This window comes from Neoarius graeffei, chromosome 2, assembly GCF_027579695.1.
Source record: "Neoarius graeffei isolate fNeoGra1 chromosome 2, fNeoGra1.pri, whole genome shotgun sequence".
Classification (NCBI taxonomy): domain Eukaryota; kingdom Metazoa; phylum Chordata; class Actinopteri; order Siluriformes; family Ariidae; genus Neoarius; species Neoarius graeffei.
This window is the reverse complement of record NC_083570.1, coordinates 62,396,200-62,684,557: the sequence shown is the minus strand read 5'-3', so window position 1 is coordinate 62,684,557 and position 288,358 is coordinate 62,396,200. Positions and strand designations below refer to the sequence as shown.

General features: G+C 42.1%; 2 protein-coding genes across 4 annotated transcripts; one reads left to right on the top strand and one right to left on the bottom strand.

Annotated features, from left to right (window-relative positions):
* Nucleotides 1–53,360: 53,360 nt before the first annotated feature.
* cntn1a (contactin 1a) lies at nucleotides 53,361–280,235 on the bottom strand. Of its 2 annotated transcripts, none has more exons than XM_060914626.1 (24): nucleotides 280,186–280,235; nucleotides 164,151–164,272; nucleotides 157,338–157,367; nucleotides 129,947–130,073; nucleotides 128,983–129,164; nucleotides 128,469–128,564; nucleotides 128,149–128,355; nucleotides 119,033–119,135; nucleotides 118,670–118,851; nucleotides 115,716–115,840; nucleotides 112,950–113,067; nucleotides 112,079–112,229; nucleotides 108,390–108,517; nucleotides 107,435–107,607; nucleotides 106,970–107,102; nucleotides 86,116–86,277; nucleotides 82,334–82,483; nucleotides 79,495–79,565; nucleotides 79,123–79,357; nucleotides 76,484–76,587; nucleotides 74,984–75,167; nucleotides 73,636–73,754; nucleotides 73,298–73,454; nucleotides 53,361–56,207 (listed from the first exon to the last, which is right to left on the bottom strand). In XM_060914626.1, the coding sequence occupies exons 2-24, from the start codon at nucleotides 164,203–164,205 to the stop codon at nucleotides 56,131–56,133; spliced, it is 3,069 nt and encodes a 1,022-aa protein (XP_060770609.1). In that variant the 5' UTR covers nucleotides 164,206–164,272; nucleotides 280,186–280,235; the 3' UTR covers nucleotides 53,361–56,130. The 2 variants fall into 2 exon arrangements, with proteins under 2 accessions (XP_060770609.1, XP_060770610.1); XM_060914627.1 differs by lacking the exon at nucleotides 280,186–280,235 and adding an exon at nucleotides 186,311–186,375.
* Nucleotides 193,929–251,419, top strand: LOC132881768 (peroxynitrite isomerase THAP4-like). Of its 2 annotated transcripts, XM_060914628.1 has the most exons (3): nucleotides 193,929–194,212; nucleotides 237,543–237,671; nucleotides 251,029–251,419. In XM_060914628.1, the coding sequence occupies exons 1-3, from the start codon at nucleotides 194,035–194,037 to the stop codon at nucleotides 251,283–251,285; spliced, it is 564 nt and encodes a 187-aa protein (XP_060770611.1). In that variant the 5' UTR covers nucleotides 193,929–194,034; the 3' UTR covers nucleotides 251,286–251,419. The 2 variants fall into 2 exon arrangements, 1 of the variants encoding a protein (XP_060770611.1); XR_009654074.1 differs by lacking the exons at nucleotides 237,543–237,671; nucleotides 251,029–251,419 and adding an exon at nucleotides 224,778–224,870.
* Nucleotides 280,236–288,358: the final 8,123 nt, after the last annotated feature.

The window sequence follows — 288,358 nt, the reverse complement described above, 5'->3', positions numbered from 1 at the left end:
AGTGCATACTCAAAACACTGTTGAACACTACATGATAAGCTTTATGGCTTTTATGATTATATTAGTGATCTCTAAACAGGGATGCGTATTTTCACTGATGTGCTGTTGCAATCTGTATACAAATCCCTCTTGTGGAGATTACAGCGCTGACATGTCGATCAGTAGACTATACCCATTTGGAGTTCTGAAACCAAAACTACACCACTGTGTAATAGCAATAATGCCAAAGTCAACATTATGATGATCTATGATTATCACTGCATTTACATTTACTACACAGAACAGACATAGGCCAGAGAGAGGCATTTGGATTTTTCTTAGCTATCCATTAAAGAAAAAACAATACACAAGAGAAATGTCTGACTAAAGGCTAATATCTGATCTAATCATGTAATCTTAATCGCACTATCACCTCAAAGATGCACATTTCCAAAAAAATTCATATTCTATGATTATCGCTGAAATTATATTTATCCAAAAACACTGGACACATTACAACCACACTTTCTCTGAGCTGTGTGTTTTCTTTGCTTGCATACTCAATAGTACTTAAAGGGAAACTCCACCTTTGATGGCTTGCATATTAATCTTTAAATTTACCGTTATCTTTAATGGAATTCAAGATTTATTTGTTAAAATTCTTCCATCATGTTGGACAGTTTGCTTTATTGCTCTCAATGCCAGCAGATGATTTGCTGATAGTGGTGTCACTGGGATTTAGGCCTTGCTTCCTCTCTACCAAAAGAGGGCGATGCAGTTAATGCTTTAGTCCTTTGGTCTGTCCAGCTTTCTCACCTCCTCACCTGTACACTCTGCTCAAACCTACCAGTTTCCAAAGTTTCAAATTTGAGTCCTGTAGTTGCTGTCTCCACTTTTTCTACGTTTGAATTCTCATTAAAGGTAGGGTAGGTAATTTTGGAAAAACCAGCAAGAGCAAGCTTGGTTTTGAAACCGTAAAATCCTGAAAAATAAAGGTGTGGGAAGAGGGGAAGCTTAGCACATTGTTGTCATATTCAACTACCTCATGTCTCATTCACATGTAAGAAAACACCTAATATTATCATCCATCCATTATCTGTAGCCGCTTATCCTGTGCAGGGTCACAGGCAAGCTGGAGCCTATCCTAGTTGACTATGGGTGAGAGGCAGGGTACACCCTGGACCAGTCACCAGGTCATCGCAGGACTGACACATAGACAGAAACAACCATTCACACTCTCATTCACACCTACGGTCAATTTAGAGTCACCAGTTAACCTAACCTGCATGTCTTTGGACTGTGGGGGAAACCGGAGCACCCAGAGGAAACCCACAGAGACACGGGGAGAACATGGAAACTCCACACAGAAAGGCCCTCGCCGGCCACGGGGCTCGAACCCGGACCTTCTTGCTGTGAGGCAACAGTGCTAACCACTGTGCCGTCTCCTAATTTTATTATAATGAATGTAAATAACAAACATGGCTATTGGTTATACTCACAGCTATCGACTAGCTCACTAACTTTATCAGTATGTCTGCTTCACCTTGTAGAAGACTCCAGGCACATGCAGTGTGTGCACACAGGTAGACAGGCAGGCAAATAGGCCATCCAATCATTTTGTTTGGACCGAATGAAATGATTGGATGGCCTTTTTACAGCCCTGCAGCTGCCACAAATGATTTTTCTCTTTCTATTGTCAGAGGATTTGATTTATTCGTTGCTGTCAGCATGTCAAGAGAATTTCAAGAAATATACAGTGGTGCTTGAAAGTTTGTGAACCATTTAGAACTTTCTATATTTCTGCATAAATATGACCTAAAACCTCATCAGATTTTCACACAAGTCCTAAAAGTAGATAAAGAGAACCCAGTTAAACAAATGAGACAAAAATATTATACTTGGTCATTTATTTATTGAGGAAAATTATCCAATATTATATATCTGTGAGTGGCAAAAGGATGTGAACCTTTGCTTTCAGTATCTGGTGTGACCCCCTTGTACAGCAATAACTGCAACTAAACGTTTCCGGTAACTGTTGATCAGTCCTGCACACCGGCTTGGAGGAATTTTAGCCCATTCCTCCATACAGAACACCTTCAACTCTGGGATGTTGGTGGGTTTCCTCACATGAACTGCTCGCTTCAGGTCCTTCCACAACATTTCAATTGGATTAAGGTCAGGACTTTGACTTAGCCATTCCAAAACATTCACTTTATTCTTCTTTAACCATTCTTTGGTAGAAAAACTTGTGTGCTTAGGGTCGTTGTCTTGCTGCATGACCCAACTTCTCTTGAGATTCAGTTCATGGACAGATGTCCTGACATTTTCCTTTAGAATTTGCTGGTATAATTCAGAATTCATTGTTCCATCAATGATGGCAAGCCGTCCTGGCCCAGATGCAGCAAAACAGGCCCAAACCATGATACTACCACCACCATGCTTCACAGATGGGATAAGGTTCATATGCTGGAATGCAGTGTTTTCTTTCTCCAAACATAATGCTTCTCATTTAAACCAAAAACTTTTATTTTGGTGTCATCCATCCACAAAACATTTTTCCAATAGCCTTCTGGCTTGTCCACATGATCTTTAGCAAACTGCAGATGAGCAGCAATGTTCTTTTTGGAGACCAGTGGCTTTCTCCTTGCAACCCTGCCATGCACACCATTGTTGTTCAGTGTTTTCCTGATGATGGACTCATGAACATTAACATTAGCCAATGTGAGAGAGGCTTTCAGTTGCTTAGAAGTTACCCTGGGGTCCTTTGTGACCTCACCAACTATTACAGTACACGCCTTGCTCTTGGAGTGATCTTTGTTGGTCGACCACTCCTGGGGAGGGTAACAATGGTCTTGAATTTCCTCCATTTGTACACAATCTGTCTGACTGTGGATTGGTGGAGTCCAAACTCTTTAGAGATGGTTTTGTAACCTTTTCCACCTGATGAGCATCAACAACACTTTTTCTGAGGTCCTCAGAAATCTCCTTTGTTCGTGCCATGATACACTTCCACAAACATGTGTTGTGAAGATCAGACTTTGATAGATCCCTGTTCTTTAAATAAAACAGGGTGCCCACTCACACCTGATTGTCATCCCATTGACTGAAAACACCTGACTCTAATTTCACCTTCAAATTAACTGCTAATCCTAGAGGTTCACATACTTTTGCCACTCACAGATATGTAATATTGGCTCATTTTCCTCAATAAATAAATGACCAAGTATAATATTTTTGCCTCGTTTGTTTAACTTGGTTCTCTTTATCTACTTTTTGGACTTGTGTGAAAATCTGATGATGTTTTAGGACATATTTATGCAGAAATATAGAAAATTCTAAAGGGTTCACAAACTTTCAAGCACCACTGTAACAAAAAAAAAATGCTTCTGAAATAAAATTACATGTCCTAGCTTTAATATGACACTGAACCGGCGGCACAGTGGTGTAGTGGGTTTGAGTCCAGCGGCCAGCGGGGACCTTTCTATGTGGAGTTTGCTTGTTCTCCCCATGTCTGCATGGGTTTCCTCCAAGTGCTCCAGTTTCCTCCACAGTCCAAAGACATGCGGCTAGGTTAACATGGGGCAGCCATGGCCTGAAGGTTAGGCTGAAGTGCCCTTGACCAAGGGCACCTAACTAACCCCCAACTGCTCCCCGGGTACTGTAGCATAGCTACATACTGGGTATGTGTGTGTGCTCATTGCTCACTTGTGTATGTGCCTGTGTGTGTTCACTGCTTCAGATGGGTTAAATGCAGAGGAGGAATTTCACTGTGCTTAAATCTGTGCTGTACATATGATAAATAAAGGCTTCTTCTTCTCTTTTCTTGAGCATTTCTGGAAAATGGTGAGTTTAAAAAGATTATTTTGCTCTCTTTTTTTAAAGAGCAAAAACCAAATTTTTTTCTCCTCATAAATGCTGTTGTAGCAGTGTTGTTCCCCTATGATTTCAGCACAGTGGGGAAAAAAAAAACTTTATCATAAGAATACCAAACAACAAATTAGCATCAGTATCACTAACAGCATCATAAACATTTCAATATGAACATATTTAATGTGTTTCAGGGTAAACCTTAAACCTTTTGATAACACTTTTTAAAAATCTGCTTAATTTGTGCACAGGACAGTGTGTGTATAGTACAGACATGCAGTCCAAATGGTACAATAATGTATCATGAAGCCTTTTTAATAAAAATCCTGTGTGTGTGTGTGTGTGTGTGTGTGTGTGTGTGTGTGTGTGTGTGTGTGTGTGTGTGTGTGTGTGTGTGAGGGAGAGAGAGAGAGAGATTACAGATGGAGCACCATGGTAGTACAGAAACATCAGCTCATGATCGCAAACATTAGTATGCACGTACCGTACACAGAAGGAAAAATTTTATATTATGTTGGAAAACTTGGCTTAGAGGCTTTGTGAAAAGGGAAACATTTTCCTATGCAAATGTCAATTCTGTCCCAGATTCTTAAGCAATCTTCTGAATTTTTATTATTAAAGGTTTTCATATGATATTTTACTGAATTACTGAATAGGTAAATCTGATGTGTTCATTTTGGACAGAGCCCTGGCGAGACAATGGTGTTTATGCATGTCATTTCCTCCCATATGCTAATGTGGTATGCTAATCAGCGCCTACAGAGCCTATAATTGGTGATGAGCCTCACTGCTGTGCCTCACTGTTAAGACGATGTGCATCAGCTTAACTGCATCTTATTCTACCTCTTTCAAGTCAAGGAAAAAAAAAAGCCCAAGACATTTCTTCACAAATTAAACCTTGTTGGTCTAACTGGAATGCACATTATTTTGATGGCATTTCCAGCAGTTAGCCAGAACAAGCAGCCTCTCAGTGGTGATGTGCTACATAATTAAAACTTAAACCATCCTTCATAAAATGCATGGCCTCAACTGTTTAATCTTCGTTGCATCACTAAATGAGAAAAATTGGCCAGGGATCTATCAAATGCATGTGTAAAATGCTCAATAAAATGTTATTCTGTCCATGAAATCTCTTTTAATTGCCCGCAACATAGGTTTGACAGAGTGTGGTTTATTCCCTACCGCAATATAATGATCATGTCTTAAATAAAACAAGGTAACATTCAATAAAACAGACTGAGAATCTAACATTAAAATACACCAAGCCATGAAGAAATCCTTTCTTTTTTTGCAAGATGGATCTGCAGCATATATTATCATTTATTATTCCCTTAAACCCACTGACTATAACACCTACTGTTATGTTAAGGTTTAAAGTGCACTTGCTGCACTTTGATGCATTGCTCATTTAATTCAGGCCCTTTGCTAAAATAATAAAGCTAGTGAATGCTAATAAAATGCAAATGCCACTACGAAGTTGACTGAATGCTTACATATTCATATTTCAATCTGTATCAGCATACATGTTTCCTATGGATGATCTGTACACACCCATTCGCTTTATTTTTCATGATGCTCAGAGCAAAGGCTAATATGGAACCCCACAAGTGCTGTGGTCTTTAAACGACTGTTAACCCGCATCTCACGGTGCAGACATAAAGCATAAAAATCCAGACATGTGCAGCCCAGAGAGTAAATCATAAGAGCCATCAATAAATAATTACATTCAAATGTCTCTTAATGACCAAACTTTGCTGACAGAGCTGGAGTTTATGGGCTCTGATTAGGGCTTGCACTGGACGCTTTTACAACATGCCGGTCATAAAGAGAGGCTTCTGGCTCACTAATGACACAATGGCTTAAAGATAAAAGCCCCCTCCAATGTGAAAAAGCACAATAACAGCACAACAGCTACTGCAGTGCAGTGTAATATTACAGCTGGTCCTCCATTAGATGCCTCTTATATCAACAAACACATGCTGCTTATGTCACAACAGAAGGTCGGTGTGAGTGCGACATTTTGGTTGGGTGAAAAACAAAACAAACATTTAAAAAAAACTATTAATATGCCAACACCCTCTCACCCTCCAAAATTAAATTCAGTTTTATTTGTGTAGTGCTTATAACAATATTCATGGTCACAAAGCAGCTTTACAGGAATCCGGATATGGATTTAAATCCCTAATGAGAAAGCCAGAGGTGACAGTGGTGAGGAAAAACTCCATGAGGAGAGAAGCCAGACACAAAAGGAATCAATCTTGTGGATGACACCAGATACTGGGATGACAAATCATTACTCTTCTACAACAGTATACTATCGAGTCAAACAATACTGTGTGATAAAAGAATGTTCAGTATGAGCATCATAGTCATTAGCTATTAAAAATGTATGTGTACATAATATTGCCTATTTGAATGTTTTGTTTCAGCTCATTTTTCTTTTCCAGAAAGCCAAGAAGGATGCAGGTGTTATAATGTGGTTTCAGCACTGTTTAATTATTCAATATGGGCTTAACCTCAAAGTTATGGTGCTGTCATAAGAGTTCTTCAGAGTGAGTGGTGTGTGTGTGTGCTCAAAGTCACTGAGCTTTATTTCATACCCTTGAAGCAGATATGATTATGGCAGTATACTGTATAGTACATCTTCTCTGTGTGACTCTATAAACATCTACTGCCAAAAAAAAAGTCACATGCTCTAATATTTCATTGGATCACTTTTAGCTTTGATTATATTGTGCATTCACCATAGCATTATTTTAACAACCTTATGCAACATCTCATCTCATCTCATTATCTCTAGCCACTTTATCCTGTTCTACAGAGTCGAAGGCAAGCTGGAGCCTATCCCAGCTGACTACGGGCGAAAGGCGGGGTACACCCTGGACAAGTCGCCAGGTCATCACAGGGCTGACACATAGACACAGACAACCATTCACACTCACATTCACACCTACGCTCAATTTAGAGTCACCAGTTAACCTAACCTGCATGTCTTTGGACTGTGGGGGAAAGCGGAGCACCCGGAGGAAACCCACGCGGACACGGGGAGAACATGCAAACGCCACACAGAAAGGCCCTCGCCGGCCACGGGGCTCGAACCCAGACCTTCTTGCTGTGAGGCGACAGCGCTAACCACTACACCACTGTGCCACCCTTATGCAACATTAAAACATTAATTTCCATCCAGAGTTGTATTAATTTTTTGCAGAGATCTTGTCTTGATGATGGGAGAGTCAAACTACTCTGAAAGTCTTCTCCAGCACATAGAGTGGTGCTTGAAAGTTTGTGAACCCTTTAGAATTTTCTATATTTCTGCATCAATATGACCTAAAACATCATCAGATTTTCACACAAGTCCTAAAAGTAGATAAAGAGAACCCAGTTAAACAAATGAGACAAAAATATTACACTTGGTCATTTATTTATTGAGGAAAATGATCCAATATTACATATCTGTGAGTGGCAAAAGGATGTGAACCTTTACAATTAGCAGTTAATTTGAAGGTGAAATTAGAGTCAGTTGTTTCCAATCAATGGGATGACAATCAGGTGTGAGTGGGCACCCTGTTTTATTTAAAGAACAGGAATCTATCAAAGTCTGATCTTCACAACACATGTTTGTGGAAGTGTATCATGGCACGAACAAAGGAGATTTCTGAGGACCTCAGAAAAAGCATTGTTGATGCTCATCAGGCTGGAAAAGGTTACAAAACCATCTCTAAAGAGTTTGGATTCCACCAATCCACAGTCAGACAGACTGTGTACAAATGGAGGAAATTCAAGACCATTGTTACCCTCCCCAGTAGTGGTCGACCAACAAAGATCACTCCAAGAGCAAGGCATGTAATAGTCGGCAAGGTCACAAAAGACCCCAGAGTAACTTCTAAGCAACTGAAGGCCTCTCTCACATTGGCTAATGTTAATGTTCATGAGTCCTCCATCAGGCAAACACTGAACAACAGTGGTGTGCATGGCAGGGTTGCAAGGAGAAAGCCACTGCTCTCCAAAAAATACATTGCTGCTCGTCTGCAGTTTGCTAAAGATCATGTGGACAAGCCGAAAGGCTATTGGAAAAATGTTTTGTGGACAGATGACACCAAAATAGAAAATTTTGGTTTAAATGAGAAGTGTTATGTTTGGAGAAAGGAAAACACTGCATTCCAACATAAGAACCTTATCCCATCTGTGAAACATGGTGGTGGTAGTATCATGGTTTGGGTCTGTTTTGCTGCATCTGGGCCAGGATAGCTTGCCATCATTGATGGAACAATGAATTTTTAGAATTTGCTGAATTATACCAGCAAATTCTAAAGGAAAATGTCAGGACATCTGTCCATGAACTGAATCTCAAGAGAAGATGGGTCATGCAGCAAGACAACGACCCTAAGCACACAAGTCGTTCTACCAAAGAATGGTTAAAGAAGAATAGAGTGAATGTTTTGGAATGGCCAAGTCAAAGTCCTGACCTTAATCCAATCGAAATGTTGTGGAAGGACCTGAAGCGAGCAGTTCATGTGAGGAAACCCACCAACATCCCAGAGTTGAAGCTGTTCTGTACAGAGGAATGGGCTAAAATTCCTCCAAGCCGGTGTGCAGGACTGATCAACAGTTAGTTGCAGTTATTGCTGCACAGTTATTGCTCACACCAGATACTGAAAGCAAAGGTTCACATACTTTTGCCACTCTCAGATATGTAATATTGGATCATTTTCCTCAATAAATAAATGACCAAGTATAATATTTTTGTCTCATTTGTTTAGCTGGGCTCTCTTTATTTACTTTTAGGACTTGTGTGAAAATCTGATGAGGTTTTAGGTCATATTTATGCAGAAATATAGATGGTTCACAAACTTTCAAGCACCATTGTACCAAAGACTTTCAGTGGTGGGGTTAAGGTCGGGACCCTATGGTGGTCAATTCATGTGTGAAAATGATTCCTCATACTTGATCATAACCCACTCTTTCATAATCTGAGCCCTAATTTTATGTCCGTGTCATTAGGGGGGAAAAAATCCATTGATGGGATAACCTGGTCATTCAGTACATTCAAGTCATCAGTTGACTTCATTTTATTGTTGCTGAGCCTTGACCTGACCAACTGAAGCAACCACAGATCATAACACTGCCTCCAGAGACTCGTACAGTGGCCACCATGCCTGATGGGTGCATCACTTCATGCGCTTCCCTTCTTACCCTGATGCGCTCATCACTCAGGAATAGAGTAAACCTGGACTCATCAGACCATATGACCTTTTTCCATTACTTCAGAGTCCAATCTTTATGCTCCTTAACCTTTTCTTCCCATTAGCTTCATGAACAAGTGGTTTTCTTATGGCCACACAGCTATTTAATCCCAATCCTGTGAGTTCTTGTTACATTGTGTGTGGAAATGCTCTTCGTTTCACTACGAAACAGTCATGAGTTTTACCGTTGATTTTTTTTTATGATTCAACTTAAATGATCCTTAAGCACAGTCAGTCAATATTTTTTTCTGATCACACTTCTTCTCTGAAGTTGAAGGTTCTCCACTATCCTTCAAGGTTTCAATAAGGCATTGTACAGTTCTTAACCCAGTTCCAGTGACTTCAGTAATCTCCTTAGTTGTTTTCTTTGCTTGATGCAGGCTAATAATTTGACTCTTCTGAAACACTAACATCTTTTCCATGACCACGGGATACATCTTCCAGCATGGTTGTTTAAGAAATGAAAAGCTACTCACTGTATCAGTTAGGGTTAAAAGAATTGCTGCCAGCTGAAACACACTAATCATTGCAGTAATTATCCAGTCAAAGGCTCTTAAGTATTTGCTTATTTAAATCTAAATAGTGACTTTTTTGGCCAGGCAGTGTAGTACCATACATACATACATACATACATACATACATACATACATACATACATAAAATGTACTTTGATGTCTGTTAGGTCTATTAGGATGTGCTACAATAGCCCATACCTGATATCACATACTGGGACAAAACTGCATGGATCTGCATGGAAATTAAAAATTAAAGCAGCAAATATGCCTTCACATGTGAAGGGTTGGTATGACAGCATGCTGAAGACAGGGCTGTATCTGTTTCTGATACACAGAGATCCAGACACAGAGACACACATTTTTTACACTAACACACTCCAGCATTCATCTGCCAGACGGCTACCTGTGGAGCGTCATACTGTTCCTCCTGTCACCTGTCTCATAGTAGTCCCAGAGGTACTTCCCTCCCCAAAAACACATTTTCTCTCTCACACACACACACACACACACACACACACACACACACACACACACACACACACAAAACCTTGCCAGCTTTGTACAGTTGAGCCCACCCTTACCACTTTTCCTGTCACCCACAGAACATAAAGGACAACACACTACCATCTACCACCTCCTCCCACCAGACCCCCCTGTGCCTCAAATATGAATTATTTAAAGCCTCTACTGAAAAAAAAAAGAACAAATGTACATTCACATATTTTGGCCCAACTTCAAAAAAACAGCAGGCTGTCAAAGTCTTATGCATGTTTCTGCAACCAGATTCGGTTGAAGCCCAGCAATATTTAAAACAACAGGAAGAGATAGAGGGGAAGCCAGCTGATTGACACTGAGGGTATGAGTAATGCAAGAAATGAGGGAAGATTTTTTTTTTAAATTGAAAAACAAAAGAAGAAAGCGTGGATGTTCTTTTGCATTTTCTCACCCACTCACTCCTCCATGGTTTAGCTCAAGGCCACTGACGAGCCTTTCTCTACCAGTGCAGATCAGAAACATTCCAACATGAACAAAAGAAGATTAATGTAGTCAATCATTACCAAAGTGTAAAAAGATTTTGAGTTTAATATGTGTATTTTAAAGACAGATAATTACCACTTGGTACTACTAAACGATGCATGTCTCAGGGAAAAGATATGCAGTCAGAACATCCAATACAGACAATATACTGTCACTCTTGGACCTTTTGAAGTGAGCTAGGCTACTCATCTGGATGGTGTGTCTGGAAATCGCTTCACATGACAAGGATTCTCAGTTTATGGACTTTACTGAACTTTGGTAGGTGAGTACAGAACATATCGCCGTCTACACCAATGAAGGCAGTTATGTAGGGTTGCAAACTCAAGCTCATGCACAGAACAGCAATTTAATACTGTCCATGCAATGAGCCATGATCACCATCGTTCAACCTTAACAAACTCTGATGGAATCTCACTATGTCTCTTATGCGTGATAGTGTCGCATTTCTGACCAATCAGCAGGCTATATTTTGCACAAGCAACACATTTTGTACGGAGAGGAAGAGAGGAAAAATTTATCTTTCATAAACTGCCTTAAAATACCCATGTGTGGTTATCTGGGAAAACCTGACTGATTTTGCTGCGGTTGAAAATTTTTATTTACTTTTTTAACTTGCCTAGGCTATCTTCTTGCAAAGATGTCACTGGGAAAGGAGCCAGTTTAATATAATGTGCAGTAGAAACAGTGAATCTGCCTAAAGATATCTTTAAAAAAAAAAACCTTGCTAGCTAAGTCTGATTTCTGCACACAATAAATGTTAGGCTTTGATCAAATTTTTGGATAGCCATGTGACTGAATCTTTAAGTGCATTTTTTTTTCACTTTTCACTCTAAGTACAAATGTTTTTCGACTATACTGTATAGTATAGTATATAAAGTTGTGGTCAAAAGTTTACATACAGTGACATGAATGTCATCTTGGATATGAATGTCATGGCAATATTTGGGCTTTCAGTAATTTCTCTGAACTGTTCTTTTTCTGTGGCAGAATGATTGTACAGCATACATCTTTAATAAAAAAAAACACAAGAATTTGGTGCACAAGTTTTAATTTTCTTTGGGTTTTCTGAAATCAACACAGGGTCAAAATTATACATACTGGGTCAAAAATTTACATACAGTTAATTAGATTATTAATTCAGAGGTGCTGAAACTTCCAAAATGTCTCTTATTTTGCCAAGGCCGAGGTCTCTTAACTTCCTGTTAGTGATCATGATTGACTACAGCTGGTAGCTCCTCTGTACCTTCATAAAAAGGGTTTGTTTACAGCACTCATTGGATTGACCAACACACAGTAAAATGGGAAAGTCCAAGGAGCACAGTGCAGATCTGAGAAAGAGGATCGCAGATACACACAACTCCAGAATGTCTCTTGGAGCCGTTTCTAAACAACTGCAGATCCCAAGATCAGTTCAAACAATTTTATCCAAGTTATTGTGAGGTGTAGTCACTTTGCCAAGCCACTTTGCTTCAAGAAAACCCAAACTGTCACCCTCAGCTGAAAGGAAACTGGTTTGGATGGTCAGGAACAACCTGGGAACCACCATGGCACAGCCCTGCCATGAACTGGAAGCTGATGGATCACTGTCTGCAGTTCAGATCACCGTGGACTAAGAGGCTACTATCCAAGAAATAACCCCCTGCTCCAAAATTAACACCTTCAAGCTTGACTAAAGTTTGAAGCTGACCACACGGACAAAGAAAAAGCCTTCTGGAGGATAGCTATATGGTCAGATGAGACAAAGATTGACTTGTTTAGCAACAATGACCACCATATACAGAGGGACACTGTACCAGCTGGTGGTGGTAGGATCATCATGCTCTGGGGCTGTTTTGCTGCCAGTGGAACTGGTTCATTGCACAAAGTGGATGGAATAATAAAGAAGGAGGACTACCTCAGAATTCTTCAGCATAAACCATCAGAAACTTGAACACGGCTTGGGATTTGGGAGTTGCAACAGGACAATGAACCCAAACACGCATCAGAGCTGGTTGCAGAGGATAAAGCAGGCTAACATTAAGCTTAAAACAAGCCCTGACTTCAACCCTATTGAAAATATATGGACCATCCTTATAAATCGAGTCCACACCAAGAAAAAAAAAATTAATTGAACTCTACCAATTCGACCATGAAGAGTTGTGAAATATCCAACCAGAATTCTGCCAAAAGCTTGTTCATGATAAAGAAAAATGCTTGGTCAAATGAGCACACCTCATTTTACTTAATGAGGTAGTGATTAGGTGATCACCTGAACCAAATTTTTTGTTATGAGGAAAAGTATAAAAACCACTGCTGTGGTCATCACGATCCTCTTGCAGTAGGACCAGTTTGGATGGCAAAAACAGTGCTAGTAGTACCTTAAATATAATTAGAATACAAAAATATCTATTCACCATGCCAAAAGAGTTAAAAAGAAAAAGTTTTGAGTGAGAAAAAGAAGGGGTCAATCCTGGCTTTACTGGCAGAGGGATACAGTGAGCGTCAGGTTACTTTCATCCTCAAAATTTCAAAGATAGCAGTCCATAAGAACAAGGTCAAGCAGCAGACATTGGGGATCTTAAAGTTACACACTGGTAAAGCGCGAAAACGACTCGTCAACTCCTTCAAATGTCACTCAACAACCATAGGTGACGTTAAGTGACCTACAAAAAGAATAGCAAAATGGCAGCTGGGGTTAAGTGCACAGCAAGGATGATTCATAATAGGCTCCTCCGGGCAGCACTGAAGTCATGCAAAGCTAGAAAAAAAAGCCCGTCGTCAATGAGAAGCAAAGAAGAGCCAGGCTGAGGTTTGCTAAAGACCATAAGGATTGGACCATAGAGGACTGGATTAAGGTCATCTTCTCTGATGAGTCCAATTTTCAGCTTTTCCTATCACCTGGTCATCTAATGGTTAGCCAGAGACCTGGAGAAACCTACAAGCCACAGTGTCTCACGTCCATTGTGAAATTTGGTGGAGAATCAGTGATGATCTGGGGGTGCTTCAGCAAGTCTGGAATGGGGCAGGTTTTTGTTTGTGAAGGACACATGAATCAAGCCATGTACAAAGTTATCCTGGAAGAAAACTTGCTTCCTTCTGCTCTGACAGTGTTCCCTAACTCTGTAGATTGGCTTTTCCAGCAAAACAATGCTCCATGTCACGCAGCCAGGTCAATCAAAGTGTGGATGGAGGACCACAAGATCAAGACCCTGTCATGGCCAGCCCAATCTCCAGACCTGAACCCCATTGAAAACCTCTGGAATGTGATCAAGAGGAAGATGGATGGTCACAAGCCATCAAACAAAGCTGAGCTGTTTGAAGTTTTGCACCAGGAGTGGCATAAAGTGACCCAAGAGCAACGTGAAAGACTGGTGGAGAGAATGCTAAGATGCATGAAAGCTGTGATTAAATGTTATGGCTGTTTCATTAAATACTGATTTCTGAACTCATCCTGAGTTCAAATATTAGTATTGTGTTGTTTAAAACTGAATATGATATTGATTTCTGTGCATTATTCAAGGTCTGAAAACACTTCATATTTTTTGTTATTTTGGCGAGTTGTCATTTTCTGCAATTAAATGCTCTAGGTGACAATATAATGTGGAATTGGGGGGAAATGTTGTCAGTAGTTTATGGAATAAAACAAAAAAAATCATGTTCCTCAAATGCATACCTATAGATAGTAAAACCAGAGAAACTGATAATTTTGCAGTGGCCTCTTTATTTTTTCCACAGCTGCATGTACACACACACACTCTCCCTGGCCACTTTATTAGGAACATCCATACACTTGCTGTTTCATGCAGTTATCTAATCAGCCGATCCCTTGACAGCAGCACAATGCCTAAAATCATGCAGATACAAATCAAGAGCTTCAGTTAATGTTCACTTCAAACATCAGAATGGGAAAAATTGTGATCTCTGTGACTTTCACTGTGGCATGGGTGTTGGTGCCAGATGGACTGGTTTGAGTATTTCAGAAACTGCTGATCTTCTGGGGTTTTCACACACAACAGCCTCTAGAGTTTACACAGAATGGTGCGCAAAACAAAAAACATTGAGTGAGCAACAGTTCTGTGGGTGGAAACACCTCGTTGACAAGAGAGGTCAGAGGAAAATGTCCAAATTGCTTCATGGCAGCTTGAACCATATAGCAGCTCATAGCAACTCGTTACAACCGTGGTGAGCAGAAAAGCATCTCAGCATGCAACAGCAGAAGATCACATTGGGTTCCACTCCTGCCAGCCAAGAACAGGAACCTTAGAATCAATAACAAGTTCCTATTAAAGTGGCCAGTTAGTGTATAATCATAGCAGATTCAGTAGCATTGTCAAATGAATTGTCAAATTCATAGTATTCTCATCTCATTACCTGTAGCCGCTTTATCCTGTTCTACAGGGTCGCAGGCAAGCTGGAGCCTATCCCAGCTGACTATGGGTGAAAGGCGGGGTACACCCTGGACAAGTCGCCAGGTCATCACAGGGCTGACACATAGACACAGACAACCATTCACACTCACATTCACACCTATGGTCAATTTAGAGTCACCAGTTAACCTAACCTGCATGTCTTTGGACTGTGGGAGAAACCAGAGCACCCGGAGGAAACCCACGTGGACACGGGGAGAACATGCAAACTCCACACAGAAAGGCCCTCGCCGGCCCCGGGGCTCGAACCCGGACCTTCTTGCTGTGAGGCAACAGAGCTAACCACTACACCACCATGCTGCCCCCAGATCTAAATTCATAGTATTGAAGCTCATAGTAGTGGGTCTACACTACATCCTGCAACACCTTGACACTGCAGGGACGTACGCCAGGATCCTGTTCGTGGACTTCAGTTCGGCATTCAACACCATTGTTCCAGACATCCTCCACACCAAGCTCACCTAGCTCACTGTGCCCTCCTCCACCTGTCAGTGGATTACAAACTTCCTGACTGACAGGAAGCAGCAGGCGAGGATGGGGAGCATCATATCCAGCACTCGGACTATCAGCACTGGTACCCCCCAAGGGTGTGTGCTCTCCCCACTGCTCTTCTCCCTTTATACCAACGACTGAACCTCAAGAGACCCATCTGTTAAACTCCTGAAATTTGTGGACGATATAACGGTCATCGGCCTCATCCGAGACGGTGACGAGTCTGCATACAGATGGGAGGTTGAACGGCTGGTCTGTTGGTGTGGTCAGAACAATCTGGAGCTGAATACGCTCAAAACTGTGGAGATGACAGTGGACTTTAGGAGGAGCCCCCCCACTCTGCTGCCCATCACCAACAACATTGTGACCTGCTGTTGAAAGCTTCAGGTTTCTGGGTTCCGCAATCTCTCGGGACTTAAAGTGGGAGACCAACACAGTCACTATCATCAAAAAGGCTCAGCAGAGGTTGTACTTTCTGCGCTAGCTCAGGAAGCTCAACCTGCCTAAGGAGCTGCTGACACAATTCTACTCTGCCATCATTCAGTCTGTTCTTTGCTCTTCCATCACTGTTTGGTTTGGATCGGTCACCAAACAGGAGAAGAACAGACTGCAACAGACAATAAGGTCTGCAGAGAAAATTATTGGTATCAACCTGCCCTCCATCCAAGACCTGTACCTGTCCAGAGTCAGGAAACGGGCAGGTAACATCTCTGCGGACCCATCACACCCTGGTTACAAACTGTTTAAACTTCTCCCCTCAGGGAGGCGATATAGATCACTGTATGCAAAAACAACCAGACACAAGAATAGTTTCTTCCCTCGGGCTGTCTCTGTGATGAACAGCTAAAATCCGGATTCATATATCAGTAATATCACTTGCAAAATATCTGCACACTCATACTGTCATTCTATGCTCACTGTTACTTATATTATATTTATACTTATTTATATTTACTATTTCATCTTTGCACTATGCACCATATTGTACCAAAAGGGAAAATCCTTTCTGTGATGAACAGCTAAAATCCAGATTCATATATCAGTAATATCACTTGTAAAATATCTGCACACTCATGCCGTCATTCTGTGCACACTGTATACTTTATATTTATTTATCTATTTCATACTTGACTTACCTGGATTACTTTGCACTATGCACCTATTGCACCTTTTTTGTTTGTTTGTTTGTTTGTTTGTTTGTTTGTTTTTTGTTTGTTTGTTTTGTGTATACACTTTTTATCTGTTTTTGTACTATGAGAGCTAAGTGAAACCGGAGTCAAATTCCTCGTGTGTGCCCACATACCTGGCAATAAAAGTGTTTCTGATTCCTGATTCTGAAAAAATTAATTTCCTTATGAATCAGGATTGTATTGTGTGGAAGCCTGAGGTTTATACGCCTATATTAAATGATGTATAGAATGCCACAAGTACAAAACTAAAGTAGGACTTCATTTTCCCCCCCAGAGTTTCCTAAGTGCCAACAAATCCCCTCTGCATATGAATATAAATGTCTAGGGTGGGCAGAAATTGTCTGAGACAGTGCCCATCCATCAAAAGAGCAACAGACTGGCCAGCTCACTCCTCTTCCCTTCAGTCTCAGTGTCTGAACAGGTGGATGACACTAACATAGCAGCAAATCATTTACCCCACATCATAGCCTTCTCACCAACCAAACCAGAGCGCTTCATGATGGAGCCTGAAGATAAAAAATAAAATTAAATTCTTCATGATAAAACAGTGCAAGATTCATTTGTCCAAGTGTTCATAAAATACAAAATATTAAAGAGACTCACGCAATTAATGGTGGTTTAATCTAGATAAGAAAAACAGAGACACCTTATTTCTAAGCAGCATAAAGAAACAGGTTCTCTAGGTAATAACCCTGAGGACCAAATATTTATTCTCATCAGGAGAAGATTAATGTGTTGGTTCTATGGAAGAATCTACTGTTTATTCCTGGATATTGTTTCAGTGATAAAGGGATTTAATAGTATGGCTTGTAATTGTCAAAGCATTGCAATGGAATAATGGCCATTAAGAAGCATTCACCATCCTGTTAAAGATGGCAAACATTGTTACTGGGTAAAGTGAAAGCATTGCTTCAACACGTGGCATAAATTGGGCATGAAATGCACCCTCCATTGTGCTCCAGCTAAGACTCTGACATGTTGGCATGAGCTGCTCTATCTCTGCTATTGAATGCAATGTGCTGGTTATTAGGAGGAAGATATCCCTTCATCACTACATTCTGTCTGTAGCGTTATACAATTCATCAGGTCTATTGTGACCAGACAGGAAAGAAGAGAGAGAGAGAGAGAGAGAGAGAGAGTGTGTGTGTGTGTGTGTGTGTGTGTGTGTGTGTGTGTGTGTGTGTGTGTGTTAATGGCAAACTCACCACTTCCTCACATGCAGGACAGTATATACAGTCAAGTATAATAATTGCTCGAATTTCTCAGCTTGGAACCTTTTCACTGTCTAGAGCAGAAGTGTCAAACTCAAATTCTGACCAGACCATATCATTATTTTTAGCAATAATATAAGAATATTATTTTTAACATATTATCTATTCTCTTGATTAACATCATACCTAGGCTTTGAAAGTAAGACATAGGACAATTCGAGGACAAAGAAGGACTAACAGACACTATTGAGCATAATGCATTACTACACAGCAAATTCCTCAGTGTTGAATTAACACTTTCAGAGTTAATTTGTGTCCAGTTGGACCTATATAAACACAGTAGGGTGTTAAATCAACACTCTGAGTGTTAATTCAACACTGGGGATTTTGCTGTGTAGGTGGTAAAATGTATTCACCTGATAAAATGTTGGGTAGCATGGTGGTGCAGTGGTTAGTACTGTCACCTCACAGCAAGAAGGGTCTGGGTTTGAACCTTGTAGCCAACTAGGGCCTTTCTGTTCTCCCCATGCCTGTGTGGGTTTCCTCTGGGTGCTCCAGTTCCCTCCCACAGTCCAAAGGCATGTAAATTAGGTCAACTTGCTACTCTAAATTACCCATAGGTGTAAATGAGAGTGTGAATAGATGTTTGTCTCTGTGTTAGCCCTGTGATAGATTGGGGACCTGTCCTAGTGTACCCCGCTTCTCACCCAAAGTCAGTTGGGATTCTATGCTGCGACCCACAATGGCTAAGCAGTATAGAAAATGAATGAATGAAAGTGTTAGCCCTGCGATAGATTGGGGATCTGCCCAGAGGGGGTGCAGTAGTTAGCACTGTCACCTCACAGCAAGAAGGTTCTGGGTTTGAACCCTGCAGCTGACCAGGTCCTTTCTCTGTGGAGTTTGAATGTTCTCCCCGTGTTTGCATGGGTGTGCTCTGGTTTCCTCCTATAGTTCAAAGACTTGCAGATAAGGTAAATTGGTTTTTGCTCATAGTTGTGTATGTGAGTATGAATGGTTTGTTCATCTCTGTGTTAGCCCTGTTATAGATTGGTGACTTGCCAACACCAATATTACATCAGTATATGGACAGCACGGTGGTGTAGTGGTTATCACTGTCGCCTCACAGCAAGAAGGTTCCAGGTTTGAACCTCGTGGCTGACAGGGGCCTTTCTGTGTGGAGTTTGCATATTCTCCCTGTGTCTGTGTGGGTTTCCTCCGGGTGCTCTGGTTTCCCCCACAGTTCAAAGACGTGCAGATTCGGTACAATGGGGCCACTGTAATTGGTGCAAGCTGTAGTGGTTTCTCAGCCATAATGTATGTACATATACAACCCCGATTCCAAAAAAGTTGGGACAAAGTACAAATTGTAAATAAAAACGGAATGCAATAATTTACAAATCTCAAAAACTGATATTGTATTCACAATAGAACATAGACAACATATCAAATGTCAAAAGTGAGACATTTTGAAATTTCATGCCAAATATTGGCTCATTTGAAATTTCATGACAGCAACACATCTCAAAAAAGTTGGGACAGGGGCAATAAGAGGCTGGAAAAGTTAAAGGTACAAAAAAGGAACAGCTGGAGGACCAAATTGCAACTCATTAGGTCAATTGGCAATAGGTCATTAACATGACTGGGTATAAAAAGAGCATCTTGGAGTGGCAGCGGCTCTCAGAAGTAAAGATGGGAAGAGGATCACCAATCCCCCTAATTCTGCGCCGACAAATAGTGGAGCAATATCAGAAAGGAGTTCGACAGTGTAAAATTGCAAAGAGTTTGAACATATCATCATCTACAGTGCATAATATCATCAAAAGATTCAGAGAGTCTGGAAGAATCTCTGTGCGTAAGGGTCAAGGCCGGAAAACCATACTGGGTGCCCATGATCTTCAGGCCCTTAGACGGCACTGCATCACATACAGGCATGCTTCTGTATTGGAAATCACAAAATGGGCTCAGGAATATTTCCAAAGAACATTATCTGTGAACACAATTCACCGTGCCATCCGCCGTTGCCAGCTAAAACTCTATAGTTCAAAGAAGAAGCCGTATCTAAACAAGATCCAGAAGCGCAGACGTCTTCTCTGGGCCAAGGCTCATTTAAAATGGACTGTGGCAAAGTGGAAAAGTGTTCTGTGGTCAGACGAATCAAAATTTGAAGTTCTTTATGGAAATCAGGGACGCAGTGTCATTTGGACTAAAGAGGAGAAGGACAACCCAAGTTGTTAACAGCGCTCAGTTCAGAAGCCTGCATCTCTGATGGTATGGGGTTGCATTAGTGCGTGTGGCATGGGCAGCTTACACATCTGGAAAGACACCATCAATGCTGAAAGGTATATCCAGGTTCTAGAGCAACATATGCTCCCATCCAGACGACGTCTCTTTCAGGGAAGACCTTGCATTTTACAACATGACAATGCCAAACCACATACTGCATCAATTACAGCATCATGGCTGCGTAGAAGAAGGGTCCGGGTACTGAACTGGCCAGCCTGCAGTCCAGATCTTTCACCCATAGAAAACATTTGGCACATCATAAAACGGAAGATACGAAAAAAAAAGACCTAAGACAGTTGAGCAACTAGAATCCTACATTAGACATGAATGGGTTAACATTCCTATCCCTAAACTTGAGCAACTTGTCTCCTCAGTCCCCAGACGTTTACAGACTGTTGTAAAGAGAAAAGGGGATGTCTCACAGTGGTAAACATGGCCTTGTCCCAACTTTTTTGAGATGTGTTGTTGTCATGAAATTTAAAATCACCTAATTTTTCTCTTTAAATGATACATTTTCTCAGTTTAAACATTTGATATGTCATCTATGTTCTATTCTGAATAAAATATGAAATTTTGAAACTTCCACATCATTGCATTCCGTTTTTATTTACAATTTGTACTTTGTCTCAACTTTTTTGGAATCGGGGTTGTATATCTTGCTATGGCAAAGCTAAGAAGTCAAAAATAAAATAAAAAAAAATACCCTGATGGATTATTAAATGTTTCTTTTAATATACATCTGCTTTCCAGTTATTGAAAATATACAACATTGTGCAAAACGTTTAAGAAAAATAATCACTGCTATGATCTCCCATCTTTCTCATCTTTGCACTCCATCAACTGTGCTGTTTCATCACATATGAAGGTCTTAATACTGGGTGAAACTAGGATTTGGAGTCAATTATTGAATCATACTAAAGGACAACACCTGGCGAGTTTCTGAATCTTTTGTTAGATACAGGTCAAGGCTTACATCTAGGGCATCGGTAGGCACCAATGGCACGGATTTAAACCAGCATTTCAGCCCTGTGAGATGTGAGCTCACGCAGTGTAAAGTGGGAACGCTACACTATGGGTCTGGTGTGAATTGTAGATGGTATAAAAAATATGGAGCAGTAGATAGTACAGGCTGAATTATGTTTGGCAAGCCCAGACAGGTCAAATGAAACAAGGCAACGGGACAGGTTTGGTCAGCAGGCCTTGAGGTTGACACCTATGGTCAAGTGGAAATAATCCTTACACTATTTGAATATTCCTTTTAATCTGTTCAAAATACTAACCCAATTTCCAGAAAAGTTGGGATATTTTCCAAAGTGCAATTAAAACAAAAATGTATGATTTGTTAATCCACATGAACCTTTATTTAACTGACAAAAGTACAAAAAAAGATTTTCAATAGTTTTAATGACCAACTTGATTCATCTCATCTCATTATCTCTAGCCGCTTTATCCTTCTACAGGGTCGCAGGCAAGCTGGAGCCTATCCCAGCTGACTACGGGCAAAAGGTGGGGTACACCCTGGACAAGTCGCCAGGTCATCACAGGGCTGACACATAGACAACCATTCACACTCACGGTCAATTTAGAGTCACCAGTCAACCTAACCTGCATGTCTTTGGACTGTGGGGGAAACCGGAGCACCCGGAGGAAACCCACGCGGACACGGGGAGAACATGCAAACTCCACACAGAAAGGCCCTCGCCAGCCCCGGGGCTCGAACCCAGGACCTTCTTGCTGTGAGGCGACAGCGCTAACCACTACACCACCATGCCGCCCACCAACTTGATTATATTTTGTAAATATAAACAAAGTTAGAATTTAATGCCTGCAACACACTCAAAAAAGCTGGGACAGAGGCAAAATAAAACTGAAAAGTTTATTCAAGGAACACCGTTTTGGAAGATTCCACAATAAGCAGGTTAATTGGTAACATGATTGGGTATAAAAGGAGCAGCACCAAAGGCTCAGTGTTTACAAACAAGGATGGGTCATTGGCTCACCCCTTTGTGCCAAAATTTGAGAGAGAGAATTGTTCGTCAATTCAAAAAGAACATTTCTCAATGCAAGATTTTAGGCCTTTCAAAATCTACAGTACATAATATTGTGAAAAGATTCAGGGAATTTGGAGACATCTCAGTGTTTAAAGGGCAGGTCAGAAACCACTGTTGAATGTGCATGGCCTTCGAGCCCTCAAGCAACACTGCCTGAGGAACCGTCATGCTAATGTGACAAATATAGCCACATGGGCTCAGGAGTACTTCAGAAAACTGTTGCCACTTAACACAGTCCACCGCTGCATCTAGAAATGCAACCTGAAACTTTATTACTCAAGGAGGAAGCCATTCAGGGGTGGCACGGTGGTGTAGTGGTTAGCGCTGTCGCCTCACAGCAAGAAGGTCCTGGGTTCGAGCCCCGGGGCCGGCAAGGGCCTTTCTGTGTGGAGTTTGCATGTTCTCCCCGTGTCCGCGTGGGTTTCCTCCGGGTGCTCCGGTTTCCCCCACAGTCCAAAGACATGCAGGTTAGGTTAACTGGTGACTCTAAATTGACCGTAGGTGTGAATGGTTGTCTGTGTCTATGTGTCAGCCCTGTGATGACCTGGCGACTTGTCCAGGGTGTACTCCGCCTTTCGCCCGTAGTCAGCTGGGATAGGCTCCAGCTTGCCTGCGACCCTGTAGAAGGATAAAGCGGCTAGAGATAATGAGATGAGATGAGATGAGGAAGCCATTCACCAATTCTATGCAGAAATGCCGTTGATTTCTCTGGGTCTGAGCTCATCTCAGATGGGCTGAAAGACAGTGGAAACGTATGCTGTGGTCAGATGAGTCCACATTTCAGCTTGTTTTCAGGAAAACTGGACATTGAGTTCTCAGTGCCAAAGGTGAACACAACCATGAAGTTTGTTATCAGAGAAAGATGCAAAAGCCAGCATCTGTGATGTTAGGGGGGCATCAGTGCCCATGGCATGGATGAGGTGTGTGAAGGTGCCACTGATGCAGAGGCATATATTGGGGATTTAGAGAGACATTTTCATCAAGGCAATGTCTCTTTCCAGGAAGTCCATGCTTATTTGAGCAGGACAATGCCAGGCCTCATTCTGCACAAGCAACAACAGTGTGGCTTCATAGACACAGAGTGTTTGTGCTTGACTGGCCTGCTGCCAGTCCAGATCTGTCTCCTATCGAGAATGTATGGCGCATCATGAAGAGGAGAATCAGACTGTGGTGACCACGGACTGTTGAGCGGCTGAAGTCTTGTATCAAGCAAGAATGGGCAAAAATTCCAAGTGCAAATCTGCAACAATTAGTATCCTCAGAGCCCATACAATTAAAAAGTGTTAAGATGAAAGGTGATGCAATACAATGATAATAATGCCTCTGTCTAAGCTTTTTTTTTGAGTGTGTTGCAGACATCAAATTCTAACTTCATTTATATTTACAAAATACAATTAAATTGGTCAGTAAAACTATTGAAAATCTTTTCTTTGTACTTTTGTCAGTTAAATAAAGGTTCACATGAATTAACAAATTATAGATTTTTTTTTAAATTGCATTTTGGAAGATATCCCAACTTTTCTGGAAATGGGGTTAGTAGTTCATCAGTGATGTTACAATGTTTATGATTATCATTTGACTGATAGAAAAGGGATTTTTTTTTGTTTGGTTGTTTTTTTTTAATGTGTGTGCATGTTGTTGAAGAATACTTATAACGTGTGAACTCCCAATTAGAATTTGCTCCTGAACATGAGTTAAAGCTTCATTCATCACATCATACTTCTTTATACCACATCACTGTTGAATTCTCAATTCTGACTGCTCAAAAGGTGTTAAATTCCTCAGTAGTTCTGACAGTTGTGCCAGCTGCAAGGTAAATCTCATCCCATCTCATCTCTTTATCTCTAGCCACTTTATCCTGTTCTACAGGGTCGCGGGCAAGCTGGAGCCTATCCCAGCTGACTACGGGCGAAAGGCGGGGTACACCCTGGACAAGTCGCCAGGTCATCACAGGGCTGACACATAGACACAGACAACCATTCACACCTACAGTCAATTTAGAGTCACCAGTTAACCTAACCTGCATGTCTTTGGACTGTGGGGGAAACTGGAGCACCCAGAGGAAACCTACGCGGACACAGGGAGAACATGCAAACTCCGCACAGAAAGGCCCTCGCCGGCCACGGGGCTCGAACCTGGACCTTCTTGCTGTGAGGCAACAGCGCTAACCACTACACCACCATGCTGCCCCCAGGTCTAAATTCATAGTATTGAAGCTCAGGAAGCTCATAGTAGTGGGTCTACACTACATCCTGCAACACCTTGACACTGCCGCCACAAGGTAAATCATACTTTTATATTTACTGTATGTGCTCATTGGAATCCATTGTTTCTCTTGTAACAACAAACACAGTGGCTTGTATGGTGGATACTCCACATGATCAAACTCTACAAATAAATTAATAATAATAATAAGCTGTGTTAAAAAAGAAGTGAAGCATTTTGTGTGGAGCTCTTTATTTAACATTTATGGAAAAAGTCTCGGTGGTGTAGTGGTTAGCACTGTCGCCTCACAGCAAGAAGGCCCTGGGTTCGAGCCCCGTGGCCGACAGGGGCCTTTCTGTGTGGAGTTTGCATGTTCTCCCCGTGTCTGCGTGGGTTTCTTTCAGGTGCTCTGGTTTCCCTCACAGTCCAAAGACATGCAGGTTAGGCTAATTGGTGGCTCTAAATTGACCGTAGGTGTGAATGGTTGTTTGTCTCTGTGTGTCAGCCCTGTGATGATCTGGCGACTTGTCCAGGGTGTACCCCGCCTCTCGCCCATAGTCAGCTGGGATAGGCTCCAGCTTGCCTGTGACCCTGCACAGGATAAGTGGTTAGGGATAATGGATGGATGGAAGAAGTCTCTCGTGTCAGAACAGAAGACATAGAATTTTCTCGATTCTCAATAAACTCAAGCTGCATATTTTATTAGCTAGCAAGAGAGACTTTTTTTAATAGCTGTTCTAATATAAGTAATAACAGGAACTAAATTGTATCCCAGACGTTTCACATTACCTCAACAATAAACAAATAATAAGAGTGACATCTCACACCACCCTGTCACTGTTATGACTTGTCTTGTTTTATTCCTTACATACAGTATACAGTCAAGATGAGGCTGTCACACGTATGTAGAATCATGCTCTCTCACATACACTGTTGTACAGGACAGAAATAAAGGCACTGCACCTTTGAGGGTGTGTTTGGAGGAATATGTAGTGTGAGGAAAAACAACCACCTGCTACAGTGCCTCAGGACCTGTCAACACCCAATTAACACTTTCCCCTTTTATCTGGAATGCAAACCTGTACATGTATTTATTTAATGTTGGAATAGGTCTTCAGCTTCAAAATCACAGAAAAAATAAAAATGTATGCCTTACTTTAGGTTATTCCAGTGAGTTAAAATGGAAGAAAAGAGATTTTCAGAAAGCTTAGCTGTGTGCTCTGAGTTCACAGTGTAGCTAAATACCTCCATCTGCTGTTAGGGCTACAACAGCACACCCTTCCACTATCTTCCTTGTCAGAAAATATAACCCAGCATATACATATACATACAGTACCAGTAGAAAGTTTAGACACCCCTACTCCTTCATAAGTTTTTTCTGTATTTTGACAATTTTCTACATTGAAGAACCACATGGAGGACATCACAACTATGAAATAACATCTGGAACATGATGTTTCATTTAGTTATATTTTAGATTCTTCAGCATAGCCAGCGTTCATGAGGGAGTCACCTGGACTGCTTTTCAATTAACAGGTGCCTCGTCAAAAGTTAATTAGTGCAATTTCTTGCCTTCTTAATGTGTTTGAGATCAAACAGTAAATAATAAATAATAATAATACAATAAATAGCCCTATTTCACAACTGTAGTAATCCATATTACGTAAAGAACTGCTCAACTAAGTAAAGAGAAACGACATCCATCATTACTTTAAGACATGAAGTGTCTTATAATTAATAAAAAAATAAAGAAAAAACATTGGCTTAGAAGGTGTGTCCAAAATTTTGACTGGCACTGTAGGCATAAAGGGATATAGTGCACATTTTCATAACACACCCCCACACAATCATATCAAAGTATTACTGCTCTGCATACAAAGGTATTTCATTTCCACAGGGATGTCAATGATTGACACATCATTTCCTTAAAAACACCATCACATTCAGACTAAGGTGTGAAAACAGTACAGTACACTTGGAACTCAATGATCCAACAGAAATATTAATATACAGAAGAGCTATGGTTGTTGTTTTTTAATGCAAAGTGCATGCTTACATTATAAATGTCTATATTTTTTCAGTAATACTTGTTACTCCTTTCTGCACTGACTCATAATTCTTTCCACTGCTAAAAAACATATTACTTTCATACACTTTTTCCTTGAATAATTTTTGACATTTGCATTCCAACGTGGCAATGAGTCAGTTCAGTGCATTACTGGATGTTCCTGCTTACCGAGGTATGTATATCATTTTCTATATTCATCATATTTTCTTCTCTGTTAGCAATTTCCATGTATGTTTTTTAGCGGGTGTTGTGGATGACAGTGAAAATGAGATTTCCATCTCCACTGGGTTGTTCACCATATCAATAAATCTTCATTGGAGTTAGGTATTAGCTATGTGTGATGTGTGAGATATGATTAATGATGAAACTGAGACCAGCATTGCTAATGGTGTGTACAGATGCAGATGTAATGCATGCGTGGCTGAACAAGTCTGTGTATGATAACAAGCAGATTGTAATCAGAACACTTGCTGTTAATTAGCTACAGTTAATTAGCAAACTAAAAAAATTCAGACCATTATACCGTACATACCTCAAGAAAAAGTCATTCCTTCAGCACACAGGCTTTTTCTCTATTTAGCAGTCTGTTAGCAGACTACATAAAAACTCATCTTCATCAATAAGATCACTATCCTCAGTGCTGAACATCTAACTATATAAATTTTAGATTCATCCACCTGTACAGGTATTGCATCTGTATATATTTCACAAAGATCAACTAATTCCAGGCAGAAATTACTAGCCAGGTATTGCAGGCCACACACACATGCACATGATCACTCAATCTGAAATTATCCTTCAAGCGACCAAGCTATTTTAGCGACTAATGTGACCGGGTGGGGTCATTTATGACCCCGTTATATTCAGTCCATGAATCTGTATACCTAGCTATTTTCTCTTGGTTTTACATACATATACCACTTCCTGTGTTCAAGACAGATACTATAAAAATATATTAATGTAGATAGGTATGGTCTACAACAAATTTTAATGCAGAAAGAAGGTAAAGAGACACAGCATAAGAAGAATATAACGTAATCTAGACAGTCTTTGTTATGTCTTACTGGAACATCTACTTAATTCAACAACACTGACTGAAAATGTATCATGAAAAGAAAAGTATGAGCAAAAACATCCATTGCAGTGTTAATTGGATCTTTGTAACATCAAAACTAGTGACTAATATGTTAATACTAGCTAACATGCTATATCTAGCAGATATGCTAATACTAAAATTAATCATCTGCATCAACTGAGCTATTTTCATCATCACTTTGGGCCTCAACTATCTGTCTCAATGCTTCTGCAGCTGTAAATCTAGCTATTCTTGGTCTACTTGCCATGGTTCACTGCAACAAAAGTACAACATACAGATAAGTAGTTGGTAAAAGCAAAATTTGATAAGGAATTACTGCAAGAAATCCTATGTTTCTTTCCGGGGTCATAAATGGCCCCACACAATTTTTCATTACTCTTGCCACACCATTCGGCCGATCCCTGCAAAAACCTATGAACAGTTGTTGGACAAGTTAATTGACAAATTTGTGGTAGGAAATATTTTTCGGATCAAATGTATAAAAACTACACACAAAATTCTATGCCCGGGGTCATAAATGACCTCACTCGGTTGCTTGAGGGTTATTGATGCTATAGCACCCTACACACTTGGGACTTGTATAACTGTCTTCATTTCTCCATATTAACATTGTGAAAATGTGAACCAGGCCTGCACATCTGGAACGGTGTCAAGGTGCTCTTTTTCATCTGCTAAGTGCATTTTAATGACACTCCTCAATATGCTATCAGCAGAATGGAAGATAATCCTCTGGTTTAGTTCTGTTTGACCTGCAGAACATGGCTAAGCTGCAGGAGGAGACCACAGCTTCCCCTAATATCCTTAAGCACCTGCCATATCTAAACTGCCTATCCCAATCTTTAACATTTAAGTTAGAACAAGGGCTGTCTGCACAAGCTCAGGCAGGCTACAAAAGTATGATGCAATTACCAATACCACGAACAATACTGGTCTGAAATGCTGGACCAGTATCAGATAGAAATTGGTATGTTTGCAAATCTGATCCAGGTGATATTCCTGATGTTTTACACAACTTGACAGAAGCTGAAGGCATGCAACACCGTCATTAGATCTAATGATGCGCAGGACTACAGCTCATCCAGGGACAGCCTGAGGCTTGGCATTTAAAAGGCCAAACGTGACCACAAAATGATATACTGAGAAGCACTTCCACAACATTCATGACATCTAACAAGACCATAACAATTTCAGTGCTAGAGTTGATCTGGAAAACTGTAAACCAACCATCAAAGCAGAACTACCCACCACACCACACTAGAAGAGGATGGACCACACAAGGCTACTAAGCCCAAGGCAACTCAGCTGCATACTCTGGGTTTGTGCTAAGGAGCTGGGTGAGGTCATTACTGATATTTTCAGCCTGTCACTGGACTAGGCTGTCATGCCTATGTGCCAACCATTGGGCAGGTACACAAACACAACCTGAATTATTCTATCTTGTTGCACTCAGCCCAGTGGACCCCATCTATCTGCTTATCAAACAAAGAATGACAAACTGTCCCTCAACACCAAGGAGGACACTGAGAGAAGTCCATCTGCCCCCGCATATTCTGCAACTGCTCGTGAAAGCTGCATCACCTGGGCTCCACTCTATCTAAAATGTGGTGAGTTTATGCAATAAACTTGCCCAACTTATAAGACAAGTTTCCTGTTCTTTCAAAACAAAGATATGTAATCCCACAAAATGATCCAAGTAACATTTTTCTCTCTTTAAATCTTAGAAGAAATTAAGAACATGAAGAGGAACATCAGTCTGGGGTTTTGTTTGTTTGTTTGGTTGGTTGGTTGGTTGGTTGGTTGGTTGGGTTCTTTTTTTTTTGGGGGGGTGGACTAAAAAGGGCTCTAAAAACTAAAAGAACAGTCCTTTGCTTCACTTGAGCCTCATAAATGGGTTTATAAATAATTAATCTTTATATCTGATGAACATACAGCAACATCAGAGAGCAGTAAGCTCAGCATCAGACTCATTGTCCAATGATATTTTGTTGATTTTCTCAGAAAAATAAAAGCCTGCACAGAATAAATGTAAACAGTACATGTTTCTGTAAATTTGTAAAGCACAATTGTTATTTAGTTGCTTTGAAAGGGATTTTTTTCTAAGGGATTTGAGTGCGAGACTAAAGAGCACTTGGAATAGACCTACAGTTATAAACAGTTTAAATAAGAAAAAACATGCTAACAACTGATGATTGAACTCTGATGCAGGGCAGCAAGAACAAAACAACTTTACCAATCAAAACCTGTTTAAAGGACTTTTCAAAAAGGTGGGAAAATGAAAAGACAAACTGGAATACAAAAGGCAGACAAATGTTACATCAGGCAAAGCCACACTATACAGGATGAGAATGTAAGGCAACAAGTTAAATTTATACACAGAATAAAATTAGGTAAATGGGAAACAGGTAGACGGTGGATGAGTTGGATGAGTAGAGAGAAAATGAGAAACTGGGCGTGGCTGTTCGCAGGGAATTGTCGGAATTTGAGTTGGTTGTTAATGACACCAATCGCATCCAATGTACAAGTACATCTCAAAATATTGGAATATCATAAAGGTTTTTTTTTTCAAAATTTAATCTGAAAATATAAACTTTCATGTATTCTATATTCATTACATGTAAAATGAAATATTTCAAGGCTTTTTTGTTTTCAATTTTGATGATTATGGCTTATAGCTCATGAAAATCAGAAATCCAGTATCTCAAAATACTAGAATATTTCATTTCAAGTTTAAGTAAAACAGCATAAATATAGTGTATCTCTCGGTCTAGCTCAGTACACGCAATCACAAGCATGGGGAAGACTGCTGACTTGACAGTTGTCCAGAAGGCGATCATCAACACCCTCCACATGGAGGGTAAGCCAAAGAAGGTCATTGCTGAAAAGGCTGGCTGGAAAAGGTGCACAAGCAACGGAGATGACTGCAGCCTTGAGAGGATTGTCAAGAAAAGTCAATTCAAGAACTTGGGAAAGCTTCACAAGGAGTGGACTGAGGCTGGTGTCAGTGCATCAAGAGCCACCACGCACAGATGTCTCCAGGAAAGGGGCTACAACTGCCACATTCCCAATATCAACCCACTCCTGAACCAGAGACAATGTCAGAAGCGTCTTACCTGGGCTAAGGAGGGAAAGAACTGGACTGTTGCTCAGTGGTCCAAAGTCCTCTTTTCAGATGAAAGTACATTTTGGATTTCATTTGGAAATCGGGGTCCTAGAGTCTGGAGGAAGAGTGGTGAGGCACAGAATCCAAGGTGTTTGAAGTCCAGTGTGAAGTTTCTGCAGTGTTTGATGATTTGGGGTGCCATGTCATCTGCTGAAGCCCTGTGATAACCTGGCAACTTGTCCAGGGTGTACCCCGCCTCTCGCCCATAGCCAGCTACGATAGGCTCCAGCTTGCCTGCAACCCTGTAGAACAGGATAAGCAGCTACAGATAATGGATGGATGTCATCTGCTGGTGTTGGTCCATTGTGTTTTATCAAGTCCACTGAGGAACAGTCCAGTTCTTTATCTCCTTAGCTCAGGTAAGACACTTCTGACGTTGTCTCTGGTTCAGGAGTGGCTTGATATTAGGAATGCGACAGTTTTAACCCCTTTCCTGAAAATGTCTGTGCGTGGTGGCTCTTGATGCACTGACACCAGCCTCAGTCCACTCCTTGTGAAGCTCTCCCAAGTTCTAGAATTGACTTTTCTTGGCAATTCTCTCAATGCTGTGGTCATCCCTGTTGCTTGTGCACCTTTTCCAGCCAACCTTTTCAGCAATGACCTTCTGTGGCTTACGCTCCTTGTGGAGGGTGTTGATGATTGTCTTCTAGACAACTGTCAAGTCAGCAGTCTTCCCCATGATTGTGATTGTGTGTACTGAACTAGACCGAAAGATACACGGTATTTATACTGTTTTACTTAAACATGAAATTAAATATTCTACTCTTTTGAAATACTGTATTTCTGATTTTCATGAACTATAAAAGTTATAATCATCACAATTAAAACAAGAAAGGCTTGAAATATCTCACTTTACATGTAATGAACAGAGAATATATGAAAGTTTACCTTTTTGAATTAAATTACGAAAAAAAAAACTTTTCACAATATTTTGAGACACACTAGTATACAGTACTAGAGCTTCAGGAAAACAAGCAAAATGTTTAAAACCAAATATTTCTGTTTTGCCAGAAACTGATCTATATCCATAATGTACATATAAATATTTGACAACATCTGATCACATTACAGGTTTGTACAAAATGTCTCTAATGTAAAGTTTGTGCTGGCAATAAAAGAAGTTCAAATTTTATATCATGTTTACATGGTCTTGAAAAGTTGATTCAGTCATGATTGATGAAAGAAAGGTCTCTCATTTTTGTTCAGCAGAATTATTGCTTTGATAAATCAGTAAGATACGAGAGATGCCTTGCAATCATTTGTGTTTGTCAGAGCAGAAAGTCTGTTTGCAGCCTGATGGAAAAAGGATGTCTTAATCACCATTTGATAAAAATGTGGCCACAGAAATCCACAGCCTGGTTTAACAATAATCACTTTTTCCATCCATGCTTCAGAAATCAAATTACCCTACCAGAGATCAAGGGTCATAAATCTTGTTTTATTTCAGTCATGGCACAACTCATGGCCTGTCACATATTGTGTTAGGAGCTGAAAACAAGGTGGCCGTTCTCTTTCTAGAGATTAAGATTGTATTATATGATTCTACAGCTCTTAGAAACCTTTTCCATGCTGAAGGGCACAACACAAAGGAAGACGGAGCAGTGCTACGACTGGCATCTGTGCTGAGAAATAAGATTCGTGCAATCAGTATCGTCATGAAAGGACAAGTCATGCTTGCTTGTGTACACCCTTACAGAAGAGAAATAGGCTGGAAAATACTAGGCTATGCAATATATCCAGTAACATATCGTATATTTGTAACTGTAGTATATACTGGGCAGAACGGTGCTGAAGTGGTTAGCACTGTTGCCTCACAGCAACCACGTTCTGGCTGACTGGGGAGTTTGCATGTTCTTCCTGTGCCTGTGTGGGTTTCCTCTGGGTGCTCCGGTTACCTCCCACAGTACAAAGACATGGGGATAAGGTCAACTGGCTACTCTGAATTGCCTATAGGTGTGAATGTGAGTGTGACTAGTTGTTTGTCTCTGTGTTAGCCCTGTGATAGATTGGCAGTCTGTCCGAGGTGTACCCCACCTCTCGCCCAATGTCAGTTGGGATTCTGTGCTGCGACCCACAATGGATAAGCAGTATAGAAAATGAATGAATGATGTACATCCTGGAGTTTGTATATTTTTTCTCTGTCCCTCTCTCTTTAGAAGTAAAAAGTTAAGGGATTTTGTCAAAAATTACTTGTAAAACAAAGCTAAGGAATTCTGTTCTCCATCCAGTCAGTGTATCATGTTAAATGTATACTGCATGAACATACCAAACTAATGTTGTAGACCAAAGCAAAATGAACTTGTCTGTGGATTTTCCAAATATTACCTGCTTGGTATGAAGAAAAGCTTAATCATAATTTAGCAAGCAAGTATATAGAAAGTTATACTGTATATACCAGCAGTGCTATGCATTAATACAGTCTGTTCCATGTACATCTCATGTACATTTTTTTGTCTTTCTCCAGCTTAGCCAATTGTCTTCAAATGCAGAAACAACAAAATACTTTTAGCATAGCTATATAATTTAAATAAAACTAAAATAAGCATTAACATCTCATAGTCATTTCAGAAGACATGTTTTATCCACATAAACCACATTAAATATATGTAAAATTGTAAAATGTGTTTAGAATGTTATCTATTATACAATTAATATTCAACAACCAATACAGTGGTGCTTGAAAGTTTGTGAACCCTTTAGAATTTTCTATATTTCTGCATAAATATGACCTAAAACATCATCAGATTTTCACACAAGTCCTAAAAGTAGATAAAGAGAACCCAGTTAAACAAATGAGACAAAAATATTATATTTGGTCAATTATTTATTGAGGAAAATGATTCAATATTACATATCTGTGAGTGGCAAAAGTATGTGAACCTTTAGGATTAGCAGTTAATTTGAAGGTGAAATTAGAGTCAGGTGTTTTCAATCAATGGGATGACAATCAGGTGTGAGTGAGCACCCTGTTTTATTTAAAGAACAGGGATCTATCAAAGTCTGATCTTCACAACACATGTTTGTGGAAGTGTATCATGGCACAAACAAAGGAGATTTCTGAGGACCTCAAAAAAAGCGTTGTTGATGCTCATCAAAGATTCAAAGATTTTTTATTGCCAATTCACTATACTGTATATCAAGGACATATAGGAGAATCGAAATGCCGTTTCTCTCTCACCCTTACTTGTAAAAAACATAAAGATTACCAAAAAAAAGAAAAACAATATATATAAATATTTATAAATATAGATATAGATAAAAATACACTCTAAAATCAAACAATGTACAGGCTGGAAAAGGTTACAAAACCATTTCTAAAGAGTTTGGACTCCACCAATCCACAGTCAGACAGATTGTGTACAAATGGAGGAAATTCAAGACCATTGTTACCCTCCCCAGGAGTGGTCGACCAATAAAGATCACTCCAAGAGCAAGGCCGTGTAATAGTTGGCGAGGTTACAAAGGACCCCAGGGTAACTTCTAAGCAACTGAAGGCCTCTCTCACATTGGCTAATGTTAATGTTCATGAGTCCACCATCAGGAGAACACTGAACAACAATGATGTGCATGGCAGGGTTGCAAGGAGAAAGCCACTGCTCTCCAAAAAGAACATTGCTGCTCGTCTGCAGTTTGCTAAAGATCAAGTGGACAAGCCAGAAGGATATTGGAAAAATATTTTGTGGATGGATGAAACCAAAATGGAAATTTTTGGTTTAAATGAGAAGTGTTATGTTTGGAGAAAGGAAAACACTGCACTCCAGCATATGAACCTTATCCCATCTGTGAAACATGGTGGTGGTAGTATCATGGTTTGGGCCTGTTTTGCTGCATCTGGGCCAGGACGGCTTGCTATCATTGATGGGACAATGAATTCTGAATTATACCTCGAATTCTAAAGGAAAATGTCAGGACATCTGTCCATGAACTGAATCTCAAGAGAAGGTGGGTCATGCAGCAAGACAACGACCCTAAGCACACAAGTCGTTCTACAACCCTGATTCCAAAAAAGTTGGGACAAAGTACAAATTGTAAATAAAAATGGAATGCAATGATGTGGAAGTTTCAAAATTCCATATTTTATTCAGAATAGAACATAGATGACATATCAAATGTTTAAACTGAGAAAATGTATAATTTAAAGAGAAAAATTAGGTGATTGTAGAGAGTTTAACGTGTGGGTGGAGCACAGAAGACGGCAGGACAGAGTTCAAGTTCATAAGGCGCTTTTATTGTTACACTTTTCAGTCTAACATGCGATAATAGACGCACACACACACAAATGGCGTCTCGTTCGGGGGAGCGTCTCCTCTGCTCTCGCTCTCCTCCTTAAGTAGGGCGCGGTTTACTGGGGAGAACACACACAAAACACAGGTTAATTACACTCAGGTGTAGCGATTCTGCCACTTACCTTCCCCAACTCCGCCCTCCCGTCACAGACCGGCGCTTGACCACGCCCCCGCTGCCACATACCCCCACCGCCCGACTCAGGCCCTTGACGGGAGAGGAAGTCCGCCACGACCATCTGCGCCCCCGGCCTGTGGACCACCTTGAAGTTGAAAGGTTGGAGCGCCAGATACCAACGGGTGATCCGCGCATTGGCATCCTTCATGCGGTGGAGCCACTGGAGGGGCGCGTGGTCCGAACAGAGGGTGAAAGAGCGCCCCAGCAAGTAGTAACGGAGGGCGAGGACCGCCCACTTGATCGCCAGGCACTCTTTCTCGATGGTGCTGTAGCGCCCCTCACGCACTGACAGCTTTCGGCTGATGTATAACACTGGGCGGTCCTCTCCCCCCACCTGCTGGGACAAAACCGCCCCCAGCCCTCTGTCCGACGCATCCGTCTGTAACAAAAAGGGGAGAGAGAAGTCAGGGGAGTGTAAAAGTGGCCCCCCACACAGTGCAGCCTTTACCTCAGAGAAAGCCCGCTGGCACTGCTCCGTCCACTGGACCGGATCTGGCGCCCCCTTTTTAGTGAGGTCAGTCAGCGGGCTGGTGACGTCCGAATAATTAGGTATAAACCTACAATAATAGCCAGCCAGCCCCAGGAACTGTCTCACCCCCTTTTTGGTCTTGGGCCTCGGGCAGGCGGCAATCGCTGCTGTCTTATTAATTTGGGGACGCACCTGCCCGTTACCCAAGTGGAAGCCCAGATACCGTACTTCCACCCACCCAATCGCACACTTCTTCGGGTTGGCAGTGAGCCCCGCCCGCCTCAGCGACCTAAGGACGGCCCTCAGGTGTTGCAGGTGCCGCTGCCAGTCATTACTATAAATGATGATGTCATCTAAGTAAGCGGCCACATAGGTGGCGTGGGGCCGGAGGACCCGGTCCATCAGCCGCTGAAACATAGCGGGCGCCCCAAACAGCCCAAACGGAAGTGTGACGAACTGGTGTAAGCCAAACGGTGTGGAAAAGGCCGTTTTTTCTCGGGATAGTGGAGTCAAGGGGATCTGCCAATATCCCTTCGTCAAATCCAGCGTCGAATAAAAGCGAGCTGTGCCTAGTCGATCAAGCAGCTCGTCAATACGAGGCATTGGGTACGCGTCAAATTTGGACACCACGTTGACTTTCCTATAGTCCACACAAAACCGGACCGACCCGTCGGCCTTGGGTACCAAGACCACCGGGCTGCTCCAGTCACTGTGGGACTCCTCGACGATGCCCATTTCGAGCATGGCCTGAAGTTCTTCCCGAACCACCTTTTTTTTGTGTTCGGGTAGCCTGTAAGGGCGGCTACGCACTACTACCCCCGGGGGTGTCTCGATGTGGTGCTCTATGAGGTTAGTGCGACCGGGCAGGGGCGAGAACACATCCGAAAACTCGGCCTGCAACTGGGCGACCTCTGTGAGTTGGGTCGGGGAGAGGTGGTCTCCACAGGGGACCGGAGAGGTACGTGATGCCAATGTTCCCTTTTGAACCTCCGGCCCCAGCTCCGCCTTCTCCGGAACCACCGACACCAACACCACGGGGACCTCCTCGTTCCAGAGTTTAAGCAGATTGAGGTGGTAAATCTGTAGCGCCCCACCCCTGTCCGTTCGCCTCACCTCATAGTCGACGTCCCCGACTCGCTGTGTGACCTCGAAGGGTCCTTGCCACTTGGCAATCAATTTGGAGCTCGACGTGGGCAACAGTACGAGTACCTTATCTCCCGGTGTGAACTCTCTAAGGCGCGTACCCTTGTTGTACAGGCGGGCTTGCCGTTCCTGGGCCTGCCGCAAATTCTCCTGAGTTAGGTGGGTGAGCGTGTGGAGTTTTGCGCACAGGTCCATAACGTACTGAATTTCGTTCTTACTTTGCGAAGGTCCCTCCTCCCAATTTTCCCGCAGCACATCCAGGATGCCGCGCGGCTTACGCCCATATAATAATTCGAACGGGGAGAACCCCGTGGAGGCTTGGAGGACCTCTTGCACTGAGAACAGCAAGGGTTCGAGCCACTTATCCCAGTTACGTGCGTCCTGACTTACGAATTTCTTAATGATATTTTTGAGGGTGCGGTTGAATCGTTCCACTAAACCGTCCGTTTGTGGGTGATACACGCTGGTGCGGTTCGGCTTAATCCCCAATAACCCATACAGTTCGCGCAGTGTTCGTGACATAAACGTAGTGCCTTGATCAGTCAGAATCTCTTTCGGGATTCCAACTCGGGAGATGACGCGGAAGAGAGCCTCTGCAATACTGCGTGCTGAGATATTGCGCAGAGGCACTGCTTCCGGGTATCGCGTTGCATAGTCCACCAGAACTAATATAAAGCGGTACCCTCGTGTTGACCGATCTAATGGCCCGACGAGATCCATCCCAATTCTCTCAAATGGGGTCTCGATTAACAGTAGAGGGTGCAAAGGCGCTTTTGGAATGGCCGCTGGGTTTACTAACTGGCATTCGCGGCATGCCGTACACCACCTACGGACATCGCCGCGAATCCCCGGCCAATAGAATCGGGCCATTATTCAGGCTAGTGTTTTATCCTGCCCCAAGTGTCCAGCCATGGGATTAAAGTGAGCCACCTGGAATACCAATTCCCGGTGGCTCTTCGGAATTAAAAGCTGCATGACTTGCTCTTCAGTTTGATTGTCCTGCGTCACTCGGTATAATCTATCCTTCATAATCGCGAAGTAGGGGAAGGACGGGGTGGCGTTCGGCTGGAGCGTTTGACCATCGATTACTCTCACTTGGTCAAACGCATGCCGCAGAGTCTCGTCTCGCGACTGCTCTAATGGGAAATCCGCGAGGGATTCCCCAATAGAGAGAGGAGGAGCCGGCGGCTCCTCACTCTGACGCGGAGATGACATAGACGGCTCTGTGACAGCTGCTCCCGCCAAAGCGACACCGGGACCTCCCCCTGTCAAATGGCAGGACCCACTCTCGACTAGGCGTGTCATTAAACCCTGAAATCCCAGCCAATCAGTCCCCAAAATTAGAGAGTGGGTAAGGCGGGGATTAACCGCCGCCTTCACTATAAATTTTTCCCCTCTAAAAATAATGTGGACCGACACCAAAGGGTAGCTGTGAACATCCCCGTGCACACATAACACCTTCACCCCTTGTGCTCCCCCCAATGCCTCGTTTTGAACCAGGCTTTGGCGAATTGAGGTCTGATTACAACCAGAATCCACCAACGCCTGATATGTAGCCCCTTGGATACTCACTGGTATGCAATACGCTCCGGCCCGATCGAGGGCGGCCTCTGGCACGTCGGGGATCCGAACCACCGCGCCCACTTCCATTGCCGTGCACTGCTGTTGAAGGTGGCCCGGCTCCCCGCAGCGCCAGCAAACCGGCCCGGGCTTTCCCTCTGCACTGGTGGTTTGAGGGTCACTCACCTGAGGGGGGGGAGAGACAGACACAGAAGGGAGAAACGGGAGGGCACCACGGGTGCGGCGGGCCGGCTGGGGTGGAGCCGGCCCCCGCCTCCGTGGTGGGGGAATGGGGCGAGGACAGGACACAGGAGGAGGGGGAAGAGAGAGAGAGAGAGAGAGAGAGAAGAGGAGAGAGAAGACGACGTCCTCCGTTGTCCTGCCGCCGGGACAGCCACCAGATGATCCTCCGCCAGTCCCACGGCCTAATCCAGCGACGCCGGGCGGTGGCACTGGACCCATTCCGCGGTTCCGGCGGGTAGGCAGGCGATGAACTGTTCCAGTGCCACCTGGTCGATGATCCCCTCGGCGTCGCGATCTTCGGCCCTCAGCCACCGCCAGCAGGCGTCCCGGAGCTGCTGGCCGAACGCGAATGGGCTGCCGACTTCCTCCATTCGCAGCGCGCGGAAGCGCTGGCGCTGCTGCTCCGGCGTTCGCCCCACGCGCTGGAGGACAGCCCGGCGAAGGTCGGCGTAGGCCAGCCGGCGGTCGGCGGGGAGCTGTAGTGTGGCTAACTGCGCCTCTCCCATCAGGAGGGGGAGGAGGCGCGCCACGCGCTGCTCCATCGGCCACCCCGAGGCTTCGGCGACCTGCTTGAACAACGCGATGAAAGCCTCGGGGTCGTCCTGCGAGCCCATCTTGGTCAAGGTGAGGGGAGATGGGCCCGCGGCCGAGGCGCTGGTGGACCCCGCCGACGCGAGGAGGCGCCGGAATGCCTCTCGGTCTTCCTGTTGAGCCAGCACCAGGGCTTCAAAGCGGCACTCCTGCTCCTTCCGGAGCGTGACGAGTGCCTGGTGCTGGCTCTGCTGAGCCGTGGCGAGGGCGTGGACCAAGTCCGCGAACGGGGAGGATTCCATGGGGCTGCAGGACAGGTGCTCCACCTTCCCGGGTTTCGGCACCACTGTAGAGAGTTTAACGTGTGGGTGGAGCACAGAAGACGGCAGGACAGAGTTCAAGTTCATAAGGCACTTTTATTGTTACACTTTTCAGTCTAACATGCGATAATAGACGCACACACACACAACTGGCGTCTCGTTCGGGGGAGCATCTCCTCTGCTCTCGCTCTCCTCCTTAAGTAGGGCGCGGTTTACTGGGGAGAACACACACAAAACACAGGTTAATTACACTCAGGTGTAGCGATTCTGCCACTTACCTTCCCCAACTCCGCCCTCCCATCACAGACCGGCGCTTGACCACGCCCCCGCTGCCACAGTGATTTTAAATTTCATGACAACAACACATCTCAAAAAAGTTGGGACAAGGCCATGTTTACCACTGTGAGACATCCCCTTTTCTCTTTACAACAGTCTGTAAACATCTGGGGACTGAGGAGACAAGTTGCTCAAGTTTAGGGATAGGAATGTTAACCCATTCTTGTCTAATGTAGGATTCTAGTTGCTCAACTGTCTTAGGTCTTTTTTTTTCGTATCTTCCGTTTTATGATGCGCCAAATGTTTTCTATGGGTGAAAGATCTGGACTGCAGGCTGGCCAGTTCAGTACCCGGACCCTTCTTCTACGCAGCCATGATGCTGTAATTGATGCAGTATGTGGTTTGGCATTGTCATGTTGTAAAATGCAAGGTCTTCCCTGAAAGAGACGTCGTCTGGATGGGAGCATATGTTGCTCTAGAACCTGGATATACCTTTCAGCATTGATGGTGTCTTTCCAGATGTGTAAGCTGCCCATGCCACACGCACTAATGCAACCCCATACCATCAGAGATGCAGGCTTCTGAACTGAGCGCTGATAACAACTCGGGTCGTCCTTCTCCTCTTTAGTCCGAATGACACGGTGTCCCTGATTTCCATAAAGAACTTCAAATTTTGATTTGTCTGACCACAGAACAGTTTTCCACTTTGCCACAGTCCATTTTAAATGAGCCTTGGCCCAGAGAAGACGTCTGCGCTTCTGGATCATGTTTAGATATGGCTTCTTCTTTGAACTATAGAGTTTTAGCTGGCAACGGTGGATGGCATGGTGAATTGTGTTCACAGATAATGTTCTCTGGAAATATTCCTGAGCCTATTTTGTGATTTCCAATACAGAAGCATGCCTGTATGTGATGCAGTGCCGTCTAAGGGCCCGAAGATCACGGGCACCCAGTATGGTTTTCCGGCCTTGACCCTTATGCACAGAGATTCTTCCAGATTCTCTGAATCTTTTGATGATATTATGCACTGTAGATGATGATATGTTCAAACTCTTCGCAATTTTACACTGTTGAACTCCTTCCTGATATTGCTCCACTATTTGTCGGCACAGAATTAGGGGGATTGGTGATCCTCTTCCCATCTTTACTTCTGAGAGCCGCTGCCACTCCAAGATGCTCTTTTTATACTCAGTCATGTTAATGTCCTATTGCCAATTGACCTAATGAGTTGCACTTTGGTTAGGGTGACCAGATTTCCCTAGTCTGAAACCGGGACACTTTTGCGCGCGACCATGCTCGTGCACGCACACCTTTTTTTTTACGTAAACGTGACACTCAGAGAGGTGCTCTTATCATTTTGTTGAAGCTCACATTTATCAACATCTCACATGAAATAAAACAAACAGGCATTTTGTTATCTAGTAGCATAGTGGTATACAGATCAGTTAAATTATGGTCAGACAACAGATTTTGTAATGGCTGAGAATAGGCCAGGCTATGTCCATAGGCCAAATTTAAACCTGTTAATTTAAACCTGTAAATTTAAATTTATTTCACCTGTTTGTGAGAACACCAAGAAGAATGCATATGCACATGTAGGCTATATCTGTAAAATTGTATGCACTATAGCATGAACTCAAAAAGTAGATATGTGACCTCAACATAGCCTAGGTCAGAATCAACCTTACTAACCATTCCCCACAACTGAATGAATAAAGCAAGAAGATGTGTACAAAAGTGAACACTTTTTAATGGAAGCTGTTCAACACAGCTGTTCAACACAGCAATATGGCCAAACTGTCAGAATGGTATGTTAAACAGAAACAAAAAAAGAGACAAGTGATTTGAGAATATACACTCAAACAAAACAGCACTAAAGGAGGAGAGGGGCGACAGCCCGAGGAAAGCCCCCACAGGAGCGCACAGCATTTCAGTACAAGAACAAAGCACAGGAACAAAGCTAAGGTGACTGTCAATCCACCCGCCCTAAACAAAATGCATTAGCCTATGTATATTTACAAGAAGAGTGAATCTTTTCCAGTAGGAAAAGTAGCCTCGCTTGTGTTTAGCCGGTTTAATGTGATCCTGTATATCGGCGTTACCACCATGGGCTACGGAGAAGGAACACTTACAGTGTGTGCAGTAGGCTTCGTGCACATTGTTCTGCACCTCTCGGAGGAAGGGGTAGGTGCCCTGTAAATCTTTGGAAAAGGTACATTTTCTTTTCGGCATAATTGCTGCGGCATTACTGCTGCTAGCTGCTAGACAAAGAACATTCACGCCAGTTAATGTTTATTTTATTGTTGCATGGCAACACATTCTGTTGTCTGGAATAATGTGGCTAAATAAACACCCATGCCACAGGGCCAGGGGGCAGTAACCAGGAAAGTTTGCGATTCCTGTCAATTCATCAAAATAGTAAATAAAGACATTTCTCCACTAATGATTCCCACGCTGCTCAGTCGCAAACGTCGCGAGTGGCGAAAACCGGGACATATCCGTGTTCCGACAGACTTTTGTCGGGACTCGGGACACACAACCCCAAATCGGGACTGTCCCGGTAAAACCGGGACGTCTGGTCACCCTAACTTTGGTCCTCCAGCTGTTCCTTTTTTGTACCTTTCACTTTTCCAGCCTCTTATTGCCCCTGTCCCAACTTTTTTGAGATGTGTTGCTGTCATGAAATTTCAAATGAGCCAATATTCATCTCATCTCATTATCTCTAGCCGCTTTATCCTTCTACAGGGTCGCAGGCAAGCTGGAGCCTATCCCAGCTGACTATGGGCGAAAGGCAGGGTACACCCTGGACAAGTCGCCAGGTCATCACAGGGCTGAGCCAATATTTGGCATGAAATTTCAAAATGTCTCACTTTCGACATTTGATATGTTGTCTATGTTCTATTGTGAATATAATATCAGTTTTTGAGATTGTCAGCCCTGTGATGACCTGGCGACTTGTCCAGGCTGTACCCCGCCTTTCGCCCGTAGTCAGCTGGGATAGGCTCCAGCTTGCCTGCGACCCTGTAGAAGGATAAAGCGGCTAGAGATAATGAGATGAGATGAGATGAGTTTTTGAGATTTGTAAATTATTGCATTCCGTTTTTATTTACAATTTGTACTTTGTCCCAACTTTTTTGGAATCGGGGTTGTACCAAAGAATGGTTAAAGAAGAATAAAGTGAATGTGTTGGAATGGCCAAGTCAAAGTCCTGACCTTAATTCAATTGAAATGTTGTGGAAGGACCTGAAGCGAGCAGTTCATGTGAGGAAACCAACCACTATCCCAGAGTTGAAGCTGTTCTGTATGGAGGAATGGGCTAAAATTCCTCCAAGCCGGTGTGCAGGACTGATCAACAGTTGCTGGAAACGTTTAGTTGCAGTTATTGCTGTACAAGGGGGTCACACCAGATACTGAAAGCAAAGGTTCACATACTTTTGCCACTCACAGATATGTAATATTGGATCATTTTCCTCAATAAATAAATGACCAAACATAATATTTTTGTCTCATTTGTTTAACTGGGTTCTCTTTATCTACTTTTAGGACTTGTGTGAAAATATGATGTTGTTTTAGGTCATATTTATGCAGAAATATGGAAAATTCTAAAGGGTTCGCAAACTTTCAAGCACCACTGTACATCCATCCATTATCTGTAGCCACTTATCCTGTACAGGGTCGCAGGCAAGCTGGAGCCTATGCCAGCTGACTATGGGTGAGAAGCGGGGTACACCCTGGACAAGTCGCCAGATCATCACAGGGCTGACACATAGAGACAAACAACCATTCACACTCACACCTACGGTCAATTTAGAGCCACCAATTAGCTTAACCTGCATGTCTTTGGACTGTGGGGTAAACCAGAGCACCCACGAAACCAGAGAAACCACCAGACAAAGGGAGAACATGCAAACTCTACACAGAAAGACCCCCGTCAACCACTGGGCTTGAACCCAGGACCTTCTTTCTGTGAGGCGACAGTGCTATCTACTACACCACCGTGCCGCCACAACCAGTACACTGGGTGGTAATGTACTGTCTTGTTTAAGGCAAGAAGAAAATAGATTATATAATATTGTACTGTACGGTATTGTGTAACTCTGACATATTTTTACAAAATCAAGTACAGGTGGTTGCTTTTTCTATAAGAGTTTAAAAATGGCATAAATGCACTTTCCATTTTCAGTACTTCAAGCAAACAGGCTTACATTTCTACTGTAACCAGATGTGACAATGATGCTGCTTAACCATAATTCCTAACCTCTCTTTACCTTGCCTTACAATTATTACTCAGTTAAGCAGCTGTAACCTGATTAGGCCAGGTTTCAATGAGGAATTGTCAGCAAGAAAGTTGAAAAAAATGCACACTTTGCAAAATATAATTTCACCACCCATGAACTGCAGGAATATAGAAACTGTTGTAAACACTATGAAAACAAAGGCAACAAAAAATCATGTAGTTACTTTAAAAAGAGAATGTTATGGCTGTGAATCAGATGCCAGTCAATGCAAATCATTTTATCCATAAAGAAAATCGACAACCCCAAATCAGAAACAGTTGGGACGGTCTGTTGAAATTGAAATGAAAATTGAAAACAATGATTTGGAAATAACCTTTGACCTGTATTGCACTCAAAACAATACAACAGACCATTATTTAATGTTTTACCTCATCAATTTTATTGTTTTTTCAAAATAAACACATTTCACTTCTGATTCTTGCAACACATTTCAAAATCTTAGGACGGTAAAGCATTTACCACTTTATAATGTTGCCATTCCTTCTCACAACACTCAAAAGATGTGTAGGGACTGAAGACACCAAGTGACGAAGCATTTCAGGTGTTATTTTGTCCCATTCCTCCTGCAAACATGTCTTCAGGTGTGCAACAATACAGGGTCATCATTGTCATATTTTTATGCCTCCGCCACCGTAAGGTGCAGGAGGCATTATGTTTTCGGGTTGTCCGTCTGTCCGTGCGTCCGTGCGTCCGTGCATGCGTCCGTGCGTCCGTCCCAAAACCTTGTGAATGCGATATCTCAAAGGCTAATGAAAGGAATTTCACCAAACTTTTACCATTTGTGTGCTTTGGGACAAACATGAACTGATTACATTTTGAGATCAAAAGGTCCAAGGTCAAGGTCACTGTGAGGTCAAATGTCTGTCCAAAAACTTTGTGAACACAATATCTCCAAGGCAGATGAAAGGAATTTCACCAAACTTTCACTATTTGTGCATTTGGGGACAAAGATAAACTGATTAGATTTTGAGATCAAAAGGTCTAAGGTCAAGGTCACTGCGAGGTCTAATGTCTGTCCACGTGCGTCCGTCCCGAAACCTTGTGAACGCGATATCTCAAAGGCTAATGAAAGGAATTTCACCAAACGTTCACCATTTGTGCACTTTGGGACAAACATTAACTGATTAGATTTTGACATCAAAAGGTCTAAGGTCAAGGTCGCTGTGAGGTCAAATGTCTGTTCAAAAATCTTGTGAGCACAATATCTCCAAGGCAGATGAAAGAAATTTCACCAAACGTTCACCATTTCTGCAATTTGGGACAAAGATAAACTGATTAGATTTTGACATCAAAAGGTCTAAGGTCAAGGTCACTGTGAGGTCAAATGTCTGTCCGCATGCGTCCGTCCCGAAACCTTGTGAACGCGATATCTCAAAGGCTAATGAGAGGAATTTCACCAAACTTTCACCATTTGTGCATTTGGGGACAAAGATAAATTGATTCGATTTTGAGATCAAAAGGTCTAAGGTCAGGTGGCACGGTGGTGTAATGGTTAGCGCTGTCGCCTCACAGCAAGAAGGTCCGGGTTCGAGCCCCATGGCTGGCGAGGGCCTTTCTGTGTGGAGTTTGCATGTTCTCCCCGTGTCCGCATGGGTTTCCTCCGGGTGCTCCGGTTTCCCCCACAGTCCAAAGACATGCAGGTTAGGTTAACTGGTGACTCTAAATTGACCGTAGGTGTGAATGTGAATGGTTGTCTGTGTCTATGTGTCAGCCCTGTGATGACCTGGCAACTTGTCCAGGGTGTACCCTGCCTTTCGCCTGTAGTCAGCTGGGATAGGCTCCAGCTTGCCTGTGACCCTGTAGAACAGGTTAAAGCGGTTAGAGATAATGAGATGAGATGAGAGGTCTAAGGTCAAGGTCACTGTGAGGTCAAACGTCTGTCCGAAAACCTTGTGAACACAATATCTCCAAGGCTAATACAAGTAATTTCACCAGGTCAAGATTACTGTGAGGTCAAATGTCCAATCCCAAATCACAACTTAATAGGGTGCGTAGTCTACCGGGTGGAGGCATCCCCATCGACGCCATTGGCGTCGAGTTCTATCTAGTTTGTTTCAAAATTCGCCACACACGCTCTATTGGGGACAGAGGGGACAGGCACCCTCTTCTTCCACAGCCATGTCTTTGTAATGTGTACAGAATGTGGTTTTGCATTGTCTTGCTGAAATATCCCTGGAAAAGATATCATCTTGAAGGCAGCAAGTGTTGCTCCAAAACCTTAGTGTACTTTTCTGCATTAATGCTGCCATCACAGATGTGTAGGTTATCTTTGCCAAGGGCACTGACTAGTGGAAACTAGATTTTGGAGTGTGGTGGTGGGGATTTGTGTTCATGCAGCCACAAGAGCCTTTGTGAGGTCAGGCGCTGTTGTCAGGTGAAGAGTCCTGGGGTGCAGTCGGCATTCCAGTTCCTCCCAAAGGTGTTCAGTGGGGTTGAGGTCAGGGGTCTGTGCAGGACACTCAAGTTCTTCCACTCCCATCTTGGCAAACATGTCTTCATGGAGCTTTCTTTGTGAATAGGGACATTGTCATACTGTAACATGTTTGAATCCCTTTAGTTCCAATAAAGGGAAATTGTAATGCAACACACAAATATATTCTTGACAACTGTGTGCTTCCAATTTTGTGGCAACAGTTTGGAGAAGAACCACATATGGGTGTGATGGTCAGGTGTCCACATACTTTTGGTCATATAGTGTATATACACTATTATGAAGAATAACTCTCTCCTTGCTGGCCTTCCAGTTTCTGCCATCAGACTCCTGGAGCTCATCCAGAATGCTGCAGTTCACCTGGTCTACAACCTCCCTCATTCTTCCCATGTCGCCCGTCTGCTTGCCGACCTGCACTGGCTATCTATCGCAGCTCACATCAAATTTCAGACATTGGTGCTAGCTTACCAGGCTCTCAAGGAGTTAGGGCCACCCCTCCATGCCAGCCAGATCCCTATGCTCCGCTACTACTGGTTGCCTGGCCCATCCTCCTCTCTGCTCCTGCCCAGCCCACTCAAGACTGCTGTCTGTCCTAGTTCCCCGTTGGTGGAATGACCTTCCCATTGAGGTCAGAACTGCTGACTCCTTGACCACCTTCAAGCACAGACTGAAGACTCACCTCTTCAGGCTGCACCTCTCCCCTTCTTCCCTGCCCACTGTGTAACTGTGTTTTCAGTCTAGACCAACCCAGGCTGTGTACTGTCTAGCCTGGGGCTAGCCATTTTGAGTTCTCTATTTAGTTGTCCTTTATATGGTTGGTTTCTTTCCTTGGCTGTTTGAGTATTGGTATATCAACAGCATATTACACTAGGTATTGCTGTCACTTGTTCAGTTGGTACTAGAACGTTCTTGTCTAGAAGTTCAGAACTTTGTGCGCCTGACTTTTGCGCTCATTGTATGTCGCTCTGGATAAGAGCATCTGTTAAATGCCATGTAATGTAATGTCATGTAACAATGATGCTGGAGATGCAGCAGGGATTCTATGATCAATGTGTAACATTATGGCTCACCTCCAGTAGTCTGTCCTGAACCTGAAATCTGTCTATCTGCTGGTCCATCCTCACAAGATTTAAAAAAATAAAAATTAAAATAAAAAAAATCTCTTAATTGGATCCATTTAAATGGACAAGGAAAGTGCAGCTTGGTTAAAAAAAATCCATTTTAGCTGGCATTTTACAATTACCTTTGATATAACAGGATGTCCCATACCTGATTATTTACAGTTCTGAACCTACTGTTTTGAATCCAATAAGTTTCTCTGTTGAGTGACATTAAGGAGCTGACCATCTTCAAGCTATGTGGAAAAACGTGGAGGAAAAAAATTCAATTGATCTAAATTTCTTCTGTCCTTGCTTCTTATGTCTGAGTTTGATACCGCACACATGTTCATCATTAATAGTGTTAGCACCATTTCCTCCTTATGTTCTCATGCTCTGCTCCACATCCTCAGCATTTCAAGAGCATTTCTTTTCCACCTGAAAGTAGAAACAATGAACAAGCTCAAGTCTTTATTTTCCACTGTGCATGTGAGTGTACCGGTATGTGTGCTTGTGTACAGTACAGTATGTGTCCTTTTGTGTAAGTTGTCTTTGCCATAGAAATACACAGTTCATTCATTGGTTTATGCTGAAACTCTTGTCAAGTCATTTTTAATCTGGATACAAATATGAATCTTGTTACTTGTCGTGGTTTACCTGCTAATTATTACGTGCACTCATAGTTGTTTTTCAGTCCACTGAGGTTTAGATTTGTGATATACTTTGCCTTGTCTTGCTCTCCTCAGTGTAGCAATTGTACTCTCGGTCAACCATGTACATTTAGAAACCACTGTGAGAGAATAAAGCACACTTATTTACAGTGGTGCTTGAAAGTTTGTGAACCCTTTAGAATTTTCTATATTCCTGCATAAATATGACCTAAAACATCATCAGATTTTCACACAAGTCCTAAAAGTAGATAAAGAGAACACAGTTAAACAAATTAGACAAAAATATTATACTTGGTCATTTATTTATTGAGTAAAATGATCCAATATTACATATCTGTGAGTGGCAAAAGTATGTGAACCTTTGCTTTCAGTATCTGGTGTGACCCCCTTGTGCAGCAATAACTGCAACTAAACATTTGCGGTAACTGTTGATCAGTCCTGCACACCAGCTTGGAGGAATTTTAGCCCATTCCTCCGTACAGAACAGCTTCAACTCTGGGATGTTGGTGGGTTTCCTCACATGAACTGCTCGCTTCAGGTCCTTCCACAACATTTCGATTGGATTAAGGTCAGGACTTTGACTTGGCCATTCCAAAACATTAACTTTATTCTTCTTTAATCATTCTTTGGTAGAACGACTTGTGTGCTTAGGATCGTTGTCTTGCTGCAAGACCCACCTTCTCTTGAGATTGAGTTCATGGACAGATGTCTGAAATTTTCCTTTAAAATTCACTGGTATAATTCAGAATTCATTGTTCCATCAATGATGGCAAGCCGTCCTGGCCCAGATGCAGCAAAACAGGCCCAAACCATGATACTACCACCACCATGTTTCACAGGTGGGATAAGATTCTTATGCTGGAATGCAGTGTTTCACTTTCTCCAAACATAACACTTCTCATTTAAACCAAAAAGTTCTGTTTTGGTTTCATCCATCCACAAAACATTTTTCAATAGCTTTCTGGCTTGCCATGTGATCTTTAGCAAACTGCAGATGAGCAGCAATGTTCTTTTTGGAGAGCAGTGGCTTTCTCCTTGCAACCCTGCCATGCACACCATTGTTGTTCAGTGTTCTCTTGATGGTGGACTCATGAACATTAACATTAGCCAATGTGAGAGAAGCCCTCAGTTGCTTAGAAGTTACCCTGGGGTCCTTTGTGACCTCGCCGACTATTACACGCCTTGCTCTTGGAGTGATCTTTGTTGGTCGACCACTCCCGGGGAGGGTAACAATGGTCTTGAATTTCCTCCATTTGTACACAATCTGTCTGACTGTGGATTGGTGGAGTCCAAACCCTTTAGAGATGGTTTTGTAACCTTTTCCAGCCTGATGAGCATCAACAACGCTTTTTCTGAGGTCCTCAGAAATCTCCTTTGTTCGTGCCATGATACACTTCCACAAACATGTGTTGTGAAGCTCAGACTTTGATAGATCCCTGTTCTTTAAATAAAACAGGGTGCCCACTCACACCTGATTGTCATCCCATTGATTGAAAACACCTGACTCGAATTTCACCTTCAAATTAACTGCTAATCCTAGAGGTTCACATACTTTTGCCACTCACAGATATGTAATATTGGATCATTTTCCTCAATAAATAAATGACCAAGTATAATATTTTTTTCTCACTTGTTTAACTGGGTTCTCTTTATCTACTTTTAGGACTTGTGTGAAAATCTGATGATGATTTAGGTCATATTTATGCAGAAATGTAGAAAATTCTAAAGGGTTCACAAACTTTCAAGCACCACTGTATTTAAGTCATTCCTGTCTTTGGAGTATTTCATGCTCTCTATTAAAATATATTTTTAATTTGAAAAATTAATGTTGTGTACCATTCATCTCAAGAATCCTTATGGTTTAGCTGGTCAGGTGCTTCGAATATGTCATCAGGAGATGCTTTCCCAATTTTAGCATTGTGCCCTTTGAACATTTCCAAAAAAAAAATTACAATTGATTTACTGCTTTCAAATTATATTTTTAGCTAATGATTATGATTAATTTCAAGTTTATTTCGAGTTGGCAAGCTAATTTAACTTTATATAATTCACTAGACAGTTCAGAAAAGTTTCATTATATTGCTCTTGCTGCCTATAACAAGTGCATTCTTGCTTCAAATTTACTTCACAGTCCTCTGCTTGTCCTGCATGCGGCCCTTCATATGACATTCTTCCTAGTGATGTGGAAAAGCTGAGGAGGGTGAGGATACACAGGGCTTAAAGCCAGAAAATTCACCCCAGATGGGACACTAAATCATTGCACCATGCACACATACACTGCCTGGCCAAAAAAAAAAAAAAAAAACCCACAATATTTTCTTTAGACCTCCTTTAGCTCTGATTATGGTGCTGATTCACCGTGGCATTGTTTCAGCGTCTTTATGTAATGTCACATTTATTTCCATCCAGCATTGCATTCATTTTTTGCCTCATCATTTTTTGTCATCTTCTCTTGATGATGGGAGAATCAAATGAGGTTGAGATCAGGACTCCGTGGTGGTCAATTCATGTGTGAAAATGACTCCTCATGCTCCCTGAACCACTCTTTCACAATTTCAGTCCTAATTTTATGTCTATCATGGAAGAAAAAAATCCTTTGATGTGATAACCTGGTCGTTCAATACATTCATGTATACAGCTGACTTTATTTTATTGCCACATAATGTTGCTGAGCCTCAACCTGACAAACTGAAGCAACCCCAGATCATAACACTGCCTCCAGAGGCTTGTTCAGTGGCCACTACGCATGATGAGTACATCACTTCATGCATTTCCCTTCCAATGCTGACGTGCCCATCGCCCTGGAATAGAGTAAATTTGAACTCACCAGACCACATGACCTTTTTCCATTGCTTCAGAGTCCAATCTTTATGCTCCTTAATCTTTTTTCCCCCCATTAGCCTCACTAACAAGTGGTTTTCTTATGGCCACACAGCTGTTTAATCCTGATCCAGTGAGTTCTCATCACATTTTGCATGTGGAAATGCTCTTGTTTTTACTATTAAACATAGTCGTGAGTTCTACTGTTGATTTTTTATGATTCAATTCCATCAAGTGTTTAAGTGATCGCTGATCACGATCAGTCAAGATATTTTTCTGACCACATTTCTTCTGTGAAGTTGACAGTTCACTACTATCCTTCCAGGTTTTAATAAGGCATTGGACAGTTCTTAACCCAATTAAAGCAATTTCAGTAATCTCCTTAGCTGTTTTCATTGGAGACCAATAATTTGACCCTTCTGAAACACAGTAACATCTTTTCCATGACCAGGAGATGTCTTTCAGCATGTCTGTTTAAGAAATGAGAAGCTACTCACTGCATCAGTTAGGGTTAAAAGAATTGTTGCCAGCTGACACACATTAATCACTGCAGTCATGATCCAGTATTTATGTATTATGTATTTGGGATTGGGATCCTATTCTAAGGTACTTATGATACATAAGCAAATACTTATGTATTTGCTTCTTTAAATCCAAATGGTGACTTATTTTATTATTTTTTTTGACTAGGCAGCGTTCATTCACACACATTCACACCTACAGGCAATTTAGTATAGCCAATCTGCATTTTTTTAGACAATGGAAGGAACCCAGAAAACCTGGAGGAAACCCCCATGAACAGAAACACCGCTCAGACAGTAGCCCGGGTTCAGGAGCTATGAGGTGGCAGCACTACCCACGGCACTAGTGTTTCCAATGTTTCTAACAATTAAAAACTAATAAAAGTCTCTAGTTTAGAAACAGTGGGTCTAGGTTTATTGTGAGAATTAGTTTGCATTAGCCAATTCCTTCAGTGTAGTATGTATAGACCTATACTTTATTTTGGGTTATTTCTGGCCACTTTTCCTGTAAGGCACTCTATAGACAGGTTTTCTCATTATTATATGACAGTATAAAGTGAGCAAGAAGAAAAAAAAAACAATTAAGTCAGCTATCACAACAATACAACAAGTTACACACCTTAGAATAGGATCCCAATTCCAAAAAAGTTGGGACACTGTAAAACATAAATAAAAACAGAATGTGAGGATTTGTAAATCATGGAAACCCTATATTTCATTGAAAATAGTACAAAGACAACATATCAAATGTTGAAACTGAGAAATTTTATTGCTTTTTGAAAAAATATATGCTCATTTATAATTTGATGTCAGTGACATGTTTCAGAAAAGTTGGGACAGGGGCAACAACAGACTGAAAAAGTTGTGTAATGCTAAAAATAACCCTAATTAGGTTAATTGGCAACAGGTCAGTAACCTGATTGGGTATAAAAAGAGCATTCCAGTGAGGCGGAGTCTCTCAGAAGGAAAAATGGGGAGGGGTTCACCGCTCTGGGAAAGAATGTGTGGGTAAACAGTGCAACAATTTAAGAATAATGCTCCTCAATGTAAAATTGTTTCAGAGCAATATGCTGCCATCCAGACAAAATCTTTTTCAGGGAAGGCCTTCCTTCTTTCAGCAAGACAATATTTAAAACTGTATGGCTCTGTAGTAAAAAAGTCCGGGTGTTAAACTGGCCTGCCTGCAGTCCAGACCTGCCTCCCATTTAAAACATTTGGTGCATTATGAAGCACAAAATATGACAAAGGAGACCCCAAACTGTTGAGCAACTGAAATTGTTTATCAGGCAAGAATGGGACAACATTCCTCTTTCAAAACTACAGCAATTGGTCTCCTCAGTTCCCCAACATTTACCGAGCATTGTTAAAAGCAGAGGTGATGCAACACAGTGGTAAACATGCCCCTGTCCCACCTTTTTTTGAAACGTTGCTGACATCAAATTCAAGAAGAGCATATATTTTTCAAAAATCAATAAAATTACTCAGTTTCAACATTTGATATGTTGTCGTTGTACAATTTTCAATGAAATATAGGGTTTCCATGACTTGCAAATTATCACGGGGTTTGGTGGTTGTTGTTTTTTTTTTTAAATGTTTTACAGTCTCCCAAATATATGGAACTGGGGTTGTATATGCCATAACCATTATTATTAAATCTTAAAACTGTCAAAAGTTTAATGACACTATGTTCAGTGAGACATGTTGGGTTTGTCTTTATAAACTTTAATTGAGAAGAATGGCTTCAATGAAGCAGATAATGACTCACGGGTTACATTTCATCCACGCAACCTGTCATTCAGCCTGAACGCACTTTTTATTGACTGCCAGGGGCAGATCAGAAGAAGCTGAGTTACATGAGTCACCTTCATCACAAATGAGTATGGCATTCTAATGCAAATGGATTGAACCATTCATTTCCAGATCATGCTTCTGAGGGCACACCATAGCACTCCAAATAATTGCTGATTGCCATAATTAAGTTTAAAGGCTTTCATGCATTTGGCTTTTTTTTTTTTACATTGATGATGCTGTTGCCTGAAGTAAACAGGGAAAGAGAAAGCACTTTGTGGTGATCTCTGAATATTACAAAAATGATGAAGCAAAGGCTAATATGCACACAGACAGTCCATGTGAGATGTCAAAATCCAATATACTCGATGTTCCACATCATAAAACAAAAACAAGAAATTACATTTGTCATAAATTAGCCTGGGAAATTTAAAAAAAAAAAAAAAAGGTAGAAATCTTGTTCTCGTAGAAGTACAAAGGGTCTATTTGTGGTAATATGAACTTTGTATTTTCTTCTCAGAAAATACTGTCAGGTGGAATTTCTTTTAAAATGTCAAAATAGAAATGCATTTTTAGTTGGAGGAACTATCAAACAAGTAACAAATCTTCATGTATTAATAAATGAAATGCAGTTATACTTGACAGGTTAGTATATCTCTAATGAGTTATATGTGGAAAGACAATAGGTTACAAAAGCATTTAGCGATAAATTATTTGCTAGTTGTGGCAGCAGGGTGGTGGTTGAGCATCAGCTGGAGGAGAGGAGGCAGGTCGAACTGGCAGATAATGCGTGATGATTCTCACCTGCCTTATTACCACCAGTCTATTTATCTGTGTCTCTTTGTGCTTTCAGTGACTCCCATAACCTGGGGGTGGGGGGTCTTTGGGAGATTAGATAGATAGATAGATAGATAGATAGATAGATAGATAGATAGATAGATAGATAGATAGATAGATAGATAGATAGATAGATAGATACCACTTGGCAGAGCTTGCATGAGAGACACATACACAGACACGTCAAAGAGTGTGAACTTGAAACGCTGCCTGTCTGGGATGGATTGGTCTTCTGTTGCTGTGCTGTTTATGTTGCAAGCACACTGAAAAGCACGTACTGAATAAACGCGAGCCTGGAGCTCAGCTAAAATTCTGCCTGTCTCTGGAGTTTTCCTCCACACCCTCAAACACACTCATCCAATGCAATCAGTGTCAAACAAAGTCAATGGGCGATACAACTCATGTTTCAAATGCTTCAGCAACTACAGTACCTTATTCATTTCAGAATGGAATGATTTTTTTTCCTTTCTTTTTTTTTAATGGTTTAGCACTCAAAACTTAACCTTTCTAGCCAGTCTTGTCCCAGACCATACAACTGCTACTTCAAACATGACACCAAGGGGAGAAAAAAAAATCAGATAAAATGTTAACTTTTTTCTTGTTCTTTCTTTAAAAAAAAGCAAAAAAAACCAAACCCCTTTTAAATGACAGAGAATTCAAAGATACAGTCAAAACAAAAAAAGCTTTCCTTATGCTGTAGAGCCTATTGGTTGAAGCACTAATGGAATCACAGAGTTTGTTAAACTATGAGTGGTGATCAGACGCTATTTTAGTGAATCCACATCCTTATTCAGAGGTGCTGTGAGATTATGGCCCATGATGTGCTGCAGTGGATTTTCATGCCACAGTTCACTTACAAGCACATCTACTCACACTCAAACACACTCCTCTGGTTTGGATTTTAAACCATGGTTTGGATATGTATCCTACACATACAGTTCACATACAAGCACAATTATTCCTCAGTACAGAATCTGAGCAATTAAGATATATATTTACATTTTTTAACCCCTGATGATCCTCCTTCAGTCTCCAGAGGCGATAAGCGCACATCTCTCTTACTTCTCGATGTTCATTTTCTTTTATTTAAGGGCTTTGAAATCATATATTTAAAGTAAAATAATCTTTCTATTAATGATATGTTAATATGACCAAAGAAATATTGAAATATATTAAGAAATTGATAGCTTATAAATTATTGCATATACATATCCTAGCTTGAAATAAATTGTTATATTTTCTATTCTGCGTAACCTTGTATAGTTTGTATTGAGTCGGAGTAGCAGAGGAGTTTGCTTTGACTGTATCCATCAAGGAAAGTATTAGCTCAGAAATAAAAAAAAAAAAGTGAATTCCAGTGATTTGCAAACTAAACTAACTATCAGACCATCTTATGCCGATCTCTCATCAAATGTCGCTTATGGGTACAGAACACACTGCAGAAACAAAATGATGAGTTCAACTGAGAGGATAATTGGTGCTATAGAATGAGCAGCCAATTAAATTCAAATTAAAGCTGAAACAGCCTTTTGACGTTTGTGTTGTGAATTGTGAAATACAGATGTCACTCTACCCACAAGCAGCCACGAGCAGGGTAAGCGAGATCATAAGGCATACTGAACAAGGGAGAACTCCTTTGACGCTGCTTCATAGTTAAGTCGATACTGAATACATCAATCCTTTACATCCTTGTCCTTTGACTATTTCGGTATTGTCTTTTCTTCCAACATAGTTCAGTCCAGGTTTGGAATATTTGTTGATGAGCATAGGAATTTATAGAATAAGAGTCCTGTAAGGCGTCATCCAGTGAGAGTCCTCTTCACTGTGGGGAGTGAAGGCAGAGGAGAGACGGTGCTACATTCAGAGAGTCAGGCTGAGCAATGCCACCAGCAGCAGGACACAGAGGCTCAGGGGTGAAGCTGATGAGGCCCATTCAGCTACACACACACACACACACACACACAAGACAGAGATGATAGAGAAATAAATCACCATTAAAAACAGATTATAGACTAGACACTATATGGCCAAAAGTATACTACTGTGGACACAATACTGTTACCACAAAATTGGAAGCACACAGTTCTAAATGATTTGTACACTGTAGTGTTACAATTTTCCCTTCACTGGAACTAAAAGGCCCAAACCTGTTCCAGCATGACAAGGCCCCTGTGCACAAAGCTCCTGTGCACCATGAAGACTTGTTTTGCCAAGACTCGAGTGTCCTGCACAGAGCCCTGACTTCAACCCCACTGAACACCTTTTGAGATGAACTGGAACACCAACTGAACCCCAAACCTCCTTATCCACCATCAGTGCCTGACTTCAGTAATGTTCTTGTGGCTGAATAAGCACAAATCCCCATAGCCACGCTTGAAAATCTAGTGGAAAGTCTTCTCAGAAAACTGGAACAGCAGAGAGGGAACTAAATCTCGAATGGGATATTCAACAAGCGCATGGGGGAAGTCATGGTCTAATGATTAGAGAAGCAGCTTTGGGGCCAAAAGGTCACTGGTTGGATTCCCTGGACCAGCAGGAATGGCTGACATGCCCTTTAGTTAGGGAAAGATATGGATTTTTTTGAAAATCTGTGAACAAATTTCTTACCAATAGATTTTTTTACCATGTGTTCTTACAGGTGTCTAGAGACACCTCACAATTTATCCACGGCCAAATCTCATGGGAATCTCCTGGACAGCCTGTCAAAGTTGGGGTGCCCAGTAGGCCTGAGTAAAAATCACATTTTTTAAAGAAAACAATATTAGCTTTTGAGATGTCTAACTAGGGGTTTTTAAGGGTCCTGAATCTATCCCAGACATTAGTTTTGAGTAAAAAATGACTCAGAGTCCAGATAATTCAATGCAATGTGGTTTTATTGAACAATTACAAACAAAACTTCTTTAATCGGTTCATTGTAGAATCATTTCTGATCGTTATCAATTCTCATCCAACACTCCTGCATCTCCCTCACTAGTATAAACATCAGGCTGGTTGATGTTCTGGCAAGAGGTCCCATGGCAGTTCCCACAAGCAGAAAAGCACTTCACTCCTTGCTTTTTACAGCTGCACCTGAGGGTGTCACAGTCCCCTGCACAGCTGCAACTGATAAATTTCAAAAGGTAGTCCGGTGCAATTGGATCAGTGGTAGGGACTGGTTCATAACCTTGCTTTTCCTTTTTCCATCCATATTGAAGGACATCCAATGATGGACTTTGCAGCACAAGCCAATCTCTGGTCTGGAGATATGCCCGCAGTGAGTGCTGTGCTGCAGCTCCAGTAGTCGGAGGCAGTTTCTCAGGGTTGATTCTTCCGGCTGCGGCCCGCTTGCTGAAGATCTCCAAACGCAAGTCTTCTAAGTTTTGAGATCTGTTGCTGCAGAAAATTAATATGAACAGTTTGCAGCCAGCTTTGATGATTTCACTTCTCTCACCTCTGATGTCAAGGAACACATCCATGGCCTCTTCTGCTTTATAAGATAAGACAGCTTGGTGAACTTTTTTTCTTTCTCAACTATGCAACCATTATATGCAAAAGACAACCACATTAATAGACTGAGTGCAATGGACACTAATCTTATTTGCATTACATTGTAATAATAGATATTATACAATGGCTACTATAAAACTATACATTTACACAAACTGACAGTGAAGTTTCACATATGGGGTAGCTAATACTAGCTTAAACATTAATCATTACCTAACTTGCTAGCTGGATGCTAGCCAACAGCTTTCACTTTAGTCATCTTAACTTGAGAAAGCAAAAAGATTTACTTACCATGCCAGAAAGTAACTTTGTTGTAGTGTTGAAATGGTGGTGGTTTGGTTCCCTAATTGTTATCCATGAGACCAGGACTCAGTCCGCACAGATGGATAAGAACATCGCCTTTAAGCCAGTCACCTCTACCCTTGTGTACTGTTCATATGTAATGTTCCTGCTTTTTTCCAAATGCAGAGGGGCAATATTGAGTATGCACATTACTGGTCATTACTTAATTTGTCTTCTAGAATTTTTTTTTTCTCTTCCCCAGGGTGGATTTATCTCAAATACAATAATAATCAATTTTTCACCCAGAATCCATCATGTAAACATGCAATGGTAGTATTAAAGGTTTAAGGAGTCAATTTTACTCAAAACTAATGTCTGGGATAGATTCAGGACCCCTAAAAACCCCTAGTTAGACATCTCCAAAGCTAATATTGTTTTTTCTTAAAAATCGATTTTTACACAGGCCCTCTGGGCACCCCAACTTTGACAGGCTCTCCAGGAGATTCCCATGGAATTTGGCCGTGGATAAATTGTGAGGTGTCTCTAGACACCTGTAAGAACACATGGTAAAAAAATCTATTGGTAAGAAATTTGTTCACAGATTTTCAAAAAAATCCATATCTTTCCCTAACTACTTGAGCAAGGCACCTCTTCCCTAACTGATCCCCAGGCTGCTGTGGGTATGTTGTAAGTCGCTGTGGATAAGAGCATCTGCTAAATGCCAGTAATGTAATGTAATACATATGGGTGTGACGGTCAGGTATCCACAAACTTTTGACCATACAGCGTATGCTGCATTCATGACCTAAGTGGAAACTGGGAAGTTTCCAATCTCAGAGTAATAAATGTACATTTGAACGGCCCTCAGAAACAGAGTTTTCTGTGAGTTGGAACAATGTGATGTTTCAAAAATGCATCTCTCGTAGTAGTTTTAAACATACTGTAAAGTTTTTTAATGAAATAATCACTAAATACATGTGGACAGTTGAAGAATTGCAATGTCAGCCATTGTGTGCAAAATTTGAATCCCCTGCATAACTTCCTGTGCTAATATATATTTCGGCACTGCCTGAAAGCGGAGCTCCGGATGAGTGTAAAATGTGTGTGTAAGTGCTGACCAGAGCTGTTACTCATTATTCATGTTACAGGCAGAGCTGTCAGCCCAGGAAGCTGTATTTGTTATGCTACAGACACTCGCTGCTGTGCTTATATTCACCATGTGCCTCCGTCAGAGGTTTAACACGGTATGTTATAAAGCTTTGCTGTCTGTCATCCTGATATGTCACTCATGCACAATGTAAAATTTGTGTGCGCTGTTCATTGAGTGTGTTTTGTTTGTGTTCGGTGCATTGGTTGAACTATGGTTTAGCACAAAACTTTGAGCACAGAGGCTAATGGTGCATGTTTTAATAACTTGTAGAGGTTTGCACACTTGGTTGAGCAGAGCAAGGTGAAAACTAAAGAAAACAAAAATAATTAACGTAACATAGTTGTAAACAAATACACAGTTTTGCAGAGTAATGTTTCCAGACTATGCTCTGAATGTTACACACCTTGCTCCACTCAACCACGGGTGAAAACCTCTACAAGTTAGCCTAATGTGCACCGTTAGCCTCTGCACTCAAACTCTTGTATTCAAGAGGAATAAAATACATATGCACCCTTCAGAGCCTTTCTGCTTTGTACTTAATGCCAAGGGCTGCTACAGTGTTAGTAAATAATCTCGTTATTTTTTAAAAAGCAAATTAAAAATGGGTGGATTCAAACGGTTGTCAAAACTGGGGTGGTAGTGGGGACATGCTCCCACTGTCTACAAAGTGCCCCTTATGACGTGCATGCTCAAACAGCCTGACAATCAAGTCCAACTCCTGGCCTGCTCGTGTGGCTTAGCTATAAGCCCAGCAAACCTGCTTCTACTGACAGGAGAAGGGGCAAAGGCGAGTTTCTGGTGCCTTAAAACCAGTTGCTTTGGGTAGATAGGACTCGTTAGCCTGGGAAGGCAGCCCATCTAGGAGAAGGAAAACCCCAATCGCAAACCTCTGCTGCCTTGCGACTATATCCAGTCATGGAAAAGGCTTCAGGAGTCAGCCTCGAGGCAAAATACGGAGTTGGAGTCCGTTAGGCAGTAAATGGCTTTATGCAGTCATGTGCTGGCAAATCCTGCAATGCCACTGGAACCAAGCGTACTGGCCTTTGCCTTTCCATTGGACCATTTCAGTGACGTGGAGAGGGGGGATTTGCTGTATGGGTAACAGTCTATCCTCCCTATCTTTCCTACCCAGGCTTCACGCACACTGGAGAGGACACTCCAGCTTCATTACGTAGCGTAGGCACAACACGGGAAATGGCAGTATACCGGTGATTAAGTCTCCAGCTCGACTGGTGCAGAGCATGATGCCAGGGATTGCTTCTGCCAGTGGGAAAGGCCATTGTGTCTCATTGGGTAGCTACCGCCCGCGTCAAGCTGGACAGCCCCCAGCTAATAAGGTGCTACATCGCCACGGTCCGTTAACCACACTGGGTGCATGGGGTTTAAGGTGAAAACCGACAAGCGGATCGTCAACTCTGCACCAGGCAACAGAAGAAAGAAAACTCCTGCCCTAAAGTTGGGCACATGGAATATCAGGACAATGACACCAGGCCTTTCTGACAATCTACAAGCGATAAGTGATGCACGTAAGACAGCAGTAATCAATCGGGAACTGACCAGACTGCAGATGGACATTGTCGCCCTCCAAGAGACGAGACTGCCAGATTCAGGATCAATCAAGGAAAAAAAAAATTCACCTTCTTCTGGCAAGGAAAACCACTAAAAGTGTCCCAGGAACATGGCGTGGGCTTTGCTGTCAGGAATGCCCTACTAGGTTTGATTACCCCACCTGCAAATGGAAGCGAAAGAATCTTGTCCTTACAGGTCTATTCATCTGCCGGACCGGTCACCTTAATTAGTGCTTATGCGCCGATGTTGACGTCGCCAGCAGAAACTAAGGACAAGTTCTATGACGACCTGGCTGCCTTCATCAAGAGCATCCCAGGGAAAGAGCCACTGTTTATCCTTGAAGACTTCAATGCTAGAGGCGCCAAACACAGCTCTTGGCCCACTTGCCTAGGCCATTTTGGTACTGGGAAGATGAATGAAAATGGCCAAGGTCTGTTGGAAATCTGCTGTTCATCATGATCTCTGCATCAGCAACACATTCTTCCATACAAAGCCCCAACACCGAGTATCCTGGAGACATTCTAGATCTAAGTACTGGCACCAACTTGACCTGATCCTGACCAGACGCACTAACTTACCTAGCATCAAGATCACACGCAGTTATCAGAGTGCTGACTGTGACACTGACCATTCCCTGGTAGGTAGCAGAGTGAAACTGCGAATGAAGAAAGTGTACTGCACAAAAAGGGAAGGTACACCCCGCATTGATACCAGCAAGACTCATGACCGGGAAAAGGTGGAGGAATTTGCACGTGCCCTTGAGCGATCTCTCCCAGGTCCTCCTGATGCTAATGCATGTGACAGATGGGAACATCTCAAAAATGCTGTTCACAATGCCGCTTTGTCCATATTTGGCAAAAAGACCAATAAGACAGCAGACTGGTTTGAGGCCCATTCTGAAGAAATGACATCTGTCTTGAACAAAAAGAGAAGGGTGTTGGCAGCTTACAAAGCATGTCCCAATGAACACAACTTACATGCCCTACGAGACGCTCACAGCAAAGTCAAACGGTTTGCCAGGAGATGCGCCAATGATTACTGGCTCCAGCTCTGCTCTAATATACAGACAGCAGCTGACACGGGAAATATCAAGGGTATGTATGATGGTATCAAGCTTGCCCTGGGACCAGCCCAGAAGAAGACCGCACTCTGAAGTCTGCTGCAGGCGAGGTCATCCAAGATCGGGCGCAACAGATGGAACGCTGGGTGCAGCACTACTCCAAGCTTTACTCTAGGGAGAATGTAGTAATAGAAGAAGTGCTGAATGCTACTGGGTCTCTACCTGTGATAGAGGAGCTTGACAGAGGACCAACTCTTGAAGAACTTAATGTGTCCTTGGACTCCCTTGCCTCTGGCAAAGCTCCCGGGAAAAAAGGCATCCCTGCCGAAGTCCTGAAGTGCTGGAAAGAGAAAATTAATAATGAGCTGCATAAAATCCTCTGTATGTGCTGGAAAGAAGGTGGAGTCCCACAGGATATGAAAGATGCCTGTCTAGTCACACTGTATAAGAACAAAGGCAACAGGAGTGACTGTAATAACTATCGGGTTATCTCCCTCACTAATCGTCGGAAAACTCTTTGCTTGAGTCACGCTCAAGAGGCTCCAGATACTTGCAGAGAGAGTCTATCCGGAGTCACACTGCGGTTTCCGAGCCAACAGATCAACCATTGATATGGTCTTCTCTCTCTGTCAACTGCAGGAGAAGTGCAGGGAACAGCGACAGCCTCTCTTCATTGCCTTCAATGACCTCACGAAAGCTTTTGATATGGTCAGCAGGGACGGCCTTTTCAAGATCTTATCCAAGATTGGGTGTCCACCCAGGCTCCTCAGCATCATTCAATCTTTCCATGAGTGCATGAAGGGCACTGTTGTCTTTGACAGCATGACATCAGACCCTTTTGACATCCGTAGTTGTATGAAGCACGGCTGTGTCCTTGCACAGACCCTATTCAGAATCTTCTTTTCCGTTTCTCCTGCAGAGACTTTGGACTGACTATCAGCTTGAAGAAAATGCAAGTCATGGGACAGGATGTGGACTCCCTTCCCATCATTACAATCTTTGATCACGAGCTGGAAGTTGTTCATGACTTTGTGTATCTCGGCTCAACAATCTCCGATACTCTCTCCCTCAACTCAGAGCTAAATAAACACATCGGCAAGGCGGCTACCGCCATGTCTAGGCTGACAAAGAGGGCATGGTCTAACAAGAAGCTGACCGAACATACCAAAGTAATGGTGTACAGAGCGTGCGTCACAAGCACACTTTTGTATGGCAGCGAGTCATGGACCCTTCGCACCCGTCAGGAAAAAAAGCTGAATGCATTCCACATGCACTGCCTTCGACGCATCTTCAACATCACCTGGCAGGACAAAGTACCTAACACCTGTCCTGGAGAGACCTGGGATACCCAGTATGTACACGTTGCTGAAACAGAGACGCTTATGGTGGCTCGGTCACATGGTGAGAATAAACAATGGCCATATCCCCAAGGACCTGCTTTATGGGAAATTAGTGCAGGGAAAGTGCCCTGTAGGTAGACCTCAGCTGCGTTATAAAGATGTATGCAAGAGGGATCTGAAAGCTCTGTCCATTGATCTAAATACGTGGGAAGCTCTAGCCAGTGAGCGATTGGCCTGGAAGCAGGCTGTGCAGCAAGGCCTGTCTGTTTTCGAAAAATCACTTGTCCAGGAGTGGGAAGAAAAGAGACAAAGAAGGAAGACCCAACATCAGGGAAGACCAGCATCTAAGTCCATCTGCCCTCGGTGTGGAAGAGACTGCCATTCCCATATTGGCCTCTACAGCCACAGCAGATGTTGTTCTCATCATTCAGAGCACGACCCCATCATTAGGGGTGGAGCTACAGGGGTGGCTGGGGGGGCACTAGCCTCCCCTGGAATCTGATTGGCTACCCCAGGTGCCCCCTCAGATGATTGACATGTTACGGCACCGCACGAGAAAAGCCAGTTGCATTGAAGTCTGTGACTGCTAGGTTCCTCCTGTACAGTAGATGGCGCAATGCAAGCTACCACAAGGCGTTGCAATCCAATTTACAATAGAAGACATGGGAAAGAAGAAAAAGAAGAAGGAGGAACCATTGAACAGAAAAGGCAGCTACTCCTCAGCCAGATGGATTTTAAGACTGACCTATATCGGTGAGTACAGGACCGCAGTTTATCCCAAGTTCATAGTTCAATAAGATCAGTCAGTGGATCTTCTGGCCAATCGATTTTCGTTTCATAAATCAGAATGATTTGGCAATTCTTCTATTTGGCAATAGAAAAGGTGAAAATGCAGATGTAGTCAAAACTAGGTGTGTGATGTGAAGTGACCTTTAGCAGTATGAACAATGTTCAGAATTAAGTAAATCATGGCGTATTTTGAAGACTAGACCCTCTTTTGAAGGAAGTACAGGGAGTGTGTTTATTACCGTGACACTCAACCTTCTTGTTGTAAGTGCAAAAAACGCCCATTCTGCTAGGGAAAGAGTGTACGGAGCACTGTGTTACTGCTAGAAGCTAGATGCCTTCTGCATGTTCTTAATAAACAGTGGCATCTTTTGTGTCATTTGTAGAGGCTAGCCACGGATTAGAAAAGATGGCAATTTATTTATTTAAGGCAATTTATTTATTTATTTGTGGAAAGTTGATGGTTTGATGGACTACTGGCTGTGTGAACAACTGACTATTGAGGTATTTCACCTGACGTCACAGGGTCACGTGACGCCCCGGTGTCCACCATTTTGGACGGCAAGCTAGCTAATGTCAACAACAGTAGCTGGTATGTTACTGTAGCAATATTTACGTTCAGTCATTTGGATGACTGTTAAAACCTTTCAGTCTCAAGTTTTTCCTTTACTGGATTTACTAGTTTACTGAGCTAGCGCGCGATGGCTCCCGGCTCGGCCGGCGAGCGCGCGATGGCTCCCGGCTCGGCCGGCGAGCGCGCGATGGCTCCCGGCTCGGCCGGAGAGCGCGCGATGGCTCCCGGCTCGGCCGGAGAGCGCGCGATGGCTCCCGGCTCGGCCGGAGAGCGCGCGATGGCTCCCGGCCTGGCCGGAGAGCGCGCGATGGCTCCCGGCCTGGCCGGAGAGCGCGCGATGGCTCCCGGTTTGGCCGAGCGTGCTAGCTCAGTAAACTAGTAAATACAGTAAAGGAAAAACTTGAGACTGAAAGGTTTTAACAGTCATCCAAATGACTGAACGTAAACATTGCTACAGTAACATACCAGCTACGATGTTGTTGACATTAGCTAGTGCTAACAGCTAGCTGCTAGTACACTGCTACAACACAGACACCGACCCTAATAATACAGTTCTTGGTCATTGCCTGGTAACAGCAAATTTATAACGGGCCATGTCTCAACAGACTAAGAAGTTATTTCAATGACATTTAATAACATTTTGTTTATCCTGAGGACCGAAAGTAAATGAAAATGTGAACAAACCTTAGCTGTAATCAGATGGCGACCACCGGCTCCAGGGACGACCCGCTGATGTAGGCATGTTACCCAGCCTGACACAAAATATTTGTAGGCATCCAAACTCTTATACGCTTTCAGATCAATACCTGTGTATAGCGATGGGTTTTTAACGACATAGGTATACAGATCATGTGGGCCGAAGTCAGGTAAAGACGAGGGCTTCGTGTACTTCCGTACGTCAGTGAACAATCCTGGTGGAAGCAGGTAAACATCGTTCTCTAAGCCTGCTAACCTCAATTTTTGCAAATACCTCTCCCTCTGCTCGCCCTGTAAATGCCCTACATCACTGGATAGTGAAGGTGTTTTCTGCATCTCGCTCCTTTTTCTTTTATGTTTTTCGTTTGTCGCCATCCTCGCATTCAAACTGATTCGAGCCGTGCCGTCCAAAATGGCAGCATCACATGACTTGGTCACGTGAGTGAAATACCTCAATATGTACCTGTGTGTGTGAGTAACTGTGTGACTGTGTAACTGACTCAGTGTGTCAGTAACTGTGTGACTTGAGTTACTATGTGCATTTTAGTTCCAGTCAGTGGTGTCAGGGTGTTGGTAAATGCACCGTATTCATTTTGTACATTAATAAACTACAAATTACACTCAAAATGACATCTTCTGTGTGCTTAATACGTAGCTACTTAAACATGATTGTAAATTGAAAGTATTGTTTGTTAGGACTAGGACTGTTTTGGCCTCTAGAGGCCGCTGTTATTTCCTTTTTGTGTCATGTTTATTTTGGCCTCTAGAGGCCGCCACTGTTCCTGTGTTTTGTGTTTGTGTTAATTGCCTGTTTAGTCCTGATTATCTTCACCTGTGTTCAATTTAGTTTGTGTATTTATACCCCCTGAGTTCAGTCCTCTTGTCACGGAGTCTTTGTGCTGTTATGTTTATCTCCAGTTTCCTCTGTACCGTGTTCTTTATTTTGCATTTTGCTTTTCTTTTGGACCTAGTAGTTACTATGTTTTTGGATCTTCTGAGCTTTGGTATTTTTGCCTTTTCTTTTCTGTTTTTTTTGGCTTTTGTTTTGTACTTTTGGATTTTTTTTATTTTTTCCCTTATATCTTCTGAGCGTTTTTGTATTTTTACTTTTTGGATATTTTTTTGTACATATTGTAAATAAACCTTTTGATACTTTTTCTACTTCCGCCTCACGCCTCTGCATTTGAGTCATCCCCCTGGTGGCCTAGTGGGGGTTTGCTGGATTATCACACCAACGAACCAGGTTCGAATCCCAGCAAAACCCTAACAGAAAGACTCTGTCATGACCGACTCAGCAGAGGCTGCTTCAACTGTCTACCCGGCCAACCTTCAGGGAATTATGGCAGCTTTGACACGCTTCGGAGCGACCATGGACGCTCATGGATGTACGCTCACCAGCCAACGTGAGGCCCTTGCTCGCCACGAGGAACTGCTTCAGCAAATTGGGAAAACCCTGGCACAGCTGACATCTCTGCCTGCATCTCCTGATCCAGCTCCCGCTCCTGTGCCTCCTGCCATGCTGCCTTCTTCACCTCGCGAACCCAGCCTTCCTGCACCACAGAGGTACAACGGCAAGCACAGTGAGTGCCGAGAGTTCCTTACCCAGTGTCAACTCACCTTTGAGCTTCAGCCTACCACCTACACTACGTTTTGCCGCAAGATTGCCTTTGTGATCACCTTATTAGCCGGTAAGGAGGAAGCGTCGCAGATTACGCCATCTCGTTCCGGACGCTCGCAGCAGTAAGTGGATGGAACGAGACTGCCCTGGTGTCAGCCTTCCACCATGGTCTGTCTGACCCCATCAAGGATGGTCTGGCCTCTATTGGATGCCCAAGTGACCTCGAAACCCTCATCTCACATGCTATTCGTCTGGACAACAGGATGAGAGAATGCCACCAAGCCTTGAGCCCCCCCACCTCTACCTGGAGACCGTCTACCTCCTTCAGTGACTGTCCAGAACCCATGCAAGTGGGTCGTACTCGCCTCTCCACATCTGAGAGGGAGCGCAGAAGGAGGGACAAGTGCTGCATCTACTGTGGCAAGCCTGGTCACTGCCGAGCATCATGTCCCGAACTCTTGGAAAAAGGATCGCCCCGTCCAGCTGAGGGAGGGTTGTGACGGGGCCTACCCTCTCTCCCGGACTCCCTGGTCAAGGAATCTACATCCCGGTCTCCATCTCCTGGGGTGAGTCTGTCCACTCTTGTCAAGCTTTGTTAGACTCAGGGGCGGCTGGGAACTTTATGGATATTCACTTCGCCCAAAGCATCAATATTCCGACTGCACCTCTTGAAGTCCCACTGTCTGTGTCTGCCCTCGATGGCCAAGCGTTAGGTGATGGAAGAGTCACCCAAGTTACTTCTCCAGTCTTCCTCCAGTCTCAAGGTCACAAGGAAGAAATATCCCTGCACCTGATTCCTTCACCTGAGTTCCCAGTTATTCTAGGCCTTCCTTGGCTTACTCGCCACAACCCTCGCATAGACTGGGTAACAAGCCAGGTTGTGGAATGGGGCCCTGCATGCCATGCCTCTTGTCTGCTCTCTAGCTCTCCTGTGTCTCCTGCCGAGCCCCCTGATCTCACCGAGTTATCTCAAGTTCCCACAGAGTACTGGGATCTCAAGGAGGTATTCAGCAAGAGCAGGGCCGCCGTTCTTCCTCCGCACCGGGCCTACGACTGTGCCATCGACTTGCTCCCTGGGACTACCCCTCCTCGTGGCAGACTGTTTTCCCTCTCTCAGCCAGAACGCAAGGCCATGGAGGAATACCTCAAAGACACCCTGGTCTCTGGGTTCATTCGACCCTCCACCTCACCTGCTGGTGCCGGCTTCTTCTTTGTCGGCAAGAAGGATGGGGGGGCTCCGACCATGTATTGACTACAGGGGCCTGAACAAGATCACTCTGCGCAACCGATATCCCCTTCCGCTGATGTCCGCTGCTTTCGACCTGCTCCAAAGCGCCACCGTCTTCACCAAGTTGGACCTACGGAACGCATACCACCTCATCCGTATCCGACAGGGAGACGAGTGGAAGACTGCCTTTAACACCCCGTCTGGGCACTACGAATACCAGGTGATGCCCTTCGGACTCACCAACGCACCAGCTGTTTTTCAGGCCCTAATCAACGACATCTTAAGGGACATGATTAACCTGTACATTTTTGTCTACCTCGACGACATCCTTATCTTTTCCAAGACCGTGCAGGAGCACCGCCACCATGTCCGCCAGGTTCTCCAGAGGCTGCTACAGAACAATCTGTTCGCCAAGGCCCAGAAATGCGAATTTCATGTTCCCGAGGTCTCCTTTCTGGGATTTATTGTACGGACAGGCCAACTCCAAATGGACCCTGCCAAGACCCTGGCCGTCCGGGACTGGCCTACTCCCAAGTCCGTTAAGGAGGTTCAGCGGTTCTTAGGATTCGCTAACTTCTACCGCAAGTTCATCAGGAACTTCAGTTCTGTAGCAGCACCCATGTCGGACCTCACCAAAGGGACAGGTGGATCTTATGTCTGGTCTCCTCAGGCGGAAAAGGCGTTCAAAGACCTCAAGGACCGCTTCTGCACGGCACCCATTCTGGTCCTCCCAGACACCTCCCAACCATTCATCGTGGAGGTGGACGCCTCGGACAGTGGTGTCGGTGCGGTGCTCTCTCAATGTTCGGAAGGAAAGCTGCACCCCTGCGCTTACTTCTCCCACCGCCTGAGTCCTGCGGAGTCCCGGTACGATGTGGGGGATTGAGAACTGCTAGCGGTCAAACTGGCCCTTGAGGAGTGGAGGCACTGGCTGGAGGGAGCGCAACATCCATTCCTGGTTTGGACTGACCACAAGAACCTGGAGTACCTCCAGCAAGCCAAGAGACTGAACCCTCGACAGGCTAGGTGGGCCCTGTTTTTCAGTTGGTTTGACTTCACCCTCTCGTACCGCCCCGGCTCCAAGAACACCAAACCTGACGCACTGTCCAGGCTGTTCTCTGCCACTAACAGGGAGAATGAAGTCGGGCCTATTATCCCTGTGTCCCGGATTGTGGCTCTGTCCGCTGGGGTATTGAGGAGGCTGTCCGACGAGCCCAACACCAGGACCCCGGTCCTGGGACGGGGCCACCGGGCCTCTTGTACGTCCCACATCAAGCCCGGGCCAAGGTTCTCCAGTGGGGTCACTCTTCCCCTCTCACCGCCCACCCGGGAGCTCGGAGGACCCTCGACTTCCTGAAAAGACGCTTCTGGTGGCCTAACATGGAGAAGGAAGTAAGGTCATTTGTCCTGTCCTGTGAGGTTTGCACCAGAACCAAGAACCCACAACAGCGTCCCCAGGGTCTCCTGCATCCTCTGACCATTCCCAGGCGTCCCAGGTCCCACGTGGCAGTCGACTTCATCACGGGTCTCCCTGAGTCACAAGGTAACACGGTCATTTTGGTCATAGTTGACAGATTCTCCAAGGTCTGCCGCTTCATACCACTGTGCAAACTCCCCTCTGCTCTTGAAACAGCGAAACTTATGTTTAATCATGTCTTCCGAGTCTTTGGTCTTCCACAGGACATCGTCTCAGACCGAGGGCCCCAGTTCTCCTCCCGAGTGTGGCACGGGTTCTGCAAGGTCATCGGAGCCACTGCCAGCCTCTCCTCTGGGTTTCACCCACAGTCCAATGGTCAGACGGAGAGGCTCAACCAGAACCTGGAAACCACCCTGCGAGGCCTGGCTATGGATAACCCGACATCGTGGAGCACCTGGCTGCCATGGGCAGAGTACGCCCACAACACCCTGCAGTCATCAGCCACCAAGCTGTCGCCATTCCAGTGCCAATTCGGGTTCCAGCCACCTCTGTTCCCAGACCAGGAGGAGGACGCGGGGTTGCCCTCGGTCAACCAATATGTGAGACGGTGTCACAAGACCTGGAGCATGGTCAGGAAGACCCTCATACAGACCTCCAGAACCAACCAGACTCAGGCCAACCACCATAGAAGACCTGCACACGCTTTCCGCCCTGGGCAGCGGGTTTGGCTGTCCACTAAGGACCTTCCGCTGCGGGTGGAGAACCGCAAGCTTGCTCCTCGCTACATTGGCCCCTTCAAGGTGGTGCGCAGGGTGAACCCTGTCTCCTACCGGCTCCAGTTGCCCCGGACTCTGAGGATCAACCCCACTTTCCATGTTTCCCTGTTGCGGCCCGTACTGACGTCTACGTATGCCCCTGCCCCTAGGAACCCCCCACCCCCCCGCATCTTCCAGGGTCAGACTGTGTTCACTGTGCATCGCCTGCTTGACTCCCGCCGGGTCCACGGCGGGTTGCAATATCTGGTGGACTGGGAGGGCTATGGTCCTGAGGAGCGCTGCTGGGTTCCTGCTCGGGATGTCCTAGATAAAGAACTGTGTCGGGACTTCCATTCGGCCCATCCGGATCGCCCTGGGAACGTCAGGAGACGCTCCTAGAGGGGGGGGGTCCTGTTAGGACTAGGACTGTTTTGGCCTCTAGAGGCCGCTGTTATTTCCTTTTCGTGTCATGTTTATTTTGGCCTCTAGAGGCCGCCACTGTTCCTGTGTTTTGTGTTTGTGTTAATTGCCTGTTTAGTCCTGATTATCTTCACCTATGTTCAATTTAGTTTGTGTATTTATACTCCCTGAGTTCAGTCCTCTTGTCAGGAGTCTTTGTGCTGTTATGTTTATCTCCAGTTTCCTCTGTACCGTGTTCTTTATTTTGCTTTTCTTTTGGACCTAGTAGTTACTGTGTTTTTGGATCTTCTGAGCTTTGGTATTTTTGCCTTTTCTTTTCTGTTTTTTTTGGCTTTTGTTTTGTACTTTTGGATTTTTTTTTATTTTTTCCCTTATCTTCTGAGCGTTTTTGTATTTTTACTTTTTGGATATTTTTTTGTACATATTGTAAATAAACCTTTTGATACTTTTTCTACTTCCGCCTCACGCCTCTGCATTTGAGTCATCCCCCTGGTGGCCTAGTGGGGGTTTGCTGGATTATCACACCAACGAACCAGGTTCAAAACCCTAACATTGTTTATAAGTTTATTTATTTAAGAAGGATCAATGTGTATTAATTAACATGTAAATGCACTAGAAATAATCACTGACTAGTTTTCTTTCATCTGTAGTCCCTGGAATTTTAATGTTGAAAGAAAGAAAGGTGTGTATGTATATATAACAAAAAGACAAAAATAATTAGAAGTCATGACATGGCCAAGAACACAAGACAAGAACAGGTGCAACACCATGTAAAAATAAATAATAATAATAACAATAATGCATAATTTAAACACATAAGATAAACAGATATACAGCACACAATCGCTAACATTAATCGTGAGTGCTCGTGCATATTTGTGTGTGTAGTAGTAGGAACCATTGACCCCCCTGAAATAGTCCTGGCCACCCCCTTGCCCCCCCAAGGAAAAAAGTCTAGTTCCGCCACTGCCCATCGTCTCCCAAGACTGATGGGTGCCAGCCAACCAAATTAAAAATAAGCGCTGGATAAAAACCTATCTATCTATCTATCTATCTATCTATCTATCTATCTATCTATCTATCTATCTATCTATACGACTAAAGGAAGGCTGTCTGTCTCTGTTTGTTCACTTATGCAAATCGACATGGCTGGACACACATACTGCATACTTTGCACATGGATTGGTGACACCCCAGAGGGGCCCAAGACAACATTTTCAATTTTCCAAAACATGGGATTAGTGCTAATCCAACACACTATTAATTTCCCTATAGGCTACATGCTTGCGCTAACACACTGTGCTCAGCCTCGGCAGGGAATCCCCTCCCCAACTCGTTTGAGAAGTTTGATTGGACGGGACCTCGAAGAGCACCATTCAGAGGAAATCAGGTGCACAGGCAATAACTACTAGTCTTATGTAAATAAAGATACAAATTTTGTTGTATCTGGTGGCAAAGCGTTTGAGATACATTACTTTGCACTTACGGTCAGGTTCCCTGTGATGGTACAGGTATATCGTTCGTACGTACATATGTATGGACGTTGTACTGTCATAAAAGTCATCAAAAATCAGGTCGATGCAACAGTGAATAGCCATAGCCAACATCCTAAATTCATTTGTTATGAACGCAGTATGATTGTCTATAATGTAGCCAAACAAAGTATATCTTCTTTAAAGAATACAGTGTTATTATACAAACTGCAGCACAGCATAGTTTAACTGTGAGTCTACATCTTACAGAAAGATGTGTTTCAGCAGTTATGGTTCTGAGTGCAATGTTGTAAAGAAAAAACTGTACTCAAGGTGAGATCATCCATCATTACAGGGTTTTCTCTCTCTCTCTCTTTCTTATCTCCCTCTCCCTTCAGCCTAGCAGCAGCTGTTCATACCCAAAGGTGCACGACACTGATAAATCACTGCACTCAAACTGCAGTATGGACATGATCCATCTTGAAATTATCACATGAGAGAAAGCATGAGAAAAGGCCTGTAAATACTGACTTACTCTGGCTAACACTGAACTGCTCTAATATAGAGTATTTTCTCAATAGTTTTCCCATTTATAATTCATGCAATTTGACTTGTCCTCAAGAATTATGCTGATTTTCATTACGACTATCAACAAAATTGACTCCCCAAGCAAGTCCTCTACTCTGAACTGACTGAAGACCACAGAAAGAGAGGGGCACCAACAAAGCGCTTCAAGGACTGCATCAAAAGATCTCTGATAGCATTGCAGAAAACCGAAGGCTTTGGAGAACATCCTGTCTTTCTGGCTCCATCAAGGCTGAAAACAGTAAGAGACATCATGCCGACGAAAAACAGTGCAAAGAACAAAGCTCCAAGAACAACAGTGAGCAGCTGGGACTGGACCGCCTCCTACTACCCCCTGCCCTCATTGTCCTCAACTGTTTCACTTGCATCTTGGACTCTTAATCTGTGCTTCAAGCACCCTGCGCCTTGATCTTGGAAAGGATACTTGACCTCAAGTTATGCCAATGACGATCAACAAAATTAACATTGCATAAATAATTGTGAGATAGCATATTCTAGGATGAAATAATGTGAAGACCAGGTTAATTGAAGATCTTGCACACAGAGCACATGGGACACATTAGTGCAGGTGTTCTGACAGAAAGCTTACCTGGGATGCGCACTTGAGCCACAGCTCCGTCTCCTCCCTCACTCTGTGCCCTCACCTCCACCAGGTAATCTCCATCTTTGTGAAGTGGCAGCTCTATGAAATACTTATTCGTAGTGTACAGCACCCCGGTGCTGTGACCATCCTGTCTATACAGAACCTTCAAGCAACACCAGACACGTATATTCAGGTACAGCATTAGACCATGTGACATTCAGACACATTTTGTTTTCAAGGCAAAGTCACTTATGGGTCACATGCACAGGAAGAAAGTTAAAGCATACAATTCTTTATAAAAACATGAAATTACATTCGACTAGACACAGCCAAATAGTCTATACCTTATAGTTCTCTACGGTAGACTCATTGGCTAAAGCCTCCACGTGCCGCCAGGCAATGCTGATTGAGGTTCCACTGGAATTCACCCTTCTGCCAATTATTACTGGTGCTCGACTGGGAGCTGAAAAGGAAAGCCAAAGTCAGACGCACCATATATGCGTGATTTCATAAAATAACAAACGAGATCTGGGAGATCTGTTGAAAATTTGAACATCATGCTTATGTTACTTTCTTTGGTTAATGTGTCATGGTTACTTCAATTGGGTAAAAGAAAACTGTGTTTTACAACTTAGTCTTTATGCACTGTAGGGTTGTAACACAACCAGAGTATCTGCATCTGTTTAGTGCTCTGTCACATCTACACTTGCCAGCTCACAAGACTCCACTTCCCACGGTTCACAGCTGCCTCTAAACATGGCCACCACGGACTACAGCATTAACATGCTGAAAGTAGCGATTAGATATATAAATTGTGGCCATGAAGGATACGCATGGTTGACAACGATACTCAAATAGGTTGTGGTATTCAAGCAATGATTGATTGGCATTAATGAGCCCAAAGTCTCATATCATCTCTAGCTGCTTTATCCTGTTCTACAGGGTCGCAGGCAAGCTGGAGCCTATCCCAGCTGACTACGGGCGAAAGGCGGGGTACACCCTGGACAAGTCGCCAGGTCATCACAGGGCTAACACATAGACACAGACAACCATTAACACTCACATTCACACCTACGCTCAATTTAGAGTCATCAGTTAACCTAACCTGCATATCTTTGGACTGTGGGGGAAACCGGAGCACCCGGAGGAAACCCACGCGGACACGGGGAGAACATGCAAACTCCACACAGAAAGGCCCTCGCTGGCCATGGGGCTCGAACCCGGACCTTCTTGATGTGAGGCGACAGTGCTAACCACTACACCACCATACCGCCCTGAGCCCAAAGTGTGCTCAGAAAAATTGTGTGCCTCAGCAGACATAGAGATTCATCAGACCAGGCTATGCTTTTCCAGTCTTCAACTGTCCAGTTTTGCTGAGCTGTGATTATCAAAATTACTGCTATCACATTATGTTTTCGTAATTAAGCTACTGTATACATCTGAATAGTTTGTACCATCAGAGAACTTTTTCAAATGGAAGAATGAGTGGTTTTGTGTTATCAAGGTAGCATAAAGGTTTACAAGGCTGCCCTGTACACTCCGTACAGGGTAACATCAAAATTATTCCCTATGGTAATCGAATGAGCGATGCAAGTGTAGTAAACAGAGGCTAGGCTAAAAAACCATGGAAGTATTTCTGTAATGTATCAGTCTCCGTGCTGTAACAAAGAGATTTGGTTGCTTGATCCTTACGTGCTTTCTTTGTTTGGATCTCAAATCTCTGGCTCGCCGGGCCATAACCTGCACCATTGAATGCACGAACTTCTATCAAATAATGGGAGTTAGGCTTCATGTTGTCCAAGCGTATCTGGCTCTCTCTGCTGGAGATGCGCTGTGCTGATGCTTCGTTCTCCATGGACTTCCTCCAGTACCTCACCTGCCACACAGCAAACAGGCCACACATGAATTTGTTACTGGGATACACAAACATTTGTTTTCCTTTCTACATCATTCCACCACCCCTTAAACAAAGGGGAATTACAGTGTCTTATAAAAGTATTCATCCCTCTTGGTGTTTGTCCTGTTTTGTCGCATTACAAGCTGGAATGGATCCGGGTTGGGTTATTAAAAAAAAAAAAATCCAAACTTTGAATATTCCAGGGAACACCATTAAATCCATTATAGTAAAATGGAAAGAATATGGCACCACTACAAACCTGACAAGAAGGCCGCCCACCCAAAACTCACAGATGGGGCAAGGAGGGCATTAATCAGAGATGCAACAAAGACACCAAAGATAACACTGAAGGAGCTGCACAGATTCAGAGTGGAGATGGGAGTATCTGTCCATAGGACCACTTTAAGTTGTACACTCTATAGTGTGGGGCTTTAGGGAAGAGTGGCCAGAAAAAAAGCCATTGCTTAAGAAAACACATTTGGAGTTTACCCAACAGCATGTGGCAGACTCCCCAAACACATGGAAGAAGATTGTCTGGTCAGATGAGACTAAAATTGATCTTTCTGGCCATCATGGGAAACGTCATGTGTGGCGCAAACCCAACACCCTGAGAACACCATTCGTACAGTGGAGCATGGTGGTGGTAGCATCATGCTGTGGGGATATTATTCACTTGCAGGGACAGGAAAGCTGGTCAGGACTGAAGGAAAGATGGATAGCACTAAATACAGGGCAATTCTGGAGGAAAACCTGCTTGAGTCGGTCAGAGGTTTGAGACTGGGACGAAGGTTCACGTTCCAGCATGACAGTGGCCCTAAACATACTGCTAAAGCTACACTGGAGTGGTTTAAAAGGAAACATATTTAATTGTATTGGAATGGCCTAGTCAAAGCCCAGACCTTAATCCAATTGAGAATCTGTGGCATAACTTGAAGATTGCTGTACACCAATGCAACCCATCTAACTTGAAGGAGTTGGAGCAGTTTTGCCTTGAGGAATGGGCAAAAATCCTAGTGGTTAGATGTGCTAAGCTAAAAGAGACAGACCCCAAGAGACTTGCAGCTGTAATTGCAGCAAAAGGTGGCTCTACAAAGTATTGACTTTGGGGGGTGAATGGTGCTACCCCCCAAAGATCCATTTTAATTCCAGCTTGTAATGCAACAAAACAGGACAAACACTAAGGGGGATGAATACTTTTGCAAGACACTGTCAAACAAGTGTACAACTAAAGCTGCATGAAGGGCAACTCATCCCTCACTGTACCTTTACTGTGTCTGCAGCATTGTCAGACTAACCTGATAGCCCTCAACTGTCTGCTGTGTGAGCGGTCGCCACCCCACAATGGCCTCCGTTGCTGACAAGGTTCTGGCCTCTAAGATGGTGGGAGCCTCTGAGGGTGCTGAAAATATACAGCATGTTAGACAGACACATCAGTCAAAATAAGAACATCCACACATTGGGTTGGAGGATAAACTGAAGGCCTTTGGTCCATTAGTCCAGAAAGCACAGCTGAGCTGCTGTAAAAACAACAGCGTTATCTGCAATTATTACAACTGCAGGCCTTGTATTTCTGCATTCCCTGTACAGTGTGGTCCAAAAGTTCAGTGAAAATGCTTAAATTTTGCATTATTAGCTCATCCAGCCAATAGGCGATGAGCTTATGCCAACATGTGTTATCCGTTGTCCATCCATCTGGCGTCATTCACATTTTCACGAAAATCGCTGCTTCTCTTTCACTTCAGATTTTTATTCTTTTTGGCAGGAAGGTAGGTCTGCCTGGGGTGCATATAGCTTCTACCCAAATTTGCATAATTGCAATTAATAATGAAGATATGGTGTAATTAAGCCCTAACAAGCAGTTTACACACAAATCGCTTCTTCTGCCTCAATTCTTCACCGATTTTGATTCTTTCTGGTATGAAGGTAGGGGTACCTAGGGTGCATATAGCTTCTACCCAGATTTGCTTAATTACAATTATTAATGAAGTTATGGACTAATTAAGCCTGAATGAGCAGTTCAACAAAAATCGCTTCTTCTTGGTCAATTCCTCGCCGTTTTGGATTCTTTCTGGCAAATAGGTAGATATTCCTAGGGTGTATATAGCTTGTATATGATGTATATAGCTAGCGACATTTATTGCGCAAGGTGGCCCACTTTAAATCGTTCCTTCTGGACTAGAAGGGGCTGGAGTGAGCTACGCTGTCATTGATGGTCTCGTTTTCTATTCTAATGCATTTTTCTTCAAATTATATTATCAGGAACAAGCTTAGAAATATTTACATCCCCAATTCCAAAAGATTTGGGATGCTGGGTAAAGCAAAATAAAAACAGAATGCAATGATTTGCAAATCCTTTTCAACCTATATTCAACTGAATACATTACATTACAAGTACTTAGTAGATGCGCTTATCCAGAGTGACATACAACAAGTGCAAAAGTCAGGTACAAGAAGTGCTGAACTCCTCGACAAGAACTTGTTAGCACTTACATTAAATCTACAGTAAATGTGCTAAAATTAGTGGAACAGCCAGAGATACACTCCAGCACTCACAGGAGACAGGATACAATTCAAGGAAAGATTTGCAACAGGTTTTACTGACCACCTTTAATTGTATTTTGTAAATATGTTCACATGACACGAGCCAGTGATAACACTCGTCAGTTATCTATCAGCAAGTTTTTGTAGAAGTGTTCTTTTGAAACCCTTGTAGCCTATTCTGATAAAAAAGAAAGCTAATCTTTCAGAGGAGGGAGTGCAGGCTTGATTATGTTTAGATTTCTATTACAGCTCATGTAATATAAAGGTCATTCTAGAATTTTAGATACATTTCAAGTGCTGACTCCGTTAGTCATCGTCAACTCTGTTATCGTTAAATTGGGCAATCCGTTAACAGAATCGACGATAACAGAGTTGACATTTTCCACCATTTTGTATCTTAACTGCACATGCTAACCTCAAACTAGCTACCACAAGGCACATACAGAAACAGAATTTTATGGATTTTAATCATGTTATTGTTTTTAAAAAATGAGTGAGAGAGTCACGCCAACATCACAATAACAGATTTGACAAATAATTAATCTACTGTTGGTGTATCCTCAACATTTTGTTCAAATTAATGAGACAAGAAACATGACATGCCTCACTGCCTTTCTGAAGTTTCCCACCAGAGGAAGCGACATCTACCAGCGCAGGTGCCATGCGTATTATTAAAAGTCTTTGTGGATTTTATGCAGTTTTATTACAGAGTTAACAGATTTGACAAAAACATTGGGACGGATTAAAAAATCAAATTTTTTTTATGACTGAAATTTCACATAATACAGAAAACAGACTTTCTATGCAATTGATTTTATAACAGTTAATAGAATAAGCCCAAAAAAACCCCAGATTGTTAGACTGAATCACTTCATGTTTATTCAAGTTAAATGTATGAATCATTAGTCGAAGACAGCCAATAATGTGGGGGTGGGAGTCATTTTAGTTCATGTTTTATGGATAAATTGGGTCTAAAATGTACATCAAGCATTTCTGCTGGTGAAGGTTTGTCATAATTTGCATTATGGTTCAAAACTGATTCAGTAAAGATTTCCTTTGTGGAAAATAAAAAGTTTATCTCAGCACCGCAAAATGTACCCCGAATTCTTGAATGGCCCATAAGTGATATTTTAATGTTACTTCTTAATTATGCAGTCTGTTGAATATATTATTTGATACCTAGATTTATCAAATAAAATTCTCTTCTCGAACAGTCATACGATATGTTGTATCATCACATCCTTCGTACATATGTAGCTCTGAGAATTACCAAATGAGAGAATTTGATTTGTCCTCTGTTGTAAGAGAGACTGTCTAACACAATTTGCAGCTTCTGACTTCACAAAACAGTATAAACAGTAAAAGGAAAATAAAAACTGCCTCTGATACTCACCATCCTGAGCAGAGTATATAACAGCAGTGAGGCTGTAGGGTCCCTCTCCTACACTGTTGAAGGCCTGTACTTTCACAAAAAACTTTGTGGCTGGGGGAATAGAGGGGTCTTTGTGGATGTAGCGACTGGCGCGAGGGTCAGCTACGGTCACTTTAAGCCACTCAGAGCCATTCTGAGGCTTAAATGCAATAATGTAGCCAAAGTTACTTCCATAGTAGTACTGTGGGTGAACAGGCTGAGGACAGAACAAAAATCACACACTCAGGGCTTCTTTTACATAAAGTCATACAGATTTAAAAAAAGACATACATGATTTCCAAGGGAAAAAAATATGTGATGATCGACATTCACACAAAAACAAACAATCAATACCGTCCATGTGATGGTAAGTTCTCTACTTGTTCCCCCACCTCCTCCTACATCTGAGGGTGCCACCACAGGAGCTAAATAAGAGAGAAATGTGAGATGTTTCACTCTACAAACAGTATTACATATCAACAGTGACACAACATTTAATTCTGTCAAGTTTGTCTTTCAGGCAATGTTAATAATTATACATACAGGACACTTTATCGATGGAATAAAACGTGTATTCTATTCCCTTCTAGTGGGTTTCATTCATTTGGTTTGATAGCATGCAATATTGTTAGCATATCGCTTATCCTATGTGTATTACGTCACTCGACTCAGTGGAGAATGAGCGTTGAGTATGGCTTACGATAGACAACATGACATCACACCTCGTAAAACTTCCACACTAGTGAGCGACTGTGACAATTTGTAAACAAATATGGCCGCCAAGTTTGCTTCATTAAATATGGAAGATTTTGAGAGAATTTTGAAAGAGAAAGATGCGTTGAACACTTGAAAGGAATGTATAATCTCATCTCATCTCATTATCTCTAGCCGCTTTATCCTGTTCTACAGGGTCGCAGGCAAGCTGGAGCCTATCCCAGCTGACTACGGGTGAAAGGCGGGGTACACCCTGGACAAGTCGCCAGGTCATCACAGGGCTGACACATAGACACAGACAACCATTCACACTCACATTCACACCTACGCTCAATTTAGAGTCACCAGTTAACCTAACCTGCATGTCTTTGGACTGTGGGGGAAACCGGAGCACCCGGAAGAAACCCACGCGGACACGGGGAGAACATGCAAACTCCGCACAGAAAGGCCCTCGCCGGCCACGGGGCTCGAACCCGGACCTTCTTGCTGTGAGGCAACAGCGCTAACCACTACACCACCCATATTATAATAATAATAATAATAATAATGGATTCTTTCGTGGTCCATCAAATATATTCCATTCAGCTAGCATGATACTGAACTCGTCTTCGACTCGTTCAATATCATACTAGCTGAATGGAATATATGGCATGGCATACTAGCTGAATGGCATACTAGCTGAATGGCATACTAGCTGAATGGAATATATCTGATAAACCACTCAATGCCACCCAACATTATTTAAATAACTAGCATTATTAATAACTAATAATATCTTCGGCAGCAGCACTCCCAAGAACAGTAGCTTACATCTAATGCAAATTTATATGAGGTGAAAAGAGCCCCAATAAAATCACCAGAATTCCTCTAAAATCTGAGGTAAATTCAAATAAATAATTTAGCATATTTAAAGAAGTAAGTAAACAATGATGAAATCCAGAGACCACGGGCGATTGCTCTAAGACAACGAGGGAGGCTCAGCCTCCTCTAAAAATGACGAACATCGAATCATAGAAATATATGTGCTCAACCCAACTACAGTGCGAAATCATTCCGTTATAACTTTCCCCAGTTCGCCTAATGTGTGCGTGAGTTTTTCCCCCTCGTGACAGCGCGATGCAGCCCAGCCTCAGTGGACTTCAGTGGCATTGGGAGCTATGCGTTTTCAATCTCAAAATGCAAGACGGTAATTGGACAAATACTGCGAAAATGCCCGCCCATGGAGTCTCACGGACTCCCAGCCTCAGTGGACTTCAATGGCATTTGGGCGCTATGTGCTTTTCAATCTCAAAATGCAAGACGGTTATTGGACAAATACTGCGAAAATGCCCGCCTACGGACTCCGAGCCTCACATGGGAGGGACATGGCAGTTTCCGCGAGGAAACTGGTGATTGGTGAAAGCGGCCGGATATTTTCTTTGACTGACAGCTCGTTTCAACTATAGACAGGCAGCGGTGAATTTCAGTTCAGTCCCATGCGGATTTGCAAGTGCTGTGGTGTATTGTAAGAGATCAGCTTACATTTCGATTTCATTCATTACATACGGTTTCTACCCGCTTTTTTAGTTTGTATATATTTTCATTGTAAATAAAGTGTAAATATAGTGTTGTCAAGTTTGCTATCTTAGTTCCAGAAATTTCGTTTATTTGAGTGACTGAACTTGAACTTGAGGGGGCTAGTCAGCTAGCAAGAAAGCTGCGCACGGATGCCAAGCACTGCTGATTTAATTTTGGCGAAGCCATTTGCCAGTCTTCCTTTCGAGGAAAAAATTAAAATTAAAGAGCAGGGTAGACCAACGCCTCAAATTGACTTGGTGAAAAAGGTCGGGAATAATACTCGTTCCTTTCAGCTCTCCTGGTACAAGAAAGTGAATTGGCTAACAGCAAGTGACCCACATCAACAACAGTAAATAGGCTACTTTAGTAATATGTCATGGATGGACCAAAAATATAGAATCTATTTAAAATGTTTATGCTGAGTATATTATATTGGAATATATATTTCTCTGGATATGAATTAAACACAGCTACAATTTGGAAAACATTTTTAAACAAAAACACAGCCGAGAACATTTCACACTACAGACCTGGATTAAAAGTGAAGGGTTATCAGAATTGTCAATAAAACATTTCTCAGTCAAAATAAGTAAAATATAGGGAAAGTGTCATTGAATGCTGAGGTTCCTGACAAAGAGCTGCTTTCAATAATGATCAATTTTTAAACAACATGCCACAATTTTAAAATATAAAATGTTAAAATATACCCCTCCCAACACCACCATCATGTATATTGGACAGTAAGCTAATGGGCCAAAAGAACCTGTTATTTCACAGTTTGTGACCCTGCCAACAATCAGCCAGATCAGAGGCAAGAGTATGGGCAAAACTGATGTGTTTTTTCTTTTAAAATCTGGAAATATCATAACCGACCAGCCTCCCCTGTTTGAAAGACTACCAGCCGCCACTGCCAGAGACATACCTGCTTCCAGTGTGGTGATTTTGCTGGAGGGTTCACTCGGTTCTCCTGTACCCAGAGTATTTGTAGCAATGACTCGAAACTCGTATTCAGTCCAAGGAAGGAGCTCAACTACTGTGACCATCTCTGCATTTCCTTCTACATTAGGAGGAGCTGGAAAAAAAGGAAAAAAAACAAAACACAACTGGTCCCTTCATGCTGTTTACACATTACGCACGATATACAATTAAAGTTCACACTCTGGAGGTTAATTTAAATCCTTATTTATGTACATTTATTCCACCCTGCAGGCCTTTGCAGATACAGTTAGCCACACCCTCTTCCCAAGTCTAAAGAATTTGAAACATTGCTGCCTGCTTGCACTAAATCAAACCTGAAGTGAAATGGTTTGAAAAAATGACTAAACAAAAATCATACTGTTCTCAGTGTATCATTGTACAGTATTTGTTTACAATTTAGTATTTTCAAAGACACATTAAATATAAATAATATGGCAATAAAATACACTATATTTCCAGAAGTTTGTGGACATCCATATGTGCTTGATGAACATCCCATTCAAAAAAGTTATATTCACTGTTATAATAACCTCCATTCTTCTGGGAAGGCTTTTCCCACCAGATTTTGAAGTGGATATTCAGCCCCAGGAATATTAGTGAAGTCAGGCACTGAGGTTGGGTGAGGAGGCCTGGGGTGCAGTCTGTATTCCAGTTCATCTCAAAGCTGTCCAAGGCTTTGTGCAGGACACTCAAGTTCTTCCACTCCAATTTTGGCAAAGCATGTCTTCATGGAGCTCGCTTTGTGCACAGCGGTATCGTCATGCTGGAACAGGTTTGGGCCTCTTACTTCCAGTGAAGGGAAATTGTAATGCGACAGCATACAATGACATCCTATACAATTTTCTTCTTCCATCTATGAGATGTGGCTAATAAATAATGAGATTAATGCTGGAATTAAATTTTAATGAAGAAAACTTACATTTAAATTCCTTTACCCTTTAACAATTATTTGCCAAAGGCGAGGTTATAATTCACCGATCTTTACTGAGCCTGAGGCAGATCATTGTTTTAGAATAAACACACAGGTGATTATTTAAAATAAATTATTTATTTCAAACTTCAAAATTGCCATGCAAATGTAATAAAGGCACAGACTTGTGTCACTTATTGATGCCGACTCACATATAATACTTTGTTTTGAAATAGATAAATCCCAATCCCACCTTACCTTTGAATAGTTTTAGACCAAACTTCATAGCATCTTAAGTGCTTTTAGGAACAACATTTTCTTTCATAATTTGTACTTCTTCCTCACTTGCGGTGACAAAGCGATTGGCTGCCATTTTGCCAAGTCGCTCGAGGTGATTTTCGAGAAATAGTCCGAATTTCTCAACCAATCAGCACGCGCGGTTTTCTATTATCACCTGCGTATTTATACTAATACAGGATATTCCCCTTCTGCTATTACACACTGCTGCATTGTGGTCTTCCTCTAATCAAAGTAGTGGAGAAGGTCTTTCATCATTTTCTTCTTCACTTCTGGAACAGACCTTAAACGGGTTTCCTTTAGTCCAGACTTGAGTTTCAGGAAAATAAAAGTTGCATGGTGCTACTGTACATTAGGTGAACAGGGAGGGTGGTCAAGTACTGTGATGCGTTTCTCAACCAAAAACTGCTTCACTGAGAGAGCGGAGTGTGCTGCCATACTGTTTCTTCAATTTCACCAAAAATTTCAAATTGATGTTTTACTCGATTTTTGAACTGACCATTTTTACGACATGTCAGAAAAACATGTCCACTTCAAGCAATGTGTACTCATAATTTCAAGGGTTGTTTGTATGCTGCAAAACATTGAGGAAGACCCACATACTGTATGTGCGTGATTGTCAGGTGTCCACATACTTTTAGCCATATAGTGTATGTAAGGAAAAAAACATTACTGGGTGTGCCCTTATTGGAAAATAATAAACAAGGAGGTTAGATGCAGCCATGATGTAAACTGTTTTATAGTTTGTGTTTTATTCCGTTTATACAACAGCAATATTTCAAAGGTTTTTAATTTTTTTTACTTTAATTAAAGAACAGAACAATATGTGTACATTTGATCATTTATAGTTAGAAAATTATTGCCAGATATAAACAGTTGTCCTCACCATAATGATGATTACATGTTTTTGTTCAGTAACAACACTTAAAAAAAAAATAGATTATGTGGGCTTCTGCCATTTAAGACCAATCAAATTTGATAATTCAACAGTGCAATGTTATAAATGGCATTAAATGACAGGCTAGAAAAATGGTTATAATTTGTTTTAAACCAATTTGTAATAGAATGTGTTCAATGTTCAGTAGTAGAAGCAGCAACAATGTGTAGGAACAACATTTGTCTGTCTTCTTTTTACCACTTTTTGAAATAACCCTGTTTTAAAATCTTTAAAGTAGCATATATTATTGTACAGGCAACACCTGGAATGCGTTTGTGACACTATAATCTATGTACGTACCGTACCAGTCAAAAGTTTGGACACCCCTATTCATTCATAGGTTTTTCTGTATTGTGACCAAGTTCTACATTGTAGAACAATACTGAAGACATCAAAACTATGAAATAACAACTGGAACATATATGGAATTATATGGTAAACAAAATATGTCATATTTTAGATTCTTCAAAGTAGCCAGTGTTTACCCTGATGACGCTTTGCACACTATTGGCATTATCTTAATCAGCTTCATGAGGTCGTCACCTGGAATGCTTTTCAGTTAACAGGTGCCTCATCAAAAGTTAATTAGTGCAAATTCTTAACTTCTTAATGCATTTGAGATCAAACAGTAAATAATAATACAGTAAATCTCCCCATTCCACAACTGTAGTAATCCATATTATGTCAAGAACGGCTCAAATAAGTAAAGAGAAACGACATCCATCACTACTTTAACTCTTTACCCCTTAAAGCAGTTGCTACAGCCACCCCTGTATATGTATATACTGTTCACCCTTAGAACATCTCAACTCATCTCATCTCATTATCTGTAGCCGCTTTATCCTGTTCTACAGGGTCGCAGGCAAGCTGGAGCCTATCCCAGCTGACTACGGGCGAAAGGTGGGGTACACCCTGGACAAGTCGCCAGGTCATCACAGGGCTGACACATAGACACAGACAACCATTCACACTCACATTCACACCTACGGTCAATTTAGAGTCACCAGTTAACCTAACCTGCATGTCTTTGGACTGTGGGGGAAACCGGAGCACCCGGAGGAAACCCATGTGGACACGGGGAGAACATGCAAACTCCGCACAGAAAGGCCCTCGCAGGCCACGGGGCTCGAACCCGGACCTTCTTGCTGTGAGGCGACAGCACTAACCACTACACCACCGTGCCGCCCCCCCTTAGAACATATTTACAAGAAAAAAAAAGTCATCATATGTCGTCATTATGGGATATACATGGGGTCGTCATATGTCGTCATTAAGGGGTAAAGAGTTAAGACATGCAGTGTCTTAATTCATAAAAATAAAGAAAAACCATTGAATTAGGTGTGTGCAAACTTTTGACTGGTACTGTATATATCTATATATGGATCATTGTATACCACATGATAACCATTAATACTTTAGGTTTTCTTCTCATGATTTGATATATAATGTTTTACATTGTCAAAGCTCTAATTGAATATGAATCACAAAAGCAGGAATTAAGAAGACTTGAATCTAATGCTCACAAACAAATTTTGTCCTTTTAAAAATGTCAAAATGTCAGTACAAGTGCTGGAGTACTTACAGGTTATAGCATCTTTCCATTCCTCCTCAGTTCTGGTCTCTCTGTATTGGATGGTGTATTTGGATATGGGGCTGAGATTATCTGTGCCATGACTCCAGAGAAGCTTGACAGACTTTACCCTGACTTCCTCCACACGCACTCCTCCTGGAGCTCCTGGAGGCCCTGACAGTGAAGTAACAAACTGGGATGGGTTTCACAAAAGCATCGTAGCACAAAGATCATCGTTAAATGGTAGCGCGAGCATCACATACTCTCTTAGTTAAGATGCTCTTAGTGTTAACAGGCTTTTGGGAAACCCACCCCTGCTCAGTACAATAAAGTTACATGTGAATTTCCTTCGTTAATTAGTTAAACACTTTGGGTGTAAGTATATCCTATTACACAGGATGCCTCACCTTGAAGTTACAATGGTGCTTGAAAGTTTGTGAACCCTTTATAATTTTCTATATTTTTGCACAAATATGACCATGGTTCTCGACCGGAAAAGTTGTGGCTTGCCCTCTCCAGGTTGGTGGAGAAGTCCTGCCTCAAGTGGAAGAGTTTAAGTATCTTGGGATCTTGTTCACGAGTGAGGGAAGGATGGAGTGTGAGATCGACAGGCGGATCGGTGCAGCCTCCGCAGTGATGCGGTCGCTTTACCGGTCCGTGGTGGTGAAGAAGGAGCTGAGCCAAAAGGCGAAGCTCTCAATTTACCGGTCGATCTATGTTCCGACTCTCACCTATGGTCATGAGCTTTGGGTAATGACCGAAAGAACAAGATCGCGGATACAAGCGGCCGAAATGAGTTTCCTTCGCAGGGTGGCTGGGCGCTCCCTTAGAGATAGGGTGAGAAGCACAGTCACTCGGGAGGAGCTCGGAGTAGAGCCGCTGCTCCTCCACATCGAGAGGAACCAGCTGAGGTGGCTCAGGCATCTTTTTCGGATGCCTCCTGGACGCCTCCCTGGGGAGGTGTTCCAGGCATGTCCCCCTGGGAGGAGGCCCCGGGGAAGACCCAGGACACGCTGGAGGGACTATGTCTCTCAGCTGGCCTGGGAACGCCTCGGTGTTCTTCCCGAGGAGCTGACCGAGGTGTCTGGGGAAAGGGAAGTTTGGGCTTCCATGCTTAGACTGCTGCCTCCGCGACCCGGTTCCGGATAAAGCGGAAGAAGACAAGACGAGACGAGATGACCTAAAACATCATCAGATTTTCACACAAGTCCTAAAAGTAGATAAAGAGAACCCAGTTTAACAAATAAGACAAAAATATTATACTTGGTCATTTATTTATTGAGGAAAATGATCCAATATTACATATCTGTGAGTGGCAAAAGGATGTGAACCTTTGCTTTCAGTATCTGGTGTGACCCCCTTGTGCAGCAATAACTGCAACTAAACATTTCTGGTAACTGTTGATCAGTCCTGCACACCGACTTGGAGGAATTTTAGCCCATTCCTCTGTACAGAACAGCTTCAACTCTGGGATGTTGGTGGGTTTCCTCACATAAACTGCTTGCTTCAGGTCCTTCCACAATATTTTGATTGGATTAAGGTCAGGACTTTGACTTGGCCATTCCAAAACATGAACTTTATTCTTTAACCATTCTTTGGTAGAACGACTTGTGTGCTTAGGGTCGTTATCTTGCTGCATGACCCACCTTGTCTTGAGATTCAGTTCATGGACAGATGTCCTGATGTTTTCCTTTAGAATTCACTTGTATAATTCAGAATTCGTTGTTCCATCAATGATGGCAAGCTGTCCTGGCCCAGATGCAGCAAAACAGGCCCAAACCATGATACTACCACCACCATCTTTCACAGATGGGATACGGTTCTTACAGTATGCTGGAATGCAGTGTTTTCCTTTCTCCAAACATAACGCTTCTCATTTAAACCAAAAAGTTCTATTTTGGTCTCATCCATCCACAAAACATTTTTCCAATAGCCTTCTGGCTTGTCCTCATGATCTTTAGCAAACTGCAGATGAGCAGCAATGTTCTTTTTGGAGAGCAGTGGCTTTCTCCTTGCAACCCTGCAATGCACACCACTGTTCTTCGGTGTTCTCCTGATGGTGGACTCATGAACATTTAACATTAGTCAATGTGAGAAAGGCCTTCAGTTGCTTAGAAGTTACCCTGGGGTCCTTTGTGACCTCGCCGACTATTACACGCCTTGCTCTTGGAGTGATCTTTGTTGGTCGACCACTCCTGGGGAGGGTAACAATGGTCTTGAATTTCCTCCATTTGTACACAATCTGTCTGACTGTGGATTGGTGGAGTCCAAACTCTTTAGAGATGGTTTTGTAACGTTTTCCAGCCTGATGAGCATCAACAACACTTTTTCTGAGGTCCTCAGAAATCTCCTTTGTTCGTGCCATGATACACTTCCACAAACATGTGTTGTGAAGATCAAACTTTGATAGATCCCTGTTCTTTAAATAAAACAGGGTGCCCACTCACACCTGATTGTCATCCCACTGACTGAAAACACCTGACCAGAGGTGGAAAGTAACGAATTACATTACTCGCGTTACTGTACTTGAGTAGCTTTTTTGTGTACTTATACTTTTTCAAGTAATTTTTAAAGAGTGTACTTTTACTTAAGTATGTTTTCTTTTAAGTAGTGTACTTCGGTACATTTTACATCACAACCGTTACTGAGTAAAATAAATAAATAAATAAAAAATAAAAAAAGGCTAAAACGGAGAAGGGGAAATGCGTTCTGGAAATGAATCACGAGAAGGACAGTTGTCGCGCACGCGAGTCTCACACAGATGATGGCGGACATGTACCGGCACTTTAAGGGGGGGGGCTTCGGGGGGCTCAAGCCCCTGGGCCACAGCCAATCAGGGGCCTTGTAATATTAATAAAATAATAAACTGTCGGAATCGTGGGCCTACATTAATGTACAGATAGAAATAAGGTTAGAAATAAATGAGCGCACAGTAGCCTGCTGTAAGAGACATGGTGGATGTGGTTCGCGAAACGAACACCCACAACTGTACCAGAATAAAATGTAACAAAATGTAACGTCACGCACGAAAGCGCGCCAAAGACTGCAGACTACTGAGACACAAATTTAGAGGCTTTGAAAGATGAAGCGTTCACATGTTAGCAGGGCGCATAAAAGGAAAAAAAGAGAGAGATGCAGGTAATGATAGAATCGTTGCCTAAAGTCACAGACTTTTTTAAGGTAAGGATCACCAATCTGTTCAGAATATCAGCTACTTATCAGTTATCAGCCTACCAGCAGCTAGGCTATGTGCAGCTAGGCTAGATATGCTATGATCTGTCCAACAGTAAAATAAATCAGTTGTGATTTGAATACGTGTCGTGTGATTTGAGTTATAATCCTGTTAGTATAATATATATTTCGATGGGGATAATAAAATGTCTAAAACGGCATCTACTGAAGAAATTGATGAAAAGATTGTAGCCTATAATTGTCACAGTTCGGGCAGCAGACAGAGTAAGCATACTGAAGGGAATAGCAATACAAAGCTAGCGCATATCCACATTTCTCGCTAGCTGTGTTGGGTGTGTTGTTAACCCGTGTGGATTTAAGTGAAATACTTGAGAAGTTCTGTGGTCAAGACAACGTTTTAAGGTAAGGACGCTTGATTATTAATGTTTGCCCGCCGTGGCTTGTTGTTGACGAAAGGCCCACATGATTTTGCCTTATGCAGCTACTGCTAGCGTCATGCTTTGAACTAGGTTAAGCTCATTTGCGCTAAAGGATGGGTTTATAGAAGGACTTTGATGTAGCTAGTTTCTTTTTAAAAAATCGTATGCTCAAAACAGTATGCCTGTGTTCATCATGTTTAACTTTTTTCTTGATGGAGTGCGTGAAATATTGTTGCAAGTGGTATTTCGATGCAGTCATGTCAAAAAGGCAGTTGAATGCACGGTCTTATTCAAGGAGAAGGAAGACTTGCATGATGCTTGAACATAGATCGGTAAAATAGACCCTAGTAGGACTTGGTTTCGTGTATTTCGGTTTGTAGAGTTATGAGTTTGGCCGCTGTCCATGGTGTTTACGTTTCATGTGGCCGCCGAGCCAAGTACCTTCATCATCATCATCATCATCATGTTCCCCTGTCAAAAGTTAAACTCTCTAGGGGTGCTTCTGCTGTAGCAGTTGCTCAAAGTTTGATTTGTCCATCATCATATGTCTTATCTGTTGGGTGTCTATGCCCAGCAGACTTTCCCATTTCGTCCATTTGTAACCATTTTTGTCAAACAGGAGCTGCTTTTGCACTTGGTTATTGCCCATCCGGCAAATGTGAGCAATATATTTTAGTTGTTGTACGTAGCAGGATAGTTTTATATCCTGGGTTCCTGTCGGTTTCCGGAGGTCAGCATTGGACATCTTGTAGCTCCAGTCTATATCTTCATTTGTATTGTTCTTTTGGTCAGGGGCATTCTTTCGTTTATATCCACCTTTAATCATTTTCCTTAGGAAGCCGTGCCACACTGCCTCAATTTTGTGAATTTCACTGGATGATAGTTGCCATGCCTGTGTGCTGTACAGGAGACGAGATCGAACGCATGCCACTAGGAACTTTATACGGGTTTTTAGTAGTATTCGGTGGTCGGTTAGAACGTGTTTCAGTTCATTCCATTTCATGAATGCAGCACTTATCCTAGCATGCAGGAAGTGTCAGGATTCATCACAGTTGCTGACATTATAACCAAGATATTTAAAGGTGCGGACGTTTTTAATATTAGTGCCGCCAAGGGAAATGATACTTGGTTTACATTTGATATCCTCATTGACGTTAAAAGCCATTGTTTCTGTTTTGACATATGATATTTGTAAACCAAAGCGGGTGTAGGTCTTATCATACAACTGAAGAATATTCTGAAGCTCCTCGATGGATCCAGCGAGTATGGCCTGATCATCTGCGTATAGAATCTCTGTTATGCAACCCTCTCCTGATGCTTGTGCTTTCGTACGCATTTCTCTTGTGGATACCTCATTTGGAATGCAATATCTGAACTTGAAGCCTGTATCTGGGTACAGTTTTGATATCTCATGCTGTGCAATCCTGACAACAAAGTCCATATAGATATTAAAAACTGATGGCGATTCTAGGGCACCTTGTCTTGCAGTGAATGTTTGTTTTCATGCCGCCAAGCTATTTTTATGTATTTTATTTTTTAAAAGGACTTGTCTGTAGGTGTGTGTGTTTTATGTTTACAACACATAGGTCTACAGTAGCGCACGTGCGCTTGTGTGGTTATCTCTGGCCATGCCCCTGCGTGAAAGTTACGCAGTATCACTGTCCTGTCCGTGGTAATAATCAGAACCGGCTCTGTAATGATAATGCACGCGTTCTTCTCTCCCTCTGTGGTCGGATGTGTTGAGCTATGTGAGCGTGGGCCTTGCACAGCTACACTGAGCCAAACGTAACCTATCGTAGGCTTCTAGGCTAATTATGCGCTTACACTGTAAATGCTTGACACGTATTGCAAATAAAATAAGAGTGTTTTCCTGGCCAACGGTAAGGGTAGGGTTGACAGGTAGCCTATAAGGGGCCTAGCCCCTGGGCCACGGGTGTTGATAAAGCGCCCCTGCGGACATGGAGGAGACCGAGGAACCTGTGGTGGACGACCCTGCAGAAAACACAATTTCTTCCAGTAATGAAGTGCACCCCTGGCCCTACATACGTGATCACTTCAGCTTTGTAGAGAAAAGGGGTGACAGTTTCATTATGCAATGCAGATTATGTGTGCCCAAGAAGACAACCATTGCGGCATACAAAAATTCGACATCTAATCTGCGCAAGCATGTTGAGGTAAGTATTGTCATTGGCATCATAATCACGGGCGCAGATAGAGGGTGGGACAGGGGGGATTCGTCCCACCCAGATTTAAATTCACCTCGTTCGGTCCCCCCCACTTATAGGGAGGAAAAAACGTCTATGCTGTCTTTCTTTGCATAAGGCAAACCTCACGGAAAAATCCAAAGACTAATTACCATTCGGTTTATTGAGGTGCACAGCAGTGTATACATAGTTGCAACAACTCACATAAAACAAAACAAAGACTGATATTCGGTTGGTTGAGCTGCACAGACTGCACAGGTTGCGAGCTCGAGCTTGGTTGCTATGGTTACCCACAACAAGTTTGACAGGCATATCGGGGTTGGGGTTGGTTTGCTGGCAGCTTTGTCCCCCCCAGTTTTTTGTCCCCCCCAGTTCAAAAAACGTATCTGCGCCCCTGATCATAATGTTTCCTTTCCATAGTAAAACCGACAATAGGCTGGTTATATTCCAAAAATAGTGGATGGCATTGCTAATGTTGAAGTAGCAACCTGTTGGTACTGTAACATAACGGTAACTAGTCTGTTATTTGGTTGGCTAATCATGCAAGCAAGTTAGCTCGCCAACCTGACGTGCTCAGTCCTCCTACCATTCTACATCCAACAGGCCAGAAAGGAATACTAAGCAAAACAAATAATGTTTGAATTGAATTGTTCAATAACACACAGTGCACACAGGCAAGCTACGAGATTTCGGTGCAACATTTCACTTTCATATTTCGTGTACAATGCTTTGTGTGTGGTCAGGGCGATGTAAACGACATGACTGTGTGTATTGACCTTTTTTGTTTGTCTCAGTTTTAATGCAGCATTATCCTAAGCATTCAATTTGATACACTTCCTTTAAATAAAACATCTGGGTTGAGATGTATATATATCCTTGTTTCCTCTTCTTTTTCATTTTTGCACAACACAATGGAGGCAGAAAACACCCATTGTTAAAAGTAACGTTTTACTTTTACTCAAAGTACATTTTAAATGATCTACTTTTTACTTTTACTTGAGTAGATTTTTTGTCTGGTAACTTTACTTGTACTTAAGTAAAATTTCATCAGAGTAACAGTACTTGTACTTGAGTATAATATTTTAGTACTCTTTCCACCTCTGCACCTGACCTCTAATTTCACCTTCAAATTAACTGCTAATCCTAGAGGTTCACATACTTTTGCCACTCACAGATATGTAATATTGGATCATTTTCCTCAATAAATAAATGGCCAAGTATAATATTTTTGTCTCCTTTGTTTAACTGGGTTCTCTTTATCTACTTTTAGGACTTGTGTGAAAATCTGATGATGTTTTAGGTTATATTTATGCAGAAATATAGAAAATTCTAAAGGGTTCACAAACTTTCAAGCACCACTGTAATACAGTCCAGAATTGTGGAGGGAATGGAAATATCTAATTCTCAACAGTCTCAAAGTGCAAAATGTTACATAATGAGGAGCTGGAAATCTAAAATACATTAATGATTACCTATATACAGTACATCAGTCTTTCAGACTCAACAGCCATTAATATTCTGTACCGTAAATAAACCCAAAAAGCTAAGTGGTGTTTCTTTGACACACATTCACCCAAAAAGTGAATAAATCATACAGTGGAAAAGTGTGTTAATGCAGGCTCTAGAACTCACACTCCGGGCAGAATGTGATATAGTTACTCATGAAAAAGATACAGGGTTTCAACATTAAAAGAACAACAAATGCAGCACTCGTAGAAATTATTAAATGTTCTCAGGCCTAATTAGTAGATCCAATATTTAATCAACAATTTAGCCTTTATTCTTACCAATGAAAAAGTACTGAAGTGCATTTACTGCTCTCAGTTAGTAATCAAATGAAATAGATGAAAGACAATTGTGTATGTTTATACCATAAAAGTAATATCTTTTACTTGTGTGTGATGCTTCAAGAGTATTAGCTGTATATTATAGCCTTTTCTTTCATGCATCAAAGAATGTCATCCTGCTACTAATCTCGCCAAGAGAAACATGAACCATAGGTTTACAAGTGCAAATGAAAACCTGGGCTGCATTAATTAATCCTCATTGAACTGTTTACTCAGTAAAACACATCATGCAGTTTCATTCATCTTCTGAATCAATACAATATTTTGGCAGAACATTTCATTAAATTTATCCAACCCACCCACCAAATGAGCACACACTGCTCTAGGGTATGCATCTGACCTGAGTATTATAACATTGTAAAAAAGTAAAAATGGGGAGAGGAAGTGGATGATCGTTTGGCCAAACAAACTCAAAAAACAGACTCGTCTATTTTCCCTACAGACGTACCTTTCCAAACCACCTCCAAATGCACTGTCTTTAGTGGAGCTGATCTTGCAAACAGCTCCAACCTCAAGACTGTATGGTCACTGGCACACAAGTTTGTCTCGTTAATGAAAAAATCATTAACGTCTGAGGAAAGTACTGCCTGGAAATATCAAATGTCAGCAGAACTGATTTGTAACCACGAGAGAATAAAGAGAAGAGCAAGGACTGGCTCAGACTCCATTATTCAGTGCTTGTCCAGTGCCAAAAACAATGTAGACACCATTAATGTATTTGTCATGTCTGACTTTTCCTTTACCAAACATTCTTCATTGTACCACAAGCACTCTTTTTTCCCCTGATTTTCTCTCCAATTTGGTCACCTGTCAATTCCCACTCACCCGCCAGCTCTTCCTGATCCTACAACAGCTGCCAACCAGGCGGAGTGAAGGCTCACAGAAACCAGATATACCTTTGCAAAATGCTGCTCATGTTGCATCAAAGTGCAGTGTAACACATTCTGAGGAAAGTACTGTTAGGTTTTATTATTACAGTGGTGCTTGAAAGTTTGTGAACCCTTCAGAATTTTCTATATTTCTGCCTAAATATGACCTAAAACATCATCAGATTTTCACACAAGTACTAAAAGTAGATAAAGAGAACCCAGTTAAACAAATGGGACAAAAATATTATACTTGGTCATTTATCTATTGAGGAAAATGATCCAATATTACATATCTGTGAGTGGCAAAAGTATGTGAACCTTTGCTTTCAGTATCTGGTGTGACCCCCTTGTGCAGCAATAACTGCAACTAAATGTTTCTGGTAACTGTTGATCAGTCCTTCACACTGGCTTGGAGGAATTTTAGCCCATTCCTCCATACAGAACAGCTTCAACTCTGGGATGTTGGTGGGTTTCCTCACATGAACTGCTTGCTTCAGGTCCTTCCACAACATTTCCATTGGATTAAGGTCAGGACTTTGACTTGGCCATTCCAAAACATTAACTTTATTCTTCTATAACCATTCTTTGGTAGAACGACTTGTGTGCTTAGGGTCGTTGTCTTGCTGTGTGACCCACCTTCTCTTGAGATTCAGTTCATGGATGGATGGATTTCCTGCCATTTTCCTTTAGAATTCGCTGGTATAATTCAGAATTCATTGTTCCATCAATGATGGCAAGCTGTCCTGGTCCAAATGCAGCAAAACAGGCCCAAACCATGATACTACCACCACCATGTTTCACAGATGGGATAAGGTTCTTATGCTGGAATGCAGTGCTTTCCTTCCTCCAAACATAACGCTTCTCATTTAAATCAAAAAGTTCTATTTTGGTCTCATCCATCCACAAAACATTTTTCCAATAGCCTTCTGGCTTGTCCACATGATCTTTAGCAAACTGTAGACGAGCAGCAATGTTCTTTTTGGAGAGCAGTGGCTTTCTCCTTGCAACCCTGCCAGGCACACCATTGTTGTTCTGTGTTCTCCTGATGGTGGACTCATGAACATTAACATTAGCCAATGTGAGAGAGGCCTTCAGTTGCTTAGAAGTTACTCTGGGGCCCTTTGTGACTTCGCCGACTATTACACGGCTTGCTCTTGGAGTGATCATTGTTGGTCGACCACTCCTGGGGAGGGTAACGATGGTCTTGAATTTCCTCCATTTGTACGCAACCTGTCTGACTGTGGATTGGTGGAGTCCAAACTCTTTAGAGATGGTTTTGTAACCTTTTCCAGCCTGATGAGCATCAACAACGCTTTTTCTGAGGTCCTCAGAAATCTCCTTTGTTTGTGCCATGATACACTTCCACAAACATGTGTTGTGAAGATCAGACTTTGATAGATCCCTGTTCTTTAAATAAAACAGGGTGCCCACTTGCACCTGATTGTCATTCCATTGATTGAAAACACCTGACTCTAATTTCAGCTTCAAATTAACTGCTAATCCTCGAGGTTCACATACTTTTGCCACTCACAGATATGTAATATTGGATCATTTTCCTCAATAAATAAATGACCAAGTATAATATTTTTGTCTCATTTGTTTAACTGGGTTCTCTTTATCTACTTTTAGGACTTGTGTGAAAATCTGATGATGTTTTAGGTCATATTTATGCAGAAATATAGAAAATTCTAAAGGGTTCACAAACTTTCAAGCACCACTGTATGTAGGTTTATAAATAATTGTAATTCTTGACCAAGAAGGCAGTAATTTATTTGTGACAAAATTAAGGATTAATTTCTGTTCAGTTAAAATGACTTTACCGTATGTCTCGGCTGGACATTGTTTGGGAACATTTTTGTTTATTTTGATATGAAATGTGTATTTTTGATCAGAGATGTGTCTGAACGGCGCCAAGGTCTGCAATGATGTCAGACACACCCACAGCTGCATATCCAACGTGTATTTGGGATTAAAAGTTAAATTTAAAGCCATGATTCATGTTAGTTTTATAATTTATAGTTTTGTATTAGCCTTATTGCTGCACAAAGTGTTAAGACTGTATATGGGAGAGCTTTTTAATATCCTTTATTATTTTGGACTATTGCATATACTATGGCAGTGATTTAGATTTAATTGTTAGATCTAAGATGCATTCAATGATTTAAGTTAGTTTTATAATTACAGAATATAATTTAGGATTGTTAAGACTTTATGATTCTAATGTTAAGACTTTATGAGTTTAATCCTGAATCCTGTTTGACCTTCCTGATGTAGCACTTCTTTGTTTATGTTTCGTAGGACTGTCTTTGTTTAGGTTTGTTCTTATTTTTTGTTTACTTTCTTATAACATATCTGTGTTTAAAAATTCCATCACCATCTTAAGTACATATTGCCCTATGTTATATCTGACCTGAAGGGGTGTACGTAAGCGATGACCTTTAAAATCTGTTTGTACCTTGCTATCATGTCATATCATCAGAAATATGTCATTATGTTATGATTTACACACACAGATGGAGATTATTTGACCTGCCCCAAGATCAAGCTGCTCACTTGCACGCAAGTCAAACACACACACATACATCTGAACATTCCATTAGAACAGTGATGTAATTAAGATGTGACTTGCTCTCTCACACACACACACACACACACACACACACACACACACACACACATAGACACAGATATCAAGATGTCACTCACTCACACACCCCCATAGACACACACATACACACATTCATGCACACATACACATAGATATCAAACAGTGATGTCATTTACACACAGACAACACTCGTACATAATAACCCTCTGTATTCTTGTCCAATTGGGGGAACTTGCGAATAAAGATGTGAACTACATTGGGGTTCCTGTCTTTCTTGGCGACTAACCCCCCCAGAGCTCTGGGTGGCACGAGGGCGGGGGTCCCGAGAAGTAAGTTGACCGTTTCCGACTGGGTGAACCCTAACAAGTACTATCTGCCCTCTTCCACATACATGAGCTCACAGATGCCCGTGATTGGCGAGTGTCACTGTGATTGATAACACCATTCCCCCACGAAGAGAACATGACCAAAAGCGTGCTTTACATTTCCTGATAAAATGCCTGACTGTAATTCTGCGTCAGTGCACCTGGTCTGAGTCAAAAACAGGCGTTGTGTGTGTGTTTACAGTGGTAGTATTGGGTTTCCAGGCTTACAGCTCTGTCCAAGCCCACCCTGCTAACACTGATTTTATTTACACCTCATTATTCACCTCCTCTTGCAGCACTGCAGCCAGCCGCTGAACCCAGACAGGAACATTCCTCTGGCTTTACTGCATCCCACAGCAGACACAGTGTCAGCACAGTGTGACAGAGTAGTTTACAACTGAACACTACTTTCTGCTGTAAATTTTAATTCCAGGGTATAAAGCAAATTAGTCTATTAACACCCCTCTACTGCTGCTAGACCTTTACACTTTTGTCTACAAGGAAGACACACATCATGTCTCTTCTCTGTCCTGGCACCTACAGTACCAGTGAAAAGTTTGGACACACTTTCTAATTCAGTGTGTGGGTGTCTTTATTTTTATCAATTCAAAGACACTTCATGTCTTAAAGTAATGATGGATGTCGTTTGTCTTTACTTAGCTGAGCGGTTCTTGACATAATATGGATTACTACAGTTGTGGAATAGGGCTATTTACTGTATTGTTATTATTTACTGTTTGATCTCAAACACATAAGAAGGCAAGAAACTGCACTAATTAACTTTTGACGAGGCACCTGTTAACTGAAAAGCATTCCAGGTGACTACCTCATAAGATAATGGCTGTGTCCGAAATCACTCACTCATCTACTGCTCCCTACTCACTATCTAGGGAAATGTATATAGAGGACTATAGTATATAGTGAGGGGGCGGCACGGTGGTGTAGTGGTTAGCGCTGTCGCCTCACAGCAAGAAGGTCCGGGTTCGAGCTCCGTGGCCGGCGAGGGCCTTTCTGTGCGGAGTTTGCATGTTCTCCCCGTGTCCGCGTGGGTTTCCTCCGGGTGCTCCGGTTTCCCCCACAGTCCAAAGACATGCAGGTTAGGTTAACTGGTGGCTCTAAATTGACCGTAGGTGTGAGTGTGAATGGTTGTCTGTGTCTATGTGTCAGCCCTGTGATGACCTGGCGACTTGTCCAGGGTGTACCCCGCCTTTCGCCCATAGTCAGCTGGGATAGGCTCCAGCTTGCCTGCGATCCTGTAGAACAGGATAAAGCGGCTACAGATGATGAGATGAGTATATAGTGAGCTCACTGGTAAAATGGGGAGAAAAAAAAAACACCCTCGGACACTACTCCACCGCACCGTTATTTACGTCATTACTGTCACATAATTAAAATGTGCCAGATCAGTCAGCTGGTGGGTTTTCAAAATAATAAATACATGCCTGTATTTTTGTGATAAATCCATATTATACTGAGCGTATTTCCTACATTAATAAATACAAAGTACTTTGTGTCTGCTGCATCTTTTCAGCTCTTTTAAATCAAAGCTGAATACTTCCTTCTTTGTCGCTGCCTTTTATTAAATCAAATTCGAGGTTTTTGATTCATTCCTCGCTCAGCACTGTAACTTTTATTCTTGTATTTTGTCTGTCTTATTCTATTTAAGCTTATTTTCTGTTCTCTTACTATTTTTTTTAATTGTACTCGAATGTCCATTTATAATGTGTTTCTTCCTCAATTCATTCACCCCAACACACTTTTTTTTTCTTTCTTTCAGCATAACAGCAGTGCAAGATGGTATATATTGCTTGGTTAGTGACCACTGGTTGTACACTACTTTTCATGGTGCATTATGGCTCATATTATGAGTCCACTAGATAGGGTATAAGAATTCTTGCTATACATTCGGACAGCACAACAAAATGGCGAACTCACTATATAGCCCACTATATAGTGAGTAGTGAGTGATTTCGGACACAGGGAATGCCAATAGTGTGCAAAGCATCATCAAGGGAAACGCTGACTATGCTGAAGAATCTAAAATATGAAACATTTTTTAACACTTTCCTGTTTACCATATAATTCCAAACATGTTCTATATGTTATTTCATAGTTTTGATGTTCTACTATGTACAAAATAGTCAAAATGCAGAAAAACCTGTGAATGAGTAGGGGTGTCCAAACTTTTGACTGCTACTGTTGGTGGTGGAACAACCCTCCCCTGACTGTCCAAACAGCTGAGTCACTGGCTGTCCTCAAATGAAGAGTAAAGACCTGCCTTTTCACCAAGCACCTAAATTAGCACTCTGTTATCTAAAAAAAAAAAGCAAACTTGTGTTTTTTTCAGACTGTACTAACCTCCCCAACAGGGTTTTAACATTGATGGCACTCATAGTCCCTGACCTCATGAACTTGAATAAGGATATTTATTTTTTTCACGGTCCAGTTTCCATCAAATTGTGCGCTCTAATTGGCTCGTGAGCGGTCCGGAGTCCTACAATCCGGACCCCGGTTACAGACCTTTTGGCGACTTGCTCGTTCACAACAACAACAAACTTAAGCCTAGGTCACAACCGGACGTACGATTTTTTGGCTGTGCGATTTTTGGCATTTCCCAAATCACTGCGTTTTTTTTCTTTCATGGAGAAAGACGCACGTTGGCCGTAAGTTTGTCTTGCAACCTGAAAAAAACGTAAGCACCCGTAGAGTTTGTTTGACATGACAAAGAACCTCTGCGGCCGGTCTGCGGCCAGTCTACAGCTCGAAAATCAGCACGTCACACGCGCGCCCTCCATGCGTTTCACACGTGCCCTCCATGCGTTTCTTGCGTTTTTTGCACGTAGACTGGCTGTAGGAGCACGTACAGCCGGTTGTGACCGAGGCTATAGTAGCAATTTTTTGTCAACATTTTTGTTGCCTAGATCAGAGAAGTGATCTGGATCAAGTTTTCTTTTCGGAAAATTCTGAGCTGACATAGTTTGTCAAACAGGTTTTTGACGAGCTTGTAGCAGGTTTGTTCTAAATATGGTTTCTCTTTCAGGCGCTCTCATTTTCTGTTAGAAGTTGGTAAAGAAAAAAATATATTATTTACCAGCTTAAGGTTGGTCCGTATCGTGAAATACTGTGACCTCGGCCTTGAAAATGCTGACCTCAGCCCAGAGGCCTCAGTCAGTATTTTCAAGGCCAAGGTCACAGTATTTCACGATATGGACCTCCCAGCTGGTAAATTTTATATATATATATATATATATATATATATATATATATATATATATATATATTTTTTTTTTTTTTTTTTTTTTTTGCTGTCAAGCGATTAAAATATTTAATCGCGATTAATGTCGCGACAGTCATAGTTAACTCGCGATTAATCGCAATTTAATCGCACATTTTTGTCACATAAAAGACCATTGTAATTCTCTTATCAGCATAAAAAAGTGAATGGGCTTGCTTTGTACCAATGTTTTTTTTTTTTTATTACAAAGCATAACACGTCTTGTCACAGCCACTACAAAGTGAAACCTAAGCCGAGCACCGACGCGGGGCTAGCAAAAGACCCATGAGTGAAATGAGCTACTGTTTGAGTTAGCCTACAACTTTTAATCAGAGAGATAGGTTACACAGTGACGGTAGGCTTGACATGCTTGATTATAATATAAAGTACACTATTATATTAAGTTTAAGTTGTTCGTTGATAAATATTGCATTGAATCTGATCTTTACTGTTTCAGCTCACTTAACACATTTTGTACTTTTACACTTTCTGCCTGTTGATGCGTCGCGCTGTCCAATCAGAGGCGGCCAAATTTGCATATTACAGGAAGGATTTCGGGGATAGCATTGAGTTTACAGTTCAGAGGGATCTGGCTTCTTTAGACGCTGTCTTCTTAAAACTGAATAAATATTTAAAAAGAGCCAAATGAGCCAGTCTTTTGAACGGCTCTTTTCAAAGAACGGATCACAAAGATGCGGATCCCATCAAAGAGCCATAAATCCCATCTCTACTAGCGCGCCCTGCCCGCGCTGATTCTCGGGGGGCAGAAGACTCTGGCTGTGCGGGGCGTGGCATTACAGTCTAGCTGCTATCGTTTTGTCTCTGTTCCAAGTTCCTGGCAGTTTCAAAAGCTTATGAAAAACCTACATCATGTCACAGAGCGTTAATCTCGCGATAAAAAAATTATCGCCGTTAAAATTGAGTCAAGTTAACATGTTAATAACGCGACATTTTTGACAGCACTAATATATATACACTGTATATATACTGTATATATAATATATTGTGTGTGTTTTTTTACATTTTTTGGAGACTACAAAGCACTTCTGGAAGTCACTCTAGATAAGGGTGTTAAGGGTGTCTTCTAAACAGAGGTGGACAAAGTACCCAAGTTTATTACTTACAGTGCCTTGAAAAAGTATTCATACCCTTGAACTTTTTCACATTTTTTCACTTTACAGGGTTTCCCATACATAGACCATTGTGTGGCGCAGCGCCACACAATGGATTCCTATCGCCACACAATCAGACTTGCGATTTTTAAAAAAAAAAATTCCGTTGCGTATTGTTCCGTTCATTCATAGTGCTCTTTCTTCTCGTTCATGCGCGCGCGCACACACGCACACACAGAGAGGGAGATGGAGAGGCGTGTACACAGGCCTGCCGGTGCGCATATACCCGGACTGCAAGTAGGCCTGTTAGGCTAATTAAAAATAACGCAGCCTTCCCGATTCGCCTTCTGACCCCTTATTTTAAAAGGTAGCCTCTTGATGAGCTTTATCATAGCTTTCTTGGCTTACAGGAAACAGACATCCCTGAGTCAGGCTATAAACCAATTTTGATGCATACAGTAGCAGCTTGGGGTGGCACGGTGGTGTAGTGGTTAGCGCTGTCGCCTCACAGCAAGAAGGTCCTGGGTTCGAGCCCCGGGGCCGGCGAGGGCCTTTCTGTGTGGAGTTTGCATGTTCTCCCCGTGTCCGCGTGGGTTTCCTCCGGGTGCTCCGGTTTCCCCCACAGTCCAAAGACATGCAGGTTAGGTTAACTGGTGACTCTAAATTGACCGTAGGTGTGAATGTGAGTGTGACTGGTTGTCTATGTGTCAGCCCTGTGATGACCTGGCGACTTGTCCAGGGTGTACCCCGCCTTTCGCCCGTAGTCAGCTGGGATAGGCTCCAGCTTGCCTGCGACCCTGTAGAAGGATAAAGCGGCTAGAGATAATGAGATGAGATGAGACAGTAGCAGCTTGACGTGAGGAACCGGTCTTATTGCATTATCCCGTTTATCCCGCTTCAGCATTCATGCAAGTTATTAATAATGGCTTGACATTCACAATAAATAAGAATTTCCCACTAGCCTAAATAAAATGTTGTTATACTCGCGGGGATGCCTAGTTGATGCTATCTGAAGCATAAAATCTGAATATTTTAAGAAACATCTTTATTAGCTTTATTGGCGAAGTAGAATTGCGAGCGGGATTTCTCAGCTATGAATAGGGTAAGCACATACTGTAGAAATTCAGTATTCCTTTGTATATTTTTTGATGTAATGGAAATTTTTAGTGCTTTGATGATGAAGAAAATGTACTTTTTTATCCATAGATTAAAACAGACCTCAGGAATAGGCTCCAAGGGGAACACCTGGCAGCCTGCTTACGAATCTCCATAAATGGTCCCGAACCCAATGACTTCCCTTACGATAGGGCACTTGAGTTTTTTTTTTTTTCAGGAAGCCACGCAGAATTAAATGTTCTGATAGGGCATGCAGGCTTTGCACCAATTAGGGTAATGCTTTTTCATTATTGTTAGTTGCCTTGGTGTTACCTTAAGTGGTTTCTTACATCTAATTATGATATTTTATTATTATTTTGTTGTTACATTATACTACTTATTTCATTTTAGTATTGGTTGAGGTACAGTAAGTGTTGAGTTCAATATTTAAAATAAAAACCTCCAGCTTGTTTTTTGCAATTTATTCCTTGAATGTCAACTAAAGAATGATTGAAAGAGCCACCAAAAAGGCAAAAAACTAAGATCAAAACTAAACTTTAACTTCAATTTTGGTGAGTAATTTTCATAAATTTAAAAGACAGGTTTTCCACCAACATCAAGCCCAGCAAACTAATGGCCTGCCCTGTAATGTAAAGTTGGGTCGAGGAATGAAACCAGGCGGGGTTCTGGTAAAAATTGTTTTAGCTGTCTTCTCTTAAAGAACTTAAAAGAATTTAGATTGAACTGAATAATCTCAAATGCTCCTTGTAGCTTTAAAATAGTCCCAGCAGGTGACTGAAGAAAAATACTGTGCCTTTGAACACCGCCCGCTATAAACACTTTGCATACACCCCAATGACCAACTCCACCGACCGCCATGACACCACCGCGCACGATTCCCTCATCGGCACAGTGGAGCACCACAAATTGCTACCTGGTCTGTGGGAAACACTGCCTTACAACCACAAACTTAAAAGTTTTTTATTGAGATTTTATGTGATAGACCAACACAGAGTAGCACATAATTGTGAAGTGAAACAAAAATGATAAATGGTCTTCAAAATTTTAAACAAATAAAAATCTGAAAAATGTGGTGTGCATTAGTATTCAGCCCCCCTGCGTCAATACTTTGTAGAGCCACCTTTTGCTGCAATTACAGCTGCAAGTCTTTTGTGGTATGTCTCTACCAGCTTTGCACATCTAGACACTGAAATTTTTGCCCATTCTTCTTTGCAAAATAGCTCAAGCTCAGCCAGATTGAATGCAGAGCGTCTGTGAACAGCAATTTTCAAGTCTTGCCACAGATGCTCAATGGGATTTAGGTCTGGACTTTGACTGGGCCATTCTAACACATGAATATTCTTTGATCTAAACCATTCCATTGTAGCTCTGCCTGTATGTTTAGGGTCATTGTCTTGCTGGAAGGTGAATCTCCTTCCCAGTCTCAAGTCTTTAGCAGCCTCCAACAGGTTTTCTTCCAGGATTGCCCTGTATTTAGCTCCATCCATCTTCCCATCAACTCTGACCAGCTTCCCTGTCCCTGCTGAAGAAAAGCATCCCCATAGCATGATGCTGCCACCACCATGTTTCACAGTGGGGATGGTGTGTGCAGGGTGATGAGCAGTGTTAGTTTTCCGCCACACATAGCGCTTTGCATTTAGGTCAAAAAGTTCAACTTTGGTCTCATCTGACCAAAGCACCTTCTTCCACATGTTTGCTGTGTCCCCTACATGGCTTCTGGTAAACTGCAAACGGGACTTCTTATGCCTGTCTTTCAACAATGGCTTTCTTCTTGCCACTCTTCCAAAAAGGCCAGATTTGTGGAGTGTACGACTTATAGTTGTCCGGTGCACAGATTCTCCCACCTGAGCTGTGGATTTCTGCAGCTCCTCCAGAGTGATCATGGGCCTCTTGGCTGCTTCTCTGACCAGTGCTCTCCTTGCTCGCTCTGTCAGTTTAGGTGGACGGCCATGTCTTGGTAGGTTTGCAGTTGTGTCATACTTTTTCCATTTTTGAATGATGGATTGAACAGTGCTTCTTGAGATGTTCAGAGCTTGGGATATTTTTTATAACCTAACCCTGCTTTAAACTTCTCCAGAACTTTATCCCTGACCTGTCTGGTGAGTTCTTTGGTCTTCATGATGCTGTTTGTTCTTCAGTGTTCTCTAACAAACCACTGAGGCCTTCACAGAACAAGTGTATTTATGCTGAGAGTAAATTACACACAGCAGGACTCTATTAACTAATTAGATGACTTCTGAAGGCAATTGATTACACTGGATTGTATTTTGAGGTATCAGAGTACAGGGGGCTGAATACTAATGCACACCACATTTTTCAGAATTTTATTTGTTTAAAATTTTGAAGACCATTTATCATTTTCGTTTCACTTCACAATTATGTGCTACTCTGTGTTGGTCTACCACATAAAATCTCAGTAAAAAACTTTTAAGTTCGTAGTTGTAAGGTGGAAAAATGTGAAAAAGTTCAAGGGGTATGAATACTTTTTCAAGGCACTGTAAGTCAAAGTAGAGATCCCACTGGCTAAATGTTACTCCGATACAAGTGAAAGTTGTCCAGTCAAATTTTTACTTAAGTTAAAGTACTGAAGTACTTGCTTTTAAAAATATTTAAGTATTAAAAGTATATTTTCTGTCAACGCACTGTTGTATTATTGCCACAACACTTACAAAACCTAATGCCTCTGAAGCAACCGACTGGATTTACTGACTAGTTTGTAGAACCGGTAGAGCTCCACCTGACATGCTAGCAAACTCTTTTCAAACTTGAAATCATATTGGGTAGCTAATGTTATTAGAAAAGAAAAATTTCTACATTCTGTTAATTCGGCAAGATTATGCTGAAGTTAATGCTATTCATGTTAGCGTAACTCCGTTTTTACATGCTAATTAACAGTGCCCAAGTTAACTAGCTCTGTGTTAACGTTAGCCGTGGACAAGGCGATGGCAACTTGGTGGGAAAATCCATAGAAAGTCATCTGACTAACCAGACTGCATAGCTATTGCAACATTATCGCTAGCTCTAAAAGCACAGACAACTCCACTGCAAGCTTTCTCTTGGAATAAAACGTTTACACGCCTTAATATGCTTCCGCAGGTTGGGCAGCGAGTTTTTGTAGGCTGTGATGTGGTTCGTTTTAGGCAAACAAAGCAAACATTTAAAACGAAACAAATCTTTAATCCTTTCTGAAAACTGAAACATGGGTTCTAGGAATGGCCACGAGTGCGTGTGCATTCTCCAGAACAAAACGCCTCCTTCCATTCTGCCATCAGCTGATCGTGTTCAAATAATACTGCTGAGAAATTGAACTTGATTTTATACAGTCTATGGATGTGACGTGATCCTAGTGATTACTGATAGGCTCTCAGTGTCTCCTGCGAAAAAACCAATCACATTTTAGAAAAGAAAACAAAAAACATCCGCTTTCAAAGCTGTTTCATAGTAACGAGGACCTTGATCGAAATGTAGTGGAGTAAAAAGTATTTGTTTTTCAAATGTAGTCAAGTTAGACATAATTTTCAAAAAAAAAATACTACTCAAGTAAAGTACAGATACTCAAAAAGTGTACTTTGTTACTGTCCATTTCTGCTTCTAAATACCACAAATTTAAATGTCTAATATCTAATTACAAAGCATAGCTATTGACAGAGTGTATCTAAAAACAAGGAAGAGACTTGGTGTTTAATATATTTAAGTAAGGTACGGCTTTAGTCTCATTGTGTCTCCAAGTTCTCTACTGCAGCCAAATCTGCATAGGATAATAAAGCTTTTGTTATTTTCCCACTCAAGGCACAGAGTGTGTGTGTGTGTGTGTGTGTGTGTGTGTGTGTGTGTGTGTGTGTGTGTGATATTTGTAGTACCTCTCACTACCAGGTCAGCGGAGACGGTGACATTGTCCACAGATGTCTGGGCTGTGCAGGTGTAGAGGCCTGCATGCTTCAGCTGAGTGTTCTTAATCAGCAGCACACAGCTAGACATACCTGCCTGACTATCCTATACACACACACACACACACACACACACACATATATATATATATATATGGGTAACTATTTATAAACCCAACCATCGTTTTCATTAATAATAGTCGGAGTCAGTGTGAGTTTGTGACCTTGAGAACACACAGTACAAACCTACGCCATCCGATGTGGAAAAATAATAAGCAATGTGCTCCTGCCGGATAATTTACAGAAATGAGACTAAGAAAAGAACAAAAAGACACCCCAAAGACTTCAAATAAAGCTTAGTGCAGCTCAAACATAAGCATCTAAAACATTTCTAACACTGTTGATGTTGGCATTAATCTGTTGTGTTCGTGTTCTTACAGTGGTGTGCTGGTAGAACTCTTTCTCCTTGTCAAAGTCAATGGCATGGCTGTTGAGTGACCAGATGAAGGTGATGTCGAGGCTCGAGTCATGTGATGCAGCACATTGCATCCTGGCGTTTTCACCCACGCTCACATCAGCATTAGAGGGAGCCAGCGTGATCTTAGTGGCATCTAAAAAAAAGCACGGCGAAAAGAATTGATTTACATTTCCAGCAATTTAGTAAAGAAAGTCTGTAATTATAGAAGAAAAAGGAATTAAGTCTCAATCTTCATATTATGTCGTTCTCATTTTGTTCATTCATCTCATCTCATTATCTCTAGCCGCTTTATCCTGTTCTACAGGGTCGCAGGCAAGCTGGAGCCTATCCCAGCTGACTACGGGCGAAAGGCGGGGTACACCCTGGACAAGTCGCCAGGTCATCACAGGGCTGACACATAGACACAGACAACCATTCACACTCACATTCACACCTACGCTCAATTTAGAGTCACCAGTTAACCTAACCTGCATGTCTTTGGACTGTGGGGGAAACCGGAGCACCTGGAGGAAACCCACGCGGACACGGGGAGAACATGCAAACTCCGCACAGAAAGGCCCTCGCCGGCCACGGGGCTCGAACCCGGACCTTCTTGCTGTGAGATGACAGCGCTAACCACTACACCACTGTGCCGCCCCAAGGCCAATCAATCGCAGGCATTTCTGCTTTCTGTATTAAGTCATTTCAACCAGCAGAGGGCAAAAGAGAGTTGCAGCACAATCAGCACCTTGGGTGTCAGCCAAGCAGCATGATCCTCTCCACTTCATTTCAAATCTCCTCCAACACCCCCAGACTACTGTGTTCATCATTGCATTAAGGATTTTTGATATCTCTAATATACCAGCTCTAACATGCAATGCATTATGCAAAACTACATTTCCATGACTGCTTTGGCTTTGAATTTCAGCCTCCTACCTGTGACTGAGAGCGATCCAGTGCTGTTGGCTTTGCCTCTGTCATTCTCCGCAAAGCATGTGTACTTCCCCTCATCTGCCTTGGTAACGTTGCGGATCTCCAGACTTCCGTCCTCCCAAATGAAAATCCTGCCACCATTACACTGGTTTTCAGTTTCATTTCATTCGCTTTTCCATGGATTAAATACACTAGCAAATACACAACTCGAGAATTACTGGAAATGTTAAGCTTACATGTATGAGGATATTTTAATAGTTTTATTTCAACACAATAGTTTTCTAAAATATCCTGATCCTAAGCAAAATTCATGGTACACTATATCAATCTATATACGTTTAAAGGTCGCAATATGTGTGCAATATTATTTAGGGGTGCCAATAATTTTATTTTTGATAGAATATCCTAAAGCCAGTGGTATACTTGTGTCTTATATGGCTTTTGAGTGAGAAAGATGAAGTGGTTTGAGTTTGTGTGCCACATTGTGCATGTGCTCCTAGGAAGAACTCCATGTTTTACAGTAACCACCATGTTTTTAGGTCTGAAATCTGTCTTGTTTGTGATTGGACTAAAGATCACATAGTTGTTTGTGTCACTGCACGGAGCGTCAGTTTGATTTTCAGGTCCGATGTTTGCCTGTTTGTTTGTGGTCATGGAAGAAGTAGCACAAATATTTGACTCAAATCTGACACCTCATTCTCCATCTCTGATCATTTTTTGGCTATGCAAAATAAACCAACACCAAAACAACATCTCTCCCTTCTGCGTTTGTGCTTCATTCACCACTAACACGAGGGATGATGCACGATGCACCCACAGAGTCCACGTATATAGAGCTCACGCTTGTCACATGACTAAATACTTTTGTGAAGAGCTTGCACAATTACCGATTATCATCTGCACTTATGAAATGACCGATAGCTTTGGGTCACATTGAACAACATGCATTTTCAACTATACTGTTCTACAGCAACAGTAAAAAGAGCACTAAAAAGAGCTTTTCATCATTAGCTTTCAAACAACACCAGTCCCACATCACTGCAATCTCCAGTGCTCTTCATTTGGATTTGTTTTAAAATATTCTGAGAATCGAATCATGAATCAAGTATTGTAAATCAAATCAAAACGTGACTGGAGTGTATCGTTACAGCCCAAACTGTCACTGCTGTTTTCTTGTTCATTTTGACAGGGTTGCCATGCCTGCTTTCAAAAGAAGCCCAAAATGAGCCGATGTTTCAAATATGCACCTTCAAATGCTGTACCAAATATGCTTTAGTGCAGCATTTGATTCCATTGATCATTCCATTCTTCTGGATAGACTAGAAAATGTTGTGGGAGTTAAGGGAATGGCCCTCTCCTGGCTCAGGTCTTATTTAACTGATCCCCATCAGTATGTTGATGTAAATGGTGATGTTTCTAGACATACTGAGGTAAAGTTTGGTGTTCCACAAGGTTCTGTCTTGGGTCCACTGCTTTTTTCTTTATATACGTTACCTCTGGGTGATATTATTCGTAAACATTGTATTAGTTTCCACTGTTATGCTGATGACACACAGTTGTACATTTCTGCAAAACCTAATGAGAGACACCAGCTTAATACAAATGAGGAATGTGTGAAGGACATTAGACACTGGATGCTTATTAACTTCCTTCCGCTTAACTCTGACAAGACTGAAGTACTTGTACTAGGACCACATGCAGCTAGAAGTAAGTTTTCTGATTACACAGTGACTCTGGATGGCCTTTCTGTTTCTTCATGTGCAGCAGTAAAATACCTCGGAGTGATTATTGACCCCAGTCTTTCATTCAAAACTCACACTGATAACATTACCCGGATAGCTTTCTTTCATCTCAGAAATATTGCTAAGATAAGAAATTTAATGTCACTACATGACGCGGAAAAACTAGTTCATGCTTTTGTTACCTCCAGGTTGGATTATTGTAATGCCTTACTGTCTGGATGTTCCAATAAGTGCATAAACAAGCTCCAGTTAGTTCAAAATGCCGCAGCAAGAGTCCTTACTAGAACTAGAAAATATGACCACATCACCCCTGTCTTATCCACACTGCATTGGCTCCCAATCAAATTTCGTATTGATTTATAAAATACTACTATTGACCTTTAAAGCACTGAATGGTCTCGCACCACAGTACCTGAGTGAACTTCTGCTCCTCTATGACCCGCCACGCCTACTTAGGTCAAAAGGTGCAGGCTATCTGCTGGTACCTCGTATAGTGAAGGCTACATCAGGGGGCAGAGCCTTTTCTTACAAAGCCCCACAGTTATGGAACAGCCTTCCACGTAATGTTCGGGAATCAGACACAGTCTCAGTGTTTAAGTCTCGGCTGAAAACATATCTGTTTAGTCAAGCCTTTTGTTAATGGTGTTTATGAGGTAAAGGGGTAGATCTGGAGGGTCCTCAGACATAGAGTGTTTTGGTAAACTGGGATGTATGGATGCTGTCAGTCCCCCACTCGCTTGCTCACTCGAGTTTGTTGACGGTGTAGTGGCTGCTGCTTTATGTCCCGGGGCTCCCTCATGCCTGTGTTACCTTCTGGCTCTCCCCTTTTAGTTATGCTGTCATAGTTAGTTGCCGGAGTCCCTGCTTGTACTCAGTGCAATATGTATACTGTTCCTACTTATTCAGGTGACATTGGCATACCGAACAACCTGTGTTTTCTCCCCCACCCAAATCTGTCCTTATGAGTTACATGTCAATCCTGGGATCGAGATGCTGACCTCTTCTGCTCCTCAGACCTGCCTGATCCATCCTGGTGCCCTGTGTCTGCTTGGAGTCTCATCGCATCGCTCCTCTGGAGGACGGCCCCATGTGGACAGTTGAAAGTCACACCTGGAGGACGCTCTGGACTCATACAGTAATGCTTTTATGGCTGAGGACTACAGTTGACTTGCTAACTTTAGGACTGCAGTTGTCATGAACAGTTTTGCACTCAAGTTTCCATCAATGAAGAGTTTATAACATCAACGAAACTGACTTCATGTTAAAACTGTTAATGTTATAGTCATGTTGTCTGTTGTTGCCCAAATGAGGATGGGTTCCCTTTTGAGTCTGGTTCCTCTCGAGGTTTCTTCCTCATGTCGTCTGAGGGAGTTTTTCCTCGCCACCGTTGCCACAGGCTTGCTCATTGGGGATAGATTAGGGATAAAATTAGCTCATGTTTTAAGTCGTTCAAATTCGGTAAAGCTGCTTTGCGACAATGTTTATTGTTAAAAGCGCTATACAAATAAACTTGACTTGACCTTCCAAACATCATATGCTGCTTTAAAAATGTCAATATGTAAAAAAGATGTTCTACAACACATTTTAACAAGGTATTAATATTTGTTTCCTGTAGCCGCAGTTCAGACGCAACCCACTACATCCCCAACCTCGTAGCACTGTGTTGTTGTTCAGCTCTGAGAAATCTCAAAGCCATCCTGTGCTCCCTAAAAGTGCAGTGTTCTGGAAAGATGCACACCGAGTCCTTTTCAGCATGTTTGCTGGATGTTCTTTCTTAAGTTTAGTTCTTTCATTGTTTAAAATATACCACCAGCTTTTTTTTTTTTAAAGCTCTTTTCACACTATAAACAACTGAACTTTTCCACACTCTCCAGAACTGTCAGATCAAATCTTCTAGGAAGATGAACAGCTCAGTTACAATAATCCCATGTGAAAGGGCTCATCTTCTACCTGCTGGAATTGGAGAGCAGCTCTGTGCCTTTGCTCCAGGAAAATGTGGGTCTGGGTGCTGCTTTCGGTTTGCACTCAATCACCACGTGCCCGTTCTTTGCTCCCAGCAGCCTCGGCTTAACCGGGTTGAACTCAAATGAAGGAGCACCCACTGCCGACACAAAACATCAACACGTTGTCATAGGGCTTGGGTTTGCTCCAGGAGGACACGTGGAGAAATACAGTATCTTCAAGGACAAACTTATTATAAATAACTATATTCTAGGTGCTAACCCTGTTTTACCGAACATGTGCAAGCTTACAACACAATAACAAGGAAGAAAGTACTGTGACCTTGCATAAGTATTCACCTCCCCCTTGAATTATTCCACGTTTTGTAGTGTTACAACCTGACACTTGGTTGCTTCTCTGATTAAATCCCTCCTTACCTGGTCACTGATTTTTGGTGGATGGCTTCTTATTGGCAGCATCATACTTGTGCCATAATCTTTTCATGTTTAATAATGGACTGAATTATGCACTGATGGCATTTCTAATGGTAACTGGTTCTATTAGAACCATTGTTAGGGGTTACACACCACTTAAGGGTCAATATTTATGCAATCACAACTTTACATTATTTTATTTTATTTTTTTAAGGGATATTTTCTGCCAATCCCTGACACATAATCCCAAGCAATCTAATTGAGGTTCCTGCTTGTAAAACTACAAAATGTGGAAATGATTGGGGTGGGAGGGGAATACTTATGCAAGGCAAAGTAGTGTATCTGGGGACTACTTGGTTTTCAAATTAAGTTGTTTTAATTTACTGATTTTGAAAAGAGCATAAGGTCCTCATCCTACCAGCCCCACCTAACATTTAGTAGCTTACCGAAAATTTGCAGTTCAGCGTTGGCATGAATTACTCCATGATGGTTCTCAGCAATGCACTGGTACATCCCTGAGTCATCAAAAGTCAGGTCTGTGAAGCGCAACTCTTGCTTTCCATACTGTTAAAGTAAATACAAAATCATTTCATAATCATTCTGATGATTTTTAAGATTAGTGAACTCCGCGAACCCGATTAAAGAGGCATTATTTGTAAGTCTTCACTGAAAGATTTAATGATAATGAAGCTGATTTGCATGCAGAATGTGTTCGGCGCATAGCCCCTGCTGTGTTTCACCCCCTGCATACACTCTCAGGCTTCTGGAGCAGAACTGACTGTTGCCATGGGTGTTTGTGCAACAGTGTCGGCACCTCTTTAGCATTGAGCTAGAACCTCGAGTTTGGCTCATTGACTCTGTGCCCTAATTTAGAGCTCTGAGTATGATCAAAACCTGAACTGCACAAACAAACATTTCCCTGGTAGACAACAATCAACAGAGAGATTATGATGTGTTTGTGCACATTTGCCATGTTCTACACCTTCCAAACACACTTGGCCAAAGACTGTCATATGCCCCTTTTCCACCAAAGCAGTTCCAGGGCTGGTTCGGGGCCAGTGCTTAGTTTGGAACCGGGTTTTCTGTTTCCACCACGGGCGATTGCTCTAAGACAACGAGGGAGGCTCAGCCTCCTCTAAAAATGACGAACATCGTGTAGGATGAATTGCACTAGGCTTATGTTATAGCCGACCTTATAACATTGCTATTTCAGATCCAGAATCATAGAAATATATGTGCTCAACCCACTACAGTGCGAAATCATTCCGTTATAACTTTCCCCAGTTCGCCTAATGTGTGCGTGAGTTTTTCCCCCTCGTGACAGCGCGGTGCAGCCCAGCCTCAGTGGACTTCAATGGCATTTGGGAGCTATGCGCTTTTCAATATCAAAATGCAAGACGGTTATTGGACAAATACTGCGAAAACGCCTGCTCCACGGACTCCCAGCCTCACAGTGGGAGGGACATGGCAAAGCTTTCCGCGAGGAGACTGGTGATTGGTGAAAGCGGCTGGATATTTTCTTTGATTGACAGCTCGTTTCAACTATAGACAGGCAGCGGTGAATCTCAGTTCAGTCCCATGCGGATTCGCAAGTGCTGTGGTGTATTGTAAGAGATCAGCTTACATTTCGATTTCATTCATTACATATGGTTTCTACCAGCTTTTTTAGTTTGTATATATTTTCATTGTAAATAAAGTGTAAATATAGTGTTGTCAAGTTTGCTATCTTAGTTCCAGAAATTTCGTTTATTTGAGTGACTGAACTTGAACTTGAGGGGGCTAGTCAGCTAGCAAGAAAGCTGCGCACGGATGCCAAGCATTGCTGATTTAATTTTGGCGAAGCCATTTGCCAGTATTCCTTTTGAGGAAAAAAATTAAAATTAAAGAGCAGGGTAGACCAACGCCTCAAATTGACTTGGTGAAAAAGGTCGGGAATAATACTCGTTCCTTTCAGCTCTCCTGGTACGAGAAAGTGAATTGGCTAACAGCAAGTGACCCACATCAACAACAGTAAATAGGCTACTTTAGTAATATGTCATGGATGGACCAAAAATATAGAATCTATTTAAAATGTTTATGCTGAGTATATTATATTGGAATATATATATTTCTCTGGATATGAATTAAACACAGCTACAATTTGGAAAACATTTTTAAACAAAAACACAGCCGAGAACATTTCACACTACAGACCTGGATTAAAAGTGAAGGGTTATCAAAATTGTCAATAAAACATTTCTCAGTCAAAATAAGTAAAATATAGGGAAAGTGTCACTGAATGAAATGTGTGGCACCCAGCTCTATGTTTGGCTCCCCAAGGTCAGTGCTCGTGCCTATTCCAGAACACTCTGCTGTTACTGCTGAGGTTCCTGACAAAGAGCTGCTTTCAATAATCAATTTTTAAACAACATGCCACAATTTTAAAATATAAAATGTTAAAATATACCCCCCCCAACACCACCATCATGTATATTGGACAGTAGGCTAATGGGCCAAAAGAACCTGTTATTTCACAGTTTGTGACCCTGCCAACAATCAGCCAGATCAGAGGCAAGAGTATGGGCAAAATTGATGTGTTTTTTCTTTTAAAATCTGGAAATATCGTAACCGACCAGCCTCCCCTGTTTGAAATACTACCAGCCGCTACTGGTTTCCACTGAACAAAGAACTGGCTCTGGGCCAGAAAAAACGGTTCCAGGCTAACACCAGCTCTTTGCTGGGCCAGAGGAAAGAACCACTTACGTCAGCGGGGGGCGGAGTTGTTAAGACCAACAACAATAGCAAGACCGCGAAAGGTCGCCAATTTTAAGCGACGAGAAGCAGCAGCTGTACAAACGCGAAGTCATCCATTATTATTGTTGTTGTTGCTGCTGCTTCTTCTCCGTGTTGTTGTTGCTTCGATGTTCGTGCCAAGGTTTATACAAACACAGCGACGTAACTGACGTATACAGTGACGTAATGACGTGACTCCCCTTAGCACCCCGAGCTATGGAAAAGCAAACTGGTTCTCAGCTGGCTCGCAAGTTGAACGAGTTGTTAACCAGCACCAGCACTGGCCCCGAACCAGCCCTGGAACTGATTTGGTGGAAAAGGGGTAATAGAAAGTTGGAGTACATTAGGTGGAGCATGGACTTCATGCACGACCAAGGAAGACCCACTGAAAAGTCTTTATACTAAAAAGCTGGGAGTGAACAGAGGTTTAAGGGCCATACCTTTTGGCCGTCTTTCAGGAAGTGTACATGAGGTTTGGGTTTTCCGTTGGCTATGCAGGACATGGTGTAGTGACTGCCGATGTCCCTCTCACTGCTGCTGATGTGCTCCACCCATTCTGGAGCAGCTAAAGGAGAAAAAGCCCAGATGAGCAAATATAGCCAAGTCAAGTGGAATAAATACCAAATGACATTTATAACATTAAGAAGTGTGACACTTTTGAGGCTTAGACTATTATATTGTATTAAACATACACTGATCGGCCATAACATTTAAAACCACTGACATTTGAAGTGAATACATTGCAACACCACTATAATGAACATCTTGGGGGACGTCCAAATAGTTTGTTATACCAGCAAGTTTATAATACTGAAATGGACCCAGGTTATGCAAAGTTTTAGGCACATTTTCCTTATCATGAATTTCTCACCTCCTGAGTCACCATCGCAGTTCATTGACTGAGTTTAAGGATCACGAACAAAGGTGATGATTTCTTCGCTTGTTATGGAAATGACGGCGATTACTGGTGTATCACTGTCAATGTCCACCCACTGACTCGCTATGTTTTCTAAATCTTCACCATTCAAGTTTGATTTTTTTTTTATTAGGACAATATTTAAATTTAAGCAAATTTTGTGACACTGATCATGTTATTTCCTTTGTACAAAAGCTCAGATTTTCTGCAAGGCTTATCCCTTACATTGAAGCATGCATTCAGATGACACACCAATGGATTTGATCTAAAGGAATTGGATCATCAAATTTAACACAAACTTTTGTGACATTTGGACTCCACCGTATGCAATACAGGTAGTCGTCGACTTACGACTGCGTTTGGTTACGACTGGCCGGTTGTAAACCGATCTGGTCGTAAGTCGGCCTGTGTTAAATGAACGTAAGTATATTATGTTGTGTAATGATATTGTAATCATCTTAAAGTCTTATTTTATCAACATTTTCTTATTTCATTACCTTGGCTCATTATTTGGTTTAAGTCAAACACTGCATACTACACTGCGTACAGTACAATTCGTTTAATACATGTATGTGCAAAACAAAAAATACGAAATACAGGTGTGAAAAATAGAAAACATTTTAGTTTGAAACATACCAAAATACAAATGTAAAACATAGCAAAATACAAAACTTAGTGACCGCTAGCATCACTGGTGCTTGGCTGTGGGTCGTCTACGTCATCATCAGCTGTTGCAGCGCTCGGGCTGGCGGGAGGATTTGCTCGTTTCATAAACCAGGAGCTGGGGCGGAAACTGTTGTACGCGGCGAGAGGCTGGATGCTGGGCGGGGCCAGGAGCTGGGGCGGAAACTGTTGTACGCGGCGAGAGGCTGGATGCTGGGCGGGGCCAGGAGCTGGGGCGGAAACTGTTGTACGCGGCGAGAGGCTGGATGCTGGGCGGGGCCGGGAACTGGGGCAGAAACTGTCGTACGCTCAGCTAGTTCAGCTGGGAAACACTTGCCAGTCATAACCAGACGGTCGTAAAGTCGATCGGTCGTAAGTTGCATAGGTCGTAAGTTGACGACTACCTGTACTTGTTTTAAAGTACTAGCTCTTTAAAGGAGAACTGAAGTCATTTTTAAACTTGCTTTATTTCTTAATTAATGTGTTATTCAATTACGTTTTCGGTTTTAGTAACCTTATATCATGACTTATATTGGCAACTAATTGCAATTAAATATTATACTTATCGGCCTATTCGGTTTTTAGCCGTGTTGAATTTAGTTCGTTTGGTCCACGGCAGGCGTCGCTTATCCGCACGATCTTCACGAGACTTGTGCGAGACTTCGAAACATGAAGTGTCAGCCAGGTGTCAGCGCCGCCATTTTGAAAACTGTTTTCCAAACGAAATATTGCACAAAAACGAGTTTAAATGACGATTACTGCCTAATTTTTTTCAAACTTTCCTGATTGCTATCAAAACAAACAAAACTTCCGGCTTGATTACGTCAGCATTCGAAAGAGGGCGCATGTCTTTTGACAACGTTGGCAGATGTTGGTCATTTTGATTTCCACTGTACGTTTTACTTCCGTCCTACGAAGTCTCAAATCTCATTTACGGCCATTGCTTTAACATGTGGACTGATATATTACAGAGCATATTTCAAACACTCATAACTTGCTATAGCAGCGACAAAATAGCTATCAAAAATGCATTCCGATATTTAATAAAATGAGAAATAGAATTCTGATGATAAAAAAATTGCCTTCGGTTCTCCTTTAAAAGACACAATCGGATGTTTCACTGGGACTGGGAGAGATTTGAATGACTTCCTTATCCAATTGATATATATTCTTAGCACGGCTGTGTCTTTGCCTGCTGTGTTTAAAAAGCCTCCCACAGAAGTGAGTACACGTCCACCTGATATTAGGCTTTACGCCTTTTAGAGAATGCCACTGATGGAGATTTTAAGTGTGTGCCCAGTGTAGCTTCCATTACAGAGGTTACGTTTTGACATTAGATGAAGAGCTTTGAGAAAAAGAGTTGCTGAACACAAATCGTGATCAGTAACTATATGGTGTACAGAAGCATGCCAAAAACTAGCGTGTTTGTGTATTTATGAGTCATTACCCTCAAATAGAAGAGGGGGGCAACAGTGAGACAAAATTATGCTAAAAATATATTTTGTCATTACAAACTAAACATTTTCCATAGAGCTTATTTTAAACCAAGTTTAACTATTATGTTTATTTCTTATTCTTATTTGAGTTTCTTATTTTTTATTTTTTTTATACTGTACCTTTGCCCAGCACCTGTTTACTGGGATGCATTCAGAATCATTGCTCTTTTTTCATATGTGTAGAATTAACATCAACCCATCTCTACGAGCTGTACTTTAAATACGAGTCAAGTCTGTCAGTTTCACAAATAATGATGTGCTGAAATGCCTGCAATCCTGAATGCGAGTCCAGAGAGCCTTCGCTTCACAGCAGTCCTACCTTCCACATAGAGGTTTGCTTTGTGCCAGTCTTTTCCTTTCGAGTTGAGTGCCTCACACTCGTATGCTCCCTCATCCTCGTACTGCACATTAAATAGGCGCAGAAGTCCACCTTCTATGTTGATCTCATGATGAACAGGCAGTGCGCCATCCACCTTCCTCCATCTGATCTGAGGAACGGGACTGGGCCAAACAGTTAAACACATGACATTCAGCAAGAGAAAAAAAAACACCTTCTACTTAAATTGTCTTTTAGGAGAAAAAAGCAGAAAAAAAAACACACGTCATGTATGATTGATGTTAGAAAAGAAAAACCGTATCAACTTCATTTAAACTTGTATCATCATAAAGTAAACACACTCACTTTCCTAATGCGAAACACTCCAGGGTGATGTTTTGGCCAACAAGCGCATATGTGTCCGGAAACTTCACTTTTATATCGGCTGCATACTTCCGAGTAGAGCCTCCTGGAGACAGTAAGCAGTATTACTGTGCTGGATCATCTGTTATTTAGAAGCCATTTTCTGCATAAGCCTCTGGCTCCAAATATATATTACTCTTGTTATATTGACATACATGGCACGCTCTGTTGTTTTCTATCAGTCTAAATACACTAGCAAGTTTGGTTCAAGGCATTTCAGCTCAAAATATTTAGCTATGGGATGGCAGCTGAGGCATTGTGTCCAAACACACAGGAATACACGCATTCAAAAATGGCTGTAAATGTGGGGCAAGATGGAGCCTAAGGCTTTTATGTTGTTCTCCTGTAATGGAGTCGGAGGTGAGGTAATGCACGAAGAAATAGGAGATGTGTGTAAAGATTATCTGCTCTACACTGTGTCCTCGAGTTATTTTATCTGCCACAAAACCCAACTTCCAGACTATACTAAACACTCCAGCCACTCTGCTACTATAACATGCATGTTTCCAGCTAGTTAGATGGAATGGAATCAAATTTGCACAAGTGCAATAATATTATTTAATCTATCCACATTCACTGGATATGAGCAATTGCGCGCTCTGATTGGCTACTCTACTACTAGGATATCAGCGCATATACCGTGAGTAGAGAAAAACAAAATGGCGGAGCGTGTTGCTGAACCAACCAAGGATGAAATAAAAACTCTACTCGAAAACAGAACCCCAAAAATTGTCATCAAGTATTTAAAAGACACAGAAATAGCTAAAAGAATATAGGTTTTTTTCGGGTTTGTTCCCCCAATATCTCCTGCTCCACACTCCAGCCCAGTTGGTGGAGGGAATGCACCTTTAAGCTGGTTTGCTAACTGCTAAAAAAACCTAAAGAAGAAGAAGAAAACCCCAAAAAATACAAAAACAAAAAGCAACAAAATACAGAATAAAAGTATTTGATGGTAAGAACATATCTTTTTTACTTTTCAAGAATTATTATTATTATTATTATTATTATTATTATTATAATAACATTTTTCACAAATTGCTACTGTCATTTCGCTGGTTTGTTAACGTTCTAAGCAGAAATGATTTTGTCGGACGTTTTGTATAAATTTTTTATTTCTTGAATTTGCAAAAAATAAAAATGCTCCGTTTCTCAAAATCCAGTGACTGCGCATAGAATAAAACAGTTATTCCACTCAATCTCGTCGTACATGGCTTATAGCTATCAGCTCATGTACGACTCAATTTCGTGGAATAAGTGTTAAATATAAAGACACAGGAAGGTGCACAAGATATTTGAGGTGTCATCCCCCGAACTCGGAGTGTATGGTGGTAAACCGATCTGAAATCAGGTTAGGCCAACTAAAAATCGGCAGACTGTTTTCAGGCAAACTGTTTCTGCTTACTCATGTAAGTGCTGTGTCAAAACACAAATAGGGAATAATTGATGGGCCCCACACAAAGACCTCCGGGAAACAGAAACAACTGCCTCCAAATGTCTTGCCTTGATTTTTCTCCTTCCAGCTTTATACAAACAGACACACAAAAGACTCTTGACTGCTTAAGCTGTTGTTTCTGCCTCAGTGGCAAAAGCGTAATCAATCACATTTCCAACCAGTCTGCGCTGCCTTACCAAAGTGGCACTGCAATGACAGCTTAGTGATTTCAATACACCATAGCCACACTGTCACGCTCCTTTAAATAATGCAACTAAATCATACAGCATGTCTTTAAAAACTGTGTGGCACTTGTATTTCTGAAATGAAAGTTTTAGACAGACCGAACTGGTCATAGTGACGATGAATACAGTATGAATCTCGTGCTGTTATATTTGTTTGTTAATTTATAATTTTTTTTTACATTCTTGAAAACAAGAAACATTTGGATATTTATCTAAGTGAGTTAGATCATTGTCTATGTCCACCCAGGATTTACATACAGTGACACACATTTCCTGCCTGTCTATGACTGTCAATATCACTGCCTTGCATAAGTACTCATGCCCCTGAACTTTTATCCTTAGTGTTTTTCTTTAAACATTTGTTACAATCTGGGATTGCAACTGACCTATTTGGTATTTTTTCCATTTGAATTACGCAATACAATATGTCTAACATTTGAAGATGCAAAATATTTTTATTGTGGCACAAAGTTTAGTGAAATAAAAAGCAGAAATAAGCATTCAGCCCCAGGGTTGGTACTTTGTTGAACTGCCTTTGGCTGTAAGAACAAGTGCAAGTCTTCTGGTGGAGAATTGGCTGAAGTGGTCGAGTGCTTGCTTAGCATGCAAGAGGCAGTGGGATTGATGCCCATGTTCACTAAATAATAAATATAACAACTGCAAACTCTATGAGGACATTGGTGGCTCAATGGTTACAGCTCAGGGTTAGTACTCTGAAGGTCATGGGTTCAAGCCAAAGCACAAACAAGCTGCCACTGTTGGGCCCCCTGAGCAAAACCCTTAACCCTTTCAGCTCCAGAAGCACTGTCATGTACTCCCCTTGTTGTACACTGCTCTGGATAAGAGTGTATGCTAAATGCCTGTAATGTATATGACCCTATCAGCTTTCCTGATATTTTTTCCCACTCATCTTGGCAAAATTATTTAAACTCTGAATGGATGGAGACTGTTGGCGAAAAGTAATTTTCAAGACACTTGACACTTGGTTCTGTTAGGGTTTTGCTGGGATTCGAACCTGGTTCGTTGGTGTGATAATCCAGCAAACCCCCACTAGGCCACCAGGGGGATGACTCAAATGCAGAGGCGTGAGGCGGAAGTAGAAAAGGAATCAAAAGGTTTATTTAAACTATATACACTATATACAGGGCAAAACAAAAGACAAAAAAAAAACCAAAGAGTATAATCCAAAAGAAAAGCAAAGTGCAAAAATTCAAAAGCTAAGAAGATCAAAAAACACAGTACAAAGGAAACTGGAGATAAACATAACAGCACAAAGACTCCGTGACAAGAGGACTGAACTCAGGGGTATAAATAGACAAACTAATTAAGGACACAGGTGAAGATAATTAGGCAATTAACACAAACACAAAACACAGGAACAGTGGCGGCCTCTAGAGGCCAAAATAAACACGACATGAAAAGGAAATAACAGCGGCCTCTAGAGGCCAAAACAGTCCTAGTCCTAACAGGACCCCCCCCTCTAGGAGCGTCTCCTGACGTTCCCAGGGCGATCCGGATGGGCCGAATGGAAGTCCCGACATAGTTCTTTATCAAGGACATCCCGAGCAGGAACCCAGCAGCGCTCCTCAGGACCATAGCCCTCCCAGTCCACCAGATATTGCAACCCGCCGCGGACCCGGCGGGAGTCAAGCAGGCGATTCACAGTGAACACAGTCTGCCCCTGGAAGATGCGGGGGGGTGGGGGGTTCCTAGGGGCAGGGGCATACGTAGACGTCAGTACGGGCCGTAACAGGGAAACATGGAAAGTGGGGTTGATCCTCAGAGTCCGGGGCAACTGGAGCCGGTAGGAGACAGGGTTCACCCTGCGCACCACCTTGAAGGGGCCAATGTAGCGAGGAGCAAGCTTGCGGTTCTCCACCCGCAGTGGAAGGTCCTTAGTGGACAGCCAAACACGCTGCCCAGGGCGGAAAGCGTGTGCAGGTCTTCTATGGCGGTTGGCCTGAGTCTGGTTGGTTCTGGAGGTCTGTATGAGGGTCTTCCTGACCTTGCTCCAGGTCTTGCGACACCGTCTCACATATTGGTTGACCGAGGGCACCCCCGCGTCCTCCTCCTGGTCCGGGAACAGAGGTGGCTGGAACCCGAATTGGCACTGGAATGGCGACAGCTTGGTGGCCGATGACTGCAGGGTGTTGTGGGCGTACTCCGCCCATGGCAGCCAGGTGCTCCACGATGTCGGGTTATCCATAGCCAGGCCTCGCAGGGTGGTTTCCAGGTCCTGGTTGAGCCTCTCCGTCTGACCATTGGACTGTGGGTGAAACCCAGAGGAGAGGCTGGCAGTGGCTCCGATGACCTTGCAGAACCCGTGCCACACTCGGGAGGAGAACTGGGGCCCTCGGTCTGAGACGATGTCCTGTGGAAGACCAAAGACTAGGAAGACATGATTAAACAAAAGTTTCGCAGTTTCAAGAGCAGAGGGGAGTTTGCACAGTGGTATGAAGCGGCAGGCCTTGGAGAATCTGTCAACTAAGACCAAAATGACCGTGTTACCTTGTGACTCAGGGAGACCCGTGATAAAGTCGACTGCCACGTGGGACCAGGGACGCCGGGGAATGGTCAGAGGATGCAGGAGACCCTGGGGACGCTGTCGTGGGTTCTTGGTTCTGGTGCAAACCTCACAGGACAGGACAAATGACCTTACTTCCTTCTCCATGTTAGGCCACCAGAAGCGTCTTTTCAGGAAGTCCAGGGTCCTCCGAGCTCCCGGGTGGGCGGTGAGAGGGGAAGAGTGACCCCACTGGAGAACCTTGGCCCGGGCTTGATGTGGGACGTACAAGAGGCCTGGTGGCCCCGTCCCAGGACCGGGGTCCTGGCGTTGGGCTCGTCGGACAGCCTCCTCAATACCCCAGCGGACAGGGGCCACAATCCGGGACACAGGGATAATAGGCCCGACTTCATTCTCCCTGTTAGTGGCAGAGAACAGTCTGGACAGTGCGTCAGGTTTGGTGTTCTTGGAGCCGGGGCGGTATGAGAGGGTGAAGTCAAACCGACTGAAAAACAGGGCCCACCTAGCCTGTCGAGGGTTCAGTCTCTTGGCTTGCTGGAGGTACTCCAGGTTCTTGTGGTCAGTCCAAACCAGGAATGGATGTTGTGCTCCCTCCAGCCAGTGCCTCCACTCCTCAAGGGCCAGTTTGACCGCTAGCAGTTCTCGATCCCCCACATCGTACCGGGACTCAGCAGGACTCAGGCGGTGGGAGAAGTAAGCGCAGGGGTGCAGCTTTCCTTCCGAACGTTGAGAGAGCACCGCGCCGACACCACTGTCCGAGGCGTCCACCTCCACGATGAATGGTTGGGAGGTGTCCGGGAGAACCAGAATGGGTGCCGTGCAGAAGCGGTCCTTGAGGTCTTTGAACGCCTTTTCTGCCTGAGGAGACCAGCCATAAGATCCACCTGTCCCTTTGGTGAGGTCTGACATGGGTGCTGCCACAGAACTGAAGTTCCTGATGAACTTGCGGTAGAAGTTAGCGAATCCTAAGAACCGCTGAACCTCCTTAACGGACTTGGGAGTAGGCCAATCCCGGACGGCCAGGGTCTTGGCAGGGTCCATTTGGAGTTGGCCTGTCCGTACAATAAATCCCAGAAAGGAGACCTCGGGAACATGAAATTCGCATTTCTGGGCCTTGGCGAACAGATTGTTCTGTAGCAGCCTCTGGAGAACCTGGCGGACATGGTGGCGGTGCTCCTGCACGGTCTTGGAAAAGATAAGGATGTCGTCGAGGTAGACAAAAACGTATAGGTTAATCATGTCCCTTAAGACGTCGTTGATTAGGGCCTGAAAAACAGCTGGTGCGTTGGTGAGTCCGAAGGGCATCACCTGGTATTCGTAGTGCCCAGACGGGGTGTTAAAGGCAGTCTTCCACTCGTCTCCCTGTCGGATACGGATGAGGTGGTATGCGTTCCGTAGGTCCAACTTGGTGAAGACGGTGGCGCCTTGGAGCAGGTCGAAAGCTGTGGACATCAGCGGAAGGGGATATCGGTTGCGCACAGTGATCTTATTCAGGCCCCTGTAATCAATACATGGTCGGAGCCCCCCATCCTTCTTGCCGACAAAGAAGAAGCCGGCTCCAGCAGGTGAAGTGGAGGGTCGAATAAACCCAGAGACCAGGGCATCTTTGAGGTATTCCTCCATGGCCTTGCGTTCTGGCTGAGAGAGTGAAAACAGTCTGCCACGAGGAGGGGTAGTCCCAGGGAGCAAGTCGATGGCACAGTCGTAGGCCCGGTGCGGAGGAAGAACGGCGGCCCTGCTCTTGCTGAATACCTCCTTGAGATCCCAGTACTCTGTGGGAACTTGAGATAACTCGGTGAGATCAGGGGGCTCGGCAGGAGACACAGGAGAGCTAGAGAGCAGACAAGAGGCATGGCATGCAGGGCCCCATTCCACAACCTGGCTTGTTACCCAGTCTATGCGAGGGTTGTGGCGAGTAAGCCAAGGAAGGCCTAGAATAACTGGGAACTCAGGTGAAGGAATCAGGTGCAGGGATATTTCTTCCTTGTGACCTTGAGACTGGAGGAAAACTGGAGAAGTAACTTGGGTGACTCTTCCATCACCTAACGCTTGGCCATCGAGGGCAGACACAGACAGTGGGACTTCAAGAGGTGCAGTCGGAATATTGATGCTTTGGGCGAAGTGAATATCCATAAAGTTCCCAGCCGCCCCTGAGTCTATCAAAGCTTGACAAGAGTGGACAGACTCACCCCAGGAGATGGAGACCGGGATGTAGATTCCTTGGCCAGGGAGTCCGGGAGAGAGGGTAGGCCCCGTCACAACCCTCCCTCGGCTGGACGGGGCGGTCCTTTTCCCAAGAGTTCGGGACATGATGCTCGGAAGTGACCAGGCTTGCCACAGTAGATGCAGCACTTGTCCCTCCTTCTGCGCTCCCTCTCAGATGCGGAGAGGCGAGTACGACCCACTTGCATGGGTTCTGGACAGTCACTGAAGGAGGTAGACGGTCTCCAGGTAGAGGTAGGGAGGCTGGGGGGGCTCAAGGCTTGGTGGCGTTCTCTCATCCTGTTGTCCAGACGAATAGCATGTGAGATGAGGGTTTCGAGGTCACTTGGGCATCCAATAGAGGCCAGACCGTCCTTGATGGGGTCAGACAGACCATGGTGGAAGGCTGACACCAGGGCAGTCTCGTTCCATCCACTTACTGCTGCGAGTGTTCGGAACGAGATGGCGTAATCTGCGACGCTTCCTCCTTGCCGGATGGACATGAGCTTTCGGGCTGCGTCGGTACTGATGTCTGCCTGATCGAAGACCCGAAGCATCTCTTCAGAAAACAGCTGGAAATCAAAGCACTCAGGTCCCTGTCTTTGCCAGATAGCAGTAGCCCAGGCTCGCGCCTTACCAGCTAATAAGGTTATCACAAAGGCAATCTTGCGGCGATCCGTAGTGTAGGTGGTAGGCTGAAGCTCAAAGGTGAGTTGACACTGGGTAAGGAACTCTCGGCACTCACTGTGCTTGCCGTCATACCTCTGTGGTGCAGGAAGGCTGGGTTCGCGAGGTGAAGAAGGCAGTATTGCAGGAGGCACTGGAGCAGGAGTGGGAGCTGGATCAGGAGCAGGAACTGGATCAGGAGCAGGAGATGCAGGCAGAGATGTCAGCTGTGCCAGGGTTTTCCCAATTTGCTGAAGCAGTTCCTCGTGGCGAGCGAGGGCCTCACGTTGGCTGGTGAGTGTACGTCCATGGTCGCTCCGAAGCGTGTCAAAGCTGCCATAATTCCCTGAAGGTTGGCCGGGTAGACAGTTGAAGCAGCCTCTGCTGAGTCGGTCATGACGGAGTCTTTCAGTTAGGGTTTTGCTGGGATTCGAACCTGGTTCGTTGGTGTGATAATCCAGCAAACCCCCACTAGGCCACCAGGGGGATGACTCAAATGCAGAGGCGTGAGGCGGAAGTAGAAAAGGAATCAAAAGGTTTATTTAAACTATATACACTATATACAGGGCAAAACAAAAGACAAAAAAAAACCAAAGAGTATAATCCAAAAGAAAAGCAAAGTGCAAAAATTCAAAAGCTAAGAAGATCAAAAAACACAGTACAAAGGAAACTGGAGATAAACATAACAGCACAAAGACTCCGTGACAAGAGGACTGAACTCAGGGGTATAAATAGACAAACTAATTAAGGACACAGGTGAAGATAATTAGGCAATTAACACAAACACAAAACACAGGAACAGTGGCGGCCTCTAGAGGCCAAAATAAACACGACATGAAAAGGAAATAACAGCGGCCTCTAGAGGCCAAAACAGTCCTAGTCCTAACAGGTTCTCAGTTCTATTGAGGTTTGAGCTTTGACTGAGTCACTGAAATTCAATTTCTTGGGTTTGAACCACTCCAGTCTAGCTTTGGCAGGATGCTTAGGGTTGTTTTCCTGGTGAAAGGTAAATCTTCTCCTCAGTTTCATGTATCTCTAAACTTTCTGGACTTGTTTTGAAAGCTACTTGGGCTTCATGATGACCTTTAAGGAACAGGTGTATTCATATTGAGATCATGTGACACTAAAGTGCACAGAGGAGAATTCCATTCCATCATGTCACTACTGATGGCATCTGGCTGCACTGGCTAAGGGGTTTCACAGCAATAGCGGTGAATATTTGCAGATGCAATAGGCAATACCGTATATACTGCATAATCCCTATTTATTCTATCTTCGTTCCAGATTTTACCACTGCTGAATAAAGTTATATGGCACGAGCTACTTCTGGTAAAATCGTGTGCTCTGATTGGTTCCTTGGCGGGCAGAATTTTCCCATAATGCCCGTGGGGATTACGGACTTTCTGTTCAAGGTGCCAGCTTTCAATGTTGCAAAAAAACAAACAAAAACAAAAAGGCAAAAAAAAAAAAGAATTGGAAATCAAAACGGAATAAAAAACGGACGAAACACAAAAGACAAAACAAGAGTTATTCAAGAAATCCGCAACGAAGCGCTTTCAGAAACCGCTAACCACTAACAGAAATTCAGTTTTGAAACCGCTCGCCGTTTATTCTGCATGTGTGACTCAACTACACGACAAATATGATGTGACTGAAAGCAGTGTCACGCCTCGTTATAATGACAGTGTGTTTTAATCTTAGAAATATAAAAGCCATATAATAAACTCCTTATTAACCTCGCTTGCTCGGCCTTTACGGGAAAATATCAGACCTCTGTCTTTTTGTACAGACGGAGCCGTGCTGTTAAGCCCTCAGTCTGATATTTTCCCGTAAAGACTGAGCAAGCGAGGTTAATAAGGAGTTCATTATATGGCTTTTTATGCTCAGTTAATAAGTAGTTAGTAATGTCAAAAAGTTCCAGAAGGATGAATACTTATGCAAGGCACGGTAACATTCTGAAATTCTAAGTTAAAAAGAAGTAAAGACATACGCTCAGTCTGTGGGATTAAAGGGATGAACTTGCTGAAGACACTCTTGGCGATAGATGAGCTGGAGACGAAGCAGGAGTAGTTCCCACTGTCAGAAGCCTCTACTTTAGCGATATAGAGATTTCCTGTGGTCTGAGAGACAAAGCGTCTCTTATCCAGCGGGATGAAGATGGGAAATTCATTCAGCATCCAGCGGAAGGTAAGATCATCTAAGAGGAGAAGAAAGCACAGTTAAAGATTCCAGAAATCACTGACATTATGATTTATGCATATCCGTGAGTAGAATATTAAAAAGATATTATAAATGAGGTATTGAATTAACCTGGGAAATGTGGAGGAGGAGCACATAACAGCACCACTCCCTGACCCTCTTTCACAAACACAGCTTCTCTTTCCTCTGTGGAAAACATGTCTAAATCTACGGGTAAACAGAATTAAATTTGTTTAGGCCGCTTCACAAACATTGTCGTTACAGCTCTCCTCAAGCCGCCAAGATGACCTTTATGAAAAGAAAAATCCCACTTCCTAGAAACAAAAGGACAAAAAAGTAACTTCACATAATATTCATCATCATCATCATTTCATTGACTTCATTAATGGAACTCATGATTCAGCACAACCCACCCAAGCATTTAAAAACACTGACACCAGAAATGAATTCCCAGTTTTCCTCAGTGGAGGTTGCCTCGAGCTAAAAGGCATAAGCTCAGGTTTTTGGAAATGCTACCTCGGTGTTTATGTAAAGCTGAATAAAGGACAAAAAGTCGAAGGTGGATTTAGCAGAACAAAAGCAGCATTACATAATGGTGTGTCTTGGCGCCGCCATCATCACTTACATCCAAATTGAACGGATGCTTCTTGACTGACGATGGTACCGAACTTGTTTGTTGCCAGGCAGGAGTAGTTCCCAGCATGACTGCTCTTATCAGGTCTGCTGATGACCAGATTTCCCCCCATCAGGCTGTAATGGGCGTTACCCTCCTCCGGGATCTCAATGTCCCAGCCATTCAGCCTCCACCTACAAACAGGGAGAAGAAGATGGAAAAAAGGACATGCATGCTGTCATTCCACATGGAGCTGATAAATTAAAAAACAAAAAAAACATATATATATATATATATATATATATATATATATATATATATATATATATATATAAATCAAACACAATATACTGGCAATTCATATCAGATATGCTCTAGGTGTGTAGTAGTATCCAGTGATATTCTAGGCTGAGGATTTTGTACAAATATTTTTTTTTTGTCTCTCTGTCTGTTTTGGCTGCCAACCCTGGAGATGCTCTTGATGTGATGCCAACTCAACAGTAAATGAGCTAGAGAAGTGAAATCTCCTTCCCCAAATGGCCTCTCCAAATGACTTTTAAGGCAGGAAAGGATGGAATGGATGTAACTGAGAGGTGAAGGAGGGTAAAATTAAATTATGGGGATGGGGACTGAGGAGGACAGGGTTATAGCAGTGGATTAATCTGAGGTGCAGAAAGGGTCAAACCCCTGATGGAAATGAAATGTGCAAGAAGATCGTCCACATTGGCAGGTCAAGGGCTAGGGCTTCAGAACAGCGTCAAGAGCCATGAGACCAGCTGAGTGAAATGGATGAGGAGGATCGCATAGACATGATTAATGATCTTACACCTGTGTAATGATGTGCCATGTAAAAACTGTAGCAGTACTTTGTGAATCCTACTGCAGCAGAGCAGAAATTGAAATGAGCACTAAGAGATGCATGCTCTGCTACCAATAAAAGCGAAGCCTAGCATGAACAGTTAGAAGCATATGTTACTTGTATGTGGCAGGTGGGCTGGCTTGTGCTCGGCAACTCATGATTATCTTGTCTTCTTGAGACTCCTCGGGGTAGATGGTGTCAAATGGCTGCTCCTCAAACACAGGTCCATAGCCTGAGGAATCATCTGAGGGACACACACACACACGCACACTATGAGACATTTGTGTAAAAAGTGGGGAAAACTGTGAAATCTTGTCTCAAACCTGCTAGTGAGACCATCCATTAAGACTATCTCCAAAACAAGATTTATCCAGTATTCATACCACCACAGCTGTTCACATAACTAGCGTTTACATATAGGCAGACAAACATGGACACAGTTATCAAAATAAAAAGAATGAAATTCTGATCACTTCACACCAAATTTCCTTTCCAGTAATCCTCCAAAATTTTGCATTAGTATTCACTGAATGCCTGTATTATCCATACCTCAAGACTAAAGCAAATAATCACATATTCTTTCGTTCTCCAAATTGAAATTTACACAAGTTTTGAATTTAATACAAGCCAGCTCGGCACAATAGCGAAGAGAGTGATAGAATTCGTCCAGAGAAGCGGATATGTGAACGAGTCAGTTCAGAAGGCTGGAGTTCCAGGTATACCTGGTTGTGAGGAGCATGCATTTGCAATCTGGGGCGCAATACAGGAAGCAAAAACATCGAAGGGAGATTTGACTGTGATTTGGTTGGACTTAGCGAATGCATATGGTTCTGTGCCTCACAGTCTGATCGAGATGGCAATGGAAAATTTCTGGTTCCCAGAACCAGTGAAAGCAATGCTGATGCAGTACGACAACAACTTTTGGATGCGTTTTACAACAGATGATTTTACGACTGATTGGCAAAGACTAGAGGTGGGAATAGCAGCTGGATGTACTGTATCGGTAATTTTGTTTGTCTTAGTCATGGAAATGATATTACTGTAAAATCAACAAAGGCCGACATTGCTCTGTTAAGAACACCATTGAGAGCATTTATGGATGATATCACTGTGCTTGCAAAGTCTACGAATGCAGCACATCAGATTTTAGAAAGGCTAGATGAACTGGTTACCTGGTCGAGGATGAAGTTTAAGGCTAAGAAGTCGAGGAGTTGTTCATTTGTAAAGGGAAAACAGAAAGAGATTCGCTTCTCAGTAGCTGGAGACATTATTCCCACTATGAGAGAACAACCGGTGAAGCGTTTAGGCAGGTGGTACAAGGGCACACTGAGTGACCGTCACCAAGGAGTAGAGATCCTGAACCAGGCAGAGGAAGGCCTTAGGAGTATTGATAAGACTACACTACCGGGAAAGTTCAAGGTGTGGTGTCTTCAGTTTGGACTGTACCCGAGACTGATGTGGCCCATTATGCTGTATGAGGTTGCAGCTTCAAGGGTTGAGCGGATTGAGCAGAGATGCAGTGTTTATATACAGAAATGGCTCGGACTTCCAAGACAGCTTAATAACACAGCACTGTATGGGAAGGGTGGTCAATTAGAATTACCTCTTGCATCTATTTTTGAGGAGTATAAGGTGGGTAAGGTGAGAACAGTAATGATGTTGAGGTATTCAAAGGACCAGGCCATTCGAGAGGACCCTCCAGAGGTGCGCGCTGGTAAGAAGTGGAATGCCGAGGAAGAGGTAGATAAAGCGATGAGTAGTTTGAGGTATTCAGACATTGTACTGTAGGAGCAGTTCAAAGTGACAAGAGGGGACTAGGTACGCATAACTTCAAACCATTTTGCCAGAGCAATGACAAGGAGAGAAGAGACGCGGTTGTGAATGAGGTGAAGTGGATGGGACGGGAGAGAAGGTACGCACACCTGGTGCAGTGTAGTCATCAAGGGCAGTGTCTAAGGTGGGAAGAGCTTGTGATTGGAAGGAAGTTGTCCTGGAAAGAGTTGTGGGCATGGGAACCGGCACGACTGAGCTTCTTGGTGAGGTCGACTTATGACATGCTTCCATCTCCAGCTAACCTTGTACGTTGGAAAGTGTCTGAAGACAGCAAGTGCCAGTGTGGACAGTATGGCACACTGCATCACATCTTGTCCACCTGCCCTATGGGTTTGAAAGATCAGTACACCTGGCGGCACAATCAGGTATTAAGGGTCATTGTAGAAGCTATTGAAATGAAGGTGGATATTATTCAAGGGAAGTTGCCGATGAAGGAGTGTCAAAGAAAAGTTGTTGTGTTTCATCAAGAAGGGAAGAAGGGAGCAACAAAACCATTCCCAAAGAAACAAGTAGTGGACGAGAGGTGGCAGGGAACATGGAAAGTGGAGGCAGACCTGGGCAGTTCCCTTGTCTTTCCGGTTGTAACAACTAGTCAGCGTCCAGACTTAGTGGTGTGGAGTGTCGATGCCAGGCAAGTGATCCTGCTTGAATTAACAGTGCCGTGGGAAGAGAACTTTGGAGATGCAGAAGACCGGAAGTAAAGGCGGTATGAGGAACTGATTGATGCTTGTAGAGGGGCTGGCTGGAATCCAGAGTATTATCACCTTGCTGTTGGTTGCCGTGGTTATGTTAGCTGAGAACTGGTAAAGGTAATGCGTGGTCGGTTTGGATTTACTACTAGGGAATTGAGAACGTTGGTAGCTGCGTTGCAACAGGCAGCAGAGAAAGCTTTGTATTTCATCTGGCTGAAGCGTGATGATAAAGTGTGGCTAGGCTAGTATTATCTGTAATATGTTTAGCTTATGATGTCCCAGTCAGCACCAGCTCTTCTGAAGCATCTTTAGGGAGGGGCCCCACCATGGCAGAAGGCAGTTGAGGAGTAGGGGCCGAAACTGGCTGCTATGGTTCCTCCTGATGACTTCATTAAGCTGGATCCAGGATTGGAGCTGCTGGCTGGGGAGCACCGCGGAAGTGTTTCATTATTCCTCATTCCATACAAGACTAAAGCAAATAATCACATATTCTTTCGTTCTCCAAATTGAAATTTACACAAGTTTTGAATTTAATACAAGCCAGAAATGCAAATTGCAATTCTACACTGCAAAAACCCCCACCTCTATCCAAGGAACAACATTTAACCTAATATTTGCCATTATAAGAGTACCCATTATAAAAATTATGATTATATAATATATACTAATAGTTGCATTAACAGTATATCCATACATTGAATACTGAGCAATTATTGGACGAGGTCAGACAAAACATCATGATTTGTTCATAGCGAGCAATTAATTATTTGCTGATGCTGGAGGCAGAGTCAAAAAATTGCTTGTGAGACACTAATAAATCATGATATTTTGTGAAAACCCAGTTCAATAATTGTTTCATCATTCAAATAAATTTTTTTTGAAATACTGATTATAAAGTTTGCACGACAAGTCAAATGATAACAAAGGAGTTGGGCCATGTTGACAAAAGTGCAAAGTAACTGTGCATGAGCAGGCCATTATTTGTACATAGGCGGTTATTTGCAGTTCGCTCAGCCAATCAAAATGGCGTAAAAATAATTTGAATGAGAAATTAGTCGACTGACAAATAAATAAATATTGTCTTGTACTGCTCTGGAAGATGCTTTTGCTTCTTTTAATAAATGGGAAATATGCTTGATAAAATAATCTTTAGACACAGTTATTGTTCATATTATTATTATTATTATTATTATTATTATTAAGTTAGATTTTCCTTTATTTAAAATGATTTTGTAATTTGTGTAAAAAAAAAAGTTCGATAATGTATGGGCTTGCATTTAATAACATTGAATTCATACTAGCCAATGACACATCTTCAACACTTTAACATGCATTTATTAATTATGCTAAATATGTATTTTAAACAGTTAAATTCTGCCATCTCTCAGTGTCTAATTGCTAACACTTACACACGACACAGCTTATTTATTCGTCTAAAACACATCCAAAAGATACTGAAACGCAGAGCTAAGCTTTCAATGGCTTGTGCCATCATTCATGTTCACTACTATACACCAAAGTTCATTAGTAATCTAGACAGCTAGCATCATTTCAAAAAATAAAAAACCCTACTGTCTGAAACACTGACTTCAATCAACCTGCCAATTGTATAAGCAGCATGTCAGGCTAATTAGCCTCAGCCAGTCATTAGGGAGGCAAACATCAAAAGCTAGTCTACACCGACTCAGACACAAATAAGACGAATTACTAATGAGCCAAATGGAGCTCCTGCAAATCCTTCTATCCCGACTGTGTGTGGATGTGTTTTAAGGTGTGTGTGTGTGTGCGCGTGCTTTCATGGTCATTAACAATGGCTATAATATTTCATCCTTTAGAGGTTTACAAAAACCGCAACAAAAAACGAACAGATGTATAATATGAAGGCATAAACTTTAAAATCCATGTTCTATATAAAATAATTCATGTATAATGAAATAATGTTAAGATGAGGAGAAATTATCCTTAAATGAGCATTACGCACTGACAGGTGGCACAATAGAAGGAATTCAGTCTAATCCTTCTACTGAGACCCAGTCTGCAAAATAATGCTTCAGTGAAACCACACAGCTGAGGAAGCAGCAGAACTGAAATGAAGTGTATTGAGGAGATCTTGTTTCATAGAGAGAAAGAATAATGATTTGAGAGGAAAAAAGAGACAGATGGCAGGGAGTAGTGTTTAACAGGGCATAGAGAGCAGGGCGCATAAATAGATCTCTTCCTGCTCGCTCATTCTCTGAGTTTTGTGTGATTTGGATTGATCTATACAATGTATTTAAAATGTGGTATTTAAAATCATAAAATAGAAAAGATAAGAAAGAAACCAACCAAGTTCAGTACGTGTTAAATGCGGTTCTGCCCATCAATGGTACACTAAGTGATTTCAGCAGCGAGCCAAGAAAACGTCCCACTCTGTCGTCTTCAAAAAGCGTGTCATCTGTTTTTGACTGAATCAGTCTAAAGGCATGTAGCCAATTCAGCACCATAACACACACGTGCGCACACACACACACACACACACACACACACACACACACACACACAAAAAACCCACACAAAACAAGAAGACAGTCATCTATATCCCCCGCCCTGCCAGCAGATTTGTTGGGAGTTTCTATCCATTGGCTTTATCCAGCCGAGAAACTACTCCATTATATGATAAAACTCTTTTTATCATGCACACAGTTATGCTTACATTTTCAAATTAGTGCTAATTCAGTCATAGTCGGAGTTCATAAATTCATTGCAGTGCAAGCACTAGTGAAAGTCATTTTTATTAATTTCTACAAATATTAACTTAAGTGTGATGAGATTTTTGCTTGCATAGACATAAGAAAAATAAAACTGTCATACACTACCATTCAAAAGTTTGGGGTCACCCAGACAATTTTGTGTTTTCCATGAAAAGTCACACTTTTATTTCCCACCATAAGTTGTAAAATGGGGCGGCATGGTGGTGTAGTGGTTAGCGCTGTTGCCTCACATCAAGAAGGTCCGGGTTCGAGCCTCGTGGCCGGCGAGGGCCTTTCTGTGTGGAGTTTGCATGTTCTCCCCGTGTCCGCGTGGGTTTCCTCCGGGTGCTCCGGTTTCCCCCACAGTCCAAAGACATGCAGGTTAGGCTAACTGGTGACTCTAAATTGACCGTAGGTGTGAATGTGAGTGTGAATGGTTGTCTGTGTCTATGTGTCAGCCCTGTGATGACCTGGCGACTTGTCCAGGGTGTACCCCGCCTTTCGCCCGTAGTCAGCTGGGATAGGCTCCAGCTTGCCTGCGACCCTGTAGAACAGGATAAAGCGGCTAGAGATAATGAGATGAGAATGAAGTTGTAAAATGAATAGAAAATATAGTCAAGACATTTTTCTGGCCATTTTGAGCATTTAATCGACCCCACAAATGTGATGCTCCAGAAACTCAATCTGCTCAAAGGAAGGTCAGTTTTATAGCTTCTCTAAAGAGCTCAACTGTTTTCAGCTGTGCTAACATGATTGTACAAGGGTTTTCTAATCATCCATTAGCCTTCTGAGGCAATGAGCAAACACATTGTACCATTAGGGCCTCTGCATGCTCTTGCGACAAGGCTTTCGCAGATAGCTTTTTGAAGACAGTTGTAAGTTATCGTTGAGCGGGGAGTAATAGGCGTGCGCGATGTTATTCACCGCCACAACGCAAGGGGGGCGCGAAGTCGCGAAATGGCTAGGAGTAGTTGGTGGGTGTGGTTAGTGGAGTGTTTATCCTCCGGTTACTTATAATGACTAGAACTGGAGTCGTATAGATGTACGTACTTCCTCGATCAACCGCTCTTCGTGCTGCTCCATCTTCGCTCGTGTTTTTAAAAATGGCGGCCATGAAAACAAAACAAACCGGGAAAGTAGGGAAGCGGAAGTGCGTGTACAGCGGATGTAGAGTGGACCAATCAGAGCCCTATTGTCTGCGACGCTGTCTGCGAGGCTTCTGCGGTGGTCACAATTTTTGGGAGGTGCGCGCAGAGCGTCTGCGAACGGGGGGGGGCTACGCAGACGCCATCTGCGATGCCATCTGCGAGGACTGCATTGTCAGCATAAATTGGCCTTTAGAACACTGGAGTGATAGTTGCTGGAAATGGGCCTCTATACACCTATGGATATATTGCACCAAAAACCAGACATTTAGTAGAATTTAGCTAGAATAGTCATTTACCACATTAGCAATGTATAGAGTGGATTTCTGATTAGTTTAAAGTGATCTTCATTGAAAAGAACAGTGCTTTTCTTTCAAAAATAAGGTAGTAAAAAAAAAGTTCAAATAACTTTTGAACAGTAGTGTATATGTTAGTATCAAAAAGTATATTAGGGTTGGCGTCTCTAAATTACTGACTATTTGTAGGTAGTGAGATTTGACAAATACAGAATTACTACTGCACCTGGCAATAAGACATGATGGTCCAAGTAGGGAACTGGGAAGACATCTGCTGCAATAACCTCATTGCTGAACATTAGATACAGGGAACTTCCAAGAGCATGGGTTAGTTTGTTGACATACTGCTTAAGTTGAAATTCATCCATAATTCTGATTAATGCATTAGGACTAGACAGAGTTTGGTCCATATTGAAGTCTCCAGTGATAACAGTCCTGTAATGACTGATGGGAACCTGTTCTAGAGGAGTTCTCAAGTGGGCAAGGAAATTTCTTCTAGGAAATGATGATGGCCTGTAGATGACGGCAACAAAGAGAGGAGTCTTAGCCTCAATGTAGCCTCCAAATGCCTCTAATTCAGATGGAATATGGAGTTCTGTTGCTTGTCTATAGTGGAGGGAGTCTTTGATGAGAATAGCTAAACCATGGCAGGAATGTTTGACAAGGACATGATGACCTGGGATGGGGTAGTCATTCCCACTCGAATTTTCAGGTGTATGTGTTTCAGTGAGACACAGAACATCAAGATTATGCAAAGATCTGTCAGAGAGAAAGTCTGCATAGTGTCTTTGAAATGATCTTATATTGAGACGTCCAACTGATGTCTTGTCATCTTGTAAAAGACAAAGGGAATGTTTTCAAGAGAACAGAGCATCATTTCTCATCCTTTTCATTTCTTGTTTTGCCAATTCATTGACGAGTACTTTGTTTTGAGAAAAGTTCAAAAGTTTAAGTTCGTTTCTTGATGGACAATGATTTTACATGGTTTATGTTAAACCCTGTGCCACTGGTGTTTTGGGAGGCAAAGTTAAATCTGCACCAAAGTATGGGTAAGTACTCCCCTGAGACTTGTGGACTGTCAATCCAAAAGCAAGCATTCCTGAATATTGCTTTCTGTCCACCTGTACTGGCACAGTCCGTGATAGAGGAAACCTTGCTGTTGTAGCTTCTGTTGGACAGCCGGATGGACAGACCCCGTAAAATCGCCTTGTTAACATGTATACCAAGTTTCAAATTCGTATTATGAATAGTTTTGGATATATGCTCCAGAAATGAACATTGCTCTTAGAAACTAAGTCAAAATCTATTTTTTATGTAAAAATTTTAAAATACTTTTTTTTTTTCAAAAATCTAAAATAGCAAAAGGCACCACTTCACATGTTGCTTGAGACATATACAAAGTTTTCATGAAGATATCTTCAGTAGTTTTAAAGATATGGCCCGGAAACGAAAACGAGACCGGACGGACAGCCAGACGGACGGACGGAAGGAGCCTGTTTCTGTATCCCCCATCAAGCTTCATTTGGGCGGGGGGTAACAAAACATCCAGGTATAAAGAGCGCTGTTGAAATGTAACTGAATAATCTATATGTTACAGGTAAAAAAAATTTAACCTAGGTGATTTTTTTTTTTTTTAACCTGGGTTAAAATTTTTAACCTAGTTCATAATTTCCAACCTCCTGTAAAATTCTGGATTATCTAAGATTCTTAAAAGGGATTTTCCATCACTTCCTCTCTGTCTACACCTGCCTAGTATTTCCTCTTGTCTGTCTGTCTGTCTGTCCACCTACCTACCTATTCCCATAATTAGCATTTTTTACATATTTTTTTTTCATACTTGACCAGGATTCAAACTCAGAACCTTCTGATTCTTAACCCAACACCACAACCACTATACCAGTGACGATTGCAATAGAAAAAATGATATACAGGGTGTTTTCAAAAAAATTTGATGATATTTCACAATCTAATAACTTTGCCAATTCTCGTTCAGTTGACCTTAAATTTTAACAGTGTGTGTGGAAACGGGTCAAATTTTTGTTTGATGTTCTTTGTTTTTATCTTTTTAAGTATAGAAATACCATTCATTGGAAAAGAAAAGGCATTTTGTGTGTTAGAGTATGCACAGTCGAACAAGGCAGTGCAGTGTGCATTTTATGAGAGAATTCTCTAAAAATGCACTGACTGCAATGCAGATTTGGACATGACGCAAAAAGTTCCAAGAGGAAGGCCGTCTGTGCAGGGCAAAAGGATCTGGACGACCAGCAGCATCGGAACAGACGGTCAGGCGGGTTCGCGAATATTGAAAATGTGTGAAATTGTTCATGGAATCCACATATCTTTTGAATTTCTCATTCAAATTTTGAGGAATAAATCTTATATTGCTCAACATTAAGCCTGTTCAGTCTCATTTGCCTAGACTATGTAGTTTCTGGGATATTTACATCTCAAATAATATCACATTTTTTAGAAACACCCTGTATATTTTGAATTTATTAATAAGTCCTGTCATATTACATCATTAAGTAGTTTAAAATACAAAGTCTTCCCAAATCCTAACCCTAAACCTGACCCTAGATATATATAGTAAGCCTCCCTAATACAAGTAGCAAATGATGAACTGGGTAAAAACTCTAACCTAGGTTGAAAAATTCCACCCGAGCTACAGTTCTGACCTGCAACACATACAGTGGGGCAAAAAAGTATTTAGTCAGTCACCAATTGTGCAAGTTCTCCCACTTAAAAAGATGAGAGAGGCCTGTAATTTTCATCATAGGTACACTTCAACTATGAGAGACAGAATGAGAAAAAAAATCCAGAAAATCACATTGTCTGATTTTTAAAGAATTTATTTGCAAATTATGGTGGAAAATAAGTATTTGGTCAATAACAAAAGTTCATCTCAATACTTTGTTATATACCCTTTGTTGGCAATGACAGAGGTCAAACATTTTCTGTAAGTCTTCACAAGGTTTTCACACACTGTTGCTGGTATTTTGGCCCATTCCTCCATGCAGATCTCCTCTAGAGCAGTGATGTTTTGGGGCTGTCATTGGGCAACACGGACTTTCAACTCCCTCCAAAGATTTTCTATGGGGTTGAGATCTGGAGACTGGCTAGGCCACTCCAGGACCTTGAAATGCTTCTTATGAAGCCACTCCTTCGTTGCCCGGGCGGTGTGTTTGGGATCACTGTCATGCTGAAAGACCCAGCCACGTTTCATCTTCAATGCCCTTGCTGATGGAAGGAGGTTTTCACTCAAAATCTCACGATACATGGCCCCATTCATTCTTTCCTTTACACGGATCAGATTGAGGGAGATTATCAGTGGTCTTGTATGTCTTCCATTTTCTAATAATTGCTCCCACAGTTGATTTCTTCACACCAAGCTGCTTACCTATTGCAGATTCAGTCTTCCCAGCCTGGTGCAGGTCTACAATTTTGTTTCTGGTGTCCTTTGACAGCTCTTTGGTCTTGGCCATAGTGGAGTTTGGAGTGTGACTGTTTGAGGTTGTGGACAGGTGTCTTTTATACTGATAACGAGTTCAAACAGGTGCCATTAATACAGGTAATGAGTGGAGGACAGAGGAGCCTCTTAAAGAAGAAGTTACAGGTCTGTGAGAGCCAGAAATCTTGCTTGTTTGTAGGTGACCAAATACTTATTTTACCGAGGAATTTACCAATTAATTCATTAAAAATCCTACAATGTGATTTCCTGGATTCTTTCCCCCCATTCTGTCTCTCATAGTTGAAGTGTACCTATGATGAAAATTACAGGCCTCTCTCATCTTTTTAAGTGGGAGAACTTGCACAATTGATGGCTGACTAAATACTTTTTTGCCCCACTGTATTCCTTAAGTCGACTTCACCTTCTCTCTCACACATAGTATGCTTCTTTTCACAGGTTTCCATCATGAAACATACTGTATATTTGGGATTTTCATACAAAGGCACTTTGACCTGCATTGTGCAATTCTGACTGAAATAACAGCTAAATAAATCACTGATATGCTATTATACAATATCCTTTTTTAAAAATGCAATAATTAGAAATGTTTTATATTATTTATCAAATCATTAGTAATGGACAACTTAATTTTTTGTGCTAAAAGTGAATTATACACCAGTTTATTCCCTCCTAACAGTAAGCCATAATGAAGTTTATTCTAGGCTTTGCTGAGTTTAATTTTCTAATAGCATTATTGCTACTTTTTGCCCTGAGTGTTGTGTACACACAAAATAGCTGTGCTATGTATTGGTTAATATGTTCAGACCAATTGTTACTTTTATAATAATTGATTATAGAGTCTATGACGGTCAAGGAGATAATTTTTCCTCTATAATTGTCTGTTGAAGTGTAAAGCAGTAGGATTTCTCCCCACCAGAAGAGGTCACAATCACTTGATCTCTAACAGCCATACACTGGTTACTTCCGGCTTTTTACGGGATTTAAGCAACTTGTGTTGTCTTCGTCAGGCTACACAGTGGTACAGTGAGTAGATTTACTGCCTCCCAGCTCCTGGGACCCAGGTTTGAGCCCAAGTTTAGATTACTATCTATGTGGAGTTTCTGTGCCTGTTCTCCCTGTACCGTATCTATCTGGGTTTCCTCCAGGTTCCCCAGTTTCCTCCCCCTTCCCAAACATGCAGCGGTCTGGGGATTGGTTAACACTAAACTGCCTCTAAGTGTAAATGTGTGCATGCATGGTGCCCTGTGACAGACTCTTGCGTTACCTTTGCCGTTGTTGATTCTGGATAACTCATTTGGCTTAACCTTGGGCTGTGTTTACTGAGTCAGACCGAGTTTAGAACTTTGCCTGCCTTAATGTTTTAGATTTGGTAAATAAACCTCATTGCACATGAATCCTCACTCTGAGTCCAGTATGTTACATATAACATCAAAGCTTCTCCCTCTTCTTCTTCCTCTGGCTTTCCTTTTTGCTCTTCTTCTTCCTCTTCTGCTTCCATTCTTCCTCTTCTTCTTCTTCTTACTTGTCTTCTTCCTCTTCTTCCTCCTTTTCCTCTTTTCTTCATCTTTTTCCTCTTCTTTTTCTTACTTGTCTTCTTCGTCCCCTTTTTTCTTCATCTTCCTCTTCCTCGTCTTCTTCCTCTTCTGCTTCCATTCTTCCTCTTCTTCTTCCTTGTCTTCTTATTCCTCTTCTTCCTTTTCTTCTTCCTCTTTTTCATCTTCCTCTTCCTCCTTTTCCTCTTTCTCAACTTCTTTTTCTTCTTCTTACTTGTCTTCTTCCTCTTTTTCCTCTTCTTCCTCCTTTTCCTCTTGTCTACATCATCTTTTTCCTCTTTTTTCTTCTTTTCTCCTTCTTCTTTCTCTTTTCTTCTTCTTCCTCTTTTTTCTTCCTCTTCCTCATCTTCTTCCTCTTCTGCTTCCATTCTTCCTCCTCTTCTTCTTCTTCCTTGTCTTCTTCCTCTTCTTCCTTTTCTTCTTCTTCATCTTCTTCCTCTTTTTTCATCTTCCTCTTCCTCCTTTTCCTCTTCTTTTTCTTCTTCTTATCTTCTTCCTCTTTTTTCTTCGTCTTCCTCTACTTTTTCTTCTTCTTCCTCCTTTTCCTCTTGTCTACATCATCTTTTTCCTCTTTTTTCTTCTTCTTTCTCCTTCTTCTTCTTTCTCTTTTCTTCTTCTTTCTCCTCCTCTTCTTCTTCCTCTTTTTTCTTCATCTTCCTCTTTCTCGTCTTCTTCCTCTTCTGCTTCCATTCTTCCTCTTGTTCTTCTTCCTTGTCTTTTTCCTCTTCTTCCTTTTCTTCTTCTTCATCTTCCTCTTTTTTCATCTTCCTCGTCCTCCTTTTCCTCTTCTTTTTCTTCTTCTTACTTATCTTCTTCCTCTTCTTTTTCTTCTTCTTCCTCCTTTTCCTCTTGTCTACATAATCTTTTTCCTCTTTTTACTTCTTCTTTCTCCTTTCTCTTTTCTTCTTTTTTCTCCTCTTCTTTTTCCTCCTCCTCTTTTTCTTCTTCCTCCTTTTCCTTGTCTCTTCTTTTTCTTCTTCACCCTCCTCCTCTTCTTCCTCTTCTACTAAGATGACTACTACTAATGTATATTCACACATCACACAAGGTAGTGCATATTCCACCACTGGAAAGCTCAGTACAAGGAGAAGATTTTGCAAGCACTGATTTGCCAGCACATGCTTAGACCAAGCAGCCTGTGGTGTGTTTTCATATCTCATCTCATCTCATTATCTCTAGCCGCTTTATCCTGTTCTACAGGGTCGCAGGCAAGCTGGAGCCTATCCCAGCTGACTACGGGCGAGAGGCGGGGTACACCCTGGACAAGTCGCCAGGTCATCACAGGGCTGACACATAGACACAGACAACCATTCACACTCACATTCACACCTACGGTCAATTTAGAGTCACCAGTTAACCTAACCTGCATGTCTTTGGACTGTGGGGGAAACCGGAGCACCCGGAGGAAACCCACGCGGACACGGGGAGAACATGCAAACTCCGCACAGAAAGGCTCTCACCGGCCCCGGGGCTCAAACCTGGACCTTCTTGCTGTGAGGCGACAGCGCTAACCACTACACCACCATGCCGCCCCTGTGTTTTAATATTTATGACAAAATATACACGACAGTGTAATAGTTCACTGAAAGATCATTAATCAAATGAGTCTCATGACTGATCATGTGCCAAAGGTGAATTACATTATAATGTTTACTCTGTGTGTAAGATTAAAATTTCAAAAACATATTTGCTGCTAATATGGGAAGCACACTGGGATATGCAAACAAGTGCTATTAGCATGCTTTATAGTTAAAGGCTTACTGTCAATAACCCCTTCAGAAACAAGGAAAAATGCTATGGAACTTCATGTGTACAGTTGTACACATTATATCTGAAGGGGTTATTTTTTATTAGCATTTTATTTTGAGAAATTTCAGATAGGTTTTAAGTCATGCTGATCTCAGTCATAAAACATGGTTGTGCATATAAATAGTCCTTGTTGAATGAGGCACTTCACTAAGTAACTCAGTTCTCTATTAAAGGTACACTGCCTTTCAGATTTTTCAAGTGCAGTTTGTAAAAAGAATTTTCCCTGGCACCCAATTATTTTTGTTTAACGGACCGAAAGCAACTGAATTTGAATCACAGACTTCCAATTTTATTAGTTTTTTTAATAGAATAATTAATGAATTTAGGGCCACATGACCCTAAATTCTCCACTATTTTTTCCTGCTTCACCATGACGCAATTCAAGATACAACGTCATGCATCACGTGGCGGGCTTTCCCCGTCATAGGCTTAGCTAGCGAGCCGTGCAGCCATGTTTTCCACAGCCAATTCTCAAAAAACATGGCCATAAATCCCCAAATACGGCCTATAAATTTTATACTAACCCATGTTTGTCAGGACGCGGTAAGGTGTGGCTGTAAGTGCAGAATTATATTTATTAAAGTAGTGCAAAAAAAAAAAAAAAACACACACAGGCAAACAGTCCAAAATCGGCAGGCAAACTCATCAAAGTAAAGACATGAAAAGGGTCAGGCGAGGCGCAAACAGGATATCACAGGCAACGAGAAAACAGGAACGAGGAACAGGCAAAGAATCAAAACACCAGGAAATCAGACACATGAAATAAGGCTCAGTAATGCATACTGTTGTAGTGTGAAACTTTGCACTAGGCGTGCATCTAAGCAGTCCTTATAAAGGTGCACGTATTGCTCCTCAATCATGTGCAGGTGCGCGTCGTTAACGGCACACGTACAAGAGTCCATTCGACACGCGCCCAGTCCGGGGCGTGCATGAGAGTGCTTCAGGTACATGCGCCAAAGCGCGCCAGACTGACAGTGCTAACCCAAATTTTCTTAAGTTTTGTGAAGTAATTTTGTGCATTTCTGTGGACATTTTTGTTGACGATCAGAGGTTTCCCGGGGTGTGCCCGGCACGCGTGATTTCCATATATGGAAGTTAAATCAAGAAAATCACATTTACCGCCAAAAATGTAGCGTTCTTATTGGTCAGACTTCGAAATGAGGCTTGAATGGAAGCAAAATACTACGAGTTTTGGCAGGTTTAGAAGGAGTAGATCATGTATTTAGATAAATATCTTTGAGTTTTTATCATACAAGCATGATAAACATATTGACAGAAACTTTACACTTTCCTATGTGCCCACTGCCAAAAAATATTAGTTTTTAAATTACCCAAATTAGATGAAGCATAAAAGTTGTCCCCTTACTCAGTTACACCGGAGTCAGAGCGCTGAGCGCCCACTCACACATTCATAAAAGACTGTTCCCATGGTAACGGCACGATAATCACTTTCACTCTTTCGGTTTCGATTGGTTTCTCTTTCACAATGGGAACGCCCATCTTAAGCAGGATAAAATCTATCAGACAAGGTTCAGGCTATTTGGAGGTAAAACTTTTTATGTGACCACTAAGTACCTATGTACTGCAATATATATGTTATATATAGGTTTTTGTGACATCTATATGTAACCGGGTGTATATGGGGAAATCGCCTGCTGTCTGCTCCACTCCAGCAGAGGGAGTCGTAGGGCTCAGCCCTTTGGAGGCAGGCTGGTTGGCTAGGAGCGGAAGCCACTTGAACAGTGCACTATGAGAGTGCCAGCTAAAGCACCGGTAAAGGAGAGGCCATTCCTCGAGGTTGGTTGTTCGGCCTGCTAGCTCGGAACAGATGGGAGACGCTGTGTTTCACTGGGGTTAAGCCTCAACTGCGAACATGGGAAAGAATGTTAGCAGAGCGTCTGCGTCGTGGAACTGTTGGGCTGGTTTTGCTGTGGTGTGGTGCACGCATGGCTGGCGTTAGGCCAGAATTATATTGCTGCTACACCAATTACCAATGGGCAGATAATTGCCGCTTTTCCCCTGTGGTAATTTTAGTATTGTAAGGTCACACCTCCAAGGACCAAATTGTTTTTTTTTCTTATTTCTTTTTTCTTTTATTTGGTATTGAGAGCCCAGCCTTACTCATTACCCCGTACAGAGCCCAGAGGCCCAGTCTTGATTTGTAGTTTTACACTTATGTATTTTGGTTTGGCCATATAGTGTGTGTAGTGCATACAGGTTGTTGTGTTGCCCTTCTTGAGGGGTGTGTAGCCATTTGCCAGTTGCTGTGCTTCCTTTTTGATGTGTGCAATTTACTAGTTGCTGTGTTGCCTCTCTTATGAAGTTTTTTCTTCATGATGATGTGTTATGCCATTGGTTAAGGCCGACCTGGGTATGTTTCGGGAGACTTTGTATTGCTGGTCCTCAATATTTTAATTATATGTTTGTACACAATAAAGAAATCATTTGTATTTTTGATAAAATCAGCCTCAGTCCCTCTTTTTAGTGAACTCTGTGGCAGGGAGGTAGAAGGAGGAGGTAACACTCGTCTTGTTACATATATTTGTTTAGTTATAATCTAGATGAAATATTGGGTAGTGAAAAACACTAATCCTTTGATCAAAAAGGAACTTATAACTAAATTTCAAAGTGAAAGTGAGTATTCTGTCTGTGAAAGATGTACTGTGTTGCTTTTGATTAATATTCAAATACAGCAAGACTTTGTCCATGCAGAAGGTACAGGGTTTGACGAAGACTTTCAAATTTTCGAGTCCCTGGACTCCATGGTCTTTCAAAAATGGAGTCCTTTATGATTTTTTAGAATATTTTCCCAATGGGGACTGCTTTAATTCCAACCCTGTGTGACTGAGAAATGTTTTTATATATATTTTAATTGAAGAAACCACTGTAAAAGCAAAGTTCTGCCAAGGCAGACTAATGGTGAACACCCACAGCCTCCTGCAAAGAAATAAAAATTGTTAAATGCCGAATAAAATATGATTCACACTTAATATTAATGCTTTCTTTCATTTCTTTTTAAGGCTCAATTGCAGCTCCAGAAGTCACCAGATTGAACCAAAAAAGATAAAATTTTCACATTTTTTTCAGTTCCCCCCCAGGCGCAACCAAGATCCAAGTTACACTCCCTACTTTCAGAAAAACACTCCCAACTAAGCCTCTGTTCCCCGTTAGCACAAGGCATTGTTGGATACAAATCTGAAACAGGAGAGCAAAATATAGGATGCAAATGAAGCGTGAAAGACTGACTACAGTAATGGAAAGCGAGGAAAAAAAAGACATTATGTTGCGAAGGAAAAGAAACGCAGGACCAAACTAATAAATATCGGCGGTCAGCGAGCACCTCAGTGTGATCAGCTGTTTGTTTAACGACAGAATGATGTAACTGTCAGGTCAAGGTAAACCTGTAGATGGCAGTAATGCAACACTGGATGCCAGCTGCCGTAAAACCCAAAAGAAGAAGGTAAACCTGTGCATGTGCACACGGACTTCCTCTGTCTGCTCAACTGTGCGAAGTGAGCGATTTCATGCACATTATTTGCTCAGGAATCCCCTCAAATTAAATAACTTCCCAGCCACAGAATGGCCTGGGTTTTTTTAGATATTACAGAAATAAACATATCGCAATGACCAAATTTCAGTGGGAACTAAATTTCACCGATTTTATGAAATCAAAAGGCTGTCTAGATTTAATTATTTAGAAACCCGTTTTATGAGGCTCAAGTGAAGCAAAGGACTGTTCTTTTAGTTTTTAGAGCCCTTTTTAGTCCAAAAAATGTAGACTGATGTTCCTCTTAATTTCTCCTAAGATTTTAAGACAGAAAAATAACCAAATTTCAGAGGGAACTAAATTTCACCGATTTTATGAAATCAAAAGGCCATCTTGCTTTAAATAACAGGCAAATAATGGGCTGTGGCAACGGGGGCGTGGCCAAGCAGCAGTTTGTGAATGGAGGGCGGGGTCGGGGAAGGTAAGTGGTTAAGTCATTACACCTGGTGTCCATTAATGTGTGTGGGTGTGTTTGTTTGTTTGTTGCAGGGATCGAGCATAAAAGGAGGGGGAGAGCAGAGAAGAGCAGCTCCCCGACCCCAACGCATGTGTATGACTGACGGAAGGAAGGAAGGAAGGAAGGAAGGAATGAATGAATGAATGAATGAATGCAGCAAGCTGAAAAGCTAAAATAAATCAAATAAAAAGTATGCATGTTAAGATCAATTCTCGCCTGCCGTGCTTCTGTGCTCCACCCACATCAGAAGCACGGCAGGCGAGAGTTGATGTTCACATACACGCTTTTTATTTGATTTATTTTAGCTTTTCAGCTTGCTGCATTCCTTCCTTCATTCATTCATTCATTCATTCAGTCATACACATGCGTTGGGGTCAGGGAGCTGCTCTTCTCTGCTCTCCCCCTCCTTTTATGCTCGATCCCTGCAACAAACAAACACACCCACACACATTAATGGACACCAGGTGTAATGACTTAACCACTTACCTTCCCCGACCCCGCCCTCCATTCATAAACTGCCGCTTGGCCACGCCCCCATTGCCACATGGACCTGTGTGAATATGAGTTAAGTACAGACTTCAACATTTATCCAGTGACTGACAATCCTTGGTTGACTGCAGTGCAAAAGGATTCACTTATCAAGTTGTAACTGCCAGGAAGACCAGTAAGTGCTGAGGATTAGGTAATGAGAATCCAGTAAATGGACATATAAACAAACCTATTGGTTTTGTTGAGCTAGCAATAGCCAGCAAGATCTAATAAAAGTTCCACAATCTGGTTTAAATCCTGTGAGCCAGTCCAACGCGAACTATTTTCTGGAACCATTAAGTCAAGGCTTATTTATGGCAGGCTCTATCAGTTCCAAGCTGTAGGCCATATATAACTAAATCACAATGACAAACGGCATGAGTGCAACAAGCAGAGCACAATATATCACAATATACCATATATCACAACAGTACAATATAAACCACTGTAATATAAAAACAATTACATGCATAATATGAGAAGTATACTTATAATATACTACTACCACCATCACCAATACTACTACTACGAATAATAATAATCCACCCATCCATTATCTGTAGCCACTTATCCTGTGCAGGGTCGCAGGCAAGCTGGAGCCTATCCCAGCTGACTACGGGCGAAAGGCGGGCTACACCCTGGACAAGTCGCCAGATCATCACAGAGCAGACACATAGACACAGACAACCATTCACACTCACATTCACACCTACGCTCAATTTAGAGTCACCAGTTAACCTAACCTGCATGTCTTTGGACTGTGGGGGAAACCGGAGCACCCGGAGGAAACCCACGCGGACACGGGGAGAACATGCAAACTCTGCACAGAAAGGCCCTCGCCGGCCACGGGGCTCGAACCCGGACCTTCTTGCTGTGAGGCGACAGCGCTAACCACTACACCACCGTGCCGCCCGCCACTAATAATTATTATTATTATGCAATTATTTCAAAATATCAGATATTAAATAACTAATATCCTATCAAGAATCTAACTTATCAACTCTCAATTATTTCAAATATATTTCAGAATTTGTGACATGAACTTCATTTCCTTGTTCATTTACAGTCCCTCAGAGGCTGCTGTTTGCATCAGCCATGTTGCTCAGCATGTACTTTGCAAAAAGTTGTTCTTTCCTATTGAACTGGTTATTAAACAAATTATTTTTTTAATTAGACAGAAATTATTAAGATCATCCAGTTGGAAACTCTTCCAGATATGTGCATATACAGTACACAGACGTTCTTCCCTTTACTCTGACTGGAACAGTCATATCTTACAGCTGCGTGTAGTTATTAATACTTAAAGCAGCTCATGATCCATACTGAAAGGACAAAAAAAAACCATCCATTTACATCCTATCATCGTACACATTCAAAATGAAACTCTACTGCACTGATGCAACTGTAATTTACTTAGATTTGTTCAAACCATAATATGAACACAAGTCTCAGACAAACTCTTTTAAAACCTGAGGCATGAGCAGCATGCTGACCCTAGCTCTAGATCTAAATCTCTCAGTCTTTCTTCACCTAGGTTCCACATTCTTGATACATTATGACACTTTTCAACAAAATAATCATGGTCAGATGTGTGACAGTTATAAATATCTCACAGAACCATTCTTATTACTTCACATAGCGTGAGAATGAAAGAAGGCAGCTATCACACTGGTTCCTCAGGCTTTGAACAGTGCAGATAGGAACGAGAGTCAAACGCACAAAAGGGATCAAAAGAAAAATGTTTAGCTGCCAAAGAACATGCAACCCTGTCAAGGCTTTGATGGAAAAATAGAGGGGTGTGCATTTGTATGTGTGTTGGTGTGATTGGCGGACAATCCGAATCCAAGGAAAATGGTAAGTACGTAGGGCTGCAACTAATATTCAATAGATTTTATAATAATATTACACTGAAAAAAGAAGTTTCACATTTAATTTAATATGACAGCAAAAACTAAAGCCATGCACAGTTTTCATGAACTTCCTGTACTGCTCCAGTCTGTTAATTAGCTTTGCTGAGAGGCTTTAATTGAATGCCAGTAGCTGACAGTATGCTCAGTCTCTGGAGCTGTAGGAAACCCAGCCAGTGTTGTTTACACAGATCGCTGGTTTTGGTCCATGTACGAGCCTCGTTTTTCATTTATCCCCGTGTTCTGTTGATCATTTATCGCTAATCCCACTGAGTTACCAACAACAGGCAAGGTTACCATAATAAGGGTGTAAGGAACAAATATCATTCAAATTAATTTTTACGCCGTTTTGATTGGCTGAGCAAACTGCAAATAACTGCTGACACATACCGCAATGGTCTGCTCATGCGCAGTTACTTTGCACTTGTGTCAACATGGCTTGCTTCCCTAAACTGACAGACAATGAGTTGGCTTCTTGAATTGAAAGTAAAAGCAGTGAAAACACACACACACAAAAAAAAAACCCTTGTCATGCGAACTTTATAATCAGTATTTTAAAAAAAAATTGAATGATGAAACAATTACTGAACTTGGTTTTCGCAAACAATCATAATTTATTCTATCCATATTCACTGGATATGAGCAATCACATGCTCTGACTGGCTACTCTACTACTAGGATATCAGCTCGTACACCGTGAGTAGAGAAAAACAAAATGGCGGCGCATGCTGCTGAACCAACCGAGGACGAAATAAAAACTCGACTTGAAAACCCCAGAAAATACAAAAAAAGTAACAAAATTTGGAATAAAAGTATTTGATGGTAAAACATATCTTTTTTTTTCGGGAATTATTATAATAGCATTTTTCACAAATTGCTACTGTCATTTCGCCGGTTTGTTTACGTTCCAAGCGGAAATGATTTTGTTGGAGGTTTTGTAAAAAGTTTTTATTTCTCGAATTTGCAAAAAATAAAAATAAAACTGCTCTGTTTCTCAAAATCCTGTGAATGTGGATAGAATAAAACAGTTATTCCACTCAATTTTGTCGTACGTGGCTTATAGCCGCTATCAGCTCATGTATACTACCGTTCAAAAGTTTGGGGTCACCCAGACAATTTTGTGTTTTCCATGAAAAGTCACACTTTTTTATTTACCACCATAAGTTGTAAAATGAATAGAAAATATAGTCAAGACATTTTTCTGGCCATTTTGAGCCAAGGCCAGGGAGCAGACGAACAGGCTAAACCGACTGTCTGCTAGCTGCACAGAGTCGTCACTCAGGGCCCACTACATCGAGACTGTGTCTGTTCCCCGAGCTCAACAAAAAGGTAGAAATTTTCAGAGAGTTTGTTCCAGTAACCTAGTCAATATAAAATTAGATCATACTGACAGTACAGCTGCTGCCAGCACCTTTGATCTAAAGGTGGGGCTATTAAATATTAGATCTCTTACATCTAAAGCACTAATGGTTAATGAACTCATTACTGATCAGGAGTTTAATGTACTGTGTTTAACAGAAACATGGATTAAGCCAAATGAATATATAGCATTAAATGAAGCGAGTCCTCCTGGATACAGTTATATACACCAGCCTCGTCTAACTGGCAGAGGAGGAGGCGTCGCGGTTATTTATAACGATTATCTAGGTGTAACACACAAACCTGGTTATAAATTTAATACATTTGAAGTTCTTCATACTCATATAATGTATGTAGCCTCGAAAAATAAGTCTACCCAGTTAATTCCATTGCTTATTATTTACAGGCCCCCGGGGCCATATTCTGAGTTTCTTTCTGAATTTGCAGATTTTATCTCAGATCTGGTTATTTCCTTAGACAAAGCTTTAGTTGTCGGAGATTTTAATATTCACTTCGATAACCCAGAAGACCCTTTAAAAACAGCGTTTGTGTCCATCTTAGATTCAGTCAGGATTAAGCAGAATGTCATAGGACCGACCCATAATGGTGGTCACACCCTTGATCTAATACTAACATTCAGATTAAACGTAGACAATATAGTCATACTTCCACAGTCTGAAGTTATCTCAGATCATTGTCTCATCTCATTCAAAATATGTCTGAGTAATAATATATGCACCTCACCACGCTACTGTATTAAACGTACTTTCACGTCAACTACTGCACAGAGCTTTATAAATGATCTCCCAGAGCTGTCAACTTTGATTGGGTCACTGTCAGCCCCTGCAGAACTTGATCAGGCAACTGAATGCTTAGAGTCAACATTCCGCCATACTTTAGATAATGTAGCTCCTCTAAAAAGGAAAATGGTCAGAGACAAAAAATTAGCACCCTGGTATAATGATGACACTCGCACATTAAAACAGACCACTCGAAAATTGGAACGTAAATGGCGTCAAACAAAATTGGTAGTGTTCAAATTAGCTTGGAAGGAGAGCTTCCTGAAGTATAGAAAAGCTCTTAGTGCTGCGAGATCAACATATTTCTCCTCCCTAATAGAAGATAACAAAAATAATCCTAGATTCCTATTTAATACTGTAGCAAAATTAACCAGGAATAAGTCCACTATCAACACATGCACACCTGCAGTATGTAGTAGCAACGACTTCATGAATTTTTTTAATGACAAAATTGAGAATATCCGACAAAAAATTCAAACTACTAATTTAAGGTTAGACAATGTAAGTGACCTTGTAGTTAACAATATAACTGTATCAGATCATCAGTTAGAATGTTTTACTCCCCTAAAAGAAACTGAATTACTTTCATTAATCTCTACATCAAAAGCCTCAACTTGCGTACTAGATCCCTTACCGACACATCTATTCAAACAGATAATGCCTGGAGTAATTGAACCACTTCTAAAAATAATAAATTCTTCTCTTATGATTGGCTATGTACCCAAATCCTTTAAACTAGCAGTTATCAAACCCCTGATTAAAAAACCTGACCTTGATCCCTGTCAGCTGTCCAATTATCGGCCAATATCAAACCTCCCCTTTATCTCCAAGATCCTTGAAAAAGCTGTGGCACAGCAGTTATGCTCATATTTACATAGGAATAACATCCATGAAATGTATCAGTCAGGATTTAGACCTCATCATAGCACAGAGACAGCACTGGTTAAAGTAGTAAACGACCTACTGTTGGCGTCTGATCAGGGCTGTGTCTCGCTACTTGTGTTGCTTGACCTTAGTGCAGCATTTGATACCATTGATCATTCCATTCTTCTGGATAGACTAGAAAATGTTGTGGGAGTTAAGGGAATGGCCCTCTCCTGGCTCAGGTCTTATCTAACTGATCGTTATCAGTATGTTGATATAAATGGTGATATTTCTAGACGTACCGAGGTAAAGTTTGGTGTTCCACAAGGTTCTGTCTTGGGTCCACTGCTTTTTTCTCTATACATGTTACCTCTGGGCGATATTATTCGTAAACATTGTATTAGTTTCCACTGTTATGCTGATGACACACAGTTGTATGTCTCTGCAAAACCTGATGAGAGACACCAGCTTAATAGAATTGAGGAATGTGTTAAGGACATTAGACACTGGATGCTTATTAATTTCCTTCTGCTTAACTCTGACAAGACTGAAGTACTTGTGCTAGGACCACATACAGCTAGAAGTAAGTTTTCTGATTACACAGTGACTCTGGATGGCCTTTCTGTTTCTTCACGTGCAGCAGTAAAAGACCTCGGAGTGATTATTGACCCCAGTCTTTCATTCAAAACTCACATTGATAACATCACCCGGATAGCTTTCTTTCATCTCAGAAATATTGCAAAGATAAGAAATTTAATGTCATTGCATGATGCAGAAAAAATAGTCCATGCTTTCGTTACCTCCAGGTTGGATTATTGTAATGCCTTACTGTATGGATGTTCCAATAAGTGCATAAACAAGCTCCAGTTAGTTCAAAATGCAGCAGCAAGAGTCCTTACTAGAACTAGAAAATATGACCACATCACGCCTGTCTTATCCACACTGCATTGGCTCCCAATCAAATTTCGTATTGATTATAAAATACTACTATTGACCTTTAAAGCACTAAATGGTCTCGCACCACAGTACCTGAGTGAACTTCTGCTCCTCTATGACCCGCCACGCCTACTTAGATCAAAAGGTGCAGGCTATCTGCTGGTACCTCGTATAGTGAAGGCTACATCAGGGGGCAGAGCCTTTTCTTACAAACCCCCACTGTTATGGAACAGCCTTCCAAGTAATGTTCGGGAATCGGACACAGTCTCAGTGTTTAAGTCTCGGCTGAAAACATATCTGTTTAGTCAAGCCTTTTGTTAATGGTGTTTATGAGGTAAAGGAGTAGATCTGGAGGGTCCTCAGACATAGAGTGTTTTGGTAAACTGGGATGTATGGATGCTGTCAGTCCCCACTCGCTTGCTCACTCGAGTTTGTTGACGGTGTAGTGGCTGGCTGCTTTATGTCCCGGGGCTCCCTCATGCCTGTGTTACCTTCTGGCTCTCTCCTTTTAGTTATGCTGTCATAGTTAGTTGCCGGAGTCCCTGCTTGTACTCGGTGCAATATGTATACTGTTCCTACTTATTCAGGTGACATTGGGCATACCTAACCACCTGTGTTTTCTTTCCCTCCCCCCCCACCCCAAATCTGTCCCTCTGAGTTACATGGAGTCAACAGGAAATCTTTTGGTGGAGACGGTGGAGACCTCGACTGGCTATCGTAGCCTGCAGGGAATCGGCCGTCAGACTTTCTGTCGCATGTCCCAGACCCGGTGAAATGTAACTGAATTGTCTTGGCTAGCCCTAAGGGTCCCATCTGCATCTCATCATTGCTGAGGAGTGTGCTCCCATCACCCAATCAAGCATCCAGCCAGAGCAGGTCATGATATATTTTACCATATTAACATGCCATTGTGTGTTATGCCTGATGTAAAGACTCTCGTCTCTGCGAGCCTACCACACAGATTTAATACTTGTCATTTTTAGGGCATACCTAACAACGTGTTTTCTTTCTCTCTCTCTTCCCCCCCCATCTGTCCCTCTGAGTTACATGTTGATCCTGGGATTGAGATGCTGGCCTCTTCTGCCCCTCGGACCTGCTTGATCCATCCTGGTGCCCTGTGTCTGGTCGGAGTTTTATCGCCCCACTCCTGTGAAGGACGGCCCCATGAGGACAGTTGAGGGTTATACCTGTTAAAACTGTTAATATTATAGTCAGGCTGTCTGTTGTTGCCCAAATGAGGATGGGTTCCCTTTTGAGTCTGGTTCCTCTCGAGGTTTCTTCCTCATGTCGTCTGAGGGAGTTTTTCCTTGCCACCGTCGCCACAGGCTTGCTCATTGGGGATAGATTAGGGATAAAATTAGCTCATGTTTTAAGTCGTTCAAATTCTGTAAAGCTGCTTTGCGACAATGTTTATTGTTAAAAGCGCTGTACAAATAAACTTGATTTGATTTTGAGCATTTAATCGACCCCACAAATGTGATGCTCCAGAAACTCAGGCCCTGTCCACACGGCAACGGATTCAGGTGAATCCGATACAACTGTTTATTGTTTCGGCCTGGCGTCCACACGGCACTGGCATTTTGGGTGCCCCAAAACGCAATCTTTTGAGAACAGGTTCCAGAGTGGAAAGATCTGGCAACGTTGCCGTTGCGAAGTCGTCTGGATGAGTAGAATGGATTTGTTCACGATAACATCACAACCACATGTGCTTCACGCCAGGTAGAAGTGTAACGAACTCGATGCGAGTTGTCAACAAATCCTATAACTTGGTTCATGAAACGTGCTTACAAAATATTTTCACTGTGAATATTTATTGTGTAATGGTGCAAAGTGAGAGCGAGAGAGAGTGAATAGCCCTTAGGCAGAGTCAATCCCGCCAGCAAAAATAGGGAAAAAAAAGGAGCGATCTCACCTCTTCAGATGTTGGTTTAAGTCCTACAATACATTCCTCAAAAAGGGCGTAGAAGAACAAATTAATCCATCAACGTGTAGCATTCAATTTATTCCGGACCATTAAAGACGCCACCTTCCGCGTAGAATCATACGTCATCCTCGCCGCCATATTGGATAGGTCAAAGCGGAGAATAAAGATGCCTCATTCATGTGCTGCGTTTAACTGTACCAACAGGTTTGCCATCCAAACGAGATCACATGGGATTACCTTTCACAGGTGAGACTGGAAAAATAATTTTCATTGTATTTGGTCATTATAATGTAATTTTACGAACAGATTTTTCTGACTTTGTGGCTAATATGAAGTCTCGCGCATAATAGTTTATGCGCATGCGTCCTTACTTCTTCTGTTGTTCTGGTGTCTCCGAAGGGACCGTCTTACAGCGCCCCTAGAGGTGTGGCATGTGTATTGCATCGTTTTCAGCAAGCGTTGCGTTGCCATATGGACCTGATATTTTACTGATCGTTGCCCATTTGGACGCGATATTTTTTTAAATAACATCTCGTTGCCGTTGTCGTGTGGATGTAGCCTCAATCTGCTCAAAGGAAGGTCAGTTTTATAGCTTCTCTAAAGAGCTCAACTGTTTTCAGCTGTGCTAACATGATTGTACAAGGGTTTTCTAATCATCCATTAGCCTTCTGAGGCAATGAGCAAACACATTGTACCATTAGAACACTGGAGTGAGAGTTGCTGGAAATGGGCCTCTATACACCTATGGAGATATTGCACCAAAAACCAGACATTTGCAGCTAGAATAGTCATTTACCACATTAGCAATGTATAGAGTGGATTTCTGATTAGTTTAAAGTGATCTTCATTGAAAAGAACAGTGCTTTTCTTTCAAAAATAAGGACATTTCAAAGTGACCCCAAACGTTTGAACGGTAGTGTACGACTTGAGTTAGTGGAATAACTGTTAGTTGTTAGTGTTTCGCAAGCAATTATTTGCCTCTGCCTTCAGCATCGGCAAATAAATAATTGCTTGCTTGCCACTAACAAATCACAATATTTTGTTCAACCTCATCCAATAATTGCTTATTCTTTGAGTAGGAACATGTGAAAATCGTGCAAATTAAAATCCTAGCTGGTCATTAGAATGTACTTTGACAATCATCTTGCACATTACCATCTCCTGTATCATTCCCCTGCTGGTTTTCTTTCATTACAACATTAAGATTTAATAAATCTAGTCTTGAAGTTTTCTTATCCTCATAGAATAGTGAGCATCTTACAGTACATCATTTGCCTCCATATTAATTCTTTCATCTTTTCTGACTCTATGCTTGAATTGAGATCGTTGTGAACGAATCCTGGATAAACACACATCATTCCTGCCTCCTGCTGGATTGGCCTCAGATCTTTAAAACCTTGAAATCCTTTTACATCCACATCCCCAAATGAACAGGTTGATTTGAACTTGTTTAGTCTGATCTGTCAAGAGATGTAGTAGGAATGCTTTTCAGGCACTTATAGTCTCATATTCATTGTTCATGCTGTTTGTCTTTGCCTTGAGCATTGGGACTGCATCAACTGATACTCTGCTCATGTAAACACAGGATAGTTAGACAAACAACTGTGTGGATATCAGACACAGTTAACAGCCATTAAGACAAATTATTAATCATACTCACCAAAGACGCCAGCAGCTTCACCATACACAGCTGGAAGAGAGAAAATAAAACTAAGTGCTGATTTCATATTAATGAAAGGTCATTATCATTTCAAAGGACTAAAAGCTAGTGCTTATGTCAGTACAGCTATTCTATTATAAACTGTAGATACACTATATACTAGTGCATCTCAAAAAATTAGAATATTGTGAAAACGTTCAATATTTTCCATCAGTTATTTAAGAAAGTGAAAATGTTATATATTATAGACTCATTACACAAACTAAAATGTTTCAAGCATTTTTCTATTTTAATTTTAATCAGTATGGCATACAGTACAAAAACATAAAAAAAACATCTCAAAATATTAGAATATTTCATTTCGAGTTTGAGTAAAACAGTATGAACACAGTGTATCTCTCGGTCTAGTTCAGTACACACAACCACAATCATGGGGAAGACTGCTGACTTGACTGTTGTCCAGAAGATGATCACTGATGCCCTCCACAAGGAGGGTAAGCCACAAAAGGTCATTGCTGAAAAGGGTGGCTGGAAAAGGTGCACAAGCAACAGGGATGGCCGCAGTCTTGAGAGGATTGTCAAGAAAAGTTGATTCAAGAACTTGGGAGAGCTTCACAAGGAGTGGACTGAGGCTGGTGTCAGTGACTACGTTTACATGCACATCCAAATCGAGCTGCTGTCGGTAATCGAGCTGAAGGTCCCAGGAGGGGTGCCAGAGAAATCCAATCCTACATGCACACAATAAAATCGGGCTATTGTGTGAGGTGCATTGTGCACCCGAGCCGCAAGTGGCACAACACGCCCCATCGTGTTGGTACACTTCCGGTTGTCGTCATGAAGAAGAGCTATTCAAGAGTGTAAACAAAGTTATCAGTTCCGTGTTCTCCATTGCGCGTTTTTCTCCCGTCCATGAATTTTAATATATTCAACTCCTTAAGCTGAATGAGCATAAAGTCTGTCTCCTCATTGCTCCAGAAGTGCACATTTCTGCTTGCCTGTGGCAGTGGGGGCGTGGTCAAGCGCCGGTCTGTGACAGGAGGGCGGAGCCAGGGAAGGTGAGTGGCAGAACGACGGTACACCTGACGGTAATTAACCTGTGTTTGTGTGTCTTCCCAGTAACCGCGCCCTATTTAAGGAGGCAGAGGGAGAGCAGAGGGGAAAGCTCATCCCGGGACTAGAACACAGCGCGCGCGCGTGTGTGTTTTTCTCTCAAGAATAAAAGTAGGCTGTTAAACTGAAAAGTCTGACAATAAAAAGCCTATTAGTACCAGAAGCTTTGTCCTGCCGTCCTCTGTGCTCCACCCACACTTCAGAGAGCTCTACATCGCCATTTTCTCTTCTTCGTTTGTTCCTCCTGACCTCTTCTGCTGCCCGCTACTACTGTTGTCATGCCGACCGAGGCTGTTGTGTTTCCCGCTTGTGGTCTCGTCACTCGTCACTTCCGGAAGTAGCTCGACAACTAGCTCGATAGGGTATACATGCACAAAGTAGCTCGGCAGAAATCACATAAACTAGGTCGTGTAGCTCGATTCCGAGAAATCAAGTTCGATTCAATTTCAGCCGAATTAAGGTGTATACATGGCATTTTGAACTTCGATTTCAGTCGAGCAACGGCAGAAATTCGATTCTCTCTATGTGCATGTAAACGTAGTGAGTGTATCAAGACCCATCACGAACAGACATCTTCAAGAAAGGGGATACAACTTTTGCATTCCTAATATCAAGCTACTCCTGAGCCAGAGACAATGTCAGAAGTGTCTTATCTGGGCTAAGGAGAGAAAGAAATGGACTGTTGCTCAGTGGTCCAAAGTCCTCTTTTCAGATGAAAGTACATTTTGCATTTAATATGGAAATCACGGTTCTAGAGTCTGGAGGAAGAGTGGAGAGGCACAGAATCCAAGGTGTTTGAAGCCCAGTGTGAAGTTTCCACAGTCTGTGATGATTTGGGGTGCAATGTCATCTGCTGGTGTTGGTCCACTGTATTTTATCAAGTCCAAAGTCAACACAGCCATCTACCAGGAGATTTTAGAGCACTTCATGCTCCCATCTGCTGACGAGCTTTTTGGAGATGCTGATTTCCTTTTCCAGCAGGACTTAGAACCTACCCACAGTGCCAAAACTACTACCAAATGGTTTGCTGACCATGATATTACTGTGTTTGATTGGCCAGCCAACTTGCCTGACCTGAACCCCATAGAGAATCTATGGGGTACTGTCAAGAGGAAGATGAGAAACACCCGACCCAAAAATACAGATACACTGAAGGCCACTATCAGAGCAACCTGGGCTTCAATAACACCTCAGCAGTGCCACAGACTGATCACCTCCATGCCACACCGCATTGATACAGTAATTCATGGTAAAGGAGCCCCAACCAAGTATTGAGTGTATAAATGAATATACTTTTCAGAAGTTGGACATTTCTGGATTGTAAATCCATTTTTTGATTGATCTTAGGGAATATTCTAATAATTTGAGATACTGGATTTCTGATTTTCATGAGCTATAAGCCATAATCATCAAAATTAAAACAAAAAAGGCTTTAAATATTTCACTTTACATGTAATGAATATAGAATATATGAAAGTTTACCTTTTTGAATTAAATTATGAAAAAAATGAACTTTTTCATGGTATTCTAATTTTTTGAGATACACTAGTATAATGGAAAGCTTTTAGAATTTGAAGCCCAAAATCACACTAAGTATTTGAGGTCGTCAGTGAGAGTTGTAAGATTATATGATGATAACCATTTATTGCTAATGTATTAAATCTGGAAACAGCTTCAGTAATGAGTTATATAGCCTGCTTTTTGCATAACAATAGTTACTCTTAGACGTATAAGATTCTCCAAGGAACCTTCCAATTAAGCTGATTAGTTGAGGTTTACGGGTGTTTAGTCCCTGGATGTACTTTTGTCTTTCTGTGTGGGTGTATAGCTCTCTGTCCCTTCCTCTAATATCTGTTTAGAATTTGCAGATCAGGAACAATGTTCCCAGCCATCAAACTTTTATATTCTGCTATGACTTAGCAGAATATAAAAGGTTGATGGCTGGGAACAAGCACATCGGTCCTGTTAACAGCTGACATGAGTTTTCATATTTCCCAGCTTCATGTTCGTTTTGGCATGAGTAGCATACTGTAGGTGTGGCATCATCTCTCACCCCCTTTTTTTTTTAAAGAACTTTATTGAAAAAGGTTGTACATACAAACAAATGTACACAGAACAGCAGACAGGTGCTCCAATATTCATGTATCATCAAAAAATAATAATAATAAATTAAACAGTACACTAAGGATGTTAGTAATGCCAGTAAACTTAAAGAAGTAGGGAGGATAATAAATAAATGAATAAATAAAATGACAAGAAAGGGGAAAAAAAACAAAAAACAAAAAAACAACAAACAAAAAAAGGAAACCGAAAGTAAATACATTAATCTTCTTTGAAAAACCTCTCGTATATATCTGCGGATGTGGTGCTTTGTTTAGTGTCAATTAGTGTAAGGGATTTCATGTACTCTTTAAACTCATGCAAGAAACTTTTAAAGTTGGGTGGAGTTTTGGAGTATTTGCATTTGTGCATGTGAAATTTGCCATACAAAATGAATAGGTTTGTAATAAAGGTGATGTCATTTTCATCTCTCACCCCTGTTAGTGTGACACTAGTCAATTGTGAGCTCATGTGTGCAGAAGATGGCAGATAGCGCTTTCCTCCGAGTGGTGTCCTGTGATGCGCTGCCCAGCACGAGAAGCATTTTCAAAAGATGCAGAAGGCTGGCTTCACATGTCTTGGAGGAAGATCCTTATCCCTAACCTTAGCCATCATTACCCCAAACCTAGCCACAGCAGGAGAGCTGGTGGAAGTGGCAGGTGACCAAATTAAAAGGAGAAAAATGGGGGACAATCCCCCAAAAAGAACGAGCGCTCTGAGAGCACAATACCCCCCACTGGCAACTATGCCATAACTCTGGTAAAATGCGACTGAATTGAACAAAACTGCAATATGCGTATTACCGACATATCTTGTCAAGTTTCGTGAAATTCCTCCAAAAATTGTTAGAGGAGTTGATTTCAGAAGGTGAGTACCCTTCCATAGGTGGATGGATGGACAGACGGACATCACCACGACATAATCCCCCTTCAGGCCTTTCGGCCAGCGGGGGATAATAAAAATTGTGAGAGAAGTTGATTTCAGAAAGCAAGCGCACCTTGATGAAATTGCCAAAGTACAAGTTTGTTAATAATCAAGGGCATAACTCTGGTAAAATTTGCTCAAATTAAACAAAATTTCAATAGGTGTATAACGGTCATATACCAAAGCCTTTTGCCAAGTTTGGTGAAATTCCTCCACAAATTCTGAGAGGAGCTGATTTCAGAAGAACGTACACCCTCATGAAATTGTCAAAGTACACGTTATTTAATTAAGGATCAAAACTCTGGTAAAATTTTCACAAACGAAATTGAATCGCAATATGTGTATTACCGTCATATAACAAGGCCTTTTGCCAAGCTTCAAGAAATTCATCCAAAAATTATGAGAGGAGCTGATGTCAGAAGGCAAGCACACCTTCATGAAATTGTGAAAGTACTAGGTTGTTAATCAAGGGCCACAACTCTGGTAAAATGTGACTGAATTGAACAAAATAACAACATGCGTACTATCGACATATAACAATGCCTCTTGCCAAGTTTCATGAAATTCCTCTAAAAGTTGTGAGAGGAGTTGATTTCAGAAGGAAAACACACACTCGTGAAATTGTCAAATTATAGTTTTGTTAATCAAGGGCTGGAACTCTGGGAAAATGTAACCCAATTTAACGAAATTACAATATGCATAGTACTGACATATAATAAAGAATCCTGCCAAGTTTCGTGAAATTCCTCCAAAAATTGAGAGGAGTTGATTTCAGAAGGTGAGCACCCTTCCCGAGACGGATGGACGGAAATCGCCACGACATAATCTCCCTTCGGGTCTTTCGGCCAGCGAGGTATAAAAATTAAGGCCAAATTAAAAAAATAGTGTGTTTCCGGTAACCCGACCGACCGAGAATTTTTGTGGCGAAATTGCCGACCGTAAAGTTTTTATTACAAATTTCCCTCGATATTTTAGTGTAAGCGGCGTTAGTTTGTCCTAATTTTTTGTTTCAACGCATTCAAGTTGTGAAAGAAACGATAAAAAGTAAAATGTTTCGCCACTTCTATCAGCCCTCCTGCATAAACATGGAAGCGCACTTGTATACTGAAGGAGGAAGGCAAAACTGAGCCGAGCCGCCATTTTGAATCCTCATTCAAGGCTGTAATGCAAATTGCTTCCTCTTCAGTATACAAGTGCACTTCCATGGCAGGGAAAAACACTACATTTTGCCGCCTATGTAGTCCCCTATTTATACAAATAGGAGTCATTCAGGATTCAGCCATGTTTTTGCTCGACCCAAGTTCTACAGTAGGCTAGGCCGTCTGCTTTTAATGGAAGTAGCCTAGCCTAGGACATTATTTTCACGTTATTTCTTGATAAGGTGTTTTCACGTTATTACATGAAAATATCATGAAATAACGTAATAATTTCATATCATGAAATTACGTGATGTTATGTTATTACATGATAAATATATTGTAAAAACGTGATAACTTTGTTAACAATATCTCATCTCATCTCATCTCATCTCATCATCTCTAGCCGCTTTATCCTTCTACAGGGTCGCAGGCAAGCTGGAGCCTATCCCAGCTGACTACGGGCGAAAGGCGGGGTACACCCTGGACAAGTCGCCAGGTCATCACAGGGCTGACACATAGACACAGACAACCATTCACACCTATGGTCAATTTAGAGTCACCAGTTAACCTAACCTGCATGTCTTTGGACTGTGGGGGAAACCGGAGCACCCGGAGGAAACCCACGCAGACACGGGGAGAACATGCAAACTCCACACAGAAAGGTCCTCGCCGGCCCCGGGGCTCGAACCCAGGACCTTCTTGCTGTGAGGCAACAGCGCTAACCACTACACTACCGTGCTGCCCTTGTTAACAATATCTTTTCATGTAATTACTTGATTCTAAGCCAATTTTTTTGAGTGTGGCAGCAACACGCTTCCGTAGATCATAACTCGAACTCTTGCGATATTTTTTTTTATTCGTTTAAAGATTTAAAACACTTTTATTTTATTATGATGTGTGGTATAAAGGATTCTGTGCCAAAATACTATTTTGTAAGATGTTTACTTGTGTTAATTTTTTCGAACAAAATAAAAAAAAAATTAAGAAAAAAAAACTTTTCCCTACATACCGACCTTATTTTAGTATTTCATGTTACCTGAAACACACTATCTTTTTTTTTTTGGCCTAACCAATTCCCTTTGCTCAGTTTGATGCTAGATGTTTTCCTAAATACGTTCAGATAAAAGCAAAACTCAGTTATCAAACTCATATAAAGACACAGGTGCCATCCTTGCTATAACAGACCCTGAGAGCAGCTGAAACTAGCCGGCTTCATCTAAAATACAGATAATGCAGCTGTATCTCATGAGCCCGGGAGATGCCCCCTGGTCGGGATACTCTCTGATGCTCTGACTTTGGCTCAGTGAGCGTAGCTTTCTTCTGGCCGGATATGAAATTGCTGCTTCTAATCAGCTGGATCATCTCTTGATGGACTAATGTGAGAAGACAGCCATATTCTAATCTCGGTGCAATTACCCAGAGCTACCGCGCTAGGAGCTCACTGCTGTGATGAATATAGAGGGAGAATTAGGAAAAGAGCGAGGAATGAGAGCTGGAGGGGAGGGGAAAAGAAGAACAAACAACACTGAGGAATACTCACGACTGGAGGAGAGTGCGAGGGACAGAGTGAGCAGAAGAGGCGTGAGATGAGACATGGTTCTGGGGTGAAGGTGGTCCAAGATAAGGCTTACTGTGGACGCTGTTGTGGCATTAGCAGGGTTCCTAAAAGCGAAGAGATAAACATATTAATGCGAGCAAGAAGCAAAGCAGACATATCCTGGAGACGAATGTAAAATTCTGAACTAATGCACCATGCAACAGCATCTTGCTCAAAGCATTAAGAGCGCAATGCTGGTGATGAATTGAAAAGCCATTCTTATGCATTCCTTATTCATCATATTCAGTACTTTGCAGTGAAATGAAACTTACTCTTCTGAAAACAAAACGCTTCTATATTCATTTGCTTTAGTTTAAAGATTTTACAACCAGTATCAAAGTTAACACATAAGCAGGAAACAAGACTTTTCTGCACACCCAAGATGTGCATAGGCCACCTGAAGCAAAACTAATTTTTAGAAATAAAACCTGACATTTTGACACAGAGGTGAGTGGCATGCTGAGGCAATAGTTACAAATTTTTTGGCAACAAATGCTATGGGGACCGTAAAGGGAAATAAATGTTCCTGAATCACAATCTGAGACTGACATGGTCAGTAGGCACAGGGGGAGTCAGAGTGACAAACAACATATGTTTTAAAAATAATGACGCAAGTGAGTCAAGAAACAACTGAAGCCACAGACATTGTTTAAATGGTAAGCCATTTTACAGTGGGAATACAATGTATAAATGTGAATCACCATCAACTGCATAATGCTGAAGAGAAGGCATCTTCTTAAACAAGATATACAAACACTGTGCTTGAACATGAGGTTGCTCATAAGTGCCTTTGGTACCAGTGAACCTTACGCCAAGGAGGGTTCTCCTGATTCAGTTCCCCGGGAGGTGTAGGAGAAGGGCTGTGACAAAAGCAGTTGCAGAAGCAAAATCCAGGCATGGGAGGAGTTTGGAGAGACCATGAAAAAAACAAAAAACAAACAAGAGTGCTCTGAGAGCACAATATCCCCCGCAGGCAACTATGCCATCACTCTGGTAAAATGCAACCAAATTGAATGAAATTGCAATATGCGTATTACCAACATATAACAAAGAATCCTGCCAAGTTTAGTGAAATTCCTCCAAAAATTGTGAAAGGAGATGATTTCAGAAGGTGAGTACCCTTCCCGGGACGGACGGATAGATGGATGGAAATCACCACAACATAATCCCCCTTCAGGCCTTTCAGACAGCAGGGGATAAACACTTTCGAGTGGCCCCAAAGATCTTCTGGCAAACCTTTCAACACCTCAGGAAAGGGAGGCAAGCTCCTCCACAAACTCTGATGAGCAAGTGCTGAGGAGCATTCAGTACTGACTAGGGATATAGCTGAGCAATTGAAGGAGCACTTTGAGAAACTCCTTAACCTAACAGGTATGCCTTACTTTGGGGGAGCCAGTGCCAGAAACCTCTGGTGCTTTGGAGTCACGGTGGCTACAGAGGAGGCTCAGTTTCAGCCAGAGATGTCGAATGCACTGGACAAGGTTGGGGTGGTGTGGTTGGCATGACTTCAATGTGGCATGGAGACTTTATGCAGTGCCTGTGGACTGACAAACTGGAATAATGGTCTTGTTTTCTTTTTCTTTTTTTTAAAGGGGACCAGAGGGTGCATTCCAATTATAAGGGAATCACCTCAGCATCACAGGAAAGGACTACGCCTGGGTTATAGAAAGGAGATGTCCTATATTTGAACCAAAGATTCAGGAGGAACAATGCAGGAAGAACATTGGACCAGCTTTTTAACTCTTTCACAGCTTTGCGAGGGGCCATGGGATACCCTTATCCAGTCTACATATGTTTTGTCGATTTGGAGAACACCTATTATCTTGTGCCTCAACATTTGGTGTGGGAGGTATTGCAGGAGTACGGGGTATCTGGGTCACTACTTTGTGGTCTCTGTATGAGCACGCTAAGAGATGCATCTACATTCTTGTCATTAAGTCAAAACTGGAAGTGACTCCATGAAGAGTGGATCTTGTCTCCATTCCTGATCATGATTTTCATGGAAAAGATATCAAGACGTAGTCAAGGTTTAAGAGATATCCGGCATGGAGGTATAGAGGTAACATTTGTGTTATTTGCAGGTGATCTCTTGACACCATCCAGAGTAGACCACTGTCATGCACTCAAATGTTTTGCTGCTGAATGTGAAGCAGCAGGAATGAAAACCATCACTTCCAAGTCTGATCTCATAGTTCCCTCCCAGAAAAAGGCTCCCTTCAGGGGAAGGGAGAGACCTTACCTCCCAGTGGATCTTATTCATTCCACTCATGAGTGATGGAAAAAAAAAGAGCTTGAGATTGACAATCGGATCAGGTCAGCAGCTGCAACAGTGTTACAGTCTCTGTACCGTCATGGAACTGCGGTGATGAATCAGATTTTGGGCAAAGCTCCCTGTTTGCCAGTCAATCTACATGCCTATCCTGATCACAAGCTGTGGGTAGTAACTGAAAGAATAAAGTCTCTAGTATTAGCATCAAAGAAATTAACATCAAAGAAAGTCTTATAATCATGATATATTCCTCTGTGCTATGGATTACATTTAAACGGAAATTTCTTTTGGAAGTTGGATGCTCATGAAGCCCAACTAATGAGATTAGACGCGATTGTTTACAGCTGTTGGATCGAGAAACCCACATGTCATGGCATTTTACACACACACACACACACACGCACGCACGTAATGGCTTAGCTTTGCAGCTGGACCAAGACACACAGTGGGGATTTCATCTGCACACTGATAGTTTCCTAGCAACAACCCTCAAAAGGAGCAGTTGTATTTTCTCGGCCTCGATTAGTGACAATGAATTAGTCTATACAAATTGGCATTTGGCAGCCCACTGTTGAAAGATGCTATGATCTACAGGGTACTAGGGTCATCTAGTCAATGATTTTACTAAAGCAAACAATACACCATCATACAGCCATGAAACAGTGACAATGACGCGCGCGCACATATTTCTGCCTTCTATTTGCAACCAATAAAAATATGGCACATAAAATCTGTGTGGTTTAAGTTTACATACTGCTACATCATGTCTGTATGGTTTCATTTAAATTAAACCTGTTAAGCTTAATGATATAAATAAATGTGTGTGTGTGTGTGTGTGTGTGTGTGTGTGTGTGTGTGTGTGTGTGTGTGTGTGTGTAAAATCACACAGACAGGTGAACATATTAGTGCCCTTAGTTTACGGTCATATTAATGCAATTTAGTTACATAACTGCAGTTTCTCTCTGATGCTATAAATAATAAAAGAAATATAAATAAAAGAAATAAAAAATAAGTTATCAAAAATGTCAACATTTTACTCACAGACATAGGTTTTCAAAGCCTGAAAAGTACTAAGGAACAAGTTTTGGCTGTGCTGTGACACAACACTAGATATTTGTAACTACAGTGAGACGAAAGATCTAAACCTAAATGCAAAGCACAATAATATGTGTCCATTAGAGGCACATTAGGACTACGAACAATAAGTCAGCACACAGGGCATCATCTGTATTCATGGATTTCCTTCACTACAGAGTGACAGATGTACATTGTATTTTGCTTAAACAGCAGTTTGACTAGAAATAAAGCAGTTATCAGACTTGAGCACCAGTGTGTAGTCTTGTCAAAATGAGTAGTTATGCGCCACTGGGCCTCTCTCTGAGCCACAAAAAATGGCCTTTACCACATTTTATCATCAGCAGACTCAGGCTACATCCACACGACAACGGCAACGAGATTTCTTTTTTAGTGGGTAAAAAAAATATCGCGTCCACATGGGCAACGGATCAGTAAAATATCAGGTACATATGGCAACGCAACGCAACGCTTGCTGAAAACGATGCAATACACATGCCACACCTCTACGTGCGCTGTAAGACGGTCCCATCGGAGACACCAGAACAATAGAAGAAGTAGGACGCATGCGCATAAACCCCTTCTTCTACCTGGCGTGAAGCACTCACAGGAACAAACACACAACAACAACAAGAAGATGGCTGCAACTACGCGGGGAAAAACCCGACTCTCTTGTCTGCTAAACTTAGCAGCAACTGCAGCACTGAAACTACTACTACTCTGGGGTCCGCCATTGTTGCTGTTGTTGTTACGAATGATGCGAGCGAGAGTGCTGCTTGTTCTAGTCATGTGGTTGCGACGTCATCGTACACAAATCCATTCTACTCATCCAGACGACTTCGCAACAGCGCCGTTGCCAGATTTTTCCACTCTGGAAACCGTTCTCAAAAAATATCGTTTTGGGGCACCCAAAACGCCGGTGCCGTGTGGACGCCAGGCCGAAACGATAAAAAATTTTATCGGATTCACCTGAATCCGTTGCCGTGTGGACAGGGCCTCAGTAACACCATCACCGGCAAGCCTAGGACCAACTGTCCCCCACAGCAGACTATTCAATATTACATCAGAGTGAGTAGATTGTTTCACTCTCTTTATGTTCAGTAAGCATCATCTTACAGATAGACATAATGAAGAAATGGTAAATTAGTAAAGCTAGTCAGATACCATCTCCATATAAAGATAACTACTTCAGGGTTCTCCGGAAAATCTGAAGTAGCTAAAGAAAAAGTAGTCGGCGGATCTGGAATTTGCAGCAGCAAAGCCACCTGGGGGGGTCTGGGGGTATGCCCCGCAGAAAATTTTTAAATTTACATGCCTTCTGGTGGCTTCTGGTGCATTCTCAGCTCACAAATTACTAACCACTTCCCTGTAAAATACTTGCAAAGTATGTATGAAATTTCCCTCCAGATGTGTGTGTGCTTGGCTTTCTCAGTTCCCCTCTGCAGTACGCTGCCTGGCTCTGTAACATAACTACATGGTGTAACACACTACGGCATGGTCCGGCTCAGCCAGTCAGAGCACAAGAATCAATCAACAAATATGGCATCATTTCCGGTCATGTTAGACCCGAATCGAAGTCAATTTCATGGTGGAATAATTGGATTTGCAGCAAATTGTGGGCAGCGGAGACGATATAAACCGCTTGAACATTGAAAGACAAGTTTTTATTTTTTTTCTGGGATCGAGTAGCCAGCGCAGACCCTCTGTATGGGCAGAGAAAACTGCCGGTCACTGGTGCTTGTGCATATCTCTGCTACTTGCTTTAGTCATATCTGAAAACCAAGCATAGGAGTTCTCTGATGATACAGCCATCGTTGGATGTGTATCAGAGGGGGACGATCTGGAATACAGAGAGGTCATCACGAACTTTGTCGCCTGGTGCGAACTGAACCACCTGCGCATCAACGCCAGCAAGACAAAGGAGGTGGTGATCGATTTCAGAAGGACGGTTTTCCAAATTGCACCAGTGAACATCCAGGGTTTGGACATCGAGATCGTGGAGGAGTACAAATACCTGGGTGTTCACCTCAACAACAAACTGGACTGGACTAACAACACAGATGTCCTGTACAAGAAGGGCCAAAGTCGTCTCCACCTGTTGAGAAGACTGAGGTCTTTTGGTGTGTGCAGGACACTGCTTAGGACTTTTTATGACTCTGTGGTGGCATCAGCGATTTTCTACGCTGTGGTCTGCTGGGGCTGTGGAAGTTCAGAGAGGGACAGGAAGAAACTTAATAAACTGGTCAGAAGGGCTGGCTCAGTCTTGGACTGTCCTCTGGACTCCATTGAGGAGGTGGGTGAGAGGAGAATGTTAACCAAGCTGACATCAATCATGGATAACCCCGCTCACCCCCTACATGAGGCTGTGGGGGCTTTAAGCAGCTCTTTTAGTAGTAGACTGCTACACCCATGGTGTAAGAAGGAGAGATACCGCAGGTCATTCATACCTACTGCTGTCAGACTGTATAACACCCACAACTTGTAACGTAGCACCAATAACCTGTTTGTCGTTATATTTGCACTACTTCACCACTACTACCTCTGCCATCTCTCATCAATGCAATTTTTATGTGCAATAATATAGGCCCTAACCTATTTTTATGCATACTTATATTTATATATATATATAATTTATGTATATATGTGTGAATATATACAGAGTCTACCTGTAATGTGCAATTTTTCCGAGCCTCTCAATAAGGCAATTTTTCTATACTTTTTCACGGTAGATAACGCAAATAGCCCTCTGTATTTAATCCTTCGTTTGTCTAATTTTTATTTCAGTTTTATTTTGTTATCTGTTTGACATTTTCTTGCTATTGTAACACATGAATTTCCCCGATGTGGGATGAATAAAGTGAATCTAATCTAATATTTTCACCTGGAGAACCTCCGCTTGCCATGCTATGGTCAGTGTCACTGAGATCCTATTTTGTCTCCATTCTGATGTTTGGTAAACATAAACTGAACCTCTTGATCTGTATGTGTATACTTTTATAGACTGTACCATCATTGACTGGAACAGAAAAGGCCTTTAAAGGTTTAGATATAATGAGTAAAAAGAAAAAAAAATATGATGTTTTTTCTTGGAAATGTAATTTAGTAGAGCATTCAATTTCAGTACTACTCAACACCCCAACATAATACATCAGCACAGTAATGAAGTACAATTACAAGTATTTTCCACTCCTGCTAATTATTAATCAAGCATTGATCAGTAGCAAGCAGCAATGCTCAGTACAGACACAAACATGATTTTCCAGATTATCTATTTAGTGGAGCCTCCATTCTGTTAAGGAGGATGTGCTAGATGTACTTCTGTGCTGTATCTTCATCTAAATAAATGGATTTCCATAGAGTTGGGAAAGGCGAGCATCCCAACAGAGCTACTAAATGATTCCATTACAGAGGAGTGCCTGGACCTCTGGTATCCAACTATTAGAGTGAAGCCAGCCCAGAGGGAACACAACACCTGCAATACTAAAAGGCTAACTTAATACTGCTGTATTTGAGAAGCCTTCAGGAACAGAAATGAAAGGCAAAACCAACCAAGTAACAGCAATCGTTCTGAAACATTGAGCTTTTTTGCAGAATTGCGTGATTATGATAGAAGTGCTATTTATGATTTGGCATTCTGTTGACCTTGGCCAAATTGTAAAAGTGCACACTACCTAGTCTTGATCTGTCAGGCTGGCTAATTACCTCGCTCGCTGACTCCATTGCGGGCGAGGTATTGGAATCAGTGCGATTTGTTTGTTTGTTTGTTTGTTTGTTTGTTTGTTTGTGTGTCTGTCTGTTAACAATTTAGTGTCTAGACGGTTGCACCGATTGACTTCAAATTTTCAGGGTAGGTGGGAAATAGTCTGTAGATTACCTGATTAAATTTTGGGGGTAATCAGGTCAAGATGAAGGTCAAGGTCACCAGAAAGGTCAACCTTTCAGTCAAAATAACATATTTTCCATTATAACTCAAAAACGTTTGCCGATAGACAGAGGTTTACTATTATGAGCATATAGGAACTCCCATATGGCCTTTCATTTGGCACCATCATCTTTGACCCTGAGTGACCCTGAAATGTCAAACTCAAGCTCATGGATTTTCAAAGGGCTGTAACTTGAAAATGGTTGATGGTAGACAGATATTTATCATTATCAACTTATAGGAAGTGTCATATGGGCTTTCATTTGGCACTATGACATTTGACCTTGAGTGACCCTGAAAGGTCAAACTGAAGGTCATGGGTTTTCATAGGACTATAACCTGACAGCTGACGATTGAGGAAATATTACCATTATCAACACATAGGTATAAAATAAGTGCTGCCAGGCGAGGTTTGTTTTGCCTGGCAACACTTGTTTGTCTTTTAAGTTTGTCTTTAAAAACCTCAAACAATAACTACCGTATTTTCCGGACTATACGTCGCTCCGGAGTTTAAGTCGCATCAGCCAAAAAGTGCATTATGAAGACAAAAAAACCATATATACGTCGCACCGGACTACAAGTCGCACTTTTTTGAAGGGTTATTCTATCCATAGAATCTGTGATTCTATCTGATAAGCGGCGCGTGGTTACTGCGCGACTGCATTGTTTATTTAATAAACGAACAGCTGAGCAGTGATAACGCGCCCTTTGCCCTGTAAGTAGCCTAGTCTGATTATTTTAAATATCTACTACTATCTTTAATACTATCACTATCGTTATTACTAATAGCCTATATTATTATTATAACTAATATTAGTAGCCTATTACTGATGCATTAATCAGTTTGCTTTTAGAATATTTTTACCGGTAGGGCTTATTATCGCCCCATGGCTCTTTCATCTTTGTTATTAAAGCTGTAGCCATCATCGAGGAGTGTAATTCTTCATTTTTGTCGAATTTTATTTCATCAAATCAGAGGTCAAGTAGGCTATAGGTATATCATCTCCAAAGACAGGTACGGTAGTAAAAACAACCGTCTAGTGAAAAAAACAACAACCGCTCAGAGAAAAAAACAGGCAGAAAGTGCGCCTGCCAGTTAACGTCATATCAGATAAAAACATTAACCCTTTGGTGACTGACCCCTTGAAAATGGTTCCTCCAGGAACGATGACGTTTCAGTTGTCAAGACAACGGAAAAACTAAAATACAAAAACAGAAAGATACGTCACAATGCTCTTGTGCACAAAACAAAATGCTCTTGTATTTGTATTTGTATTTTAGTTTTTCCGTTGTCTTGACAACTGAAACGTCATGGTTCCTGGAGGAACCATTTTCAAGGGGTCAGTCACCAAAGGGTTTAAACGTTATTCAGACCATTAACACCATAACATCAGAGACGAAGAATAAAGTTCATCTTGGAAGGAGAGTTATTTTTAAAAATGCAAAACAAAATCATTTATAATAGCCCAGAGAAAAACTGGCTGAATATGTACCATAACATCAAGTTATTCAATAGCCTATAGGCCTAAAATCAGGGCTTAATTTGAGCCGGAACATGACGGAACAAGATCCGTAACCTCCGTTGTCAGATCCGGCAGCTATTTTCATTTCATTCGGTGTTCCGGCAGCTATTTAAATGGATCAGATCACCTCCGTGACCATCACAAAGGGAAAAAATCAAACAAATTCATCTCATTATCTGTAGCCGCTTTATCCTTCTACAGGGTCGCAGGCAAGCTGGAGCCTATCCCAGCTGACTACAGGCGAAAGGCGGGGCACACCCTGGACAAGTCACCAGGTCATCACAGGGCTGACACATAGACACAGACAACCATTCACACCTACAGTCAATTTAGAGTCACCAGTTAACCTAACCTGCATGTCTTTGGACTGTGGGGGAAACCAGAGCACCCGGAGGAAACCCACGCGGACACGGGGAGAACATGCAAACTCCACACAGAAAGGCCCTCGCCGGCCACGGGGCTCGAACCCAGGACCTTCTTGCTGTGAGGCGACAGTGCTAACCACTACACCACCATGCCGCCCCCAAACAAATTAAATAAGTAAATAAAAATTTGTTTAGTGTTCGGTTTTAATTTTGATATCTGTTGTTGATTTCTCTCCTATGACATCCACAAAATCTATGCGAAAGGGGAAGGGGGGTGGGGGGGGGACATGGGGTGTATACTTCCGCTCAATAGAACACCGGGTTTTTTGTAGCCGTTAGCTTGCGCTGTGGAAAAAATGGCAAAAAAACAAGAAAGCTTACTAAAATGTTTAAAATGAATTCTCCAACTTGTTTTGTAAACCCTTTATTTCTTAACTATTACTTGAATTGATTGCACTTATGTTTGCTGGCACTGCTTTTAATGAGCAGGAGAAAAACAGGGAGAGCTTGGAACATGACCGCAGGTCGGAATCGAGCCCGGGTCCCCAGATTTATGGTATGGCACCTTACCCACCTGAGCCACGAAATCCTGCTGGCAGTGCTTTTAAATCCCCTACTTAAATCCTTAAAATGAGTCATTTAACTCATGTCTTGTGTGATCTGATCTCCAATGGTGAAATAAACCGGTTGTGATATGAGTACAGTCTGTTATTTTAGAAGAAAAATTTAATATATAGCCTAATAAAAAATAATATTTTATAACATAATATCACGACATATTACTGTCTGTAACTGTTCGTCACTAAAGCGTTTTCTAAGATCATAATGTCTGATATTATTATTATTTTTTTTTACAGACACAATAAGCGCGTGTGCGTAAAGTTATAGTAAACCACCCCCCGCCTTTTTTTTTTTTGAGTCACCGGACCCACCCACCTCCTGCGTTCCGGGACCTCCCACTTCACAAATTAAGCACTGCCTAAAATCAGGGGCGCCTGCAGGGTTGAACTGTAAGGTATGCACTAGCGGTGTAATCCCCCCCCCCCCCCAAAAAAAAAACGCTTGCGTGCTGCAGTTTCTATGAAGAGTCGATCTATAGGCTTATACACAAAACAACGATAGAACTTTAACTTGAAATTGAACAATAGCCTTCCATGAACACAGGCTGATATTTGAACAACATATGTGAACTACACACGACAATAAACAATAAACTCTTTATAGCCTCGATTAGAATCTAGTGAACTTGCTCAGCACTACCGCACGCACGAGTACACACAGACCTACACCACAAGCGCAGTCCTGTCCCCAGCCCACCAAGCGCTAGGTAAAGGCGCACCCAATCACCGAGCAAAATTGTGCCTATTTAAAGTTAATTCGTCTTCTACCTGTAGCGTCGAACTGCCTCATAATCTCTTCGCTGTCAATCTCCATATCAAAATGAATGTTCATGAGCGCAAGCCCAGTGAGCCTTGTATCACTCATGGTATTGAGGTATTTCACTCACGTGACCAAGTCATGTGATGCTGCCATTTTGGACGGCACGGCTCGAATCAGTTTGAATGCGAGGAAGGCGACAAACGAAAAACATAAAAGAAAAAGGAGCGAGATACAGAAAACACCTTCACTATCCAGCGACGTAGGGCATTTACAGGGCGAGCAGAGGGAGAGGTATTTGCAAAAATTGAGGTTAGCAGGCTTAGAGAACGACGTTTACCTGCTTCCACCAGGATTGTTCACTGACGTACGGAAGTACACGAAGCCCTCGTCTTTACCTGACTTCGGCCCACATGATCTGTATACCTATGTCGTTAAAAACCCATCGCCATACACAGGTATTGATCTGAAAGCGTACAAGAGTTTGGATGCCTACAAATATTTTGTGTCAGGCTGGGTAACATGCCTACATCAGCGGGTCGTCCCTGGAGCCGGTGGTCGCCATCTGATTACAGCTAAGGTTTGTTCACATTTTCATTTACTTTCGGTCCTCAGGATAAACAAAATGTTATTAAATGTCATTGAAATAACTTCTTAGTCTGTTGAGACATGGCCCGTTATAAATTTGCTGTTACCAGGCAATGACTAAGAACTGTATTATTAGGGTCGGTGTAGTTGTAGCAGTGTATTAGCAACTAGCTGTTAGCACTAGCTAATGTCAACAACATCGTAGCTGGTATGTTACTGTAGCAATATTTACGTTCAGTCATTTGGATGACTGTTAAAACCTTTCAGTCTCAAGTTTTTCCTTTACTGGATTTACTAGTTTACTGAGCCATCGCGCGCTCTCCGGCCAAGCCGGGAGCCATCGCGCGCTCTCCGGCCAAGCCGGGAGCCATCGCGCGCTCTCCGGCCAAGCCGGGAGCCATCGCGCGCTCTCCGGCCAAGCCGGGAGCCATCGCGCGCTCGCCGGCCAAGCCGGGAGCCATCGCGCGCTCGCCGGCCAAGCCGGGAGCCATCGCGCGCTAGCTCAGTAAACTAGTAAATCCAGTAAAGGAAAAACTTGAGACTGAAAGGTTTTAACAGTCATCCAAATGACTGAACGTAAATATTGCTACAGTAACATACTAGCTACTGTTGTTGACATTAGCTAGCTTGCCGTCCAAAATGGTGGACACCGGGGCGTCACGTGACCCTGTGACGTCAGGTGAAATACCTCAAGTATGTTTTGAGACGTCTTACTGCATTGACCAATGAGCTTTCTCGGTCACGCACACCCCGCCCACTCCTGAAGCACACAAATGCGCCGGCACACACACGTCTCTCTCTCCCTCTCTTTCTCAAATTATGTTGCATTGCCAAAGCATTCAGGTAACAATTATAATTTAAAAAAAAATCTCTCTCTCCCCAAGGTACGCCTAGTGCGTACGGCCGTACGCCTGGCGGCGCCACTGCCTAAAATCATTACATAACTTATTTAAATAACTATAGGCCTATCATTAATAATAAAACACAGGTCAATCAAGTTTATCAAGCTGACGATTTCACTCCAAATCAGCAAATCCATTGAATTCCTCATCCTTGGTGTCGCTTCTGAACAACTCTGCCAACTCCAGCAGCAGACGAAGCGCCGTTTCCTCTTCTTCTGCGTGGCTGTCGTCAGACTCGGCATCAGCTCCAGTTATTCCACGGTGAAAAAAAAAAAAAACATATATACATCGCACCGGAGTATAAAGGCCTCTGCATGCTCTTGCGACAAGGCTTTCGCAGATAGCTTTTCGCAGACAGTTGTAATTTATTGTTGAGCGGGGAGTAATAGGCGTGCGCGATGTTATTCACCGCCACAACGCAAGGGGTCGCGAAATCGCTAGGAGTAGTTGGTGGGTGTGGTTAGTGGAGTGTTTATCCTCCGGTTACTTATAATGACTAGAACTTTTTTTTTTTATAATGACTAGAACTGGAGTCGTATAGATGTAAGTACTTCTTCAATCAACCGCTCTTCGTGCTGCTCCATCTTCGCTCGTGTTTTTAAAAATGCCGGTCGTGAAAACAAAACAAACCGGGAAAGTAGGGAAGCGGAAGTGCGTGTACAGCGGATGTAGAGTGGACCAATCAGAGCCCTCTTGTCTGCGGCGCTGTCTGCGAGGCTTCTGCGGCGGTCACAATTTTTGGGAGGTGCGCGCAGAGCGTCTGCGAAGGTGGGGGGGCTACGCAGACACTGTCTGCGACACCATCTGCGAGGACTGGGTTGTCAGCATAAATTGGCCTTAAGTCGCATGGCCAGCCGAACCATGAAAAAAAGTGCGACTTATAGTCCGAAAAATACGGTACTTCCTGCATACACAATGATATGCGGTAGGTATAATGCTGAATATTATGTATTTAATTGCATTTAAACAAAAATACACTTTTATTTTAGGTTTATTTTCTTGGTGTCACATGGTGTACATTTTCCAATTTCAGCACTGACTCAACTCTTATTGTGCTAAAACTACAGAATAAACCAATTTCACTTCAACCAGCAATGCTGTTTTAACTGCAACATATGCAGGTAGTAGTAACTGAAACACTGCAAAAAAAAAAAAAAATGCTAGGAGCTGGTTATTGAGTGGGTGAAAAAACTGAGGTGTTCAGGACCTCAATTTTCAATTCCAAAGCTTGCAGCCAAGGTCCTGAAGAAACCTATAAATCCGCTACCACAGTGACTGCCAGCACTGGCCATTTACAAGAGACACTTTACGTGATAGCATTGGCCAGCAGACCACATCACTATCAGTACGGCCACAAATAAAGGCATGCATTCATGATGAAGTGTCCATCCAGACAGGAGAGCTAAACACTGTTTTCAATGAGGATCGACAGTGCTGCATGTCATGCCAACATTCATTATTCATAGTGCATGGGCCTCTAGACAAGACCGTGATCAGCATGCATTTGTCATGTATTAAAACAATTTAAGTGGTTATGGCTGGCATCTAATGAATACTGATTTTAGATAGTGTCTTGCAAAAGTATTCAAAAGTATTCAAAAGTATCTACCTTTTGCTGCAATTACAGCAGCTCTTGGGGTATGTCTCTATTAGCCACTGGGATTTTTGCCTATTCCTCAAGGCAAAACTGCTCCAGTTCCTTCAAGTTAGATGGGTTGCGTTGGTGTACAGCAATCTTCAAGTTATGTCACAGATTCTCAATTGGATTGAGGTCTGGGCTTTGACTAGGCCATTCCAAGACATTTAAATGTTTCCATTTAAACCACTCCAGTGTAGCTTTAGTAGTATGTTTAGGGTCATTGTCCTGCTAGACCGTGAACCTTCGTCCCAGTCTCAAACCTCTGGCTGACTCAAACAGGTTTTCCTCCAGAATTGCCCTGTATTTAGTGCCATCCATCTTTCCTTCAGTCCTGACCAGCTTTCCTGTCCCTGCAAATGAAAAACATCCCCACAGCATGATGCTGCCACCACCATGCTTCATCATAGGGATGGTGTTCTCAGAGTGTTGGGTTTGCGCCACACATGGCATTTCCCATGATGGCCAAAAGTTCAATTTTAGTCTAATTTGACCAGAGAATCTTCTTCCATGTGTCTGGGGAGTCTGTCACATGCTGTTGGACAAACTCCAAACGTGATTTTTTTTTTTAAGCAATGACTTTTTTTCTGGCCACTCTTCCATAAAGCCCCACTCTGAGGAGTGTACAGCTTAAGGTGAGCCTATGGGCAGATACTCCCATCTCCACTGTGGATCTTTGCAGCTCCTTCAGTGTTATCTTTGGTGTCTTTGTTGCATCTCTGATTAATGCCCTCCTTGCCCGGTCTGTGAGTTTTGGTGGACGGCCTTCTCTTGTCAGGTTTGTTGTAGTGGTGCCATATTATTTCCATTTTGCTATAATGGATTTAATGGTGCTCCCTGGGATATTCAAAGTTTGGGATTTTTTTATAACCCAACCCTGATCTATACTTCTCCACAACTTTGTCTCTGACCTGTTTGGAGGCTCCTCGGTTTTCATGTTGCTTGCTTAGTAGTGTTACAGAGTCAGGGTCCTTCCAGAACAGATTGATTTATACAGACATCATGGGACACTTTGATTGCACACAGGTGGATCTTAATCAACTAATTATGTGAATTATGAAGTGAATTGTTTGGACCAGCTCTTATTTAGGGGTTTCATACGAAAGGGGGTGAATACCTATGCACACTCCAGATTTCTGTTGGGTTTTTTTTTTCATCTTATTGTTTGTGTCACAATCAAACCACAATTTTCACCTTTAAATTTGTAGGCATGTTGTGTAAATCAAATGGTGCTAACCCTCCAAAAATCCCTTTTAATTCCATCTTGTAATGCAACAAAACAGGATAAACACCAAGGGGGATGAATACTTTTGCAAGACACTAGATAGATAGATAGATAGATAGATAGATAGATAGATAGATAGATAGATAGATAGATAGATAGATAGATAGATAAAATAACAAATTAAGGCAATTCAGATTCTTTCATACACTTATACAGTAAAGTAACTACAACCGTCATGAAGCAGACAGGAAATCAGTGTAGCAAGCAAACAAAAGGGCTCAGCAAATAATCAGAAATATGAGGCAAGCAAATGGTCAAGTGATCAGAAAACAGATATAAACTATAAAAGACTGGCTCTTGTCTTATCAAAACAGGCAAATAACAAAGACTCGACATCAACACCGGCACAATGCTGGAGAGCAAGACTTCGCAAAAGTAACACTGAGAGTTTGTGAGTTTGTATTATTTAAAGAGTCATGTGACTGCATACATATTCGTGTCATTAGTAATCAAATGACCATGACTGCATCCAAATTCTCAGTATGTAGGCCTACTGCCCAACCATAACTGTAGTATGTTCTGTGAGTATGCAAGCGAGTAGTAAGGACAATTTGGACGCACTCCACCACCGTCTTACCGGATGCTCACAGGTGATGTATAAACACACATGTGGCACAAAATAAACAAGATTAACTGTGAGCTACTGCTCACTTACATATACCCCCGCTCTCGCTTATATCAGAATGAAAGCAATCGAAGGAATAGGACACTTATTATGAATGTTGACTTCAACAAATAATGTACCCTGAAACAAGTAAGCAAAGAGCACTGTTCTCCCCAGGGATTTCAAATAGCGTCCTGGTAAACTGTCATTTTGAAATAGTATTTTGCTTCTTGAAACAGTGTCAAAATCCACCCTATATGTTTCGTAAATACATTCAGTCAGTAAACAGGAAGTTGATGTGTGACAGACCTGAAAATGGTACACATGGTATAGAACCCCAAGCTGAAGTTTGGTACCAAGTACCAAGTGGCTATGATTTGTGGCTGCTGAGAAAAAGGGTGTTTCGGACGGACAGAGGTAAAAATAAAAAAAAACAGTATCCCCCCCCCCCCCCCCCCCCCCCCCCTTCGGAGCAGGGGTATAATAATAATAATATATATATTTCTTGATAGAGATATCTGTTTGGCATGCTTGCAACTGATTTTAACCAGTTTGCTTGCTAATTGTTTTGGCTAGTTCCAGTTAAATAAACACTTGAAATCTGCTCTCTGAATTCATAAGGCTATCCTGATCAGTGATGTAATCCTTCATCACCCATTGACGTTACCCTGTCATACACAGATAGCTTGGCTTCGTAAATCATATCTTCCCAACATATAGCTACACCACACTCTTAGATCCCATGTTCCAATCACTTAGCTACAACACACTCTTGAATGTGGATACTCATGTTTGTTTTTCAATAAACTGAGAAACATCTCTGAACAGCTGTGTCAGTGAATGTTACTCCCGTATCTGTGAGGCAGAATCTCCTAGGCGGCAGAGGTCTACATTCCGAGATCATACTTTGTTAATTCAACCTTCAGTACAGACAAATCAAACCCTATTAATTTCTGCAGCAGCAGAAACATTTCAACTCTTCCTGATATATTTGTATGCTGCTGCAACAACCGGCTTCACTTTGGACAGACATCTTTCTCCTTTTCCTGGTTGAATTCTTCTTTTTTAGTTATTCAGAGGCTCCAGCTGAATTATGGGATAGCGCATTGTAGCATATTGTAGTACGTTTGCATCCTACAGATGTAGTAGATTATCCAGGTACTGTTTGCTTACTGTTAAATACCTGCTGAGTATTTGGACACCATGCATACCACTTTTTGTGTACGAATAGTATAGAAGTACGCATATTTGGATGTGGCCCATGAGTGGCGATAGGAGCTGGATCAGGAACTGTGATGAAGTCATGGCCTGAGGATGATGGGAGTTGAAATATATGCAACTTTGGGAGTTTTCTCTTATTCCTAGTTTCAGAGAAGTAATATGTCTGTAATAACTTCTTGCATATATCTGGCAAAATGAAAATGTCCAAGAAAATTCTTCTGACACTTAGGGCTGTCCCAAGTACCATTTTTGGGGGCTCTGGAGCTTCAGTAGTAATTAAAAGCAAATGTTCAAAGCGAGTTGGGGTGGTGGAGTTGGGGTGTTGAGCATGACTCAGGAAGGACTCAGTCAGACATTTGTCCGATCTCGACTGAGATGGATGGCACAGAAAATCTTTTCCAAAAGGTTTGGTGTGTTTTATGCATGCTTGTAATCCCAAAGAGTTTGGCTGAAAGAGGTCCTATCTATGAACTTTTTGACATAATAAAAGCTTGAGACAATTTTTCTGATCATGGATAAATTATAGGGCGGCACAGTGGTGTAGTGGTTAGCGCTGTCGCCTCACAGCAAGAAGGTTCTGGGTTCAAGCCCAGCAGCCAACAGGGGCCTTTCTGTGTGGAGTTTGCATGTTCTCACCGTGTCCGCGTGGGTTTCCTCTGGGTGCTCCGGTTTCCCCCACAGTCCAAAGACATGCAGGTTAGGCTAATTGGTGTTTGAAAACCGAATACCTACCCAATGAACGAATATCCAAATATTCAGATCCAGCCCTACTCATATTTAAGTTACATTTTGAGTAAAAGCTGAGAGCCATAACTTTGATCTCTTTAAACAGAACATAAAAAGGAAAATAAAAAAAGCTGTGACTGTGCAGCTCGAATCACTTTCTCTATATTTCCTGGCAGAATGTAGAAGAGTCTGATACTAAAGCTGTTCTCTGAATTGTAATGATGTGTGTGTGTGTGTGTGTGTGTGTGTGTGTGTGTGTGTGTGTGTGTGTGTGCGCGCATGTGTGTGTGCGCGCATGTGTGTGTGTGCGCATGTGTGCGCGGGTGTGTGTGCATGTGCGTGGGTGGGGGTGGGGGACCCTTTTGGTAAAATTAGTAGCAAATGCCCTTCCCCCTTATTTTTTATATCAGTCACCCAACCCCCAAACTATTAACAGTAAAGATCGATTTTAATAACGTTTACCTCAGCCAAATCTACAAAGAAAAACTGGGCATGAGGTGGGTGAATTCACCCTGGATGTCAGTCCATCGCAGGGCACCATGCATACAGACTAAGGCCAAGTTTACATTAGACCGTATCTGTCTCGTTTTCTTCGCGGATGCACTGTCCGTTTACATTAAACCGCCTGGAAACACCGGGAAATGGGAATCCGCCAGCGTCCACGTATTCAATCCAGATCGTGTCAGCTCCGGTGCTGTGTAAACATTGAGAATACACGGATACGCTGTGCTGAGCTCTAGCTGGCGTCGTCATTGGACAACGTCACTGTGACATCCACCTTCCTGATTCGCTGGCGTTGGTCATGTGACGCGACTGCTGAAAAACGGCGCAGACTTCCGCCTTGTATCACCTTTCATTAAAGAGTATAAAAATATGAAAATACTGCAAATACTGATGCAAATACTGCCCATTGTGTAGTTATGATTGTCTTTAGGCTTGCCATCCTTCCACTTGCAAGTGGTAAGTGATATGCGCTGGGATCACACACACAGCGGCTCAGTCCCGAATCACAGCTTGTTCACTTCACTCGCGTGCTCTGTGAGCTGCGCAGGGCCGGAGTGCGCACCCTCCAGAGGGCACTCGCTGTTCAGGGCGGAGTGATTTGGAGCGCAGGATGCCTGCGGAGCCGAGCGTATCCGTGTATTGGTGTTGCTGTGTGCACGCAAATCATGTATTGGTGTTGCTGTGTGCACACTAATCGTTTTAAAAACGTTAATCTGATGATCCGCTGATACGGTCTAATGTAAACATGGGCTAACACACAAGTGTAGCCAATCCACTTACAGTAGCTGCATGATTTTGGGAGGTGGGAGGAAATCAGGTGACCCGGGAAGAACATACGAAACTCCACACAGAGCTCAGAATCAAACCGGGGACCCCAGATCGCTACATGCTGACACTGTGCCACCCTATTGTTGTACAAAATACAAAATTGAATTCTTGTACATTTTACCTCAGGGATAAAACTGATGGCCAGTCCACAGCACTAAATATCTCCATGGACTTTGACAATGCGGCAAAAGCTTCATAATTTAGGCATTACTCTTCAGTTCATGCCTCAGTTCAATCATATCATGAACCACTGCTTACTATATCTAGTGTAGAGGTTTACGCATATATCACATACCGATACTTCTGGAATGAATCCAGTGAACGACTTAGAGAATGAATCCAACATTAAATTATGCCAAGACCAAACAGCATTTTAATGACCACAAATCACGTATTTTGAATTTATAAAAAGAGCCCTACGTATTATTTATTTTTATTTTTTTTATAGTGCCCATACAGGTAGAGGGGACAGGGGAAGCTCAGAGCTCTTACACTTCCTAGGAACGAGTGAGCTGCCAACTGTCCTAAATCCTCCCGCTCCATTGTGTCTCACACAAACGAGCAGTGCAGGATGGAAATACAACCCAAGCTAAGAAGAGAAGAGCTTAAGTCCTTGAAGAAAAAGACACCTATTGCTAGTCATCTTTATAAGCAGCTACTGTCTTGGTAGAGAGGGAATTTCCAATCTCCCAAACTTATAGCTCATGTCCAGTCTTTTTTTCTTTCACAACATTTTTCAGCTCAATCTAGTAATCACTGCGACAGGGAGCCAAGCCTTGAGAGACTGCACCTAAAGTGTTAGCACAGCTTTCGCAATCAGGCTGATGAAGCTAACACATCATCACTCTCAAACAGTTGTAATGCTTCAGTCCCCAAACGTAGCAAATCAGCCAAGCCATATTTTTTCTGTTCATATTTTTCTTCTTTAGTTTTGTCCATAAGCCAAAGGCTAATGTTGCTCATTAGCAAGGAGACCTTATGGATACTGGTTTCACATTATGCAAACTACCATTTGCAATTGTACATTTGTGGCAGATCACAGAATCCAGGGACACATGTCGGCCCGGGGGCATTTTGAGTTATTGACAGATTCAGAAAGTACAGTTTCTAAGCTTTCCAATGATGCCTTCCATGTGGAGATCTGACAATATTTGAAGAATGTGTGGCCTTTTGAAAGTGTATACTTCTTAAAACAGGAAAGGGAGAAAATCGCCCTCAAAGTTTTCCATCTCAGCTACTCTGTGTGTAGGGCGGGCACATAATGCTGCTCATTTGCATGACATTAAGGAAAGCCCTACCCCCTACGAGCTAGCACGATACTACTTTCATGTAAACAAAGATCACCACGTCAATTTTCCTTCCATGCAAAGTATGCCCAACACAATTATGAAGTGCAAAAATAAGTCCTAAAGTATACTTTAACGTTTTGTGGTTGAAAAATTACTCACACCGTTAGAAAGAAAGATAGCACGATGATGACACAACTAACACAACACTAGTTTCATGTAAAGCCTCGGTCACAACCGGCCGTACAGTACGTGCTCCTACAGCCGGCCTACACGCAAAAAACGCAAGAAACACACGGAGAGCGCGCATGAAACGCACGAGAGCGCGCGTGTGAAAAGCACGAGAGCGCGCGTGTGATGTGCTGATTTTCGAGCCGCAGACCGGCCACAGAGGTTCTTTGTCATGTCAAACAAACTCTACGGGCGCTTACGTTTTTTTTCAGGTTGCAAGACAAACTTACGGCCAACGCGCGTCTTTCTCCGTGAACAAAAAAAAAAAACCCGCAGCGATTTGGGAAACGCCAAAAATCACACGGCCAAAAAATCGCATGTCCGGTTGTGACCTAGGCTTAACCAAACCACAACACTCTCCGTTACATGCAAAAATAACCACACAGCCTTAGATTAATAAACTTACCCCATCAGAAAGAGAAACGGCGCCTTGCACACACCAATGCCTCCGATGGAATAATGTAGTCCTAGAACGGTCCGTGTATCATCCAATCATTCAAGTATTCCATTCAATCTGGAAAACGAGGTTGCGGTTTTTTTTGCTAGAAATGGTTATCTCCGATGTAAATACCGTGTGTCTGTTTGCTTCGCGGTGTTTCAGCTCCTCTGCGCTCTGTTTAGTAACTCATTCCATAGTGAAATTACACACCTGTATGCAGGTTAAGTAGCCATGAGCTCAACTCGGATCATACAGCTGATTCGCGGAAAAAAAAACAAATGACTTTAAATCATCATGTGAATGGCCCATATGGTAATTTACCCACACCCCCCAGCAGGCTACAGTCCTGACAAAAACGAGACAATTTGCAACAAAAAAATGTATGCTTTTCCAACAAAACAATCTATTATCTGAAATACTGATTGCATTCTTCAAGATCTCAACTTGCACATGATGGAAAAAAACAAAAATCACAAATTTCGAAAAAAAAATGCTTCTTTTGCGATTATCTCGGATTCGTTTCGGCCGATATGTGTCCCTGGATTCGGTGAGTGGTCACATTTGTCTCAAATGACTTTCCTTTGTAAGAAATATTGTTTGTTCATAAACATTAATCCATTCATCTTCTGTGACCACTACTTTACAATTCGATTTGAGATATTGGGTTCACAATTTGATTTTCCCAAGATATTTTTTGAAAAAATACTAAATGAGGAACTTTTTTTTCCCAAAAAATGCATTTATTTTCCTAATCTTCATTAACATAAATATCCCTTTGTTAAATTTAAGTAAAATTCATTTTATTTCATTTTCTTAATAACAACAATATTTTTTGTAGCTTGTAAACATTTGTAGCTTATTACTAGCATATTAACTAATATATTCCTTTTATTAAAAATAAAAAAGTTAATAACAAATAGGCCTTTTCTTCATGAACTTTTATAAACATTTGTACTACCTCCATTTTTCTTCTCTTTTCTTTAGCTTTCAGCAGTCTGTAAAAAGAGAACTCCAATTGAATTGTACAAATCACTTTAAAAATCAATCACACAACAGCTCTTTCCCATTTTAGATTTGTTTTTTTGTGTGTTTTCGTGCCATTAGAGCTGTGTGACTTCCACCTTGGGTGAAGTCCCGTGTATTTCCACCACTGTGCATTATTGCACCCTCTGCTGTCAAAACAATGCAATTACAGCTAGGAAAAACAAATATGACACAGCCTAATAATAATTACAATTCTTTTTTGTTTAATTTCATCAATTTGAATCGTCATAAATTTGTATCACGATTTATCATCACACAATACCGTATATTGTTACATACCTAATAACCACTTTATCCTGGTAAGAGTCTATACCAGGAATACTGGATACAAGGAAGGAACACAACCTCACAGACCCTGGGAGAACATGTAGCTCCAAATGGACAATAACCAGAGGTCAGGATTCAACCCCACACCCTGAAGCTGTATCTGCATTATTTGTAAGGAAAAGAACAGAAAAAGCCGATATTACACATAACACTGTTTCAAAGGACACTTTATCATTGTACCTTTTGTCCAATTTTATAGAAAGCTGTGCAAGTTCTTTCCTATATCTAGTGCTTGGTCCATGTGAATCAAATCCTGGTGCATGTGTCCTCTCAGTGTGGCTCATCTAGACAGGTGAGAAGAGTTCTCTGGCTCCAAGAAAACTCAAGCACTAATTACAGCAAGAGTACGACTTAATAGTGTCATAAACCGCATCATTAAGCCTGTTTGAGGTGAAATAATATTATAAACCAGTCAAATGTTTGGACACCCATGCTCATAGAAGAGTTTTCTTCATTTTTTAAATTTATTTTCTATTATTTTAGACTCATAATGATGAAATTAACAGCATGAAACACGTATGCAATTAGTGCATGCAGAGACCAAGAAAAGTGTCAAAGAAATCAAAACTAATTATCTAAAATGGATTAACTATAAATGAAATGTGTTTCTGATGAAGCTTTGCAATCGGTTTCAAAAGGGAGCTTCACCAGGAGTCTTTTATTAAACTTGCGTTTAAAAGTGCTTTCTTTTCCTAAGTTTTAAATATAAAGTTATTGGGGAAAACAGGTTTTTATTTAAAACTAGGTATTAAAATATATTTTGTTCAGAAATACATTAATACAAGGTCATCAACTTCTCTGTTGACATTTGTCTAATCCTTTACCCATAATGTACCTTCATTAAAAAAAAAACAACATTTTTTGGGGGGACCTCTTCTTTTATATCTGCGTCCCCATGTAAGAGATAATGTACAGCGAGCTGGTCATTACTGTGAAATAAACCCCAACAGGTGACGCAGGACCCTGACAATAAGCAGAGGGGCCTTAAATCACTGTGTGAAGGGGTTTATTTCACAAAAATGACCAACTCACTGTACATGATCCCACTAATATTACACAGCTACACACTAAAGAAATCAACACTTTGACACAAAATATTTATTTATTTTATTGCTTGTACTAATGACATGGTCTATAACAGTATGTTGTTCATAGCAACGGTTTGTTACGCAGAAATAACTGACTCTGATTGGTCAGTTACGACATTCTATGGTCAAAGTACTCAACAAAGCTGTGTAATAATAACGACTTATTAACCTCGCTTGCTCGGTCTTTATGGAAAAATATCAAACCTCAGTAAGCGAGGTTAATAAGGAGTTTATTATATTGCTTTTTTTATTTCTAAGATTAAAAAGACAATCATTATAGGCACAGGATCACCTTTACTTTTGGAGATATTTGAAAACGTCTAAGTTTTTACAGATGGACAGAAAAACATCCGGAAAAGTGACCGCTATGTCTCGCAAAACTGCTACGCAGGTGAGACAAAAATGGATTTCCAATTAATCTTTTTTTGTCATTTTGTTTGTTTTTTGCAACATTGAAAGCCGGCGCCTTGGAAATAAAGTCCGTAATCGCCCACGGGCATTATGGGAAAATACTGCCCGCCAAGGAACCAATCAGAGCGCACGATTTTATCAGAAGTAGCTCGTGCCATATCTCATCTCATCATCTCTAGCCGCTTTATCCTTCTACAGGGTCGCAGGCAAGCTGGAGCCTATCCCAGCTGACTACGGGCGAAAGGCGGGGTACACCCTGGACAAGTCGCCAGGTCATCACAGGGCTGCACATAGACACAGACAACCATTCACACTCACATTCACACCTACGCTCAATTTAGAGTCACCAGTTAACCTAACCTGCATGTCTTTGGACTGTGGGGGAAACCGGAGCACCCGGAGGAAACCCACACAGACACGGGGAGAACATGCAAACTCCGCACAGAAAGGCCCTCGCCGGCCCCGGGGCTCGAACCCAGGACCTTCTTGCTGTGAGGCGACAGCGCTAACCACTACACCACCGTGTCGCCCTGCTCGTGCCATATAATAAAGTATATTAAATAAATAATGCAAATTTAGTACATTGTTATGCTGATATGCCTGTTATGGAGAGTATGGTGTTGGAGCTCCTATTGCTTTCATGTCTCTTTCTTAAACTTCACTAAGCCACAGACTACATTTACAGTTGGCTGCGTCCTACTGCTGGCTAACAAATCCATCCATCCTTTCATCATCTATACCATTTATCTGTCAAGGTAGCGATGGAAGCTGGAGACAATCCCAGCTGAATTTGGGCGAGAAGCAGGGTACACCCTGGGCAGGTCGCCAATCTATCACAGGGCTCACACAGGCAAGGGGAGAACATGTAAACTGCACATAGAAAGGTCCTGGTTCGCCGCGAGACTCAAACCCAGAGCCTTCTTGCTGGGAGGATACAATGCTCAGACTGCACCACCATGCTGCCCTGGTTAAAGGAGAAGTGAAGGCAAATTTTTTATTATCAAAATTCTATTTATCTCATTTCATTAAATATCGGAATGCATTTTTGATCGCTATTTTGTCACTGCTATAGCAAGTTATGAGTGTTTGAAATATGCTCTGTAATATATCAGTCCATATGTCAAAGCAATGGCCGTAAATGAGATTCGTTGAGACCTGTGCGAGACATCATAGGACGGAAGTAAAACGTACAGCGGAAATCAAAGTGACCAACATCTGCCAACGTTGTCAAAAGACGCACACACCCTCTTTCGAATGCTGACGTAATCAAGCCGGAAGTTTTTTTTAGTGTTGACAGCAATCAGGAAAGTTTGAAAAAAGTAGGCAGTAATCGTCATTTAAACTCGTTTTTGTGCAATATTTCATTTGGAAAACAGTTTTCAAAATGGCGGCACTGACACCTGGTTGACACTTCACGTTTCGAAGTCTCGTACAAGTCTCGTGAAGATCGCACGGATAAGCGATGCCTGCCGTGGACCAAACAAACTAAATTCACATGGCTAAAAACCGAATAGGCCGATAAGTAGCCTGGCAAGCCAGACTAAATGTGAATATTTAGTCTGGCCTCGATCCATAGACATTTCCGAAGCGGGTAGGAGGAACAAACCGCTGTCTTTCAAACTGTCTCTGTGCGTATAGGCCAACGCTCTGACCAATCAGCGCAACAGTGACTGTGACTTAGTCAGAGCGACAGAAAGCAGTGGCGGAGACCTTGAAATTAAATAATTTTTCAAAATGCGTATTAATTAATAAACAGGTTCTAGATATTAAGAAGTTTGGAGATAATGACCACAAGTTTGGAGTCTGTACCACATACACATTTTTTTCCAAGTGTTTTTCAAGGGTTTGCTTAAACTGTTTTTGAGAGTTTTTATTTAGTGGTGTTTGGTGAAATAATTTCCCTTAAATTTAAAATAACGGGAAAATAAGAAACAATCAAAAAGTAATGTTTCAAAGCTGTTTATTAATTCTTCGTACTGCACAAACTAGCCCCATCCTTTTGGCTACGAGCGGAGCCAGCTGGTAAATCAGACTTTTGCCATAGCCGGTCGGCAAAACGGCGAAAACGTCCTTCTTGAAAAGGAATGAGCGGAGAGCCTCTTCCTGCTCATGTTTCAACGAAAACTCCAAGTCTAATTCTTCTAAAACTGATTCCAAAGCGGAGTCAAACGCGTGCTGTTCACTAGCCGTAGCCATCTTTCCTGTTGTGCTTTCTCCAGTGTCGCGCAGCTTTGTCGTCACTCCTGCAAAAGCCCGCCCAAAGAATCCAAACAAAAACCTTGCGTTGTGATTGGCGGGCACGATTTGATGCCCGGGGTGTTTTTGTTTATATGGTGCGAGGCTAGACCCACTCGCTAGGCAAAAAATATTTTTGGCCGCTAGGCGGTTGGGTCTAGTTTACTAGGCTAGCCGATAAGTATAATATTTAATTACAATTAGTTGCCAATACAAGTCATGATATAAGGTTACTAAAACCGAAAACATAATTGAATAATATGTTAATTAAGAAATAAAGCAAGTTTAAAAATGACTTCAGTTCTCCTTTAACAAGTTATCATTTCATTTTACATTTGCTTGAATTGGCCTTAAATATTGTGCAATATAGCCAGAATATTTTGCTTCAGTACTGTACATCTGTATCTGCTCGATTTGTGGGTTTTTTGTTCATTTTGAAAGGACATAACTGAGTTAGTCAGAGACACAGAGAGAGAGAGAGAGAGAGAGAGAGAGAGAGAGAGAGAGAGAGAGAGAGAGGCTGGCTAATGCCTTGAGATAAAATGTGAGGACGTCAGGAGAAAATAAATAGTGCCAGAGATTGATTAGGTTTATTGGATTTGAGTGGGTGTAATCATGTTCTGTTCCCTGACTGTCCCAGAATGCTGCATTGTCTCCCTGCTCATTACAATCTATCTTACTGAAGCAATTCAGGTGCACTGAACAGGGAAATTTTAATTTAGCTTATTTTTGGCTCCTGAGAATAAAAGTTTGCGAGCATATATACAATATGCATATTTTAATGTCATTATTCAATAAAAAAGAACAGTGTTATATACCTTGACGTGTGCATATCGACGGTGTACATGGTATGGTGCTTAGATTTCAAGCAACAGACTGTGGGCTCCAGCTCTTGCCAGAAAAGGTCTATTAAATCTCCAAAATGCTGGGGGAGAAATAAGATAGCGTAGAGTCCTCTGACTAAGCAAAATTCTTCAGCTAGAATAAACTGCCTTGTTTGATAAACTGGAAATATGGGCTACAGCAGCGTAACACTCACTGCCAGGCATTGATATTGAAGCTTCTTCAATCAAGCATTTCCTGTAAAAGATGCTACGACAGGATGTCCTCTTGAAATGGCACAAAACGTGAGCAGGAAATCAAACTTTTTTATGAATTAACGGATTAAGTAAACGTTACCGCTCCGTTGCTCAACATTAGTAAATGCTGTTTACTTTAAATTGGTAAAAACCTTCTCTTTAAATGAAATAAACTGAACAGAATTGCCCTTATTTTCTCTGCTTATTATGTTTTGGACACCCTAAGAATCCTCAATAAGTTCAGAATAACAGAATTTTATTTGCCTACACATACTCACCGGCCACTTTATCCTGCCCGCTGTTTTATGCAGTTATTGAATCAACTGTGGCATGGGTGTTGGTTTAAGCCAGATGGACTGGTTTGAGTATTTCAGAAACTGCTGATCTCCTAGGGTTTTCACACACAACAGTCTGTAAAGTTTACACAGAATGGTGCGAAAAACAAAAAACATGAGTGAGTGACAGTTCTGTGGGTGGAAACGCCTCGTTGGTAAGAGAGGTCAGAGGAAAATGGCCAGATTGGTTTGAGCTGCCAGGCAGTGTTGTAGTCCAAGGGGTTCTCAACCTTTTCTGCTCTGAGGCCCACCTAGTCATACTTGTAATGAGTCGGGGCCCATTAAAAAGATCCTCAATTATTTTGGCTTATCTATTCTATTAGGATCTAATAATCTATTGTAACGTGTATTAATGGGATGCAACATCACTCCCTGTTACAGATGGGAGCCCAGAAATTAAATAAATGCAATAAAAACAAACAGTTTTTAATCGTAGGTATTGTATTTAAAACTGTATGGATGTGCCAGAAGTCAACATAAAACCATGCATGCAGGGCATTCTAATCAAAAGGGATTAATGATCCAAAAGTGGAGTCTGGTCCATTAACACAAGAACTTATTGCCATGTTTGTGTTCAGCAAACAAGCAAGTTATTCAAACCAAGACGTACACTCAAAAGAAGTGGATATAGAAACCACTCAATGGGATAGATCCTTACACGTTAACAAAGAAGGATTTTTCCTATGAAAGAAAAATTTACTCGCTAAATTTGACATGAGTAAAATAAATTTTGATCCTACTGTAGCCGGAACTAAATTCAAAAACAATAGTTATGCATACTATTAATGAACTTAATGTGAAAATAATTAACAGATAATCAACAGATTTTAAGGTTAAGATTGTGTATATTTTTAGTCTTTTGTATTTGTAATTATTTGTATCTGTACACGACCCCATTAGCTCTGCTGATCAACTTATCGTGTTTCAATAAAGTTATTCATTCATTCATTATGAGCTGGAAAATGATCCATCCGCTGAGTTCCACGACATCTCAGACTACCTGGTGCTGCAGACATCATTCTACACAGACACACAGATGAAAACCTGGAAGAGCATGGAGGAGTACAACTGTTTATATGTGGCTGGGTTAAAGATCTGGGGATCAGGACACTCCATGATAAATCCTGTATCGTTTCTGCCCAGGTAAACAGGAGTTTCTGAGCTTTGTACATGTCTTTGCGATGGTTTCTAGGACACTACAAGTTTTAGTATCGGGTGTAAACAAACCAAGGCCACTCGATTCTCAATCCTCCCTGCTCTTCTCTTCCAGCAGGCATCACAGATCCATAGTCCTATAATTTACCCACTAAAGTATTTATTTATTCTGCCCACTGCGCAATAATAAAGACTTGTTCTTCTTAATTTGCCCACAAATGTATATATTCCACTGTACGTCAAACCAGCAACCACATTTGGGACACTACGACATCTTGAACTATTTAGTATTTGGCTTCAAACTTGAAAAAAATTGCGGCCCACTCAATTGTGCTTCGTGGCCCATTAATAGAATAGAATAGAATAGAATAGAATAGAATAGAATAGAATAGAATAGAAAGCCTTTATTGTCATCACACAGAGTATAACGAGATTCAGAGCTGCTCCATAAAGTGCACACACACATAGAATAAAAAGAAAAGGTATGTACAATATACAAAATACAAAAACTACTATTGAACTACTAGCTACTATATACAGACACATTTGTATAGGTCCTGCATGGAGAATACACCCAAGACAAAGCACAGTAGATAAAACCTTAAGGGCAAGTAAAGTGGCTGATAGTAGCAGCATCCAGTGGTGTGCTACCATGTGTAACATTATAATTACAGTTCAAGTATATTGGCATTATAATTACAGTATATACATATATACATATACATACACATACATATATACATACATATATATATATATATATATATATATATATATATATACATACACACACACACACATACATACAGTTCAAGTATATTGGCATCAATACTCCAGTAGTATAAGTAAAGTGGCTAGTGATAGCAGCATTCAGTGATAAGGTGACATTTGTATTGACAGTGCAAAAAGACATGATGCAATATACACACACATACACAAGCATACACAAAGTTACCTTTTGAACAGTAGTAATAGGCCGGAGCCCAGGGGTTGAGTAACCGTGTTGTAGTCGATCCACTAAACCTCGAGTCCGAATCCAGTCTCGAGTCCCCAGTGTTCAAGTCAGAGTCAAGTCCAAGTCATTAAAGAAAATTTTGAGTCCGAGTCAAGTCCGAGAACAAGACTCCAACCACACCATTTGGCGGTGGACGTTGCTGTCTTTATGTGAAACCGTCTCTGCTACTGTGTTGGACTAACGGTATTGAGGTATTTCACCTGACGTCACAGGGTCACATGACGCCCCGGTGTCCGCCATTTTGGATGGCAAGCTACATACTAACGCTGCAGACAGAGAGGGAGAACCAGCTTGGAAAAAAACGTGTTACAGACACCTAGAATAGATTAATTTGTCAGTAAGCACTCTATAAATAACCATGGTGTTTGCTTGTTGTGCTGTGGGCTGCCACAACAGACAGGGACAGCGTGCAGGACTCTCCTTTTACCGGTTTCCTACTGACCCAGACAAGAGGGCCAAATGGATTGCAGCTGTGAAAAGACAGGATTGGGAGCCAACAGAATACTCCAGACTTTGCAGTGATCATTTAATTTCAGGTTAGTTTATCAGTTAACGCAATTTTGATAAAATATATAGCAAAAAGTAAATGGGTCAGTGTTTGTTTACCCATCTGAGCAGTGAAACAAGGCAGTGTTAATTTGTCTAGGGTTGCATGTAGCAGACATTTTGTTCTCCTGTTTGTCATGTATTATTTTCCTTTTGATGAATAAAGTTTATAAATACTACTTATATCATGTCATAGCCGGAGCTCGCTGGCGCGCCGGGGGAGCTCGCTGGCGCGCCGGGGAGCTCGCTAGCGCGCTCGCTGGCGCGCTGGGGGAGCTCGCTGGCGCGCCGGGGGAGCTCGCTGGCGCGCCGGGGAAGCTCACTGGCGCGCTCTGGCTATGACATGATATAAGTAGTATTTATAAACTTTATTCATCAAAAGGAAAATAATATTCTATTCAATATTCTATTCTAATCGCCCAAACCTGTGTATGGCGATGGGTCAGTGAACAATCCTGGTGGAAGCAGGTAAACGTCGTTCTCTAAGCCTGCTAACCTCAATTTTTGCAAATACCTCTCCCTCTGCTCACCCTGTAAATGCCCTACGTCGCTGGATAGTGAAGGTGTTTTCTGCATCTCGCTCCTTTTTCTTTTGTTTTTCGTTTGTCGCCTTCCTCGCATTCAAACTGATTCGAGCCGTGCCATCCAAAATGGCAGCATCACATGACTTGGTCACGTGGGTGAAATACCTCAATTGGTTGACTGCCCCAGTTTAGTGAATAGGCTACAGATAAAAAGCTTGTTCATTGCTCAGCAAGCCCCACCCACTATCAACAGGGCAAATAACATGAAAGAGGGTTAACATTCGCTAGTTAATCAGTCATCAAGCCCCACTATCAACAGGGCAAATAACATGAGAGAGGGTTAACACTCGCTAGTTCATCAGTCAGCAAGCCCTGCTATCAACAGAGCAATGAACATAGCGTGTCACTCACTTCTCTGGGTGGAGTCTTGCCAAATGACAATTGAAGTTCGAGGTTGTCCCCGTCATCTCCTGGATAGTTCTTCTACATATGGAACACACAGCAGTGCATTTTTTCCCACTGCACGAGAAGTCTGTATAAGCAAAGCGGACAACCTTAGAGGCTTCTCTCCAGGCGTTTTAGCGCCATTAACGTTAGTTTGTTCCTGAACATGATGTATGAACAGGTGTATGTGCAGTTTCTTGCATGAAATTAGCATAAAATTAATATAGATATACTGTAAATATCTTAAGCCAAATTATTATGGCACGTTACCAAAAAAAAGAAAAAATCCAAGTCGTCATCTCCAGTTTACGAGTCCGAATGCAGTTAATGTACGAGTCCGAGTCATCAGTGTTCAAGTCCAAGTCAAGTCACCAGTCCTTAAAATTAGGGCACGAGTCAGAACCAAGTCCTGGACAACAAGCCTGCTGCCAGGAAGGATATAGTAACTCATAGCAACTCTTTACAACCGTGTTGAGCAGAAAAGCATCTCAGTATGCAACAGCAGAAGACCACACTGGGTTCCAGTCCTGCCAGCCAAGAACAGGAATCTTATAATCAAGAACAAGTTCCTAACAAGGGCTGCCAGACAAAACAAACCTCGCCCGGTAGCACTTATGATGAATATGATGGAAGATATCGCGAAAAAACGATTTTGACCTTTTTGGTGACCTTGACCTTGATTTTGACCTTGTGTGTGAACATACTTGGCCAACAAACATGGTTCTGATTCTTATTCTATGCTGCTCTCAGCCAATCAGAACACACCATACTGCTCTCACACCGTACGGAACAATTGCTACACTCCTACATTCTTACAGCACGATGACATAGTGGCTACCGCCTCTATATGAAGCAGTAGCTACAAGAACCTTGACCTTGACCGGATGACACCCAAAACGTTGGAGGTTCTATTTGAGACCAATGTCTGTCTATCCTGAAAGTTTCATGAAGATTGGGCCAGCCGTTTTCCTGTAATATTGTTAACAAAAAAACAAAGAAACCCGACCGAAAACAATACCTCTCCCCACTTACTCCGTAGCGGGCGAGGTAATAAAGTGGCCGGTCAGCATAAATGTTGTTCTCCATTAAGACTGAAGCTTTTTCTGGTTTGCAAAGTGATTAGAAATTCGGTCTCCAAAGAGGAAAAGTGGTAGTTTAACCTCAGGCTGCCTCATACGACTGTTTATTTGGAGCAAAACGAAACAGTCCTTCAACATTTAATTAACCGCAAAGTCTAAGGCAAAGACAGCACTGTATAATCGGATTAGAAGCCATAGAAAAAAATCCACTTCATTGAAGTCAAGAAATTACTACAACTTTACAATTAAAACACAGTTTATAAAATAAAACCTCATTAATTTTGGGACACACCTTAAAGAAATATGTTCGATGGACCATTACAAGCACGAGGAGATGCATAATAGCTGTGATAAACATCAACCATAGCATGATCCGAAGCAAACATCTGATGTTTGAGGGAATACGTGTTTTGTTCAGTGGAACAGAAGGCTAATCCTACAAGTGTACACCACGACATAGGAAAAATTTTCAGCGGCAAACTTGTGAACACAGCTGAAGCTGCGAGTCCCTTTATAGCAGTGTCTAATGCTAACTGCCATTTTAGGCTACATCTGCTTTACGCATGCATTCAGAGCCATTAGAAGGAAGTCGCAGTGACGTGCTGAATAGTAATGCGCTGCATTCTGATATCTATTGTTTACATACACCTTTCAGATGAGTAGCTTGATTTGATCGGGATGGAACCAAATATTAATTCATTATATGGATTGAACAGTTAAAGCTAGGGCAGGTCATTTATTTTCGAAATATGTTTTGTTACATTTCTTGAAATTCTCTTTACATCCTGACAGCAATGAATAAATCAAATGCTCTGAAAATAAAAAGAAATAAATCCATCATCTGTGGAAGTCACATGGCTGTAAAAACCCTGTTCAATCTTTTCAGTATGTAGACAGGCAGGTGAACCATGCAGTCGGTCCGAATGAAATGACTGGATGGCCTACCTGCCTGTCTACATACCTACCCGTGTACCTGCACACGCTGTGCAGGCAGTTCAGGTTTTGGAGGAGTAGCTTTGGAGAGAGGGGGTTGACTGAAGGCAATGGGAATTTTCAGTTGGATACTTTCAAAATCTAGCTTATTTGCTTACTGTTGGCTTCTCCAAAGGTTCCTACCCTAGCTTTAATGTGCTCTGAATGAATATAACATACAGATACATACAATGGGAAATAGCAAGACTGAAGGATGTGGATGCACAGTGAACTGTGTATGACTTTACAAGTACAACCCCGATTCCAAAAAAGTTGGGACAAAGTACAAATTGTAAATAAAAATGGAATGCAATGATGTGGAAGTTTCAAAATTCCATATTTGATTCAGAATAGAACATAGATGACATATCAAATGTTTAAACTGAGAAAATGTATCATTTAAAGAGAAAAATTAGGTGATTTTAAATTTCATGACAACAACACATTTCAAAAAAGTTGGGACAAGGCCATGTTTACCACTGTGAGACATCCCCTTTTCTCTTTACAACAGTCTGTAAATGTCTGGGGACTGAGGAGACAAGTTGCTCAAGTTTAGGGATAGGAATGTTAACCCATTCTTGTCTAATGTAGGATTCTAGTTGCTCAACCGTCTTAGGTCTTTTTTGTCGTATCTTCCGTTTTATGATGCGCCAAATGTTTTCTATGGGTGAAAGATCTGGACTGCAGGCTGGCCAGTTCAGTACCCGGACCCTTCTTCTACGCAGCCATGATGCTGTAATTGATGCAGTATGTGGTTTGGCATTGTCATGCTGGAAAATGCAAGGTCTATCATGACTCGTATTGGCATATTATATTACAACCCCGATTCCAAAAAAGTTGGGACAAAGTACAAATTGTAAATAAAAACGGAATGCAATAATGTACAAATCTCAAAAACTGATATTGTATTCACAATAGAACACAGACAACATATTAAATGTCAAAAGTGAGACATTTTGAAATTTCATGCCAAATATTGGCTCATTTGAAATTTCATGACAGCAACACATCTCAAAAAAGTTGGGACAGGGGCAATAAGAGGCTGGAAAAGTTAAAGGTACAAAAAAGGAACAGCTGGAGGACCAAATTGCAACTCATTAGGTCAATTGGCAATAGGTCATTAACATGACTGGGTATAAAAAGAGCATCTTGGAGTGGCAGCGGCTCTCAGAAGTAAAGATGGGAAGAGGATCACCAATCCCCCTAATTCTGCGCCGACAAATAGTGGAGCAATATCAGAAAGGAGTTCGACAGTGTAAAATTGCAAAGAGTTTGAACATATCATCATCTACAGTGCATAATATCATCAAAAGATTCAGAGAATCTGGAAGAATCTCCGTGCGTAAGGGTCAAGGCCGGAAAACCATACTGGGTGCCCGTGATCTTCGGGCCCTTAGACGGCACTGCATCACATACAGGCATGCTTCTGTATTGGAAATCACAAAATGGGCTCAGGAATATTTCCAGAGAACATTATCTGTGAACACAATTCACTGTGCCATTCGCCGTTGCCAGCTAAAACTCTATAGTTCAAAGAAGAAGCCGTATCTAAACACGATCCAGAAGCGCAGACGTCTTCTCTGGGCCAAGGCTCGTTTAAAATGGACTGTGGCAAAGTGGAAAACTGTTCTGTGGTCAGACGAATCAAAATTTGAAGTTCTTTATGGAAATCAGGGACGCAGTGTCATTCGGACTAAAGAGAAGGACGACCCAAGTTGTTATCAGCGCTCAGTTCAGAAGCCTGCATCTCTGATGGTATGGGGTTGCATTAGTGCGTGTGGCATGGGCAGCTTACACATCTGGAAAGACACCATCAATGCTGAAAGGTATATCCAGGTTCTAGAGCAACATATGCTCCCATCCAGATGACGTCTCTTTCAGGGAAGCCCTTGCATTTTCCAGCATGACAATGCCAAACCACATACTGCATCAATTACAGCATCATGGCTGCGTAGAAGAAGGGTCCAGGTACTGAGCTGGCCAGCCTGCAGTCCAGATCTTTCACCCATAGAAAACATTTGGTGCATCATAAAACGGAAGATACGACAAAAAAGACCTAAGACAGTTGAGCAACTAGAATCCTACATTAGACAAGAATGGGTTAACATTCCTATCCCTAAACTTGAGCAACTTGTCTCCTCAGTCCCCAGACATTTACAGACTGTTGTAAAGAGAAAAGGGGATGTCTCACAGTGGTAAACATGGCCTTGTCCCAACTTTTTTGAGATGTGTTGTTGTCATGAAATTTAAAATCACCTAATTTTTCTCTTTAAATGATACATTTTCTCAGTTTAAACATTTGATATGTCATCTACAGTGGTGCTTGAAAGTTTGTGAACCCTTTAGAATTTTCTATATTTCTGCACAAATATGACCGAAAACATCATCAGATTTTCACACAAGTCCTAAAAGTAGATAAAGAGAACCCAGTTAAACAAATGAGACAAAAATATTATACTTGCTCATTTATTTATTGAAGAAAATGATCCAATATTGTATATCTGTGAGTGGCAAAAGTATGTGAACCTCTAGGATTAGCAGTTAATTTGAAGGTGAAATTAGAGTCAGGTGTTTTCAATCAATGGGATGACAATCAGGTGTGAGTGGGCACCCTGTTTTATTTAAAGAACAGGGATCTATCAAAGTCTGATCTTCACAACACATGTTTATGGAAGTGTATCATGGCATGAACAAAGGAGATTTCTGAGGACCTCAGAAAAAGCCTTGTTGATGCTCATCAGGCTGGAAAAGGTTACAAAACCATCTCGAAAGAGTTTGGACTCCACCAATCCACAGTCAGACAGATTGCGTACAAATGGAGGAAATTCAAGACCATTGTTACCCTCCCAAGGGCGGCACGGTGGTGTAGTGGTTAGCGCTGTCGCCTCACAGCAAGAAGGTCCTGGGTTCGAGCCCCGGGGCCGGCGAGGGCCTTTCTGTGTGGAGTTTGCATGTTCTCCCCGTGTCCGCGTGGGTTTCCTCCGGGTGCTCCGGTTTCCCCCACAGTCCAAAGACATGCAGGTTAGGTTAACTGGTGACTCTAAATTGACCGTAGGTGTGAATGGTTGTCTGTGTCTATGTGTCAGCCCTGTGATGACCTGGCGACTTGTCCAGGGTGTACCCCGCCTTTCGCCCGTAGTCAGCTGGGATAGGCTCCAGCTTGCCTGCGACCCTGTAGAAGGATAAAGCGGCTAGAGATAATGAGATGAGATGAATGTTACCCTCCCCAGGAGTGGTCGACCAACAATGATCACTCCAAGAGCAAGGCGTGTAATAGTTGGCAAAGTCACAAAGGACCCCAGAGTAACTTCTAAGCAACTGAAGGCCTCTCTCACATTGGCTAATGTTAATGTTCATGAGTCCACCATCAGGAGAACACTGAACAACAATGGTGTGCCTGGCAGGGTTGCAAGGAGAAAGCCACTGCTCTCCAAAAAGAACATTGCTGCTCGTCTGCAGTTTGCTAAAGATCATGTGGACAAGCCAGAAGGCTATTGGAAAAATATTTTGTGGATGGATGAGACCAAAATAGAACCTTTTGATTTAAATGAGAAGCATTATGTTTGGAGAAAGGAAAACACTGCATTCCAGCATAAGAACCTTATCCCATCTGTGAAACATGGTGGTGGTAGTATCATGGTTTGGGCCTGTTTTGCTGCTTTTGGACCAGGACAGCTTGCCATCATTGATGGAACAATGAATTCTGAATTATACCAGCGAATTCTAAAGGAAAATGTCAGGAAATCCGTCCATGAACTGAATCTCAAGAGAAGGTGGGTCATGTAGCAAGACAACGACCCTAAGCACACAAGTGGTTCTACTAAAGAATGGTTAAAGAAGAATAAAGTGAATGTTTTGGAATGGCCAAATCAATGTCCTGACCTTAATCCAATCGAAATGTTGTGGAAGGACCTGAAGCGAGCAGTTCATGTGAGGAAACCCACCAACATCCCAGAGTTGAAGCTGTTCTGTATGGAGGAATGGGCTAAAATTCCTCCAATCCAGTGTGCAGGACTGATCAACAGTTACCAGAAACATTTAGTTGCAGTTATTGCTGCACAAGGGGGTCACACCAGATACTGAAAGCAAAGGTTCACATACTTTTGCCACTCACAGATATGTAATATTGGATCATTTTCCTCAATAAATAAATGACCAAGTATAATACTTTTGTCCCATTTGTTTAACTGGGTTCTCTTTATCTACTTTTAGGACTTGTGTGAAAATCTGATGATGTTTTAGGTCATATTTATGCAGAAATATAGATAATTCTAAAGGGTTCACAAACTTTCAAGCACCACTGTATGTTCTATTCTGAATAAAATATGGAATTTTGAAACTTCCACATCATTGCATTCCGTTTTTATTTACAATTTGTACTTTGTCCCAACTTTTTTGGAATCGGGGTTGTACTTCTATGTGTAAACAACAGACGAAGTGTGAAATTTTGACAAGCCTCTAGCTTTTTGGCTCACAAATCACATTTCAATTTATTTCAGGTACAATTTTGCTGGCGCTCCTAGAAGCGAAATGGTAAGACACGTGTTGTAATTTTAACAACGACTGCGTGAACCACAACAAGAGAACGCTCGTTTTATAGCAAGATTCTAGCAACACAAAATAAAGAATTATTGAGAAAGCTTTTGAATTCTCACTTGAGATAAAATGATTACTGCAAACACGAGCTGTTTTGGTTTTAGCCTCTGTTAGATCAGCCCTGCTGATGTTGTTCAGCCGTGCTTGTCTTCTCTCCGTACTACGCCTCAGAGTTTCCTCGCCCTCTTTCAGAATCACAGACGGAATTCTAAAAAATCGGAACGTGCCACGGTCACGAGTACTGTTGTGACCACAACCAAATACGGCACAAAGATATGGCCTAGCTAAAAGAACGCTTAAAGCAGCGGAAAAACACAGAGAGTTGCGCACGGGTGACTATGTTTTGTATAGAATGTCGCTTGACCCTGCATTTGTATATCCGCCAACATGGCCGATATCCAGGTTTCTATTTTGTTTTGACGTCACTTGCAAGTCGAGGATACGGCTGGCTGCATGGTGAGATTTAGGGTGAGCAACTAAAGATGCTAACTGGGTGAGCTAAGCTAACAACAGTCCCTGCTTCTATAAATATTAGCGCTTACTTTAACATTATTCCCATACCGTATGCAACTAGCTAAAGCAGTAGTCACACCAGACATGAATAAACCCTGCAAGGCAAAAAAGCTTGTTTACCCCAAACTGCTATTCAGCCTAATGAGCTGCTGTCAGCTGTTTTCTCTCAGACACCATAACCCAACATACATGATTAATACAGTGCAGAGAAACAACACTGCTCTGCTGATCACAGCCACGGCCTATTGATCCTAACATTACAGGAGTAGCGATATCTTACTCAGGCAAATTCAGCTCACAGTCAGCGCCAACTTGAGACACTACAGCTCAACAGTGATGTCTGAATTTATCCGACTTTCACTGCAAAAGCATGCAGAGAGGTTCGTTTGGTTGGAGTTAGCTTTCACGGAAGTAAAAAGCCTGAATGTCAGCAATATCCTCCAACTATCTGATCATCATTTCTGGCCCATCAATTCTCTGCAGTTATATGATTCATGACAAGGATCTTGAAACGAAGACTTGTATTTGAAATCCTCTCTTTTGATCCTGGTGTTCCAGTTGAGGGTGTGAGTCACAGCGGGGTACTGAAGCTGATAAACCGCAGGTAAAAATAAGTATCCAGATCAGGCCCGACAGCCTTTATAACAACGCCGCGGCTCACAGCATTTGTGACAGGTCAGTGCGTGGACAGCGAAAAAGAGATACGCGGAGGCAGGGTGAGCATCACAAGGTGCTTTCGTGGACTAGTTTTCAAATTACATTAACTATAACAACATCAATTGACCTTTAGTTTTGAAATATGGATGTCACTCTGAATTTGCGACAGTTTGTAGAAACAGGAAGAAATAACTGCTAGACTGACGGTGAAGATATGATTTGTTGCATGGAGATGGTGAAACAGGTGGCAGACCGGATACTGTTGCATCAGTGCGTTATGATTCATACAGTATACAGAGTGTGAAAGAGACACATAGATATAGATATCAAGATATCAAGAGGCACTGATGTGTGTGTGCATGGGTGTGTTTGTTGTGTGCTCCTCAATATAGCTCTTCTTCACTGATTCATTTGTTAAATGTCAATCTTTGCCCCCGTGCCCACCCCCATTTCCTGTAGGAAGCTCAGTGCCCTCACTGCTGCACGGCTGCTGCCCAGTATCGCCCATGGCCGTGTGTGTGTGTGTGTGTGTGTGTGTGTGTGTGTGTGTGTGTGTGTGTGTGTGTGTGTGTGAAAGAGAGAGAGAAACAGAGGGAGTTTAAGGATAAAGAACTCAAATTCTGACCTCACCATGTTTCTTCCGTATGTAGATATTTTATTGACTAAAAGTTTCTTCTTGTACGTCAGATTTAAACCTGACCTGCGAATCATCACATTCGGGAGAAATCTCTTTGCTCTTGTGCTATGGCCCATATTTTTTTTCCAAAATGAGGCTTTAGGCTGTCAATTGCTTCTGCCTGCTCCAATGACTTTGAGTTATAACTGTCTCTGATAAATAGGCAGTGATGTAGGTCACTACTTGAATGAGACTGACGAATGTGTGTCAAAGTCTGCAGGGTGTTTTAACAGAGCAGGAAACCTCAAGGAGTGAAGTGATTTCTTTAACGGCTTCATAACTGGATTATACAAAAACATTAAACTATAGGAACTATAGTCTATATACACTCCCTGAACACCTTATGAGAATCACCTGTACACCTGCTCGTTCATTCAATTGCCTAATCAGCCGATCATGTGGCAGCGGTGCAATGCGTAAAATCATGCGAATACAGGCCGACCGCTTCAGGGAATGTTCAACGTCAACCATCAGAATGAGGAGAAAATGTGATCTCAGTGAATTTGGTCATGGCATGATTATTGGGTCACGCAATACAGAAAAAAAAAAAACATCTTCTGAGCAGCAGTTCTGTGGATGGAAATGCCTTATTGATAAGAGAAATTAACAAAGAATGACCAGACTGGGGTTAGCACTGTCGCCTCACAGCAAGAAGGTTCTGGGTTCGAGCCCAGAGGCTGACGAGGGCCTTTCTGTGTGGAGTTTGCATGTTCTCCCCGTGTCTGCGTGGGTTTCCTCCGGGTGCTCCGGTTTCCCCCACAGTCCAAAGACATGCACTGGTGGCTCTAAATTGACCGTAGGTGTGAATATGAGTGTGAATGGTTGTGTGTCTCTATTACCCCTTTTCCACCAAATCAGTTCCAGGGCTGGTTCGGGGCCAGTGCTGGTGCTGGTTCACAACTCGTTCAACTTGCGAGCCAGCTGAGAACCAGTTTGCTTTTCCATAGCTCGCGGTGCTAAGGGGAGTCACGTCATTATGTCGCTGTATACGTCAGTTACGTCGCTGTATATGTCAGTTACGTCGCTGCGTTTGCATAAACCTTGGCACGAACATCGAAGCAACAACAACACAGAGAAGAGAAGCAGCAACAACAACAATAATGGATGACTTCGCGTTTGTACAGCTGCTGCTTCTCGTCGCTTAAAAATGGTGACCTTTCGCGGTCTTGCTATTGTTGTTGGTCTTAACAACTCCGCCCCCCCGCTGACGTAAGCGGTTCTTTCCTCTGGCCCAGCAAAGAGTTGGTGCTAGCCTGGAACCGGTTTTTCTGGCCCCAGAGCCAGTTCTTTGTCAGTGGAAACAGAAAACCCGGTTCCAAACTAAGCACTGGCCCCGAACCAGCCCTGGAACTGCTTTGGTGGAAAAGGGGCATAAGTGTCAGCCCTGTGATGATTTGGCAGCTTGTCCAGGGTGTATCCCGCCTCTCGCCCATAGTCAGCTGGGATAGGCTCCAGCTTGCCTGCGATCCTGCACAGGATAAGCGGCTATGGATGGATGGATGGATGGATGGATGGATGGCCAGACTGGTTCAAGGTGACAGAAAGGCTACAGTAACTCAGATAATCACTCTGTGCAATTGTGGTGAACAGAAAAGTATCTCAGAATGCACACCACATCGAACCTTGAGGCAAATGGGCTACAACAGCAGAAGTCCAGGTCAGGTTCCACTTCTGTCAGCCAAGAAAAGAAAGCTGAGGCTGCAGCGGGCACAGACTCACCAAAACCAGACACTAGAAGACTGAAAAAAATGGCATGAATCCATGGACTCAATCTTGTGTAAACAATCCAGACTGGTGGAGGTGGTGTAATGGTGTGCGGTATGTTTTCCTGGAACACTTTGGGCTCATTAATACCAATCAATCATTGCTTGAATGCCACAGTCTATTTGAGTATTGTTGTTGACCATGTGCATCCTTTCCTGGCCACAATTTACCATCTTCTAATGACTACTTCCAGAATTATAATATACAATATATGAAGATACGGATGCAGATTTAATTGTTTGTTTGTTTTTTTAAAAAGCAAGCAAGCAAGATAAAAGCAGGTTCAAGGTCATTAGAAAGAAATGTGATGCCTTCTGCCAGTGAATAAGGCTAAACTGAATGTAGGTGAATGCACAATTAGGCTACACCACAAAGAATGACATCATATACACTCACCAGCCACTTTATTAGGTACACTCATCCACCTGCTGTTTTATGCCGTTCTCTAATCAGCCGATCCCTTGACAGCGGCACATTGTATGAACTCATGCAGATACAAATCAAGAGCTTCAGTTAATGTTCACTTCAAACATCAGAATGGGAAAAATTATGATTTCTGTGACTTTCACTGTGGCATGGGTGATGGTTTGAGCCAGATGGACTGGTTTGAGTATTTCAGAAACTGCTGATCTTCTGGGGCTTTCACACACAACACTCTCTAGACTTTACACAGAATGGTGCAAAAAACAGACAGTTCTGTGGGTGGAAACGCCTTGTTGATAAGAGAGGTCAGAGGAAAATGGCCAAATTGGTTCGAGCTGCCAGGAAGGATATAGTAACTCATAGCAACTCTTTACAACCGTGGTGAGCAGAAAAGCATCTCAGCATGCAACAGCAGAAGACCACATTGGGTTCCACTCCTGCCAGCCAAGAACAGGAATCTTAGAATCAAGAACAAGTTCCTGTTAAAGTGGCTGGTGAGTGTATATCTCTTTATTCTTGTCTGTACCAGTTTTAGTAACCATCATAACTGTGTAATTTCACATTGTCATCCCAAAGTATATTTTACCCTGCCAGAGTATTATCCAGTGTTGTTTTCGTTAACGATGACGATGATGAAATGATTTCGTTAACGCACCTTTTTTTCATGACTAAAACGAGACAGTGACGGGCTAAATATAACTCTTTGATCACGAAAATATGACGAGACGTATCTGTTGTTTTCGTTGACGAGACGAGACGAAAATGTTAGTGGGTTGGCTATAGGACTATCAAAATGCATGGCGTTTCCTCCAACGGCATGTGCAACCTGTCTGCCAAATGCTGAAAATATCAGCAATGCACCTGCATCCTGTCCTTGTTTGGCCACGTCCACCAGGCACAGTGCACACCGGGGCAGCCACACAGTGCATGGACCATGGCGGCGGCAACGCCAGCACAAGGGCTTGGTGGGTGGAAAAGACGCGATGATTTATGGACATACTTTACACATAATCCAGCAGAAAATAAAACGGAATGCCTTGTAGTGGGAGACAGAGGTACACGCTGTGGCTATAAACTACGTGGCAAGAATACGACCGACCTCAAGAGGCATCTAAAGGCTCACCGTGCTGCTATTTCTGCGACGCTAAGTTAACGTTACAAGAAGTCCTGTTAACAGATCATGTATACGTTTGCTAGCTTTGGTGAATGTCACTCAACAATCGGTCTGTGATGAATTTCCTATGAAGTTTTCCAAAACACCGTGACCTGGTGAAAATGAATGGGACCGCTAGCTTCATGCTAAAGTTGGCTTAGTTAAGCTAACTTAAATTCAATTAACATGTCATGAGTAAAACTTGTCCTGCAGGGATTATTGGTGGGACAGCAACTGAATGCTTTGTCATATATTGACCCATATTTGAGTTACTGAGTGCGTTTACATGCACATAGAGAAAATTGAATTTCTGCCGTAGCTCGACTGAAATCGAAGTTCTAAATGCCATGGATACACCTTAGCTCGGCTGAAATCGAAACGAACTGGATTTCTCGTAATCGAGCTACGCGACCTAGATTATGCGATTGTAGCCGAGCTACTTAGTGCATGTAAACCCTATCGAGCTACGTAGTCGAGCTACTTACTTCCCTTCCGGAAGTGACGAGACCACAAGCGGGAAACACAACAGCCTCGGTCGGCATGACAACAGTAGTATTAGCGAGCAGCAGAAGAGGTCAGGAGGAACAAGGAGACAAAAAACAATTGAACTTTTTGTGTGTTTATTAAGACATAAGTTAAATTGTAAGCAAAAAATGGACTTTAGAAAAATATACAATTGTGCAAAATAAGTTGTCTTACAAAACAGTGGTCTGCGCAGGACAGTTTGTAGCCAACAGGTGGCAATGACGTGGTGTGAATGTAAAGTGGAAATCACTCCTCTTCTTCATGACGACAACCGGAAGTGTACCAACACGATGGGGCGTGTAGCGCCACCTGTGGCTCGGGTGCACAATGTACCTCACACAATAGCTCGATTTCCTTGCGTGCATGTAGGATTGGATTTCTCTGGCACCCCTGCTGGGACCCTTAGCTCGATTACCGACAGTAGCTCGATTTGGATGTGCATGTAAACGCACTGACTGTGAAACATACGGGGGGAAATGTAGCTTTTCAGACCTGTTCCTGTGCCTTAATATGTCTAAATGAGCAGCAGCACACCTGACTATTCTAACGTTAGCAGCATGTTTAGCCATCATATTTACAGTAACGGACAGCATGGTCATCTTCTAGTTGTGTGTTCATCATGACATGTTTGTGCTCTATCAGCACATTGCGACATGTTAAACGGAGGCAGAAACACGAGTCTGTGAACAATGGAGCATGCACACAAGCAGACATCCCAACCTGCAGAAACTCATTTCAGGAAGGTGTCGTGATGCATGACTTTTTTCCCCATCAGCGGGGGGTCACGACACTGCCCTGAAATGAGTTTGGATGTCTGTAAACCAATCAGGATGCTCTTTGTCTAGCATGCGCTACATGAACAGGCACACGCAGACTCTCTCGCTCTCCCTCTGCGCGATGCAGACATTAATGTTTCGCGTGCACGCTCTTGCTCGCTTGCTCTAGATTCCGGGAGATATTCTCCAATTTGCGGGCATCAGGGAGCCACTATCAATATGCAGGAGACTCCCGGAACTTCCGGGAGACTTGGGATGTCTGCACTAGACAGCGTTTATGTAGAGAGCGTGCGCACTTCAATCAATCAATCTTTTGTTTCAATTACATATAAACATATAATAGACTACACGAGTCTGCAAATAGCGCACTGCTAATCAAGGCAGACTCATGTTTACAAAGAAAAAAAATATTTTATATGAATTAATATTATACTTAAATATGTATGAAAAAGATAATAAAACATACTTGACAAATTAACAACTATTTGGTAACAAAAAGAAAGAGGAGACAATACTTGTTATTCGATATAAAGGTACAGTAATATATCATTCAATAACATTGAAAAATATATATAGAGAGAGGTATACTTGTCATACTGATAATAATAATTCATGCATGGTATTAAATAATATTTAAAGTTAAAACTAAGATAAATAACTAAATATATATAGCTCTTAATTATATATAGAAATAAAGTTATGTAGAAAGAAAGAGTTTGGAGATGTCAACATCATATCCATATCTACTTAAATCAGAAAAAAGGCAGTCTGACTTTTTTCTTGAACCACAATTTAGATGAAGATCTTATAGAAGTTGGAATCTGGTTCCATACCCTAACACCAACATGGAAAATGAGTTCTTTTGTAGATTTGTACGAGAATACTGAGTAGATAAGTTCTTGGAGTAAGATGACCTAGTGTTATAAGAATGGATACTAGAAATAGAAGAAAATAATTTACAAATGTTTGAGGGTGCACTTTGATTAACAACATCATACATTAATTTAGAAATACATTCATAGAAAAGAAGATTTACTGGTAAAATATTGGTTTTGGAAAACAATGGAAGGGCACTTTCTCTATTATCAACAAAATGGATTAATCTTAAAGCTCGTTTTTGTAGGATTAATACTTTATTTATATGAGTTTTACAAGCCTGTCCCCAAGAACTAAGGTTGAATCAGAGAGCGATATAATGTCATAAGGGTATGTAGTGGAATAAAATGTCTAAGCTTGGCCAAAAGGCCGACAACCTTGCTTATTTTGTTGCAAATAAACTCAATATGAGGCTTCCAAGAAAGATTGTCATCGATTATTAAACCCAAATATTTTACATACTTTTAACGTTCAAGTGAAACACGTTTGTTTTGAGACACTGTTTTGAGAGTATGTTATGCACAACCTGTCAACCTCGATTACAATTTCCTATCTCTGTATTGGCCTAATTTAATGTTTTAAAGTAATTATTTTTTTGACTAAAATGAATGACTAAAACTGGACTAAAACCCTTTTAGTTTTCGTCGACTAAAACTAGACCAAAACTGTCAAGGATGGAATTGACTAAAATGTGACTAAAACTAATAAGCATTTGTCCAAAAGACTAAAACTAAATCAAAAATGGCTGCCAAAAACAACACTGATATTATCATAGAAAACAAGTTTGAGAAAACACTGACAGTCTACTGGGACTCATAAGGACAAGTTCTGGCTGCCGTCAGGACTCTCCAGCAGTGTGTGGATAATCCGTTATCAAACCCCAGAAGATACCCGTCAAGACCTATGAAGCTGTTACCATGGCAACTTTGCGAGAGGGTTGTGGTTTCTTTCCACAGTCTATTGTGTGGTGGCAGGAGAGATAGAGATTTAAAAATGTCCCAAAGGAACCCTTTCTTAAATTTGTATGGAGTTGAGATGTGCATTCAGGAGGAGATTAAGATGTCCAGGACAGCCTGGGCTATGTTTGAAGTATGCTTTCCAGTACAAACATATCCAAATCCTCTTTTCACCCTGCTCTTGTTATTGCTGTTCTTTCAGACTCGCTTTTCATTTTTTTTTGTGTCCTGCTACTGTACTGTAAGACAATCATTGTTAGTCGCTAATGCACATCTAATGCCAATTTACATCAGATGTTTTTTGGGCGCTTTCAATTATTTTATATCCCGCACAAGGTAAGACTGTCATCCCAGAACAGCTGCTGAATTTGATTTGTAATCATGATGCCATAACTGTGCAACCCGTAGTTGCAAGTGTTTGCATGGTACTGACACTCAGGTATAACCAGAAAAGTGACACACATGCTGTTCTTGTCCCACTGTCTCATATTCAGAGATGGACAGTAATGAAGTACATTTACTTGAGTACAGTACTTAAGTACACTTTTTGAGTGTCTGTACTTTACTCGAGTATTATTTGTTTTGGCAACTTATGACTAACTTCCGGTGGTGTAGTGGTTAGCGCTGTCGCCTCACAGCAAGAAGGTCCGGGTTCGAGCCCCGTGGCCGGCGAGGGCCTTTCTGTGCAGAGTTTGCATGTTCTCCCCGTGTCCGCGTGGGTTTCCTCCGGGTGCTCCGGTTTCCCCCACAGTCCAAAGACATGCAGGTTAGGTTAACTGGTGACTCTAAATTGAGCGTAGGTGTGAGTGTGAGTGTGAATGGTTGTCTGTGTCTATGTGTCAGCCCTGTGATGACCTGGCGACTTGTCCAGGGTGTACCCCGCCTTTCGCCCGTAGTCAGCTGGGATAGGCTCCAGCTCGCCTGAGACCCTGTAGAAGGATAAAGCGGCTAGAGATAATGAGATGAGATGAGATGACTAACTTCACTGCATTTGAAAGACAAATATTGTACTTTTCGCTCCACTACATTTCTATCAAGGTCCTCGTTACTATGAAGCAGCTTTGAAAGTGAATGTTTTTTCTTTTCTTTTCTAAAACGTGATTGGTTTTTTCGCAGGTGACACTGAGACAGCCTGTCAGGAATCACTAGGGTCACGTTACGTCCATAGACTGTATAAAATCAAGTTCAATGATTTCTCCGCAGCATTATTTAACACAATCAGTTGATGGCAGAATGGAAGGAGGCGGTTCTTCTGGGGAATGCACACACTCATGACTTTATCTAGAACCCATGTTTCAGTTTTCTGAAAGGATTAAAGATTAATTTCATTTTAAACGTTTGCTTTGTTTGCCTAAAACAAAATAAACGTTGGGTGGCATGGTGGTATAGTGGTTAACAAGGTTGCCTCACAGCAAGAAGGTTCGGAGTTTGAGCCCAGCGGCCGGCGAGGGCCTTTCTGTGCGGAGTTTGCATGTTCTCCCCGTGTCTGCGTGGGTTTCCTCCGGGTGCTCCGGTTTCCCCCACAGTCCAAAGACATGCAGGTTAGGTTAATATGGGACGGCCTTGGGCTGAGGTGCCCTTGAGTGAGGCGCCTAACTCCCAAATGCTCCCTGGGCACTGTTAGCATGGCTGCCCACTGCTCTGGGTATGTGTGTGTGTGCTCATTGCTCATGTGTGTGTGTTCACTGCTTCAGATGGGTTAAATGCAGAGAGGAATTTCACAAGTGTGTGATGAATAAAGTTGTGCTTGCTTTCTTTCTTGTCTTTCTTAAAACGAACCACATCACAGCCTACAAAAACTCGCTGTCCGACCTGCGGAAGCATATTAAGGCATGTAAATGTTTTATTCCAAGAGAAAGCTTGTAATGAAGTTGTCTGTGCTTCTAGAGCTCGCGATAATGTTGCAATAGCTGTGCAATCTGGTTAGTCAAATGACTTTCTATGGATTTGCCCGCCAAGTTGCCACCGCCTTGTCCACGGCTAACGTTAAACACCTAGCTAGTTAGCACATAAAAACGGAGTTACGCTAACATGAATAACATCTTATCTGAAGTCCTTAAACCAAATAAACAATATAGAAATATTTCTTTTCTATTAACGTTAGCTACCCAATATGATTTTGAGTTTGAAAAGAGTTTACTAGCATGTTAGGTGTAGCTTCACTGACTAGTGAAGCTAGTCTTAACGTTAAACCACCATGATCCCACAGGCAGATTCAGATGTGCATGAATACACACACTTACGCATGTGCGCGCGCACACACGAGACCTGTGAGATGGACAGTATTGTACTAGTCAGTCAGTCACAACAAATTGCTGGAATTTTTTGTTTTGATGTCAGATGATGGTCTTGCACTTTTTTGTCTTGCTTAAAGCAGTGTTGCTGTTGGGCAGTTATAAAGCTCGAGGTGCGGATCTGGGTTTTAATCAGGTTGGATTGTCGTTTTTTTTTTCTTAGCAAGCTGCATTTACAGCTATTCCACTGTCTTCCTGATTAACATACACATGCATGTGTGCACACACTGCCAGAGCTGGGTCAGAACACGACCATGCTACTCTGTGGGGGTGGGGAGGAGTGTTACAATTAAAAAAAATAAAAATGACAATGGTTCTTTTTCAGTTCAGTTGTGTTTCATTTTGTAACATTCTATCAGGTGTTTATTCTACTGGTTCTACAAGCGAGTCAGTAAATCCAGTCGGTTGCTTCAGAGGCATTAGGTTTTGTACGGTAAGCGTTGTGGCAATAATACAAAAATATGTTGACAGAAAATGTACTTTTAATACTTAAGTATTTTTAAAAGCAAGTACGTCAGTACATTAACTGAAGTAAAAATTTGACTGGACAACTTTCACTTGTGGGCGGCACGGTGGTGTAGTGGTTAGCGCTGTCGCCTCACAGCAAGAAGGTCCTGGGTTCGAGCCCCGTGGCCGGCGAGGGCCTTTCTGTGTGGAGTTTGCATGTTCTCCCCGTGTCCGCGTGGGTTTCCTCCGGGTGCTCCGGTTTCCCCCACAGTCCAAAGACATGCAGGTTAGGTTAACTGGTGACTCTAAATTGAGCGTAGGTGTGAATGTGAGTGTGAATGGTTGTCTGTGTCTATGTGTCGGCCCTGTGATGACCTGGCGACTTGTCCAGGGTGTGCCCCGCCTTTCGCCCGTAGTCAGCTGGAATAGGCTCCAGCTTGCCTGCGACCCTGTAGAAGGATAAAGCGGCTAGAGATAATGAGATGAGATGAACTTTCACTTGTATCGGAGTAACATTTGACCAGTGGGATCTCTACTCTGACTTAAGTAATGAAGTTGGGTACTTTGTCCACCTCTGCTCATATTACATGTTCATCAAGTAGTATTGTAATTACAGCTAATGTTAGTTGTCCCCGTTTGCTAATTAATCTGTTAATTAATCTGTTATGTCATGACGCATGTGGTGACCAGTAATCACTACATTAAATTTAGCTAAACGTAAAACTATGAACTCTACCCTAGCATGAGCTCATTAATTGTTTATCTAATACCTAACTGAGCTTGAGTCCAATTAAAATTTCTGACCAAACGTGTTCTCTTATCCTGCAACCTCAGCTAGGCTGTGCACTCATTTGCCCCTCTAATCTGATTTAGTATCATCGAGGTGATCGTTTTTAGTATTGTTTAACTTTGTGAACGTATCAATAGCAGCAAAATGCTTACTAAAGGTCTTATTAGTTCATGGTTATTTCCGTCCAATTGTACAATTAGCCTGGTTTCCAGAAATAAGGCAATCAAAATTCAATCAGCGCATGAATATTTATATTTACATCACATTTTGTAGTATGCAAAATGTATCACCTGTGCAACAAAGCAACTTGTGTGAAACACTCTGAACATTTTAGCAAGGCAGACAACCTCTCCACTGACTTGTACTTGTTTTACAATCAAATCTGGCCTCTTTCATTAAGGCAGACATACAGTATGGATGTATCGCTGTAGCTCACAACAGAGGCAAATGCTCAACCTTCTGTTTTCCTATTAGGCATGTAACAATATATTGTGCAATGATAAATCGTGAGACAAATTTCTGAAGATCTGAATCGATGAGATAAAAAACGAATCATTATTATCTGGCTGCGTAATCTTTTCGGTTTTCCTAGAGGTAATTGTGTTTAGACAGCAGAGGATGTAATAACAAAAAAAAAAATAGAGGGAATGCATGTGACCTCACCCTATGTGGAAGTTACACAGCTCGAATGCAGTGAAAATAAACAAAAAAGATCTCAAATGGGAAGGAGTTGTTGCACAATTGACTGTACAAACATATTTAACAAGAAATCAGAGCTCTCTTTTTACAGATGACTGAAAGCTAAAGGGAACCAGTTAGAGGTAGTAAAAATGCTTATAAAAGTTGATAAAAATAGGAAAATAAATCGTTTTTTTTTTTTTTTAAATAAAATTTTCCTAGGCGGCACGGGCAGCACGGTGGTGTAGTGGTTAGTGCTGTCGCTTCACAGCAAGAAGGTCCGGGTTCGAGCCCCATGGCCGGCGAGGGCCTTTCTGTGCGGAGTTTGCATGTTCTCCCCGTGTCCGCGTGGGTTTCCTCCGGGTGCTCCGGTTTCCCCCACAGTCCAAAGACATGCAGGTTAGGTTAACTGGTGACTCTAAATTGAGCGTAGGTGTGAATGTGAGTGTGAATGGTTGTCTGTGTCTATGTGTCAGCCCTGTGATGACCTGGCGACTTGTCCAGGGTGTACCCCGCCTTTCGCCCGTAGTCAGCTGGGATAGGCTCCAGCTTGCCTGCAACCCTGTAGAACAGGATAAAGCGGCTAGAGATAATGAGATGAGATGAGAAAATTTTCCTAATTTCTTTTTTTTTCCAAAAATATCATAGGAAAATCGAATCGTGAACCCAATATCGTGATCACTGCTCAATCTGGCCAAAATTCTGCACACATTGATTTGAATGATGGTAGCTTCAAGAATTGCTAATAGATTCCAAATATCGTGATGGTCATCAATTTGAACGATTTTTTAGATGTCTGTTGGAAAATGTGATGTCTGCAGCTATAAGATAGGTCAAAATAAATTGTTTTGAAGAAGAAGCCTTTATTTGTCACATGCACACTCAAGCAGAGTGAAATTTGTCCTTTGCATTTAACCCATCTGAAGCAGTGAACACACGCATGCGCACACACACACAAGTGAGCAATGAGCACACACACATACCCAGAGCAGTGGGCAGCGATGCGACAGCGCCCGGGGAGCAGTTGGGGGTTTGGTGCCTTGCTCAAGGGCACTTCAGCCCAAAGCAGCCCCATGCTGACCTAACCACATGTCTTTGAACTGTGGGAGAAACTGGAGCACCCGGAAGAAACCCACACAGACACGGGGAGAACATGCAAACTCCACACAGAAAGGCCCCCATCAGCCTCAAACCCAGAACCTTCTTGCTGTGAGGCAACAGTGCTAACCACTGCACAACCATACCGCCCATTTGTATAGTATGTGTTTCCTTTCAGCCTATTTTATATCATACAAAAAGCTTAATATCCTGTTTAAATGCCGTCCACCTTGGGAGCAGAAGGAAAAATTCCTTCTTCGATGCATCTTAGCTTCCCTTTGTCCATGCTTTCCAAACAGATAAAGCAGTGAATCTGTTCACTCGCAAAATATAAACAAGGTTTTCATTTAAGAAAATGAAATAGCATCTTGTTTATCAGGCCTACTTCACTCTAAAATAATTCAGTAAATACCTCCGAGGCTGTTTTCACACATCATGGCTATATTATCATTTAAATTTTATGAACAACTCGCAGCTACAGCCAACTTGTAACCAGCTTCTAATATTTCTGTACATGGCACGTTACTGCTGTCTGGCCAGCCTCAGCGTCGTTGCAGCCAACACCCCTCCAAAGCCACAGGCGATACTATCGTCAATCACTGATAGTTGGGGACACAAAAACATGATGGCATATTGCACACAACCTCACAAGCCTAATGTAAAACTGTTGCTGGGGTTATTGGCCTCGGCACCAAAACCCGCTTGAGAACAAACACAGCATGATCCCGTGTTAATTAACTCTGACAGTGTTTATATATGTCCAATTGGGCACAAATGAACTCTGAAAGGGTTCATTCAACACTCTGGGTGTTCATTCAACATGGGGGATTTCGCTGTGTACCTTGCTGCTTAAACCCGGGTAGTAACTGGAAAGGGACACATTTAATGAAGAAGCTGATGTAGAACTCAGGAATTTGCTCTTGTCACATACTTCTTGGTGTTTCTCAAACGTTTCATATTGCCAGTGCTGCAAAAGGGGCACGACTGTGGGATTTGCATAACAGCGAGACATAGCTGCAGTAATGGAGCTTTAGAATACCTGTCATGGTTACACATTAAGGCCAGACCTACATATTGTCCTTGAGTCACCATTAGATGACATAGTTATGAGACGCTTATCCAGCTCCGTGCAAAAGTAGCAAATACATATTAAAAACAACAGGTAACTGCAACTAATTCTTGTGTTTGGATTCATAAGACACACTTTAAAAAATGATGTTTATTGCTTCTGGAGAACGTCTGATGCCTGACACTAGGTTTATAATCATTGTTTTTACTGGTTTTCTCAAACTTCATTGGAAAGAAGTACAGTATGTATTTTGTTGAAAACAGGCTGAAGAACTAGTGAGGTTTGTAATCAGACATGACTTAGCATAAAATAGGATATGACTCATTTCATTATCATACTAGAGCGGCGGCTACAATTGTCGACACCTTAACGATCTTTTGGCCATTGCAAAAGTAGAAAAGACTTTCAATATGTAAATTGTGCATGAATAATTACTCAAACTTCCACTGGAAAAAAAAAAAGGTGATTCCCGATTACTTAGCGTATCAGATCACGTGACACTGTTCCACAAGTATTGACACCTTTGTCCACAGTTATCGACACCATTTCAGAATTATCGACATCCAGATGATTATTTATTTTAAAAAATTCGGTATGTGGTATTTAGTTAACAAAACATATTTTTTATTTAAAATTTGTTTTACATAGACATACTAGTGCATCTCAAAAATTAGAATAACATGAAAAAGTTCCTTTTTTTCATAATTTAATTCAAAAAGGTAAACTTTCATATATTCTATATTCATTACATGTAAAGTGAAATATTTAAAGCCTTTTTTGTTTTAATTTTGATGATTATGGCTTATAGCTCATGAAAATCAGAAATCCAGTATCTCAAATTATTAGAATATTCCCTAAGATCAATCAAAAAAAGGATTTACAATCCAGAAATGTCCAACTTCTGAAAAGTATATTCATTTATACACTCAATACTTGGTTGGGACTCCTTTACCATGAATTACTGTATCAATGCGGTGATCAGTCTGTGGCACTGCTGAGGTGTTATTGAAGCCCAGGTTGCTTTGATAGTGGCCTTCAGCGTATCTGTATTTTTGGGTCGGGTGTTTCTCATCTTTCTCTTGACAATACCCCATAGATTCTCTATGGGGTTCAGGTCAGGCAAGTTGGCTGACCAATCAAACACAGTAATATCATGGTCAGCAAACCATTTGGTAGTAGTTTTGTCACTCTGGGTAGGTGCTAAGTCCTGCTGGAAAAGGAAATCAGCATCTCCAAAAAGCTCGTCAGCAGATGGAAGCATGAAGTGCTCTAAAATCTCCTGGGAGATGGCTGTGTTGACTTTGGACTTGATAAAATACAGTGGACCAACACCAGCAGATGACATGGCACCCCAAATCACCACAGACTGTGGAAACTTCACACTGGGCTTCAAACATCTTGGATTCTGTGCCTCTCCACTCTTCCTCCAGACTCTAGAACCGTGATTTCCAAATTAAATGCAAAATGTACTTTCATCTGAAAAGAGGACTTTGGACCACTAAGCAACAGTACATTTCTTTCTCTCCTTAGCCCAGATAAGACACTTCTGACATTGTCTCTGGCTCAGAAGTAGCTTGATATTAGGAATGCGAAAGTTGTATCCCCTTTCTTGAAGATGTCTGTTCGTGATGGGTCTTGATACACTGACACCAGCCTCAGTCCACTCCTTGTGAAGCTCTCCCAAGTTCTTGAATCAACTTTTCTTGACAATCCTCTCAAGACTGTGGCTATCCCTGTTGCTTGTGCACCTTTTCCAGCCACCCTTTTCAGGCTTACCCTCCTTGTGGAGGGCATGAGTGATCATCTTCTGGACAACAGTCAAGTCAGCAGTCTTCCCCATGATTGTGGTTGTGTGTACTGAACTAGACCGAGAGATACACTGTGTTCATACTGTTTTACTCAAACTCGAAATGAAATATTCTAATATTTTGAGATGGGTTTTTTTATGTTTTTGTACTGTATGCCAGACTGATTAAAATAGAAAATGCTTGAAACATTTTAGTTTATGTGTAATGAGTCTATAATATATAACATTTTCACTTTCTTAAATAACTGATGGAAAATATTGAACTTTTTCGTCTCGTCTTCTTCTTCCGCTTTATCTGGGACCGGGTCGCGGAGGCAGCAGTCTAAGCATGGAAGCCCAAACTTCCCTTTCCCCAGACACCTCAGCCAGCTCCTCGGGAAGAACACAGAGGCGTTCCCAGGCCAGCCGAGAGACATAGTCCCTCCAGCGTGTCCTGGGTCTTCCCCGGGGCCTCCTCCTGGGGGGACATGCCTGGAACACCTCCCCAGGGAGGCATCCAGGAGGCATCCGAAAAAGATGCCCGAGCCACCTCAACTGATTCCTCTCGATGTGGAGGAGCAGCGGCTCTACTCCGAGCTCCTCCCGAGTGACTGTGCTTCTCACCCTATCTCTAAGGGAGCGCCCAGCCACCCTGCGAAGGAAACTCATTTCGGCCGCTTGTATCCGCGATCTTGTTCTTTCGGTCATTACCCAAAGCTCATGACCATAGGTGAGAGTCAGAACGTAGATCGACTGGTAAATTGAGAGCTTCGCCTTTTGGCTCAGCTCCTTCTTCACCACGACAGACCGGGAAAGCGACCGCATCACTACGGAGGCTGCACCGATCCGCCTGTCGATCTCACGCTCCATCCTTCCCTCACTCGTGAACAAGATCCTGAGATACTTAAACTCCTCCACTTGAGGCAGGACTTCTCCACCAACCTGAAGAGGGCAAGCCACCCTTTTCCGGTCGAGAACCATGGCCTCGGACTTGGAGGTGCTGATTCTCATCCCAGCCACTTCACACTCGACTGCAAACCACCCCAGTGCAAGCTGGAGGTCCTGGTTTGAAGAAGCCAACAGGACAACTTCATCCGCAAAAAGCAGAGATGAAATCCTGTGGTTCCCAAACAGGATTCCTTCTGGCCCCTGGCTGCACCTAGAAATTCTCATCTCATCTCATTATCTCTAGCCGCTTTATCCTTCTACAGGGTCGCAGGCAAGCTGGAGCCTATCCCAGCTGACTATGGGTGAAAGGCGGGGTACACCCTGGACAAGTCGCCAGGTCATCACAGGGCTGACACATAGACACAGACAACCATTCACACTCACATTCACACCTACGCTCAATTTAGAGTCACCAGTTAACCTAACCTGCATGTCTTTGGACTGTGGGGGAAACCGGAGCACCCGGAGGAAACCCACGTGGACACGGGGAGAACATGCAAACTCCGCACAGAAAGGCCCTCGCCGGCCACGGGGCTCGAACCCGGACCTTCTTGCTGTGAGGCGACAGCGCTAACCACTACACCACCGTGCCGCCCACTTAGAAATTCTGTCCATAAAAATTATGAACAGAACCAGTGACAAAGGGCAGCCCTGCCGGAGTCCAACATGCACTGGGAACAGGTCTGACTTACTGCCGGCAATGCGAAACAGACTCTTGCTCCGTTCGTACAGGGACCGGACAGCCCTTAGCAAAGAGCCCCGAACCCCATACTCCCGAAGCACCCCCCACAGAATACCATGGGGGACACGGTCGAATGCCTTCTCCAGATCCACAAAGCACATGTGGACTGGTTGGGTAAACTCCCATGAACCCTCGAGCACCCTATGAAGGGTATAGAGCTGGTCCAGTGTTCCGCGACCAGGACGAAAACCGCATTGTTCCTCCTGGATCCGAGGTTTGACTATCGGTCGAATTCTCCTCTCCAGTACCCTGGAGTAAACTTTCCCTGGGAGGCTGAGAAGTGTGATTCCCCTATAATTGGAGCACACTCTCCGGTCCCCTTTCTTCAAAAGAGGGACCACTACCCCAGTCTGCCACTCCAGAGGCACTGTCCCCGACCGCCACGCGATGTTGCAGAGGCGTGTCAACCAAGACAGCCCCACAATATCCAAAGACTTGAGATACTCAGGGCGGATCTCATCCACCCCTGGTGCCTTGCCACCGAGGAGCTTGCAAACCACCTCAGTGACTTCGGCTTGGGTAATGGACGAGTCCACCTCTGAGTCATCAGCCTCAGTCTCCTCAATGGAAGACATGACGGTGGGATTGAGGAGATCCTCAAAGTATTCCTTCCACTGCCCAACAATGTCCCCAGTCGAGGTCAACAGCTCCCCACCCGCACTGTAAACAGTGTTGGCAGAGTACTGCTTCCCCCTCCTGAGGCGTCGGACGGTTTGCCAGAATTTCTTCGAGGCCGACTGATAGTCCTTCTCCATGGCCTCCCCGAATTCCTCCCAGTTCTGAGTTTTTGCCTCCGCAACTGCCCGAGCTGCAGCACGCCTGGCCTGCCGATACCCGTCAGCTGCCTCAGGAGTCCCAGAGGTCAACATGGCCCGATAGGACTCCTTCTTCAGCTTGACGGCATCCCTTACTTCTGGTGTCCACCACCGGGTTTGGGGATTGCCGCCACGACAGGCACCGGAGACCTTGCGGCCACAGCTCCGAACAGCTGCGTCCACAATGGAGGTAGAGAACATGGTCCACTCAGACTCAATATCCCCCATCTCCCTCGGAAGCTGGGAAAAGCTCTCCCGGAGGTGGGAGTTAAAGACCTCCCCAACAGAGTGCTTGGCCAGACGTTCCCAGCAGACCCTCACCATACGTTTGGGCCTGCCAGGTCTGTCCAGCTTCCTCCTCCGCCAGCGGATCCAACTCACCACCAGATGGTGATCAGTTGACAGCTCAGCCCCTCTCTTCACCCGAGTGTCCAAGACATAGGGCCGGAGATCAGATGAAACGACAACAAAGTCTATCATCGACCTCCGACCTAAGGTGTCCTGGTGCCACGTGCCCTTATGGACACCCCTATGCTCGAACATGATGTTTGTTATGGACAAACTGTGACTAGCACAGAAGTCCAATAACAAAACACCACTCGGGTTCAGATCGGGGAGGCCGTTCCTCCCAACCACGCCCCTCCAGGTGTCACTGTCGTCGCCCACATGAGCATTGAAGTCCCCCAGTAGCACAGTGGAGTCCCCAGTCTGAGCACCCCTCAGTACCTCTCCCAGGGACTCCAAGAAGGCCGGATACTCTACACTGCTATTCGGCCCGTAGGCACAAACAACAGCAAGAGCCCTCTCCCCAATCCGAAGGCGCAGAGAGGCGACCCTCTCGTTCACTGGGGTAAACTCCAACACATGGCGGCTGAGCTGGGGAGCTATAAGCAAGCCCACACCAGCCCGCCGCCGCTCACCATGGGCGACTCCAGAGAGGTGGAGAGTCCAGCCCCTCTCGAGGAGCTGGGTTCCAGAGCCCAAGCTGTGCGTGGAGGTGAGCCCGACTATCTCTAGCCAGTACCTCTCAACCTCCCGCACAAGCTCAGGGAGCCTCCTAGAACTGCCACCTTATTGTGGTGGAGGGGTTTGTGTGCTTGAATGATCCTAGGAGCTATGTGGTCGGGGGCATTATGCCCCTGTCAGGGTTTCCCAAGGCAGACAGGTCCTAGGTGACAGGCCAGACCAAGAGCAGTTCACCAAAACCCTTATGGAGAAACAACCAAGGACCGTGACGTCGCCCGGTATGGCGCAGCCGGGGCCCCACCCTGGAGCCAAGCCCGGGGTTGGGGCTCGCACGTGAGCGCTTGGTGGCCGGGCCTTTGCCCATGGGGCCCGGCCGGGCTCAGCCCGAAGAGGTGACGTGGGCCCAACCTCCTGTGGGTTCACCACCCACAGAGGTAGCAGTAGGGGGCTGGTGCAGTGTGGATTGGGTGGCAGTCGAAGGCAGGGGCCTTGACGACCTGATCCCCGGACTTTTTCACAATATTCTAATTTTTTGAGATGCACTAGTATTTAGTATAAAATATATTTTATATAAATATATCGGTCGGTGCTTACGTAAATGAGAAAGTAATTCTAACACTTGTAAACAAATGAACTGATAATGTTTAACCTGTGTCAGAAAATCTTTTTGTTCCACTTTCTAAGTATTTTTGTAGATCACATTTTGTTAATCGTTCATTGTTGTTTGTATTAATTTCTAGTTTTGTAGTTTACCAATAAATGTCAACAAGCAATTGACATTGTAACCGCATGAAAATCCAGGTCAAAGATCGCATGTCATTCCTCGAACCAAAATATAAAATGTCTACTGATAGTGTAATATGTGGTCGATATTTACAACAAACTGCAAAAAAAATTTCTGAATGGAATAGAAAAATCTGAATATTTCAAGCATGTAATTTTTATATGCTAGGAATTTAATTCTGGTTTAATTCTATTTATTGCAATAGGATTCCAAATACTCTATAAACATTCCATTCTGTTATGAATCAGGAAAAAATTTTTTATAAATCACAGCACTTTTTTTAAAAAAAGTACTTCATCTACTTCAACAATGTTACACAAAGATCGATACGTAACAGTTGTAAATGTCACTTAATTCCACGGGGTGTCGATAATGGTGGACACCAGTGAAAGTGATCACTATTATCAACACCTCACGTGACTTCTCAAACGCACTTTTAGATACAAAATGGCGACTGTCAAATGAAAGCGTAAGAAACAAAGTAGGTTTCGGCAAGGAGATCATGAAGTATCGGTGAATTTGAGAAGTAAAAACATGTCCATGATCTTTCCGCCATGCTTACCTGCGATGATGACATCCGGGTTTTCATCAGATTGCTGATCGTGCTAAAAAAATTCCATCTCAGGTAACGAGCTGTGTCATCAGACGACAAGATTAAAGGGTGAGGCGGGTCTTCCGGTTGATTAATTAACCAATAATAACTGTTGTAATTGAAAGTCACCTTTGTAAAATTGTTTTTTATTGGTAAATCTGAAAAGGTGTCGATAATTATGGGCTGTCGATAATTGTAGCCGCTGCTCTATATCACAGCAAAATCCCCAGTGTTGAATTAACATCCTACTGTGTTTATATGTGTCCAATTGGACACAAATGAACTCTGAAAGTGTTAATTCAACACTGGGGAATTTGCTGTGTATGATTTTTAATATCCAGGCTTTCCAGACAAGTTTGAGCACCTGAAGAGGAAACATCCATGTGTGCGCAAGTGTGCTAGCTTCATCAGGCAAGTTGCTTAGCATTAACATCGCAATCAGTAAAATAAAATGTAAACACACTGAAGGAGACAAAACTGCTATGATTAAAGCTGTCCCCATAAATGAAGCATGTGTTGCTACAAGGGTATTTCTGAGACTATATTATGTTTCGCACCTCTAATTTAGAGTGGCACGGTGGTGTAATGGTTAGCGCTGTCGCCTCACAGCAAGAAGGTCCGGGTTCGAGCCCAGCGGCTGACGAGGGCCTTTCTGTGCGGAGTTTGCATGTTCTCCCCGTGTCCGCGTGGGTTTCCTCCGGGTGCTCCGGTTTCCCCCACAGTCCAAAGACATGCAGGTTAGGTTAACTGGTGACTCTAAATTGACCGTAGGTGTGAATGTGAGTGTGAATGGTTGTCTGTGTCTATGTGTCAGCCCTGTGATGACCTGGCGACTTGTCCAGGGTGTACCCCGCCTTTCACCCGTAGTCAGCTGGGATCGGCTCCAGCTTGCCTGCGACCCTGTAGAACAGGATAAAGCGGCTAGAGATAATGAGATGAGATGAGACCTCTAATTTAATACAAAAATTAGCTTCTTAACACCAGGTAGCATTAGCTGAAGCAAGTAAACAAGCATGTGTAAGCTAGCTCACGCTCCAGAGTAGTCAAAAACCAACAGCTTAGCACATGTTGGTACAAATATGGCTCTCGTTTATCATTTGTCCTGTGTCCTGTCCATTATTTATCATTTACGTATCCTACAAAACATAAACTAAACTCTTCACTATTACAAATGCACATTCAGAATCATCTATTATTCTATTGCCATTCTTCTTCGCTATCAGTAATTTTATCATTTAATTTTTGGACTGCCTCATTTATCTTTTAGTAGGGATCATTTTTACTACTTTCACCATTTTATGAACTGATCGGCTTTTTCAAATCAGGTGACGTTCCGAGTCATGAATGTTCATAGATAGATCTTAGTTCTCAAAAACCTATGACAGCAGAGACAAGTTCATTGTTCGGACAACTTTGGAAATGTTTTAAGGTGTAACTTCTTGATTTAGAAATTAATTTGGTGATTTTGGACAGAAGACCTTTTGATATCGTTTGTATTTTACTTCTGGTTTTCCTTATATAGTGTATTACATCACAACACTGTTGAATTCTCACATCTGATTGGTCAAAAGGTCTTTGCGCTTTGTTAAGGTGAGTAAATTTTCTGCCACAGGAACGTCTTCAGGACCGAGTGCAGATGACGCTTTCCAGTTATCTGGACCATGTCGTGCCACTCTTCTGTCTTATTCACATCAAAAGAGAAGATGCGATAGTAGGATGTTCCACAACATTGAGTGTTAAACATATGACCTTGTCGCTTAATAAATTGATAATTGTAATTATTGAACAATAGAAAAAAATAAACAACTTCAGGATGGAAACAGCATCACATCACTCTGTTGCATGTCCTGGTGTGTGTGTGTGTGTGTGGGTGGGTGGGTGGGTGGGTGTTTTAATTATCATTTCTTATTTAATAAGTCTTAAACTTTTCTTGTTCTTATAGAATATTTAAAATGTGTGGCACAGCATCTCAAACAGGTGAATATTTTAAAGACAAAACAATCAATAGTTGCAAACATAATTAAATGTTTTATGAAAAGGGAAAATATGAATTGTATTATGCATGAGGGAGCCTGCATTATAGCACAGAATAAAAAATGTCCAAACACAACACATTTAGAATCTTGAGACTATTTTACTTTGGCAGCAGAGTATCAATATTTTTTCCTGAAATAAGCCAAAATTGGAAACTTGGAAAATGTGTGACCTGAAATTTCATATTTCTCTAGACTCTAGGTCTGTACAAGAACCCCAGGATATTTACCATCCATCCATCCATCCATCCATTTTGGCATATCACTACAGTGACGTGGCTACTCTGACAGCTTCAGCCATCAACATCTCTAGGGAACGTTCCAGTAGTGGTTTCCCGTTGCCTTCTACTGGATTATTATAGAGGTTTTCTCCTCTCAACCAGTCTCTCACACACACACACACACACACACACACACACACACACACACACACACCCCTACGGTCAATTTAGAGCCACCAATTAGCCTAACCTGCATGTCTTTGGACTGTGGGGGAAACCGGAGCACCCGGAGGAAACCCACGCGGACACGGGGAGAACATGCAAACTCCACACAGAAAGGCCCCCGTTGTCCACTGGGCTCGAACCCAGAACCTTCTTGCTGTGAGATGACAGTGCTAACCACTACACCACCATGCCGCCAGAATATTTACCATAAGATGTAAATACAATTGTTAATTTAAATCTTCAGAATGATATCTTCTATTCCCTTATATTCTTGAAAAAGTGCGATGTAAATAACACTTTATTTGGACAGTCTGTTTTATACAGGGTTAGTCAAAATTATGTTAACGCTAATGGATTATTTTTCTCCTGAATACGTGGTGCGCCGTGACTGTGAAATGTGTGTCCGGGCTTTAAATGGTACTGTTGCTCAAACAGGGTGAGACCGTCCTGTAAATCATCTTGCACATATGATGTATGTTTTGTGAATAAATGGTTTCTACCATTTAAGTGTTAACATAATTTTGACTAACCCTGTACATTCTGCAAAGCGTCTGGAGGTTGCCAAGAAACAGCCTGTTAACAGTTTCTCAACAACGTCAACAGATTTATCTATCTTTAAGTATCTCTCTATGCCAGTGCTTGTCTATCTTACAGCATGTCACAAAATGTATACATATAATTCACATGATCTGAATTTGTAATAGGACCAGGGATAATGGTGGTATCCATAGATCATCTTCATAGCAACAGGGTCATTAAAATAAAGTGAAAATAAAAAGGGACTATCTATTCACACTCTACAGACTGTTAAACATCAACAAACACAAACATATTGGTTTGAATGAATGATTGGCATTCCAGTCATCTAATATATTGCTGGAAGTCTAGAGATGGTCTACTGGAGTTTCTACATTGGACTGTCTGAATAAAATATCTCATCTCATTCTCATTATCTCTAGCCGCTTTATCCTTCTACAGGGTCGCAGGCAAGCTGGAGCCTATCCCAGCTGACTATGGGCGAAAGGCGGGGTACACCCTGGACAAGTCGCCAGGTCATCACAGGGCTGACACATAGACACAGACAACCATTCACACTCACATTCACACCTACGGTCAATTTAGAGTCACCAGTTAACCTAACCTGCATGTCTTTGGACTGTGGGGGAAACCGGAGCACCCAGAGGAAACCCACGCGGACACGGGGAGAACATGCAAACTCCACACAGAAAGGCCCTCGCCGGCCCCGGGGCTCGAACCCAGGACCTTCTTGCTGTGAGGTGACAGCGCTAACCACTACACCACCGTGCCGCCTGAATAAAATATATGCACTACATTGCCAAAAATATGTGGACACCTGACCAATCACACCCATATGTGTTTGTTGAACATCCCACTATAGATGTATGCTGCGTTCATGTGCTATGGGAAAATTATATTTTCCAGTCGGGAAGTGGTATTTACCAGTGTGTTGTGTTCACATGCTTTTGTTGTTGTTGACAAATTAAAGATGGTGGACCAGATTCGCTATCGTTAGCAATAGCGTCTGCTCTGGATAGGTAAAAACAAACCATAACAACACATTTTTAAAGGAAACGGATTTCTAACGTATTATATTACACTTGTTAATGACGCAACATTGCATAGACACCAAAAACTACCTACTAGTACTAGTAAAAAAAAACTTTAGTAGCGTACAATGCTTACCATTCAAGTGTCTTGTACCGCTCGCCGCCATGTTGAAAAGGTTAAAGTTCATCTCATCTCGGCAACTCGTGTATCAAAATTTTCTACGAGTTGTCCAGTGGAAAATACCACAAGAGGGGACGTTCATGTGTGCTTTCCATGTCGGCGTTTGGTATTTACCATAATTCCCATAGCACATGAACGCAGCAGTAGTCCTCTCTTTGCTGTTACAATAACCTCCACTCTTCTGGGAAGGCTTTCCATGAGGTTTTGTAGCATTGCTGTGGGGATTTGTGCTCTTTCAGGCACAAGAGCATTAGTGAGGTCAGGCACTGATGCCTTCTGGGGTGTTCCAGTTCAATCAAGAATCAAGAAAGAACTATCAATCTGTCAATCCTTTCCATATCCGGGCCGGGTAAGGTTTCCCATGTTGTGTCAAATTAAGCTGCAGGCTCCACTCCTGGTGGTGCCCTTCCATCAGTTCCTTTAAGTTTCAGCTTTGCAAAGGTGTTCATTGGGGTTGAGGTCAGGTTTCTGTGCAGGACATTCAAGTTTTTTCACTCTAATTTTGGCAAACCATTGTGCTCACTTTGTGCACAGGGGCATTGTCGCACTGGAACATGTTTGGGTTTCTAAGAACGAATAAAGGGGTCTTCATAATGCTACAGCATACAAAGACATTCGATACAATTTTATGCTTCCAACACTGTGGCAGCAATTTAGGGAAGAACCACATATGGGTGTGATGGTCATGTCTCCACATACATTTGGCAATACAGTGTTGTTGTTGTTGTTGTTTTTTTTTCTTTAGGGTCTACAAATGTAGAGGGATTAAGCTTTTAATTCTGAGGTATGATGATGGATTTCATCCTGACCGCAGCCAGATTAGTCATGCTTCGCTGAATTTTTAATAGCACAACTTTGTGGTCTCTTTTTGATCCGATATCAGGTGGTTTGATCAATCAGACACACTTATTTGCATACATGACAAGTGAGTCTAGAAAAAATTCTGCATCTAGTGATCTCAAACACAAACTGGAAAAAAAATAAACTTGACAAGTAGCAAACCATGGTCACTGGACCTCAGTCTGCAGGTTACAGGTTGACCTCCAAAGCATCTTGGTTTGCATGGATTATAAATCAGTGAAACAGGGGGCGTCGTGGCTCAGGTGGCTAAGGCGCCATACCGTAAATCCGGCGACCCGGGTTCGATTCCGACCCGAGGTCATTTCCCGATCCCTCCCTGTCTCTCTCTCCCACTCATTTCCTGTCCTGTCTCTACACTGTCCTATCCAATAAAGGTGAAAAAAAGCCCAAAAAATATCTTTAAAAAAAAAAAATCAGTGAAACAGTAGCATCCCTGTAGTACGGAGAATTCAAATATGTATCCATAGCACTAAATAATGTAGGTGTTTCTATGACCGTCCTAGAGCCTACACTGAAAACAATATAAGGAAAATAAAATTTTGCACTTGGAGAGGAGTTATATAACCATACCCATTTAAAATGCAAGTGGATAACATTTTTATATGTGACACTTCCCAATGCATTATTTAATACAGACTTTCAGACGTCTGTCTTGCAGTGTATGCCACTCTTGTTTCTGGGAACTGCAGAGGTGCCACTTATCACCCTCAATCTCCCCATCGTCCACTGAATGTCTCTTGTGTTTTGTAACTGAGTGTTTGTCAGTTGCAGACATCTCCTCAGTTCGAAATAGAGCAATAGCTTTTGAAAAGGCACTCAGAGGCATACAGAGGAAATATACTGCCTAAAATGAGAATAATAGGGTGCTTCTCGTTTGCCGGGCGCAGTCGTGACTGGTACAGGCCTCTGAGAAGTAGCACAGAGCTGGCTTTGTGGTAAGCTACTGTATCTCTGGATGACATCCAGTGCAAAAATAGTCAGTCATTCTTCCCAGAGCATGACCTTCTGTGGCCTAGATATAACTCTGCTAATCATTCCTCTGCTCTTCAGCATGTCACAAGATAATAATCTATCTGTAATTGAGTAGAAAATATAATGTGTACTAGAAAAAAATACCTCTGAAAATCATGGGACGGAGTTAAGACTACAATCCTGGCACACAATGGGCCTCCAATTACACAAATCATCTCCCAGTGGATTCCTGTTGTAGAGCTTCAACTTCCATGGGAATGGTGACATGGCACATGGTGTACTGTTTGCTTTCAGAATGGTGATCTAGGGGCAGGCTGTGAAACAGCAGCTCCCACGTCTCACCTGTGTACTGAAGGTGCAGAATGCCTTCAAGAGAGATTTGTGAAAACGCCCAAAGCATAGACTGAATGCAAAAACAACGAGTGGTTGAGAATGTTGAGTGAGCACGTTTCACTGTTGCGTATATAATACCTTGCATTCATTAGCACACACACCGTATTTCCAGCTCACTTGCAGGTCAGTGTGACGCTGCACTCCATCTGGCAGTTGATGTTGAGCGTGGCGATAAGATGAGCAAGCAGAAATCTTTGAACACCCAGAAAAAAGATTCAAATAATTCATATACAAACAGAATGAAAAACAAATCTCTTTTTAGACAGCGAAGACTCCGCCTGTGATTGTGCACATCTGGGCCAGATGCCACCCTGACAGTTCATCTCCCAAATGCATCCCAATCCCTCATGTGGTAACCACACTCTCTACCCACAAACCCCGTTATGAATTTTCCATCATTAACGAAATGATATCCAGTGTCAGATAACATAACATAAGGGAACAAAAGAAAAAACATCTCTGTGGGCTGTTTCAATATTCAGGGATGGTTTCTATGTAAGTGGAAGAGTTTGGGGGCAAGTCAGACTTCTGAATAAAACATTTCTTGTCGTTTGATTGACAGTCGCTTGTAAACTGGATAAGCTCCATAAGCTGGTATATCTCTATAAGCATACCAACCTGTTTCCTCATTGTGACACTACAGTGGTGCTTGAAAGTTTGTGAACCCTTTAGAATTTTCTATATTTCTGCATAAATATGACCTAAAACAACATCAGATTTTCACAGAAGTCCTAAAAGGAGATAAAGAGAACCCAGTTAAACAAAGGAGACAAAAATATTATACTTGGTCATTTATTTATTGAGGAAAATGAGGCAATATTACATATCTGAGAGTGGGAAAAGTATGTGAACCTTTACTTTCAGTATCTGGTGTGACCCCCTTGTGCAGCAATAACTGCAACTAAACGTTTCCGGTAACTGTCGATCAGTCCTGCACACCGGCTTGGAGGAATTTTAGCCCATTCCTCCGTACAGAACAGCTTCAACTCTGGGATGTTGGTGGGTTTCCTCACATGAACTTCAGGTCCTTCCACAACATTTCCATTGGATTAAGGTCAGGACTTTGACTTGGCCATTCCAAAACATTAACTTTATTCTTCTTTAACCATTCTTTGGTAGAACGACTTGTGTGCTTAGGGTCGTTGTCTTGCTGCATGACCCACCTTCTCTTGAGATTCAGTTCATGGACAGATGTCCTGACATTTTCCTTTAGAATTCGCTGGTATAATTCAGAATTCATTGTTCCATCAGTGAAGGCAAGTCGTCTTGGCCCAGATGCAGCAAAACAGGCCCAAACCATGATACTACCACCACCATGTTTCACAGATGGGATACGGTTCTTATGCTGGAATGCAGTGTTTTCCTTTCTCCAAACACAGCGCTTCTCATTTAAACCAAAAAGTTCTATTTTGGTCTCATCCGTCCACAAAACATTTTTCCAATAGCCTTCTGGCTTGTCCACGTGATCTTTAGCAAACTGCAGACAAGCAGCAATGCTCTTTTTGGAGAGCAGTGGCTTTCTCCTTGCAACCCTGCCATGCACACCACTGTTGTTCAGTGTTCTCCTGATGGTGGACTCATGAACATTAACATTAGCCAATGTGAGAGAGGCCTTCAGTTGCTTAGAAGTTACCCTGGGGTCCTTTGTGGCCTCACCAACTATTACACGCCTTGCTCTTGGAGTGATCCTTGTTGGTCGACCACTCCTGGGGAGGGTAACAATGGTCTTGAATTTCCTCCATTTGTACACAATCTTTCTGACTGTGGATTGGTGCAGTCCAAACTCTTAAGAGATGGTATTGTAACCTTTTCCAGCCTGATGAGCATCAACAACGCTTTTTCTGAGGTCCTCAGAAATCTAGATCCCTGTTCTTTAAATAAAACAGGGTGCCCACTCACACCTGATTGTCATCCCATTGATTGAAAACACCTGACTCTAATTTCACCTTCAAATTAGCTGCTAAACCTCAAGGTTCACATACTTTTGCCACTCACAGATATGTAATATTGGATCATTTTCCTCAATAAATAAATGACCAAGTATTATATTTTTTTCTCATTTGTTTAACTGGGTTCTCTTTATCTACTTTTAGGACTTGTGTGAAAATCTGATGATGTTTTAGGTCATATTTATGCAGAAATATAGAAAATTCTAAAGGGTTCGCAAACTTTCAAACACCACTGTAATATATCAAAATTAAGGTAATTACAAAAAACACATTAAGCCAAATCAAAGTCTAGTTTATATTTAACTACGCAGAAATGGTCCATTAAAATACAGGCTTTGTACCTGAGGAAGGATCCGTTTTCTAGACCAATGGAGTTGTTTTATACTCAGTGCACTAAAATCATTATCGATGTCAACAGAAGATGTTTGATGAACCCTTGTGAAAGTGCTGATAATACCGGAACACCGGATGCTCTATTGATCTGCTACTTCCTTTTAAAATCCCCACTTTATTTCTTGCTAATATCTACAGCACCTCTAGAACGCACCCATATTCATAGACCTGGCAGGCATAGTTATGAGCATGACTGAGCATCTTGTGCTAACTTTGGATGTAAAAACACAAGCTTAAAAGCTGTAATGTACTCTGTAAATCACCATAAAGGAGTCTGGAGGAGGTCTCTTGCATATTTAGTAGGAGACAAACCCACTCAACAGCCCACTCAATGCAGCATAGGTAAAGGGCTTCGTGATACACTGGATTTTAATTATAATAAAACTAAACATGATTTAGCAGAGGCTGCACAGGGTCTGTGGCAAAAAAGATGGTCTCAAAAATGTAATAACTCTTCACGTAAGATCAGCCAGGTCTGTGAATACTCTTCAATCAAACCAATTTGTATATACACCAACCTCAACTCCAATTTTCATCAGCAATTTACTGAACTATGTTGAATAAATAACATAGTTGGTCCCATTCACTTCATCCTGAAGTTGATTGTTTTCCTGTAACAACAAATATTGAAGGGCAGCACGGTGGTGTAGTGGTTAGCACTGTCGCCTCACAGCAAGAAGGTCCGGGTTCGAGCCCTGTGGCCGGCGAGGGCCTTTCTGTGCAGAGTTTGCATGTTCTCCCCGTGTCTGCGTGGGTTTCCTCCGGGTGCTCTGGTTTCCCCCACAGTCCAAAGACATGCAGGTTAGGTTAACTGGTGACTCTAAATTGAGCGTAGGTGTGAATGTGAGTGTGAATGGTTGTCTGTGTCTATTGTCAGCCCTGTGATGACCTGGCGACTTGTCCAGGGTGTACCCCGCCTTTCGCCCGTAGTCAGCTGGGATAGGCTCCAGCTTGCCTGCGACCCTGTAGAACAGGATAAAGCGGCTACAGATAATGAGATGAGATGAGATGAGATGAGATGAGATGAACAAATATTGAAGTCCACAGTAACTTGCCAATTATTAAAATTGTTAATTTATGAACCAAACATGTCAGGTTTATGGCCACATTTAACAATTAATGTGATATGTCCAACAAACATGTCACAGTATGCTGTGGGTGGCACTGTGGCCTCACAGCAAGAAGGCTCCGGGTTTGAACCTCACGGCCGATAAGGGCCTTTCTGTGTGGAGTTTGCATGTTCTCCCTGTGACTGCGTGGGTTTCTGGTTTCCCCCACACTGCAAAGACATGCAGGTTCAGTAAAATACCCCAGCCACTGGGTTTGCACAAGCCTGGACAGACCGGGGAGGGTTGTGTCAGGAAGGGCATCTGGTGTAAAAACCTTTGCCAATCAGTTGGAAGAAGAAGAAATAGTCCAGCAAACAAACTATTTGCTGTTATCACCGTAACAGCCGTGTCCACAAGCCTTTCGATTTTTCTCACTCTAATTTAAAGTTAGACGGCCTTTCGATTTCATAAAATCAGTGAAATTTAGTTCCCTTTGAAATTTGGTCATTGTGATAGATGTTTATTTCTGTAATATCAAAAAAAAAACCAGGCCATTCTGTGGCTGGGAAATTATTTAATCTGAGGGAATTCCCGAGCAAGTAATGTGCATGAAATCGCTTGCTTTGCACAGTCAAGCAGACAGAGGAAGTCCGTGTGCACATGTGCAGGTTTACCACCTTCTTCTTTTGGGTTTTACGGCAGCTGGTATCCACAGTGTTGCATTACTGCCATCTACAGGTTTACCTTGACCGTGCACTGACTTACATCATTCTGTCACTGAACGAACAGCTGATCACACCGAGGTGCTCGCTGACCGTCGATATTTATTAGTTTGGTCCTGCGTTTCATTTCCTTTGCAACATAACATCTTTTCTCCTCGCTTTCCGTTACTGTAGTCGGTGTTTCACATTTCATTTGCACACTCACGTCCTCCGTTTTTCTCTTCTGTTTCAAATTTGTATCCCACAATGCCTTGCGTGAACGGAGAAAGCCCATCATGTTATGCATGACATAGTCTCTTGAATTGCGTCATGGTGAAGCAGGAAAAAATAGCGGAGAATTTAGGGCCACGTGGCTCTAAATTCATTAATTGCTCTATTTAAAAATAACAACAATAATTAATAATAATAATAATAATAATAATAATAATAAACCGCGTGGGTTTCCTCCGGGTGCTCCGGTTTCCCCCACAGTCCAAAGACATGCAGGTTAGGTTAACTGGTGACTCTAAATTGACCGTAGGTGTGAGTGTGAGTGTGAATGGTTGTCTGTGTCTATGTGTCAGCCCTGTGATGACCTGGCGACTTGTCCAGGGTGTACCCTGCCTTTCACCCGTAGTCAGCTGGGATAGGCTCCAGCTTGCCTGCGACCCTGTAGAACAGGATAAAGCGGCTAGAGATAATGAGATGAGATGAGATAATAATAAAATTTGAAGTCTGTGATTCGAATTCAGTAGCTTTCAGTCCACTACACAAAAATAATTGGGTGTTCGGGAAAATTCTTTTTATGACCTACACTTGAAAAATCTGAAAGGCAGTACAGCTTTAATGAGACAAAAAAAAAAAAATGCAGCTTGTCAGATCACTGAGAAACCCCTCCGCCCTGAAGACCTGCCTGTGGAGAAAAACGTAAAGTTACAGCTTTACCTCTGATGTTACAAAGTGCTGACCCTGGAGACTCTTTCCTTAAACGTTAAATAAACCTCCTCATATACAGTAGCAGTCAAAAGTTTGGACACACCTACTCATGCATAGTTTTTTGGGTTGGGTTTTTTTTTTTTTGCTTTTTTTTGGGGGGGGTTGTATTTTGATGATTTTCTACATTGTAGAACAATACTGAAGACATCAAAACTATGAAATAACATCTGGAACACATATGGAATTATGTGGTAAACAAAAAGTTGAAAAAACCTAAATGTGTTTGATATTTTCGATTCTTCAAAGCAGCCAGTGTTTCCCTTGATGATGCTTTGCACACTATTGGCATTATCTTAAGCAACTTAATCAGGTAGTCACCTGGAATGTGTTTCAATTAACAGGCGTGTCGTCAAAAGTTAATTAGTGCAATTTCTTGCCTTCTTAAAGGTCATAGGCAGCGGTCGGAGGTGAAACATAGAATATCAATTTTAGTGTCTAGAAGAACAACCCAAAAAGCGAATTCAATCTTCCTAGTGTCTAATTTGCACCCTAAAATTGAATAAAACGGTTAAAGTATACTGTTTTGCCCAATTTCCAAAGGTTTGTTTACATCTCACTTACGCGCACTTTCACCGCCAGGGGACCGTCGTCATGACGTCATTCAAGCCAAACATACCGGGAGCAGTTCTGTGTTTACCTGCGAACCGAGCACACGTGTACGGGCTTTGGTCGTGAGCGGTTGTGTAAAATATCTGAAAGCGATCGCGATTTTGAAGCAGGAAGTCTCCAAATTAAACATCGAGAGGTGAAACCATATATGTATGAACCTATGGCCATTGCGAAGCAATCGGTGAATGTGGCTCACTGGTTTGACCGTGCGGCCTCGGAATCTGACACCGACTCGGCCGACTCTGATTGCGGTGACCCCGGACCTCAACAAGACTCACGCACAAACGATTTATCCTGGTAGTTATGATAAATTCCTACTTTTGTCGTAATACTGAATAAGAGCCCTTTTGAAGAATAATTAAACCGCCCTCCCTAGTGGATGTAGGTAACGATTACTTGACAGTGCGCCAGTAGGCCACATTAGCCTGCCATCCGTGGCATTATACTATTTATAGCCTACTCTAAGACTACGTTCAGACTGCACCCTGAAATGACCCATATCCGATTTTTTTGCCCATATGCGACCTGTATCCGATTTGTTATTGATAATCTGAACGACACAGATCCTTTTTTTTCCACATGCGACCCAGGCCGCTTGGATATGTGGTCCTAAATCCGATGCATATCCGATATTTTCACATGCGACTGCAGTCTGACCGGACAGGTCGCATTCATGCGACCTACACGTCATCAACAAGAGACAAACGTCACTATTCTGCGTTGGCTAATCCCGCCTCTTTGGTGGAAAACAACAACATTTGTACAGTTTTCAGAATTTAAATAAACTTTTATAGAATTGATCAAGCTAATGGTGGATTTGGTAGGGACCTGGATGTTGATCTGTTAGCCTGATTAAATAAAACAGTTTCTATAACTGATTTATAACTTAAACCATCCTGTATTACAAGATTATAAGATTGTTCTGGAAATTTCCAGTAATTTGACACCTTCGGTCTCATTAGTCTGCTGCCCACATTAATCAGATTATTGTGTGAGTTCCACCGCCGCTGCCACAAAAACCACACCGCCAGGTCTCGCCTCATCTCCATAGCAAACTGCACTGGTGTTTCTGCACCTTGAGCCAGTGCTGAGAGAAGTTGCAGAATTCAGCTGGCTATAAACAATCTAAATAAATATTTATAAAAATGTAGAAAAAGTTTATTAATATGACGAAATAAATATGTGCAAATTATTAAGCCTGAATTAAGAGTTTGGTAATACAGCGGCCGTATCCCAAATGACTGCCTACTGAAGCTCGAGTGCACTATATAGAGTTTAAAAATCCATTACTTCCTAGTAACATGTAGTGCACTTATATAGAAATTAGAGAGACATTTAGGAGTCAACCCTCGTTACCAGGCTACACGTTTTCATTTTAGTTCAGAAACAAAAACACACACGAGACCTCACACTTTAACACTAACCAGATAATTAAACAAACAAACAAAATCATTAAACATGAAGAGTGCGCTTTTTTTTTTGTTTACGTATTACGTAGATGTGCTTATTACGTGTCAATTTGCGCATGCGGGACACTTTTGGGTCGTTTTCCGTTTATATTGGAGATCGCATACAAGTCTCATATAATTGGTAATGTGAACGGCCTAACAAAAAAATCAGATTTCACAACAAATCGGATATGGGTCGTTTCAGGTTGCAGTCTGAACGTAGTGTAAGTGAGGAAATACCCCTTTGTCTCATTTCCACAATGATTATACAGGATCCCTCAGGATTCTTGATTTGTCAATTACAAGCAAAAGTAAAAATGTTTACCTCCAATCTTCTCCTTTTGCTTGAGCGTTTCTTCTTTGACTACTTGATTTTGTTTTACGTGCACAATCCACTCTCTCCGCCTCTTCTCCTCTTCCAGAAAAAAAATACAACCCTCTGGCTTCACGTGCACAATCCACTCTCTCCGCCTCGTCTCCTCTTCCGGAAAAAAAAAACTCTGGCTTCATGCGCACAATCCACTCGTTCCGCCTCTTCTCCTTTTTCGGAAAAAGCCAACCCTCTCGATCTGCCTTTTCTCCTCTTTTGGAAAAAGCCAACCTACTCGCTCCGCCTCTTCTCCTCTTTTGGAAAAAGCCAACCCACTCACGCCACCTCTTCTCCTTTTTCAGAAAAAGCCAACCCACTCACTCTGCCTCTTCTCCTTTTTCGGAAAAAGACTTTTGGATGTGGCTTCATGCGCACAATCCACTCATTCCGCCTCTTCTCCTTTTTCAGAAAAAGCCAACCCTCTCGATCTGCCTTTTCTCCTCTTTTGGAAAAAGCCAACCCACTCACTCCGCCTCTTCTCCTCTTCCGGAAAAAGCCAATCGGCTCTACCCACCTCTTCTCCTCTCTCTGAAAAAGGTAAAAACTTCTTCCTGAACCGGTCCCATTGTTACAGTTCACTGCACAACAATAAGCCATGTTTTTTCTTTGGAAATTCCTGAACGCACATCTGCACTCAAGCCAAACGGCAACGTAAGTAAATGGAAGTGGACTCAACTCAAGCTGTTTGTTTGTCTTGAATGATGTCACACACCGAGTGGTCACGAAAATTCGCCACGATCCGCGCTAACTTATTTTAATTATTACTTATTAACAATACTTCTTGGGACCAGAAAAAAAAATTAGAGGGTTTAACATATAAAGTTTCAAATGTGCATGAATTGAAAACCGTTGCCTATAACCTTTAATGTCTTTGAGATCAAATAGTAAATAATAAAAATACAGTAAATAACCCAATTCCACAAATCCATCATTACTTTAAGATGTGAAGTGTCTTTTTATTAATTAAAAATGATTATTTTACATAATATATTATATGATATATATTTAAAGAAAGAAAGAAAAACCATTGAATTAGAAGGTGTGTCCAAACTTTGGACTGGTACTGTAAATCTCCTCACGAAAAACCTCACCAGATAAATAGATTAAAATCTATGTGGAGTGTCTGCAATACAAATCCCTTTGTAAGATGCTACAATAGAAATGCTAACTTGTTAAAATGAGTATCATTACTTTAAACCTGTGTAGATGAAGTATTCTCCAAGACATACAGTAAGTGCTATTATAGAAAATTAATCAACACCTTCTGACCAATCAGCTTTTAGAACTGGTTTAGTTTTTAGACAACTGATTAGTATTGACTTTCCAAAAAAGGCAGGGAAAGGAAACCAATAGGCTGAAACTGTTCGGGGTCGTGGAGGTGTGGTGAGATAAGAATGGACCGTTTCACGGATACCACCATTTTGGATGTGGCGCGGCGCACTCTGGGACCGTTTGGGGACAAACAAACGCCTGAACCAGGCAGCATGGCAAACTCTTGTGTGGTCTGATAGCATCTTTAGGTCACTCCGGTTGATCAACCGCAGCCACAAAGGACGCCACTTGACAGGACACGAATGCCACTTAAAGGGGAACAGAGGGCAATATATAGAGTAAATATAACAATAAAACACACATTAACGAACCTTATTCAAGACTTACAAAAGTTTTTTGTTCTAAGGTTGGAAAGTTATAGTGTTTTGAAAGTAGCTCGAGCAAACTATTTCCGCAGTTTGAACAGCCCGCCATGATATTAATTTTATCCAATCAGAATGCACGTTCATTTTCTCTGCGTAACACTCATGACGTATGTATGTGCCCAGTTGTGTTGGCTCATTGAGGTTGGGAATAGCACGTGTGAATCGGAAAGTAGGATGAATTGTAAGTGATTGGCTACACAATGCCACAGTGTGTTGCTTTCGGGTGTAATAACAGGACCGATGGAAAGCATAACGATCCTCCAGACGTGTCTTTTCACTCGTTTCCGCTGAAAAACACCAAGCGAGTTCGAGCTTTCTTCTCTTCTTTCGTCATCACCGGAGTCGAGAGTACCTCTCCTAGGTTCAAACTGGTACCCTTCTAAGCCATAGCCTGCTTGCAGTGTGTCTTGCGGGATCTCTTCGTATGATTCGACAGAGCTGTCGCTTTCACTTGATGCGCCCGACGCCATGATTACACGCTTCTCTCCTAGTGCAGTGGGGTAGGGCTGACGTCACGGTCTTTTAAAAATGGCGACTCTTGTGCCGTTTAGCGTACCGACTATTATATTTACAATTACCAAGATATTTCGTTGTTTTCTAGTATATAAATTTGATAGAATACTTAAGAATACGTTACTTTGTCACATCAGCAACTGTATATATTATATTTGGTACCCCTTTAAGTTCTTTTACATGATCTTTGATAACTACTCTGAAAAGAAATAAAAACAAATTTCAATATCTTGGCTCAGATCAACATAGCTCAGATATGTGCCACATGTGAAAAAAGATAGGATTATGGCCACACCTGTGCTTACCTGTACTTCCAGGTAAGTGTGTTATCCATGTCTTGATTTAGATCAGATATATAGGTCTACAATCTAATAGGATTAATAAATTTAAGATTGATAATAACTTATACATTCACTTATTGTTAACCTATTTTTCAACAAATGAAACAAGCCTAGGTCCATATATTTAAATCACCATTTTGAACCGAACTCCTGAGGCCTGATGTAGATTCTAAACTAAGCAACCTTTATCCGAAAATTTCAACTAAAGGGTAAACCATGGTAATGTCATGGTAAAGTCCCCTCTGACCGACAAGGGCGTAACTTTGTGTTCAAAGTTGGTGGGGACATTTCCAGGCACGATACTTCCCTTCAAGGGGGGTCAGGGGGCATGGTCCCCCTGGAGAAAATTTAGAAAGATCCCGTTTTAAGGCTTAATTTTGATGCATTTTGAGATGCGTACTATGGCCTCACTACTTTTATGAAAACCATTTCAGGGCAGGCTGTCAATGGGTATGCAGTGAAAGGCTGGAAACATGATGGACCAAACAAATGTAGAACTGGGGGGGATCCTGCCCCAGAAAATTTTGTGAATCTTCACACATAAATAAAGCAATCTGATGCACTCTGATGGGTAAAAGGTGGTAAAATACACCTACCAAATACTCTCTTGCACACTGGTTGATTGAACATACTTTACATATGAACTATATACACATTACACATTATTACTAGATTCTGTGGAAGGACTTGTGTCCTGCAGTACAACCGCTATATGAAAAAATACACAATAAACAGTATCATCTTAAAACATTCATTGCCATCTTTTTATTGTTGATTCTAGTGTCACAAAAAAACAATAGGGCCACCAACAATGCTCAGTCAAAACAGATACAAACTAAGGGGTAAGGGATAGCACATAAACAGGACTACTCAAAACTAAACCAGGACTATACACGAGCCAGGTCTAAACCAGAACTTCAATGTTTCAGCCAGGGCAAACACAGATCACATCAGGACTAAACCAAGGCTAAACCACAAACAAGAGCAAACTAAACTAGAATGAATATAATAATAAACTAGATTATACCTGGACTAAACCAGGATTACACCAGGTCTGGGAAGAAACAGGTGTAGCAGTTTCAACAAGGCACAAATTAATAATATAATCTTACATATAAAGGAAATCTAGGTGATTTTATAATCTGTGTAATTTGTGCAAACCACAAAATGTATTTGCAAGTCAAACAATTCAATTCAAATTATTACAAAATTTAAAACATTTCAAAAAGAAACGAACATCTCAACATTAGGGACGAACATCACAATAATGTAAAAAAAGCCTCCAGTTTACAGTTATTTAAAAAATAATAATAATTAAAAAGAAACAAAAAAATGAAACTTCCCTTGCCCTCCATGTAAGACTATGCACCACAGTATTCATTTAAAAGTACCAAACACCTTCCTTCTCCTGTCACTTACTTCCACAAACTGCTGACAAATGTCTTTAATGTTCACATTGTCCAGTTTGGTCCAATGAGTCGTTGGTTGCTACACACATAGCAGAGAGCTGCCGCCAATCAGGTTACAGCTCTCAAAACAGCAGCTAAGCGGCGGCAACAGCGGGGCTTGTCATTCATGGGATAAAACAGGGGAAAACAGTCGCGCGTGTCTCTAAACGTTCGGAAAAGGCGTGAAATGTTGGTGGGGACTGTCCCCTGCCCTGTCAATGTTGGTGGGGACATGTCCCCACCTGTCCTTATTAAAGTTACGCCTGTGCTGACCGATGATACTAAAACATTAATAATAATGCCATTATAATACCATTATGGCTATAGTCTACACGTAGTATAGTACTATTATATTCATAATATCGCTCACTTGTCCTTATACCGTCGATTACTGTTGCATTTATAAACTGCACATCGGTCAGCACCACCCATTTCACTCTAGGAGTAAAACACACACTGGCAGGACAAATGAGTACGAGGCTTTTATGACTTAATTACTAACACAACGTCTACAACAAGTCCGCGTAGGCTGACATCTCGCATGGGATGCTTTGTTTGTTCCCAAACGGTCCCAGAGTGCACCGCGCCAAATCCAAAATGGCAATATCCGTGAAATGGCTGATCCACAAGCAGAACACAGACAGTAAACAAATAAATAGAGAGATTTAATCCAGGAAAAAGGGCGTGGCACAAGGGTAAACAAACGGGACAAAAACAAATGGCAATAATAATCCAGATAACAAGAGACGGCGGCAGGGCTCGAAATTAACTTTTTTTCTTTGTGTCCCCCAGTGGTCCCGAATTCTGTGTTGTATTGTCCCGAATGGAAGCAATAGTGTCCCTATTTTTTTCCTCTCTGAAATAACCAGTGGTTAATATTATCATATGAAGTTACTATTATATTTGTAACTATGCGATTTTGAACCCTTTATATCATTTTTACAATAAGTCACAAGACACAAGCGACACATGTCCTATACATCATCTACTTCAAAATTAGTTATTGCATTTTCAGTTTATTAAACTTTGGCGATCTCACTGTATGAATAGATACCCGTTTATTTAAAGGGGCCAACTAGCTCATTCGGCGGCACGGTGGTGTAGTGGTTAGCGCTGTCGCCTCACAGCAAGAAGGTCCGGGTTCGAGCCCCGTGGCTGGCGAGGGCCTTTCTGTGTGGAGTTTGCATGTTCTCCCCGTGTCCGCGTGGGTTTCCTCCGGGTGCTCCGGTTTCCCCCACAGTCCAAAGACATGCAGGTTAGGTTAACTGGTGACTCTAAATTGACCGTAGGTGTGAATGTGAGTGTGAATGGTTGTCTGTGTCTATGTGTCAACCCTGTGATGACCTGGCGACTTGTCCAGGGTGTACCCCGCCTTTCACCCGTAGTCAGCTGGGATAGGCTCCAGCTTGCCTGCGACCCTGTAGAAGGATAAAGCGGCGAGAGATAATGAGATGAGATGAGATAAATACACGCATGTATTTTTGTGATAAATCCATATTATACTGAGCACATTTCCCACATAATCTTCGCTAAGGTTTCGGACAGCACTACAAAATGGCGTCCCCACTATATAGTGCCCTATATAGTGAGTAGGGAGCGATTTCGGACACAGGGAAAACTTCCGGCTTGATTACATCAGCATTCGAAAGAGGGTCCACGCATCTTTTGACAACGTTGGCAGATGCTGGTCACTTTGATTTCCGCTGTACGTTTTACTTCCGTCCTACGAAGTCTCGCACAGGTCTCAACGAATCTCGTTTACAGCCATCGCTTTGACATATGGACTGATATATTACAGAGCATATTTCAAACACACATAACTTGCTATAGCAGTTTTTTTCCCCTCTTCCCCATATCTTATTCTTATTCTTTTTTATATTTGTATATGCAAATACCTAATTTGATTTATCTAGAAGTTTTTATCTATTTCTATTCTCTGTTTATCCTGTAATGATGCTGCTGGAATCTTAATTTCCCTGAGGGAACCCGCCCAAAGGGATCAATAAAGTTCTATCTAATCTAATCTAATCAAAACAGCTGTCAGAAATGCATTCCTACATTTTATAGAATGAGATAAAGAGAAGTTTGATAATAAAAAATTTGCCTTCAGTTCCCCTTTAATAGCCTGGACTTTTATAACTCGAGTCTTTCGCCTCATAAGGCAAAAAGCAGATCGTACAAGCGGAACAATTTCTTTGCATGGGTTTTTATCCCAAAAATCAAAAACCTGTCTAAAGTTCTTAAATTCCAGATTTATTTCGACATAACCAGCTCTGCCTGCCCAATTGTGTGGGATGCTTTTAAATATAACATTTCAGTCACAGTGTAGTGTACCATGCACTCTCACAGCCCGATCCCTCCAGCGCTCTCTTGAAGCTGTGTGAGGGAGATAAGGCTTTCTGTGGTTGCTGTCTGCCTCACACCTACTGCTCTCTTCCTCTTGTACAGCCATTATAGACCCTATATAAATATTCAAGCATGTGAGTTTGTCCTCCTCTCCTCGTCTTTTCCTACTGCAAACAGAAAGCAACTCCGTTCTCTGACCTTCTCCACTGGAACAATCAGTAGCCAATCCATTATGGATCAACTGCTCGGAATTGCAGGATTTTGAACAGTTGGTTTATGGATACTGGTTTTGTATCACTTAAAAATAGCTTATTTGTCTGTTTTTTTTTTGTATTTGGTGCTACAGACAGTGCGAAAAATGGTATACATCGATCAGCCATAACATTAAAACCACTGACAGGTGAAGCGAATGACATGGATTGTTGTTACAGTCAGTACGTTTACATGCACGTCCAAATCGAGCTGCTGTCGGTAATCGAGCAAAGGGTCCCAGCAGGGGTGCCAGAGAAATGCAATCCTACATGCACAAGTGAAATCGGGCTATTGTGCAAGGTGCATTGTGCACCCGAGCCACACGTGGCGCTACACGCCCCATCGTGTTGGTACACTTCCGGTTGTCGTCATGAAGAAGAGCTATAGTGTTGCCAGATACTGCTGACGTATTCCAGCCCAAAACATGTTCAAATCCGCTAAAATGCACTTAAAACCCCCAATCTGGCAACACTGGCAGTTCCGTGTTCAAGCTGTTAGGCTTGCTCTAACAGACTGTATGGCTACAAACTGTCCGGCGCAGACCACTGTTTTGTAAGACAACTTATTTTGCACAATAATATTTTTCTAAAGTCCATTTTTTGCTTACAAAAAAATATTTTTTTTTTGCTTACAATTTAACTTATGTCTTAATAAACACACAAAAAGTTCAATTGTTTTGCTTTTATTGACATTCTTCAGATGCTGGACATATATATATATATATATATATATATATATATATATATATATATATATATATATACACACACACAAATACAGTGACTTGTTTATGTACACAATTCACAGCTATGCAACAGCTGTACAGATGTATTTGGTGATACAGTAAGTGAGCTAAATTTTAACAGTGCAAACAATGCCATAAAAAGAAAAGATTCATGCCGTTGTCATGATTCGTTGTCATGCCAACCGAGGCTGTTGTGTTTCCCTTGTGGTCTCGTCACTCGTCACTTCCGGAAGGGGCAGTGCTGAAGTAAGTAGCTCGAATACGTAGCTCAATAGGGTTTACATGCACTAAGTAGCTCGGCAGAAATCGCATAATCTAGGTCGTGTAGCTCGATTCCGAGAAATCAAGTTCGGTTCAATTTCAGCCGAATTAAGGTGTATACATGGCATTTTGAACTTCGATTTCAGTCGAGCAACGGCAGAAATTCGATTCTCTCTATGTGCATGTAAACGCACTGAGTGGCACCTGTCAAGGGGTGGGATATATTAGGCAGCAAGATAACTGTCAGTTCTTGAAGCTGATGTGTTGGAAGCAGGAAAAATGGGCAAGTGTAAGGATCTGAGCGACTTTGACAAGGACCAAATTGTGATGGCTAGATGACTGGGTCTGATCAGAAACTTTGACTTTGACTTTATTTGGATCCACAATTAGCTTGACATTTCTGTTAGCTATTCTCCCTGTGGTCCTATACATGAAGTACAATACAATATCACATGACAGACAGGGAAACTACGGAACAATCACACTAAAATACATAAAATACATAATCATACTGCAGAAATAAAAGAAAAAGAAAAAAAAAGAAAAATACAAGTTCATTCATTAACTGTCCTGTCGTGTGTTGTATTCCATTGATGAGACATACGGTAGAGGAAGCGTTTCCTTTCAGCATTGGTTTTAGGTTTTAGAAACTAGAAACTGCTGAAACTGTTCATGCTGGCTAAAACAGAAAGGTGTCAGCATCAACTTTTTCAGCAATTTGTGCTACAGTAGCGCTTCTATGGGGTTGGACCATATGGACTAGCCTTCGTGCCCCATGCGAATCAGTGAGCCTTTGATGCCCATGACCCTGTCGCTGGTTCACCGATTGTCCTTCCTTAGGCCACTTTTGGCAGGTACTAACCACTGTATATCGGGAACACACCACAAGATGTGCCATTTTGGAGATGCTCAGACCCAGTGATCACCATTTGGCTCTTGTCAAAGTCGCTCAGATCCTTACGCTTGCCCGTTTTTCCTGCTTCCAACACATCAGCTTCAAGAACTGACTGTTCCCTTGCTGCCTAATATATCCCACCCCTTGACAGGTGCCACTGTAACAACAATCAATGTCTTTCACTTCACCTGTCAGTGGTTTTAATGGGCTGATCGGTGTTTATCACAGTGCAATAGTTAACATTAATAAAGTCATAGCTTTGCTCCAGCATTTGTTTAAGTCAGAACCAGGTGCACTTTTGTGAGGACAACAAGGAACTGAAATGCAATTCTCTATTCATTTAATAGTCACTGTTATCACTCTGTTCCCCAGAGTGCTTTCCTTTTTTCAGAAATATAGGACAGTTTTCGGAAAGATTCCCTGCTCCAGGAACTTTTTTTTTTTAATTCAGTTCATGAAAAGAGCTGAAGTTGAAAACTGTAAAACCAGGTCAATGCAGTGCTTTTGTATGGCATGATTTTAATAGTCTTTCTTTGCACATTTACCACAGCTGAGTAAATCAGCATGATGAAGGAAAGCGCAATGAATGAACAAAATTTAAAAAAACTCATTTCTAAGCACATGAAGCTATTTCACCTTCCTCTAACTCTGTTAATGAGGGAGATACACCAGGCCAAATACAACACAGCCTATTTAACTAGAATTTTTCTATCCACAATCACTGGATATGAGCAATCGCACGCTCTGATTGGCTACTCTATTAGGAGGCTATCGGCTCATCGAGTAGAGAAAAACAAAATGGCAGAGCGTGTTACTGAACCAACCGAGGACGAAAAAAAACTGTACTCAAAAACAAAACTCCAAAAAATACAAAAAAGCAATGAAATATGGAATAAAGGTGTTTGATGGTAAGAACATATTTTTGGGGGTGGTTGTGTTTTGTTTTTATTGAGTTTCAATAAATCTCACATACAAATCGTATAATTGTCTTCAATCTGTACGTACAGAATCATAACATTTGTCAAATATGGTGTTACAAATCACAAATCTCCCCGTCCCTCCCACTCACCTTCCCTATCACCCAGTATAGAACTACAGATTGTAGAATATATCCACAGAACAAGACTAAACAATTTAAAAAAAAGGGAGGAAGAAAGAAAAGAGGAAAAGAGAGAAATGTAGTGTGTGTGTGGGGGGGGCCTCTGCTGCATTCTCTGGATAAGAAAAATGGGGAGGGGGCAGTGTTGCATTACTCTACATCAAGAGGTTCTTGTAGGGAGTCTTAGTAGTTCCAAAAAGGTCTCCAAGTTCTATCAAAAGTTTGTGAAGACCCTTTGAGTGTGTATTTAATTGCTCCAACTTCAAAAAATACAACACTTTCTGATCCACTTTGAAAAGGATGGGGGAGCCTGTTGCTTCCATTTTAAAAGAATCAGGCGCCTTGCGTCTGTAGAAAGAAGACTGAAATCAGTAGAAAGAAGATTGACTTCAGATTGTAGCCTCAAGCGTTCCTTGTAAAGATCTGGGTCTGGGAAGTGAGCATATTTTGAGTCAATATCAAGGATTCGTTGTGAGATCTCTGTCAATTTTAAACTTTTTTTCTTTTTTGACTTTAGATGAATATGCTATAATTTGCCCTCGTACACTACCGTTCAAAAGTTTGGGGTCACTTTGAAATGTCCTTATTTTTGAAAGAAAAGCACTGTTCTTTTCAATGAAGATCACTTTAAACTAATCAGAAATCCACTCTATACATTGCTCATTCATCTCATTATCTCTAGCCGCTTTATCCTTCTACAGGGTCGCAGGCAAGCTGGAGCCTATCCCAGCTGACTACGGGCGAAAGGCGGGGTACACCCTGGACAAGTCGCCAGGTCATCACAGGGCTAACATAGAGAAACAGACAACCATTCACACTCACACCTACGGTCAATTTAGAGTCACCAGTTAACCTAACCTGCATGTCTTTGGACTGTGGGGGAAACCGGAGCACCCGGAGGAAACCCACGCGGACACGGGGAGAACATGCAAACTCCGCACAGAAAGGCCCTTGCCGGTCACGGGGCTCGAACCCGGACCTTCTTGCTGTGAGGTGACAGCGCTAACCACTACACCACCGTGCCGCCCCTCTATACATTGCTAATGTGGTAAATGACTATTCTAGCTGCTGGTTTTTGGTGCAATATCTCCATAGGTGTATAGAGGCCCATTTCCAGCAACTCTCACTCCAGTGTTCTAATGGTCCAATGTGTTTGCTCATTGCCTCAGAAGGCTAATGGATGATTAGAAAACCCTTGTACAATCATGTTAGCACAGCTGAAAACAGTTGAGCTCTTTAGAGAAGCTATAAAACTGACCTTCCTTTGAGCAGATTGAGTTTCTGGAGCATCACATTTGTGGGGTCGATTAAATGCTCAAAATGGCCAGAAAAATGTCTTGACTATATTTTCTATTCATTTTACAACTTATGGTGGGAAATAAAAGTGTGACTTTTCATGGAAAACACAACATTGTCTGGGTGACCCCAAACTTTTGAACGGTAGTGTATATATACTTTAAGCGTTTCCCACAATGTTGCATGTGAGATCTCTGGGAAGGTGTTTGTTTCTAGGAAAAACTGAATCTGGTTTGAAATTAGTTCTACAAATGTGTCATCTGATAATAGTAGAGAGTTCAATCTACAAATCCTGTTAACGGGTGGTCGGTTTGGAATGTCCAAGTCAAGCACAATGGCACTATGATCAGAAATAACAATACTATTATATGAAATGGCCTTGACTTTAGATAACAGTCTATTATCATGTAGAAAGTAATCAATGCGGGTGTAGGCGTAGAGAAAAATGAATAAGCTCTGGTGTGGGGAAAATGAAACCTCCACACATCTGAGAGGCCACACTGATTCATGAAATCCTTCACCACCCCAGCAGATCCAGAAAGATTTTGGGAAGTGTTGGACGACCTAGCCAGGTTGAAATCCCCTCCTATTAAAAGAAAATTATTGTCCAAATTAGGTATTAAAGAAAATATTTTCTCAAAAAACTGAGGGTCATCAAAGATAGATGCATATACCAGAATCACAGGATTGGCAAAGAGTTGTCCAACTACTATAGTGTATCGTCCGTTAGGATCATTAGGATCTCCTTAGACTGAAAAGAGATCTCATCTCATTATCTGTAGCCGCTTTATCCTGTTCTACAGGGTCGCAGGCAAGCTGGAGCCTATCCCAGCTGACTACGGGCGAAAGGCGGGGTACACCCTGGACAAGTCGCCAGGTCATCACAGGGCTGACACATAGACACAGATAACCATTCACACTCACATTCACACCTACGGTCAATTTAGAGTCACCAGTTAACCTAACCTGCATGTCTTTGGACTGTGGGGGAAACCGGAGCACCCGGAGGAAACCCACGCAGACACGGGGAGAACATGCAAACTCCGCACAGAAAGGCCCTCGTCAGCCGCTAGGCTCGAACCCAGACCTTCTTGCTGTGAGGCGACAGTGCTAACCACTACACCACCGTGCCGCCCAACTATTAGTCTAATGTGAGCTAAACTTAATATTAGTTGAAGAGGTAAATGAAAAAAAAAAATAATAATAATATTTCTATTCTTTCATTCATACAAAATGCATGATAAGGCAGTATGAATAGCACTGAGTGCAACCAAGTTGTGGCCTATCACTCAGAAGCAGGCTTCTGCTAGTGGATATTAGTTAAGCGCTAATATCAAAGTTTAACATAGAGCAAAGATACAGTCCAGTTCCATACTGTAGCGGCAACAACTTTAAGAAAGCTAGAACGGTAACCAAGTCCAAAATGGATGAAGCTTTCTTAATAATTTCAAACCAATTTCAACCAAACTTGCACAAACTTTCACAACGAAATTCCTGAACTCTTGACAGTGGCTGCAATACAGCATGAGAAAAATAAATAAATAAATGTTAAGGCAAGTTAGCTGTAGTCTAGGCAAGTGCCTTTGCGCACTCACCGGACAGTCCAGCAGACCTGGATTAACTTTAGAACAGTGTTTCCGCTATGTACAATTGGCTGCGGCGGGCTGCCGCACCTTGATTTTTGCCGCCGCATCTTCAGGAATTCCTGAAGGGGGGCCGTGGCCCGGGTAACTTTTTGAAAATTATTTTTGAAAATTATTTTAAAAAATAGGCTAAACCAATATTTTTTGACGTTGAGCGGACTCGAGCCTGGCATGAACTGCTCCGATGCGCTATAATGACACCAATCTATCACCAGCCAATCAGAAGACTTAATCAAACGCATCTCCCGCCCACTTGTGTCCGCGTCTGAGACGTTGAATTTTCACAGAAGGAGGGAAGAAGTTGACTGAGGTAAGACTGTGTGATAAATTAATGAACGAATAAGATAAGAATTTCAACATATAGGGCTTAAGTTTGTTACCGTTAAATAAGCATTGCTTGTACAGTAACGTTGTGTCGTTACAACGTTGACCCACTTTTAACGTGCCGAGTACCGACTGTAGCCGCTAACATGCTAATTAGCTTGCTGTCAAAATTGCAAAGACCTTAAATTGCTCTGTGTAAATTAGAAAATGGCACAACTTCCTCTGTAGCCGTCAACTCAACTTGTCTTGAGTTTTGAGCCAATCACAGCAGGGCAGCACTGTGGCCTGAGGTAAAACATGATAGTTTAAGTTTGTTTAAATTACAAAAATGAGTACACCCAATGACTGTCTCATATACTCTTCATATACTCATACTGTTTAAGTAATGCAATAAAACTAATCTTTAAAAGTGGAATTTACTCAAACTGTTTGCATAGAATGAACTTTCGGGTTAAGGCCCGGTCCCACTGGCCGATGGACACAAAACGTATGCAAAAAGGACACAGCGGACGAGCAAAATTTCGGGGGTGGCTCTATCCGTTTTCATCCGCTCCAGAAATGGACAAAATTGGCGAAAATTTGCGAAAACAGAACGGAAAAGAACGGTCGTGGGTAGTATATAGCGGGGATGTTAAACGCATGTTCATAGGAAGCCTAGCGGATGAAAGCGGAAGGAAGTGGATGACAGCTCCGAAGGGGTTACCGGTGATAACTGAGAAGCAGACGCATAGCAGAAAGAGCGGATGCATAGCGGATGAAGGGGATGCATCACGTACGCCTAACGGAAACAAAGGGGATGTTGCGTGGATGTATATCGGATGCAGACCGTTCACTGCGCTAGGTGTCCTTCTGCATACTCTAGACATACTCCAGACATCCTAAATATACGAGATACATCCCAGATATAAACGCTTTGTCCGTTTTGAATACTTTATATACGAGATGCATACGCTTACATCCTTTCTATTTCCGTGCTACTAACGATGAATAGACGTTTCATGTACCTTATCTTTCCTCCCTCTTTCCGTTTTCAGCTGCAGCGGATGTGAGTTGCGAGGATGCCCAGAGGATGCAGAGAGGATACAGCAGACGTTTAACGGATGATGACGGACATAGAACGTTTGTTGCTCGTATATGTCGCGGATTTACATCGTACACGGCGGAAAGTTCATCCGTTCTAAAAGTTTTGTGCAGCTCAAAACTTTTTGCGCGGATGAAATCACAGTGGACGGATGCTCGATGGATAGAGCGTATGAAGCACGTATGCAATGAGTACACAACAGATGCATAGCGTTTTCCAACGGATGGCAAAGATTTTTTTACGTTTTACATCCTCTTTGCATCCGTAAGTGCAGTGGGACCGGGCCTTTAACAGTGTAATAGTGTTGCAGTGTTCTGCATATCTGCAATTTAATATTTCAGATCTTGAGACATGAAAGTGCTATTTTAAAAAATAAAAGGTCAGAAATATTTCCTTTGTCATCTATTTAGTTCATTTTATTTCCTCAATAATTTTCCTTGATTGAGAAATCGGTCTGGGCTCTTATGGGTTAATCAGTAGCCTGCATGCTAGTATATGTTCCATTTACAGTCAAACATTTTGATGGACTCCAGGCTCAATTTTGATTAATCAAAAATCTGCGTAGTAGTACAGTCTGAAGATGCTCTTGCACATTTGGTGTCAATTGAACAAAAATTATGGGAGGATATAGGTTTAATAAGTTTTACAATTTTTGAAGTGAGTGATGGATTGATAAGTTTAGATGTGTTCAATATTTTCTTATCTTCAGACATAATAGTCTAGATGTTTCTTTACCTGCTTGATAGTTTTGACCGGGACTCCAATCTTCCTCAGAAGAGTCATTAGTCCTTAAATTAAATTCATTATAGACATGAACTTAAAATAATTGTTTTATTTTATGGCCTCGGTGCCCTGGCTTTTGGCCTTCGTGCCCTCGGCATCAGCAGAGCGTTTGTTTTCCACACTTCGTCGACTGAAATCATACCTCCGATCCACAATGACACAAAAGAGACTGAATGACTTGATGAACTGCCATATTCACCGTGACATTCTGGAACAAACTGACATGACAGCCATCGCAAAGGAGTTCGTGCAGGCCAATGACAGACGCAGGCAGGCCTTTGGGAAGTTTTAAGGGTAAGTCATTGGTTACTTCTATTAGCACCACCGAGTGCACTGCTTCCTCTGTTTTCAATGTTTCTATACTGCATTGGTACTGATACAAGCAAGTTGTTTAAGTTGAGTTAGCCTACTACCGAGGTGCTTTTGTTGTGTACTGTTGGCTGTTTTAGCATTTTATTCTGCGCAGTTATGTGCTGGCATGTTGTGGGCTAAAGTCATGACCGATGGATTAATCTATGTATAGCCTTCTGTGCTGTTGGCTGTTTTTATCCTTGTACTGGGGTTGGACGTCTGAGCGCAGGTCTTGCACCTTCAAACATTTTCTAGGGGAAACACTGTAGAAGTAAGCTTGGTGGTAGTAGTGTCATTCCTGTTGTGGCAGTTGTCTAGTTTCCAAAAAGGCAACGGCTTCGGTTGGTGTATTGAACTCATGCTTGGCACCGTTGACGTTCACCCGGAGTTTAGCAGGGAAGAGTAGACTGAAGCATAGCCCAACTTATTTCAACTGGGCTTTTATCGGGGTGAAGGTGGCTCGCTTCCTTGCTACCTCTGCACTGTAGTCTCCGAAGATGTGGACCTCCGACCCCTTGTAATCCAGGGACCCCCTCTCCCGGGCAAGTTCCATTATTTGTTGCTTCACCTGGAAGTGATGCATGCATACTATGAAGGGACGCGGTGCGCCCTCTTGTCTTCTCTGGATGGCTAGTCTATGTGCTCTATCAATGGCCACGGGACGGGGGAAGGCGCCAGCCCCATTTCTTGCAGACAGGATTCGATAAAAGAGGTGGGTTTTGCCCCTTCTTCTCCTTCTGGTATGCCCGTAATACGTATGTTGCATCTTCCGGATCTATTCTCGAGGTCATCCAGTTTTAGCTTTCGCTGTTTGTTCTCCTTTGAAAGACAGCCAACAGTGGATTCCAATGTAGTTATTCTGTCCTGAAAGTCATTCACTGAAGTCTCGATGCACTGGATTGCCTGGCTGTGTTTAGCGATATTTGCATGGTTGGGAGAAATTTGTGCCGTCAGATTTTTAATAATTAGCTCTTCCATGCCTGCAAGTAGTTTCTGTATGTCGGCTAGAGACACAGGGCTGCTGTCTCCATCATCGTTGCTAGTCAAGTTCGATGCTAGCTCACTACTTTCACCTTCAGTTTTTTTGCCTTGTTGTTTGCCCAATTTTACCATATTTGCAGATAGCAGGTACCAAGTTAGAAACCTGTATGGGCGGCTCCACGGATCCAAAAGCACTGACTAGTCCGAAAATGTCAAATAAATGTCGAATGCAGAGAGAGCTGTTCTGAGTAGCTGCTTACTCCGCCATTTTCTCTCGTTTGAACATATGTTTTTTTTATATTATTTTTCAAGAATTATTATTATAGCATTTCTCACAAATTGATCCTGTCATTTCGCCGGTTTGTTTACATTCTTCATCTTTAAGCGTTAAAATTTGTTGAATTTTTTTTTAGACTGGTTCAAAAGCTCAAATAAGTTTGAAAGTTACAGAACTGAAATGTCCAAGGAAGAATTAAATAAATGTCTAAAGCTATTCTATACCTCGGCAAGACAGAAAGGCGGCACTTTCTTCAAAAAAACAACACTAAAATCAATTTGTGCAGCCATCGATAGGTTTTGAAGAAGTCCGCCTAATAACAAAGCCTTAAAAATAAAAATGCTCTGTTTCTCAAAATCCAGTGAATGTGGATATAATAAAACAGTTATTCCGCTCAATCTCGTCACACATGGCTTATAGCCAACTCGGCATTACATGCCTCATTGGCTGTCAGCTCATGTCCGACTCGATTTCGTGGAATAATTGTTAAATACATTGCCAACAAATATACTGTTACATTTGTTTTGTAACTTGTTTTTTGACCTGATGAATGAGTGAAATCTAGTTAAGAGTGTGTGTGTGTGTGTGTGTGTGTGTGTGTGGGTGGGTGGGTGTGTGTGTGTGTCTCAGAGGTAATATGCAGGTTTCCTAGCATCCTTTATCCTCGCCGATTCAGTATTCATCAGTGTGCAGAGAAAGCGTGGAGTTGCATGCCGTGGAACAGCAAAGCGACCTGTTTCTTGTGAATGCTCACCACGAATGCTAATGTTCCCACATCAATACAGCACTTAAAGGCAAATCCTGTCAAGACTGCAGCCAAGAATACAGAAACAGCCAGCTGAGAACCAAACTGAAAACTATACACACACACACACACACACACACACACACACACACAGGGTTGGACAAATCAGTAGCCCGGGCATGCAGGACAAGCACTTTTTTTTTTTTTTATCCAGAAGATTTATTTTTATTCGTGTTGGCCCAGTGGGCAACAACCAGAAAAAAGATACTTTTGGTTTGACTTTGTAAAACCAAAGTTTTCATTTGGAATATATTCTCATCTCATCTCATTATCTCTAGCCGCTTTATCCTGTTCTACAGGGTCGCAGGCAAGCTGGAGCCTATCCCAGCTGACTACGGGCGAAAGGCGGGGTACACCCTGGACAAGTCGCCAGGTCATCACAGGGCTGACACATAGACACAGACAACCATTCACACTCACATTCACACCTACGCTCAATTTAGAGTCACCAGTTAACCTAACCTGCATGTCTTTGGACTGTGGGGGAAACCGGAGCACCCGGAGGAAACCCACGCGGACACGGGGAGAACATGCAAACTCCACACAGAAAGGCCCTCGCCGGCCACGGGGCTCGAACCCGGACCTTCTTGCTGTGAGGCGACAGCGCTAACCACTACACCACCATGCCGCCCCTTGGAATATATTATTTAGCATAATGTCCTTGATGTTATAACTATAGCTTTCACTTCCTATTCCTGCCACCTGCTGCATAACACACCAGTCAAGTTTCAATGTGACAGTACAGCGATTTTACTAGGCGGATTATTTAGAGTGCACAGAAGACAGATGTTTGTTTTTGTTTTTTGTTTTTTTTCCAGAATGAGGGACACACAGGTATGTGAAAATATACCAAACGAAACTGAATAAAATAAACCTTGTGAGCCTCCTGTTTACTGCACTCTGTAACACTGTGATTAAACATATAAACAGAAAATGTAGATGCTAGCCAGACCTGAATAATCTACTCTAATTGTGATATGATGACAGAACATGACATCTTGTATCCAAAACATTGGCCAATGATTTGACTGACTTCTTATCTCAGGCACAAGCACATGAAAAACTTTGTTTGAAGAGGATAATGATGCTGTATTCCTTTCTTCCCCTTACGCTCGGATCAAACAACACGCATTCAACCAGATGTGGCTGATAAATTTTCAGCATCTGGCCCAAATATGAATGTCGGGAATGATTAACAGGCCTTGCAGTGTGACATAATCAAAGAACAGCGATTATTTTTGACACGCAAGGATGTTAACTATGAGTGGTCGGGGTCAAACTTGTAGTTGTCAGTCTTCTGACCAAGACACAGCAAGAATTTATGACACTATGATTGATAATCTGATGGTGACCATCATGAAAGACAAAAATATTGTGCAGTCTGATCCCAGCATTAGTCCATATTAATGTACTTAACTAGCCGACTAGCTCACCATATGTTATTTTATTACATTAGCTCCAATCTTTAGTCATTTAGGTTTCCAGGCAACCAAAACATGGGACTGGGCAGCACACTGAAACTTTTATTTTCCTGCGTCTGGGTCACTTTGTCCGCTTGCTCTCAAAGACACTTTCTAACTGTAAAAGCTCAACATCAGCACATAAACAATCAGGCCATTTTGAAAACTTGCGTTTGTTTCGAATAAATGTCATGCATTATTAATAAACCATCAGACCATCTGACGTTTCCAGGAGCAGCAGCAACTCCAAAAAATTACATTAATAGCAGTCAGGATTCAAGTCTCAAGACCGTTATTAAAAACGACATGAATAAACAGGAGTCAGACTCAGGAACGAAAGAGTGATGAAACTTTCCTGTCAGGGGAAGCGGAACATGCGCGTTGAAAATCAAATAACACAGCGCCTGAGAAAACGCAGTGCAGAAATTACCCACTTACAGCACAGCCGTGGATATTTCAGGCTCTGAGGGAATTATGGCGGTGAATACACGCACCAATTGTGAAAACAACACCAGAAAATGAGGATGAATTGAATAAGGCTGAGTTTATATGGATGGGATGGATCCCTGAGTGCTGTGCTAGCACTGTGTTCCTCCTTCTTTCACCAGTAATGGGATTTCTAGGCTTAAATGTGGGTCCATTCAGCACTGGAGCCACTGGTTGGAAAAAACTATTGATCCACAATTTTAGTCATGCAAGGCCAGTAAGCGGAGAGCAGCATGCCCAAAATGTATAATAAGGTCTTTCCTGGAGAAATATGGCGCCTAGGGTCTCTTGGTAGACTTGGGAAAGCTTCACGTTTTTACCCATATTATTCTAATGATTTGGTATTACTCTAAAAAAACAACACTTCTAAGAGGTTAAAGCCAGGATAAATGAACTTAACCAAGGCTAATGTCAAACTCACTTAACCCAGGTCGTATATAATTATTATGACATCGTTTATTAGTGCGGAAACAAATATAGTGCTGCTTAATATATTATGTCACTAAAGGCTTTAGAAATTGCACAGAGAGAGAGAGTGAGAGAGAGAGAGAGAGAGAGAGAGAGAGAGAGAGAGAGAGACTGCCATTTTGGTGTCTGGTACAATGAACAATAAAATAAAGAAAACAAATTTAAATAAATTTATGAGTGACTGGCTGTTGCTTAAAGCAGCCTTTCTCAACCGGGGTGCCGTCTGGCTTCGTTAGGGGTGCCGTCAAAAAATGATATATTCTAACATTGAAATAAATAAAATGAATTAAAATTCCAAAAAACGATAGTTACACTAATGCAGATCATCGCCGCCTCATGCATCATCAAAATTTGTCTCACGGCCCCCTTTCCCATGTCACAACGTCACTGCTGGGGTCAGCGTATGGTCAGCGTGACTGCGTATATTTTACATGGGGGTACCTTGAGAATTTGCATACTTCTGAAGGGTGCCGTGACTGAAAAAAGGTTGAGAAACGCTGGCTTAAAGGATAAACAGGAAGAATTTACAAGTTATCCCTGAATATCAGTGGCTTAATTTACACACGTCCAAATGCTTGACCAACACCATGAGAGATAATAACTAGGCCTTACCGAGTTGTGTATATTCTAACTAACCTGTGATGTACAACATAGAATACTGTAGCTTCATTAGTACTTCTTCCTCCTCATTGTCAAGCACTATTGCCAGGTCGGGGTCCATGTGGACCCTACTGAGCCAAATGTCAGATTAATTGGAGCATAGTTTTACGCTGGATGCCCTTCCTGCCGCATCCTTCCCATTTCTGGGCTTGGGAAACAACCATTCACACACACACACACACACCTATGGGCAATTTAGAGCCACTAGTTAACCTAACCTGCATGTCTTTGAACTGTGGAGGAAACCGGAGCACCCAGAGGAAACCCACACAGACACGGGGAGAACATGCAAACTCCACACAGAAAGGCCCCATTTGCTGTGCTTGAACCCAGAACCTTCTTGCTGTGAGGCGACAGTGCTAACCAGTAAAGTGGAGTGTAGTGTACTTAATTAATCATAAATAGTGGCAGACCTCAAAGGAAAGAAAGCAGTGTTACTTATTTATCCTTACATGCAGGACCTTTAACAGTGATAATAAAAATCAGTAGCGGCTGGTAGTCTTTCAAACAGGGGAGGCTGGTCGGTTACGATATTTCCAGATTTTAAAAGAAGAAAGAAAAAAACACATCAATTTTGCCCATACTCTTCCCTCTGATCTGGCTGATTGTTGGCAGCGTCACAAACTGTGAAATAACAGGTTCTTTTGGCCCATTAGCCTACTGTCCAATATACATGATGGTGGTGTTGGGGGGGGTATATTTTAACATTTTATATTTTAAAATTGTGGCATGTTGTTTAAAAATTGATCATTATTGAAAGCAGCTCTTTGTCAGGAACCTCAGCAGTAACAGCAGAGTGTTCTGGAATAGGCACAAGCACTGACCTTGGGGAGCCAAACATAGAGCTGGGTGCCACACATTTCATTCAATGACACTTTCCCTATATTTTACTTATTTTGACTGAGGAATGTTTTATTGACAATTTTGATAACCCTTCACTTTTAATCCAGGTCTGTAGTGTGAAATGTTCTCGGCTGTGTTTTTGTTTAAAAATGTTTTCCAAATTGTAGCTGTGTTTAATTCATATCCAGAGAAATATATATTCCAATATAATATACTCAGCATAAACATTTTAAATAGATTCTATATTTTTGGTCCATCCATGACATATTACTAAAGTAGCCTATTTACTGTTGTTGATGTGGGTCACTTGCTGTTAGCCAATTCACTTTCTCGTACCAGGAGAGCTGAAAGGAACGAGTATTATTCCCGACCTTTTTCACCAAGTCAGTTTGAGGCGTTGGTCTACCCTGCTCTTTAATTTTAATTTTTTCCTCGAAAGGAAGACTGGCAAATGGCTTCGCCAAAATTAAATCAACAATGCTTGGCATCCGTGCGCAGCTTTCTTGCTAGCTGACTAGCCCCCTCAAGTTCAAGTTCAGTCACTCAAATAAACGACATTTCTGGAACTAAGATAGCAAACTTGACAACACTATATTTACACTTTATTTACAATGAAAATATATACAAACTAAAAAAGCTGGTAGAAACTGTATGTAATGAATGAAATCGAAATGTAAGCTGATCTCTTACAACACACCACAGCACGTGCGAATCCGCATGGGACTGAACTGAGATTCACCGCTGCCTGTCTATATTTGAAACGAGCTGTCAATCAAAGAAAATATCCGTCCGCTTTCACCAATCACCAGTCTCCTCGCGGAAAGCTTTGCCATGTCCCTCCCATGTGAGGCTCGGAGTCCGTAGGCGGGCATTTTCGCAGTATTTGTCCAATAATCGTCTTGCATTTTGATATTGACAAGCGCATAGCTCCCAAATGCCATTGAAGTCCACTGAGGCTGGGCTGCACCGCGCTGTCACGAGGGGGAAAAACTCATGCACACATTAGGCGAACTGGGGAAAGTTATAACGGAATGATTTCACACTGTAGTGGGTTGAGCACATATATTTCTATGATTCTGGATCTGAAATAGCAATGTTATAAGGTCGGCTATAACATAAGCCTAGCGCAGTTCATCCTACACGATGTTCGTCATTTTTAGAGGAGGCTGAGCCTCCCTCGTTGTCTTAGAGCAATCGCCCGTGATAAAAATAGTGTTAAACTTCAACAATGAAAATGTTGAGACCGTAAGAAGACACTTGCAGTATTTATATAGGATAGGTATGTATTGTATGTAATGAGAAAATTTATTGTAATATACTGTATGTAAGGGCGGCACGGTGGTGTAGTGGTTAGCGCTGTCGCCTCACAGCAAGAAGGTCCTGGGTTCGAGCCCCGTGGCCGACAGGGGCCTTTCTGTGCGGAGTTTGCATGTTCTCCCCGTGTCCGCGTGGGTTTCCTCCGGGTGCTCCGGTTTCCCCCACAGTCCAAAGACATGCAGGTTAGGTTAACTGGTGACTCTAAATTGACCGTAGGTGTGAATGTGAGTGTGAATGGTTGTCTGTGTCTATGTGTCAGCCCTGTGATGACCTGGCGACTTGTCCAGGGTGTACCCCGCCTTTCACCCGTAGTCAGCTGGGATAGGCTCCAGCTTGCCTGCGACCCTGTAGAACAGGATAAAGCGGCTAGAGATAATGAGATGAGATGAGTAGTAGTAGTATTATTCATAGTTGCCCAGGTGACACATGGGTTCAACAACCAGAAAAAATACTCTTAATTAGCTAAATGAAAATAAAAAAATGCCATTATTTTCAGCACAGCCCCATCTCCTGCTGAAATCAGCACTCAGTTGGGCTCCTCATCAACAACAACAATTCACAATGATCTCAGGAACCTGGGTATCATTTTCGAGTCATCACGAAGTTTTGACAAACAAACCCCTGCAGTAGTAAAGCCAGTTTCTACCAGCTGAGGCAAATTTCAAAGATAAACTCTATTCTCTCGCAGAAGGACTTGGAAGTAGTCCTTCATGCTTTTATTGCATCTTGGCTCAACTATTGTAACTCCTTACAGTGGGGCAAGAAAGTATTTAGTCAGTCACCAATTGTGCAAGTTCTCCCACTTGCACAATTGGTAAAGTAAAGTAACAATAAAGTTACTTTAAAGTTACTTTACTTTACTTTTTTTTTTTTTAAAAGATGAGAGAGGCCTGTAATTTTCATCATAGGTATACCTCAACTATGAGAGACAAAATGAGAAAAAAAATCCAGAAAATCACATTGTCTGATTTTTAAAGAATTTACTTGCAAATTATGGTGGAAAATAAGTATTTGGTCAATAACAAAAGTTCATCTCAATACTTTACGGGTGTTCACACGGCAACTTTTACTCCGGTTGTAGCACCAGGGCTGCCCCGGTAGAGCGTTCACACGGTACATAGTTATACTGGTGTAGCCCCTGAAAGCTGCTTAAACTGGTGCAAATCTAATCCTGCTCAGGAGGTGGTTTAAGAAATTTACTCCGGAGTGAATGCTAGTTTGCGTGGCAGCACCGATATAAAATGGGACGTCTGAACGCTACAGGGGTAGACTCGCTACGCGTGAGGAGAGTTGATTACATACGGGCATTGCATAATTTGCATCCTGGTATTTTGCGCTTCCAAAATGGCGAATATCAACAACAACAGAACTGCATGTCTTCCAGTGTTGCCAGATTGGGCGGTTTTAAGTGCATTTTGGTGGATTTGAACATCTTTTGGGCTGGAAAACGTCAGCAGTATCTGGCAACACTGGTGTCTTCATCCACGTTGTTTTCCCGGCGCTTGGTGATGCCATGACAACCGGGAAAAGGAAGTACATTTTCACGCATGCGCATATTTCATTTCCGCATTATTACTATCGTATAGCATGGTCGCAAAAACTGCCGTGTGAATGCAAGTGGGGCTGCACCGGTGCTAACATGCTTCTCTCTAGTAAGCAGGTTTGTGACGTGTGAACGCTCCACAAAATTTACACCAGTGTAAGATATATCGCAACAAAATACATCGGTGCAGCATCGATGCAAATATGTGCCGTGTGAACACCCCTTTTGTTATATACCCTTTGTTGGCAATGACAGAGGTCAAACGTTTTCTGTAAGTATTCACAAGGTTTTCACACACTGTTGCAGGTATTTTGGCCCATTCCTCCATGCAGATCTCCTCTAGAGCAGTGATGTTTTAGGGCTATCGCTGGGCAACACGGACTTTCAACTCCCTCCAAAGATTTTCTATGGGGTTGAGATCTGGAGACTAGCTAGGCCACTCCAGGACCTTGAAATGCTTCTTACGAAGCCACTCCTTCATTGCCCGGGCGGTGTGTTTGGGATCACTGTCATGCTGAAAGACTCAGCCACGTTTCATCTTCAATGCCCTTGCTGATGGAAGGAGGTTTTCACTCAAAATCTCACGATACATGGCCCCATTCATTCTTTCCTTTACACGGATCAGTCGTCCTGGTCCCTTTGCAGAAAAACAGCCCCAAAGCATGATGTTTCCACCCCCATGCTTCACAGTAGGTATGGTGTTCTTTGGATGCAACTCAGCATTCTTTCTCCTCCAAACACGACAAGTTGAGTTTTTACCAAAAAGTTCTATTTTGGTTTCATCTGACCATATGACATTCTCCCAATCCTCTTCTGGATCATCCAAATGCTCTCTAGCAAACTTCAGACGGGCCTGGACATGTACTGGCTTAAGCAGGGGGACACGTCTGGCACTGCAGGATTTGAGTCCCTGGCGGCATAGTGTGTTACTGATGGTAGCCTTTGTTACTTTGGTCCCAGCTCTCTGTAGGTCATTCACTAGGTCCCCCCGTGTGGTTCTGGGATTTTTGCTCACCGTTCTTGTGATCATTTTGACCCCACGGGGTGAGATCTTGCGTGGAGCCCCAGATCGAGGGAGATTATCAGTGGTCTTGTATGTCTTCCATTCTCTAATAATTGCTCCCACAGTTGATTTCTTCACACCAAGCTGCTTACCTATTGCAGATTCAGTCTTCCCAGCCTGGTGCAGGTCTACAATTTTGTTTTTGGTGTCCTTTGACAGCTCTTTGGTCTTGGCCATAGTGGAGTTTGGAGTGTGACTGTTTGAGGTTGTGGACAGGTGTCTTTTATACTGATAACGAGTTCAAACAGGTGCCATTAATACAGGTAACGAGTGGCGGACAGAGGAGCCTCTTAAAGGAACAGTCCACCATATTTCCATAATGAAATATGCTCTTATCTGAATTGAGACGAGCTGCTCCGTACCTATCCGAGCTTTGCGCGACCTCCCAGTCAGTCAGACGCAGTCAGACGTGCTGTCACTCCTGTTAGCAATTTAGCTAGGCTCAGCATGGCCAACGCTATTTTTTGGAGCTGTAGTTAGATGCGACCAAACTCTTCCGCGTTTTTCCTGTTTACATAGGTTTATATGACCAGTGATATGAAACAAGTTCAGTTACACAAATTGAAACGTAGCGATTTTCTATGCTATGGAAAGTCCGCACTATAATGACAGGCGTACTAACACCTTCTGCGCGCTTTGGCAGCGCATTGATACGGAGCTCAGATATCAATGCGCTGCCGAAGCGCGCAGAAGGTGTTAGTACGCCTGTCATTATAGTGCGGACTTTCCATAGCATAGAAAATCGCTATGTTTCAATTTGTGTAACTGAACTTGTTTCATATCACTGGTCATATAAACCTATGTAAACAGGAAAAACGCGGAAGAGTTTGGTCGCATCTAACTACAGCTCCAAAAAATAGCGTTGGCCATGCTGAGCCTAGCTACATTGTTAACAGGAGTGACAGCGCGTCTGACTGCGTCTGACTGACTGGGAGGTCGCGCAAAGCTCGGATAGGTATGGAGCAGCTCGTCTCAATTCAGATATGAGCATATTTCATTATGGAAATACGGTGGACTGTTCCTTTAAAGAAGAAGTTCCAGGTCTGTGAGAGCCAGAAATCTTGCTTGTTTGTAGGTGACCAAATACTTATTTTACCGAGGAATTTACCAATTAATTCATTAAAAATCCTACAATGTGATTTCCTGGATTCTTTCTTTTCATTCTGTCTCTCATAGTTGAAGTGTACCTATGATGAAAATTACAGGCCTCTCTCATCTTTTTAAGTGGGAGAACTTGCACAATTGGTGGCTGACTAAATACTTTTTTGCCCCACTGTAGCTTTAACTTTACACTTCAGCCGTTAAGACTAATATGAAGAGACTGCTCAGGTGTTCAGACTATATTTGGACTGTGGTCATGATTCCTGAGAAAGTGCCCGTTGTAGCCGTAGATAGAGTATTCTGAGCTTGCTTTGGTATTGAAGATGCTGAGAAGCTCATCCTTTCTGCTGGAAGTGATTTTAGTATTTTTAGCTCAAGTGATTCAGTGGAAGTCTTAAGGGAAACAGGTGACTGATTTAGAAGTCATTACAAAGGATTTGGCTTCCACAGAGCTAATTTCACTCTTTCACTTTTGTTTTTGTCTATTGTCTAATTACAATTAGGCTATTAATGTAAATGGCTTATTAGCGATCACCTGAGTAAAGATGTATTCAGGTTCACCTTTCTCTTTACAGTTAAATAACTTTCCTTAGATGAAGATAATTCTCTTCTCCTGGGTCTCTGGACAGAGTTTAGATCATATAGACCACTGATAATGCATTGCTAAGGTAAACAAATGATAAGTACATTATATATCCCAGCAGTCAGACGCTCCAGTGTGTTGCCCATTCCTGTGTTTAATCTAACTGAGCAGGCTAAAAAGCGGTAGCTAATGCAGTGTAATAATACATGGAGAGCCTGTTAGCAAGCTAAGTGCATCATTAGAGCCTAAGGAAAACAAATGAGTTTATGATTATCATAATTTTATAAATTATCATCATTTTCCAACAATGTTTTTAGTGTAGCGTATCATGTTTGTGCCCTCAACAGAAAGTTAGAAGGTCTTTAGTGTCTTTATTTTCTGTCAGTGTTTTAAAAGCAAAGTGACGTCTTGACATCAAATTTAGTCAGTGTTTCCACATACCTGCATGCTCCTGACTGAGAACAGGCCATCTGTAGTCATTATGCATGCTAATTAATCTATCAACAAGATCATCTCTCCTGATGTGTGTAGTGCAGCGGGTAGTGTGATTTGGAACAAGTAGAGTACACCAGAGGTGGACAGTAACAAAGTACTGTACTTAAGTACACTTTTTGAGTATCTGTACTTTACTTGAGTAGTATTTTTATTTTTATTTTGGAAACTTATAACTTTAACTTCACTACATTTGAAAGACAAATATTGTACTTTTCACTCCACTACATTTCTATCAAGGTCCTCGTTACTTGTTACTATGAAGCAGCTTTGAAAGTGGATGTTTTTTGTTTTCTTTTCTAAAACGTGATTGGTTTTTTCGCAGGTGACACTCAGAGCCTATCAGTAATCACTAGGGGGGAAAGAATCCAGGAAATCACATTGTAGGATTTTTAATGAATTAATTGGTAAATTCCTCGGTAAAATAAGTATTTGGTCACCTACAAACAAGCAAGATTTCTGGCTCTCACAGACCTGTAACTTCTTCTTTAAGAGGCTCCTCTGTCCTCCACTCGTTACCTGTATTAATGGCACCTGTTTGAACTCGTTATCAGTATAAAAGACACCTGTCCACAACCTCAAACAGTCACACTCCAAACTCCACTATGGCCAAGATCAAAGAGCTGTCAAAGGACACCAGAAACAAAATTGTAGACCTGCACCAGGCTGGGAAGACTGAATCTGCAATAGGTAAGCAGCTTGGTGTGAAGAAATCAACTGTGGGAGCAATTATTAGAAAATGGAAGACATACAAGACCACTGATAATCTCCCTCGATCTGGGGCTCCACGCAAGATCTCACCCCGTGGGGTCAAAATGATCACAAGAACGGTGAGCAAAAATCCCAGAACCACACGGGGGGACCTAGTGAATGACCTACAGTACAGAGAGCTGGGACCAAAGTAACAAAGGCTACCATCAGTAACACACTACGCCGTCAGGGACTCAAATCCTGCAGTGCCAGACGTGTCCTCCTGCTTAAGCCAGTACATGTCCAGGCCCGTCTGAAGCTTGCTAGAGAGCATTTGGATGATCCAGAAGAGGACTGGGAGAATGTCATATGGTCAGATAAAACCAAAATAGAACTTTTTGGTAAAAACTCAACTTGTCGTGTTTGGAGGTGAAAGAATGCCGAGTTGCATCCAAAGAACACCATACCTACTGTGAAGCATGGGGGTGGAAACATCATGCTTTGGGGCTGTTTTTCTGCAAAGGGACCAGGACGACTGATCCGTGTAAAGGAAAGAATGAATGGGGCCATGTATCGTGACTGACTAAATACTTTTTTGTCCCACTATATATGGCAGAAGTAAAGTTTATTTCAGTAAATGAATTAACTCAGAATCCTATTCTTAAGTGCGTGATCCTTAACAGGAGTACAGTAATCTGATTGTTGCCATGCCCAGATAACCACAAAGGATGACCCATGTGTCTGAAGACCACAAGTGCTTTTATCCAGTGTTGTAGTCGAGTCACAAAACTTTGAGTCCAAGTCCAGTCTCGAATCCCCACTGTTCAAGTCCAAGTCAAGTCCAAGTTATTAAAGAAAATTTTGAGTCGAGTCGAGTCCACTATTGATCCGAGTTGAGTCTGAATCAGGTCCGAGAACAAGACTCCAACCGCACCATTTGACGGTGGCTGTTGCTGCCTTTATGTGAAACCATCTTTGCTACTGTGTTGGACTAACGTTACTGCTTGACTGCCCCATTTTAGTGAATAGGCTACAGATAAAATGCTTGTTCATCAGTCAGCAAGCCCCGCTATCAACAGGGCAAATAACATGAGAGAGGGTTAACACTCGCTAGTTCATCACTCAGCAAGCAAGCCCCGCTATCAACAGGGCCAATAACATGAGAGAAGGTTAACACTCACTAGTTCATCACTCAGCAAGCAAGCCCCGCTATCAACAGAGCAATGAACATAGCGTGTCACTCACTTCTCTGGGTGGAGTCTTGCCACATGATGATTGAAGTTCGAGGTTGTCCCCGTCGTCTCCTCAATAGTTCTTCTACATATGGAACACACAGCAGTGTATTTTTTCCCCACTGCACGAGAAGTCTGTATAAGCAAAGCGGACAATCCTAGGGACTTCTCTCCAGGCATTTTAGCGCCATTAACGTGAGTTTGTTCATGAACATGACGTATGAACAGGTGAATGTGCATTCTCTTGCATGAAATTAGTACAAAAATTAATGTAGATATAAATATCTTGTGCCAAATTATTATGGCATGTTACAAAAAATAAAGAAAAAATCTGAGTCCTCGTCTCCAATTTACGAGTCCGAATGCAGTTAATGCACAAGTCAGAGTCATCAGTGCTCGAGTCCAAATCAAGTCACAAGTTCTTAAAATTAAGTCACAATTTGGACGCGGGGTGTCACGGTGGTGTAGTGGTTACCACTGTCGTCTCACAGCAAGAAGGTTCTGGGTTCGTGGCCGGCGAGGGCCTTTCTGTGCGGAGTTTGCATGTTCTCCCCGTGTCCGCGTGGGTTTCCTCCGGGTGCTCTGGTTTCCCCCACAGTCCAAAGACATGCAGGTTAGGTTAACTGGTGGCTCTAAATTGACCGTAGGTGTGAATGAGCGTGTGAATGGTTGTTTGTCTCTATGTGTCAGCCCTGTGATGACCTGACGACTTGTCCAGGGTGTACCCCGCCTCTCGCCCATAGTCAGCTGGGATAGGCTCCAGCTTGCCCGCGACCCTGCACAGGATAAGCGGTTACGGATAATGGATGGATGGATGGATGGAAGTCGGACTCGAGTCCGAGTTCTGGACTCGAGTACCACAAGCCTCTTTTTATCAAAGAGGAACATCACATAAATAATCACCTAGAAGTTGTCCAGATGCTCCAGCATGAATATATCTTACGTTTAAAAACTCTTACTAGTATAATTATGTCTTCACACTCTGTGAATGATATGCATTGGAAATCCTTCATTTTGTATAACAGTAGGTTTTCTGTTTTCTCTAAAAGGCATAGAGCATTTCAGCAGATGTGCTAAATAAGATATTTATGAGTTAAGCATCCGTGAAGCTTTCCTCCTCAGCAGGAAGATACAAATGGTGTTAAATTATAAGTTAGAGAGCTCAATGAGTGGCATATTCCTGAGAAAGAAAGAAAGAAAGAAAGAAAGAAAGAAAGAAAGAAAGAAAGAAAGAAAGATGTTTCCTCTTTCCTTCTGAGTTAGGTGAAGTAGTTTGAACTATAACATGACATGGCAGCGGTAAAAGGGACAGCTGCACTGTGCTCGGGGTTGGGAGGAGAGAAAGGAAAAGACGCAGTGGTGTTTTTATAACGTTAGTCTCAGGTACTCAGAGGGACGGAGGACAATCAGGCTGAAAGGCATGACAATGTAGGTACAGTGTATGGCCATTGTATTGAAACCCTACATGGATAAAGCATAAAAGATATCCAGAACACCCATTTACAATCTTATACATTTTTACCAAATCACTAATACTTCCAGTACCAGTCAAAAGTTTGGACACACCTTCTAATTCAATGTTTTTTCTTTATTTTTATTCATTAAAAGTCATTTCATGTCTTAGAGTAATGACGGATGTCGTTACTCTTGGCTTCGCTGAGCGGTTCTTGACATAATATGGATTACTACAGTTATGGAATAGGGCTATTTACTGTATTTTTATTATTTACTATTTACTGTTTGATCTCAAACACATTAAGAAGGCAAGAAATTGCACTAATTAACTTTTGATGAGGCACCTGTTAATTGAAAAGCATTCCAGGTGACTCCCTCATGAAGCTGGTTAAGATAATGCCGATAGTGTGCAAAGCATCATCAAGGGAAACGGTGGATACTTGGAAGAATCTAAAATATGAAACATATATTTTGGGGTTTTTTAACACTTAATTCCATTTATTTTTTTCGCGGTCCAAATCCTGCACTCTGATTGGCTGGCGAGCGGGTCCATATCCTACGCTACGGACCCCAGTTACGGACCTCTGGCGACTCACTCGTTCACAACAACAACAAACATAGTAGCATTTTTTGTCAACATTCATCTTTTTTATAAGATTTATTTATAAGATTATCAAAAATCATATAAATTTTTGCCAGCATTTCTCAGGAGAATAGCACTAATTTTACAGCATGGATAGCGATAACGACAGTGTTCACAGCGAAAGCGAGTTTTACTACCCTGAGGAAGAAGAAATAAAATAAAACATTTCAGGAGAAAGCTAAAACCTCTAACTTGCTAACGCCGAGCAAAAACATGGCTGAATCCTGAATGACTCCTATTTGTATAAATAGGGGACTACATAGGCGGCAAAATGTAGTTTTTTTCCTGCCATGGAAGTGCACTTGTATACCGAGGAGGAAGCAATTTGCATTACAGCCATGAATGAGGACTCAAAATGGCGTATCGGCTCGGTTTTCCCTTTCGGGCGCTCTCGTTTTCTGTTAGAATTTGGTAAAGAAAAAAATATATATATATTATTTTCCAGCTTAAGGTCGGTCCGGATGGTGAAATACCGTGACCTCGGCCTTGAATACTGACCTCGGCCCAGAGGGCCTCGCTCAGTACTTTCAAGACCTCGGTCACGGTATTTCACCATATGGGCCTCCCGGCTGGTAAATAACATATATGTTTCATATATCACTTCATAGTTTTGATGTCTTCAGTATTGTTTTACAATGTAGAAAGCAATTCAGCTCAGGCTCCATGTCACAAATCCCCTCTTACCCTTTGTTACCCGGGCTTAAATGCAAACATAATGTCAATGAATGGTAAGCATTTCTTTCAGAACCATTTCATTAGAGTATTGATGACCGATACTGAATCTGACTAATCAGTGGAGGCAATCAAGACATCAGGTCACACATTTAGTGTTTAGGTGCTTACAAGAAACAGAAGCCACTCAAGCTCTCACTGTCCAGCAGACAGATAAATGAGCACTCGCTGACAGGCTGCAGTAGCACTGCACTCTCAAAAATCTCCAGATTCTGATCTTTGACCATGAAACCCTCAAAAATAACACAATGAATTCACCAATTGCCATTCAACTGAATTTACTTCCTGCGTCTACGCATGTGACGCATTAGTAGATATAATCACGTTTGCAGCCTGTGGCTTAATTTAGCATGGCTAACAGCTATATAAACAGTGATGGCAGAAAACAATCATGCACCTGACCTCAGGGGATTGGATAGAAAAATAAGTCAATCCAACACCAATCGTAAAAGTACATTTGGCATTTGGTTGGGGCTTTTATACAAATTGACTTACAATTGAGACAACTGAGCAGTTGAGGGTTACGTGTCCCAACCATGGCATCTCAACTCACAAGCTTCCAATGAGTAACGCAATACCTTAACCACCCAATTCACCGATTCAGGTCTCATCTCATCTCATTATCTCTGGCCGCTTTATCCTGTTCTACAGGGTCGCAGGCAAGCTGGAGCCTATCCCAGCTGACTACGGGCGAAAGGCGGGGTACACCCTGGACAAGTCGCCAGGTCATCACAGGGCTGACACAGAGACAGACAACCATTCACACTCACATTCACACCTACGCTCAATTTAGAGTCACCAGTTAACCTAACCTGCATGTCTTTGGACTGTGGGGGAAACCGGAGCACCCGGAGGAAACCCACGCAGACACGGGGAGAACATGCAAACTCCGCACAGAAAGGCCCTCGCCGGCCACGGGGCTCGAACCTGGACCTTCTTGCTGTGAGGCGACAGCGCTAACCACTACACCACCGTGCCGCCCACCGATTCAGGTAAAACAATAAAATGGAATTAGGAAAAAAAAACAGGAATATGGTCCTTTGATGGTCAAAGTCACACACAAGTAGGGCATTCCTCCAAGCAGGGCTACACTGCAGCACTAGGGATCTGGAAAGCCACTAACAATGCCAATGGAGCAGAAAAACATTAGATATTATAGCTTTGACCATTAGCAATACCAGCTTGAACTTTTTTTCTGATATACCAGGTGCTATTCAATTTACTGTGATATGATGAGAACACGACTAATGTCAGTGGTTTTGAGATTGTGCTGATAACACTAGCACTAAAGCATGTAGCAGTAATAATGCAAAATTCTCCCTGCTGGAGTAAAAAAAAAAAACCTTAATAGAAACCATCCTATGAGAAATATGATTGATAATATTCTCATATACCTGTCATATACTGATCTCTTTGGAAATTTAATTCCTGTGATGACTTGCATCATGGGGCGGCACAGCGGTGTAGTGGTTAGCGCTGTCACCTCACAGCAAGAAGGTCCGGGTTCGAGCCCCGTGGCCGGCGAGGGCCTTTCTGTGTGGAGTTTGCATGTTCTCCCCGTGTCCGCGTGGGTTTCCTCCGGGTGCTCCGGTTTCCCCCACAGTCCAAAGACATGCAGGTTAGGTTAACTGGTGACTCTAAATTGAGCGTAGGTGTGAATGTGAGTGTGAATGGTTGTCTGTGTCTATGTGTCAGCCCTGTGATGACCTGGCGACTTGTCCAGGGTGTACCCCGCCTTTCGCCCGTAGTCAGCTGGGATAGGCTCCAGCTTGCCTGCGACCCTGTAGAACAGGATAAAGCGGCTACAGATAATGAGATGAGATGAGATGAGACTTGCATCATCACATAGCCTGATTATTTAATATGGAATGGCAAAAGTGACGTGTTTAACTCAACAAGAAACCAAAGACATGCAGCTGGTGGTCCAAAATGAAATGATCTATACAGTCAAAGTGATGGAGGACTGACCTTTAGAACAAAAGGGTCATGGTGACCAGTTTATGGATGTCAGCAGTGAGCAGGGACTCACCTCGCTCTGGGTTACATTTACTGATTAGAGAAGCACTGATGTGACAATTCATCTACGCAGTGTGACATCCAGGCTTAACAACAGAGTCAAAGCGATATGCACAGGAGGAAATGCGAATAGCATGAGGGTCATATTTATAGGGGTAGCTGCGAGGGTCTGATGCGGTGTTCTCCCATACGAGTCGTTCTCTGTTGCAGAATAAAAGCAGAGGTGTAAACACCTTCGTGCTTTCTTCTTCACTCCATGTCTTTGGACAAGTTTCAGGGCATGGATCATGATGCAACCTGGGCACCTACTAAAAGACTCCGCTATCTCACGAGGACAGAGGATACCAGTAGTGGTGGAATGTTTTGACTGACTATTTAACACTGCAGTTTTAGACCTAGACATAGACATAGAGAAGCCATGGCCTCATGGTTGGAGAAGCAGCTTTGGGACCAGAAGGTTGCTGATTCCCTGGACCAGCAGGAATGACTGAAGTGCCCTTGGGCAAGGCACCTAACCCCCAACTGTTCCCCAGGCTGCTCTGGGTATGTTGTGTATCCTCTACCATTATATTGCCCCCACCAATGGGACCCTGCCCCCCACACACACACATTTTAAGATTTGAAAAAAAAAAACAGGAGCGCAGTTCTATTCTAAAAATTGTTCTAAAATAAATATGAAGACTCAAGTTAAACATGACTCCTTTAACTGTTTGTTCAGGTCCAAATGCTCTGTAATAGGAACCGCGGGGAGGGGTCCTGCAGATGACCATCCTCATCCAGCACCCCAACCCCCCACCCCCCAACTCAGGGGTAACACTGACATCACCCTGGATAAGAGCATCTGATAAATGCCTGTAACATAATGTACAGTATAAGCTAACTAATAACAATTCCAATATAGACATTATTGAGCTCTGCTATTTCAGTAATCTACTATTTCATACTATTTTCCAGACATGCTCTCACAGTATGTTTGCCAATTTTATAACTAATTAACTAATGGACTGCTATATTATTATTGTGCAAACTTCATTGCCATTAGCCAGCGTGATGCGCATACAGAGGACAGGAACAGGACAGGCGATTCCGCAGGGAACCGAGCTACATAATATAATGTAGACACATGCGTCAATGGCTTGGCATCTGACACTTGATTACCTAGCTTTCTCATTTAATGTCATGCAAGCAGTCTGTAATGATGGTAAACAAGGTTTCCATTACAGTATGAGGCACAAAGTATGAGAAATGAGGAGCAGCTCTGACAATCCTTGAGCAAAACTGCTATCAAGTCATTCACAGCATGATATAAAAAAAATGGGGAAAGTCCATCCTGGAATAGATTAAATATGTTTATATTAAAATACGTGTGCTGTGCTTAGTGATTTTGGTGATAATTTCTGCTGCATTTTAATTTTTAAAATCCTGTGAGTTAGCGCTTGTGTGCCGCACAAGGATCATTGGGAAATTCTTAAGCCAAAAGAGTGCAAAGACCTGAGTGAATGAATTAGTAACCAGTCATTTAGATTACTGTAATAGTTTACTCTATGGACTACCCATGACTCAGCTACGAAAACTGCAAAGGGCTCAAAATACAGCGGCGAGGCTTATCTGTAACATTTCACGTTTTGATCACGTTACGCCAGTGCTAGAAGATGTACATTGGTTGCCCCTTAAAATTCGCATTGATATTAAGATATTATTGATAACTTATAAAGCTAGACATGGCGGGCGGCACGGTGGTGTAGTGGTTAGCGCTGTCGCCTCACAGCAAGAAGGTCCGGGTTCGAGCCCCGTGGCCGGCGAGGGCCTTTCTGTGTGGAGTTTGCATGTTCTCCCCGTGTCCGCGTGGGTTTCCTCCGGGTGCTCCGGTTTCCCCCACAGTCCAAAGACATGCAGGTTAGGTTAACTGGTGACTCTAAATTGACCGTAGGTGTGAATGTGAGTGTGAATGGTTGTCTGTGTCTATGTGTCAGCCCTGTGATGACCTGGCGACTTGTCCAGGGTGTACCCCGCCTTTCGCCCGTAGTCAGCTGGGATGGGCTCCAGCTTGCCAGCGACCCTGTAGAAGGATAAAGCGGCTAGAGATAATGAGATGAGATGAAATCCTGTGAGTTAGCGCTTGTGTGCCGCACAAGGATCATTGGGAAATTCTTAAGCCAAAAGAGTGCAAAGACCTGAGTGAATGAATTAGTAACCAGTCATTTAGATTACTGTAATAGTTTACTCTATGGACTACCCATGACTCAGCTACGAAAACTGCAAAGGGCTCAAAATACAGCGGCGAGGCTTATCTGTAACATTTCACGTTTTGATCACGTTACGCCAGTGCTAGAAGATTTACATTGGTTGCCCCTTAAAATTCGCATTGATATTAAGATATTATTGATAACTTATAAAGCTAGACATGGCGGGCGGCACGGTGGTGTAGTGGTTAGCGCTGTCGCCTCACAGCAAGAAGGTCCGGGTTCGAGCCCCGTGGCCGGCGAGGGCCTTTCTGTGTGGAGTTTGCATGTTCTCCCCGTGTCCGCGTGGGTTTCCTCCGGGTGCTCCGGTTTCCCCCACAGTCCAAAGACATGCAGGTTAGGTTAACTGGTGACTCTAAATTGACTGTAGGTGTGAATGTGAGTGTGAATGGTTGTCTGTGTCTATGTGTCAGCCCTGTGATGACCTGGCGACTTGTCCAGGGTGTACCCCGCCTTTCGCCCGTAGTCAGCTGGGATAGGCTCCAGCTTGCCTGCGACCCTGTAGAACAGGATAAAGTGGCTAGAGATGATGAGATGAATGAGATGAGCTAGACATGGCCTAGCCCCGGATTATATATTAGAACTCATTGCTATCAGTACTCCATCACGTTATAGCCTCAGGTCAAATAGTGAACTATTATTACAACCACCAAGAGTTAGAACACTCACCACACTGGGTGAACACGCTTTTGGATCTGCACCCAGGGAGCTTCGCAACGCAGGATCTGTAGATATTTTCAAGAAATTATTTATGACCTTTTTTTAAGAGGCTTTTCATCATTAATGTTTATATTTCGACAGTTTTATGAATTTATTTTATTATCATGGTCTTAAACAGTTTTGGTTATATTCAAGGTTTTCCTTTTAAGCAATTTTGGGGTTAAATTTTGTGTAATGTTGTTGTATACATATTTAATCTGACACTAATAGATATATCTTATCTATCTTAATAGATATATGACACTAATAGATAATGTTATATCTATCCTGCGCTTCTTTCTGATAAAGATTATCCAAGTAATCCGGTAGTAGAGCTTTTTTAGCTGTAGTTTTCTTCAGACAACAGCAACAGACGCCGGACATCTTTGCTTGGTTTCAGGCCACTCGTAGTGATGAAAAGCACAAATGTGCAAGCGAGCCAATCCGAATCGCCGTTACAAATTTGGAAGAAAAAAACAAAACGCAGATTACAGGGGAGGCGAGGATGCTGGTTAATACGTCTTGTTTTTTGTAACGTACTCACTTTAAAATCATTTTTGTACTTTAAGAAGCCGACCATACAGTGGCGCTTGAAAGTTTGTGAACCCTTTAGAATTTTCTATATTTCTGCATAAATATGACCTAAAACATCATTAGATTTTCACACAAGGCCTAAAAGTAGATAAAGAGAACCCAGTTAAACAAATGAGACAAAAATATTATACTTGGTCATTTATTTATTGAGGAAAATGATCCAATATTACATATCTGTGAGTGGCAAAAGTATGTGAACCTTTGCTTTCAGTATCTGGTGTGACCCCCTTGTACAGCAATAACTGCAACTAAACGTTTCCGGTAACTGTTGATCAGTCCTGCACACCGGCTTGGAGGAATTTTAGCCCATTCCTCCATACAGAACAGCTTCAACTCTGGGATGTTGGTGGGTTTCCTCACATGAACTGCTCGCTTCAGGTCTTTCCACAACATTTCCTTTGGATTAAGGTCAGGACTTTGACTTGGCCATTCCAAAACATTACCTTTATTCTTCTTTAACCATTTTTGGTAGAATGACTTGTGTGCTTAGGGTCGTTGTCTTGCTGCATGACCCACCTTTTCTTGAGATTCAGTTCATGGACAGATGTCCTGACATTTTCCTTTAGAATTTGCTGGTATAATTCAGAATTCATTGTTCCATCAATGATGGCAAGCCGCCCTGGCCCAGATGCAGCAAAACAGGCCCAAACCATGATACTACCACCACCATGTTTCACAGATGGGATAAGGTTCTTATGCTGGAATGCAGTGTTTTCCTTTCTCCAAACATAACACTCCTCATTTAAACCAAAAAGTTCTAGTTTGGTCTCATCCATCCACAAAACATTTTTTCTAATAGCCTTCTGGCTTGTCCATGTGATCTTTAGCAAACCAGATGAGCAGCAATGTTCTTTTTGGAGAGCACTGGATTTCTCCTTGCAACCCTGCCATGCACACCATTGTTGTTCAGTGTCCTCCTGATGGTGGACTCATGAACATTAACATTAGCCAATGTGAGAGAGGCCTTCAGTTGCTTAGAAGTTACCGTGCGGTCCTTTGTGACATTGCCAACTATTACACGCCTTGCTCTTGGAGTGATCTTTGTTGGTCGCCCACTCCTGGGGAGGGTAACAATGGTCTTGAATTTCCTCCATTTGTACACAATCTGTCTGACTGTGGATTGGTGGAGTCCAAACTCTTTAGAGATGGTTTTGTAACCTTTTCCAGCCTGATGAGCAGCAACAACGCTTTTTCTGAGGTCCTCAGAAATCTCTTTTGTTCGTGCCATGATACACTTCCACAAACATGTGTTGTGAAGATCAGACTTTGATAGAGCCCTGTTCTTTAAATAAAACAGGGTGCCCACTCACACCTGATTGTCATCCCATTGATTGAAAACACCTGACTCGAATTTCACCTTCAAATTAACTGCTAATCCTAGAGGTTCACATACTTTTGCCACTCACAGATATGTAATATTGGATCATTTTTCTCAATAAATAAATGACCAAGTATAATATTTTTATCTCATTTGTTTAACTGAGTTCTCTTTATCTACTTTTAGGCCTTGTGTGAAAATCTAATGATGTTTTAGGTCATATTTATGCAGAAATATAGAAAATTCTAAAGGGTTCACAAACTTTCAAGCGCCACTGTATGGTCGGCTTCTTAAAGTACAAAAATGATTTTAAAGTGAGTACGTTACAAAAAACAAGACGTATTAACCAGCATCCTCGCCTCCCCTGTAATCTGCGTTTTGTTTTTTTCTTCCAAATTTGTAACGGCGATTCGGATTGGCTCGCTTGCACATTTGTGCTTTTCATCACTACGAGTGGCCTGAAACCAAGCAAAGATGTCCGGCGTCTGTTGCTGTTGTCTGAAGAAAACTACAGCTAAAAAAGCTCTACTACCGGATTACTTGGATAATCTTTATCAGAAAGAAGCGCAGGATAGATATACGCGGAAATGAGAATTTATTAGTGGTTATGATCCGTACAAAATTCCTCAAAACGACTGGAGTGACGGTGCAGATTAGTGGCTTAGCATTAGCTACATGTTGGAACATGTCTTCTTTTTCCCAAAGAGTCCTGACATGGAAGAACAGTTAAAAAAAAAAACAGCAACAAAAGCAAGAAAACCTTCTTTGTCTCAAGACTTTTTCCCCGACATCAGCTTTTGGGAACAGAATGTTGCAAAAGCCAAAACATTTACTCTCAAAGGGCTCTGACCTGAACTGCGGGCAACAACCCCAAGGACATGTACGGTAGTTACAGAACTATTGGCGCGCTTCCATTTATACAATGATGCTTATTATTGTTAAAACAATATCTGAAGTGTTATTATTTGTAAAATAACAAAATATCTTGCTCTAGACTTTCAAACAATGTTGTACGATTTTATTTTAATTTTATCTAATAGTGGATGGTACAATAATTACAAACGCTAACAGAATCAGCACATTCAAGTTGTAGCTGTAGTTCTATAGTAACTATAATCACCCCGTAATAATAAAAGCTAGTGTTAAGTACATTCAATGAATGGAAAGACATGCTTTTGTGCCTCAAATAGTAAACCACACCCTCTACAATAAATATGTATCATTTACATAGCGAATTATCCCATAGATAAATATATCTTACCCTGTTTATCATTTGACATTGGCCCATCATGCATGTGTAGATGAGGAGGAGGGCAGGTTGTTTAATTTTCTCCTAAATGCAATGGCAAACTGAATGATAAGACCGTACTGCAGTACAGACTCCTGTTTAATAATATTTTTAGTTTTATAATTCATCTTTGCAATATTGCTAGTCATTGTTACAGGCAAAACAAAGCGTGTTTTGTGTCCTAAACTCTATATAAAGGCGTATTATGTACTCATTCCGTACATAAGTCTTAGATATATGATACTGATTTATGTTTCATGTTTTCAGGGCGCGTCTTGTTATTCTGTTGCAGAAATAAATGTTGTTTTTAAAAATAAATGCTTTTTTTTTTTAAAAACATGTACTTTTGTTTACATAACTCAATTCAACCCCTAGAAAACGTATCAGTATTGCCTTAAACCGTGTACTTGAAAACTTGCCAAAATACCACAAAATTTTAGGGCAAAAGGAAATTCAAGGGGGGCAAAATTTTTTTGAGGCCATTTAAGGTGTCAAAAGTTAACGTTGAGGCTTGGCATGTGTTTGAAACATGCGCAATATAAGTAATAATAAACTTAAACTTAACTAGTGCAGTTTAATAGGAGAAAAATTTCAATCGTAAATAAATCACAGTGAAAATAGGCAGTCACAAAAGGACACGAGCTCAATCAATATTTTCCAGGGAAAACCAATAAGAAATCCAGTGGGGAAGCAGTGCAGGTAACAAATGCTGGACTCAACGTTCTTGAATGCAAATTGCGCTGAATCATGGCACCGACTTCGCTCGGCTGGTCAAGGAGTTCAAGATCACAAGTGTGATGGCACTGACAGTAGCATTAACATAAAAGTTGTGCCTTCGGAACCCTTTATGTTTGCGGCCGAGTGTACAGATGGGGGCATGAGAGACTCGGACAGACTAAAAGACTAAAGTGCTGCTGCATCTGTCTCTTTAGGTACGGATTAATTCCTACTACTATCAGCAGGTAGTCAGATGGCACTGTGGGTAATATCAGAAACTGTTACCTGAAGTGAAAATAGACCAACATTGTCAATAAAGGACATTTAAGCTACAAAAAATAAAAAAGTGAACAGAGAATTACATTACAAATTAAATCTTGGATGCCACTGAAGACGAAGACGATTTTAATTATGAAGTTGTTCAGCGTGGGTATTTTTCCTCTCCAACAAGATGAGCTGATGTAGTCTATGAAGCCACAGGTTTAATGTGGTAATTATGGCCTCCGTACACCACTGAATGATTTTGATATTTTATTCGAGTGCACTCTAGGGGCGGCACGGTGGTGTAGTGGTTCGCACTGTTGCCTCACAGCAAGAAGGTCCTGGGTTTGAGCCCAGGGTCTTTCTGTGCGGAGTTTGCATGTTCTCCCCGTGTCTGCGTGGGTTTCCTCCGGGTGCTCCGGTTTCCCCCACAGTCCAAGGACATGCAGGTTAGGTTAACTGGTGACTCTAAATTGACCGTAGGTGTGAATGTGAGTGTGAATGGTTGTTTGTCTCTGTGTCAGCCCTGTGATGACCTGGCGACTTGTCCAGGGTGTACCCCGCCTTTCGCCCGTAGTCAGCTGGGATAGGCTCCAGCTTGCCTGCGACCCTGTAGAACAGGATAAGCGGATACAGATAATGGATGGATGGCGTGCACTCTGAGAATGCACGAAGAAAACCAGAGCCCTGTGTGCTGTTATTGTTATAGAAACATTTGCTGGCATGTCGTACTGTATGCAGTGTGTGTGACGTGTCATGTCTGTGGACAGAGCTGTGTCAGTATGTGCAGGCTACATATGGATCTGGACTGAGACTCCTCCTTTAGGATATGGCATTTCAGCAAAGATGACATGCAAGTCTGTCATAAAAGCAACTTGTGATTTCAGTTTATAATGATGGAATGGTACAAGGATGGCTTGATCTGCAACAGCTCAGCTTGGATCTAGTAATGCAATGGTAGTGTGCCTGTTTCAGAAGGTTGCATGTTCAAATCATGCCGAGGTCACTGGCGGCACGGTGGTGTAGTGGTTAGCGCTGTCACCTCATTGCAAGAAGGTCCGGGTTCGAGCCCCGGGGCCGGCGAGGGCCTTTCTGTGCAGAGTTTGCATGTTCTCCCCATGTCTGCGTGGGTTTCCTCCGGGTGCTCCGGTTTCCCCCACAGTCCAAAGACATGCAGGTTAGGTTAACTGGTGACTCTAAATTGAGCGTAGGTGTGAATGTGAGTGTGAATGGTTGTCTGTGTCTATGTGTCAGCCCTGTGATGACCTGGCGACTTGTCCAGGGTGTACCCCGCCTTTCGCCCGTAGTCAGCTGGGATAGGCTCCAGCTTGCCTGCGACCCTGTAGAAGGATAAAGCGGCTAGAGATAATGTGATGTGTGTGATGTGATGTGAATGTGAGTGTGAATGGTTGTCTGTGTCTATGTGTCAGCCCTGTGATGACCTGGCGACTTGTCCAGGGTGTACCCCGCCTTTCGCCCGTAGTCAGCTGGGATAGGCTCCAGCTTGCCTGCGACCCTGTAGAACAGGATAAAGCGGCTAGAGATAATGAGATGAGATGAGATGAGATGAGATGAGATGAGAGATTATTATCATTATTATTATCCGTTATAAAGGACGTGTTGTGTTCATTGAGAAATAAATTGTCCGTAATGTTGAAGTGAAAGCCTGCACAGGTGCTACAGTAAGTGTGTTTAGAAATCAAACAGCCTCCACATGACATGAGGTGAGTCTCATCAGCGCACGAGCGCGTGAACAGTGATGCCGCTGTGCAGCCGACATAGCAGCGTTATAACGGCTCGTGCACACAACACACACCGCCGCCAGAACGCGCGCTGACCTCCGGCAGCCTGCAGGAGCGAAACACGCTTAGAGATCAAAACAGCCCGGAGTTGGTCTGCATTGCGGTACATCACCGGCTACACGCACACACACACACACACACACACACCCTCTCTGGAGCGCCCGGTGCTCTCCGCGTCCGCGTCGTGTCAGGAAACAGCAGCCTTACCTGCGCGAGCCGGAAGCGCGTCCCCGGTCACCTTCAGCAGCCGCACCTGAAGCCTCGCAGCCCCGAACTGACACACACACACACACACACACACGTACGGCCCATCACGCAGCGCGCGTGTGTCCGGGGCGCGCTGTGATTGGAGGAGACTTCATGACGGAGTCTTTAGGGGGCGCTAAAGCTTCCGGCTCGGCACAGTGAGAGCAGCTGGAAGGGAGCGGAGCGGCTCAGTCAGCTGCCACATCATTAACACCCAGCGTGGGTTACTTTCAGCTGAACCTCGCGGATGCTTCAACCGCGCACACTCAACGTGTTCCGATCGGCTGATCTTTGAAGAAGTTTCTCTGCTGTGCATGAGCATGCTGTTTAAAGCATTAATGCGTTAAAAAAGAATCCCATACTTCATACACAACTACTAGGCCATAAATAACTGAAAGGTGGTTTGAAAAAAAAAAAAGATAATTGACAAGTGCACAAGATAATAACTTGTTCACAAAAGAAATAACTAGTGCACAAGGTAATAACTTGTTTGCACAAGATACATAACTAGTGCACACAAGATAAATAGCCAGTACACAAGATAATTGAAAAGTGCACAACATAATAATAACTTGTTTGCACAAAATAATAACTAGTGCTTAAGATAAATAACTGGTACACAAGGTAATCACTTTTTTGCACAAGATAAATAACTAGTACACAATATAATAATTTGTTTGCACAAGATAAATAACTAGAACACAAGATAATAACTAGTGCACACAAGATAATTGCCAAGTGCACAAGATAATAACTAGTGCGCACAAGATAATTGGCAAGTGAACAAAATAATAACTTTTTTGCACAAGATAATAACTAGTGCACACGAGATAAATAACTAGTACACAATATAATAATTTGTTTGCACAAGATAAATAACTAGAACACAAGATAGCTAGTGCACACAAGATAATTGCCAAGTGAACAAGATAACTTTTTTGCACAAGATAATAACTAGTGCACAAGATAATAACCAGTGCACACAAGATAATTGGCAAGTGAACAAGATAATAACTTGTTTGCACAAGATAATAACTAGTGCACAAGATAATAACCAGTGCACACAAGATAATTGCCAAGTGAACAAGATAATAACTTGTTTGCACAAGATAAATAACTAGTGCATACAAGATAATAACTTGTGCACACAAGATAAATAACTAATGCACAAGATAATAACTAGTGCACAAGGTAATAACTTTTTTGCACAAGATAAATAACTAGTGTACAAGATCATAACTAGTGTACTCAAGATAATTGCCAAGTGCACAAGGTAATAACTTGTTTGCACAAGATAAATAACTAGTACACAAGATAATAACTTGTGCACACAAGATAATTGACAAGTGTACAAGATAATAACTTGTTTACTCAAGATACATAACTTGTGCATAAAAGATAAATAACTAGTGCACAAGATAATAACCTGTGCACACAAGATAATTGACAAGTGCACAAGATACATAACTTGTGCACACAAGATAATAACTAGTGCACAAGATAACGTGTGCACACAAGATAAATAACTAGTGCACAAAATAATTTGTGCACACAAGATAAAATAACTAGTGCACAAGATAATAACCTGTGCACACAAGATAATTGACAAGTGCACAAGATGATAACTAGTGCACACAAGATAATTGAAAAGTGCACAAGATAAGAACTTGTTTGCAAGATAATAACTAGTGCACAAGATACATAACTTGTGCACACAAGATAAATAACTAGCACACAAAATAACTTGTGCACACAAGATAAGTAACTAGTGCACAAGATAACTTTTTTGCTCAAGATAATAACTTATTAACAAAAGATAAATAATTAGTGCACACAAGATAGATAACTTGTGCACACAAGATCATTAACAAGTGCACAAGATAGATAACAAGATAGATAACTTGATCATAAAAGATAAATAACTTGTGCGCACAAGATAAATAACTACAGTAGTGCACAAAAGATAATACCATGTCCAAACAAGATAATAATGTGTGCACAATATTTAAAAAAAAAAAAAACTCTTATAGTGTTAAAAAATTATTCCACATTTTTTTAAATATCACGTTTCACCATCCTATATTGTTGCTATGTACATTGTTTCAGCCCATCCCTACCCTACCACAAGACCACCACTGAAAACTTTATTTGGGTTTTATTCTCAAAATAAGTGAATCAGGTGCAGTGGTGTTGCAGAGGTTTGTACACACCTGTGTCACTGCTGAGTTGAGAAAAGTCCACCAACCAAAAAATATCCAGCCAGCAGTAAAACTGATAACTAAAAGCTAGGGGATGATTCACAAATAAACAAATTGTGCATGGAAAATTCACTATAATCTATAGCTGTAGCTAACTTAATACCAAGGCGCATGCTCAGAAACACAAAAGGTTACCAAACCATATGTGCTTTCTTGTCACTGGGGTGGTACCATCAATGGATCAATGGTGAGCCTTTTATACCTTTAGTTGCATTAGATGCATGTAGTGTACCTTTAAAGGATAACTCCAAAAGCTAATTAAAGGTACAAGAGTGGTCCTTATAATTCAATGTTGTAACTTAATTCAATTTAAAAGCACACTACTTCCATCTAAACTATACACGGTGAAGATACAAAAATGTACTCTTGATGGCATCACTCCAGTAACAAGGCCGGGTACAATTTGTCCTTTTTCTCTGAGACTGTAGATGTGCCTAATAATGTTGCCATTGCTGCAGTGGTGTAGTGGTAAGCACTGTCGCCTCACAGTAAGAAGGTCCTGGGTTCGAGCCCAGAGGCCGACGGGGGCCTTTCTGCGTGGAGTTTGCATGTTCTCCCCGTGTCTGTGTGGGTTTCCTCCGGGTGCTCCGGTTTCCCCCACAGTCCAAAGACATGCAGGTTAGGTTAATTGGTGGCTCTAAATTGACCGTAGGTGTGTGTGTTTGAATGGTTGTTTGTCTCTATGGCCAAGTTTACATTAAACCGTATCTGTCTCGTTTTCTTCGCGGATGCACTGTCCGTTTACATTAAACCGCCTGGAAACGCCGGGAAACGGGAATCCGCCAGGGTCCACGTATTCAATCCAGATCGTGTCTGATCCGGTGCTGTGTAAACATTGAGATACGCGGATACGCTGAGCTGAGCTCTAGCTGGCGTCGTCATTGGACAACGTCACTGTGACATCCACCTTCCTGATTCGCTGGCATTGGTCATGTGACGCGACTGCTGAAAAAAGGCACGGACTTCCGCCTTGTATCACCTTTCATTAAAGAGTATAAAAGTATGAAAATACTGCAAATACTGATGCAAATACTGCCCATTGTGTAGTTATGATTGTCTTTAGGCTTGCCATCCTTCCACTTGCAAGTGGTAAGTGATATGCGCTGGGATCACACACAGCGGCTCAGTCCCGAAAACACTGCTCGTGCGCTTCACTCGCGCGCTCTGTGAGCTGCGCAGGGCTGGAGTGCGCACCCTCCAGAGGGCACTCGCTGTTCAGGGCGGAGTGATTTGGAGCGCAGGATGCCTGCGGAGCCGAGCGTATCCGTGTATTGGTGTTGCTGTGTGCACGCAAATCGTGTATTGGTGTTGCTGTGTGCACACTAATCGTTTTAAAAACGTTAATCTGATGATCCGCTGATACGGTCTAATGTAAACATGGGCTACGTGTCAGCCTTTCGATGATCTGATGACTTGTCCAGGGTGTACCCCGCCTCTCACCCATAGTCAGCTGGGATAGGCTCTAGCTTGTCCGCGACCCTGCACAGGATAAGTGGCTACAGATAATGGATGGATATTCAAAAAAGCACAGATAGGTATGATGGTCAGGTGTCCACAAACTTTTGGCCATGTAGTGTATATCTTCAACAATCTATACTGATAATCATTTTGGTTTATTAAACAGTTAAAAATACAGTAGGTTGCAAAATAGGCCTGAAATTTTGGTTAAAGATTTACAGCCAAAACCTACCAATTGGTTTATATTTGCTTTTGATTGCATTTTCATATCAAAAGGTTCCTCTGTTAATGTACTTAGTCTATCTAGTACCCTGTTGAATTCAGTGTCACTGCATTTTGTGAATACTCCAGGGCACCCTGGTAGGGGGTAGTGTTGCTGCTTCACATCTCCATGGTTCGAGCCTGAGCTCGGGTTTCTGTCTCTGTGGAGTTTCACATATTCTCCCTGCATCCATGTAGGTTTCTGCCTCCTTTCCCACCTTACAAAAAACATGCCAGTAGGTGAATTGGCTACAATAAATAGTCCCTAGATGGAATACACCCATCCAGGATGTATTCCTGCTTTGTGCCCAGTGACGTGTTCCAGGTCAATGTGAATGAAGATGAAGATGCATTATCATGATGGTCATTGTCACCATGTGACCTTTATTTGTAAGAGTTATCGTTTAAAACTGCAGTGTAACATTAGAGGTTAGTTGTTAACCGATTGCAGGAGCACCCAAACTGAAACCTGAAACCTCCCAGAGAAATGTTTGCGTATTTCTGTAACTAGACACTAATGCTGTATACTAAATTTATAGTATAATGCTGTATACTCATTTCATAGCATTTAGACTAATAAGAAAATGCCACAGTTTTAACATTTGTTTTGAGGTTCGAAATGGGGGAAGTAAGCTAGAAAAGGATAAAGACTATGATCCTTAGTTTGGTCCTCACATATCAGGGGGACCTCCATCAAGGGAGAACCCCTCCTTACATTTACACATTTACCACCTCCTTCTCTTTGCCCTCTTTGTCCCCCAACTCCCACAGGGACATGATTTGGGAGCAGTAATCCCATCCCTGTCGTCGCAGGCTGACGGGGTTGTGGAGGAGTGGGGGATGGAAAGATGGAGAGATGGAAAGAGCAAAGAAGCTTGGCAGACATTAGCGTCAGATCAATAGAACAAAGTGCTCATGCTACAGATCACCCACCTACAGGTGCGGAACCTCGGAGGAGGGGTTGAGGAATTAGAAGAGGGGATGAATACATCACATCTCTCCTGTCCTCGTCTATGTGTCAGGAACAGGCTTCACAGCTCCAACACAATAGGAATAGAGATGACCAGCCTATCAGCCACAGTGATTAGTGACAGCAGGTCAACTAGTATTTCAGCTCAGCGTGTGGGATAGATCAGCTTCGAGTCTATTGTAGCAAAATTCAAATTCGTCAGCAGACGCAGAATTTATAATCGACCAAAATAGTGGGCTATTTCAGCAGATGTGGCCACTGCCATTCATCTTCCATATGGAAATGTCAGTGAGCAATCACAAACAATTATGAGATTCATCTTTCACAGCCACCCAAGTGAAAGGCCAGATTTGCAAAAAAAACACCAAAGGAAAGATCCCTGCTGCTGACACCCAGGTCGCAGAAAGACTCTTTTCAATATATCTCCTGAAAATACGAGTAACATCACTATGTTACATTGGTTTTAAGAAAGACCAAATATCCTGTTCATTTCTAAGCTGTAAATTCGAGTCATCATGCATGAATATAAAAGAGTGCTTTAATTTATGGCTACATCGGATTTTGAATTTGGCTAATTTCATATGAAATACCCCTGTTTATAGGTGCATGTTGGATATACATTTTTGTGTGTGAGTTTACACAACCCCAGGAGAGAAGACATGGGTAAGTGGGCTTGTGTCTCGAGGTTTGGATTTAAGGAGGGGGTGGAGTGACGTTGGCATGGTGACAATAACCACCAATCAACAGTGGCACAATGAGATTTCACAATCCTGTCTACTGATTCAAAAAAAAAAAAAAAACAGCTCGCTGTTTGTAAGGAAAAGAAGTTCCTGTTGGAAAAGAGAACATACTGGGGTTTGCAGTGAGAATGTGAAGTGATTGGCTGGCATGAGAGCTGACCTCTGGTTCGATGTTGCTAAGACACAGCGATGTGAGCAGAAGCCCCATGGAGGAAATACAGCGGAGAGAGCCATGCTGTTCTATTGCAATAGCATTTCAAATAAGATTAGCATGTGCATTTGGCTATGTTGATGAATGGATTGCTACAAGCTTAATTAAACACAATGAGACAATTATTTTAGTGAAGTGGCAACAATACATCCTTCTGAGGATTTCCATACTTAACATGTGAAGTGTAAAATTCACTAAAATGCGAACGTTGACAAATGCAAATTAATACTATAGTGAGTATGGTGGAGTATATTTCAAACTCAAATTTATTTGTAACATATACAATCCTACATGGTACAACATGCAGTGAAATGCTTATTGCAATGCTCTGGAAGTAGTTAGGATAGTTTGGGAGGGAAAAAAAGGAAAAGTAGTCCAAAGACATGCAGGTTAGGCTAACCGGTGGATCTAAATTGACCGTAGGTGTGAATGTGTGTGTGAATGGTTGTTTGTCTCTGTGTCGGCCCTGCGATGACCTGGCGACTTGTCCAGGATGTACCCCGCCTCTTGCCCGTAGTCAGCTGGGATAGGCTCCAACTTGCCCACGACCCTGCACAGGATAAGCAGCTACAGATAATGGATGGATGGATATTTATTCTATCTATATTCACCAGATTTGAGCAATCACGCACTCTGATTGGCTACTCTATTACTAGGGGTAGTAGTATCAGCTCATATACTATGAGTAGAGAAAAACAAAATGGCAGAGCGTGTTGCTGAACCAACCGAGGACGGAATAAAAACTCTACTTGAAAACAAAACCCCCAAAATTGTTATCAAGTATTTCAAAGAAACAGAAATAGCTAAAAGAATATAGATTTTTCACCTGTTCCACACTCCAGCCCAGTTGGTGGCAGTAATGCACCTTTAACACTCTGAGGTCCTGGGCCTGTCAGACACTCTGTGGCAGTCTGATAAACCTTGACATTTTTAAGTATTTCATCTAACTAAATACATTCATGCAAAAGTGACACACATGGTTATATTCTGGACACCCTCAGCAATAATAATATGAGAATAAAGTGAATGTAAGGAAATTTGTTTTTATTTAAATTAAGTGCAAACACAACCTTACAAAAACTATTTTCAGAGTCTTCAAACCTTGTAAAAAAACACACGATAAATATATCTGCACAAGACTTTTGAAGTCTGAACCTTGTAAACATAGGTGTTGGCTACATAAAAGTAAGAACAGCATTCAGAAATGTTATGTAGTTTCAATACTAATTGTAGAAACTTCAGACTATCTATGTTTTCTCCAAAGTCAGTTGCCCTTTCAAATGAACATTGATGAGGTAGGTGTAATTCACCTGTAATCCCCCCATCCCCCCGTCACTGTCAATAGTCCATTTGTCAAAGACAAAGACCGCCCTGGCCCCTGTACCTCTCTGCCCTCACACCTCTCTGCTTGGAAAGTTACTGCAAAGAAAAGAAGCCCTAAAAGCCAAAGCTACAGTACATTTCATAATCTTATGCATAGATTTATGCAAAGACTATAATAAATCTAAAGTTAGCAATGAAGATAAACTGACTATGCAGGGCATGTTGACTTAGGTAACTAATTACTGAAAATCAGTAATCAGTAAATCAGTGAAACATAGTTTGGCAACAGAAAAATGTTTTCAAAACTTGACGAAAATAACACAGCACGTTTCGATCAACTAGTTCTTTCTCTTCAAAGAGCACCTCCTATCCTAACAACCCACTAACCATCTAACATGCACTCTCTTCTTCTTACTCTATGATTTCCTATGTTTTACTGTAGCTTGATAGTTTTTCTCAATTGTAAGTCGCTTTGGATAAAAGCGTCTGCTAAATGTAATGTAGTTCTCCCTATAGATAGTTTTCACATGACGTCACAGAGTCAGGGATTCCCTGGTGGCGGCCATCTTGGGGGGCTAGCTTACCGTACAGGTCACTGAGCACACATTGTAACGCGCGAGTTACATTCATTTATATATTATTAACATTTATAGTTACATTACTACTATTTAAAGCTAGCAATGGTGCACACCTGTTGTATTCACGGCTGTCGTAATAGGTCAAATGATGAAGTCAAGCGGAGCTTTTATGTAATTCCCACTGTACGGGAGCATGAAGGAGAGCAGACAAAGAAACTCAGCATACAAAGAAGGAATCTATGGCTTGCGAGAATCAACCGCAAGGATTTTCAGCCTTCCAAACACAGCAGAGTCTGCTCCGATCATTTTATAAGTGGTAAGTTGTTTAAATAAAC

Coding starts and splice junctions, on each gene's coding strand:
- cntn1a (XM_060914626.1), bottom strand. CDS start 164,205: ATGTCTCATCTCACGCCTCTTCTGCTCACTCTGTCCCTCGCACTCTCC. Junction 118,852..119,032: donor GAGTGTTTCGCATTAGGAAA/GTGAGTGTGTTT, acceptor TGTTTGGCCCAG/TCCCGTTCCTCAGATCAGAT. Junction 82,484..86,115: donor ATGGAAAGATGCTATAACCT/GTAAGTACTCCA, acceptor CTTTTTTTCCAG/CTCCTCCTAATGTAGAAGGA.
- LOC132881768 (XM_060914628.1), top strand. CDS start 194,035: ATGGTGTTTGCTTGTTGTGCTGTGGGCTGCCACAACAGACAGGGACAG. Junction 194,213..237,542: donor CAGTGATCATTTAATTTCAG/GTTAGTTTATCA, acceptor CTCCTTTTTCAG/AAAAAGCCAACCCTCTCGAT. Junction 237,672..251,028: donor TTCTCCTCTCTCTGAAAAAG/GTAAAAACTTCT, acceptor TTCCGTTTTCAG/CTGCAGCGGATGTGAGTTGC.